We start from the raw sequence: 251,297 nt of genomic DNA, 5'->3' as shown, positions 1-251,297 counted from the left end.
ACTGCCATCAGACTTTAAAAAAATTAAAACTTTATAACAACGGACCTGCAGCAAATAGTTGATAGCTCTCTGCAGTCAGGCATTTTCCCAACATCTCTAAAAACAGCTGCCATTAAGCCCCTATTAAAAAAGAGAACACTGGATGCATCTATAATGAACAACTATAGACCTGTATCAAATCTCCCTTTTATAGCCAAGATCATTGAGAAATTTGTCTTAAATCAACTCAGCAGTTTTGTGACCTCAAGCGTCTCTTAGACAAATTTCAGTCAGGCTTCCGACCTCACCACAGTACTGAAACGGCCCTGATTAAACTTTTAAATTATATACGGCTGAATGCTCATTCAGATAAAATAACAGTTCGAATTCTATTAGATCTCAGTGCAGCATTTGACACTGTAGATCACAGAACACTTATAGATAGGCTGGAAAATTGGGTAGGACTCTCTGGGACAGTTCTTGATTGGTTCAGATCTTATCTAGATGGCCGGAGTTACTTTGTCACCATTGGTAATCATGAATCTGATAGGGTGGCTATGACATGTAGAGTTCCACAGGGATCAGTTCTCAGACCGCTTCTGTTTAATCTCTATATGCTACCTCTGGGCCAAATACAGAACAACAACATTAACTACCACAACTATGCTGATGATACTCAAATATATATGGCTCTCGAACCGTATGACAACAGCTCAATAGACTCTCTGTGTCACGGTATAGAGCACATGAATACCTGGATGAACAAAATTGTCTACAATAAAACCAAGTTAAAACTGAGATTGTTGTGTTTGGCAACAAAAATAAAAGCACAAGCATTAGTAAAGAGCTGGATTCTCGGGCCCTTAAAAACAGGGATCTAGTGCGTAAATTTTTGTTCTGATAGAATGTTAACCAGGACCAAGTTAACAGAGCACATCATTCCGGTTCTAAAATCTTTGCATTGGCTTCCAGTCATTAAAAAAAAAGATTTTAAAGTGGTCATTTTAGTTTATAAATCTCTGAATGGTTTAGGACCTGAATACATTTCTGATATGTTTGAAGAATATAAACTGAGCAGGGCCCTTAGATCCATGAACACAGGTCAACTATTAGAGCCAAGAGTCCAAACTAAACATGGAGAAGCCGCGTTTAGCACTTATGCTGTACACAACTGGAATAAACTACCAGAAGATCTTAGACGTGCACCAAATATATCCATTTTTAAATCCAGGTTAAAAAGACTTCTCTTTTCACATGCCTATGACTGAGCACTTAAACTCACTTAACTGCACTGTTTAGTCTTACAGCTTTTATAGCTTCCTGTGTTTTTATCACGTTTTATTTTCTTATTCTATGTTTTATTATTATGCTGTATTTTATATTTCTCTTCTTGATTTATTTTGTTATTAAATGTCTATTTTGCTATCTTTTACTAAACATAATGCAAGTTCTGGTGCTGTCAGAGGAATAACCTCTGTGTAAATGTATCAATCTGCGGATGACGGATAATGCAAGTTCTTGTGCTGCTGTTTAGACATCAATGTAAAGTATTATCTCACAAAAGGACTGACGAGTTTATCCAAGCGCTGGAGGGTGAGGATTGAGATACCGGGGTGGTTCAGTAAACAGTTATGGTAACTGTAACTCATTGAGGATGAATATAAAATGCATGAACAGACATGGCATAAATGTCCCCGTGGAGAGAGCCAAGTAAGACACTGATGCAATGATTATCTCACATAGAGATTGACGGGTTAATCCTAGCATTGGAATGCGAGGATTGAGATATCGGGGTGTTGAAGTTCATGCAGTCCTCCTGGAGACAGCTGAGCTAGAGAGATACCAGGTGTTGAAGTTCATGCAGTCCCTCTGGAGACAGCTGAGCTAAAGAATTGTCACAATCTGACTGTTTTATTTCCATTGCATTTTGTATTTTTATTTTCACTGTAAAGCACATTGAATTGCTTCAATGTATGAATTGTGCTATATGAATAAACTTGCTTGCTTGCATGGCTCCATAATAAAAGAGTCTGGGTGCTAAATTGGCCAGCCTGCAGTCCAGACCTGTCACCCATTGAACATTTTTGGCACATTCTGAAACAAAAAAATACAACAAAGGAGACACCAAACTGTTGAGCAGGTTAACTCCTATCTCAAGCAAGGAATACATTTCACTTTCAACACTACAGCAATTGGTCTCCTCAGTTCACAAATTGATGCAGAGTATTGTTAAAAGGAGAGGTGATGCAACACAATGGTAAACCTGCCCCTGTCCCAACTTTTTTTAAATGTGCTGCTGGCATCAAATTCAAAATGGGCATGTATTTTTCTAAAAACAATAACAATAGTACAAGTTGTCTTTCTACTATTTTCAAAATATAGGAATAAATGATTTGCACATCATTGCATTCTGTTTTTATGTTCCCAGTAATAGACCTAAAACATGTAATAGACCTAAAACAACCCAACCATGTAGAGTGGCCTTTTATTGTGACCAGTGTAAGGCACACCTGTGTAATAATCATGCTGTCTAATCAGAATCTTGATATGCCACACCTGTGAGGTGGATGTATTATCTCGGCAAAGGAGAAGTGCTCACTGACACAGATTTAGACAGATTTGTGAACAATATTTGAGAGAAATAGACCTTTTGTGTACATATAAAAAGTCTTAGATCTTTGAGTTCAGCTCATGATAAATGGGGGCAAAAACGAAAGTGTTGCGTTTATAATTTTGTTCAGTGTATATGTGTCACATTCTCGTTCCGGGCCTCTCCTCCGCATCGACCACACCCCCCTTCCCCGGAGTATTGATGCACACCTGTGTTAAGTTTGGAGTGATTGGGGCTGGTATATAATGCCTGGGGTGTGGCTTTGGGGTTGTGAAGTATTGTTTGCATTTTTAACTTACCAAGCGTTTATTCCAATTACCCCTTTCGCGTAGTTATTCCTTGACCCAGTTTTGTAACAACGATTACTCTCTCGCCTTACGATTTTGTAATGTAGCCCCGGTTTTTGGACCTCCCATGTTTTTGACTTCTCAACCTGCCCTGTGACTCTGTTTTTTTTATTATGTTTTTGTGCTTCATCAACTCTGCGCTTGACTCCAGCATCTGTGTTTCCGGAGAATCGTGAAAATATGTTTATGTACAGTGGGCATAGAAAGTCATCACCCCTTTCAAAATGTTCACCTTTTGTTGCCTTGCAACCTAAAATGAACACACAAAATCAGACTTTTCTGCCTTTATTTGCACTAAGTATCCAGGAGAAAAAAATCCTAAATCCAAAAAACAGTATAATACCCTATGCTACCATCTACACTCACCTATAGGATTATTAGGAACACCTGTTCAATTTCTCATTAATGCAATTATCTAATCAACCAATCACATGGCAGTTGCTTTGATGCATTTAGGGGTTTGGTCCTGGTCAAGACGATCTCCTGAACTCCAAACTGAATGTCAGAATGATCTGCTCAGTTACTGGGATTTTCACGCACAACCATTTCTAGGGTTTACAAAGAATGGTGTGAAAAGGGTAAAAACATCCAGTATGCGGCAGTCCTGTGGGCAAAAATGCCTTGTTGATGCTAGAGGTCAGAGGAGAATGGGCCGACTGATTCAAGCTGATAGAAGAGCAACTTTGACTGAAATAACCACTCGTTACAACCGAGGTATGCAGCAAAGCATTTGTGAAGCCACAACACGCACAACCTTAAGGCGGATGGGCTACAACAGCAGAAGACCCCACCGGGTACCACTCATCTCCACTACAAATAGGAAAAAGAGGCTACAATTTGCACGAGTTCACCAAAATTGGACAGTGGAAGACTGGAAGAATGTTGCCTGGTCTGATGAGTCTCGATTTCTGTTGAGACATTCAGATGGTAGAGTCAGAATTTGGCGTTAACAGAATGAGAATATGGATCCATCATGCCTTGTTACCACTGTGCAGGCTGGTGGTGGTGGTGTAATGGCATGGGGGATGTTTTCTTGGCACACTTTTAGGCCCCTTAGTGCCAATTGGGCATCGTTTAAATGCCATGGCCTACCTGAGCATTGTTTCTGACCATGTCCATCCCTTTATGACCACCATGTACCCATCCTCTGATGGCTACTTCCAGCAGGATAAAGCACCATGTAACAAAGCTCGAATCATTTCAAATTGATTTCTTGAACATGACAATGAGTTCACTGTACTGAAATGGCCCCCACAGTCACCAGATCTCAACCCAATAGAGCATCTTTGGGATGTGGTGGAACGGGAGCATCGTGCCCTGGATGTGCATCCCACAAATCTCCATCAACTGCAAGATGCTATCCTATCAATATGGGCCAACATTTCTAAAGAACGCTTTCAGCACCTTGTTGAATCAATGCCACGTAGAATGAAGGCAGTTCTGAAGGCGAAAAGGGGTCAAACACAGTATTAGTATGGTGTTCCTAATAATCCTTTAGGTGAGTGTATTTGCCTATCAGAACCAACACAACTTACAATCTCTGCATTCTGTAGGGACCCCTTGAAGCTCCAGGCCTTCTAGAAAGTGCCAAGATCTTTGAGGTCATCACCAGGCAGGCCAAGATCTTGGATTCCAGTATGCCCCCTAGCAAGAGGACTAAATAGATGCCTGCTAACAGAAGCTCCACGATGACCTTCCTCTCTGAAGTATATAGGGCTTTATCTTTCCATGAGAAAGGCAGTGCCACCAGTGTTCAGTGTTGGGTCAAAATACATACTGGATGGGAATGATCAGAACGGACTTGTGACCTGACTATATCATTGTAAGTCACAGAGATAACATGCATACATTCAATACGTTAACATTATGAGCTGCCTTCTGGTGAGGTTTTAAGGCTAATTTGTCTGAGTATTCAAACAAGCATTGAACTTGATCCAAAGGGTCACAATGTGAATGAGCTGTAGAGGAGAAATTACAGAAGAAAATTGACAGGAGAGTTGAGAGACAGGACATGATTTAACATCCATAAGACAATGATGACATCCATGTAAATACATACGTAGATTTTCCACTTGGTTGCTTTTACCACTGTGTGATGTAGGGATTTCAATAAACAAAGCTTGGTTACATCCAAGCTGTTAAATATCCCATAATTTTTGGTTGTTTTCTATGCACTGTCCATGTGAAATAATTTTAGCAAAATGTACAATATTTAAAACATCTTCCAAGGCTTGATGCTATAATTGAGACTGTGTTATGCCCATTACCTGTCTTATCATTACACCTATTGCATGGAAGTAGTGATCATTTTTATTTACAAAACGCATCCTAGTAGCTTTCAGACAAGCATGTATGAAAGGCAAGGAAAAAATACACCTTAAGCTTAAGAAGATCTCTTCAATCAAAAGTAATCAAATGTATTTATAAAGCCCTTTTTACATCAGCAGTTGTCACCAAGTGCTTTTACAAAACATCTGGCCTTAAACCCCAAGGACCAAACAACAGTTGTGTTGAATTTCAGTGGCTTGGAAAAACTCCCTAAGAATGCAAAAATGTAGGAAGAAACCTAGAGAGGACCCAGTCTCAGAGGGGTGACCAGTCCTCTTCTGGCTGTGCCGGGTGAACATATTAAGAGTACAATTGTAATAATTAATAATTGCATGTGGGCTGAGTCTATTTAAAGGAGACTGGGATAATTCCGAAAATGCATTAAGGATGAAATGACAGCAAGGGTGGACAGTATCAAGCCTTTCTGGTCACCTTCACGCCCCTGGGCCACACTACACCTATTCATAGACCGTGCTGTAGCGATGGGTCTTTAGTAGAAACTTTAAATTTGCACTGAGTTTGCATTTATAATTGACAAATCATTCCACAGTAGTTGAGCACTATGAGAAAAGGCCCGGCCTCCGGCTGTTTGTTTAGAAATTCAAGGTACAATTAAAAGGCCTGCATTTTGCAATCTAAGGTTACGTGTCGGTATGTATGGCTGGATCATTTCAACGAGGTAAGTGGGAGCAAGTCCATGTATTGATTTATAGGTGAACAATAAAACCCTAACAGGCAGCCAGTGTAAAGAGGCTAGTACAGGAGTAATGTGTTCAAATGTTTTTGTTCTAGTTAAGATTCTAGCAGCCGTGTGCACCACTAATTGAAGTTTATTTATTGATTTGTCAGGGTAACTGGAAAGTAAAGCATTGCAGTAATCTAGTCTAGAAGTAACAAAAGCATGGATTTGTTTTTCTGCATCAGTTTTTGATAGAAAGTTTCAAATTTTTTGCAATGTTTTGAAGATGAAAATAAGAAACTCTTGAGACATATTTTATATGTTCATCAAAGGAGAGGTCAGGGTCAAAGGTAACGCAGAGGTTTCTTACAGTTTTTTGGGTTATAACCATGCAGCCGTCGAGGTTCCCAGTGAGATCTGCTAACAAAGCTCTTTGTTTCTTGGGTCTTAAAACAAGCATTTCTGTTTTTCTTGAGTTTAAAAGCAAGAAGTTCTCTGTCATCCACTTCCTAATATCTGAAACGCCATTTGGCCTTGGCAGTAGCCTCAAAAAGAAGAAAATCTCGACACCTCAGTTATGCAGCTGATGACTGATTTCTCAGCTCAGTAACCTTATAATGACAGTAGGTGGCAGACACAGGATACGTAGTACAAAATAATTCCATGATAAAGGCAGATTCAGTCAAATCCCCAATTGTAGAGATTCAAATAATACATAACTAACATGCTGACTACATGATTACTTGCACAGTTTGCCTACCTCTGATTGTCTCTGCTCAGAAAATGTGAGGGATTTATTCTTGGTGATGTCAGCAACATTTAGCTCTGCTTTAGTAAGCAATGCAAAGTCTCTGGAGTCCTGGTGACATGTTGCCTGGAACACAAAAGTGGAATAGGATCGAGGTCATGTGATTAATAATTTTAGGTGTCATACTCTAAATTAAGAATTTTAGTGGCTAGTTGTGATTTTATGTTTGTCTTTCTTGCAGTAGTGGGAGCATTATTTTAGGAGTCAGAAAGGTATGTGAAAAATATTCACTTTCACATGAATATAACAAAAGCTACCAACATATAGCACACCTAGACGCACATAAAATTAACACTAGATAAGATACAATACACACTCAATGTCAGATTTCGGTTGTAGTTGTTCCAGTTACACCTGGATCCACACAATAAGTAGTGATACAGAATGGAGAATAAAGACAAAGAGAATGTTAGTTAAGAGCATATATATATAATATAGAGGTCAACCAGCAACAAATCAGTGATCAACAGTCTGACACCACACATTCCTCACATACATCTACCATCAGTGATATCCTTGTAATGTTTGCCTACATCTGACAAAAAAGCAGCACCATCCTGCACATCACAGTGATATTGCTTTGATCAGTGACTGCATCAACATTATCAATTAATTCTGCCCCATCAGGATACTCATCCTCACCACAGTAGGATGAGTATCCTACTGTACCTCTGTAATTACCTTACTTTGCATTTGAAGATGAGTGGGAATGGTAGAACTTTTGGTCACAGCATTTTTTGTAAGTCTGAGTCTTGCTTTATTATTACAGCAAAAACAATAAACTTACAGTTTAGTACTTGTAGGTGGTCAAAATGAGCTACCAAAATGACTATGAAGTGTGCCTGATATGGTCATCGATAGCTGCCTTGATGTACACTTTTAAAGTGTTTTGCTACGAAGATCAGTGAAATATGTAGGCTAAACTGTCCTCTTAACAAGGAAACAGCAATGAGAATCGCAGCAATGAGAATCGTGTGAGTGCACGTTCACGCGAAGGGGCGAGATTTTCGTCAGGGGGATGATTTCCGCACAACATCCGGGCCCAAGTGTACCGCACGTTAATGCTCGCGCACATGTATGCGCTTATGCACGCACCACAAGCGATTTCATCAGGATGTGGTACAATTATTTCAGCGCTTAGCAAACCTAGTCGCAGTTGTTTGTTTAGCTCCATATCGTATGTGGAAACGAGTTGGAGCTTTTATTGTGATGAAAACCGGGACAATTTGGTGTTTTGCAGATATATGTCGGGACCCGGGACACCCGGCTTGAAACCGGGACAATCCCGGGCATACTGGGATTGTCCTACCATACACAAAATCATAATACAAACCCATAAAACCAATTATTCGAACTGTTGAATTATTGGCTGCTGCTAGTGCAAACGATTGGAGCAGTTGACATAAATACAGGCAGGCATCATTAGCTTTCCATACATATTCTGGCTTTGTCTTATGCTATAACACCTTTGGCAATCTACTGTCACGAGCTTACAATCTACACTAGAGTGTGAGTGATTTTTGCCCGAACGCGTAAGCGGAGCCGGCTAAGAAGAGCGAATGTCTGTGAGTGAGTGAGTGAGTGACTGACTACCCCTTGTTAAGAAGGCGTAGTGGTTAGAGACGCGGGCTCCAGAACAACAAACACTTCGCTGGCTTCATGAGTCTCTCTTCTTTTCATTTGAGAAAAAATAAGTTATGGTTAGTGATAGCCATTCGAGGCTTACCGTTCTTCTAGCAGCAGGATATTATGCTAGCAGTGCTAACTCAGATTTTATTTTTCAAAATAAAAGCCTTCATTGAACTATATAAGTATATATAGTTAATCTTGTCTGTACATTTTATGTTTAATGTCCGTTCCAATGTTATTCTTGTCTGTTCTTTTTCACAGACAAGATTGTTAACTATATTGCCTTATACATTTCAATGATGGCATTTATTGTGATAACGAAAATCTGAGTGCTGCCAGCATAATATCCTGCTGCTAAAATAACCTAATGAAGCCTTGAATGGCCATCACTAGTTATCGTCACCTATATTGATATATTCTGTATCTATTTCATTCACGAATGGCTAATTAGCTGTTAACAGCCATGGCAAAAGAGGATTTGTTCAGGATAAACAAAACCTGGCTACAACGTAATGGGAAGCCTAAAATGAAACTGTTTACTATATTGTGACAATTTCTGGTGGATTTTCGAATTATGTCTAAGGATTTGTTCAGGATAGACAAACACTTTGCTGGCTACACAATTCTCTCATCATTTCACTTGACGAAAAGGTCTGTTATCGTCACATACACTCACATAAAGGATTATTAAGAACACCATACTAATACTGTGTTTGACCCCCTTTCGCCTTCAGAACTGCTTTAATTCTACGTGGCATTGATTCAACAAGGTGCTGAAAGCATTCTTTAGAAATTTTGGCCCATATTAATAGGATAGCATCTTGCAGTTGATGGAGATTTATGGGATGCACATCCAGGGCACGAAGCTCCCGTTCCACCACATCCCAAAGATTCTCTATTGGGTTGAGATCTGGTGACTGTGGGGGCCATTTCAGTACAGTGAACTCATTGTCATGTTCAAGAGCTTTGTGACATGGTGCATTATCCTGCTGGAAGTAGCGATCAGAGGATGGGTACATGGTGGTCATAAAGGGATGCACATGGTCAGAAACAATGCTCAGGTAGGCTGTGGCATTTAACCGATGCCCAATTGGCACTAAGGGGCCTAAAGTGTGCCAAGAAAACATCCCCCACACCATTACACCACCACCACCAGCCTGCACAGTGGTAACAAGGCATGATGGATCCATGTTCTCATTCTGTTAACGCCAAATTCTGACTCTACCATCTGAATGTCTCAACAGAAATCGAGACTCATCAGACCAGGCAACATTCTTCCAGTCTTCCACTGTCCAATTTTGGTGAGCTCGTGCAAATTGTAGCCTCTTTTTCCTATTTGTAGTGGAGATGAGTGGTACCCGGTGGGGTCTTCTGCTGTTGTAGCCCATCCGCCTCAAGGTTGTGCGTGTTGTGGCTTCACAAATGCTTTGCTGCATACCTCGGTTGTAACGAGTGGTTATTTCAGTCAAAGTTGCTCTTCTATCAGCTTGAATCAGTCGGCCCATTCTCCTCTGACCTCTAGCATCAACAAGGCATTTTCGCCCACAGGACTGCCGCATACTGGATGCTTTTCCCTTTTCACACCATTCTTTGTAAACCCTAGAAATGGTTGTGCGTGAAAATCCCAGTAACTGAGCAGATTGTGAAATACTCAGACCGGCCCATCTGGCACCAACAACCATGCCATGCTCTAAATTGCTTAAATCACCTTTCTTTCCCATTCTGACATTCAGTTTGGAGTTCAGGAGATTTTCTTGACCAGGAACACACCCCCAAATGCATTCAAGCAACTGCCATGTGATTGGTTGATTAGATAATTGCATTCATGAGAAATTGAACAGGTGTTCCTAATAGTCCTTTAGGTGAGTGTATATTGATACAGAAGTTATTGTATCAATGTAATTCACAAATGGCTAATAAGCTGTTAAAACAGCCAGTGGCAAAAGCCATAAAGTTCATAGATGCTGTTTGTGGTGGAGGTAAATTTAATAAGAAATGTTACTCAGTTTAACACAATAAAATGGCGTCTAGTGACATATTACTTGCTAATAAGATTTTAAAACGGCCAGTGGCAAAAGTCATACAGTACATAGATACTATTTGTGGTGGAGGTAAACTTAATAAGAAACTACTCAGTTTAACGCTAGTTAATGGTGTCTAACAAAATATTCAATCTTGGCGTGAGTTAAATTAATATAATGTGGAGAGGCTATACTAATGCCCGGCGTGTGTAGTCCGGTGGCGTAGTGGTTAGCGACAAAGCCTTTCATGTGGGCGACCTGGGTTGATTCTCGAGAGGGCAGCCACGATTAACACATTTTATTGCAGGCCGGGTGAACTAGGCTTGCCTGGTTTCTTGTTACATTTCCTTCTGTGTGCATTTGATTCAATTGTGTCCATGTTACAGAATAAACTCAAACCGTTAATAAAAATATTGTTCAAAGGAGAATTAATGGAAACATTCATGGGATATTATTTCACAAAATAAATTACAAAACGTGTGTCTTTGGGAATTTTGAAAGTTGGAATTGTCTTTTTGGGCTCGGACAGCTTTTAGGTTGCACTCCCACTAGTCGCCACTAAGCCCGTGGTTTGCCGTGCTTCCCCACCGTAACAAACGGTAAGTCTGGCCTATTGGTTTTAATCTTTCAGTTGATGACACTTTTGATGACGTGGCACGCAAACATTGGTTAATGCCTGCGACGACTGAACCAGGGAACGCGACCAATGTTTGCTACCGTTAACTCAAGTGTCAGTACGCGCGGAGTAGATTGTGGCCTCTGTGTATTACCAGCTAGAAAGTTGGTTCTTCATACCGACAAAAACGGCGACCAAACGTTACACCGTTTTAGCTCCAGAAAATGGCTTCAAGAGGAAGCTTTCAAGGTATTCCGAGTCCGATGAACCCCAGTGTTAATCCAATGAACGCTGGCCATGCAGGCGGTGGAATGAGGATACCAGGAATCCAACCGAGTTTGGGTTTTCGAGCCATGAACGCTGCTCCCCAGTACCACCAGGTAATGCGACAAAATATTTCCCTACTCTAACTTGATGTTAATTATATGCAATTATCTCTTATAACTTAAAATTAGTACTTTATTTGCTTTATTGACAAAATATGTAAAGCAGTGCTATAGTAGGTAGCGTGTTCCTGACAGAAGCTAACGTTAAGGAGTTTCACAACATGTCAATGTTACTTAAATTGGGGATAACGTTATCTACACAGCCTTAAAAAACCTATATACGTATTCGATTTGACAAGTAATTAGCATCGCGTATTCATTATATGGTAACGTTGTTGACTTTTCATTTTCATCTGCCAACTTCCGCATTTCAAGAAAGTGAAAAATGGACCACGGCATGAGTTGTTCATTACGAATCACATGGTCCTGGCTACTTTCTTTTTTTGAAACTTTCGAACAGTCACTGAATATTATTATTCTTTACTCGTTATAGTAAGTAGTCGTTTATGCTGCATACTCCAGGGGTGTGTTGATAGAAGTGGGGGGTTATTGTATTTAGATATATTTTGTGTGTTTATACTGGTCCAAGCTATTTATATACAATATATTATTATAAAATGATTAATATTTGAGAGCGAAAACATGTTAAAATTAGTTTCTCTCCATATTATTGCATTGGATTTACTGCTTGCGTGTGACCGTGTGCGTGTGAGTGACTGTGTGTGTGTGTGCGCGTGTGAGTGACTGTGTGTGTGTGTGCGCGTGTGAGTGACTGTGTGTGTGTGTGCGCCTGTGAGTGACTGTGTGTGTGTGTGTGCGCGTGTGAGTGACTGTGTGTGTGTGTGTGTGTGTGCGCGTGTGAGTGACTGTGTGTGTGTGTGTGTGCGCGTGTGAGTGACTGTGTGTGTGTGTGTGTGTGTGTGTGCGCGTGTGAGTGACTGTGTGTGTGTGTGTGTGTGTGCGCGTGTGAGTGACTGTGTGTGTGTGTGTGTGCGCGTGTGAGTGACTGTGTGTGTGTGTGTGTGCGTGTGAGTGACTGTGTGTGTGCGCGTGTGAGTGACTGTGTGTGTGCGCGCGTGTGAGTGACTGTGTGTGTGCGTGCGTGTGAGTGACTGTGTGCGTGCGTGTGAGTGACTGTGTGCGTGCGTGTGAGTGACTGTGTGTGTGCGTGTGAGTGACTGTGTGTGTGCGTGCGTGTGAGTGACTGTGTGTGTGTGTGTGTGAGTGACTGTGTGTGTGAGTGACTGTGTGTGTGCGTGAGTGTGCGTGTGTGTGCGTGTGCGTGTGTGTGCGTGTGTGTGTGTGTGCGTGTGAGTGACTGTGTGTGTGCGTGTGTGTGTGTGCGTGCGTGTGAGTGACTGTGTGTGTGTGCGTGTGTGTGTGTGTGTGTGTGTGTGCGTGTGAGTGACTGTGTGTGTGTGTGTGTGTGTGCGTGTGAGTGACTGTGCGTGCGTGTGTGTGTGTGCGTGCGTGTGAGTGACTGTGTGTGTGTGTGTGTGTGTGTGTGTGTGTGCGTTTGAGTGACTGTGTGTGTTTGCGCGTGCGTGTGAGTGACTGTGTGTGTGTGTGTGTGTGTGCGTGTGAGTGACTGTGTGTGTGTGTGCGTTTGAGTGACTGTGTGTGTGTGCGCGTGCGTGTGAGTGACTGTGTGTGCGTGTGAGTGACTGTGTGTGTGAGTGACTGTGTGTGTGTGTGTGTGTGTGTGACTGTGTGTGTGTGCGTGTGAGTGACTGTGTGTGTGTGCGTGTGAGTGACTGTGTGCGTGCGTGTGTGTGTGTGCGTGCGTGTGAGTGACTGTGTGTGTGTGTGTGTGTGCGTGTGAGTGACTGTGTGTGTGCGTGTGAGTGACTGTGTGTGTGTGTGCGTGCGTGTGAGTGACTGTGTGTGTGTGTGCGTGTGAGTGACTGTGTGTGTGCGTGCGTGTGAGTGACTGTGTGTGTGTGTGAGTGACTGTGTGTGTGTGTGCGTGTGTGTGTGTGTGTGTGTGTGTGTGTGCGTGTGAGTGACTGTGTGTGTGTGTGTGTGTGTGCGTGTGAGTGACTGTGCGTGCGTGTGTGTGTGTGCGTGCGTGTGAGTGACTGTGTGTGTGTGTGTGTGTGTGTGTGTGTGCGTTTGAGTGACTGTGTGTGTTTGCGCGTGCGTGTGAGTGACTGTGTGTGTGTGTGTGTGCGTGTGAGTGACTGTGTGTGTGTGTGCGTTTGAGTGACTGTGTGTGTGTGCGCGTGCGTGTGAGTGACTGTGTGTGCGTGTGAGTGACTGTGTGTGTGAGTGACTGTGTGTGTGTGTGTGTGTGTGTGTGTGTGACTGTGTGTGTGTGCGTGTGAGTGACTGTGTGTGTGTGTGTGCGTGTGAGTGACTGTGTGTGTGTGTGTGCGTGTGACTGTGTGTGCGTGTGAGTGACTGTGTGTGCGTGTGAGTGACTGTGTGTGAGTGACTGTGTGTGAGTGACGGGGCGTGTGTGTGTGTGTGTGTGAGTGACGGGGCGTGTGTGTGTGTGAGTGTGAGTGACGGGGCGTGTGTGTGTGTGAGTGTGAGTGACGGGGCGTGTGTGTGAGTGTGTGTGACGGGACGTGTGTGTGTGTGTGAGTGACGGGGCGTGTGTGTGTGTGGGTGTGAGTGACGGGGCGTGTGTGTGTGTGGGTGTGTGTGACGGGGCGTGTGTGAGTGACGGGGCGTGTGTGTGTGTGGGTGTGTGTGACGGGGCGTGTGCGTGTGAGTGACTGTGTGTGTGTGTGAGTGAGTGACTGTGTGTGTGAGTGAGTGACTGTGTGTGTGTGTGAGTGACTGTGTGTGCGTGTGAGTGACTGTGTGTGCGTGTGAGTGACTGTGTGTGTGTGTGCGTGTGAGTGACTGTGTGTGAGTGACTGTGTGTGAGTGACGGGGCGTGTGTGTGTGTGTGTGTGTGTGAGTGACGGGGCGTGTGTGTGAGTGACGGGGCGGGGCGTGTGTGTGTGTGAGTGACGGGGCGTGTGTGTGTGTGTGAGTGACGGGGCGTGTGTGTGTGTGAGTGTGTGTGACGGGACGTGTGTGTGTGTGTGTGTGTGTGACGGGACGTGTGTGTGTGTGTGGGTGTGAGTGACGGGACGTGTGTGTGTGTGTGTGGGTGTGTGTGTGTGACGGGGCGTGTGTGAGTGATGGGGCGTGTGTGTGACGGGGCGTGTGTGTGTGTGTGTGAGTGTGTGTGACGGGGCGTGTGTGAGTGATGGGGCGTGTGTGTGACGGGGCGTGTGTGTGTGTGTGTGAGTGTGTGTGACGGGGCGTGTGTGTGTGTGTGTGTGGGTGTGTGTGACGGGGCGTGTGTGAGTGATGGGGCGTGTGTGTGACGGGGCGTGTGTGTGTGTGTGTGAGTGTGTGTGACGGGGCGTGTGTGTGTGTGTGTGTGGGTGTGTGTGACGGGGCGTGTGTGTGTGTGAGTGTGTGTGACGGGGCGTCTGTGTGTGTGAGTGTGTGTGACGGGGCGTCTGTGTGGGTGTGTGTGGGTGTGTGTGACGGGGCGTGTGTGTGTGTGAGTGTGTGTGACGGGGCGTCTGTGTGGGTGTGTGTGACAGCGAAAGTTTTTTTGACATGCATTTTTTTGTTATTCTGTCTCTCACTGTTCAATTAAACCTACCATTAAAATTATAGACTGATAATTTCTTTGTCAGTGGAAATCTTTATTGATCAACCTGACCTTGGCTTGGTATTAAGAGATCCCTGAATTTCCACTCCTTAATAAGTGATTAAACGGTACTGACTGGCATTTGCCAGGCAACAGCATCCCCCAGCTCAACAACACATCTTTGGAACTGAAATGAAAGATCACAACAATCACATAGAAGTAGAGGTGTACAAAGTAAGGGTACTTAACTGTGTTCGGCTGTGTTCACCACTTTAGGGGAAGTATCTAATTAAGATCTAAGTAACCAGGTAAAGCAAGCAAATGTATTTATATAGCACAATTCATACATTGAAGCAATTCAATGTGCTTTACAAAGAGAAAAAAAAAAGTATGTATATACAATAATATAAAACAAATACTCAAATGGAAACATCAAAACAAATGAAAACATCATAATAAAAATTTGAATATGAAAATATAAAAATAATAAAATCGGGATAAAAACATAGGAAGCTATAAGGCTAAACAGTGTGGTTAAGTTTAGGAGCTCAGTCATAGGCACGTGAAAAGAGAAGTGATTTTAACCTGGATTTACAAATTGATAGGTTTGGTGCACCTCACTGATCTTCTGGTAGTTTATTCCAGTTTTGTACAGCATAAGTGCTAAACGCAGCTTCTCCATGTTTAGTTTGGATTCTGGGCTCTACTAGCTGACCTGTTCATGGATCTAAGAGCCCTGCTCAGTTTATATTCCTCAAACATATCAGAAATGTATTCAGGTCCTAAACCATTCAGAGATTTATAAACTAAAAGCACAGCTTTGAAATCTATTCTGTAACTGACTGGAAGCCAATGCAAAGATTTAAGAACCGGAGGGATGTGCTCTGTTCTCTTGGTCCTGGTTAACATTCTAGCAGCAGAATTTTGAATGAGCTGCAGCTGTTTTACAGCCTTTTTGGGGAGTCGAGTTAAGCGGCCATTACAGTAGTCAACCCTACTAGATATAAAAGCTTAGATGATAGAATGTTATTTTTTAGATGATAGAATGCTGTTTTGGTGACCGTTTTGATATGACTGTTAAATGTGAGGTCTGAGTCTATCAGAACACCAAGATTATGCACTTGATCCCTGGTTTTAAGGGCCTGGGAATCCAGCTGTTTACTAATACTTATTTTATTTTTGTTAAAAGGAAGAGTGTAAATAATCAATTAAGGTCACTGGTTAGTTATGAACTCTGTTTAGGTAATTTAGCTCATCCTTAGCAACTTCACAAAACTGGTGGACACAGCCAAATAATATTTTTTACACCATTGCATAGACGATGGCCATGACAAGTTATTTTGTTTACATATCTAAATAATGACAACATAGTGTATATTAAGCTACAAAATAAATGGATCTTGCCTGCTTGCATAGAGTGACAGGTGCATCATACATCTTTAGCTAGTTATAACGTACCCTAATTGACTAGACATGGCTCGTGTGGTGCGAGACAAGGCAACGGTGTTTGACATCCACCTGTCAAACCCCGGGCCGTGTACATTTTGCACCACCCTCTGCTGGAGCCTGATGCACTGTAAATACGTCTCTACCAGGATTCGATTGAAGCAGAGTTGCAAATGCACTGCAAGCTGGAACGCTTCGGTTTTAGGTAATAATCGCAATCCATGTGCCACATTATGGCAGAAATAGTAAGTAGACTACTTCGTCGCATAGCTAGCTTTCTTTAAACGTAGCTATAAGTGTTGTCTGTCTCTGGAACGCTATTCGAATCTCAGATTCAAAGAATTCAGTAGATAAGCGATCTTAGTGAACACGTTAACTATCCCTAAATATATAGCAAGCGGTTGTCAATTGGAAAATCTTCGTCGTTGACCCTGTAATACTTCCTTCATAAAAGCATGCACTTAATCGAAAACACCACACCAATGGAAACCTTCAATGGGCCTAACTTAAGGAACCCCCATATTAAGTTATGCCCCCGACTTGCGGTCCTCATTTTCACCTGTGTCTCACCTTGTGTGTCTGTAGCAAGGCCAAACATTCAAGGGTATGTAAACTTTTGATCAGGGTCAATCTTGTAGCACTATATTCTGATTCCAAAATCATGTTTCCAATTTAAATAAGATATTTTTAAACCAGTGTTGGAAACATCTCAACAAATAGGCTACTGAATTACATCTGTTTCCATCAGTTAGCATGTCTAGTCGAGGGGCTCAGAAAAGCATTTGTCAACTGTGCAGAAAGTTCTGGGCGCAGATCATTTGCTTTCCTTATTTCAGTATGTTTTAATCTAGAATAATTTAATTTTGAATAATTTTGAAATGCAACATAATATAACTTCTAAACATTTATTATTATTATTATTATTATTATTCAATAGACACACGTTTTAGTCACCTTTTTGTGGCATCAATGCTGACCGGCAAAAGGAAAACAAATCACTCAAGTATAAACTGTTTTTACTAGTTTCAAGGTTTATTTGTAAATGCACCGAAAACAGCATCATCCTGCACCCGACAACCATGTAGTGAGAGTTATGAATAATATATAAGCAAAAATATAGCCTGACAAAAAAATAATAAAGCAACACTATATATGACACTGTAAACTAGCAGCAGTTTTAAAAAACCGTGCTGTAAACTAGCAGCAATTAGGGTAGTATTATGGAGCATTTGATATGGCTATTATGGCAGTAATATACGTAAATGTAAACTAGCAGCAATTGGTAGAATTATTGAATAGAATAGATGCATATGAGTGTAATAAGCTTATGAATGGGGGCATAGGACACTACAACTATGCAGTGAGAATTAAGAAAAATATATACACAACAGAAATATAGCTAGAAGATAAATTAATAATATACATAACACTGTACACTAGCAGCTGTTTAAATAGTGCTGTAAACTAGCAGCAGTATTGGTAGTGATACTGAAATTATAGATATGGCAATAATATACATACAATGTAGACTAGCATACATTTTTCAAAGAGTAAGATGGGGAGGATGAACAGTATGGTAGAAGTATTGAGTATTATTTATATATATATATATATATATATATATATATATATATATATTAGTGTAATATGCTTATGAATGGTACATGCAAAGGAATATTCTAATGCCCATTAAAAGTACCTGAAAGGACATCAGAGCATCTGAAATGTTCGTGTGTGATCGGCATTATCATGGATCAGTGTTCCTGATTGAGGAGCCTTATGGCCTTGTGTAAAAAAAAAAGTTTTAGTCTGGAAGTGCGTACCCTGATGCTCCGGTAGCGTCTACCAGACGGCAGCAGTGTGAACAGACCATAGCCTGGGTAGCTGCGATTTTTTTTTTTCTGTTCTGTGGCATTTTCTGTTCCTCAGGCATCATGTATAGTAGATTCCTTACACGGAGGGGAGATGGCAGCCGATGGCGCGCTCTACAGATTTCACCACCCTCTGGAGGGACATCTGTCTGCAGCAGAGCAGTTGCTGTACCAGGCTGTAATGCAGCCTGACAGGATGCTTTCAGTGGTGCACCTGTAGAAGTTGGTGAGAGTTTTTACAGACATGCCAAACTTCTTGAGTCTCCTCAGGAAGTATAGTCGTTTTTGGGACACTGCCGAGTTCATGTCTGGACCAAGTGAGGTCATCTGTGATGAACACACAGAGAAACTTGAATTCGGTGACTCTCCACTTCAGCTTCATCGATTTGTATGGGGGCATGACCCCCCCCCTCTGCCGCTTCCTGAAGTCCACAATCATCTCTTCAGTCTTGCAGACGTTGAGAGGTTTTTGTCCTGACACCATGTAGCCAGGTTCTTTACCTCCTCTCTGTAAGCGGTGTCATCGTTGTTGAAGATGAGGCCCGGGACGGTAGGGTCTTCCGCTATTTTAAGGATGGTTTTGGAGCTGTCTGTGGCCAGGGGAGTACAGGAGGGGACTGAGTACGCAGCCCTGGGGGGCTCCAGTGCTCAGAGTCAGTGCAGAGGAGGTGAAGTTGCCCATTCTCACCACCTGGGGTCTGCCCATCAGGAAGTCCATGATCCATTTGCAAAGGAAGGTGTTAATGCTGTGTTCGTCGTAACTCTGAACTGGACATGACGTCACACCTGATTTAAGGCGGAGACACGTGACTACATACGCAGTAGAATGTTTTTAAGGGGAAGGTATTAACAGGATGAAATAACCGACAGGGGAAAATGACGTCGGTTAGAGGATCTCATTAGACTTCCGTTCATCTTCTGCTTGTTCCACAGTTGTTTGATAAATTATTAAACACATTCAGAGAGGATTTGAAATGCTATTTTATTTTCAATTCTTACAATTTTGGTACTCACTAAAACCTCTTTAGGGGGGCTACAGAATTTCCTCTATGCATGAAAAAACCTGGCTTAGAAACATGCCTGGTGGGCACAATGGTGTTGAATGCAGAGCTGTAGTCCACGAACAGCACCCTCATGTATGTGTTGCCTTTTCCCAGGTGGGAGAGGGCGGTGTGTGTTGTCAGGTGCGATGGCATCATCCATAGATCTATTGGGGTGGTATGCAAAATGGAAAGGGGTCCAAGGTGTCAGGAAGGATGGAGCAGATGTGAGTTCTGACCAGCCACTCAAAGCACTTCATGATGGTTGAGATCAGTGCTACAGAGAGGTAGTCATTCAAGCAGGTGATGGAAGGTTTCTTCGGTACAGGGACGATGGTGGTCTGTTTGAAGCAGGAGGGGACTACAGACAGACAGTGTGAGGTTGAATATGGAGGTGAAAACTCCACTAGTTGGTCAGCGCACCCCCTGAGGACACAGCCTGGAATGCCATCTGGCCCTGGTGAATTCCGAAGGTTCACTTTTTAAAAAACTCACTTCATGTCAGCCATGGTTGGGGACGGAGTGTAGTCGTCCTGGTCCTCAGCAAGCATCACTGAAGGAATTGTGTTTGTCGCCTCAAACCCTGCATAGAAGGTGTTGAGCTGGTCAGGGAGCGAGGCAGTGGGACGAGCATCATTGCAATTTCTCCCTTTGTATTCTGTGATGTGTCGCGGTCCCCCCTACATGCGTCTGGGGTCAGAACTGTGGTAATTAGACTCCAAGTTAACCCTGTATTTTCTTTTCCCAACCCTGCTAGCCGTCCTTAGGTCTTATCTGGATCTCCTCAAAGCCTCCAGGTCCCTGGAGCTATAGGCGCAGGACCGTGCTCTGAGCTTAGCACGGACATTAGCATTAACCCAGGGCTTTAGGTTGGGGAAACTCCTGAGAGTGACCCTTAGGACGACATCTTCAATGCATTTGGAAATGCATGTGTATTGATCAATGTCACCACCATTGTTTCAAGCGGTTATGGATCCCTCATTCCAGCGTTGAACTGTCTGAGAAAACCACTTTTTTCTTTCTTTGTCTAGAGGATGGGGGGAGCAAAATGTATGTGTGATCCGCCTTACTGAATGCAGGGTGTGGGGGAGGTGTTTGTAACCATGTCATATTTGTGAATAACAGTGTTCAAGTATCTAATTGACCCGAGTAGGAAAGGTGGTATTTTGGTAGAACTTTCCTCATACAGTAGGGAGAACAAGTATTTGATACACTGCCGGTTTTCCCACTTATAAAGCTTGTAGAAGTTTGTATTTTTATCATAGGTACTCTTCAACTATGAGTGACGGAATCTAAAACAAAAATCCAGAAAATCACATTGTATGATTTTTAAGTAATTAATTGGCATTTTATTGTATGACATAAGTATTTGATACTTCAGAAAAGCAGAACTTAGTATTTGGTACAGAAACCTTGGTTTGCAATTACAGAGATCATACATTTCCTGTAGTTGTTGACCAGGTTTGCACACACTGCAGCAGGGATTTTGGGCCACTCCTCCATACAGACCTCCTCCAGATCCTTCAGGTTTCAGGGCTGTCACTGGGCAATACAGACTTTCAGCTCCCTCCAACGATTTTCTATTGGGTTCAGGTCTGGAGACTGGCTAGGCCACTACAGGACCTTGAGATGTTTCTTACGGAGCCACTCCTTAGTTGCCCTGGCTGTGTGTTTCGGGTCGTTGTCATGCTGGAAGACCCAGCCAAGATCCATCTTCAATGCTCTTACTGAGGGAAGGAGGTTGTTGGCCAAGATCTTGCGATACATGGCCCTATCCATCCTCCCCTCAATACAGTGGAGTCGTCCTGTCCCCTTTCCAGAAAAGCATCCCCAAAGAATGATGTTTCCATGCTTCACGGTTGGGATGGTGTTCTTGGGGTTGTACTCATCCTTCTTCCTCCAAACACGGCAAGTGGAGTTTAGACCAAAAAGCTCTATTTTTGTCTCATCAGACCACATGACCTTCTCCCATTCCTCCTCTGGATCATCCAGATGGTCATTGGCAAACTTCAGACGGGCCTGGACATGCGCTGGCTTGAGCAGAGGGACTTGCGTGCGCTGCAGGATTTTAATCCTTGACGGCATAGTGTGTTACTAATGGGTTTCTTTGAGACTGTGGTCCCAGCTGTCTTCAGGTCATTGACCAGGTCCTGCCTTGTAGTTCTGGGCTGATCCCTCACCTTCCTCATGATCATTGATGCCCCACGAGGTGAGATCTTGCATGGAGCCCCAGACAGAGGGAGATTGACCGTCATCTTGAACCTCTTCCATTGTTGCCTTCTCACCAAGCTGCTTGCCTATTGTCCTGTAGCCCATCCCAGCCTTATGCAGGTCAACAATTTTATCCCTTCTTACACAGCTCTCTGGTCTTGGCCATTGTGGAGAGGTTGGAGTTTGTTTGATTGAGTGTTGGACAGGTGTCTATTATACAGGTAACAAGTTCAAACAGGTGCAGTTAATACAGGTAATGAGTGGAGAACAGGAGGGCTTCTTAAAGAAAAACTAACAGGTCTGTGAGAGCCGGAATTCTTACTGGTTGGTAGGTGATCAAATACTTATGTCATGCAATAAAATGCAAATTAATTATTTAAAGATCATACAATGTGATTTTCTGGATTTTTCTTAGATTCTGTCTCTCACAGTTGAAGTGTACCTATGATTAAAAATTACAGACCTCTACATGCTTTGCCGATTTGGCAGGTTTTACTACTTACAGTGCATCAGATATTTGTTCTACCCACTGTATCTGCTCTATTAAAATCGCCAAGAACAATAGCCGCTGCGTCAGGTTGGGCATCCTCTAGTCCATTTATTACTCCATATAGATCTTCCATTGCACAAGTTTTATTCGTCTACAGGACTATATAGACTACTGTGATTATAGCGGAGCTGTATTCCTGTGGAAGTTAGAAGGGTTGTATCTTTACAGAGAGTAGCTCTGTGTGTAGATAGCACTGCACATCCGTTCCCCAACAAGAGTTAACCATAATGCAGACCCCTCTGCCCTTATGTTTACCTGACTTCGACAGTCTGTCCTGCCGGTAGATAGAAAAGCCAGCAGGGGTGACTCACAAGTCTGGCACCAAGGGATCCAGCTATGATTCCAGAATGTTAGCACACAGCAGTTTGCAATGTCCCACTGAAAGTTCACCCGTGCGTGTAGTTCTTCAATTTTGTTGTCCAGTGATTGAACATTTGGGAGTAAAATGCTCGGAAATGACGGATTGCAGTTTCTCGTCCGAGATCTACATAAGATACCTGCACGTTACTTGGCATATTAGTAAACAGATCGGCTGCAGAACAAAATAATTCCAGCAATCACTCCAGTGAGCCGTGTAAAGTCTGTGTTCAGTAATGAACAAATATTCAAGTGCTTGTCGATCATACTGTATGAGCGACAGTCTAGCATGAACAAAATGAAAAACAATTATAAGCAAGAAACTACATAGTGCATGCGAAGCCACTATGTAGAAGGTCAGTGCTACCTTTCTCTATGGCACACCAGAATATTGTAAATTGAATTATAAGTTGCATTTTTTCATTTTCATCCATATTTTCTTATTAGATAATGCTCAGTAAAATACATGGATCGAAATATCTGTTGCCCCATTGCATAGTCCTATTAACGTTTGAAAATAAAATGTATTGTCCTTTTTAACTGAATGAATCAGTTGAGCGTTAAAACATGTTTTGCTACATTAGGAAGGCTTGCATGAAGCTATTTCAAATAATCAGGCTGTAATATTTGCAGCAGAGTTAAAGGTGAAACATCACAAAGCACAGGAAAATTTAATTGTTGTTGCTTGTGAAGAGCAATTGTTAACATTGATGTTAACAACTTCTCAGCTCTGGGCGCATTTTGGTTTTTAGCCAACTCAAATCTTGGATCCAGCACGTGTATTTTTACTATATTATTAGGCTTACAGTATAAAAGTGGCATCAAATTAACAATATAGACAATTAAATCATTTATCGCAATTATTTGTGATTATAGTCAACTAAAATGTCAATCATGACTGCCCTAACTGTAGCTAGCCATTAAGGTAACCACCGTCTATTCTAATTTGCAGCGCCCCGGTATGCCACCCAACAGGGGGGTCCCGATGGGGGCCATGGGTTCATTGGGAAGCCCTGGGCCCTCATATGGGGGTGGAAACATGCCCTTACGCACAGGAATGGGGCCTTCTGCCATGGATGCCTCCCGAAAGCGGTTTCTTCTTCAACAGCAGCAGCAGGGCGGATTGGAAGGGCCAAGGCGTGGGTGAGTTATTGGGTGGACTGGGGCCCCAACTGTTTTAAAAAGACATGGGCTTGTGTTCGAGAGGGTTATGAGTTTATGGGGCACCATTGCAAAGCATCCAGATTTTTAACACTGCAAAGGATTGTGGCTATATGGGAATATACATGGACAGACATTATCAATATTATTATTTTCAAGTTATTTTTGGAAGAATATATACAGAGTTTGAATGATATATACTTTCTGTCATGACAACATGCAATCTGTCTCTACACTCTAAAAATGTATTATGTAAAGCCTAAATGTCTATTGCCAGGGTCTCTAACCTTTTCAGGTATGAGAGTTAAAAATGTAACATCATGAACGTCAAGGTTTTTTGTTGCTTTCTCTCCCAACATCTCTCACCAGGGACCTTTGTTCTCTGTCAAAATACCTGTTCGATAAGGGTTAATACAATTGGAAATTCGGTAGAAAACTTTACTGAATTTAGTTTTCTCTGTTGTGTTTTTCCTGGCTTTCCTGACTCTTTTAGGTATTTTTTTCATTATTCGTCTCTATGAATATTACGACTACTCATTGAGAGAAAAATAAAATTAACAATCAGTGCTATTAAACTTTTAATAGGAAAATCTAGCCATTTCATTGCTCATCTAGCCGAAGAGGGGTGTGCTGTCTTTGATAAATCTATATCCTGCTGCTGTTATTGTTATACAAATAACAAATGTATCTACATTTTGTTTTGTGTTTGTTAAATTGTTGCACTGTAGACTTCTGTACATGGGATTTAAACTAACTTTCAGTCTTCTTGCATTTCACTGGATTGAACAACAAAAATCTCTTTATTGTTCATCTTCTTGATCTTTCACTGAAAATCTTAACAAAAATCTATTGTTTGTAAGTCTTTCCTAATGTCATAGTGCATCTGACAGCCCAAACCACTTGAGCTACTTGTGACACCACCACAAAACAAGTGAAAGCCGTTTATATCGAAGTGGACCGCAGTACTGCAAGCATAGTGTGGTGACGGACCATTAATAATACATTAAGGGAGACATTCAGCCTCCAGCAACCTTCCCAGGCCTTTGATGGGATTCTTTTGTACCCCTGCGCTGTCCTCTTGGCAATAGTATACCTGTTGTACTCCATCTGCTGCAAAGAAGAAGGGTTAAGAACAAAGGGACCTTAACCAAAGATGTCCCATGACCATGCCACGTCTGCCAGAGAGAAGCACACAAACACTGGCAAATGTTTTACTGCTAAATCTAATGACGTCACCCAGTTGTTCTTGTTTTTAGAGAAAAGATGTGACCGTTATCCCTCTCTGTTCTGTCATTTCCATATACAACAGAGGTTTTGTGTTTTCAAGTCTAGCTTCCAAAAGATGATAGATATCAGAAGGCCCTGAATAATTCGATTTACTTGAAAGGAAGGGGAGCTATAAATTGATCAAAGAAAACTAAGCTTGATTTATTTGTGACCAAGTGAAAGCCTTTGGGCCCAAAGTGATAAGCCTACCCAGGCCCCCGGGTCACAGTTAGTATAACATAACAGAGAAAAAAGAGAGGTACCATCCGAACGTGTCCACTGAGAAACAAAAATAAATATATGGTTTGCACAAATAATGCAACCCAATCAGTGGTTCACTGATAAATTTAATACCAGTCATAATAAACGTGTGGGGGCGTGGCAGTTTTGAACAAGCAAACTTTGCAGTGTGCAATATAAAATACTAAAACACTTCTATTTTGATAATGTTTCCGTAGCAAAAGGCGGAAGATGGCCGACAAGGTGCTTCCACAGAGGGTGAGTCTGGCTCTGGATTTATCCTTTTATTAATGGGGAGTAAGTTTGCCCCACATATATTAAACTTCCTTGTCTTGGTTCCAGATCCGAGACCTGGTCCCAGAGTCTCAGGCATACATGGACCTGCTGGCCTTTGAAAGAAAGCTGGACCAGACCATTGCCCGCAAACGCATGGAGATCCAAGAAGCTATCAAAAAGCCCATCACGGTACAGCTTTTGCACATGTATTTGAATATTTTGAATATGTGTATTATATGCATTCTTCACTCTGAATTAACGTAAACATAAGTGGGATATTAGAAATTTTATTTGAATCCACGTTTGGTCGAAGTATGGGAATCGTTCTTTGTAATCGGTTGAGTGATGTATGCTCTTTTGTTCCTTCCTGTCTCTCAGCAAAAGCGTAAGTTGAGGATCTACATATCCAACACCTACACACCCGGCAAGCCAGAAGGTGAAGATGCAGAAAAAATGTCGTCCTGGGAACTAAGGGTTGAGGGGAAACTGCTTGAGGACGTAAGTGACCAACTGTGTCTGTTTGTGTTTCTGATAGAAGCAGTAGCCTCTAACTTGAGTTATGTCACCCACCTAATTTCCCTGTAAAACAATTGTTATATTTTTAGCCAATGCTTAGTTGTAAGTCAAAAGCAAGTAGGTATTGAACGTGATCCACCATTTAGAGAAAACTGTTTGAAGTCACATACCACATGGTATTTCTGCAATACACGCAGTCAAAAACATAATATATTGTGATACTGAAAAATATTAATAAGAATTTACAACAAGAGTTTTACAACAATTTGAATAGCGACGGGAAGCACTGCTCTTTTAGAAGGCTCGCATCAGTTGTCTCTCATTTTGTCTTCTAAACCAATGATTGGTTTGCAAGGTGGGTCTTTTCAGCTGCAAAGTGATTTCAGGTTGATGATCATGTGACCGGAGTAAACCTTTTTAATTCAGCTCTCTGCCTGTAACCTATTGTCATTTGCATAAAGGTTATAGGCCATATGCCAAACATGATCAAAATGTTCTGGACAGCCCTGGCTCTTGAATATCCACAACCACTCCCGTTCGCCTGTCTCACGAACATTTTGATCAAACAGATGTGCTTTCAAAACTCTCCAGTGTTCTCCAACTCTGCGTGTCCTTGGCTTACCCTACCCTGCCAGATGTGTTTTCTGTTTTGGCCTGGGGTTCCCCCTCTTCTCTGAAACAAGGAATTGAAATTGCGGCTCCTTCGTTTAAGTGCCGCAGTTCGATGTGCACACCTCGCACTTCTCCTTTTCCAAGCTGACAGTCATTGTGTTTGTCCCATGTGGCTGCCCTTACCCTACGTAGGGCCCAAGGTTTAACCACAGTCCTTTGACAGCCTTGCGCTAGAAAAGGAATCCAGTGCCAGTTGGAAGTTACCCAAGACTGACTTGCAGCCACACACAAAAAAATAGGGATTTTTTTTCTTCTTCTTGTGTTTCTTGTTGCCTCAATGGTTAGAGCTTGTGTAAGGAAGGGGTGAACGGGTGGAAGGTTGCGCAAATAGTAATTGAAAGGATTGGGGGGGGAACGCTAAGCCAACTTCATTAGAAAGTTGTGTTTTCCCTCATCTCCCTGGTGTGGTCGGTTTTAAACAACGCAGCTGTAGCACAGCACCTCACGTGACAGTAAATGTGCATCCCGACGGAGATTGCGTGACTGACACATTTCCGTTGATAACTGAGCGTCTACACCAGGTCAACAAGCGTCGTTTTGTGAATACCGTACCTCTGCGGCAAGACATTCACCTCGGTTTTGCGTTTGTCTCTCATGTTGCATAGAACTTCGCTACTGTGACAGATCCATGATTTTTAGGGGAGGGAGCAATACCATATTATGATTGATGGTTCTGATTACTTTTCTTTTCTCAAATTCTGTCCCTAGCCTGGCAAACAGAAGAAGAAGTTTTCATCTTTCTTCAAGAGTTTAGTCATCGAGCTTGATAAAGAGCTATATGGGCCTGATAACCACTTGGTGGAGGTATGTAGAAAATCAATACACAGTACTTTAAATAATTTTTTTCCCAGAATGGTCCCCGTTGAACAAAGATTTGAATTGCGACCACGGTTAAATGTCCACTGAACTTGTCATTGTGCTGTTTCTTCACCCAGGAAATGTTTTTAAGACAACAAAGGACGACTTTTTGCATCGGGAAAACATTTAGTGTTTCACATAAGTGCAGTTGGTCCCTCGGGGTTGCAGTCTGTTTTCAACCATTTGTTGCCTAATGAATAGGACCCTCTGTTGTGTATTCACTAGGCACCAGAAAACAGATGCAAACAGTGATCTGTTTCAGTGTTTTCATTTTCTGTTGCAAAACATTTGCACCAGTGTACTGAATATTGAATGCAGTTTTGAACTCTCTTTCAGTGGCACAGGATGCCCACCACTCAGGAGACAGACGGCTTCCAGGTGAAGAGGCCAGGGGACGTGAATGTAAAATGCACCCTTCTCCTAATGCTGGACCACCAGGTACTCTCTCATCTCTCTATTTTGGCCTTTCTCTTATTTTTCTCTTATTCTATCTCTTGTCTTTGCCTTCCATCCCCATTTTGTTCTCTCAAACAATTTCTCTATGTTGAGCGACACATCAGACTATGATGCTCTATAGATGTCAACCTAAATACATGTTCTTATCAACCCCGCCCATCCTCTTCACACAGCCCCCTCAGTATAAGCTGGACCCCAGGCTGGCGCGGCTGCTAGGCGTGCACACCCAGACAAGGGCCAGCATCATGCAGGCCCTGTGGCTCTACATAAAGAACAACAAGCTTCAGGATAGCCACGAGAAGGAGTACATCAACTGCAACCGCTACTTCAGACAGGTGCGAGCACGAACAAGCTCATGCCGCCTAAGGCAATTACTTATTTTCTGACGGTGATTTCTTTTTTTAATAGTGCCACAGACTCTCAGTAGCATTGCTTTCAGGACTTTGACCGAAAGCCTTTTAGATTTTTGTTAATGCTTTATAGCACAGAAAGAACTCCAGCCTTCTTTCCCAGATGCAGTGGGCTGGGTTCGTACTCGTGCTGCAGTGCATGCACACCGGAGGCAGCTGCTGAGACTGCTGGAATCTGGATGTGATTATGTGGCCATGATAGTATGAGGGCCAGATTGGACATTCTTCTCAGGACACCGCAGTTAACACCCATACTCTTACGATAAATGCCACAAGGTCTTTAGTGACCACAGAGAGTTTTAATGTCTTTTCTGAAACCCAGCACCCTACTGAGGACGATGTCCCCAGTTACTGCCTTGGCAAGTTTGGATCTCCTTAGACCAGAGTAAAGAATGCCTCCTACTGGCCCTATTCAAAATGTCTCCATAGAGCCCTTCCCAATGTTTTTAGTCCGTGCCCTGCTCCTGCTGCAACATAATGTCATAGTCTGCCCAATATTCTAAATTGGCATGCAACCACATTCAGAATGTCTGTTCAAATAGCTGCTGGTTCTTTTTTTGTTGCTTTTTTGTAATTTCTTTTTTATTTTTTTACTGTAACTAGACTAGCAAGAAAATGTGAAGGGAGGGGGGTGGTTTAGCAGCAGAAACTTGTAAGTATCGATTGGAAGAGATCGGAGGTAGGAAGATTAGGAGATTAGGAAATATATTTTTTTACCTATTTATTTTCTAATTGTTTGCCCCACATGAATATAGGACGAGTCAATAACACTATTTAGAAATTAGTTAAAGAATATTACATTTAAAAAGAGTGGTTTATCCAACTCCAGGGGCATAATTGATTTCCCACTATTTTCTGTCAAATAAGCATTACAAATGGCCAAAAATATATTCAAAAATGATTTTTCGATCCCTTCAACATGTCTGATCTCCTGTAGATTTTTGGCTGCACACGTATGAGGTTCCCAGAGATTCCAATGAAGCTGGCTGCCCTGCTGCAACACCCAGACCCTATCATCATCAATCACATGATCAGGTAACTAAGTCTCTGTGTTGGGGTGAAATGGTGTATGAGCTACTATTGCAAATCACCACTTGCCCTGTAAGTTGTTGTATAAATCTGAGAGGAATGGATGGGAACCTGGGAAACCAGTGCTTATAACAATTCCTCCAACAAGCTGCTTTCTTGTTTTGGACGGTTTAAAATGAAGGTCAAAACCAGAAGGCAATAATAAGCATGTTGTCTCATACATGATGCCCCTCCCCTTGGGCCAGTTTAGATAATGCATGTGATATTAATTTCTCTTGGTTGCCATAGAACCAAATGTTGGTTTCCTGTGGCAAGACGCATCATTCACACACATTTCCTGAAATTCTAATTCAGGGTCCAACGCTAACTTTTTTCTCACTGGGGCCAGTTGGTCTGAAATCTACTGGCCAGGAAAAAAAATTACTGGCATGAACTGAATACAATATTTTTTTTGTAGTTTACAGATATATAGTATGTAAATATCATATCGTCTGAATATTGATTAATACCATAGATTTGCATGTGATATGAGACATGAGAGTTGATACAAGCAATTGCTGTTTACATAAATATGATGCAACACACATCATTGCTTTTTATAAATGGTTATCAACATAATAGCTAGTATAAATATCATTATCATCTTTTCATGAAGAAGCTTTTTTATTTGATGTGACTTAAAAACATGGACATAAAATAAAATAGTTAATATATTTCTGGTCACATAAATATGGAGCAGTACAGTACTTGCACTAGTTGGTTGACTGGGATCTTGTGTCACTGCTAGCCAGCGCGTAGGCAGGCCTAGTTAACATGACACTAACTGTCCACAAGCAAGTCTGTATGGCTTCTCTATCCCTATTCACAGACAATGTCATGAACATAGACATAGTCCGTGAATGGTTTCTCCCTTTTCACAACATGATATAGGCAGTCATAACAAGTTTTTCAAATTGACTACACGCCACCATTAGGCCACAATTCACGCGACTTGCTGCAGAGACTTATTGTAAGAGCAGGTTTTCGGTAGTTGTTCTTTCTGAAAGCACAACATGAACGGCAGTATATGTAGCCCTTGCCATTTTTGTTTTCGACCCATGGAACCTGTTCTTTCCACAAAAACAAAAATGATCACATTTGCTTTGCCTCATACAATACAATATTTGGGTCATGCTCTAGGATGTACTATGTATTTAAGACAAATCTGTGGCCAGGTTGCACCAATGAAATATTGTGTAGGCCGTATTTTTGCCTCCAGAACTTCCAGGATTCTTTGGCATGGTTTCAACAAGATGCTGGAAACATTCATTATGGATTTTAGTCCTTGCCAACTCAATAGCATAAACACATTCATGCTGCAAACCCCCAGTTCCTTTATCCCAAAGGGGCTCTATGGGATTGAGATTTGGGGACTGCAGGCCATTGAAGTAAACTGTCATGTTGGTAAAATCCGCTTGAGATGATGCATGCTTTGTGACATGCCGAATTGTCCTGCTGGAAGCATCCATTTGTTTACAGGTTGACTGGCCGTGAAGAGATTCACGTGGACATCAACAATACTTAGCTACACGGATCCATGTACTCCTACGGCTTATGCCAAATTCTGATTAATATCATCTGCAAGCCCAGCAGAAATTGAGATTTGTCAGGCTAGGCAAACATATTTTTTTATATTCAGTCTTTAATTATCTGTTGTTGGTTATCAAGTGCCCACTGTAGCATTATCTTCCTGTTCTTAGCTGACCAGAGTGTTAAGGTATGGTATGCCATGTTAAGGTATGGTATGCCGTGTTAAGGTATGGTATGCCGTGTTAAGGTATGGTATGCCGTGTTAAGGTATGGTATGCCGTGCATTTCATCAAATTCTTGCCGTCAAACAACCAATCATTCTGCATGGTTCTGCTTCTATTACAGTGACTGGTCCAGAATGCTTTCTAACCTGCTGCAAAGCTCAACGTGCCGTAAATGGAATCAGACAGAGACCACCTTTTTTTAGTGCACTCCAGAGTATGAATAGAGTGAATAGATCTGTTTGTATTCCTCAACTCTGGTTCATAGTTTTACATAGCTTAGCCGTTCCATGAGACGGTCAAAATAAAGGATGTGTCTTACATGTTACATATCAACTTGTCCATTCTATTCCCTCCATTCTGTAGCGTGGACCCTAATGACCAGAAGAAGACTGCATGCTATGACATTGACGTGGAGGTGGATGACCCACTGAAAGGCCAGATGAATAGTTTCCTGTCCTCAACAACCAATCAGCAGGAGATTGCCGCCCTGGAGATGAAGGTAGGTATTAATCCACAGAGGTCTGACAAACCCACATCAATGTGATCGTTTTTTCCCGTTCCCCTTTAAGAGCCACATTAAGTCTGGCCCAGATGTTTCCGACCCTTGCTTTAAATCAGTGGAATATTTTAGAGATGCATTACTCTTGAGGGGATAAGGCCTGATGGTTGGAGTGATAAATCAACAGTAAAAATCATGCATGACTGAACTAGTAAGTAGAGACCATTGTACATTTGGAAGGATTCTGCCAGATCACAAGAAAATAGATGAAATCATTGAGTCAACATTGCTTGTACTTTGTCTGGTCCCAGATATGAATTATGTCCAAGAAAGCACTAACAGACTTGAGTCCAGACTTGTTTGTTCAACTGTCAAAACAGACTGGATATGATTACAAAGAGCTGTGTATCAGGCATGTCCTCACTCGACTCTTCACAGATCCACGAGACCATCGAGTCCATCAACCAGCTGAAGACTCAAAGAGACTTCATGTTGAGCTTCAGCAACAACCCTCAGGACTTCATCAAAGACTGGCTGAAGTCCCAAAGTCGAGACCTCAAGGTACTGACTTGCTGTAAATAACTTGGCGTTCTGGGCTGCATTCCATATCAAAATGTGTCTTTTTACCCTCCCGCCTATTGGTTCTTTCTGGACACTTCCTTTTTCGTAGTCAGACATCTATACAATGCAAATAGAACTGCTGTATTATAATGTCTATACGTAAGGATCATTAGACTTCTGGACAGAGTGTTATGTAGACCACATTGAGACAATTATAAGTTATTGAAGGACACCGGACATGCCAGTAAATTACTAATGTGTTTCTTAGTTAATGACTGATGTGGCCGGAAACCCGGAAGAGGAGAGACGGACTGAGTTCTACCAGGCCCCATGGGTGCCAGAAGCTGTGGGTCGATACGTCTACTCTAAGGTAGGCATCAAGGTTAGCAAACATTTGACCCGCTATTATTATTCCCTTTAGATTGTTTAGGACTGGTTGACGTTTATAAAGAAATGAACGCCACACTGTTTGACTGGTAAACATATAAATGCATTCATGTGTCTTAGGTGCAGCAGCGGAGACAGGAGTTGGAGCAGGTGCTGGGAATACGACTCACCTGAGGGTCAATCGAACATAGCAACTCAATATATTAACTGCCGCGAGGTGCGCTTAAAATGATCTTAAAACTCCAGTTTTACACTTACTCTTATCCAAAACACAACTACAGAACTGGAATCCGCTTGCACCAATCCGCTCTGCCTTTTTTTACCACTTTGTAACAGTTCATGATACAGTATATTGTTTCATAAATGTTGCAGCCAATGTGGTCTTTGTATAATTGGTGCTGTTTTGGTAATAAGGTTTAAGAGTACTTTGCTAGCATCTGGTAATAGCATTTTTGTAGTAATGCACCATTTTTACACATTCTCTTGAAGAGCAAAGGAAATGCAATACTGACACAAACCATAATTAAATTTAGCAAAAATGCATCTACAGTGTAAATGTGTTATATGAAAAGGTAATTGTTAAGCACAGTCATTGTACAAAGCATGTTTAGTTTTTCACTTTTCAATCCTTGTTTTTTGGAGATTTTCTAATGAGATTTTCTATCTCTGCCTCTCTTAAAAACAAGATGGCAGAAGCATCCTTCAGACTTACATTTGTTTATGTATTGAGCATAGGTACTGGCAGGTTATTTGACTCAAGTTGTGTGCCACTTTGAAAAGGTATCTACATTACTTTTTATAAGCCATAAAGTTGATTGTTATGGATGAGTAGCTGAACTATAGTTACATTTGCCTATAATGTCTTAAGCATTGATACTGTCAAGTTGTTTTGACAAGTTGTTTGCCACCTTGAAAAGGTTTCTACCTTATTTCTTAAAAGCCATATAGATTATTGTTATGGGGAGTAGCTAAACTATAGTTACCTTTTTTTGGGAAGCTTGTTAACATTTCTAACTCAGAAATTCTGAATTATATTCAAGAACTCACATTTGGCCAGGACACTCAGGAAATTCTAGTGCTGGTAATTTGTTAGTGGCTGCATTTGCAAGGAAAGGAGCCCAATTTGTTCATCTGTTGTATTTCAGTTTATTTCAATTTGTTTTTTTCTTTAAATGTTTACATGCTGTTTTTATGGCTTGCTAGGGAGGAACGTTTGGCAGTTTGAGTGTGTGCAAGTGGTTCTCCCTAAAAGGAATTTCATTTAGTATATCTGAAACTTGGAATTAATAGGAATCCAAACCTATAGTATTTTTTTTACAATGCAAATCAATGTTGTTCCACATTGTGTATATATTTTTTTTTCTTCATGTAAACTTCAATCTAGCTTGGATTTTGTTATATGCAGGTTTTTACTTAAAACGTCTTAATTCCTATGAACATTCCAAAAATCTGATTATCAGTCCAAAAAAGTTTTTGTGGAAAGGGGCACTTAAGGACTCTTGTTACCGTGCCAGTAATGCTTAATGTTTTGTTCTGACACATTATTTGCCAGGAATTTGCATGTCTTGTATACTAAATCAAAAGCTTTTATACATTTATACTCTGGAGTATCTTTGCCATTTTGTCAAATAAATGGAATTGGAAAAAGTTGTATTTAACATTCACTTTTTACATTAGGGTTAAGACTTACTGATTTGTAGGTCAACAGTAATTCTATTAAATGAACAACTAATAGAATTGGAAATAATCTTGATAAGAAATTGAATCCAGATAGCCTGGTACAAGATCTGTTTTTCTTTACTCCTTTTTATTGTCAAACGTTGGCTTAACAGTTACATCAAACAGATCGGCTATATAATTTACTAATGTGTTTTTTTCTTCATTGAAAGCATTTGCATTGGCAACCATGCAAGAGCTTTTACTGTTTTCAGTTACAGGAGGCTTAACCACTGGCCTGATATGCATGCTGTGTGTTTGTGTTCAGGCTGGGTAAAAGCCTGTGGCTGTTTACACAATAGGACTTGCTTAAACAGGTATTGCTGGTTATACCTGTCTCAGTCCTTTGTTTATAACTCTTCTCAAATAACAGCCAAACTAAGCCTACATTTATGTTCTGTGCTGCTTAGACTTTGCCTCCACAAACTCATTTTCCTCAGCCTGCAGCATGTTAGGATCCAGCAGACAAGTTAATGTAGCTCAAATTGCTGAAAAAGTGAATGCTGGTACTGGTAGGTGTCAGAATGCATCGTGTATCGTAGTTTGTTGCGTATGGGGCTGCTTAGCCGCATACCAGTCAGTGTCCATGGTGACCCGTGTCACTGCCGAAAGCGCCTACAATGGGCACGTGAACATCAGAACTGGACCACGAAGCAATGGAAGAAGGTGGCCTGGTCTGATTAATCACGTTTTCTTTTACATCACGAGGATGGCTGGGTGCGTGTGCGTCGCTTACCTGCAGAACACATGGCACCAGGATGCACGATGGGAAAGAGGCAAGCCGGCGGAGGCAGTGTGATGCTTTGGTCAATGTTCTGCTGGGAAACCTTGGGTCCTGCCATTCATGTGGATGTTACTTTGACACGTACCACCTACCTAAGCAAATATGGTTCAGGAATGGTTTGAGGAAAACAGCAGTGAGTTCTAAGTATTGATATGGCCTCCAAATTCCCCAGATCTAAATCCAATCGAGCATCTGTGGGCTGTGCTGGACCAACATGTCTGTTCCATGGAGGCCACACCTTGCAACTTACAGGACTTAAAGGATCTGCTGCTAACGTCTTAGTGCCAGATACCACAGAACACCTTCAGAGGTCTAGTGGAGTCCATGCCTCGATGGGTCAGGTCTGTTTTGGTGGCAAAATGGGGACCTACACAATATTAGGCAGGTGGTCATAATGTTATCGGTGTATGTTTGACCCCATAAATACTTTTAACAACAAGGACATTCTATGCCAGAATAAGTAATTATTTATCCAAATATGGGTTGACAGTAAAATGTTATTACTAAGTCAGCTCATGATTGAGAATAGGTTATTTTTGTAGTCTTAATTCCTTAATTACCTTCAAAGAATGTACAATTCTTTAGAAAGAAGTGTTATTGAAAATAAACAGAAATCTGTATTCTGACCAATTATTCAGTACTTTGCAGCAGTGCCTTTGGCAGCTATCACACCTTTAAGTCTTCTGAAGTTTGCCTATACCAGCTTTGCACATCTAAAGCTTGGAGATTGGATGGTTTGCATCGGTGAACTGCGATTGTCAGGTCTCCCCACAGATGGTGTTTATTCCAGGCTTGGACTGGGCCATTCAATGGCATTCACTGACCTGTTCATGAAGCCATTCCAACATCGTCTTTACTTTGTGCTTCAGGTTGCTGTCATTCGGAAAGTTGAGTCTGCCAAGGTCCTGTTTGCGCTCGGTCAGGTTTTCTTCAAGGACCTCTGTATTTCGCTCTGTTCTTCTTTTGCTCCTTCCTGACCAGTCACTCAGTCCCTGCCGCTGAGTGCTATCCACATAGCATGATGCTATACCACCATGACCTCGTTCGACATAGATTGATGCTGAGGTATTATAAAAATAATCCTTATTAGTCTCCAAAATGGGAGATGCTGAGGTATGGCCGTGTAAATGAAAACTATACCAATGGCTTAATCTCTGTACAGATAGTGAGGCCAGCTCACTCTTGTTTAAAGGGTACAGTGATGGAGGTACGTTTTAATTTGTTACAAGCCTCAGCCCCATGGTTCAGTGTCCCGTATACATAATAAGGCCATAATGGCATGTATGTTCATAGTATTCAACATGATCAATTTCTGACAGAAATTTAGGTAAAACACAATGTTGCTTTAAAAGAATAATGCTTATTTAAAACATAATCAAATTCTGAGTCAGAGCTTTTTCACAAGACCCACTAAGTGATGTTTAAAAACCCATAGACATAAGTGGTTACCCTCTCTATTTTTTTTTAATAGCATAGTGACTACACCTGGCAGGTTTAGTGGATCTGTTTTATACTTGGTAAAAACCATTAACTTTGTCCTGCTGTCTGTATAAAAATGAAAACTAGCGTTGGGCAAGTTGACCAAGATTGCTGATATTCTGTAGTGAACAAGATGTCCAAAAATGTAACCCTGTAGCACCTCCTTCTGGGCAGTTAACAGTAATGTTGCGATCAAACTGGACACATTGTGTTCTGTCAGGTAACTATGAGACTGCCTGTTCTGATAAAACAGTTTGTGAGTCTCTGCAACATAGTCATCTGGTCAATATGTTTAAAATAATATATATTGCATGCCATGTTTCACTGTAGGGATGGTATAATAGTTTGATTTTGGTCTCATCAGATCATAGAACCTTTTTCATCAAGCTTTCAGAATACTTCAGATGGCAAGAGCAGCTTCTTGTCCTTCAACTAACAGAAAGGTCTGGTTGATGGAGTGCTGTAGAGATGCTTGTCCTTCAACTAACAGAAAGGTCTGGTTGATGGAATGCTTATAGAGATGCTTGTCCTTCTGGCAGATCCTCCCATTTCTACAGAGAAACCCAGAGAATCTATCAGTGGCCATTGGGTTCTTGGTCAGTTCCCTGTTTATTACCCACCTTGCTCAGTTACTTTGTTAAGCCCAGGCAATCATTTCTAGGAAAAGTATTGCTGGTTTTAACTTCTTCCTTTTCACAATGTTGGAGATCACTGGGCTCCTGAAAATATTAAACTTTGAAGTCTATGGAGAGGGAAAGTGTGTGACCTTGTATAGACAGGTGTTTGTCTTTCTAAATCTCTTCTAAAATGTCCATAGTTGTATGTAGGGTAACATGGGGCAAACGCACCCTCGGGTAAGACCCCATGGTGGGACATCTAAACCCAGTAGCTCCTTTCTTAAAAATACATTTTATTAAATACAAATTCTTCTGTCAACTGTAGCCATTTGTTTTACTTTATAATCCATTATCCTAAGCATAGCCATCTTCAACATACAAAAAAAAGAATAATACAGCAAATACACATTGATCTTAGGAGGGGCATATACTCATTGCATAGGGTTATACAGTGGATATACAAAGTCTACACACCCCTGTGAAAATGCCAGGTTTTTGTGATGTCAAACAATGAGACAAAGATAAATCATGTCAGAACTTTTTCCGCTTTTAATGTGACTTATAATGTGAACAATTCAATTGAAAAAACAAACTGAAATCTTTGAGGGGGAAAAATGAAAAATAAAATCCTTACACTAACCTTATTGCATAAGTGTGCACACCCTCTTATAACTGGGGATGTGGCTGTGTTCAGAATTAACCAATCACATTCAAACTCATGTTAAATAGACCTCATTACATAATTGTCATCATTTAAAGTGACTCTGATTAATCACAAATAAAGTTCAGCTGTTTTAGTAGGATTTTCCTGACATTTTCTTAGTTGCATCTCAGAGCAAAAGCCTTGGTCCGAAGAGAGCTTCCAAAGCATCAGAGGGGTCTCTTTGTTGAAAGATATCAGTCAGGAGAAGGGTACAAAATAATTTCCAAAGCATTAGATATACCATGGAACAAAGTGAAGACAGTCATCATCAAGTGGAGAAAATATGGCACAACAGAGACATGACCAAGAACTGGACGTCCCTACAAAATTGATGAAAAGACTAGGAGAAAACTGGTCAGGGAGGCCTACAGCAACATTAAAGGAGCTGGAGGAATTTCTGGCAAGTACTGGCTGTGTGCTACATGTGACAACAATCCCCCGTATTCTTCATATGAATGGGCTTAAGGAGTAGGGTGGCAAGACGGAAGCCTTTTCTTACAAAGAAAAACATCCAAGCCTGGCTGAACTTTGTAAAAACAAACATCAAGTCTCCCAAAAGCATGTCGGAAAATGTGTTATGGTCTGATGAAACCAAGGTTGAACATTTTGGCCATAATTCCAAAAGGTATGTTTGGCACAAAAACAACACTGCACATAACCCGAAGAACACCATACCCACAGTGAAGCATGGTGGTGGCAGCATCATGCTTTGAGGCTGTTTTTCTTCAGCTGGAACCGTGGCCTTAATCAGGGTGGAGGGAATTATGAACAGTTCCAAATACCAGGCAATTTTTGCACAAAACCTTCAGACCCAAACCTTCAGACCAAACCCATTAGAAAGCTGAAGATGAAGAGGAAGTTCACCTTTCAGCATGACAATGACCCAAAGCACACATCTAAATCCACAAAAGCTTGGCTTCACCAGAAGAAGATTAATGTTTTGGAATGGTCAGAGGCCAGAGCCCAGACCTGAATCCAATTGAACATCTGTGGGGTGATCTGAAGAGGGCTGTGCACAGGAGATGTCCTTGCAAATCTGAGATTTGGAGCGCTTTTGCAAAGAAGAGTGGGCAAATATTGCCACGTCAAGATGTGCCATACTAATAGACTCCTACCCAAAAAGACTAAGTGCTGTAATAAAATCAAAAGGTGCTTCAACAAAGTATTAGTTTAAGGGTGTCCACACTTATGCAACCAGGTTATTGTGAGTTTTTTTATTTTTTGTTTTTCCCCCTCAAAGACTTCAGTTTGATTTTCAATTGAATTGTTCACGTTATAGGTCACATTAAAGTTGGAAAAAGTTCTGACATTATTTATCTTTGTCTCATTCTTTTACATCACAAAAACCTGCCATTTTAACAGGGGTGTGTAGACTTTTTATATCCATTGTATATAATGCATTTTCATTGCACTGTTGGTAAATCATGCTCACAAAAAAGATTAACCCAATTAACTTTACACTCTTAAATATATTTTTTAATGCACAGCTTTTCCTAGCTGATGTGACTTTAAAATGGAATCTGTATTATCTTTAGAATTCTGAAAAGTACGAATTCACCACTAAATGACAAACATAAAAATGTAAATTTAGTGAACTGAATTTCTGTTTATCGTTTTGCTGTACGAGTACATACAGCACTACAGGCGGCGGTAGCACTTGTATTTTACTTCGGAGTTACACTAAAGAAGAAATTGTATGCTTGATCAAAAAAGGAAGCTTGACATTTCAAGATGGCGCTAGACGGAATGGACCATCATGTAAGCGATTTTTTCATTTCTTATTAAAAAAATAAAATCCTCCTTTGGGTTATATTGTATATGTAGCATTAATTAGAAACATAAACTAATGTTTTCTGTGGAGTTAAAATTTGGCGGAAGGAGATGTATTTATTTTGAACAAACTTAAACTTAGACAACCATACAGAATCGGTTCGGTTTGCTGTCTCATTGTAGCTAAGCTATGTAGCTAGCATGTTAGCTGCAATCAAATACATTGATTATGGGTTGTTTCAGCAGCATTTCGCACTGTAAATATTTGGCTGTACATAACCCAAATATAATTATTAATACTATGGCTTACTTGCTCTGGTAATGTTAACGGTAGGGTACAGTATTTTTCCGGAAAGAAGCTAAGTTAACTAAGTTAGCTAGCTACCGATAGCTGCTAATGATGTGACATATTTTAGGCAATGTAGCTACTGTATAGCTCATTATATTTCAAAGCCCAGTATTAGTGGTTATGGTTGCGTTGACTAAATGGTAGACCTAACTACGTTGCAGAAGCTACTGCACTAGCTTCAATGTTTCCCAGTGATGTTCATTTACTTAACCAGCAGGCTACCTTAATAATAAATTTGGTTTAGCTGCTTCACTTGACATCTTCGTTTAGGACAAACATCTCACGGTTTGAACGTCTGTGTATTCAGATGGAGCTGGACGATAGTAAAGGTGGCTCTGGTCTCAGGCAATACTACCTGTCCAAAATAGAAGAGTTACAGGTAAGTTAAACCAGGTTCAAGTGACCTTACGTTGCCTGTTAATTGCACCCTACTGACATAGCAAAATAATGTTGATGTCTTCTCTATTCCGGCAGTTGACAGTGAATGACAAGAGTCAAAATCTCAGACGTCTACAGGCTCAAAGGAATGAACTTAATGCAAAAGGTAGGATGGTTATATATGTTGCCTGTTTTCTTAAAAAAGCTTTTTTTCTAACCACTAGTTAAAAAACAAATTACCACTCAGAAACATGCTCATCATGTGTTAAAATCAGCTTGTTGTCCCCAGTGCGGCTCCTTCGAGAGGAACTGCAGCTGTTACAGGAGCAGGGCTCCTATGTTGGGGAAGTAGTGAGGGCCATGGACAAAAAGAAAGTGCTTGTCAAGGTGTGTGTATCGTAACATCTTTGTGTTGTTGCAGAAACATACTTTTTTTTCTTACACTGCATTTGAACCCTGAAGATACTGACCTTCTACTGTAACTCCTTAACTGTCCGTAACCAGGTCCATCCAGAGGGAAAATTTGTGGTGGATGTGGATAAGAACATTGACATAAATGATGTAAGTATTGGTTGCATTGTTGATTGTTGATGAGAAGTAGTAGTATTTTAAGTTGGCTATAGGCCAAGAGTGTTGGGCCAGTGAACAAAAAGTTCCTGATTCTAATCCCCAAGCTGACAAGGTACAAAAACTCACTTTTTACCTGAGCAAGACCATTGTCCCTAATTGATAAGAATATGTATTTACCTGGTAAAGTGATGGTTGATTGGGTTTTGGAATATTTCTTTCTTTTGGACTGAATATTTCTTTCTTTTGGACTGAATATTTCTAAACCTTTGAGAATTAATGAGAACGACAATTTTGTTTGGAAACGCTTCCATTTTCCCCTAAATATGCCAGCTCTCTAGTGATTTGACTTCCAACCATTTTTGACAGTTAGCTAGATTGCCGCATAGAGAAAACAATGATGTAATAAATGCAGTTGCACAAATGAGATGTGTGTAATTTTCAGGCACCCATTTTGTCTCTCGCATGCTACTTTCGGATATACTGTCTAAAATTATGCAACCTTTATGTAAAGTCTCTAACACTGGCTTGCCAAAAAGAAAAAAAAAACTGAAATTAAGAATGAACTGTAACAAACTTCATAATTATTCTTGGACTTACATGCCTAGGTAATGTCTTTGCCACATCCCGCCAGGTGACCCCAAATTGTCGCGTGGCGCTGCGCAACGACAGCTACACCCTGCACAAGATCCTGCCAAACAAGGTGGACCCGCTGGTCTCCCTTATGATGGTGGAGAAAGTGCCTGACTCCACCTATGAGATGATTGGCGGCCTGGACAAGCAGATCAAGGAGATCAAGGAAGTGATTGAGCTGCCAGTCAAACACCCCGAACTCTTCGAGGCTCTCGGGATTGCACAGCCCAAGGTGAGGGGCCCAGAAGGGATTATTGGATTCTTGCTTGATGCACATGTTGGATCAGCCCGTTACGCTACCCTCTCTGAGCTTATAAAGTAGGCTCAATGCCCTTTACATTTGAGTTTACCGTATAAGGTCACTGAGTGGGCAGCGTAATGTGATTTTATTCTTCAATATTCGTTGTTAAAAAGTGCCGTGGTTTGGATCCCAAAGGAACATAACATCTAGGCTAGGGATGTCAATAATGAATCCAACGTTGATAAATAATCAATAAGAATTTGATCGATGGCCATTTATTTGATCGACATAGTCAGTTTCAGTTTAGTATTACTTGAGAAGGCTATATGTAACTAGTCCTGGGGGAACCCCCTGAATAATCTGTATAGTCCAGTGAAATATTAATCAAGCAAAAATAAGTCTGGCTTGTGTTCATTTTGATTTAAACAAATTATCAGGTTCACTGCAAATACTGTGGGTTAAAATGACACAAAGACTACGTTAATGATGTATTACTTGACAAACAAACATCCTATCACCTTGGCTAAGGGTTCGTCCTCCTCTCAAACTACCATTACATTGATGTTCGCTAGAAATAACTGTGATCAACAACGGGCAGGGGATAATACCTGAGATTGGCCAGGTAATGGAGAAAGATTGCCTGTAAATATTATTGACGGTGAAGGTGTTTTGAACGGTTAATGAACTAGGTGGAACCGAGATATAACATTCCATTGCGAGGCACGGTTACCGGGAGCATAGAAAGGCCCTGCTGTGATAAAGTAACTTTCTGCGGGATATTCTACCACCACTGGATGCTAATCCAACAGACTGGACAAACCGTACCCCCATGCACTTGCAACTTGACCCTGAGCATTTTTGAAAAATGTCAATAGGTTTGTGTGGAAATCAGATCAGCTTTTCATAGTTCAGTAATCTGAGTTCAAAGACGCTTCATTTTAAACTGTTGTGTTTTAATAATGGAAAGTTGCTTGTTTTTTTGTTTGTTTATATTTGATATGGTTGTATAAAGTATTTATGGTATATCCGTAGAGCGTGTTGTCGGCCTAATTTAAATATAGTTTGCTTAGTCATCCAAAAATGGTGAGTCCAATGGATTATTATTTTAAATACAGGCCTAGGTTTAACATTTTATTGATCTTTTAAAATATACTTTTTACATTTTTAATCCAAACAAATTGATTGCATTTCCATATGTTTAAATTTTTAATCCAGCAAGGAGGTATGAGTGTTGTTCTCGTTTTTTGATTGTTTGGTATGTTGTGTCAAATATGTCCACATCTTGTGAAAATTAAGATTTTATTTAGGGAGAAAATGACACATTGGAGATTTTTCAGCATAGATGTTTTTTTTGTTTTTTTTAATGAATCGATTAATTGATCTTTTATGGTGTCGACCATCTTTTTAAGGAAATGGCTTAAAATGTGCAACCCTGATCTAGGCACTAGCTAATTCTAGCACAGTTAAAACATTGTGTCTGTCTCCCTCCCTCTCCACCAGGGAGTGCTGCTGTACGGACCGCCGGGCACAGGAAAGACCCTTCTGGCCAGAGCTGTGGCCCACCACACCGACTGCACCTTCATCAGGGTGTCTGGATCAGAGTTGGTGCAGAAATTCATTGGAGAGGGTGAGTGAGCAACGGTTACTTTGATTGGCCAAATCAATTACCATTACGAATTTCCATGCATTGACTTATTCTATAATGTCTTGAAAGTATATAGAATTCTAGAATCGGGGTAGGTATGTTTCTGTGGTTCCTGTTTTAAAGTGACTGAAGAACGCTCCAACCTGTTCCAACTCTTATTTTTCAAAGTGCAAAGAGTTGTGAGCAATATTTCTGTGACTATGGGAGTGGTAAAACAGAAGCTGTCTTTAGGACTTCAGTCACGTCTCAACGCTGGCTGCCACCTTGCTCCTTTTCCCTCACCTCAGGTGCCCGCATGGTGCGGGAGCTGTTTGTCATGGCCCGCGAGCACGCGCCCTCCATCATCTTTATGGATGAGATTGATTCTATTGGCTCATCGCGTCTGGAGGGGGGCAGCGGGGGCGACAGTGAGGTGCAGAGGACCATGCTGGAGCTGCTGAACCAGCTGGATGGCTTCGAGGCCACCAAGAACATCAAGGTGTGTCTTACAAATACACTGTTGTCTTGGTAAAGATTTCTCATTGTATGTGACAGTAACACTCAGGCTTTGTGACACCAAACACAGTGTCTACAGCCTCACTACATTTCTATGTTGTAGCACCCTTGAGTCCACTTCTCCACTGATTACAGCTTGTCAGTCTCTTGATGAGACTGAGTGACAACACTACGGCTTGGCATCAATCACACTCTGTCTACTTCTTGGTCCTCTCTCCATAGTCCCCTAACCTAGTGGTTCTCAAACCTTTCCTGCGGGCCCCCAGGCGTCTCACTGTTTTGGTGTAGCCCCAAACTAGTTCACCTGAATCAAATAGTCAAGGGCTTGTATAAAGGTGTGCAGTCTTTGGAATACATCTAACACAATGGCTGCCCAGGAGAGATTTAACAACCTCTGTTCTGACCCTCTTAATCTATATTTGAATGTTCTCTGCCATAGTACAGAGTAAAGAACAAGTAAGCATTTGTACATGTTTTTTTTATTGTAATTTGAAATTAAATCTAAATGTTATAAGAACCAGTTGCAAAAAGTAGTATGGTTTCTAAATATTTATTTAGAAAATAGACGAAGTTTAAAAAGTGGGTTTTAGTGTTTTTAAAGACCAATAGTAGCTAGGTCCATGTCCAACAGTTCAGTGCTTGGCCCTCTTACTTGGAGGCTGACACTTTGATCTCCTGCCTCTTCCTCTCCTGATGCTATAGAACAGGAGGGGTAAAAAATACAAACAGATATTGTAGGTCAAGACCACAGTAAGACTATAGTTAGACCCATCATTTAGTCAAATACAGAGGGGTTCTGCTCCACCTGGTCATCTCTGCAGCCAGGAGCAGGGATACACAGCCTGGTAACCAGGGGCCAGCTGGAGATGTGGCTGTTCTGTTCTCCACCCCAGGCCTCTTGGTTGTAGCGGTGGGGACGAGCCTGTTTTAGCTGCCGGCGCCCTTTCTCCTTGCAGACTAGTGGCTCAACAGGAGAGGGGACTTTACCGTTACCACCTTGCTGGTGGAGGCTTGAGGACCCAGGGCTGCTGGAGTCACAAGGAGCTTGTGATGCGGGCAGAGATACACTCTCCTAGGTGGACTGAGAGGAAGAGATGCTACCTTCTGCTATCTCATACTTCGTTGCCTGCTCAGCCGAGTGTTGTTTCCCAAGAATGAGTCTTGCATTTTCCATAAAGTAGTCATCCCAACACTTAGGGGGAGCTACACTTGCCCTACAGCTGTACTTGTTCATTATAATTTATGAAGAATTGAAAAGTCTTAGGTTAGAGGTTAAATATGTGATGGTTTCTCTGTTAATTCATGTAGTAGACTGTCTTGATCAGGCATGGTTTTCAACACCAAAGTTCTTTAGAATCTTGAGTTGTTGTACAATCTGTGCAATAATGTGAGTTTAGAATTAATGATGTCATAAGCAGCATCAAGTAGCCAATCGGTTTTGCATTGTTGACCTGTAGTTAGTTGGTTAATCCAGTCCACAGACAGAATATTCCCCTGCCCCCACCTTTTGACCTAACCCTAACCTCAGAGACACCTGTGCCTAAACCTAATTTCAGTGGCACCCATGCCTTAACCTAACCTCAATTGTGCCAACATTAATTATGTCATAACACCAACATGGCGATATCAGATCAGTCATCAATATTTGTTCCATTTCTCACTCACCTCCATGTCACCTGCTCTCCCTGACCCCTTCGCATCTCTCTCTACTCTGAACAAACCAGAGTTAACACAAAATGAATATGTTCAGGTAACAAGTGGTGTTTCTTTCCATGATGTTCAGGAATGGATTACTAACCATTTCTGATCTGTAAGGAAATTATTATTTTATCAAGAAACATTGCATAGCCTACTTCTATCATCAGACTGGTACGCTCTCTCATTGTGCTCAACTCTTCTTATTTTATGAGGCTGCCCAAAAAACAGATGAATGTCACTGCCATCATTCCTCTTGTTCATGATGACGCACAGAATGAAAGCTGACTGTAATTAAACTGCTCACAGTTTAATCAAACACTAATAATGCTTTTTATCACAAGCAAGTACAGCTATATAGTATACTATACAAATATGCAATAAATGAAAGCTAATACTGTCTACATAAATTACACATGCAGGGCAACATAAATTGATTCTTTACTCAGACTTCAAGTGGGCTTTCTGACATGTGGCTAGTTTACTTTCCAGTTGACTTAGCTATGATGGCTAATGTTCATGATGGTTGACCTTTGTTTCCATGTATAATTACTCACACGTTTTAGCAAAATATGAATTCCAGAATTAGAGTTCCAGCGCAAAACGTATTGATGTTGTCGTTAAAACGAGGGGAGGTCCCCCCCCGAATATACAGGTCCAGAAAAAATTAAGTCTCTTAATTTTAACCCTTCTGTTCCTCATTCAAAACCTTCCTTTTCAAATTTTTTGGGGAGGAAAGAAAAAGGTGCACTGGTTTCTTAATTTTTTCCGGAGCTGTATAATTACGCCCTTGGTTTGATTATATTTTATGAAATTACTGATTACAGTAGGCAGTTTGAACATTTGGGCATGGATTTTTAAAAAAACAAAAAAAATATCTTTGTTTCAACAATTGATATGTATCTTTGTACTATTTTCTATTAAATATAGGGATAAATTATTTGCATTTTTTACACAGCGTCCTGACTTACGGAAACTGGTTGTATTTATAGTTAGCCATCTTTGCCAAATTTGTTCTGTTGCCTCTCTTCATTTGACAAACTTTAAAACATATTTTGCACATGGGTGAAATTTGACTTTGGGTTCCCTCTCTATACTATTTGAAGACCCTTTTTTGCCTACAACAGTAAAGCATCTGGCGAATTTTTGACTCTCCTATTATTGTATCACTTTCAATTGTAGTATCACCACTTTGGGTGTATGGTTGATTATGTACTTTTTATAAAGGATATTGGGGAAGTAGTAATGTGTTAGAATACACAAGCAAAAAACGTCAAATAATCACAAATATTTTGAGTTGTTTCTTTTTTCCCCTCTCACTGAGCTTGAATGTTACACAGTATGAGGGTCTCGTTGCTAGTGTTGGCTTTTTTTCAGCTAAATAGACAAAGGTAGCTGGCTAAAAGACAGATGTATGTAGAAAGGGCCAAACCCCTTAAGAAGGTGAATAAAAAGCTAAATAATGATGTTTTAAATGCGTTTCCTTCAGGTCATCATGGCCACCAACCGCATTGACATCCTGGACTCTGCACTGCTCCGGCCCGGCCGCATTGACAGGAAGATCGAGTTCCCCCCTCCCAATGAAGAGGTTAGTGCCCACCCAGCACATTTTCATTACCTGCTGAAATATTTTGAGAAACATTTGTTTTTTTAATTACTCTAGTCATAATTTAGTTCTTCAGTTTATCAAGTGTTGTATCTTGTAGTTATATTAGTAATAAAAACCTTATCTGGAATATTTTTGCATTGACCCTCTCATCTTCAAGCAAGCTGCATGCTAGGATATTTTCTTGATTCTGTCCCCATCAATTTTTTTCTGCTCCTCAGGCCCGTTTGGACATCCTGAAGATCCATTCAAGGAAAATGAATCTGACACGCGGCATCAACCTGAGGAAGATTGCGGAGTTGATGCCCGGGGCTTCCGGGGCCGAGGTTAAGGTGAGGGATGGGGATAGTTTAGAACGGGTTGTCCAACATGAGGTTGATCAGGTTGAAGTTGCCCCCCTGTGTTCATACTTTACTTTGGGAACCAACTCTGGTCTTGAAGCACAAAAGGCTGACTGTAGCCGAATTCTGGTCCCTTTCCTCTAACAGGGCTTTTGACCAATCACTTCCAATGTTTTTCAGAGCTGATATAATCAATAAGAGGAACAATAATTAGACAAAGAAAATAATTGGGATGCCTGTATGAATCAAACCAAACAAATGTGCTTTTTTCCACTGTGTAAAACATGGTTCTCCTGGTTCTCAGGGCGTGTGCACTGAGTCTGGGATGTATGCCCTCCGGGAGAGGAGAGTACACGTCAACCAGGAGGACTTTGAAATGGCTGTTGCTAAGGTTAGTCCTCCATCTTATTTTTTACCAACACCTGATTGTATCTGTTTAAAAAACAATTGGCTCTGTATCCTTTCTAATTATCCTCTCTAGCCTGTTTTTGCAAGAGCAGCCATAAGTCATTTGGGGGTCAACAAACCTGGCTTCTTTATAAGGGTATTTTATTACTTGTTAATAACACTGTCCCGTATTTCTTACCAGGTTATGCAGAAGGACAGTGAGAAGAACATGTCTATCAAGAAACTCTGGAAGTAGACCTTTGGGAATTTTTTTGGACCTCAATGCAGAAAATTACCCACAAATTCACACATGTATATTTTTCCTCTTTTGTTTAGGGTTGGTTTATAATTGTTACCTACAATTCATTCTAAAATAAATGGTGTCTCCCCACTGAGAAACCAGTCTCCCCCCCCCCCTTTTTTCCCCCTTTGCTGTCACCTAGTTCCAGATCAGTTTGTGCATTATAATTTGACCACTGGGATCGGTTATACAAAGAACTAATCAGGTACCAGGCTACTTTTCATGAGTTTTGATTATAGTTAAACATTTTGTCAAGACAAATCCCCCTTTGTACCTGATGCTCACATGGCCCCTTCAACATGATTGATCTAGTTCAAGTTCTGGTTGATACGTTTTTAGACAGAGGGTAATGATTTCAAGGGCAAATTGATTATGAATCAAATACATTTATTTCAAAAAAGCTTTTTACATTAGCAGTTGTCAAAAAGTACCTTTACTGATAGCCAGAAACAAAAGTTAATGCAGAGTGGCTTGGAAACTTCCTAGTTGGGTCCAAAATCCTTTTCTGGCTGTGCCAGATGAAGATTGTAAGTGTACATTTACCTTTTTTGGGGCAATGTCAATGTTTTTGCATGTTCAGAAGACAAGCAGGTCAGTAAATGCAAGTGGGCTGTGACTCAGAGACCTGCATGTTGTGATCCTAATGTGTGTATTGGTATGTATGGCTGGACCAATTCCGAGAAGTAAGCAGGAGCTACTCCATGTAACGCTTCGTAGGTAAACCTGAAAAATCTGCCGTAGACGTACCAGACAGCCAGTGTCAAGAAGCTGATGCTGTGATCAAATGTTTTTTTTCTAGTTAAAATACTAGCAGCTAACGAATGTACACTGCTCAAAAAAATTAAGGGTACTCTTAAATCACTCATCAGGTCACGATGAACGAAATATATTAAAGCTGAAAATCTTTGCTGTACATGGTGTAATTTGTTGAGGACAAAATGTAACAACGGCCAATGGAAACAAAACTGCTTGAGGGCTGGATTTGAACTCTTATGTAGACAATTGAAGTCAAAGGCTGTTCCAACTTGTGTGAATTTCATCACGGCAACTCATAATGCTACTCAGTAGTGTGTATGGCCCCCATGTGCCTCTATGCACTCATAACAATGCCTGGGCATTCTCCTGATGAGACGGCAAATTGTGTCCTGGGTGAACTGTTGGGCCCTGTCCGGGGCCTCCCCCGGAATAGGGCCACAGTGTCACTGGACCCCCCTGTCTCAGCCCCAAGGTCTTACACTGCCATATTATTATGCTGGGGGAGTAGGGTCAGTTCTCCTTCTCCACTATAAATCCCTGTAGATCCAAGGAATGCATTTTCAAAATGTTCCCTGTCTCCTGCCGTTTTAAACTTAGGAGGATATGAGGTCTTGGCCCACACCTGAGGAGTACCTGGCTTGAAAGACCCGTTGCTGTCCCTGTCCGAAGTCCTCCTGGTTGTGTTGCAGATCAAGACGATATCCCTGACGATTTCAGCTGCCACCTCCCCCCTCCCCTGTGTTGTCCCTGTCCTTCTGACCTGGACTAAGTTTAAATAGACTGGAATTTGTACTCTTTAATATGTTCACCTGGCACTGTCAGAAGAGGACTGGTCACCCCTCTGAGGCTGGGTCCTCTCTAGGTTTCTTCTTAAATTTCAGCCTTCTTAAGGAGTTTTTCCTAGCCACTGAAATTCAACACACTGTTGTTTGCTTCTTGGGTTTTAAGGCAGGGTGTTTTGTAAAGGCACTTTGTGACAACTGCTGATGTAAAAAGGGCTTTACAAATACATTTGGGGCATCAGTGAGCTCCTGGACAGTCTGTGGCGCTACTTGGTCGGGTCGGATGCACCGATAGACAACGTCCCAAAAGTTCTCAATTGGATTCAGGTCTGGGGAACTGATGAGGGCCAGTCAATGGCATCAATGCCTTTGTCATCCAGGAACTGCCTACACACTCCAAGTAAATGAATCCATATATGTTATACTTACACCACATACAGCGCTTTTAGTGTAGAATTTTGGAGACTTGTGATTTTAAAGGTAAAGGGCTTCACTGAAGAGACATTGGAAGGAGACCTTCCTTAACAGAAATCAAGTGAGTAGTGTCACTTATGTCACTGGTGATTTATGACCCTGGTGGATGGGGCTTCCGGTATGAACTGACAGGTGGGCGGATGTATGGACTTCCTTATGACGTGTTAGGTCGGGACTTGGTCGGGACTGGAATGACATGCATGTCTGGTTACTTGCATATATCATGTTTTACAATGATTGATAACCCCCCCAGACAAGTTTTATAACAGTAGTGAGATCTTTGATGTTTAACAAAAGGGTCTTAGGGTTCCAGCTTGTTAAATTCCCAGGTAATTGATAAGTGTTAAATCAGCGGCACGATGTTTGTTGTTTAACAAAAGGGTGCCAAGATTCAGTAATGCTAAATTCCCCCGGCAACAGATACAGTGAGGAGAACAAGTATTTGATACACTGCCGATTTTGCAGGTTTTCCCACTTACAAAACATGTAGAAGTCTGTCATTTTTATCATAGGTACTCTTTAACTGTGTGTGACGGAATCTAAAACAAAAATCCAGAAAATCGCATTGTATGATTTTTAAGTAATTAATTTGATTGCATGATTTCTGTTTTAGATTCCGTCTCTCACAGTTGAAGTGTACCCATGATAAAAATACAACAGATGTCTTATAACCAGTGGATGTTAACCTTTCATGTTTTATGAGGCAATAGGCTCTGTGCACAAGTGTATGGACGAACTTCCGCTTTAGCCAGATGTCGGCATATCATTTTCCGGTTTACTTAAGGCGATCACCCGCGTCGCCCCAAAATTTCAGTTTTTAGTAGATGTCTCCAAGACCTGCTTAAAATAAGCATTAGTGATGTCGAATTGATCGAATTGTTGATGCCTGGTCTCCTGCTCCAACAAGCAAGCGGAACAAGGGATTCAAACTCTACGTATCGAGTTATCTGCACAACTACGAGGGTAAGTAGCTTACTGTGGTGTGCCGGCCAGCTATCGGCTAAGCTATTTAGCGACGTGTTGCTTTTTAGTGTAGTATTAGGCAGGACAATATAACGCATAAAAATTCACCCTAGCCTCCAAAACAGCAAAAGAACACTGGCTGAGCTGGAACACTGGCTGAGCTGGAACGCTTGCGCGTCCCCATAGCAAGTGAATTGAAACGAACCTTCGTTCAGCCTCTTCTAACCTGAATGAAGCTTGAAATTCCATAGCCTCAAAACAGGTCTCTTTTATTTTACTACTGTAACCTCATTTCACAACGAAACTGAAAACTAACAACTGGCATAGGAAATAAACATCTGGTCCTATATGGTATTAATTGCGCTTAAACCTGCATTATGTGGAAGTATATAAAAAATAAATAGCCTTTTCTGACTATTTCTAGTCTAGCATTTGAAGTCATTGAATGGTACAAGCCATAATTTATTAAAAAGAGGACATTCTCCTGATTAAAATGATGCCCCACTTATACCTTAAACTTAAATGAGTCACGTACATTATATATATATTTTTTTTCCGTCATTCATCACTCATCTTGTTGTGAGTTTAGGTGTTTACTAATGCGGATGAGTATTAGTAAGTAAACCGGAAACTGCAATACCGACTTCTAGACAAAAGCGGAAGTTCGTCACTACGCTGGTGCACAGAGTCTATAGGTGATTGGTGTGGTCTGTGTATTTAAACCACGCAGACCCTGGTGTTGGTCATTGTCTTGCCTGTATAAACTTACATACACATTACAAAAAATGGCGGATTGTGCAGCAATCAACATTTTGGGTGAAACACTGTTGAAAATTACCAGCTTAACTGCTGCTCAGCCAGTCGGCAAGAGATTACAAATGGACGGTGAAAACTCCATCAATATGCCAGCCCCAAAGAAACCGATGTGGAGTTTCCCCCGAATTCAACAACTACATCAGGATATTTTAGCACAGGAGTGGAAGTTGGAATACGGGCGGATTGCTGGATACATTTTCAACCCTGAGATAAGAGGTTGCATTTTATGAATTGCCGTAAGGCCAAGTGTTTAAGGCAGGTGTGACTGATCAAATGGTCTTTAATGCCGGTTTATGGACCACCTTTCGAAAAGTGTTTTGTTTGGGGCCAAAACAGGGAACACTTTACGGTAGATGTACTGCTTAAAGTAACTGACGGAATGAAATGTGTGATTGGAACTATTTCCTGACAATGTCGGTGTGTTAGAGTGTGACTGTGCACTGTTCGACAGAAGTACAACTCTGAAGCCCTGCCTTAAGCTAACAGTCCTCAAAACAGCCTGTAAACAGACAGTCCGCCTGTGACTGACAAGCAGCCGGCAGACCAGACCCGTTGCCTTGAGGGGACAAGAGTTGGCTTAGCCCCCTTAGTTGTATTTTCTGCCCCCCCCCGTTTTAAACCCAATTGAAAAATTGTCAAAAAACTGATTAGCCCCCTCCTCATTTTAAACAGCCCCCTCAGTTACTTCGTCTTTGAGCCGGGCCTGCAAATGACTATGAAATATGTCTCAAGAATACAACCAACCAGAGTTTGAAGAACCCAAGGCTAAGGACCTTGGATGGCAACGCTGAATCCGGCTATGCAGCCCCGGACCCTGAACCCTCGATTCAACTGTCTTACCCACAAAGAAACTGTCAATGGCTTGACCGGCTTGGCGCTCAGCTAGGACCTCTTAGTCTATCATACCTATCAAAAGCTGTCAAACGCTAAAAGTTATCACAGTTATCACTTGTCTCGACACGGCTGATTTTCTTTTGGAGACCCGTTATGATGACATAGTGGAGACCGTTTTAACGCCGCGACGGAAACGTGCTGGTCAAGGCTTTGAAAGCATCTGGTTTTCATGCACTGCTGACCGAAGTTCACTTGGCAGCTAAGAACCTTCTTCAAACTCAAGTCGGAGCCGACCATCACACAGAGACTGAGTGAGAATATGGATGAATACATGTATACATTTAATGCGGAAGCTGAATGCAACGTAGTAGAATCTTGGTGTGACAAAAACAAAGAAACTGGTGTCTAAGGATGGGTAACTTTAGTTCTGTTTACATGTATCTAAACAAATTCTTTGTGGCTTTAATGATTAAACAATTGATGCACAAAGCTATCAAGAGTGGATTTGATGGTTGTATACTTTTTTATAACCAAGACCTTGTCAGTATAAAGCGTTTTAATAATCTGAACATATGGAAACGGTCAGGAACACATCTGATGATTGGCCGCAATTGTTGTCAAACGGTGTTGAAACAAATGCTCTAAACAACTTCATGTATAAACTTCTATCATTTTTAAATGCTGACTACAAAGACTTTAAAATTGGCCACGTGTTATGTATGTTTACGTATGTAACAGATGTTTGTGTGATAAAACTACTGAGTAATGAAGCTGTGGATGTAGATTGTATTTCTAAAATGTTTACAGATTTTCTAATCAGCAGAAATCTGAATGTGTAACTTTTCTTAAATTCTTGGATGACGTGTAATTCCAAAGACTCAAATGTTAAACATGTATTACTTTTCATTATTGACACAATGCTCTATGATGTCTGAACAGGTTATGAAAAGTATTTACTACGACCAGTCAAACCAGTCAAATACGCATGAATTAGTGCGCTGAGAAATAAAAGCGATATTGAGGTAAAGCGAGCATTTCAAAACATTAAAAGAAGGAAGAACAGGAATTACTGAAAATAATCATGGCTAAGGCTCCTCCAAGAACTGCCACCTTAACGTGGTGGAGGGGTTTGAGTACCCGAGTGACCCTAGGAGCTATGTTGTCTGGGGCTATATGCCCCTGGTAGGGTCTCCCAAGGCAAACAGGTCTTAGGCGACGGGTCAGACTAAGAGCGGTTCAAAACCCCCTTAATGAAGAAAAACATTTTGAGTACCGTGACGTCGCCCGGTATGGCGCAGCCGGGGCCCCACCCTGGAGCCAGGCCCGGGGTTGGGGCTCGTATGCGAGCGCCTGGTGGCCGGGCCTTCCCCCATGGGGCCCGGCCGGGCTCAGCCCGAACGGGCGACGTGGGGCCGCCCTCCCGTGGGCTCACCACCCACAGGAGGGACCATAAGGGGCCGGTGCGAAGAGGATCGGGCGGCAGTCGAAGGCAGGGGCCTAGACAACCCGATCTCTGGACACGGAAACTGGCTCTAGGGACGTGGAATGTCACCTCGCTGGCGGGGAAGGAGCCTGAGTTGGTGCGTGAGGTTGAGAGGTTCCGATTAGAGGTAATCGGGATCACCTCTACACACGGCTTGGGCTCTGGAACCACACTCCTTGAGAGAGGATGGACTCTTCACCACTCTGGAGTTGCCCATGGTGAGAGGCGGCGGGCTGGTGTGGGTTTGCTCATAGCTCCCCAGCTCTGCCGCCATGTGTTGGAGTTTACCCCGGTGAACGAGAGGGTCGTTTCCCTGCGCCTACGGGTCGGGGATAGGTCTCTCACTGTTGTTTGTGCCTACGGGCCGAACGGCAGTGCAGAGTACCCGACCTTCTTGGAGTCTCTGGGAGGGGTGCTGGAAAGTGCTCCGACTGGGGACTCTATTGTTCTACTGGGGGACTTCAACGCCCACGTGGGCAACGACAGTGACACCTGGAGGGGCGTGATTGGGAGGAACGGCCCCCCGGATCTGAACCCGAGTGGTGTTCAATTATTGGACTTCTGTGCTAGTCACAGTTTGTCCATAACGAACACCATGTTCAAGCATAAGGGTGTCCATCAGTGCACGTGGCACCAGGACACCCTAGGCCGCAGGTCGATGATCGACTTTGTTGTCGTCTCATCTGACCTGCGGCCGTATGTCTTGGACACTCGGGTGAAGAGAGGGGCGGAGCTGTCAACTGATCACCACCTGGTGGTGAGTTGGATCCGATGGCGGGGGAGGAAGCTGGACAGACTCGGCAGGCCCAAGCGTACTGTAAGGGTCTGCTGGGAACGTATGGCCGAGCCTCCTGTCAGAGAGATCTTTAACTCCCACCTCCGGCAGAGTTTCGACTGGATCCCGAGGGAGGTTGGAGATATTGAGTCCGAGTGGACCATGTTCTCCACCGCCATTGTCGAAGCGGCCGCTCGGAGCTGTGGCCGTAAGGTCTCCGGTGCCTGTCGAGGCGGCAATCCCCGAACCCGGTGGTGGACACCGGAAGTAAGGGATGCCGTCAAGCTGAAGAAGGAGTCCTATCAGGCCTGGTTGGCTTGTGGGACTCCTGAGGCAGCTGACGGGTACCGACAGGCCAAGCGGGCTGCAGCCCGGGTGGTTGTGGAGGCAAAAACTCGGGCCTGGGAGGAGTTCGGTGAGGCCATGGAGAAGGACTATCGGCTGGCCTCGAAGAGATTCTGGCAAACCATCCGGCGCCTCAGGAGAGGGAAACAGTGCCCTACCAACGCTGTTTACAGTAGAGGTGGGCAGCTGTTGACCTCAACTGAGGATGTCGTCGGGCGGTGGAAGGAGTACTTCGAGGATCTCCTCAATCCCGCTGACACGTCTTCCATTGAGGAAGCAGAGGATGAGGGCTCAGAGGTGGACTCGTCCATCACCCGGGCTGAAGTCACTGAGGTGGTCAAGAAACTCCTCGGTGGCAAGGCACCGGGGGTGGATGAGATCCGCCCTGAGTACCTCAAGTCTCTGGATGTTGTGGGGCTGTCTTGGTTGACACGCCTGTGCAACATCGCGTGGCGGTCGGGGACAGTGCCTCTGGGATGGCAGACCGGGGTGGTGGTCCCTCTTTTTAAGAAGGGGGACCGGAGGGTGTGTTCCAACTATAGGGGGATCACACTTCTCAGCCTCCCCGGGAAAGTCTATGCCAGGGTTCTGGAGAGGAGAATACGGCCGATAGTAGAACCTCGGATTCAGGAGGAACAGTGTGGTTTTCGTCCGGGCCGTGGAACACTGGACCAGCTCTATACCCTCTACGGGGTGTTGGAGGGTTCATGGGAGTTTGCCCAACCAATCCACATGTGTTTTGTGGATTTGGAGAAAGCATTCGACTGTGTCCCTCGGGGCATCTTGTGGAGGGTGCTTGGGGAATATGGGGTCCTGGGTCCTTTGCTAAGGGCTGTCAGGTCCCTGTACAACCGAAGCAGGAGCTTGGTCCGCATTGCCGGCAGTAAGTCAGACTTGTTCCCAGTGCATGTTGGACTCCGGCAGGGCTGCCCTTTGTCACCGGTTCTGTTCGTAATTTTTATGGACAGAATTTCTAGGCGCAGCCAGGGGCCGGAGGGTGTCAGGTTTGGGGACCACACAATTTCGTCTCTGCTCTTTGCAGATGATGTTGTCGTGTTGGCCCCTTCTAACCAGGACCTTCAGCATGCACTGGGACGGTTTGCAGCCGAGTGTGAAGCGGTGGGGATGAAAATCAGTACCTCCAAATCTGAGGCCATGGTCCTCAGTCGGAAAAGGGTGGCTTGCCCACTTCAGGTTGGTGGAGAGTGCCTGCCTCAAGTGGAGGAGTTTAAGTATCTAGGGGTCTTGTTCACGAGTGAGGGAAGGATGGAACGGGAGATTGACAGACGGATCGGTGCAGCTTCTGCAGTAATGCAGTCGATGTATCGGTCTGTCGTGGTGAAGAAAGAGCTGAGCCGCAAGGCGAAGCTCTCGATTTACCAGTCAATCTACGTTCCTACTCTCACCTATGGTCATGAGCTTTGGGTCATGACCGAAAGGACAAGATCCCGGATACAGGCGGCCGAAATGAGCTTTCTCCGCAGGGTGGCCGGGCGATCCCTTAGAGATAGGGTGAGAAGCTCGGTCACCCGGGAGGAGCTCAGAGTAGAGCCGCTGCTCCTCCACATCGAGAGGGGTCAGCTGAGGTGGCTTGGGCATCTTTTTCGGATGCCTCCGGAACGCCTTCCTGGGAAGGTGTTCCGGTCCCGTCCCACCGGGAAGAGACCCCGGGGAAGACCTAGGACACGCTGGAGGGACTATGTCTCCCGGCTGGCCTGGGAACGCCTCGGTGTCCCCCCGGAAGAGCTAGAGGAAGTGTCTGGGGAGAGGGAAGTCTGGGCATCCCTGCTTAGACTGCTGCCCCCGCGACCCGGCCCCGGATAAAGCGGGAGAAGATGGATGGATGGAATCATGGCTAAGGATAAAACTTTTAACGTGGAAGCAGTTCTGGATGAGAAAGTACAGAAAGGTTGGCCTGAGAAATTCAACAGTTGGATAGCATCAGAACAAGTGGTTGACCTAGAAACTGGATAAAACTCCTGGATATGCAGGATCGCGTCATTTACATTGACTGTGATCAGCATGGGTGACGGTGGTTTCTACATAACGCTGCCCAGTAACTCATCGAGACATGTCTATCCAAGCAATAAGAGTTTGAGCTATACCACAAAAGTTGCCAAAGGTATAGATTTGAAAGGTGATTGTGAATAGAATTGTCTTTAAAAGAATTCCAATACCCGCATATGTGGAAGACTTTTACATTTGAACAACATGACTCGAAACATGACTAAACTTGGAAATATGAACTCAACACCGGTTATTACAACGGCATAGTAAAACTAGTGGCAGAAATCAACATTTATATCAAACCACATGGTGTATGGGCGGGGTATGATGAATTTAAAAATAGAATGTTTCTAAAAGGCAAGGCACATTTTAATTAAATATTTGGTGCAAAGTTGGAACAAATATTAGGCTTAAAACCAGGTTAATGGTGGTACACCTAATTCCCCATAGATATTCTGGCAGGGTTTAACACCTTATACATCTACACAGATATAATTGATTATCAAAGAGTTGGGACAGCCATGTCCCACTGCTGAGAACTGTACATATTGCAGGTAAAAAGAACTAAGTTGTCACAGTGAAGTACGACAAGACACACCATGTACCTTTTAGAGTCAGTTTGATGAGATCTGTACTGAAGTAAAACCTGATCAGAATCAGTTGGTTTCATTCGTAGTGGGAAAGGTGATTGCAAAATTACACTTCAGATCCGTCAAAGGTGATTGCAAAATTACACTTCAGATCCGTCAAACAATCTTTTAGACTATAAGATGCAACCACAGAAACTCTACAATGATCTTCAAAGGCCTGTTGAATACTACACAACACAGGCTGGTAACGGTTTACTGGGGTATACCTTTGTTGAAGCGTGGTTTCTCAATTGCAAAACTACATTTGAAAAATGCATCGAGGAATATAGTTGGCGAGGTTGTCAGCAATGTTATGGCACACCAAACAAAACAACAGGATGGATCAGCTGGTTTGTTTTTCAAGGTTGCCACAGGTCACATGGATGTTATGGACCCTGCAGCAGAGAATGATGGACTTACAAAAAGGGCTGCCTATTCAGTGGATAGCACAACATTTGAAATGATCTTCTCTGTTCATAGTGATAACCTTCTTTCAAGAGAAACTCCTGTTAAACGGCATGGCCATAAAGGTTAGGATGGTACACTGTAAAGACAAGTTCTGCCTTATGGGGGCAAGGGATGTGCGTTATTGTCTGCATATATTATCTGTGTCACTCTTTGTCAAGAAACTTGGACACGCTCAAGCACTACTCTCAACCACTGCCAAGTACCCAATTGAAAGAGTGTGCATGAAGATATTTAATTTACTGGCGGGGGGGCGCGTTTGCAACCAGGAAAGCCTATTTTTAGGACCCCTGACAAAATGTATTGTTGTTGGCTTGGTGGACAATGACAGTTTTACAGGAAGTTACACAAAAGATCCATTCAATTTCAAACATTATAATTTGGAGTTCATGACTATGTATGTAGACGGTCAGCAATTTCCTAGCAAACCATTCCAACCAAATTAAACAACGGGGTCAGCAGTGCGTGGATTTTACCAAATGGCCTTAGCTTTAGGAAAACACCTAAAGGACCAAGCCTTGGCTATTGACAGGTCTGACTTCTTACATGGCTATGCCCTTCATGCATTCAGCTGTGCACCAAATGAGGAATGTGGTCAGCAATGTCTGGGAATGTAAGACTTTAGATAAGGTTCAGACAACCATTGCCCCACACAATTAATTTGGTTGTTTATTCAATTACATTTTTGACTCCATTATCGACGTGTCAAACCGGCGACAAGTCATGGTTGACTACTAATAGGAAACAATAACCAAACAGTGTGGAAATGATTACTGCAGAGATGAGGTGTGGTGAAGCAATTTTCATCTAGGACTAATTTCTATGGTGTGCTGGCATGGGACCAACTACCTAGTGGGCCAGTCCGAGATGTTGCATCAATGATGATTGTTAATACACATCTGAGCAATCAACCTGGGGAGCACTGGCTGGCTATTTACATCACAGACGATGGCGTTGGAAGATTTTATGACAGATTTGGAATATTTTCCCAAGTCAATCAGTGCATTTCTGCAAACCTGTAAGATTGTGGAATACAGTTCAAAACAAATCCAGGACATGATTTCAACCACTTGTCAACAACATTGTGTGTTCTTTTTCTATTTAATGACAAGAGGTCTGAGTTATAATGATGCTGTCTTTTTATATTGATGATTTACGAAATAATTGTGTGCTAGTCTCAAAGTTTGTATCTAAGATGTACCAGAGTAAGCATACATACACATACATACATCTTCTTCCGCTTCATCCGGGGCCGGGTCGCGGGGGCAGCAGTCTAAGCAGAGATGCCCAGACTTCCCTCTCCCCAGACACTTCCTCCAGCTCTTCCGGGGGGACACCGAGGCGTTCCCAGGCCAGCCAGGAGACATAGTCCCTCCAGCGTGTCCTAGGTCTTCCCCGGGGTCTCCTCCCGGTGGGACGGGACCGGAACACCTTCCCAGGAAGGCGTTCCGGAGGCATCCGAAACAGATGCCCAAGCCACCTCAGCTGACCCCTCTCGATGTGGAGGAGCAGCGGCTCTACTCTGAGCTCCTCCCGGGTGACCGAGCTTCTCACCCTATCTCTAAGGGAACGCCCAGCCACCCTGCGGAGAAAGCTCATTTCGGCCGCCTGTATCCGGGATCTTGTCCTTTCGGTCATGACCCAAAGCTCATGACCATAGGTGAGAGTAGGAACGTAGATTGACCGGTAAATCGAGAGCATCGCCTTGCGGCTCAGCTCTTTCTTCACCACGACAGACCGATACATCGACTGCATTACTGCAGAAGCTGCACCGATCCGTCTGTCAATCTCCCGTTCCATCCTTCCCTCACTCGTGAACAAGACCCCCTAGATACTTAAACTCCTCCACTTGAGGCAGGCACTCTCCACCAACCTGAAGTGAGCAAGCCACCCTTTTCCGACTTAGGACCATGGCCTCGGATTTGGAGGTACTGATTCTCATCCCCACCGCTTCACACTCGGCTGCAAACCGTCCCAGCGCATGCTGAAGGTCCTGGTTTGAAGAGGCCAACACGACAACATCATCCGCAAAGAGCAGAGACGAAATCGTGTGGTCCCCAAATCTGACACCCTCCAGCCCCTGGCTGCGCCTAGAAATTCTGTCCATAAAAATTATGAACAGAACCGGTGACAAAGGGCAGCCCTGCCGGAGTCCAACATGCACTGGGAACAAGTCTGACTTACTGCCGGCAATGCGGACCAAGCTCCTGCTTCGGTCGTACAGGGACCTGACAGCCCTTAGCAAAGGACCCAGGACCCCATATTCCCGAAGCACTCTCCACAGGATGCCGCGAGGGACACAGTCGAATGCCTTCTCCAAATCCACAAAACACATGTGGATTGGTTGGGCAAACTCCCATGAACCCTCCAACACCCCGTAGAGGGTATAGAGCTGGTCCAGTGTTCCACGGCCCGGACGAAAACCAGACTGTTCCTCCTGAATCCGAGGTTCTACTATCGGCCGTATTCTCCTCTCCAGAACCCTGGCATAGACTTTCCCGGGGAGGCTGAGAAGTGTGATCCCCCTGTAGTTGGAACACACCCTCCGGTCCCCCTTCTTAAAAAGAGGGACCACCACCCCGGTCTGCCATCCCAAAGGCACTGTCCCCGACCGCCACGCGATGTTGCACAGGCGTGTCAACCAAGACAGCCCCACAACATCCAGAGACTTGAGGTACTCAGGGCGGATCTCATCCACCCCCGGTGCCTTGCCACCGAGGAGTTTCTTGACCACCTCAGTGACTTCAGCCCGGGTGATGGACGAGTCCACCTCTGAGCCCTCATCCTCTGCTTCCTCAATGGAAGATGTGACGGCGGGATTGAGGAGATCCTCGAAGTACTCCTTCCACCGCTCGACGACATCCCCAGTTGAGGTCAACAGCTGCCCACCTCTACTGTAAACAGCGTTAGTAGGGCACTGTTTCCCTCTCCTGAGGCGCCGGACGGTTTGCCAGAATCTCTTCGAGGCCAGCCGATAGTCCTTCTCCATGGCCTCACCGAACTCCTCCCAGGCCCGAGTTTTTGCCTCCACAACCACCCGGGCTGCAGTCCGCTTGGCCTGTCGGTACCCGTCAGCTGCCTCAGGAGTCCCACAAGCCAACCATGCCTGATAGGACTCCTTCTTCAGCTTGACGGCATCCCTTACTTCCGGTGTCCACCACCGGGTTCGGGGATTGCCGCCTCGACAGGCACCGGAGACCTTACATCCACTGCTCCGAACGGCCGCTTCGACAATGGCGGTGGAGAACATGGTCCACTCGGACTCAATATCTCCAGCCTCCCTCGGGATCCAGTCGAAGCTCTGTCGGAGGTGGGAGTTAAAGATCTCTCTGACAGGAGACTCGGCCAGACGTTCCCAGCATACCCTTACCGTACGCTTGGGCCTGCCGAGTCTGTCCAGCTTCCTCCCCCGCCATCGGATCCAACTCACCACCAGGTGGTGATCAGTTGACAGCTCCGCCCCTCTCTTCACCCGAGTGTCCAAGACATACGGCCGCAGGTCAGATGAAACGACAACAAAGTCGATCATCGACCTGCGGCCTAGGGTGTCCTGGTGCCATGTGCACTGATGGACACCCTTATGCTTGAACATGGTGTTCATTATGGACAAACTGTGACTAGCACAGAAGTCCAATAACTGAACACCACTCGGGTTCAGATCAGGGGGGCCGTTCCTCCCAATCACACCCCTCCAGGTGTCACTGTCGTTGCCCACGTGGGCGTTGAAGTCCCCCAGTAGAACGATAGAGTCCCCAGTTGGAGCACTTTCCAGCACCCCTCCCAGAGACTCCAAGAAGGTCGGGTACTCTGCACTGCCGTTCGGCCCATAGGCACAAACAACAGTGAGAGACCTATCCCCGACCCGTAGGCGCAGGGAAACGACCCTCTCGTTCACCGGGGTAAACTCCAACACATGGCGGCAGAGCTGGGGAGCTATAAGCAAACCCACACCAGCCCGCCGCCTCTCACCATGGGCAACTCCAGAGTGGTGAAGAGTCCATCCTCTCTCAAGGAGTGTGGTTCCAGAGCCCAAGCCGTGCGTAGAGGTGATCCGGACTACCTCCAGTCGGAACCTCTCAACCTCACGCACTATTTCAGGCTCCTTCCCCGCCAGCGAGGTGACGTTCCACGTCCCTAGAGCTAGTTTCCGTGTCCAGGGATCGGGTTGCCTAGGCCCCTGCCTTCGACTGCCGCCCGATCCTCTACGCCCCGACCCCTTATGGTCCCTCCTGTGGGTGGTGAGCCCACGGGAAGGCGGCCCCACGTCGCTCCTTCGGGCTATGCCCGGCCGGGCCCCATGGGGAAAGGCCCGGCCACCAGGCGCTCGCGTGCGAGCCCCAACCCCGGGCCTGGCTCCAGGGTGGGGCCCCGGCTGCGCCATACCGGGCGACGTCACGGAACTCAAATAATTTTTCATCATTAAGGGGTGTTTTGAACCGCTCTTAGTCTGACCCGTCGCCTAGGACCTGTTTGCCTTGGGAGACCCTACCAGGGGCATATAGCCCCAGACACCATAGCTCCTAGGGTCACTCGGGTACTCAAACCCCTCCACCACGTTAAGGTGGCAGTTCATGGAGGAGCAGAGTAAGCATGATAAACAAATGTTTAATTGCATACAACATGCACAATCTTGTGAATCGTTGAATTTGTTTCATGGTTGTTGAAGAAATATAAAGTAAATCATGTGTATGTCTGCTTTATTATACAAAAATAAAACCAATAATAAAACCACATTAATGTTTACATAATATTTTTCAACAATTATTCAAGGTTAAACATACACATTGGCAAGGAATCACAAATGATCAAAAACATAATTAAAAACAAACAAAATAAAAACATCACACATCAAAATGTAAGCCATTGTGTGGGGTCTATGGTAGGGGATACAGACAAAACTTTGGTTGTTTGATAATGAATCGCAGAAGCCGTATCACTATGCAAACCTGGGGCAGGTGTCCAGGGTATGGCTAAATGATCCAGTGTGTTTGTTTATACAAATAGATTTTACGCTATACAAGCTCATTTGGAATAGTTGTAAAAGGCACTTTTAACCAGATCCAACAGGTGCAAACCCTTGATTATCTCTCCTTTGAAAATGAATTCACCATTTGAAGTCCATGAAGTCAAATCTTTAGACCTGAGCATTCTGTTGAGAATATATTCAACATTCTTATTACTCCTCACAGGCACATTGTCCAAAATTGTCCAAAAACAAGGTTCACATTTCGGTCAGCAGTTTGATTAGTCTCAGTCATGTTTACTACATCAGCCCCAGTCTCAGACCCGGGTAGACTTAAAGTCAGTGTATTTGTGTCAAGCTCCCCCTCTTGTAACAGCCAATAATCTTTGTAAAATGGCACAGTATCTTTTAGCTTTTTCATGTAAATCCATATCAGTCTTCAACAATATATTGCGAATTGATGAGTCCAAGTCATTTTCAACAGATTGTCTTACATTGGTGCTAGTTGTTTTGGATTCTCACAGTTTTTCTAACTGATGTTGTGGCACCAGAAACATTTTCTGAGCGTGATCCATGTGGTTTAACCGTGCCTTGATGCAATTAGACTGGTTAGGAAAGGAACTGCTATGCTTAGTAACGATAGTAGAAAACCTCCAGATTGGTTGATGGTTTTTCTTTTCTTGGCGACTGAAGTGTTCTTTCTAGACATGTATATAATTTTGGATTTTTGTCTCTTTACTTTTCGTGGGCTGAGATTCTGTTAAAGGTATATTTCCGTTCCTTAGATGAAAAGCTATTTCACAGTGACAGAATGAGGTCGGTGGAAGCTGATTCTAAAATAACTTTTCGTTGACTCGCCGGTGCCTTAAATAGCATCTTCAAAATTGGTACATTTTCATGAATGCGTTTAGACATGATCAAACCTTCAAAGAAACATACACGACAGGCCAGTCCCCGGAAAACAACCCTGTTCTCAGACGGTAGTCTTCTGGTGTTGTAGCTTTAATGTCAATAAGTAAATAACCAAAGGGTTGATGTGTAGCTTCTTTAAAACTCTTCATGAAGAACCGGGAAAGACCGGAGTATATCTGTCTGCCTAAAATACTAATCTGCTGATTGTCAGTGTTTTTTAAATAAGATAATTTTTGTTAGTTAAGTTATTATTTCTACTAGATTTGGCTTTAAAAAACATGTTTTGGACAAGGTAAATAGCACTCAGGTTACGGCGGTGTGAATATTGTGTGAAAACACGTTTTACCCGAGTTACTGGGACTGCTAATGACACATCTGAATGGGTGTTGCATTCGTGGGTCAAAACCACTATCCATCCTATAATGTATTTTAATACCCATAAGGCCTTGTGCTCTAATCAGGGAGCAGTACACACTTGTTGTACACAACTCTTAGACACTGCTCACTTTTTCAATGTGAATGTTTTTTTATCTTTCGCAATTGTGTCTGCGTTAGCAAGGACGTGATCATCATCACCACCTTCGTCTTGTACAAAGTTATCAACCAGTCATGTTAGCGTCTTCAAATTAACAATGGCTGTGTAGCTGTTGAGATTAATGCCTTTTGCTTTGAGGCATGTCAATCCTTTAACAGTTTTGAAAACCGCACGTCTTTCGCCCACCACTGACAAATTGTGCTGTGCTGTAACCATCTGCAAATGAATCTGTCAAGTCACCCAAGAATGACCCCAGAGGGGAGTTTGTGTTTGAGATTTGTGTTGTGAGCTCTAGGGCTGAGAAAACAACTCATTTTGGTGAGGCTGGACCTTCATTTTGGGTCCGGCAGGGAGTACATCCCGGTTCGCTCGCTCCGCCGTAACCACCTAGGAGCTAAGCCCTCTAGGGGGTGGAGATCCATGACATATGTTAGTTCCAGGGAATGTAACTCCAGTTATGAGTGGAGCCCCCTACACATAGTGCCCTGCAGTGCGGCTGTGTTCACTTTAGGGACGTATCTAATTACGATCTACGTAACCAGATAAAGGGAGTTCAAAACTAACCAGTGATCAATTAAATAAAAAGGAAGAGTGTAGACGTCTACTCTACTGTCACTGGTTAGTTATGAACTCTGTTTCTCTGGCCATTTAGTCTCAAACCATCAATATGTATCCTGTTACTAAGTTGGCTACCAGCCACCTAGGTGCCCTTAACCTTCTTCTTATACTGGAGCACAATCTTTCTCAGCACATAAAGGGCAATCCCCCCTTTGACACAATGCACAATCATATGGTTCTGGGTTATGATGTCTATCCGCTAATACTTGTATGTTGACCTTCTTGTAATACCCCTTGCTGCAATATCGACACCAGGGTTTCTTTATAGAGCCAAGGGTAGTGTTCCAGGCGTAGTCAATCCTGAAGCTTCACTTCCTCATAGCCCTGGTTGATCACACTACTATCCATCAATGGGTCATAGTCCAGTCATTTTATGCATAAAGGTAGGAAAAACTGCAACAGAAGCAAACTCAACTGATTTTGTATCCTCAATATGTCCTGAGTAAGGAAAAAAACTACAAATAATCCCATTAGGGGAAGGTTTCGAAAAATACCCAAATATAGCCTATTCATACACCTATTCATTCTTTTTCTCACGTGAATAGGGTAAACATTTTAACCTTTAGATACCACCATGAAAATTAGTGATTACTCAAATCAAGATACAAAAATTTATTACAAGTTTTTTTTTATGTATCGTTATCATGGGCAAACTGTATGTATGTGCTAATTTGCATAGATACCACAACAGATCTAAACATTGGGTATAGCCAGGTGAAAATGTCGTGTTGAATCTTCTTGACATATAACAGTAAAAAACTTAATGTTAAGGTCTGAATGGAACCATTTAGGCTACCTATGAGCACTAATACATAGAGGCAGGAAGAAGTACTTTAAACCAGCCTTTATTAATTATTATTGCAGAAATGGGGTTTGGGGCTGGATCCGTGGGGCTGTTTCTGGGGGATGAGTCTGAGGGAAGAACAGGAGACAAGGGTAAGGAGAATGCAGAAGACAAAAGGTAAAATAAAAACTGTCTGGATCAAACAATCAAATTACGTACACAATGCACCACTAGAGAATCTCATCTTCATTCTCGTCACTGACCATCTGCAGTGAGTTTATGCAGCTCCCTCCCCTGTAGTGTCCACAGGCCGGGGTGCATTCTATATATTTTATTTTACAACTATATCTCAGGGTGCTGCACCTTATGACCTTCATGAGCTTCTCAGGAGCAAGAGGTTGGGTTGTCTTAATTGGCACATATCCCTCGCCACACTTGTGCGATCCCCACTCCATAGTCCATCTGTAAGATTAAATACACTTTATTAACCCCCATGCTGGAGATATTGTCACAGCAGCAATGAAGTACACAAGATACAAAATGATACAAAAAACATAGAACTATGGCAGAAATCTGAGTTTCAGTAAAATTGAAATGTACCACCCTCAGTCGGAAAAGGGTGGCTTGCCCACTTCAGGTTGGTGGAGAGTGCCTGCCTCAAGTGGAGGAGTTTAAGTATCTAGGGGTCTTGTTCACGAGTGAGGGAAGGATGGAACGGGAGATTGACAGACGGATCGGTGCAGCTTCTGCAGTAATGCAGTCGATGTATCGGTCTGTCGTGGTGAAGAAAGAGCTGAGCCGCAAGGCGAAGCTCTCGATTTACCAGTCAATCTACGTTCCTACTATCACCTATGGTCATGAGCTTTGGGTCATGACCGAAAGGACAAGATCCCGGATACAGGCGGCCGAAATGAGCTTTCTCCGCCGGGTGGCCGGGCGATCCCTTAGAGATAGGGTGAGAAGCTCGGTCACCCAGGAGGAGCTCAGAGTAGAGCCGCTGCTCCTCCACATCGAGAGGGGTCAGCTGAGGTGGCTTGGGCATCTTTTTCGGATGCCTCCGGAACGCCTTCCTGGGAAGGTGTTCCGGTCCCGTCCCACCGGGAGGAGACCCCTGGGAAGACCTAGGACACGCTGGAGGGACTATGTCTCCCGGCTGGCCTGGGAACGCCTCGGTGTCTCCCCGGAAGAGCTGGAGGAAGTGTCTGGGGAGAGGGAAGTCTGGGCATCTCTGCTTAGACTGCTGCCCCCGCGACCCGGCCCCGGATAAGCGGAAGAAGATGGTATGGTATGGTATGAAATGTACCAGATGTTGATCCCTTCCACTCTTTTACTTGTAAGTACACTCGCAGGCTGTGTTACTTTGCTGCTCCTGATGTTGGTGGTAAGACCTGTGGCTTAATGGAAGTAGAACTGGGTGCCACCTTCTCACAGAAACCGATGATATCGGAGGGGAGAATCACCATAGCTTTCTCTCCTACTTGTAATACATTTTTTGTTTGTCTTAATGTAAGTAATCAACTCAGTAATTTTCATGGTGATATCTAAAGGTTAGAAATTGTAGCCTATTCACATGAGAAAAAGACTGAATAGGCCTATGAATAGGTTATTTAGGTCTTTTTCTAAACATTCCCCTAAAGGGATTCTTTTCCCCTTTTTTTTCTTACTCAGGACATATTGAGGATACAAAATCAGTTGAGTTTGCTTCTGTTGCAATTTGTCATAGGGTGACGCCCATTTTGACTGGACTATCATTATACATTTCACCGTCAATGACTGGGGCTACCACAGCAACGTTGTTTGCTGAAAAGGAATTGTGATGGTAATATTCCCGACACGCCCACCCAGCTCCTGATTTAAGTTGCCATTCACACTCTGGATTTCCATACGGGCAATTCAAAGGCCCTCCTTTCACATTGCAAGGGTGTCCATGCTTATCCATGTACTGTCCTGGATCACCCTGTAACATCAGGGTCATTAGCATTAGTCTAAATCTACCAAGATCCCTACTGTACTTAGAATTGCTTGCCATTTTCCTAGTCAGAGGCCTCGCTAGGATCACAATACATTCAGGGCTTAGCCCACCACCCTCCTGCCCCGCTGGGACAGAAAGTACAGGGTTTTGAATACATGCGGAAAATATCGATGTACACGCTAGCGGCCTACAGGTCTACATTGTCATAATGCACGATCGAAATTTTTGATGAATGGAGGATATTTTTATATTGTTCTTTTTTTTGGTCAATTTGAGATCCGGAGCTATTCATAAAAGAACTGAGGCTATAGCCCCGGACTCCCAGGCCTAACGACGCCTGAGTTTGTTCATAGCTTGAGTAAATGAACCATCCGGGGCAGTGTTGTTTGGAATGAAAGTACAACACTGTTCACCAAACATTACACAAACTCTGCCTTTTTCTGCTAAAATCCAGTCTAGCGCCTGCCTATTTTGCCATGTCATTTTGCTTGTGGCCTGCAGGTGCCCTCCTAGGGCTGTTTAAGCTGCATCTGTGTAATTGATGAAATGTTGCTGATTGTAGTATATGTAATTGATCCACTCCGTATTCTTGGCTGGGGCTATCCATGGAATTATGGACTCGAAGCCTGCACTAATCTCACTCCTGTGACAACTGCGCCCTCTGCTGCCTCTCCTCCCCCCTGTAGCAGACGGGCTCCAGCGTTTGACGTCACCGGCCTTCTGACACCACCGTCCATCTCATTATGCATTTCACCTGTGTCTTGTTTAGCGCACCTGGTTCTCATCCTCATCATTCCCCCCAGTATATATGTTCCCTCTGCTTCCCCTGTCTTTGTGTGTTATTGTCTCTCTTTGTTAATAAGTGCACTGTTAAGCTTCGCCGCTGTCTACTATATTAAACACAGCAAACACGCATCGCCTTGATCTCCTGCTTCTCCTTCCTCAAAGCCATTACAACTCCTTGCTTTCAACTCATTGGGGATCCCTCTTGGCTGGCCTATAGCATTGATGATAACCTGTGGATCTGGTATTTTTACCCATGGTTCCTGGTTCCTCCTCAAGTGGCTGTATATTGTTTGTTTGTACTCTGATATGTGGTATTACTGTCACATCCTGGGCCACCCTGACTCTCGCATATGTCCCTGACCAATCCCTTGGTAACACTGTGCGCAGTTGCCTTCCTCCACACATCCAAAAGATATCTGCAATAGCCTGGTCTTGTTCTAGATAGATGCTCTGTGTTCTTTCCCTCTGGAATAGGGTGAAGCCATTGCCAGCTTGTACCATGATATCTTGCCTCTGTCCAAAATAATTTTATACTTCGGAAAGCGTCCAAAATCAAGTTCCTCTTGCCTGAAAACACTAATGTCTACCCAATATCCTCCAACCTGGCGCTGGAAGGGTAACTTCTGCCTTTTCTAAACTAATCCTTACCCCCAACACCTCACACTCAGATGTTACCGAGAAGTTATACTTCTTCATTTCCGTTTGGACCTGTGTACTTCCCAGCCACACCATGGAACCCATCATCAACTACTCCTACATGCCAGCCTAAACCTTTCATCTAGACATTCTTCCCAACCTTTCTCAGTAGGCACCACTACCATGCCTCCATGCCCTGGTCTTGAGCACACTAAACAATTATCTATGTGGTGTTGGTTAGCCTTATACTGAGCCCATCTATACCAGTCATATTTTTCAGCTACCTCTATATGGTCTCTTTCTGTTTCTTCCGCTGGCTGTACTGTCCTGACCGGATATGGTTCTGTCTCCTCCATGGCCGCAGGGATCAATACTTGTACAGACGCTGGAGCCTCATCCTGTTCCATAGGCACTAATACCTGTGGCTGTACCATGGTACACATTGGAGTCAGTGTCTGCTCTATTTTAGGCACAACAGCTGGTGCCCCCCTTGTTGTTTATCTGGGGGTCAAGGTTTGCCATGACTGACACTTCTACACTTCCTGAGCCCACATCATCATGCCACCACTCTATCCACTGTTTCCTACACCCACTCAAAAAGTTGGTAATGACCAGTTCAAGAAATAACCCTTTCGGACCCCTGTCATGTTCAACCAATATCCTCCACCTTTCCCTTAATTCCATAACTCTGATTAGGCAGGTGCTCCCAGACCAAAATGCATGACCATACTGGGCATCATCAGTCCAGCTACACAGGTTGTTCTCACTCTGAGTTCTTGCCCTAATTGACCTTTTTACCTCACTTAGTTTTTTTCTGGGATCAGCAGCTCCCTAGCCTCGAGTATTTCCCTTGTGTTCACTGCTCTTCTTTTACGCCTTTGGCTCCAACCGTCAGTCCCTTTCCCTTGCTTCCACGGTATGAAAGTATCCAATTCCTCAAAATGTATCACTCTATCCCATAATTGTCTCCATGTTTCTACTTTAATTTCCACTGTTCCTTTTCTCTCACAGTGGCACTCACACACCTGATTCAAATTAAAGACCTGATGATAGGTTGATTACATCACTCAAGTGTGTAAGTGGTTGGGCAACATGTAAAACAGGTTTGTGAGTACTAGGGCAAAAACTAAAACATGCACCCCTTTGGGTCCCGAGGACCAGGATTGGGAAACACTGCTCTACAGTGATCAAACGATAAGGCATGATTCCTGCTAATAGTGCTGCTGTGCATACCTTGTTCCTTCTGACCAGGTCAACATCTGAGTCATTTTCATCAGAAAGGAGTTCGGTCACATTACTCCCAGTCCAGGTCTACAAGGTTGTTCAGTGAAAGGGGTGTCTGGTTCCCCCTGGACGCTTTCTGCAGGGGCCTCCCCTGGGCTCCGTAGGTCGACGGGTTCAGCGGTGTGGAGAATCTCCCCATCGCCCCTTGCCCAATGGTCACAACCATGCACGTTCGTGATCAAAATCCTTAGCAGAGCAGCAGGTGCCACTAAGTGTGCGGTAGGAGACCTCCAAAGGCCTGTACCATCCCTAACGGCACCTTGTTTAAGCCACATGCTGTGCTCATAAACACTAGCGCTCTCCTGCATCCTGATGACATCATTTATTTCAGGGGCTGCTTCAACTAATATGACTGGTGCCATTATGGCCCTGTGGCACTTTGATGCTAGTTTTGCCGCTTCATCTGCTGCATTGTTCCCCTGAATAATTTAGTCGTTCCCTTTCTTTTGTGGCTGACACTTAACGATGGCCACTTTTAAAGGAAACGAGAGAGATATCATCAAATCCTGAATATGATCATGGGACAAGATGGGCGTTTTCCTAAAACCTTTTGTTTCCACAGAGCTCCTAATAACTGACAGACACCATGTGCATAAGCTGAATCAGTGTAGAGGTTTAGTACCTTATCTCGCCCTTCCTTACAAGCAGCTGCCAAAGCTTTCAATTCTGCTAATTGAGTGAAGCACGGCTGTAAACATGCCTGGCTAACTATGGTTTGAAATGGGCCCTTACTGTCTCTTCTGACCACAGCGAATCCTGCATGATTTCCCTCATAATCCTTATAACAAGATCCATCTACAAATAACTCTTCTTCAGCCCCCAAAATTGGGGTTGATAGAATGTCAGGCCTCAGTCTAGTAAACGTCAAGGAATCAGCCACACAATCATGAGGCTCTCCCTCATAGTCTAGGGGAATTCGTTCTGCTGGGTTGACTGTTGTACATCGTTTGATAAATACATAGGGGTGTGTCAACAAAGGCAAATAGTTTAACAACCATGAGTTTGTCAAAACAAACTTCCCTTGCTCAATCACCTCTGCCCCCTTGTGATTGATGTGGATGATCACTTGGTACCCCATGGTGATAGTAGAGGCTTTGTCATATGCATACTCCCTAGCAGCAGGGTGGGTAACCTGGTGCCACTGAATCAAATTTTAGGCTATAATATGCAATGGGTTTTCTCCTGCCACGACAGGTGTCCTGCATCAAAAAACTGCTGTAGCATATCCCTTGTCTCTGTTGGCAACATACAATAGGAATGGCTTTGTATAATCTGGTGTTCCCAAAGCAGATGAAGACTGCATGTCCTGTTTTATTGTCTCAAAAGCTGCCAAAGTATCGCTGTTCCAATTCAACTTGATGCTTAACTGCTGCTGTCCAGCGTTTTTCATTAGTTATTGTAAAGGCGCCACATTAACTGCATAGTCCTCTATCCAGTTTGAGCTGAATCCTGTCTTCCCCAGAAAGGTTATTATTTGCAACATGGCCTTGCTCACCCCATCTAATTGGGCCAGGGCTATGGCTTTTAACTGATGGGCCACTGTCATACCCAGATATTCAACCTGTTTGGCAATACTGCAGCATTTTCTTGGACACCTTGTGTCCTCCAACACTTTTATGGAATCTGCGTGGCACGGCTCCAACGTCGGAGCACATGTCAACAAGTCATCAATATACTGGATTCATGTTCTTTCTTAGACAAACTCTACCTTCAACATTTGATTGAAAATGTGTGGGGAGTGTTTGAGTTCCTAGGGTAAGCGCGTATATCTGGGTGTGGATTCGGAACCTCTGCCTGACAATCCTGTAAATTCTCATTTATTGGCCATACATCGTGAACCAATCTCTACTGTTTCTTATCTGCTTTCAGGACTTGGAACAGTGGGGTATTACAGTTATTGACTGTTTCCTCTAACACATCGGCTTCTGCCAAGCCTTCGATCGTTGGTTTAATGCCTGTCTCCGCTTCTGGCTTCATATAATACTGTTTATTCCACACAGGCTTAGTTCCTGGCTTCACCTGGATATACACTGGATTTGCTGATTTCACCAATCCAATATCTTTGTCATGTTGTGACCATACCTGCTCCGAAACCACCTGTTCCATCTCTTTCCTCACCATTTCTTGTTTATCAATAGTTTCCCCTATTTGTGCTTGCTGGCCTGTAGTGACTTCCACTTCCTGTGGCTCTCCAATAATTTCTGCATACAGGGAACCTTGATTCAATCTATTTCGGGAGAACAAAGGATGAGAGGGTTGTTTTGTCTTTCTCATCATTGGACCCAAATCTTTAGATTTTTGTGTGGGTCTGACTCAGGCACATCGAAACACTTAGCTTTCAGCTTTGATCCTTATGCATCACTTTCTTCCATAGCTGCCCCTTGCTTACCTATCACAAAATACTGTGATGTGATGGTAGCTGGATCCCATTTACAGTGGGGAGAACAAGTATTTAATACACTGCCAGTTTTGCAGGTTTTCCTACTCACAAAGCATGTAGAGGTCTGTCATTTTTTATCATAGGTACACTTCAACTGTGAGTGACGGAATCTAAAACAAAAATCCAGAAAATCACATTGTATGATTTTTAAATAATTAATTTGCTTTGTATTGCATGACATAATTATTTGATCACCTACCGACCAGTAGGAATTCCAGCTCTCACAGACCTGTTAGTTTTTCTTTAAGAAGCCCTCCTGTTCTCCACTCATTACCTGTATTAACTGCAACTGTTTGAACTTGTTACCTGTATAAAAGACACCTGTCCAACACTCAATCAAACAGACTCCAACCTCTCCACAATGGCCAAGGCCAGAGAGCTGTGTAAGGACATCAGGGATAAAATTGTAGACCTGCACAAGGCTGGGATGGGCTACAGGACATAGGCAAGCAGCTTGGTGAGAAGGCAACAACTGTTGGTGCAATTATTAGAAAATGGAAGAAGTTCAAGATGACGGCTTCAAGATGACGACTCCCTCAGTCTGGGGCTCCATGCAAGATCTCACCTCGTGGGGCATCAATCATCATGAGGAAGGTGAGGGATCAGCCCAGAACTATAAGTCAGGACCTGGTCAAAGAAAACCATTAGTAACACATTCATGGATTAAAATCCTGCAGTGCATGCAAGGTCCCCCCTGCTCAAGCCAGCGCATGTCCAGGCCCGTCTGAAGTTTGCCAATGACCATCTGGAAGATTCAGAGGAGGAATGGTAGAAGGTCATTTGGTCTGATTAGAACAATATAGAGGTTTTTGGTCTAAACTCCACTCTCCATGTTTGGAGGAAGACAAAGGATGAGTACAACCCCAAGAACACCATCCCAACCGTGAAGCATGGAGGTGGAAACATCATTCTTTGGGGATGCTTTTCTGCAAAGGGGACATGACGACTGCACCGTATTGAGGGGAGGATGGATAGGGCCATGTATCGCGAGATCTCGGCCAACAACCTCCTTCCCTCAGTAAGAGCATTGAAGATAGGTCGTGGCTGGGTCTTCCAGCAGGACAATGACCCGAAACACACAGCCAGGGCAACTAAGGAGTAGGTCCGTAAGAAGCATCTCAAGGTCCTGGAGTGGCCTAGCCAGTCTCCAGACCTGAACCCAATAAAAAATCTTTGAAGGTAGGTGAAAGTCTGAATTGCCCAGTGACAGCCCTGAAACCTGAAGGATCTGGAAAAGGTCTGTATGGAGGTGTGGGCCAAAATCCCTGCTGCAGTGTGTGCAAACCTGGTCAAGAACTACAGGAAATGTATGATCTCTGTAATTGCAAACCAAGGTTTCTGTACCAAATATTAAGTTCTGCTTTTCTGATGTATCAAATACTTATGTCATGCAATAAAATGCAAATTAATTACTTAATCCTACAATGTGATTTTCTGGATTTTTGTTTTAGATTATGTCACTCACAGTTGAAGAGTACCTATGATAAAAATTACAGACTTCTACATGCTTTGTAAGTGGGAAAACCGGCAGTGTATCAAATACTTGTTCTCCCCACTGTATATATTAACAAATTGGATCAAATGTAATTCCATAAGTATAGGCAAAGAAACATTTGTTCAGGATACAAAAATGCTGGGGGATGGGATGGTAATTCCATTGATCCACACTCTTAAAGGAGTAAGAAACAGAGAAAATTCTTTGGCACAATTAACAGTTTGGGCAAACTCCCATGAACCCTCCACCACCCTGTAGAGGGTATAGAGCTGGTCGAGTGTTCCACACCCCGGACGAAAACCACACTGTTCCTCCTGAATCCGAGGTTCTACTATCGGCCATATTCTCCTCTCAAGTACCCTGGCATAGACTTTCCCGGGGAGGCTGAGAAGTGTGATTCCCCCTATAGTTGGAACACACCCTCGGGTCCCCCTTCTTAAAAAGAGGGACCACCACCCCGGTCTGCCATCCCAGAGGCACTGTCCCCGACCGCCCCGCGATGCTGCAGAGGCGTGTCAACCAAGACCGCCCCACAACATCCAGAGACTTGAGGTACTCAGGGCAGATCTCATCCACCCCCGGTACCTTGCCACCGAGGAGTTTCTTGACTACCTCAGTGACTTCAGCCCGGATGACGGACGAGTCCACCTCTGAGCCCTCAGCCTCTGCTTCCTCAATGGAAGACGTGACGGCAGGATTGAGGAGATCCTTGAAGTAGTCCTTCCACCGCCCGAAGACATCCCCAGCCGCCCACCTCCACTGTAAACAACGTTGGTAGGGCACTGTTTCCCTCTCCTGAGGCGCCGGACGGTTTGCCAGAATCTCTTCGAGGCCAGCCGATAGTCCTTCTCCATGGCCTCACCGAACTCCTCCCAGGCCCGTGTTTTTGCCTCCACAACCACCCGTGCTGCAGTCCGCTTGGCCTGCCGGTACCCGTCAGCTGCCTCAGGAGTCCCACAAGCCAACCATGCCTGATAGGACTCTTTCTTCAGCTTGACGGCATCCCTTACTTCCGGTGTCCACCACCGGGTTCGGGGATTGCTGCCTCGACAGGCACCGGAGACCTTACGGCCACAGCTCTGAGCAACTGCTTCGACAATGGAGGTGGAGAACATGGTCCACTCGGACTCAATATCTCCAGCCTCCCTCGGGATCCAGTCGAAGCTCTGCCGGAGGTGGGAGTTAAAGATCTCTCTGACAGGAGACTCGGCCAGACGTTCCCAGCAGACCCTTACAGTACGCTTGGGTCTGCCGAGTCTGTCCAGCTTCCTCCCCCGCCACCGGATCCAACTCACCACCAGGTGGTGATCAGTTGACAGCTCTGACATTTCAGGATTTGTTGTGCGACAGGCTCTGAAGAAGCTGTCGTGTGATGTCTGCTGTGCCTGCCTGGTGACAGATGCTGCATCTGCCATCAAGGACCAGAGCTACCACCTGCTGACTTTAAAAAACAATGGAGGTCTGGTGATTCCATCAAAGGGAACTGTGAGGGTCGTCAGGGCAGCAGAGTGGGTCATTCAGCAGGCAGTACCAGACGATCGCAACCCATCAAACTGCTTGAGGTTGTTTACATTGACCAAAAAAGGATCGGTTCAGAGGATGTTTGTGTTAGGGGAGCACATCGGCGAGACGCAGTATGGGATAGACAGCCACCACGATATGCTGTTAAAAATAATTGTGTCCCTGTTTTTTAAGTTAAGGTTGCACCACATCGCCAGAATTACAAACCTCAGCTTACAGAGCAACAACATGCGACAGAAACTTAATAAAACTGTCCTTTTCAAAGGGCATTAGCCCAAGGTATGTGTTTTCAAGGTACTGTCCTCTGTTACTTCAACACTAGTATAGTTCTCTCTACAGCATTTCTTTTTTGGATATTTGTAAAGGGGAATCATGTACCTATTTTTTTTTGTGCAAATAAATGTCACTTTTATAATAGTTTAAAAATAGAGGCTTTTGTGTAATTATGACTTTTGTGTCATTCTATATCAGAACCCCTGACATACAATCCAAATAGTCTACAAGTAACATCAGTGTTACCTTTCATATGATTTGATTTCATTATGCTTCTACACGAAGAGGTTGCCACACAGTAAGCATTTTATTGTCAGCATTTTGTCTAACCAAAAGTCCTATGGGGAGTTTCCACAGGGCATTTTACAATACGCATGACCATACCTTGGCAAATAATGGTCTACTCTAAAGTACTCAATTTCATTCTATATTGATCTGCTTTTGCACACAGCTTCACAAGGGCCCAGTTGTGTTTCTAAAGTCATATCAAGTGACCTAGAGGGCTGAAATGTGGTCAGTTCAGAGATGCTTGTTATCCGGCAGAAAGAAAAAAACATGTAATAATTAAAATTATTTCATTATAATAGTATTTTATAATAGTAAAAAAGTGTATATGTCATAATAGTAAAAAAGTGTATATGGCTATTTATTGATTTAACATAAATACCTTGTGTTTGTATATTCATTACACCTATCTGGTTCTGTTGAAGGATATTTTCATATGGAAGTCCATGGTTTTAATGGTTCATATCAAGCGTGCCGCACAAGCCCTGAAAAGTGAAGCCAAAACGTCTTGATCGCCCCCTGGTGAGTGGTCCTAGTATAGGTCATAAACCCCGCCCTCCCCATGTTATTCAATGGGACGCGAGACCAACTAAACAATTAAATTACCCTTCAAATATATTTTTTCCGAAGCTGGTTTCTGTCATTTACTGTAGTTTGTATCACGCTAATGTAAATTCAAGAGTTTGTTTTTAAAATAAGTTTGTTTTTAGTTAGTTATTTAATGCTCTAAAAACGGTGGTGTGACGTCATGATTCACAGCTGTGATTGACAGCTATCTGAGCCGAGGAGCCACTGAATCTTCGGAGGACTGAGGAGATTGGAACTTTACATTTAATCTCTAAATTTCTATAATTTATATAATTTCACACGGACATAATGGGTTGTTCTGCAGTACATTGTGCTAACCGATCTGGCATTTCCAATCGATCTTTGAATTTTTTTCGGTAAGTTAAATTTATAAGCTATTTAATTAGTAAATAAATGTAATGGGCTAGCTAACGTTAGCTAAAAGACAACAAGCCTCGTTAATAGCTAGCAGGTGATCGTTAGCTAGAAGTTACCAATTATTTTTGTATTAGGCCTATTCTAAATTAAGGTTAAACATGATGTAAGTTAGGCTATAACATATCGTCTAGGTTTAACAAGCAAAGGTTGTACTGTACTTGGACTTTTGATTACGGACGATTGATTACGGTATGCGCATTCTGCGAGGGAGAGTGAGGGCGGGGCACAGGGGTGGGGCCGTTGATTTCGCGGCTTTACGGCTTTACTTCCTTCTCGCTACTGCGCATAACTACTGCGCAGAACTGGTCCCAAGATCGCTATCTGCGCAGACGCAAGTCCAAGATGTCAGCGCCGTATCAGGACACTGGTGGCTTCATTTTTCACCAATGGAAAAGAGCGAAAGGGCGTCGTCCATTATTTATACAGTCTATGGTTCATATGTATGCAGTGTCATAACTTCATCTCTGATGTTTATAACAAACCAAACAGTTTGAAAATCGGTAGAAAATGTAGCAAGTTATGGTTATTGAAAAAGTACATGCACCATAAAACACAATGTTATGAGTGAGCGAGCGGCCTGTGGCAAGATGGCCGCCATGTGCGGACGTCGACCTCCATTGGCCAACAGCGCGGACAAGGTATCTAGCCTGTCAGTAAATGCGGAATGGGTGGGGTGTTGGGAGCATGGCAGCATTCAGTCCTCAATGTTATCTTTTTGTTTATATTGGACTATTATTTTGAAGGAACTCTTATTTTAAGAAGAGCAAATGTTAATTGTTTGTAAATCTCCTTGAACAGTAAGTTGGTCTTGGCAGTTGAAATTGCTGCTGCCATAAGCTAGATTCCAGTGCAAACCACCTTCAGGTTTAGGCTATGGATGATACATGTCTGTGTAAATTCTAACCCTATTCAAATTATTATTCAAAATAAGTCAATTTTATCATTTTATTTTCCCCTTGTAAAGAAGACCTTTATCAATTTTTTTGTAAGAAATAAACACTAATATTTGAGGGTATTCCGGGTAATATGTTTAACTAAAGCATTTTTATCTGTATAAATAGTTTAGAGTATGTGTCCAGTGAGGTTAGTTTCTTGTTAAATGTTACACATCATATATTATTGTACACATACACTCACCTAAAGGATTATTAGGAACACCTGTTCAATTTCTCATTAATGCAATTATCTAATCAACCAATCACATGGCAGTTGCTTCAATGCATTTAGGGGTGTGGTCCTGGTCAAGACAATCTCCTGAACTCCAAACTGAATGTCAGAATGGGAAAGAAAGGTGATTTAAGCAATTTTGAGCGTGGCATGATTGTTGGTGCCATGCGGGCCGGTCTGAGTATTTCACAATCTGCTCAGTTACTGGGATTTTCATGCACAACCATTTCTAGGGTTTACAAAGAATGGTGGGAAAAGGGAAAAACATCCAGTATGCGGCAGTCCTGTGGGCGAAAATGCCTTGTTGATGCTAGAGGTCAGAGGAGAATGGGCCGACTGATTCAAGCTGATAGAAAAGCAACTTTGACTGAAATAACCACTCGTTACAACCGAGGTATGCAGCAAAGCATTTGTGAAGCCACAACACGCACAACCTTGAGGCGGATGGGCTACAACAGCAGAAGACCCCACCGGGTACCACTCATCTCCACTACAAATAGGAAAAAGAGACTACAATTTGCACGAGCTCACCAAAATTGGACAGTTGAAGACTGGAAGAATGTTGCCTGGTCTGATGAGTCTCAATTTCTGTTGAGACATTCAGATGGTAGAGTCAGAATTTGGCGTAAACAGAATGAGAACATGGATCCATCATGCCTTGTTACCACTGGGCAGGCTGGTGGTGGTGGTGGTGTAATGGTGTGGGGGATGTTTTCTTGGCACACTTTAGGCCCCTTAGTGCCTATTGGGCATCATTTAAATGCCACAGCCTACCTGAGCATTGTTTCTGACCATGTCCATCCCTTTATGACCACCATGTTCCCATCCTCTGATGGCTACTTCCAGCAGGATAATGCACCATGTCACAAAGCTCGAATCATTTCAAATTGGTTTCTTGAACATGACAATGAGTTCACTGTACTGAAATTGCCCCCACAGTCACCAGATCTCAACCCAATAGAGCATCTTTGGGATGTGGTGGAATGGGAGCTTCGTGCCCTGGATGTGCATCCCACAAATCTCCATCAACTGAAGATGCTATCCTATCAATATGGCCCAACATTTCTAAAGAATGCTTTCAGCACCTTGTTGAATCAATGCCACGTAGAATTAAGGCAGTTCTGAAGGCGAAAGGGGGTCAAACACAGTATTAGTATGGTGTTCCTAATAATAGTTATTTAGCAGATATTTTTTCTAATTTCCCCTGGTAAGACTTTACTTTTGCAGCCGGTCAGGTTTTTTATCATGTGACTTTCTGTCAATTAATAATCAATGACCTTGTCACGTCCAATCCCATGGATAGCTTAAATTGTTCGTTAGGTCACACCTGCTCCCTTTTACAAGGTGGTAGTATTTCGGAAGCTTATGAGCTTTCCAAGAGTACACAACACTGTGTATTCAAATCGTAAGTAGGCCTGTTGGATTTGTGGGTACGTTTAAAATAAAGCTGGGCATTGTAATGGGGATATTAGCCTATTTGGTAAATTGTTGTTTTATATTTTGGAAACGTTTATAGATATAATAGGTTTACTTGTTGCAATATTTCCTGTTAAGTGATCTAATGTATCCTGTACACTGGAAATGGAAACTGTTAAACAAGCCATTGGAAAGCCACATTTTCAAAAATGGTATCTTACGAAGGCGGACATTTCACTAAGGACTTGTCCCCTCCACATTTCGAAATTGCATTATTGTCCGCATCTTCCCAATTAGGACGGCATGGTTACGCAACTGGTAGTAATTGCAGAGTGGCAGGCAGGCCAAGGCAACAAAAAAATGTCGCCTCTTTGTTTCATAATCGTTTCTGGTACTGGTATGTGCAGCTAGACTTCTGTTTGCCTTACGCGAAGCATTATATCGCATAGTAAGGTGAGTTTGATTGAGCTATAGTTAGCAACCTAATTTCTCACAATGTTGTGGCCAAGCAGGTAAAGCATTGTCCGCTCTTTCCTGTTTGAGCCCGTTCCTGTTTCAAACAAGTTTGATGGCAGATAACGACCAAATATCTTACAACTATTTTGTATGCGTTATTGTAGCTAGCTAATTTACTAATTGAGCTACATGAAATTCTCAAGCTAGTTGATTAGTGCTGTGCTGGAGATCTACGCAATAGACCGCTAACAAAGCTGTTTTAAGACCGGCTAGATCACTCATCTAGCATCAGTGAAGATGAAATAATCTAGGAGATTGACGACCGATATTAGGACGTTTAAGGAGAGTTATCAGAGGGTCTGTCCGTTATCTACCAAATTATTTAATATTCAAACATTGTCACGCTGTAATGACGTTTTACATTTTTCACTGTCATGGTAATTCAGCCTACATGACATGGTGCACCATGTCTCAGCAAAAACAAAAGTTCCAATCCTCACAAAAAAGTTCCAATCCGGTATTTTACTAAATTAAATGTCTAAGTGGCTTGGCTAGTTTTAAAATTAGTAACATTATCTTTGCAATAGTGTTTTCCTTTTTCAAAATGCTTGTTTGGTATTAGATTTATTTTTTGCATTATATTAAACCCGGCTGAAAACTATTTGGTTTATTTAAATTAAACTTAACGTGTTATTGAGTTCCCCTCCAAGAACTGCCACCTTAACGTGGTGGAGGGGTTTGAGTACCCGAGTGACCCTAGGAGCTATGTTGTCTGGAGCTATATGCCCCTGGTAGGGTCTCCCAAGGCAAACAGGTCTTAGGCGACGGGTCAGACTAAGAGCGGTTCAAAACCCCCTTAATGAAGAAAACCATTTTGAGTACCGTGACGTCGCCCGGTATGGCGCAGCCGGGGCCCCACCCTGGAGCCAGGCCCGGGGTTGGGGCTCGTATGCGAGACTCTTCACCACTCTGGAGTTGCTCATGGTGAGAGGCGGCGGGCTGGTGTGGGTTTGCTTATAGCTCCCCAGCTCTGCCGCCATGTGTTGGAGTTTACCCCGGTGAACGAGAGGGTCGTTTCCCTGCGCCTACGGGTCGGGGATAGGTCTCTCACTGTTGTTTGTGCCTACGGGCCGAACAGCAGTGCAGAGTACCCGACCTTCTTGGAGTCTCTGGGAGGGGTGCTGGAAAGTGCTCCGACTGGGGACTCTATTGTTCTACTGGGGGACTTCAACGCCCACGTGGGCAACGACAGTGACACCTGGAGGGGCGTGATTGGGAGGAACGGCCCCCCGGATCTGAACCCGAGTGGTGTTCAATTATTGGACTTCTGTGCTAGTCACAGTTTGTCCATAACGAACACCATGTTCAAGCATAAGGGTGTCCATCAGTGCACGTGGCACCAGGACACCCTAGGCCGCAGGTCGATGATCGACTTTGTTGTCGTCTCATCTGACCTGTGGCCGTATGTCTTGGACACTCGGGTGAAGAGAGGGGCGGAGCTGTCAACTGATCACCACCTGGTGGTGAGTTGGATCCGATGGCGGGGGAGGAAGCTGGACAGACTCGGCAGGCCCAAGCATACTGTAAGGGTCTGCTGGGAACGTCTGGCCGAGTCTCCTGTCAGAGAGATCTTTAACTCCCACCTCCGGCAGAGTTTCGACTGGATCCCGAGGGAGGTTGGAGATATTGAGTCCGAGTGGACCATGTTCTCCACCGCCATTGTCGAAGCGGCCGCTCGGAGCTGTGGCCGTAAGGTCTCCGGTGCCTGTCGAGGCGGCAATCCCCGAACCCGGTGGTGGACACCGGAAGTAAGGGATGTCGTCAAGCTGAAGAAGGAGTCCTATCCGTCCTGGTTGGCTTGTGGGACTCCTGAGGCAGCTGACGGGTACCGACAGGCCAAGCGGGCTGCAGCCCGGGTGGTTGTGGAGGCAAAAACTCGGGCCTGGGAGGAGTTCGGTGAGGCCATGGAGAAGGACTATCGGCTGGCCTCGAAGAGATTCTGGCAAACCATCCGGCGCCTCAGGAGAGGGAAACAGTGCCCTACCAACGCTGTTTACAGTAGAGGTGGGCAGCTGTTAACCTCAACTGAGGATGTTGTCGGGCGGTGGAAGGAGTACTTCGAGGATCTCCTCAATCCCGCTGACACATCTTCCATTGAGGAAGCAGAGGATGAGGGCTCAGAGGTGGACTCGTCCATCACCCGGGCTGAAGTCACAGAGGTGGTCAAGAAACTCCTCGGTGGCAAGGCACCGGGGGTGGATGAGATCCGCCCTGAGTACCTCAAGTCTCTGGATGTTGTGGGGCTGTCTTGGTTGACACGCCTGTGCAACATCGCGTGGCGGTCGGGGACAGTGCCTCTGGGATGGCAGACCGGGGTGGTGGTCCCTCTTTTTAAGAAGGGGGACCGGAGGGTGTGTTCCAACTATAGGGGGATCACACTTCTCAGCCTCCCCGGGAAAGTCTATGCCAGGGTTCTGGAGAGGAGAATACGGCCGATAGTAGAACCTCTGATTCAGGAGGAACAGTGTGGTTTTCGTCCGGGCCGTGTAACACTGGACCAGCTCTATACCCTCTACGGGGTGTTGGAGGGTTCATGGGAGTTTGCCCAACCAATCCACATGTGTTTTGTGGATTTGGAGAAAGCATTCGACTGTGTCCCTCGCGGCATCTTGTGGAGGGTGCTTGGGGAATATGGGGTCCTGGGTCCTTTGCTAAGGGCTGTCAGGTCCCTGTACAACCGAAGCAGGAGCTTGGTCCGCATTGCCGGCAGTAAGTCAGACTTGTTCCCAGTGCATGTTGGACTCCGGCAGGGCTGCCCTTTGTCACCGGTTCTGTTCATAATTTTTATGGACAGAATTTCTAGGCGCAGCCAGGGGCCGGAGGGTGTCAGGTTTGGGGACCACACAATTTCATCTCTGCTCTTTGCAGATGATGTTGTTGTGTTGGCCCCTTCTAACCAGGACCTTCAGCATGCACTGGGACGGTTTGCAGCCGAGTGTGAAGCGGTGGGGATGAAAATCAGTACCTCCAAATCCGAGGCCATGGTCCTCAGTCGGAAAAGGGTGGCTTGCCCACTTCAGGTTGGTGGAGAGTGCCTGCCTCAAGTGGAGGAGTTTAAGTATCTAGGGGTCTTGTTCACGAGTGAGGGAAGGATGGAACGGGAGATTGACAGACGGATCGGTGCAGCTTCTGCAGTAATGCAGTCGATGTATCGGTCTGTCGTGGTGAAGAAAGAGCTGAGCCGCAAGGCGAAGCTCTCGATTTACCAGTCAATCTACGTTCCTACTCTCACCTATGGTCATGAGCTTTTGGTCATGACCGAAAGGTCAAGATCCCGGATACAGGCGGCCGAAATGAGCTTTCTCCGCAGGGTGGCCGGGCGATCCCTTAGGGTGAGAAGCTCGGTCACCCGGGAGGAGCTCAGAGTAGAGCCGCTGCTCCTCCACATCGAGAGGGGTCAGCTGAGGTGGCTTGGGCATCTGTTTCGGATGCCTCCGGAACGCCTTCCTGGGAAGGTGTTCCGGTCCCGTCCCACCGGGAGGAGACCCCGGGGAAGACCTAGGACACGCTGGAGGGACTATGTCTCCCGGCTGGCCTGGGAACGCCTCGGTGTCCCCCCGGAAGAGCTAGAGGAAGTGTCTGGGGAGAGGGAAGTCTGGGCATCCCTGCTTAGACTGCTGCCCCCGCGACCAGGCCCCGGATAAGCGGAAGAAGATGGATGGATGGTGTTATTGAGTTGTCACAGTATGTTATGCACTGGCATGTATTAAGGTAGGTATTAGGTTACAAATGGCAGAAAGGAAATAAATGAAGCTAAAGACGTGAGGCGTCTATTTCTGAAATTAGACATTCTGATGTACTTATTATTTTGTTTAGTTGTACATTTGCTCCTTCCACATCTTTCATTCCTCAAAACATTGATTGATTGACTGGCTGGTTTCTACAGTGAGCTGTTTCTTTTTTGCTCTTTTTGACCTAATATTGACCTCAACACATACCAGTCTACTCCAGACTGTGGCAACACACAAACTCTAAGACGATATACAGCTTAATTCATCACAGATGAATATAATTAAGTGATGTTCTAATACCACATTAGCAATTTGCCATGATCACTCAAGGATAAGGTGTTGGAGTAATGTTTGTTGGAAATGAGGCCTGTGTATATTTAATCAAAGACTTAAATAGTAATGTTTTTTACATCATTAATGTACTGTTTGTTCCAGTTCACTATTATTCTTCTGGCCAAAAAAAAGTCATTTTTGCAAATTCTTGAGTTAAAATGGTGTAAAGGTACCCAAATTAAACAACTTCTGGTGCAGTGGACATGCCAATCAGCCTCATGGTGGCACAAGCCTGTGAAGTTGGACTTTTTGAAAGTTCACCACACCCATCCCTTGTGACCTGGTCTTGGAAATCAGTCCATAGGTGTATCTCCATAGACATCTTATTTAAAGGCTAGACGTCTCAAGGCGCACTCACTTCCGGCATCACCGGTGGCCATCTTATCACAGGCAGGCTTCCTGTCGGGCTCTGTGGTACCTAATATAAGGTGAGTGATCAGCACTTACAAAAATACTCTTATCTTGCTGAAACCTTGACAGATTTACAAACAGTTTGGTTTCTTACAAACGTTATTAACGTGGCTATAATTCTGGATGCTTGAAAATGTTGAAATTGCAGCTTTTCTATTCTAAAAATCGTGCAGCATAGTTGTATCAAGGCAACTTGCGCAAGTTATCAAGGCAGTTATCACAAACGAGCTGTTCGATTATAGAGGTTTTACTGACACCAATAACGATTTTATGACAACTAATCTTTTGTCTAAATTACAATATTTGTGGATGTGGTTGTAGTTATTTGCTGGCTAATAACAATAGGCTTTGAGTGAGACCTATGGCAACTAACGTTACAGTTTAGCTGCTAACCAGCAAAGTTGCACATGCTTGTCAATCCGGTTGGTTCCTTTGTTGCTTGAAGGACAGCAATATGTCCTGACCTACAGGTTCAGCCAGGACCACTTGGAGCTTCTCTTCAACTCCATCAGAGTATCTGGTAGGGTTCATAATTTATATTTACCAGCCGCAACACTAAGTGACTTGTATTGTTTTCAGTTTGTCGGTCCATATGTTTTTTTACTTTTTCTGCAGACATACACCCTAACCCTAAGACATACACAATACCTGGAAGTGTCGCAAACCATTTTGAGTATTTAGAAAAATGCCTGTGTTTGTCTATTTGTTTGCAGAACTTATCATCACTGATACAGTCTGAATTGTATGATAATGTCATTCAACCTATTTTATGTGGAAAGATCATTCAGGGGTGGCTAGTTCTAATTAGTCTTTTTTTTGTAAAAACATTTTAAAGCATGTATTGAATATCTGTGTACAATTCTTTTATATCTTTTTTTTTTTCCTTAAACGAATAACAACCCTAATGCCAGCCAGTTCAAGTACATCTTTAGGATGTAAAGCTGATGGCCCAGTGTGGGGTTGTTAAATCATGCAGAGGCAATGTGACGGCACAGGATGACACAGAGTCCCTACCAGCTGTCATCGACACCTCTACAAGCCTGTCAGCTGTAGATGTGTCCTCTGCAGCAGGAGGAGAAGATCTTCCATCCCCGTTTGCTGACATTCCTGCCCTAGTACATGATCACAGCTACCTTCCCGTCCACTTCGATGGTCTTGTGGACAACGCTCTCATGTACATTTCAGGTGAAGGCTAACTGAAAGTCGATTTTCCCTATAACCAAAAGTGCCAATAGTCACAATCTGGGGAAAAACAATCTCATGATTGTCCAAAAAGGGAAGTGTTCCCTTAATTTCCCCATGCTTATTAATGATTATTGTTATTAGTTATGATATTACTAACTAAAATTTCAGGATTTGTTGTGCAACAGGCTCTGAAGAAGCTGTCGTGTGATGTCTGCCGTGCCAGCCTGGTGACATGCTGCATCTGCCATCAAGGACCAGAGCTACCACCTGCTGAATTTAAAAAACAATGGAGGTCTGGTGATTCCATCAGAGGGAACCGTGAGGGTCGTCAGGGCAGCAGAGTGGGTCATTCGGCAGTCATCAGGCAGTACCAGACGATCACAGCCCATCAAACTGCTTGAGGTTGTTTACATTGTCTGAAAAAGGATCGGTTCAGAGGATGTTTGTGTTGGGATAGACATCCACCACCATAGGCTGTTAAAAATAATTCTGTCCCTGTTTTTTAAGTTAAGGCTGCACCACATCGCCAGAATTACAATCCTCAGCTTACAGAGCAACAACATGTGACAGAAACTTAATAAAACTGTCCTTTTCAAAGGGCATTAGCTCAAGGTATGTGTTTTCAAGGTACTGTCCTCTTTTACTTCAACAGTGGTGTAGTGCTCTCTACAGCCTTTATTTATTTGTGTGTGTATATATAAATGATTTATTTATATTTGTAAAGGGGAATCATGTACCTATTTTTTGTGTGCAAATAAATGTCACTCTTATAATAGTTTAAAAATAGAGACTTGTGTAATTAGTCCATATTTTTTGTAGTCATTCTATATCAGTACCCCTGACATAAAATCCAAATAGTCTACAAGTAACATCAGTGTTACCTTTCATTTGATTTGATTTCATTATGCTTCTACACGAAGAGGTTGCCCCACAGTAAGCATTTTATTGTCAGCATTTTGTCTGACAAAGTCCTATGGGGAGTTTCCATAGGGCATTTTACAATACGCATGACCATACCTTGGCAAATAATGGTCTAAAGTACTCAATTTCATTCTATATTGATCTGCTTTTGCACACAGCTTCACAAGACCTGGTGCTAGGGCTCAGTTGTTTCTAAAGTCATATCAAGTGACCTAGAGGGCTGAAATGTGGTCAGTTCAGAGATGCTTGTTATCCGGCATAAAGAACAAAACATGTAGTAATTAAAATTATTTTATAATAGTAATTTTATTATAATAGTACAAAAGTGTATGTTTTGTTGCCATTCTGTAGCCTATTTATTGATTTAACATACATACCTTGTTTGTATATTCATTACACCTATCTGGTTCTGTTATTTATATTTTCATATGGAAGTCCATGGTTTTAATGGTTCATATGTATGCAGTGTCATAACTTTATCTCTGTTTATAACAAACCAAACCGTTTGAAAATCGGTAGAAAAATTTGCAAGTTATGGTTATTTAAAAGTACATGCACCATAAAACACAATGTTACAAGTGAGCGAGCGGCCTGTGGCAAGATGGCCGCCATGTGCGGACGTCGACCTCCATTAGCCTTTAGCGCGGACAAGGTATCTAGCCTTTATATATGATGTCTATGTGTATCTCCTCACTATGAAATTTCTGCCACTGACACCCAAAAAAAATCACCATCATGGATTTTCAGCCATCTTAGTTATTTTGAAAAACACTACTCATATGGCAGCAAATGACCAATCTTGATGTAGTTTGACATTTGGTATCTTCAAGGGTTGTATAAACCAGACCAGTATGTAAAAAACTACATGGGGTCTCAATTGGTCAGGAAAAAACATCCGAGATTGGCTTAATGCTTATACATGTGTGCAGTTTTTTCCCTACATACCATATTGCATAATTTTCATGCTAACTAAATGCTGAAACCCACTAAATGCTGCTTGCAGCTTTAATTGAAGTTGCAAATGTAAAGACAATTGCTTAGTTAGAGTAACATATACATTCCAAGGGTCTTCAAAGTTAACTGTTGTCATTACTTGGTCCCCTTAATCGCTGCTTGCAGCTATACTTATAACTGTTCTTACATCTCTGGTTTCTCTTAATTTATGCACTGCCACCACTAGTAGGCGTTGTTTGATTGTGGTTCAAGATGGTTTTGTGTCCTCTAACTCTCTGCCTATTTACTCTGTGCACCTTTATCTTTCCTTTCCAAAAAAGTCAAAAAGGAAGGTTTTAAGTGAGGAACAGAAGGGTTAAAATTAAGAGACCACTGTAAATTGAACACCTCTGTTCAAAGTTTTTGGAAAGGAAAGGCAAAGGTTCAGTGGTCTCTTAATTATTTCCAGAGCTGTATATCTGTATAATTCTTCTTACTATCCCCTCTTAATGTTATGGACTGGGAGACGGCAGGAGTAACAGTGGCTTGACCGCAGCTCCTGTTTGCTCTGCCGGTCTGGTGGACTAGGCTGGTGAATCGGGGAAGAAGGACAAGTAACAGTGGCTTGTCGGTGGCTTGTCCCGATCCCACGGTTCTCAGACCATGCCGGAGAAAACAGAAGGACTGAAGAGAAGGGAAGGGTAACAGTGGCTTGATCGCGGCCCGACGTGACTCTTCAGTCCATGGACCACCCTGGAACCAATCCTTTTCCTCACAGGCCCCAATGTTCCAGATCAGACCCGTGCTTTAAAGAGAAATGGATGGTGTGCAGACCTAGCCTTTTAAAATATCACCTAACGCCCCCCCAGCGTGAGTTCCAGAATGTGATTATGACATCACAATACATTTCATCCACAGCTTCCCAAAAACACCACGCTGCTTACTAGTTATGCATCAAATTTTTTATTTCAATTATATTAGCAAACTAGTACCGGTAGTAATACTGTTAAATATATTGAACAATTATTGACCCACTGTAAAAATAAATTTAAAAAATAACATGAAATGCAATTTAGATCACACACACAAGGTTAACTGTAAATTTTTTGACCTTTTCATCTCCATGGTGTATAACAGCTATGGCCCTCTATACTGCTACTCATGTCTCTTTCTTTCCTGTCAGTTAAAGACTCATTAACCATAATATGAATATGTAGAACACACATCCTCACTGTTTAGGTTTTAAGTTAAAGTTTTTCAATGTATCCTAATTCACTGGCTTTTTTATAAACTTTAAAACTGGTTCTGGTCAGTCCATTCTCTCACTGGGCCATAATGTTCAACATGGTAAACAACTTTCATAGGTACAAGGCATTTACCAAGTACCTTAGGTCAATCCAGCCATGATAAATACGTTGTTTACCACCACCTCTCATGAATAATAGCTTTTCTACGAGTTACCAACAAACGTGTCCAACTATCACTCATTATATCCCAGACAGAACCATGTCAAATCTCCAGGCATCGTTGGGGTGCTACCACCAGGGTTCTCTTTCTTTCCTGTCAGTAAAAGAGTCAATAATAATATCGATTTGCAGAAAGCACACATTCACATTTTCTTTGGAATAAAAATGCATCCACTTTATTCCATTTTATAAATGCTAGATGTTGAACTGAGGCCAAAGGGAAATTGTGTGTTATCATTTTTCCACTGCTACAAGCCAGATTCGAGTTTGCTGAACTTGGTTTTGAATTACACAAAGAATAAATGAAAAACAAATGACTTGAATTTGTTCTTTTTCTTGGGAAGCAGTGCCTTAACCCTCTCCGCTTCCTCTTTATCTGCCCGTCTCTTCTTCTGCTCCTCAGTCATTCGCTCTTCCTTCCATTCCCTCTCCTTTCTCTCCCACTCCTCCCACTTCTTCTGTTCACTCTCCCTCTTCCTCTGCCACATCTCCTGCCTCTTCTGTAACTCCTCCCACTTCCTCTGCTCATTCTCCCTCTTCGTCTGCCTTCTCTCATTCATCGTCTCATCTATTTTCTTTAGGAAGTCTGCTTTCTTTTTCACCATTTGCTCTGTGAAGGACTGCTCTCTTGGCTTTTCCTCTCTCTCACTCTGCGCAGCCTCTGGCACTTCATGTGCTCTCTGGTAAAGAGGGGTAGAGAAACAGAGAGGAAACAATGTAACTAATGTTTGTTTATTGACACTTGAGATTCTCCTTAGTCCAGACTAGCCTGAAAAAGTCTTACATTACTTTGTGCTCTACAACACAAATAAATAAACAAATAAACATTCAAATAGAATGGTCCTGTCAAAATGTATCCTTACCACAAGAGGATCCTCTCTGGCTCTGGTCTGCTTGACACTTTTCATTGCATCCTGATTTTTGGTGCTCTGTTGAGTTGTCAAGTTCTTTGTCCTGGTCTGGAAATCTTGCGTCCGAGATTCCTGTTTTTTTGGACTTCCCTGAAACTCTCGCACTCTCAGGATTTTTACATTTGCTCCCTGTTTCTTTGCCGGGCTCTGAAACAGACAAAGAAATTGGACAATTTGATTTTATTAACAAACTGTACAATCGACAATCAATGCAAATGCCAACCCATTTTATTTGGTAACACTTCACTGGAAGAGTCCCAAACATCTATCTGTAGATCAGTGAAATGAAAACTATGTACACCCCCTCACCCCCCTCCACCACACTCACCCTCACCCCCCTCCACCACACTCACCCTCACCCCCTCCACCACACTCACACTCACCCCCTCCACCACACTCAACCTCACCCCTCTCCACCACACTCAACCCTCACCCCCTCCACCACACTCAACCTCACCCCCCTCCACCACACTCAACCTCACCCCCCTCCACCACACTCACCCTCACCCCCCTCCACCACACTCACCCTCACCCCCCTCCACCACACTCACACTCACCCCCTCCACCACACTCACCCTCACCCCCCTCCACCACACTCACCCCCTCCACCACACTCAACCCTCACCCCCTCCACCACACTCACCCCCTCCACCACACTCACCCCCTCCACCACACTCAACCCTCACCCCCTCCACCACACTCAACCTCACCCCCCTCCACCACACTCAACCTCACCCCCCTCCACCACACTCACCCTCACCCCCCTCCACCACACTCACCCCCCTCCATCACACTCACCCCCTCCACCACACTCATCCTCCCCCCCTCCACCACACTCATCCTCACCCCCCTCCACCACACTCACCCTCACCCCCTCCACCACACTCACCCTCACCCCCCTCCACCACCCTCATCCTCACCCCCCTCCACCACACTCACCCTCACCCCCCTCCACCACCCTCACCCACCTCCACCATACTCACCCTCCCAGATGGGGAGAAGGTGAAAATCAACCCGGATGTTCAAGAAAACTCTATTACTGTTTAGAAAAGGTACATTAATGACAGTACCAATGATCAGTTTATGGAGGCCATATCTATCTCACCAACAATTAGTGCAGAGTCAGTTAATGTACTCCTGGATAATTTTAATATTATATTGAATATCATGGATCGTGTTGCACCGGTAAAGGTAAAGAAAACCAAAAGCACAGTGGACAAACAACATGAAGGTATACGCCCTGAAAAGAGAATGTAGGAAAGCGGAACATAAGTGGAGAAAAAATAAACTTCAAATCCACTGTGACATCTTTAAACAAAGCTTTTGTAGCTTCAACTATGAGTTACGCAGGGCCAGATAGCAACATTTATCGGGAATGATCAACAAGAGTTTCTTTAGTGGAAAATCTAAAATATTAGACTGACCATCAGAAATACAGTCAAGCAATGACATGGTGCTGTCACTACAATAACAAAGTCATAACTTGGTTAAGTTGCAATTTAATACATTTGATCATAAATCCCTAGAAGAACAGTTAGACAACTAAAAGCTTCCACATGATCTCGACACACTGCCATCTGACTCTTTAAAAACTATTTTTAACTCCATAACAATGGATCTGCAGCAAATAGTTAATGTGTCTGAAGATTATAAACCGAGCAGGGCTCTTAGATCCATGAACTCAAGTCAGCTAGTAGAGCCCAGAGTCCAAAATAAAACATGGCGAAGCTGCATTTAGCACAGTTATGCTTCATACAAATACAATAAACTACTAGAAGATCTTAGACGTGCCCCAAACGTATCACATTTCAAATCCAGTTTAAAACAACTTCTCTTCACATGCCAATGACTGAGAGCTTAAACTTAATCACATTGTTAGCCCTACAGCTTTTATAGATTCCTAATGGAATCTACTACAGAACCTTATTTTCATCATCATTTTCTTCCGCTTATCCGGGGCCGGGTCGCGGGGGCAGCAGTCTAAGCAGGGATGCCCAGACTTCCCTCTCCCCAGACACTTCCTCCAGCTCTTCCGGGGGGACACCGAGGCGTTCCCAGGCCAGCCGGGAGACATAGTCCCTCCAGCGTGTCCTAGGTCTTCCCCGGGGTCTCCTCCCGGTGGGACGGGACCGGAACACCTTCCCAGGAAGGCGTTCCGGAGGCATCCGAAACAGATGCCACCAAGCCACCTCAGCTGACCCCTCTCGATGTGGAGGAGCAGTGGCTCTACTCTGAGCTCCTCCCGGGTGACCGAGCTTCTCACCCTATCTCTAAGGGATCGCCCAGCCACCCTGTGGAGAAAGCTCATTTCGGCCGCCTGTATCCGGGATCTTGTCCTTTCGGTCATGACCCAAAGCTCATGACCATAGGTGAGAGTAGGAACGTAGATTGACCGGTAAATCGAGAGCTTCGCCTTGCAAACCTTATTCTGTGTTTTATTATTATGTTGCCCCCTTGTTATATTATTAAGGTGGTTAGAGTCTACCTTGGGCGGTTAGAGTCTCTCTTGTTTTATTGTTTTTATTCTATTGTATTTTTTTCTTTTTTTTTCTTTGTAAAGCACATTGGATTGCTTCTATGTATGATTTATGCTATATGAATAAACGTGCTTGCTACTAACCTTAAGTCTTACCCTAAACCTAATTCTAAACCTAACACTCACCCTATCCTTACAGGGTTCCTGTTTCCTCAAAGTGTGCATTTTCACACCCTGGTTCTGTGGACTGCTCAGGAGTTCTTCACCTGGTCCCAGGTGTTCATGCCTGCCCTGGACTCTCAACAGGGTTTTTTGCTCCTTTTTGATGTTCTCAGCCATAGACCTTAGAGCAATCACCTTTCTGTTCACAGAGATGACTTTGTAATTGACTTCATTTGTCTTGGTCAGGATGTCCCTCTCCATTTGCTGCACCTTTCTCTCCCTTCTGTCCACATCTGTTTTCTGTTGCTCCAGCTCTGCCTTCAAGCTCATCATTTTCTCATTCTCATTTTTCTTCTCCTCCCTCAGCTTGTTTACCAGGCAGGCATCTCTCAGGGACTTCCATCTCTCCTCTCTGTCCTCCGCTCTATCCAGCCGACTGTTGAGGAGGTCCATCTCTCTGAGGCGGTCAATGGCTCTCTTCCTCTGAGGAAGGTCCATAAGCAGCAGCTTGTAGACCTTCGTAAAAAAACAATACTCATTTATTAGAAAGCATTACAGAAATACATGTAACTTCATAAATACATCTAAGGCTCCATTGTGGCACCTTGATAAGAAGACACTGCCATTTCTGGAAGAGTGGAAATAACATGACAATGAAAAAGATGAATGACCTGGTCTCTGTGAGTCCTCTCCCTCAGCCTCCACTCCTGCTGCATCTCAATGATCCAGCTTTCCACCTCGGTCTTCAGGCTACTGAACATCTTCTCCATCCATATCCTCTCCTCACTAATCTTCTCCTGAAGACTGGAGTCAACAAAGTCCTGCCACGACTTCTTCTTTTCAGTAACGGACATTATTTCTTATTCTTGTGGAGAGAACCAGACAGTAGAGAATGGAATTACAACAATGTATATGTATATGTGTATATATATATATATATATATATATATATGTGTGTATGTGTGTATATATATATATTTATTTATATATATATATGTATATGTATGTGTGTGTGTGTGTGTATGTGTGTATATATATATATATATATATATATATATATATATGTATATGTATATGTATATGTGTGTGTGTGTGTGTATGTGTATGTGTGTGTGTATATATATATATATGTGTATATGTGTGTATACACAGCTCCGGAAAAAATTAAGAGACCACTTCACCTTTTTCTTTCCTTTCCAAAAAGTTCTCCATTTGCAGTGGTCTCTTAATTTGAACCCTTCTGTACTGAAAAAGGTACAGTGTTTATATATATATATATACATACAGTGAGGGAAAAAAATATTTGATCCCCTGCTGATTTTGTACATTTGCCCACTGACTAATAAACCTACCATTACAATTATAGACTGATCAATTCTTTGTTAGTGGGCAAACATACAAAATCAGCAGGGGATATTTTTTTCCCCAATATTTATATTTTTTCAATATTTTAGAGTTAGAATTTTTTGAATTCAGTTGAAACACTGCAATTCCAGACAATTATATCACACATTACTGGAGGCTTCGTACACAATGTACGCCAGAGATGGGGACAAGTCACACATGGTCAAGTCCAAGCAAGTCTCAAGTCTTAACCATCAAGTCTAAGTCACAGTTCAGATAAATCAAGCAAGTCAAGTCAAGGGTTCACCCTAAGCAAGTCAAGTCGAGTCACAGTACTAAAGAGATGAACAAACACACACACACTGTCCTCTGTTTTTGACGTGCGCACGGTGCGAAGCTTGATTTCAAAATCAAATATTTTTCTCCTCCGCGGTACAATTTTTTTGGGGGACGAAGCGGAGGGATCTTGAATCAGCCTGAAGGGGTTGTATTCGCTATAACAACCGCCTCGCTATACCTTATCCCGCTTATTACATACCTACCAAATAAATCAATAATTTGACACAAAATATTGATTTCAAAAGGAATGTATTGATTTAAAAACGATTGTATTGCTTCCTCTAAAGAAAATAGTCCGTTCCGTCTTTGGTTAGAATCCTGCTGCGTCCATAGCAACGCGCTTTTTTTCATGGCAACGGTCTGAAGAAATAACACGCATTCTGCACTGGAATTCAGCTAATCCATGTAATAAGGGCTAATAATAACAACCTTATAAACTAATTATTATGACTGAAAAACAGCCTAATATGTAATTACGCTGTAATTATTCTTGTCTGTATGAGTAAAAAAATAAAACTCTTCGAAATGTTTAGGTGCTAGTAATCACATCGGCGCCTCCATGTTAGCCTTTCATGCAGTAAAGTTAACTGTTATGGTGTAAGCACAATGCTTTTAAGTTTCCACACGCAGTCCACAAACACTTGAAAATGCGCACATTTAATACAGACATTATAGCCTAAGTGTAATAATATACATGCCCGCTCATTTTAAGATGCCCATCAACATTAAAATTCAGGCTATGCAACTGTTATAGTCAAATTCCCTTACATCTATTTACCAGACGTATTCAGTAATGATAATGGTCACATTTCTAACAAGAAAAAAAACAAAACATAATATGCAACCAAGGCCAAATTATGACAAACAAAAGATTAATTCATTACATTAGTAACTTAATCGTTATAGATCTTAGTGAAACTGAATATAAAGAGATTACTTTCTTACCTTTCCTTGTGGTTCTTAAAATGACGAATGAAATTTGACGTTGTTGCATATTTTGCATCTGGCAAATCTTTTTTTATTCACACGGTCCAGTTCAAGTCCTTGTATCCAAACGATACTATTTGTGGAGCTCGACTAACGTTACTGTCTGCCATGTTTGGCGCGGTTTGAATTGTGCAGCGTTAAAGGCATATATACGCTGATTAGTGGTGCTGATGTCACAACATATAAAATTATTTTATTGCTGTTTGTTCAATATAAGTTCAAGTCATTGTCGAGTCTTCCACTTCAATTCAAGTCAAGTCTCAAGCAACTTGTTCTCAAGTCAAAGTCAAGTCAAGTCATTTTCATACTTTAATCAAGCAAGTCACAAGTCCTGAAAATTGTCAAGTCATGTGACTCGAGTACCCCACCTCTGATGTACGCATGTGACACCTGCTTGCAAGGTTGCCAGATTTCAATGAAAGTATACCCCTGAATCACAGTTAAAATCTAGCAGACTTCTCAAACCCCCTCCCATGCTCTTTTTTGCCTGCGCACTGTTATTAAAAATCTCAACATGGCAACACACGAGTAAAATAATTTAGAGCATACAAATCAATACAGATCACGTGCCACCTACCGCAGCGCAGAAATAACGGTAATATGTACTAGCCACCACTGTGATAGGAGCAAATTGTACTACCACTGACTGCTGTCGGCAAAAGGGATTATTGTGGTCAATCTATAATATACTCATAACATATGGTTATAATTTTCATAAGACTGTATTTGTTCATTTAATTATTTTCTACGGGCTATAGCCCGGCATCTTTTATGAATAGCCCCGGATCTCAAATTGACAAAACAGAAAATAGCCCCTAATCTATTCATATGCAAATCTGATCGCGCATTATGACAATGTAGACTTGTAGGCTGTTCGCATGTACATCGTAATTTACCTCATATATATTCATAACCCTGTACTTTCTGTCCCGAGGGGCGTGGGGGGGCTAAGCCCCAAATGTATTGTGATCCAAGCAATGCTACTGCTACCGGCTACTCAAAATAGGATAGATATAGCCTTTATAATGTATAATAATATTATTATTCAACAACTGATTTATATTTGAGTGACTATGTTGGCTAAAAATTCTGGAAAACAGGAAGAATAAAAAACCTCCTCCGAAAAACTCAAAACTTCAACTATCATTATACAGGAAAAAAAACCAAACTTGGCACTCTCCTTGCAACAAACTGACAGGAAAGTTAACTTCTAAATAGGGGTTTAATTTGTTCCTCGCTATCAACGATTAAAATGAATGACTGTTTTGTTAAGGGCGCTACCCAGATTTTAACAACTTTGTAGATGGCGAGTGCAACTATTTCGCTCCGACTGTCCCACGATGGGCTCGAACCAGCTTTTGTCGGCACATAAACGGTCACCCAAGAAGCGTCACTAACATTGCCCCACAAAAGCCATCACCAAAGGAAACACCTTTGTACGACAATATTTTGTCAGACACCATTAACCACTGTGTTGAACGAAGTAATGTTTCTTAAGTTTTCCTCCACCACAAAGAGCATTTATGAACTTTGTGGCTTTTTCTACTGGCTGTTTTAGCCATTTGTGACTGACATTGATAAAATAACTACAGTGGGGAGAACAAGTATTTGATACACTGCTGATTTTGCAGGTTTTCCCAATTACAAAGCATGTAGAAGTCTGTTATTTTTATCATAGGTACCCTTCAACTGTGAGTGATGGAATCTAAAACAAAAATCCAGAAAATCACATTGTATGATTTTTAAGTAATTAATTAGCATTTTATTGCATGGCATAAGTATTTGATAGGTCACTCCTCCCCACAGTTGAAGTGTACCTATGATAAAAATTACAGACCTCTACATGCTTTGTAAGTAGGAAAACCTACAAAATCGGCAGTGTATCAAATACTTGTTCTCCCCACTGTACGTACTGTATCAATATGGGTGACGATAACAGACCTTTTTGTCAAGTGAAAAGACGAGAGATTCGTGCAGTCAAAATATTTGTCTATCCTAAACAAATCATAAGACATCATTTGAAAATCCACCAGAAATAGTCGCAATATAACACTAAACAGTTTCATTTTAGGCTTCTATATAACGTAGCTATTGAAGGTTGAAGCCAGCAAGGTTTGTCTATGCTGAACAAATCTTATTTTGCCACTGGCTGTTTTAACAGCTAATTAGACATTTGTGAATGCCATTGATACAGTATCTATCAATATTGGTGACGATAGTGATGGCCATTCGTGGCTTCATTACCGTTCTTCTAGCAGCACGACATTATGCTAGCAGCGCTAACTCAGATTATCTTTATCAAAATAAAAGCCATCATTGAAATATACAAGGTAATATAGTTAACAATCTAGTCTGTACATTTTATGTTTAATGACCGTTCCAATTTTATTCTTGTCTGTTTTTTTTTTTCAAAGACTAGATTAACTATATTGCCTTATCAATTACCATGATGGCTTTAATTGTGATATAGAAAATGTGAGCACAGAACAGAGGCATAAACATGTTTATCAGTGATGGCGAAGTGACCTGCTCTTTCGCGTCTCTAACCATTGCGCTTTTTAACAAGGCATACTGAGTGAGTCAGTCAGCCTGTCAGTAAGAGACATTGCTAGGCCGACTCCGCTTACGCAGTCCGGCAAAACATAAAAACAGCAGATACACCTACACCCTCGGCCACCTTTACGCTTTTTTATGTTTGTACATTATAGCATCGCTATAATAACCAGAAAAGGAACCAGGCAAGCCTAGTTCAGGCGGCTAGCAATTGAAAGTGACGTTAGATCATTTTGTCACGCATTAACATCAAGCAAAGTCAGAATACTTCGCTAGACACCATTAAGCATTGTATTAAACTGACTAACGTTTCTTATTAGTCTTACCTCTACTAGAAATAGCATCAATATGAACTGTATGGCTTTTGCCACTGGCCGTTTTAACAGCTTATTGGCCGTTCGTGAATGACATTGATACAATAACTATCAATATAGTCAATAAAAATAAAATAAATAAATAAGGAAAATATATATTCTTACCCGTGAAGAAAGTATTCAAGCGGCAGATAATTCTGAATACTGGAATAATTGTTTAACACTATTTTGATATATAGCAAAGGAAATTTAACTGCTACGTCACTCACTTGCTAACTAGACTGGCGAATTCTTGTCCAAGATTCAGACTATATTCTACACGCCATTGTGACGACACGACCTGTGACCCTAGTTACCATGGCAACGATGTCCAGGAAAAGCAATACTTCATTTATTGGATTAAAGAAGTGTTCTTACAAAGTTTTCAAACTTGTATTAATATGGACTATTTGTTAGAAAATCAATATACAAACCCACCTTAATTTTAGAGTTTTCAGAGTTAAAAACTAAACTTTTTGTTGTATTATATTTTCTGACAGAAAGCATGAAAAAACAGGAATCTATCCGCACTGACTGGTAACTCCTAAAATAATAAAGTAGCTGTATCAATGAAAGCCACTGGTCTTGTCTACATAAATTACACATGAAGCTTTTTACTCGGACTTCACGTGGGCTTTCTGACAAATCCAACAAAATAAAGACATTTACGTTAGTTGAATACGCCCGTGAGCACAATTTGGCTCACGGGCGTAGGGCTAATTAACTTTCCAGGTGACTTAGCTATGATAGATAACGTTAGTGATGGTTGATTGATTAGCATTTGCAAACTGGCCCGTTTTCACAAAAAAACGTTGTTTCCACTCTAGGCAACTTTTTTGAAAAATTATATTTATTTCCACTATTACAGTTCCAGCGCAAAATGACGTTTTGACATTAAAACTACCGCAATCGACAGTGATTTAGCCTACGCGACACGCATACTACATTCTAGTTTTCCACTTTCTAAAACATTTGAATATAATGAAATAGAGAGACAATACAGTGTTTGACATTGATTGTACCTAGCCACAGCAGTCGACCAATGGGTTCTGGGCACGGCAACAAAACCTGAAAAAAACACACGCAGAACTGCAGTAAACTGTAATACTAGAACCGGTAGTTATGATCATGTCAATTTGTTAAGTTTAGTTATGATCATGATTACATTTGCTAATTATTATTTCGGACGGCGGAGCGTGGTTTCCTGTCAAAGCACAGCACATTTTTATGTAACTTATGCATCAACGTTTCATAATTGTGAGGAGAGACTTGATGGCAACATGGATGTTGGCCAAATTACAGAGCTTCCACTGCATGAGTCCGATAGGGATGAGTTAGCTGATGTTTTTACACTAAGTAATAGTGAATGATAAGTGCTGGATAATTATTATTTTTTATAGTACCATATTTGCAGTGGTTAAATTCCAAAATTTGGATGACCGTTCAGCTGTCGTCTCAAAGACATGGTGCACAAATGATAGATGTTTCCATATAAAACCCAGGAGAGATTGCGGAAGGCAGTGATCTCACATGATGTTCCAGGCATTGAGAGGTGAGGTGTACTCTAGGGGGATTTTGAATACCAAGGGTGCATCCATTTACTGAATATTTGAACATTTCAGTTAGTTTTCTAATGTGTTTACAAACTGTTATGACTAGCGCTGAACACTGCTTAACACAAAAAGGGTTGATTCTGAAAAACCCAAGAAAGGTGTGTTTAAGATGTTTTTTCTAGGCCCTGATTTGTTCATGCAAAAATGATTAATGTAACAGAAATTAATGTTATTCTCATTCCTGAGTATGTGTCACTGTGAAGAGCACAGTTGTTATAGTGTACAATATAGGGCATCCCAGTTGTATGATATACATTTGTTTGGATGATTTCTCTGTTTACAACAGTTTCTGGAAAGCTATCATTGGCCAACCTGCCTGCATTCCAAAGTAAGTGGGGTCAGAAATACAGAATTTTACATTGTGTACATTACATTTGTAATTCTGTATTTTATTTGCACAAATTGCCATAGAATCATCAGGACCCTGTTTCCGGACCTCTTGGACACCCTGTGCTGATGGTAGGTGGTACCCTCTACTGAGTAACTCCATGTATTTTTGATGTATTGAATGTATACTGAAGAATATCACATTAATTATTTGTAGAATTATAACGAGGTTCTGTATTCTTCTTTTGCCAACAGGTTCTTTTCTGTGATCATCATTACTGGGTTTATCTGCTCACCAGTCTGAAGGTAACTGCATCTCTACATGACAAAACTCTTTGATGCATTTTTTTTAACACACAAGTCTCTTCACAAGTCTCTCCTTTCTCCATTGTTGGTCATATGCCTGATTAGCTTAAATCAGCCTTGAGATGCTAAACCCTAGCAGCTAGATTTGTTGCAATCTGTTCTGATAATGTTTCTGTTTACAACATTGTCTGGAGACAGACCAGTGGCTAACATGCCTGCATTTCAAAGAAGGGTTGTACATAGAATATATGTACATTGTAGTAACGTACATATTCTTATCATTGTGTATTTTTTGTGCACAACCAACTATATTCAGTATTCCATTTGATAAATGGTGTCTCCTTCTTCTGCCACTCCTCCCTCATCCTCTGCCACTCCTCATCATGATTCATTTTGAGCCTGTAAACTAACCCACAAACACTGATGCTGATGATGCTGAACTTGTCTCAAGAAGGCCAATTTGCTTATTGAATTAACACAAATGTTTTCAGCTGTGCTAACAACCACAAAATGGTTTTCTAATGATCAGTTAGTCTTTTAAAATGGTAAACCTGGATTATGAGACACAATGTGCCATTGGGACACAAATTTGATGGTTGCTAATAATGGGCCTCTCTACACCTACGTAGATATTCCACTGAGAATCAGCTGTTTCCAGCTAAAACAAACATGTCTACACTGTATTTCTGATCATTTTGATGTTATTATAATGGACAAAAGTGACCCCAAACTTTTGAACTGTTGTGTATATCTCTATATATTTTTGTATTATTCAACATATCCATTTTTGAAAAGGTTTGTGTGAAGAGAAGGATAAAATCAATGAATTCCATAAACATTTTAATAAAATGTTTACAAGATTTGCAAATAAGTGTAAGTGACATTATAACACAGGTGAACATTGTGACAAATCATAAGTGAAGTTGATTTAGATAAACATAGTCACAGACCTGGCATCGAAAAAGCATCAGAGTAGAATCACAGTGCAGTAGCAGTATTACAATTATAATAAAACATGGCAAAACTAACTTTGCATTGTTCTGGTATGTATACACAATAATGACTCTAGTATTTGTGTAAAAAAACAAACATTTATTGCAGCATTTGATAGTCTGTCATGATGTTACAGACTTGATGTTACAAACTCGTTCTGCCAACTCAATCTGAAAGAATCTTGCGGTCGTCCTCTACTTTATAGACATCGCAGGACATAATACACAACACAGTACTGTAAGCCCATTGGCTAATTACTGTCGCGCTTTGACTGAATGTGACTTCCTGTGTAAGGATAAACATATGTTCTGTTGTAAACTAAACATAACAAGCATACATTCATACACAAAACAACAAAAAGGAGTATCTGACCAATGAGGTTGTGTTGTTCATCAAATGAAAATGAATGTAAGCAAGACAATTGACACACCCCACTCTGACACAAGAGTTTCCAATCAAGTGTCGTGTTGTTCTTGTCTTCTGTCTTCTCTGTCTTGTATCAGTGATGTAATGTTCCAATATCAGTTATTGCAGTCAGTGTGATGTGGAACCAGCAAATTGCCAGGTTGTCCTAACAAGTCAGTGTAGGTGTGTAGTGGAGTAGTGAGTTTCCAACAGTTCACTAATCCAAATGAACACTAATCCATTGTGTTGGGACCATGTGACCTGTCCAGTCAACTGGCCTGTGGTACTCTGACCTGTAGTATGTGGAGTCCTTCAGGACTCAGGTGGATTCTCCTCTCATCTCACTGTCGATGATTTATCTAGAAATGGAGTGTGAAGCCAAGTCTTCTGACCCAAGCATCGTTCTGCCATGTGAGTGGTCAGAAAGATTTGAACCACTGTGGTTGTAGTAAACCAGTGTGGTTGTAGTAATCCTTCTTGAACATGTTGCTGGTACTCACACTCAGTTGTCTGTATCCAGTCGGTAACGTGATATGTCATCTGAAAAGGGGTTGTGATGTCCTGATCTGTTGAACGTATAACTGATAACTTATTGACAAATTTGTCTTACATAGCCAAACGCCTCTCAAATTTGAACATTCATGCATTAATAAAACGCCTGTAGTTTCTTGGCTAAATTGTTTTGCCCCCTAGGGGATAAACTGCTGAAGTAATTTTTAGGAGAAAATTCTCCATCCCATGTTCCAGTGGTTCACCTTGTGCAACCACCAGGGTGATTGTATTAGCATATTTACAGCACCCAAATGTAGAATTTTCACAGGTCAACACAAACATTGTCTTGATTAACCTCCTACATTTTAGGGAAATTATCCAAGTTTGATTACTTTTCATTCAAAATAGTGGCGGTGAGCCAAAGCGTAAATTACAGCTTTTATGCATATTTTGACCACGTCTGTGGTTTTATTGACATTAAGATCGTTCCATCATCAACAATGGGGCATGACTTTAGGTCCCTATCCTCACTTCAGTCGGTTTCAAAACCAAACATTTCAATGTTAAAGCTATTGTGAGAAATATCTATTTAGCTTTCACTTAATGTTTGATTATCCCAAAAATGAATACGCTCATTTTGAGGAAATTCTGACCACTCAAATATTTTTTATTTTATTTATCCTTTATTTTACCAGGGGATGTCCCATTGAGATAATCAAATCTCTTTTACAAGGGAGCCCTGGGGCAACAGTTACACAAATTACACAGAATCACAGAAACAGTCACAACAACAAAATGTATTTACAAAACATATGAAATTATTAAAAATAACATAAAGGGGTTATTTAAAACATGCGCATTGTTCAGATTTGGATTGGCTAAGTAATTGTTTAAAATGTTCAAGTGGGATAAAAACAGAAAGCTTCAAAACTTTTTGGAGCAAATTCCAACACCAAGGAGCAACATAACTATAAGCAGTCTTACCAAATTCAGTTGTTACACGTGGGATATTCAGAGTCAGAATGTTATTGGAGCGGAGATTGTAAATGGAATGTTTCCTGGTTAACAAGCTAATAAGATAGCTGGGTAAAATACCATTGATAGCTTTATAAATAAAAATGTTCAGGGGGTCTCCCCCCTTCCTGGAGCCCATGGCCTTACCCAGTTATGCTGAGCCATTATAAAGGCCAAATGCATTGTTTAATGTATATGAAATTAGTGTCCACACATTAAAATTGTCCTCAGATATTCTGTAGAAAGATATGTTATTCTTTCAACTTAGCCGATATCCTTCGTTAACTGAAGATTCAGAATTTTTGTCCCACCCATCTAATATTGTTCTGGTTCATAAAAATGCCCTTTTCTTATCTACACAGCAACTCAACATTTGGGTGGAAATTAAGAAATCTCATATGAATGGTGATGTTGACAGAAAACAGACGTATAACATCACTAAACTCAAGGTACAATAATGAGTAATTCAGTTTATACCTTAAGTACTTACATCATTCATTCATTCATCTTCTTCCGCTTCATCCGGGGCCGGGTCGCGGGGGCAGCAGTCTAAGCAGAGATGCCCAGACTTCCCTCTCCCTAGACACTTCCTCCAGTACTTACATCAATCCACTTAATTTGTTCATTCATCAATTTAACATTTTAGAATATAAAATCCATTGATGAGTATCAGGTGTTGGTTTTAAAATACATGTATTAACTCAGTTATCATTGGTAAACACAAATAAAGAGAAACTATATTATTTAACCAAACTCAGTTCAGCATTTAAAATAGGACATCTAATTTATTGTGTGGAGTAAACTTGCTTTGGCTGTTACCCTCTTTTGTAGGTAATGACTATACTGGATTTAAATTCAGTCCTCATGAGACATAGCTTACCATGTGGATTTTTCATTCTACCACTTATTCTTTTGTAAGAAAATGAGAGAGAAAGCACGATTTTAACCTTTTGTACGAAAATCCATGAGATAATATTTTACCAGATTATTTCATTTTCATAAATGTATCGCTTGTTTTAGATTTCCCTACGTGTACTAGCTAACACGTAGGGAATTCCTCACGGAATAAAACATTATCAGCGCAGTAAATGTGTTTAACTCTAAATTACATAGTGAACCTGAAAAATCACAACAGAACTGGCTATTTCTTGAATGCCAAATATATAATTTATTATCAAAGTGCTTTGCAAACTAACATTCAATCAGATAAGCCTGGCAAGTAGAGGAAAGTAATCAGGTTTCCTTAATAAGTTCCAGGTTCTCTGAATGTTTAGGTATGATCCATTTTTGGAAATGGACATGATTTCGATGATTTTGAAAGCTCACAATTCCTGGGTCCCATGACAGAAACTCCATCTTGTGACTGCAGTCTTAACGGTTCGTTATATGGTGTAGTTTTACGACTCACTGTTCAGTCAGCCATTCATATAGTGGTTTAATAATGATCGCGTACCCGGTCATCAAGGGAGAGAGTAATTAAATTATTAATTTCAGACTGTGCATAAATAAACAGGAATGCTTGTTGCTTGTTATGTAAACTAAACATAAGCATACATTCATACACTTTCACAGCAGCCAACCTTGTGTCTAGTCTTGGTGTATGAATTAGAGAGCAACACTTGCATCAATTTGGTCTGTATTAGACTAGATGAGATTCCTCTCAAATCTTATCATCACAGAGCTCTGCCATGTCTTGGAGTTGCCACCACTGATGATCTCAGCCTGGTAAAGGCAGACCAGCGGAATCTGTGGGCAATTCCATGTCCTATATTAACACAATCATTCAGTGCAGGTGTGTTTTTTCTTGTTGAAGAAAAGTGTAAAATGCAACAGTTTTAAAGATTTTACTGGATACAGTTCATGTAAGGAAATAGTTTGATTGAAATTGATTCATGTATTTCAAATTACTGGGATACGGACATGTCCTTAATTAAAGATTTCTGGAATCTTACTTTTGCTCATGAAACATGGGACCAACATTTGACATTGTTATGTTCATATTTTTCTTGTCTAGTTTTATGTAAAATAAAAAAAATAAAAACACTTGTGTAAAATGCATGTCAGATTTGAATAGTTACATGTGTGACGTTCTGTTCTGGTTTGGCTTTGGTTTCGAATGTAGACCTGTCATGTTTGTTTTTTTGTTTGTGTCCTTTACCCACAACCTGTGCCTGTCATTGTTGTTAGCACCTGTGTCTTGTTGGTCCTCGTTAGCTGGCTATTTAATTAGCCCTCTTCTGTAAGCCCTTTGTCAGTCATTGTGTTTTATGCTTGGTTTAAGTCCGTCCCTGCCATCAGTCCATGTTTTTGCCTGTCTGTTTTTCTACCGTTTTCTTGTTTTGATTTTCCTGCCTCTGTTCCACCATTAAATCCTTTATTTGTCCTTCAAGTCTGCGCTTGGGGTCCTGCTTTAACAAAATCGTGATTGATTTCCAAAATATTTTGCTGGAAGAGTTCTCAAACTAGCATAACATTTTTCTCAATCAATCTCCTAGGACTGAGTGAAAGCAGACCTGATAGCCAATGGTAGCGGAACTAGACCTAGAAGATTCATGCTGTGGTCAGCTGTCCAACAATCTAGTGGAAAAAAACCCAAGCTCATTCTGTGATGAAATTGGGGGGTGTTTTGGGAAGGTAATTTGACTGTCTTGTTTTACAAATGTAGAACTGAGTTGAAAACTGCAGTCATCTTGACAAAACAAGCCCAACTACGAAGAAGATACAGTGGCAACCAGCACCCCCACCTGATGCTGCAGAGCAGGAAGAGACGAAAAATCACAAACTGCACATCAATAATGACAGCAGAGCTGCCTAGATTGCCGGCTGCTGCTCCAGGAACCTTTAGCACACTATTTAATCGGGTCACCAATAGTGTTGCACGGTAAACTGGTACAGGTACTGTACTGAGGTATGGATTTTTTTGTAGTGGTAGTATACTGGCATTTAGAAAAAAAGAATAAATGATCAGCCAAAACAGGCGGGCCTGTGTGTGAAATCACGCACGGGCTCTGCTACATGCTGCCGGTGTGTTTCAGACAGTTTCAGCCAAGAGGCAAAAGCAGGTGAGGGGCATTGATTAGCGATGGCCACAGTAGGAGAACTCCGCTGCAAGTCAACTGAAACTTGTTGACTAAGAAGCTGCCCGGAGTGAAATATGGCAGTACTTTGCTTACCAAGCCAATGAAAAAGCTAACCCTGAAAACATGACAGCACCAATATGCAAGCGGTGCTACCAAGCATGTTTAATAAAAGGAGAAACATAAGCACCCTCTGTAAACATTTAACTGGCCATCACCCAAACCTTTAAAGAGTATAAAGAGTGACAGGTGTGTGTTTTGTAATACAAATCCCATTGCAAATAGTAATACATTTATCCAGGAATTAAATGATTAATTAGAATCAAATTTTTTTTTTGCAAATGCCATTATAATCATTTCTTTTTTGCAGTCTGTTGCTTCAAGTACACTAAGTGTGGCCTTTTGCTACTCTGAAGCAGATGGTTAATGAATAAATAATCAGTATAATTTTACTTTCAAGGACCGTTATTCTTTACTTGGTCTAAGTATTGAAGTCCAAATTTTGGTGTTGCGACAACACTAGTCACCATGCCAGTCAGCAGTTTGTGTAAAGACAGATCCATTTACATCTGCTTCTCTTTGAGCACATGGCTGTGCCGTAGTGCTATGGTGAAAAAAAGATTGCAACACACCCCGACCAAGCAAGCAAGAATGCAATTGCTGGAAGTTTGAGAGCAGCCTGCGTGGCTAAGTTGAGTGTGTGTGCAAAAAAGTTAACCTGAAGCAGCTCTATTAATGCCATATATCATATTAGCTGTATTGTGCTTCAAGATGGCTGGTTCATTCCATAACCTCCAAAAATTTGACATTTTACACCTCCAAACAGAAAATGTATTTACCCAGCCCTAGTTGGGAAATTGTGTTATTATCAGCTTAGCACTGCTATATGCTAGATCCCAGTTTGCTGTGGAAATTCATGTAAATTGCTTTTCTTGGGAAGTAATAGTGCCTTAACCCTCTCCTCTTCCTCTCTGCCTGTCTCTTCTCGTGCTCCCACATCTTCTGTCTCCCTCCCTCCTGCTCATCTTCCCTCTTCCTCTACTCCACCCCCTCTTTTCCATTTAGAGCCAGTGACATCCTTCAAACTTACGAGTATCTCTGACATTTTTGATGTGGCTTCTAGGTTGTCATCTTAGCTTGATTTTTTGGAACACCTTGAAATCCCCTCGCGGCAGTGCACTGTTTTCTCCAGTTCCCCTCCTCCGCATTCCTCAGTCAGTCATTGAAGAAATGATCCCACTGTTGCTGTTCATCATGCTTTCTTGCAGCCTCTCCTTTCCTCCTGTCCTCTTCAGATGTAGTGGCACTCTGAGAATTCCCCAGGGCTCTCAGGTCTGCCTAAATAATTCAAATATTCCCTAAATGCATGCCTAAATAGATTTCTGATTATTGGGCAGGTGTTATTAACACATTAAAGATACATTTTAAATACTACATAAACTAGTGAAAGACTAACATGAACTTAAGTTGATTATTTTTCATGTCTATTTGTAATATTTAGACATTGATAACAGCAGCCTGGTTCAAACAGCATTTGATAATTGACATAAAAACTTACCGGAAGTTGTTTCTGCCCCTCCTCGTTCATCTTCTCCATTTTCTTTAGGAGTTCTGCTTTCTCTTTCACTCTTTTTCTAGAGTGAATGAGATAGGGAAAACAATGTAACTAATCAGACATCAAACCAAATATTTAATTAGTGTTTTTATACACTTAAGATTCTCCTTAGTCCAGACTATCCTTACCACAAAGGGATCTTCTCTGCCTTCATCTGTGGTCTGCTTGACACTTTTCATTGCATCCTGATTTTTGGTGCTCTGTTGAGTTGTCAAGTTCTGGATATCTTGCATCTGCATTTCTTGGTTTTCTGGCCTTCTCTGAACCTCATTCGGCAATACCTGGTTGTCTGGCCAGGTCTTTCATAAGTGTTCTGTTTCTTAGCCGGGCTCTGAAACAGACAAGGAGAGACGGGACAAATTGATGTTATCAACAAACTATACAATGAACAATACATGCAAATTCCACACCATTTTATTTGGTAACATTTAGGAAAGCCCTAGTCTCATGAGGCCACACCTCCAATTTTGTCTGGCCTACTTGGAGGTCTGGAAACTTTCCTATTAAAAAAACTAACATTCATCTGAATGTTAGTTTTTAAATAAACCTCCACTCACAAGCTGGTTGAAGGCAGGCTTTGTGTGGTTTCACAATTTCCTTAAACTGGATAGAATACATTTCCTGAAAGCTTTTGGTTCCTACCTTGGTTGCAACATACACTCACCTAAAAGATTATTAGGAACACCTGTTCAATTTCTCATTAATGCAATTATCTAATCAACCAATCACATGGCAGTTGCTTCAATGCATTTAGGGGTGTGGTCCTGGTTAAGACAATCTGCTGAACTCCAAACTGAATTTCAGAATGGAAAAGAAAGGTGATTCAAGCAATTCTGAGCATGGCATGGTTGTTGTTGCCAGATGGGCCTGTCTGAGTATGTCACAATCTGCTCAGTTACTGGGATTTTCACACACAACCATTTCTAGGGTTTACAAAGAATTCACATTCACATTGATAAGTCCATCATGACCCTTTTTTATCATGCCTTCATCGAGTCAATTTTATCTTTTGCGCTAGCAGCCTGGTTTGGGAATCTCACCTTGAATAATAAAAATTCGCTCAATAAATTAGTAAAGAGGTCCAGCCGGCTGATAGGTGATCCCCAGCTTAATGTGGAGACCTTGTACATAAAACAGCTACACCGAATAACTAGCTCGATTTTAAATGATAATTCTCATCCATTGCACACAGAGTTCCAGCTTCTACCCTCTGGGCGTAGGTTCATAGTCCCCAGGTGTAGAACAAAAAGACACAAAAACAGTTCCGTCCCTGCAGCCATTAGTTTTAGAAATAAACTCTAGTTTCATTGTGGTCTTAGTTTTTATGCATTTTACTTCATACTTGAGTATGTGGACTCTACTGTCACTAACTTTATTCTATGTAGCCTATGTATTTATTTTATTATGGACCAGTAAGAACTTTTTCTCTTTTCTCTTTTTCTTTTTACTTTTTTGTATTCTTGTTGATGATTTATATGATGTGTGATATGTGTGAGGACTCTACTGCAAACAAAATCTACCTTCGGGTATAAATAAAGTAACTTGAACTTGAATGATGTGAAAAGGGAAAAACATCCAGTATGCGGCAGTCCTGTGGGCGAAAATGCTCATGGTGCTACAAGCCTGTGAAGTTGGACTTTTTGAAAGTTCACCACACCCATCCCTTGTGACCTGGTCTTGGAAATCAGTCCATAGGTGTATCTCCTCACTATGACATTTTTGCCACTGACACCCAAAAAATAACCATCATGGATTTTCAGCCATCTTAGTTATTTTGAAAAACACTTAAAACACTACTCATATGGCAGCAAATGACCAATCTTGATGTAGTTTGACATTTGGTATCTTCAAGGGTTGTATAAACCAGACCAGTATGTAAAAAAAACTACATGGGGTCACAATTGGTCAGGAAAAAACATCCAAAATTGGCTTAATGTTTGTAAATGTGTGCAGTTTTTTCCCTACATACCATATTGCATAAATTTCATGCTAACTAAATGCTGAAACCCTCTAAATGCTGCTTGCAGCTTTAATTGAAGTTGCAAATGTAAAGACAATTGCTTAGTTAGAGTAACATATACATTCCAAGGGTCTTCAACGTTTCCTGATGTCATTACTTGGTCCCCTTAATCGCTGCTTGCAGCTATATTTGTTTTAGATTCCGTCCCTCACAGTTGAAGAGTATCTATGATAAAAATGACAGATTTCTACAAGCTTTCTAAGTGGGAAAACCTGCAAAATCGGCAGTGCATCAAATACTTGTTCTCCTCACTGTAAATACATAAATATAAGAATATGGAAATAAAAATATACATAAATATATACAGAACTAAGTTTATGGAAAAGAAAAGAAAAATAAATTAATTACAGAAATTAATGATCACGGAATTAAATAAATAGGGAAATAATATTGATTAATACATTTATTATTTTATTTTTGTGTATAGCTATATTTATTCATACATTTATTTATGTATTCATTTATTTCACATTTTGGCAGGTTTGGTCCTCCATACTTGTCAACCTTTCCTCATACATCCAGTCAGAGATTATTAATCTGATAATTATATCTACTGCAGAATACTCAATGCACTTCTGGCTCTTACAGGTTCTTTGAAAAGGGTTCCCAGGGTGCTGTAAGTTAAAAATAATTGGCAATATTGGATATTTTTTTAATCAAGAGTAACCCTTTATGTGTTTGTATTTCTCTTTATTACCCGCCAACTGTAGCTTGTGTCAAGCTAGAAATTCTACCAGGCTTTCCTCAATGTCCCTCACACCACACCTCAAGCAAATAACTCTTCAGTTCCTTTGTGGGATTTTTAGAATGACATTCCATCCATCCATCCATCCATCCATCTTCTTCCGCTTATCCGGGGCCTGGTCGCGGGGGCAGCAGTCTAAGCAGGGATGCCCAGACTTCCCTCTCCCCAGACACTTCCTCTAGCTCTTCCGGGGGGACACCGAGGCGTTCCCAGGCCAGCCGGGAGACATAGTCCCTCCAGCGTGTCCTAGGTCTTCCCCGGGGTCTCCTCCCGGTGGGACGGGACCGGAACACCTTCCCAGGAAGGCGTTCCGGAGGCATCCGAAACAGATGCCCAAGCCACCTCAGCTGACCCCTCTCGATGTGGAGGAGCAGCGGCTCTACTCCGAGCTACTCCCGGGTGACCGAGCTTCTCACCCTATCTCTAAGGGATCGCCCAGCCACCCTGCGGAGAAAGCTCATTTCGGTCGCCTGTATCCGGGATCTTGTCCTTTCGGTCATGACCCAAAGCTCATGACCATAGGTGAGAGTAGGAACGTAGATTGACTGGTAAATCGAGAGCTTCGCCTTGTGGCTCAGCTCTTTCTTCACCACGACAGACCGATACATCGACTGCATTACTGCAGAAGCTGCACCGATCCGTCTATCAATCTCCCGTTCCATCCTTCCCTCACTTGTGAACAAGACCCCTAGATACATAAACTCCTCCACTTGAGGCAGGCACTCTCCACCAACCTGAAGTGGGCAAGCCACCCTTTTCCGACTGAGGACCATGGCCTCGGATTTGGAGGTGCTGATTCTCATCCCCACCGCTTCACACTCGGCTGCAAACCGTCCCAGTGCATGCTGAAGGTCCTGGTTAGAAGGGGCCAACACGACAACATCATCTGCAAAGAGCAGAGATGAAATTGTGTGGTCCCCAAACCTGACACCCTCCGGCCCCTGGCTGCGCCTAGAAATTCTGTCCATAAAAATTATGAACAGAACCGGCGACAAAGGGCAGCCCTGCCGGAGTCCAACATGCACTGGGAACAAGTCTGACTTACTGCCGGCAATGCGGACCAAGCTCCTGCTTCGGTTGTACAGGGACCTGACAGCCCTTAGCAAAGGACCCAGGACCCCATATTCCCGAAGCCCCCTCCACAAGATGCCATGAGGGACACAGTCAAATGCCTTCTCCAAATCCACAAAACACATGTGGATTGGTTGGGCAAACTCCCATGAACCCTCCAGCACCCCGTAGAGGGTATAGAGCTGGTCCAGTGTTCCACGGCCCGGACGAAAACCACACTGTTCCTCCTGAATCCGAGGTTCTACTATCGGCCGTATTCTCCTCTCCAGAACCCTGGCATAGACTTTCCCGGCGAGACTGAGAAGTGTGATCCCCCTATAGTTGGAACACACCCTCCGGTCCCCATTCTTAAAAAGAGGGACCACCACCCCGGTCTGCCATCCCAGAGGCACTGTCCCCGACCGCCACGCGATGTTGCACAGGCGTGTCAACCAAGACAGCCCCACAACATCCAGAGACTTGAGGTACTCAGGGCGGATCTCATCCACCCCCGGTGCCTTGCCACCGAGGAGTTTCTTGACTACCTCTGTGACTTCAGCCCGGGTGATGGACGAGTCCACCTCTGAGCCCTCATCCTCTGCTTCCTCAATGGAAGACGTGACAGCGGGATTGAGGAGATCCTCGAAGTACTCCTTCCACCGCCCAACGACATCCTCAGTTGAGGTCAACAGCTGACATTCCCTAATATTCAAATTGTAATGTACTGAACTACACTGTAGTGCTCTCTGACTTCTACACTACCTCAATCTCTGTGTAGTTACCACTGATTAGATACTGTTACTTTAATAATTGGACATAAAAGATCCATCAATCTTGATGTATTGCATTCAATGGTTTATCTTTTACTATTTTCTACATTGTACAATAATAGGGAAGACTATAAAATAACACATAAGGAGTTATATAGTAACCCGAAAAGTGATAAACAAATCAAATACACAGTTGTGCTCAAGTTTGCATACCCTGGAAGAAATTGTGAAATTTTTGCATTGATTTTGTAAATATGACCTATCATTAAAAAAAAACATTATTTTATTTACGGATAGTGATCATATGAAGCCATTCATTTTCACGTAGTTGTTTGGCTCCGTTTTAAATCATAATGATAACAGGATCAACCTGGCCTTGTGCTTAGGGTCATTGTGCTGGAAAGTCCAAAACCGTCCCATGCGCAGCCTTTGTGCAGAAGAACGCAAATTGTCTGTCGGTATTTTCTGATAACATTGCCATCAGTTTTCACGAGATTCCCTGTGCATTTAGAGCTCAAACACCCCCAAAACATCAGTGAGCCACCACCATGCATCACAGTGGGATGGTATTCTGTTCACTAAAGGCCTTGTTGACCCCTCTCCAGATATAGCACTTATAGCTGTGACCATAAAACTGTATTTTGGTCTTGTCACTCCAAACTTCACTGTGCCAGAAGCAGTGAGGCATGTCAAGGTGTTGTCGGGCATATTGTAACCAGGTTTTTGTGTGGCATTGGCGCAGTAAAGGCTTATTTTTGGCAACTCGAGAATGCACCTCATTTTTGTTCAAGTATCGTCGTATTGTGCTCCTTGAAACGACCACACTGTCTTTTTCCAGAGCAGACAGTATTTCTCCTGAGGTTACCTGTGGGTTTTTCTTTGTATCCGGAACAATTCTTCTGGCAGTTTTGGCTGAAATCTTTCTCGGTCTACCTGACCTTGGCTTGGTATCCACTTCTTAATAAGTGATTGAACAGTACTGACTGGCATTTGCAAGGCTTTGGATATATTTTTATATCCTTTTCCAGGTTTACACAGTTCCATTACCTTGTTACGCAGGTCTTTTAACGGTTCTTTTCTGCTCCCCATGGCACAGTATCTTGCCTGCTCAGTGCATCCACGTGAGAGCTAACAAACTCATTGACAATTTATACACAGACACTAAAAGCCACAGGTGTGGCAAATTCACCTTTAATTGCCATTTTCACCTGTGTGTGTCACCTTGTGTATCTGTAACAAGGCCAAGCTTTCTTGGGTATGTAAACTTTTGATCAGGGCCATTTGAGTTATTTCTGTTATCATTATGATTTAATTTCACAATTTCAAAATATTTGCCAGGGTATGCAAACTCATGAGCACAAATGTATACATTTAGCACAATTGCGAAAATAGATTGTGAACTAATTTGAATTGCATAACTGCATAAATGGCTCATAGTCATAACAAAAGAAACAGTTTTATTCAATATATCACACGCAATTGTTTACATTTACAATAGGAAGAAAGAATGCAGCTAGGGGCCTACTGGGGCTGAGTTCCTTTGGTGTCAAAGGTACATTTTTAAAGGTTATTAAATGGTATTGGACATTTTATGAGAGGTGTCGATTAATAATGAAATCATCAGCTACTGTGGGAATTTTGTTGCGGGAGGAAGGGGGTCTAAGGACAGCGCATAGGATTCTGGAGAGGGACATCCAGTTGGTGGGAAGTCAATCAAAAACCTAGGCTATACTGTCAGTGGGTAGATCTCTCATTTGAAGGATTACAGCCCTTTGAACCTGACATTGTTATCACTGTATATGTCTACAGATTTCAATATTGATGTCCATCTCCCATTATATGAGTAGCTTTTTCTTTTATAGGCCCCAATCTGGCCACTTATTCAGACCCTTCAGTTTGACCTCAAGGACGCATAGGCAAAACAACATATTGGAGAGATCATGCAGTTAGAATAACTCCTGCAAAAGTCGGATCAAAGATTTCAGATTCCAGACAGCTCCAAAATAATCTGCACTCTGCATCTGCATCATCCACAATAGAATTCAATGCATTAATTGGATTGGGCCAACATTTCCTAAATAAAATCTCACAAGAGCTACTTGCTCAGTATAGCCATTTTATTTTGGTACTCTATAATCCACTTTCTATATTTTCTATGTTGTGATGGCAGACTGTATTTGCTGCCTGTATAGACATTGTGTGTTATGACTTCTCGCCAGTTCCTATACCCATCCCTTAAAAGTCTTGGCCAACATATGCGAAATGCTTGGAACACACATAGAAAAAAGCAGCATCTAAACCTACAGAACATTCCAGAGCCTTTTTTCTAAATATTTTCAAGGCCACATGCATTTCATAGAATGCCACGTAGGCCTATGTATTGAGAATCAGAGTATTAGTCATAATTCCCATAAGACCTTTCAACAAATCATGTGATATTGATTCTTTGCATTATTCTACCATGAATATCTCACTTAAGAGATTTTTAAAGTCGCTGAAAAATAAGGAATGTGTTTCGGGCTTTCACCAACTTTTTTGATAACTGTCAATATATACTGCTTAAAAAAATTAAGGGAACATGTAATCATCACAGTATAACAGCAAGTCAATTCAACTTCAGGGATATCAATCTTTTCAGTCTTTTCAGGAGGAATAAGGGATTGTGAATCATTGTCACCTGTTTTGGTACAAATGAAAGTGACAACAGGTGCGCTGGAGAGGCAACAGCAAGACAACCCCCAAAAAGGGAATGGTTTTGCAGGGTGTGACCATTGACAGTTGCTCTGTCCTTATCCTTTTAGACTGATTATTCTCTAGTTTTGCATTTTGCTAGTGTTCTTGTCACTACTTGTAGCATGAGTTGATACCTGCAGCCCATTCAGGTTGCACAGGTAGTCCAGCTCCTCCAGGATGGCACATCCATACATTCCGTCGCAAGGTTTGCTGAGTCTCCCAGTACAGTCTCAAGAGCATTGAGGAGATACCAGGAGATGGGCCATTACACAAGGAGAACTGGACTGGGCCGTAGAAATGCATCAATCCAGCAGCAGGATGCCCCATTCCCTTCACTGATGAGAGCAGGTTCACACTGAGCACATGTGACAGACGTGAAAGAGTCTGGAGACCCCGTGGTGAACGTTATGCTGCCTGTAACATTCAGCATGGCGGTGGGTCAGTGATGGTCTGGGGAGGCATATCCTTGGAGGGTCACACAGACCTCCACGTGCTAGTCAATGGTACCCTGACTGCTCTTAGGTACTGGGTTTAAATCCTCAGACCCATCACCAGATCTTATGCTGGTGCAGTGGGCCCTGGGTTCCTCCTGGCGCGGGACAATGCCCGGCCTCATGTGGCCAGAGTGTGTAGGCAGTTCCAGGATGACAAAGGCACTGATGTCATTGACTGGCCCTCATGTTCTCCAGACCTGAATCCAATTGAGAACCTCTGGGATGTTATGTATCGGTGCATCCGATGCTGCCAAATAGCACTACAGACTTTCCAGGAGCTCACTGATGCCCTGATCCAGGTCTGGGAGGAGATCCCCCAGGAGATTGCCAAGGACAGACGTTGTCAGGGGTGCATACAGGCACATGGGGGCCATACACACTACTAAGTCATAATGAAATTCACACAACTTGGAACAGCCAAGTTGTTTACTTTGTTGTTTATTTTCAATTGTTTACTTTGATTTTCAATGTCAGTTTCAAAACATCCCCCAATCTGTTGGTGATTTTGTTTTACATTGACCGTTGTGATGTCATTTTGTTCTCAATAAATTATACAATGTACAGTAAAGATTTTGAACTTTAATATATTTTGTTCATCGAGACCCAATATGTGATTTAAGTGATTTTTTTTTAGCAGTGTATAGTATCTCACAAAAGTGAGTAACCCCCTCACATTTTTGCAAATATTTGATTATTTCTTTTCATGTGACAACACTGAAGAAATGACACCTTGCCACAATGTAAAGTAGTGAGTGTACAGCTTGTATAACAGTGTACATTTGCTGTCCCCTCAAAATAACACAACACACAGCCATTAATGTCTAAACCGCTGGCAACAAAAGTGAGTACACCCCTAAGTGAAAATGTCCAAATTGGGCTCAATTAGCCATTTTCCCTCCCCGGTGTCATGTGACTCGTTAGTGTTACAAGGTCTCAGGTGTGAATGGGGAGCAGGTGTGTTAAATTTGGTGTTATCGCTCTCACACCCTCATACTGGTCACTGGAAGTTCAACATGGCACATCATGGTAAAGAACTCTCTGAGGAGCTGAAAAAAAGAATTGTTGCAAGCTGTACATTCACTACTTGGCATTGTAGCAAAGTGTCGTTTCTTCAGTGTTGTCACATGAAACGATGTAATCAAATATTAGCAAAAATGTGAGGGGTGTACTCAGTTTTCTGAGATACTGTATATAGGACAAGGTAATTTTATCAATATTGGTTAAATATGATCGAACACTTTTTTGTAGATAGAATTTATGAGAGTATGTTTACAAAAGTCACTTTGCTCTGAATAAATTTACATTAGTATCAAAATGTTGAGGTGGTGTAAGTCCCCCTGAAACACAAGCCTTAGTTGAAGAAGCCAAAGAAATTCCTTATAGGCCAGTTTTGCAGACACAGAATAAGCCTAGCCTAGGACTAAAAGAACAAGCTCAAGGGAGTTTTCTACTGAACTTGATTTTTTAGTCCAAGTCTAAGGTTAGGGTTAATGCCGTGTCTGCGAAACCAGCCCTATGGGAGAAATTACTGTAACAGTAACACATAATATGGGAATTAAGATGCATGGACTATTTCTCTCTAGTGTCATTAGTGAAATTTTCTCACTGCAAGGGAATAGACAACAGACTTCCAGAAATAAGTTAATGTGTAAAAATGCATTATAAAGTAAAAATAATTAAAATGTTTAGGATTATTCTCATAATGTTAAAGAATGTGTCCAGGGTATTTTTTTATTGCTGATTGTAAAGATCTCCTATTTGTTGCACTTGGAACATTCAATATTCTCCTTTGTTATGCAACTGGGACATTCAGGGTGGTGAGGGATTAGCATTGGGTGTGTTAATAATGATTTACATGTAATGGGGAAACATTAAAATTATAATATTCTGACTGGTTTTAGTTATGTCAGGTGTTGTGACATGTTATGTCCAGGTAATGACTGCTATCACGTTATGATGCTACACTATATGTGTGAACCAAAACCATAATTCAGAAGCGCAGCACACGTTTTAAATCAGTTAACCAGTTATCCATTAAGTTTAAAAAACTTATCACTATGAAATATTAAACTACAGTAATCAGTCTCAGTTCCCAAACGCTTACAGAGTGTTGTTAAAATAACTTTTTTGTGGGCTTGTATTTTTCCAAAAACAGTAACATTTCTGTTTCAACATCTGATATGTTGCCTTTGTACTACTTCCAATTGAATATAGGGTTACAATTATTTGCACATCTTTGCATTCTGTTTTCCAAAAGCCAGACTGGATGATGAATTTCGCAATTGCTTACTGGCTTGTCTCTGCACTGTTCTAAAGCACAGAGTTTAGCTTCTCTTATAAAATAGTTCTGTTGTTAAAAAATGTGGGGGGCAAAATTACATTTTCTAAAATTTAGGGAGACATATCCCAGTCATGCATAATGAAACCTACGCCACTGGCACCGACACTGTGTTACTGTGTTTAGTTTTGGCCAAGATATCCATTGTGATGTGGACAAGATATCATGGCCAAATGCTGAAGACAGAATTTACGCACATTAATGTAGTGTGATGAACATTTACATTTATGTAATTTCTTTGTGATAGTATTTGTTACAATAGGTTAGACAACAAACCCACATTGCTGTAAAAGTTACTTTTTTGCATCAATGATTGTGGAAGATCTCTATTGATCACACTTGATAATGGGATGGAAATGATTGAAATTATTGTCAGTCTATTCTGATGGGTAGTGTACATCAAGAACAATGTAATAATATATTACCTTTAGCACTTTAAAGAGTCATTTTGAAACACTTTTTTGTCTTGGTCTAACTTATTGTTACAATGACTAAACTGAGAGAATTGTGGTTGAATCAATGATCTTGTGGTATAAGATGTTTAAAAACCAAATGAAAGCAAAAAAATCAGCTGTTTGGAATGCACAGTTTAATGGTTTACAAGTATGATCAGTTTGGAGTCTTGTACTAAGAATTTTGAAACACTGCACCATACTATTGATAGTAGTACTAAAACAGCCACAAAAAAATATGTAATTTATCTGTTACTACTATGGTTTATGACTGCAGCCTTATCCAAAAAAGCTTGTCTTCATCCCAAATTATTTTCCGTTAAGTCCCAGAATGTGAAACTGATAATAGCTACATGGCAGAAGGTGCATGTCTCATCTTTTAAATTCAGTTTGAAATGGTGTATAGCCGACAAAGCATCATGTGATTGATTCCTGTCCTTAGTTTAAAAAAAAATGGTTTATTTTGGATTAAATGAAAACATCCCCCTCCCCTAACAACTTGTTGCATAACTAAACCTCAGTTTGATTGGGATTGGAAGTGATGTCTATGAAAGGGGGAGGTTTTAGAGAACTTTAGATCACTTTTAATTGAGTGATTTTAGATGAGCTTGGCATTTGACTGTTGTATACCTTTAATACCCTTCAATCGAAATCCTGGTGAGTCATTCTTGAATCCCGCCCTTCCAACTTGCCCAAGTGATCTCCATGGTCATTTGTATCTGATGAAACTTGAGGGTGACTTCCAAAGTGAAGAAGGAATCAATAAACCGATAAATTACCCATTTTAAGACAGAGGATTCTTGTTTGAATCAAGTAGGGTGTAACCAGGGCTATAAGATCAATGATAAAGCCAAATTATCAAGGTTACCTTGTATCTTTATGGAAGAGATTTTCTTAAATTACAGTTGAGATTTCTCACAAAGAAGCACACAGTTCAGTTTGAGTGAATAATCAGTAATCATAATCTATCAGTTCTTTTTCTTTTAAACAAAATCTGCATTCTAGATTATTGTTGAAGGCATGGCTTTGATAGATTTTAAAAACCATTAGTCCCACATGAGTTAGGTATATCTTTTTTTTATATTGTATGTGACCATTTACCAACTGGGATTATAACACACTACATTGATTATTAGGTTTTAGTGATTCTGTCAGTCATGTGCCAGCTGACACCTGCATAGCAACTGTTTTGGAGGTTTCAAGGTGGAACCGCAGTAGCTGTCAAATTCCTTTTCATTATGTTACATTAGGTGCTTCTCAATCCTCTCCTGGTGGCACAGATTTGAACTTGTAACTGTTGAAGACGAAGACCCTTGTCCACACTGTACTCTGGATACAATCTAAATGCGGTATGTTATTTTTTAAAAGCAATTTACAAATGAGACCGCATTCACAGTTTTGCAATGAAAACAGTAACTATGCTATAGGACTTCCTGTAAGATTTTTTAATTACTGTAATTTGTATTTAGCCAAAGCTTTCTCAGTTGAGCGGGACTGGTGAGACTCTGTGCCTATGCATTTACACTTCAGAAGCTTTGCAGAAAACAATGATCTGCTATACAGGTGTCGGTTAGTGCGGCATAACAACTGGTCTAACTGTACCTAGGCCTCAGTATATCCACAACACTAGATTGCACATGCATTTTAATAAATAAAAAAGGATACAAGGATGAATTCAGAATGATAATACATAAACAGTCCACAATTCAACAAGAAAAAAGATAACTGATCTTATGTTCACTAAATCCAGTATTTTAGATCCAATTTTCAAATCTCACAAACCACTCAAGAGCCAGGCAAACCCAAGCTATTCGGCTATAACAGTTGCAACAGAGGTTTATTCCAACTTTCTCTCTTCGTTCGCCATTATTCACAAAAACGCACGCATGTTTTGAGTCCAGTTTCTGAGATTACATTGGCATTGAAACACTGAAAAGTCAGTTCCCATGCATAGTGATCAGTTCCCATGATCACTATGCAACCCACTGTAAAGAGGCTGTGCCAGCTTGTATTTTACTATTCGGTGTGGACGACAGTATATGCTAGGTGGTCCTGATCCAGGAGACGGGCACCCAGTGGACCTCCGTCTCCACCCTCTCCAAGATGTCCTGGAGTTCTACACAGGCGCTGGCCAAGTCTTCCTTCACTAGTACCCGGTCGACCAGATGGCCATAGCGCTCGTCCATCAGCTCGGCCGACTGCCTCATCTCCTGAAGGTCCTCCTCCTAGCCATGGGTGTGAGAAAGAAATAGAGATTCTGGACAACGCCTCCATGATCTGTGACCTTGAGCCAAGCACTAAATCCTAATTGCACCTGTATGTTGCTCTGGGGTCAGCTAAGTAATTAAAATGTAAAATGACTTACTCAATTTACAGTTCTACTCAATTATTCCTCAATCCAAATTTTACTTCTGCAAATGAAAACTAACTGCTCTTTTTTCCTTTTTCATAGCCAACCAGATGTTATCTATATGAAATTGGTGCATTGACAGGGCAAATATGCTGTGTTTGTCTTGAATGGTTATAAATTTAGGGCAGATAGGATTTGGAATAATCTTGTGTGTGTGGATCACTCACCGTGATGCCAACACTGAGTGATGAGGAGGAGCCGTGGCGTTTGCAGTGGCTTTCATGGATACGAGGCTTCACAAATATGACGTAGGGCTTAAACTCAGCAGTGCGTAGGGTCTTCAGAGCCTGACAGAGGACAGAACACATGATCATCATACTTGATCTGCATGGCCAAATACAAGTTATTCTGTTGTAATGCATAACAAATTGCCTAATGACTCCAAATTAATTATTTCACTGCTATATCGTTTGTTAGGTAAGTAATCTGTGGTAATGTCAAAATCTGTGAAGTAGTGGTGTAAGCTACTGGTCCGCAATATAGCTGCGTCATTGTGGCCCAGTGTTCAAAACCTGGTCATGTCATACAGGGGTCCAGCAGAGTGTGTCATAATCTGACTAAGCATTTCCCAGTGGGGATGTCAGACAGAGCTGCAAAGTGAACATTTCAAGGGAAAACCATTGAGGCATGTACAAACAAAAGTGATCAGTGATTGGATCACCTCTAACAAATCAACTTCAACACCAAAGATTACTTTTCTGAAGGCAGACTAACCCACATTTTCTGACACAGGCCAAACCCCTCAGATTCTCAGAAAAATCAGATCAGCGTTTTTTCAAAAATATTTTTATTAAGATCCATTATTGAGAGGAAATTAATAACTGTGGGTGTGGCGTAGCCAAATTGAGGAGTTTGGGTAATCAGTCAGTATCAAAAATGGTTCACACAGAACAAGTATTAAACACACAAAAAATACAATATTGGTTACATTAATTATAACTCTGCAAGTAATACAGTATATAGTCAATTGTACACTGTATTCACAAATCTTTATTAAATCTACTGGCTCCATTCATACATACATGTACACGCACACACGCACACACGCACCCACACACACATAAATACACACATATACACGCACCTCTGGCTGTACATCCACCAGGCACATCTTACTCCGATCGAGCACACTGCGGATGGCCTCCAGACTGGTGCCATAGAAGTTTTCCTTGTATTCCCCGTATTCTATAAAACTAAACAAGCACAACATAAGTTGTTACTCAATTATTATTCAAGGCAAATATATTCACAATTAATTGGTGATATCCTCTAATGTTGTTTCCTAGTACCTGTAAGGAATGTGTTAGCTATATAATGTAAAAAGTATGAACTAACATGTTGTTCTGAATGCCAGCCTCGAAGGCCTGTTTAGTGACAAAGTGGTACTCCACTCCTTCTCTCTCGTGACTCTTCTTGGCTCTAGTGGTGTCTAGGACAAAAAGGGAGTTACTATATTTAATACCAAGAATAACATGAACACACAATATTTCTTACTCTTCTGCTTATGGGACTTACGAGGTACAGCCACTCCAAATTGACGGGGGTTCTCAGCGATCACCTTCTGTTTGAGCTCATTAATCCTGGCCCCCAGGGAACCTTTGACGTATGGGGATAGAACATCATGTTGTCAACTGTCTGAACATCTGTCATCAACTCTACATTTCACAGGCATTCATGTTTATAGTGCAGGTCTCTGGTGACTGGTTAATGTTAGAAAAAGAAGAAATGATACACTCATAAAAATGACTACCTGTCTAATTGTGTCCACAAGAGTGTTATTTGACTTTTTTCAGTTGTCTAGAGTAGATATTAATAGATATCCTGATGGTCAAAAGCGTTGCAAGACTAAATAAAAGAATGCTGGTTTTTAATCCCTGAGCCGACAAGGTTAAACAAAAGTAATTGTGTCCTTAGGCAAAGCACTTAAAAATGAATTTCTCTGGATTAGTGTGTCTGCCAAATGAATAAAACAGAAAGGATACAGCATCATTATACAGTTCCTTGAGAGCATTCATACCCCTTTAGTGTTAGAGATTTTAGAATTGATTACATTTAAAATATAGCAAACTTTTGAAGCTCTGTTAGGACAGCCATTTGGTTATTGGTCACCTCCCTGACTGCCAGCTCTAGGAATAGTTTTGGTTGTTCCAGAAATCTTCCATTTCACAATGATCCAGGCCACTGTGCTCCAGGAAACTTTCAAAGCTATAGAATATAGTTCCTAAATCTTAAAAAAATGTTGGTGGGACGGTTCCCTGAATGCTGATCAGACAGTATACCACAGGTATGAAGAAAATGTTTGGTGCTTTTATAAAACAGTTTACATTAGCAACAAAGCACATCAGAGGTTTGTGGTATATGGCCGATATTATATTTTCTTTTGCAAGGTGCCTGTAGAAAGCCATTAGCTGTGGTATACTGGCATAAATCTGGAAATGGCATATTGCTTAAATATAAATAAGGCTGCTAGAAAGTATGTGGACCCTACAGGTACCCTACATGGTCATTACATTTGTATAGGATATTAAAATAAACAAATGCCAAATCATCTTGATTGGATTAAGGTCAGGACTTTGCAAGACACCTTTTTTGTATATATTTAGATATTTGTAAATTATTTGATTGAAAGATCAAGAGTTGCTAAAAATATTGTTAATTCAATCTTACCAGTAGCACCAATAGATAACTATCTTGAGATCATAGTCAGATTGGGAGAAACCACCCACAGAGCCCATACCTATCAGGACCACTAGACGAGGCCTCTCGCCAGCATGGGGCTGGTAACGTGTCACTTCCTCATAGATCAGGAAATCCAGTGGGGCCAAGTCTGGTGTGCGAGACTCTCCTAGAGATTGCTGTCTGTCCTTTCTACTCAGGCGAAAACTTCTGCGCAGACCAGCTGAGGTCATATGATAGTCACACAGAAAAGACAGAAAAATGTAAGGGGAAAACAGACAGAAAAAAATTAATGTTTTCATTCATGATACATCGTTTGCAAAGACAAACTAGCACAGTAACTATCATTTTAAGAAGTGCAGATAAAAAAAACTAAAAAAAATCACAAAGCATTGCTTGCCTGGCCTATCGGCTCCATAATCGATTTCATCCCACAAAAAAACAATTACAAAAAATAAATAATCTAATGTACAAAGGTACTGGAAAAGCCACATAATACACACACACTAAGATGTTGATAAAAGTCAATAATGGTACCTGAGTAAAAATCCAAGGAAAAAGAATGGCCACAGGAAGCAGGGGCCGCTTTACTCTTATTGGGAGAAACTACATCTAGCGTTAGACCACTACTCAAACACCCCAGAGTCGTACATGGTGCAGACAAAAGAACAGACAAGCTTGGTCGGGTAACCCATGCGTCAATGCCAGGCCACTTTACCAAGCATCAGCAGACATTGGTGGGAAATAAATGTACTACTTTAGCGCATAAAGCAAGCTTTCTCTATAAACAACACAATGAGGCCAACACACAAAGTGCCACAAGCATACAGCAATGGCATTAGACAAAGCAGCACATATTTCTAACAGTGTTAACTTATTTTAATTGGATGGGCTTAGCGCTAGCACAATGACTGAAGTTCTATAGCAACAGCTAGGATTCCCATATACTTCAATTAATTGCGCTAACGGTAGCTAGCAATGCCTTGCAAGAGTGCCTTTATTCAAGCCAGACATAACATTTTATTTAAAAGTTAATCTGACTCTGGGGAAGTATTACCATTTAATCCAATGTAAGACACTTCAAACTGAATGAAAAGCGGAGACTAATAATGGCAATTAGAAAAGCAGTATAAATACTAGCTAGAAAGGTGGAGGTGGGTTTCAGCACAAGGGTGCATCTTTAGCGGGTAAACATATTTTTTAATAAAAAAACATAGGTATCTTTTTATTATTGGACAGACAAAACATACAAAGAGTAGTTGGCTGGATTCAAACCCGTGCTACAGCGGTACATGTGAACAGGAGACTGCTAGATCAAATGGCAAAAACAGAAGGAAAGCCTGGAAACATAGATTCTCAATTGTCTCCAAAGCCAACTCAGGCATTTCTCACACGTCTGCTATGTTAGGTTAGCAATATAACATTACAGCAAAGATGATATTGAAATTGAAAGTGGCAGGACAGCAATGGATATAACATAGTATTCAAACAAGTGTTCCTGTGTGCAGTGCTAATGCTTTGTATGGTCTTAGACACAGTCAAACCAGTTTCACAAAGGGAAAAAAAACCAGGATAGACAGGAGTGTCAATTTGACACCTGTGGTACAGAATCTAGGACGTGGCCATAGAATGGAAAAGTAGAGTTTATCAGGAGAAGTGTCACTAAAAATTACAAACAGGAACACTATATAATACCTACAACAATAAATAAATGTCATAATCCATTCATTAAAAATGTTTTAATCTTTTTTGTTTTCCCCTTTTTCTCCCCCAATTTATGTAATATCCAATTGGAAATTAAGGTCCTGCTTCAACAGAGCAACTCCCTGCTGAATCAAGACAGTCGATGTCTCGTCCGAATCACAATGCTTTTCTGGTTATCACGCCACCAGTCCACAACAGTTGCGGGAGAGTTGAAGATTGAAATGTGTCCTCTGATGAATATCTTGCCAAGCTATTCTGCTTTTTATCACAATGCTTGCACGAGCAAGATATTAATGACTGTGCAGAGGTAATGAAGGTGAACACATCTACAGCCAACAACCACAATTGAGCATGCAGTCTCAACCAACCAAAAGGAGTTACTAGAATTGCATTACAGAGACAGTTGCATTGTGTTCTGAATGGAGCTTGCGCTGGGTTTATCCAAGGTATACATTCAATTGAATTGCAGTGGAGGGCTTGATGGAAATGATGGCAAAAGTAAACGCTGAACTTTTTTTGCACACATTCCTACAGGATTACTTTTTGTTCTATCCCGCTGTAGTTGTAGTAATGAATTAGTTTAAACATACATTTGTTTCAACAACCCACATCAACCCTTCACTGAATGGATTAGCTTAGCCATGCCACTTGGTGAAATTTTGTGATAAGACTAACGTGAATCGTGTTGGCTAGTGGATGCTCTCACCTATGTCCTGTCCACTCCGATTGCCCACACTGTCACAGTCTTCTGTAGGGAAGCAAGCAGGGAGAGAAGAGGTGAGAGGGGAGTTGAGAAGGGGTGCGTGGACTGTAGATGTGTTTGTTCCGGGGATGAGGAGAGGGAAAGAGGAGTTTGGATGGTAGGGCAAGCAGGTGTGGTTCAAGTGAAGGGCTATAGGACACTCTTGGCTAACCCAAAACCCACTATTTTTAACAAATTCCTTAATGGTTTACAGGTCAGAAGTGTTTCTCTAGTCTTTTCACTTATGACTGGGTCAAGCAAGCTAGGTAACATATGCAAAACCAACAGCCTACCATACAACATGTTTCTGAATGTGTTCACCTACCTCTTTCAGCCCGATCATCTGAAGTTTGCAGGGAGGGGAGAAAACGAAACTCAAGCAATGCTCACAATATATGTTTTAGTCTGAGGTCCTGGATTTTTACCAGTATGTCTGTCATTTATAACACTACAAAGATGCACAGCAAAAAATATGTCACATCACATTAGGATGAGAAGGCACAAGGGCGTGGCATATGACCAATATACCATGACTAAGCGCTGTTCTTAGTCACGACACATCGCAGAGTGCCTGTATTCAGCACTTAACCATTGTATGCTGGCAGTACATTATACCACTACGCCGGAGGTTCCTTAATGCTAATATAAACCAGCACAAACCCATGGTTTATTTGCATACACCATGGCTTTCAGCCAATCGCTATTAAGGATCAAGCTATCTGGTTAATAATATATGGTGTGTCCTTTTAGTCAAGACTCAGACAGACTAAGATGATACTTTTGTTTACCCACTGTTCAAACGTGTTGCCAACATCTGCTATTGAATTATGAAATTACCCTATAAGCAATGGATTTACCTTTGGAAGATCACTGTACATTTCTCTGTTTTCATGTCCTCTATGTTTCTTTCTGACTACTTCTACATGAATTATACAAACTTTCATAACGGGAATAAAACAATGTGACTCCAAATGCTAAGCAATAATGACAATCTGCGTAAATTAACTTACATGTTGGAGTTTTTGGGGACACAGGTGCCTGGTAAGTACCCATCTTTATCCGGTATTTAAGACGCCTGAAATAGGTGAAGATGGCATATTTCTTTTAAACCCTTATATAACTGGTAGATTGCGAAATTAGGTTTCCTACCTAATGGCTCTTTTGAACATTTAGAACACTCATAAATCTATGGCTCAAATGAAAGGAAGCTCAGCAATTTCACATTGTGAAACAGCAGGGTCCCGGAGTAGTTTTTCCTTGTGGCATGGCCGGTGCCAGTGGCTGGATTAAAGTGGCCTGGCCCAACTGGCCATTTTGAGAGCTCAAAATGGGGTTTAAAAATTGTGACTTTGACCTACCTCTCCTGGAACTGCGTGGAGGGGATTAGGGCGGCCCTCAAGTTGCAGTCACCCACTCTCTTGGCCTGCCACCAGGTAGCGTCATCCTGGCTCACCACCTGTAGGATGTCCCCCCGCTTGAAAGGAAGTCCCGCCTCCTGGCACGGAGTGGCCTTGTCCTCAAAGGGGGTGTAGTCAAACAAGGCCCTCAGGTAGACCTGGTAGAGAGCATGATGTTCTTAAGAGAAAAGTAAATGCAACTCTTACTAAAATTTTTATGATATTTCATCTTATAAAAATTAAAGCGAGAATCAGCAGTTAAAACAATAACAAAGCATCTTCCCAGCCCCAGTGCCTAGAAAAAAAGAAGAATCTGTGTAGATGTAGGGTATTTTATCCTATATTTGATAGAGAATGTTTTGGGGTAAGATACAAATGTGAGTCTGAAAGAGCAGAAGGTCTGATGTTTGTGCAGTATTAACCACTCAATGAATGCACCACTCTCCTCACCTTGCTCTCCTTGAGCCTATCCTCCTCTGTACTTGCAGGGATGATCTTCAGAGTGATCGAGCCTTGTGACTGGGACTGGTTCAACAAAAAAAACAAAAAATGACCTTCAATTGAATAATCTTGATTTCAGCTGTTTGTCTTCAGTGAAAATAAAAACTGCCTGTTTCTGGGCCTATTCAGACTACAGCTGTTGTTTAAATTACATCTCTAACAATTTCTGAGTTGCAATTATAAGGTATCACACCCACAAACAAAATCCAGGGCACGCAGCGCCTTGCCCCTTCACTGTTGCTTTAGGTTAAATTGGCTAGATAACTGGCTAGCTTGCTTGTTTAGTTTATTATACATTTAGCTTGTAATCATTTTAGTTATTTTCAAGAACTGTTTAAATAAATCTTATGAATATCAAAAAAGACTTGTAGTAAAATATTTTTTAGAGTGAAGCAAAAGTTAATGCAAGCTATCCCAACAATAACATCAGACAACATTCAACATTTGATTTTTGTTTTCACACGTCATGTAGTATTTTAGTACATAAACCCCAAACGAAACGACATGCCTTTCCCTACAGTGTTTTGTGGATTAACAGGCTGAATTTGAGAACACCCGAGGTGTGAGTGTCCTCCCAGGAACCCAAAGAGGAACACCAGCAGGTGGCGGCAAAAAGCGTATTCATTATTGATGACGCAGGTGTAAAGAACAAACTGCGTCATAATCAATAGTGCACAAAGTGACATTCAGACAAGCTGAAGAAAAAGGGAGGGTGAGTGGAGGGTACGCTCAGCACTTATGGGGGCCACTACATGGTGAGGGCCAACCAGTAGGAGCTAAACCCTCTAGGGGGCAGCGTGTCGGCCACTACACAGTGAGGGTCAACCACTAGGAGCTAAAGCCTCTAGGGGGCAGCGTGTCGGCCACAACACGGTGAGGGTCAACCACTAGGAGCTAAACCCTCTAGGGGGCAGCGTGTCGGCCACTACACAGTGAGGGTCAACCACTAGGAGCTAAACCCTCTAGGGGGCAGCGTGTCGGCCACTACACAGTGAGGGTCAACCACTAGGAGCTAAACCCTCTAGGGGGCAGCGTGTCGGCCACTACACAGTGAGGGTCAACCACTAGGAGCTAAACCCTCTAGGGGGCAGCGTGTCGGCCACAACACGGTGAGGGTCAACCACTAGGAGCTAAACCCTCTAGGGGGCAGCGTGTCGGCCACTACACGGTGAGGGTCAACCACTAGGAGCTAAACCCTCTAGGGGGCAGCGTGTCGGCCACTACACGGTGAGGGTCAACCACTAGGAGCTAAACCCTCTAGGGGGCAGCGTGTCGGCCACTACACAGTGAGGGTCAACCACTAGGAGCTAAACCCTCTAGGGGGCAGCGTGTCGGCCACTACACGGTGAGGGTCAACCACTAGGAGCTAAACCCTCTAGGGGGCAGCGTGTCGGCCACTACACGCAGAGGGTCAACCACTAGGAGCTAAACCCTCTAGGGGGCAGCGTGTCGGCCACTACACAGTGAGGGTCAACCACTAGGAGCTAAACCCTCTAGGGGGCAGCGTGTCGGCCACAACACGGTGAGGGTCAACCACTAGGAGCTAAACCCTCTAGGGGGCAGCGTGTCGGCCACAACACGGTGAGGGTCAACCACTAGGAGCTAAACCCTCTAGGGGGCAGCGTGTCGGCCACTACACGGTGAGGGTCAACCACTAGGAGCTAAACCCTCTAGGGGGCAGCGTGTCGGCCACAACACGGTGAGGGTCAACCACTAGGAGCTAAACCCTCTAGGGGGCAGCGTGTCGGCCACAACACGGTGAGGGTCAACCACTAGGAGCTAAACCCTCTAGGGGGCAGCGTGTCGGCCACAACACGGTGAGGGTCAATCACTAGGAGCTAAACCCTCTAGGGGGCAGCGTGTCGTCCACAACACAGTGAGGGTCAACCACTAGGAGCTAAACCCTCTAGGGGGCAGCGTGTCGGCCACAACACGGTGAGGGTCAACCACTAGGAGCTAAACCCTCTAGGGGGCAGCGTGTCGGCCACAACACGGTGAGGGTCAACCACTAGGAGCTAAACGCTCTAGGGGGCAGCGTGTCGGCCACTACACGGTGTGGGTCAACCACTAGGAGCTAAACCCTCTAGGGGGCAGCGTGTCGGCCACTACACGGTGTGGGTCAACCACTAGGAGCTAAACCCTCTAGGGGGCAGCGTGTCGGCCACTACACAGTGAGGGTCAACCACTAGGAGCTAAACCCTCTAGGGGGCAGCGTGTCGGGAACAGCTGTGATCAGAGGGTTCATTGAAGACGGCGTTGAGTTAATCGGGCTGTTATGCAACTCGCCGGCGTGTCACTCCAAGTGTTGAGCCCCGGAGCGAGAGAGGGCGCCTTCCAGGGGCGGGATGCCCCACTTCTCCAACCTCTCCTCCACCGTAGTGAAGGCGAGGTGAGACTTGATCATCGCTCGCGTCATGAATGGAGCTCCCCACGCCTCCTCCAAATATTTCTGGAGGGAGGAGACCTCCAGTGCCACGGATGGCACCGGGCAGCATATACGCATCCAGAATGTGACCTCAAAGATGTCTCCCTCCTCCTCTGCCGTGGGAGCCGGCATGGGTATGCACAGGCACCTAGCATCAGCGGAGATGGCAGCGAAGAGCTCCTCCTTGACTGCCAGAGGGTCAGAGCATCTCTCCTCCTTGGGGTGCACCTCCTCCCCAACCCCCAAGGATGAGGAGTTGGGACAACTCTGCGTCTGCTCAGTCGACCAGGGGAAAACAGTCCGGGAGGCGATAGGAGCCATGCTCTGCTGGGTCACCACCTCCCCTGATTCTGACTCCTCTGTAAAGGAGTCCTCCTCGGAGAAGAGAGGACATCAATGGGAGGGACTGCCCCAACAAAAACAAGCCAGCCGTGTCATCTGCTCTTGTAGAGGGAGGACAGCGCAACACAGGCTCTTCCACAGCGCCGTCCCGAGCGTGCCGTGGTCCCAGACATGCACAGCCGAGCGTGTGCACGTCGACCGCAGAATCCAACTAGGGACACCTGCACACCAACTGGAGGGCAGTTGGCAGACAGGACGCCAGGTTAGAAGAAACCACTTCAGCGGTTGGAATTGGTGAATTGGCTTGTCTAAAATCACAGCAGAAATTTGCATATTTAAATGTTCAGTGCCTGCCGATTGGCAGAGGGGTAAACCAATAGGAGCAAAGCCTCTATGGTCAAAGCTTCACGAAATTAAGCTGCACAGTAAACAGCTGGTTTTGTTGCGAAAACATTGACAGACTGATGTTCAATTATTTTTTTAACTTTTTTTTTTTTGTGTCACGGAGAGTTTGCTTTATTACAGTATATTAGGAAAGTATGACTGATTGACTGACTGAATGACTGACTGACCCTTGTTAAATAGCATAATGTTTAGAGGTGTGAACCTGCAACCAATAGGTCCTGTGTTCGAATCTCGTCAAAGCAAATTAGGCATTAGGCTTTGTTCTGGATAGATAAAATCTTTGCTAGCTACAACCTTCAGTAGCTGCATAATAGTAAGCCTAAAATTAAACTGTTAATGGTTATGTTGCGATTATTTCTGGTGGATTTTCGAAGTACGCGTCTGTACATGCTTTTTGGGTCAGGACAGACAAAAACTTTGCTGGCTACAGCCTTCAGTTGCTTAATAAAACTGTTCATATTGCAACTAATTCTGAAGGACTTTCGAAGTACGCATCCGTGCATAATTTTTGGGGTAATATAGGCTAGATAAAAACCCCTTGGGCAGTAAAAGAGTAGGGGTTTCCACGATTCTCTCGTCTTTTCACTTGACGAAAAAGTCAGTTATCGTCACCTATATTGATAGTTATTGTTTCAATGTCATTCACGAATGAAAGAAAAACTAACATTGTTGCGCCATGAAATAGCTGTGGCTGTGTTAGATACTAGTAAGCCTATTACTAGCTAATAAGCTATTAACAGCCTGGTGCAAACATTTCTTAGATAAAATTTATGGAGGAGGTAAAGTTAATAAGAAACGTTAGTCAGTTTAACACAATGCTTAATGGTGTCTAGTCAAATATTCAAACTTGGTGTGATGATAATGCTTGACAATTGTAATTGTGGGCTGGCTGAACTAGGCTTGCCTGGTTCCTTTTCAGGTTAATCCAGCAAGGAGGTATAAAGCCGGATTTACACTGGGTGCCTCTGTGTAGTGTTCCAGCTCGGGTGAGGTTTTGTTCTGTTTAGACATTCATGTTTAGACTTTCTGTTGAAAGGGATCCCCTGCTGTCTTGGAAGGTGATTGCCAAAAATGTAGATTAGATATTAAACAATAAATGCAGGTACTGTACATCCGACTGAAATCTTGCTACAAGTTTCGTTTATCTAGACAAAACTATTTTAGTGTAAAAAACGCTCAGTCAGGGAGCACTACAGAGGGAATCATGACACCTACCAGAATCTGACTTATCTCATCTGGTCTTTTGTGGACGATCAGGTTCCCATTAACCTCCCGAAGTTCATCTCCCACGTGCACCAGACCTGGAGACAGACAGAGGGACAGACAGACAGACAGACAGACAATCAAACAGACAGACAGACAGCTGGTCAAACATCAACATCTAAAATAGATTGGCCAAACAGAACTCAAACACGGTCGATCATATCTCCATGGCAACGGCAGTTAACAAGTCTGACTGCAAGCCCTCTCTGTATTAATAATCTGCAAGACGCAATCTCACAGCTCACGACTAATCGCAAGGATTTGAAGCAGGGACTAGTTTTATTCCTGTGAGCTCATGAAATACAGTATAATCCCTTCTCCGATCAGTCTTTTAATACTGAAGACATTTCAAATCTGGGTATGAATGGAAGTCCTTCAACTCTCTATTTCAAACCTTTGAGATTGAGAGAAAGGATTTGCTTGAGTCATCTGGTTGACTTAAAACAATATGTTTGACTTTTAGGTTGCGGACAGCGGTACACAACAAGTATGTGTTCAGTGTGTGACTTTTATTGGACATCATTCATTAGGTTTATGTTGAAGACCTGAATTGGCACACTCCTTTTTAAGGGCTTGATAATTAGTTGGCTGGTTGAATCGGGTGTGCTAGCTATTTCACAGAACAGCTTGGGGTCCCAGAGGAGGGCTTCAAGAACCACATCTGTAAATCATGAAGGTGAGCATGAATATGGATGAATGATTTTGAGGATCTAGGTAGGGGATTTTAGTGGTGTCTGTACGTGGAAGTTGTGTGATCTAAGATAAGGCAGGAAAATCTATGAAATCTACGGCCTTGTTGAGGTGGTGAGGGATTGTACTGTGTGTGTTGGTTCGCTCACCACTGCGGTCCGCAGCACCTCCCCTCATGATCCTGGCCACGATCACAGCCCCCGTCCCCTCGTCTCTGCGGATTGTCGCCCCCTGGAAGATTTCACCAGGTAATCCACTTAACTAGGTCACAGACACCTAACTAGGTCATAGAAGCCACATTTGCCTAATTTTGTAGGATAAGGTAAACTGCACAGTATATTGCATTGAAACTCACCAGGGGCTCCTTGTTCTTCACCAACCGGACAATCTTCACAGATTCCTCCTCTAGTTCATCATCCACATCTTCTGGTAGCGGGGGAAGTACGGGGTCAAAGTTCTTCTGCGCCACTGTGTCGTGGGCTTCTAGGATAGCCTGTATCAGATGTCAGAAAGAGAGTGGTCAGGGTGAGATGGAAGACATCCTAAATTATGGTGTTGATGATGATACATCTTTGGTTTCCAAACTAAAAGACAGACACGCACCAGACAGATTATCAGCTGAATGGGCAATGAACTTGTAAAGACAAGACAAAACCCCCCGCCCCAAACCAGCAGCTATAATGAATGAGCTATAATGAATGTAAAATGTGCTAATGTCATGAGCTGGGATTTCAAACAACTTACTTACAGTGACGGAAGGGGAATGCCTGTGTTGTGTCCCAAATTGCCCCCTTAAATGACACTGTATCCTCTACATAGTGCCCCTATGGGTCCTTGTCAAATCTAGTCCACTATGTAGGGAACAGAGTGCCATTTTAGATTCCGTAGGTGTTTGGGCTGTAGAAAGGCTTAGAGCTTGCTAAGTACTTGAGAATTATGTAATACTTTATCATTTTGGATGAGAAGTGTGTGGCTTAAAAGGTCTTTAGATGAACTGGTGATGTTCAAGAGATCAAAAACAAGAGGGAGGGAGGGAAGGAAGAAGGGGAAGAAGAGAGACAGACAGAGATACAGAGAGACTCAATTATGTGTAACACATGAATACCCGGAGATGAGGAGCACTCAGAAGCAGAAGCAGTTCCCTCTCGTCACCTTCCATCGGTCCATTCTGAATCTCCTCAGCCAGCTGAAAACCATAGTTTAAGCATCTCATCTTAAGTAAACTATTGTTGGTGACTCAATACAACCAAATAAATCTTTCTCCATCTTTAGGGAAAGTTCCAGGAGACCTCTGCCATATTTTCATCTTTCAACTCAGTGAGCTGTGAGTGTACTTACATCCTCTGCCAGACAGGAGGCGCTGTGAAGGACTGGAGTGGGGCTCTGCCGTTCATACTGTCGAAGTTTCTCATGTATCTGTGGCACAACACATATGATTAATGTGTAAGCCCACCTTTGTAACTGAAGATTGTGAACAAACTTTACTAGAGTTTTTGTAATTCAGGAAATGAAAAAGGAACCTATGGGCAACCTTTAACATTTGTAATTAAAATATGAATATAAAATACAATCAATAAATATATAAAATTAATCTTATAATGTTTTCATTTGCAAGTAGAATGACCATGGTTCAAGAGATAATAATAGCCTAAATATTGATAGGTTCTTTAATTATATACTGTAGGCTATTATAACCTCTTATGTGATTATTTTCAACATTTTTATTTTGGAAAAATCACAGGTGTCTTATTTTATACCAGAGATTAGACAACTGTGATTTACAGGCTTGTTGTTGTTCACAGTTGTTGTGCAAATACAATCCTACAGCATCTAGTTGCCATTCAATTGTATGTTGAATCAACCTCCATTCGATTTTGTTGAGCAAACTCACAATCATCTCACAGCTGATTGCAATACAGTTGTTCTTTTAACATGAGGGATGGCTTGCAAAATGATGTGTCATTCTTAATGGAATCCAAGAGTGAGATTATTCAACGACTGGACATTTTAATCAAGCGCAGTTCAGGTAGAAAATACAATGAGTTTAGAACAAGGCACAGCAATACATATACATATTATTTGGCTCCTCTGGGGTAACTCACTGCCATCACATGATTGTGTATATGATACTACTAATAACAACATCAACACTGTAATATTATTCAAAGCAATCGCCATAGAAAATGAGCAAGGTCTGCAGTACCGATCTCAAAAGAAAACATGTGGAGGCAGGAGTGGTGGGTGGTCAGAACTGAGTGATTAACCTGTTGATAAAACATGAAATCCAATATTATTTCCACAAATTACAATGTAGGGTGGGTATACAGAAGACCATCATGATGTCTGTACTGTAGTATTCCATACTATGCAGAGGAAGAGTTCATTAGAATTACCAGCCTTATTAATCAGCAATTAACTGCACCTCAGATTGCAGTCCAAATAAATGCAATTTTCAATGAACAGAAATCTCTCTAAAATAACTGTTCTGTGGATTATGCATGAATCAGGCCTTGATGGTCCAATTACTGTCTTTTTAAGATTTAGAGTGGGTGAACGAATGATCTCTGCATGGATGGATCCCACCGTGAAGCACGGAAGAGTAGGCATAATGGTGTGGGGGTGCTTTGCAAGTGACACTGTGATTTACTTAGAATATTCAAGGCACACTCAACCAGCATAGCAACCACAGAATTTTGCCATGATACGCCATCCTATCTGGTTTCCGCTTAATGGGACAATCATTTGTTTTTCGAAAGGATAATCACCCAAAACACACCTCCAGGCTACGTAAGGGCTATTTGACTGAGAAAGAGTAACAGTGCTGCATCCATTGTCCTGGCCTCAACAATCATCCAACCTCAAACCAACTGAGATGGTTTGGGATGACTTGGACCAAGCATTGAAGGAAAATCAGCCAACAAGTGCCAAGCATATTTGGGAACTCCTTCAAGAATGTTGAAAAAGCATTCCAGGTGACTATTCCAATAAAAAATAAAAATCTATTTGGATTAACACTTTTTTTGTTGCTACAACTTATTTCACAACTTTGATGTCTTCACCATTATTCTACAATGAGGAAAATACCCAAAATTTTTCACTGGTACTGTAAGTCAACAAACTTTTTTACAGAGATGCCCAGTGGTGTCCAGTGGGTCAGAATTCAATAGGGTTATACCTTCATCAAATAGCCCAGGCTCTTCTCACTAAACACGTCTTTCAGGAACACCAGGTCTTCTTTATGGTTGGCATCAGGATGGAGCTGTGAGGTGAGCAGGGCCAAAGTCTCGTGCAACCCTACAATGAAAGTAGCATGACATCATTACATGGCAAGCGTACTACCTCATGTGACAATGAGTTTCAGAATGAAGCCGATGAAATCTATTCATGACTGAGATACAACAAAGACAACGGTGTGATAGCAGCTGGTTCGGGTCTGCTATGTTCTTTCCCTTATAAAAAAAAATGGGAGAGTAGGATGTCTTGCTCCCTACACTGCCTCACATTCAAAACTCTTGGCAGAGGCTTTACTACTTCTACTTCCTTTTAATTAATAATGCATGCCATTTTCCTATGGCTACCCACAATGAATATATAAATTAGGAAACAACATAACTCTTATTAGCTAACACTGAAGAGTTGGTTCTAAATGCACTCCTACACAAGTGGTTATTAGAGGGTATTTACATACATAAATTGTGGAAACTGTTATACATGGTCCCTCCCCATTTAGGGGACCAAAAGTAATTAGACATAATCATTAATTAAGTCATATTTATTACTAGTTTGCAATTGCTTTTCATTCCATGACTGCCTGAATTCGGCGACACTTACAGTAGATACAGTGGGGAGAACAAGTATTTGATACACTGCCGATTTTGCAGATTTTCCCACTTATCATAGGTACTCTTCAACTGAAATCCAGAAGATCACATTGTATGACTTTTAAGTAATTAATTTGCATTGACATAAGTATTTGATACATCAGGAAAGCAGAACTTAATATTTGGTACAGAAAGCTTTGGTTGCAATTACAGAGATCATACGTTTCCTGTAGTTCTTGACCAGGTTTGCACACACTGCAGCAGGGATTTTGGCCCACTCCTCTATACAGACCTTCTCCAGATCCATCAGGTTTCTGGGCTGTCGCTGGGCAATACGGACTTTCAGCTCCCTCCAAAAATGTTCTATTGGGTTCAAGTCTGGAGACTGGCTAGGCCACTCTAGGACCTTGAGATGCTTTTTACGGAGCCACTCCTTAGTTGCCCTGGCTGTGTGTTTTGGGTCATTGTCATGCTGGAAGACCCAGCCAAGACCCATCTTCAATGCTCCTACTGTTGGCCAAGATCTCGCGATACATGGCCCCATCCATCCTCCCCTCAATACGGTGCAGTCGTCCTCTCCCCTTTGCAGAAAAGCATCCCCAAAGAATGATGTTTCCACCTCCATGCTTCACAGTTGGGATGATGTTCTTGGGGTTGTACTCATCCTTATTCTTCCTCCAAACACGGCAAGTGGAGTTTAGGCCAAAAAGCTCTATTTTTGTCTCATCAGACCACATGACCCTCTCCCATTCCTCCTCCGGATCATCCAGATGGTCATTGGCAATCTTCAGACGGGCCTGGACATACGCTGGCTTGAGCAGGGGGACCTTGCGTGCGCTACAGGATTTTAATCCATGATGGCGTAGTGTGTTACTAATGGTTTCCTTTGAGACTGTGGTCCCAGCTGTCTTCAGGTCATTGACCAAGTCCTGCCGTGTAGTTCTGGGCTGATCCCTCACCTTCCTCATGATCATTGATACCCCATGAGGTGAGATCTTGCATGGAGCCCCAGACCGAGGGAGATTGACCATCATCTTGAACTTGTTCCATTTTCTAATAATTGCGCCAACAGTTGTTGCCTTCTCACCAAGCTGCTTGCCTATTGTCCTGTAGCCCTTTCCAGCCTTGTGCAGGTCTACAATTTTATCCCTGATGTCCTTACACAGCTCTCTGGTCTTGGCCATTGTGGAGAGGTTGGAGTCTGTTTGATTGAGTGTTGGACAGGTGTCTTTTATACAGTTAACGAGTTCAAACAGGTGCAGTTAATACAGGTAATGAGTGGAACAGGAGGGCTTCTTAACGAAAAACTAACAGGTCTGTGAGAGATCGAATACGTATGTCATGCAAATTAATTATTTAAAAATCATACAATGTGATTTTCTGGATTTTTTTAGATTCCGTCTCTCACAATTGAAGTGTACCTATGATAAAAATGACAGACCTGTACATGCTTTGTAAGTAGGAAAACCTAAAAAATCGGCAGTGTATCAAATACTTGTTCTCCCCACTGTATTACCAAAAGATGCTCATATTTCCTGGTCTGTACTGAAATCATCTTCAGTTCCTGTTTGTTTTGTGGGATTGCAAGTGAAATGCATGCTCAATTGGATTAATGTCATGTGATTATACCACTTTTAGGCCCTTAAAAACATTTGGTTGCTTGGTATGTTTTGGGTCATTGTCCTGCTGCATTGTGTGCCATCCAATTAGATGTGGCATTTCATTGTAACTGGGCAGACATTGTTTCTGTACACTTCAAAATGTATGTAAAAAAAACTTAAAACAGACAGCCTGTACTTCAACATGTATTCAATTGTATTGAATCATTTCAAATCCAAAGTGCTGGAGTACAGAGCCAAAACTACCAAACATTTGTCACTGTTCAAATTGCGCAGGGCAACTGTGTCTTTGGAGAAGGGTTTCGACTTAGATTTCAACTCAGAATATTACATACTTTAGAAACAAAAGATCTCATATTTAGTATCGGCATAACCATGAACCAACAGTACATGTAGATCATTGTAGAAACACATGCTGAACATAATGCCTATATTTGTCATACATTTTTGTGTTTGCTATGCTTCTGTCTTTACCTGTGCTTGCAGAGAAGTGGGGCATGGCTTCAATCATTTAGAGGCAGAGAAGACTAGCTACTTTAAAAAAGAATGAAAACAAAGTTGCTTTTCTGGAGCTTCTTTTTCTTCCTCTTTCTGATTTTTCTTTCAGATTCATACCTGGGCAGTCAATCCAAAAAAAAAAAATAGTGTTAGGTTTTGAAACTTTTCATTAGCATAGATAACTAGAAGTAACAGAATTACAGAATTTTTTTTTATTTTGAAGGCAGCCCTAGTGGGAGGGCTACCAAAAACCTTATAAAGAATAATACACAAAGCCCAAAGGCTTATTTCCACTATGACCTTTTAAATACCAGATTGCTCTGTTTGCTATATGTGTCATCCATCCTCTGAAGTCGTGCGTAATCCTGCAGCTGGTGTTGAAAAATTAAATCTGTACAAAATGACAGCATGGCTTCTTTCTCCCACCGTGCAAAATGACGCATAGGTAACAGAAGGACAGTGTGTGTGGACAGTTGGAGAGAGTGTGTGTGTGGACAGTTGGAAAGAGTGTGTGTGTGTGTGGACAGTTGGAGAGAGAGTGCGTGTGTGTGGACAGTTGGAGAGAGTGTGCGTGGACAGTTGGAGAGAGTGTGCGTGGACAGTTGGAGAGTGTGTGCGTGGACAGTTGGAGAGTGTGTGCGTGGACAGTTGGAGAGTGTGTGCGTGGACAGTTGGAGAGAGTGTTTGTGTGTGTTATATCATATTATTGTTCTGTACAGTAAATCAGGCACCAATCGCTGCTCAATATCTTGTACTCAGATTCTACTGAAATTATGTCCATTCAAAATGTTTACCGACATTAGTCAATGCTTTTCAATAAGAAACAAGGCAACAGTGAACATGTGTCTCAAAATAATGCAAGCGGTGTCTGTCAGCACCACTGTGGGGTCAGTGGGAATGATACTTGGTCAATAGTGGCCATTTTGTTTCTGGTACTAATATGACAAATATTGCATTGAGCAACCTACGTCCATTGATGCAAAACCTGCACATCAGTATTTCAGTGCCAGAGTAGATGAAGCAAATCCATTCATGGGGTTGTATGGCACATTTGTTTTCTGAGAGAAGGACCTATGCACCTAAATTTAAACAAGATGAGTGGTGTGTCCACGCAAAATTTACATTTTCAATGGCTTGTTATACTGCCACCACCTGGATCAGTCAGATCAGTCTGAGGCAGTGTGTAAGGTACAGTACATACAGAGACAGATCTACTGTCCCTTTCCCGGTTTTATTGTGGGGGGACAAGCTTTTTCTTTTTTTGCAAATACCGATTGGAAATGGTGAAGGCCATGCCGATTTGAAGGACTAACAGAAAGCGAATGGCAGAACAGTGAACTTGTCTGGGGCATATAGCCTAAATTCCAGGGGCACCAGCACTAACACTAGACCAGCCCCCAGCACAAACTTGAATTTAACTCCTCAATTCAACTAAAATGGCTCTGACCCAAACACTAGTACTATCTACTTAATATTCAGAGATTACAAATCACTCTGCCGGTTCCCCCTCTTCCTCTGATTAGAAGTGGTGGATAAGAGCTCCAGAATGACACTTGTCTTTTTGCCACAGAATCATTTTGTTTTCCAACCAGCCATATGGTCAGGGTTGAGAGGAATGCCACTGGTAGGTCTTTTACAGTGGTCTATCTATAGAACACTTGAGGCACTACAAAGTGTTTGCACCAGCTTTGTTGTGATAGTCTCTGTAAAGAAAAGCATTTTAGCTGACAGGCATATACACAGTGACATATTAGTGAGCCTTTTCAGACTTTTGTACAGGTCATCTGTGGGACCACAAATCTGGCATTGCAAATCACCTTCAACTTACCAAGTGAGCTACACAGAACACCAAATCAAATGTTGCATCCAACTTGACATTACAGCATTCCATCATCGCAGCAACTCCTAAACAGAGTCAGAATAGTCAAAGGCAAATGCCCGTTTAGCCAAGCCATTCTGGTTTCTATTACACTGCTCACTCAGCCAGACAGTAGCCATTGTCATTGGAAGAGAACATTTCCCAGCCAACAACACCGCTGACCTTTCAGACAACAGACCCACCACATGGGTTGCCAGAGCATGTTTGAGAAAATGCAGCCCAGCATGGATATCCAGGCCACCATACCCAGATGTTGCTGAGACAATTTGGAACACGTTCTGTTGAGCCCCTATTAAAAAACACTTTTGGTAAAGGCTAGACTGTACAAGAACATTTTAGGGAAACTGAAATTTTGAAACGGATTTCCTTCACGTTTTTTGGTATCCATTATAGCCGGTTATAGCTCACTAATGTTTTCTCATGGTTGCCGCCTCACGTCTCAAGACCAAGTTCTCCAACAGAGACAAAGCATTTACCCATTAGGTCTGGAAACAAGTCTTCTTGGGAAAGCCTTCTAAAGTTATCTACTCTTATCAACCTGGATCAGATAGGATGTAATGATTACAAATATAATTCCATTAAGTTCTGGTTTAGTCATTTACATTTCTTGTTGTACCACATTTTATTGTGCTACAACAAAAAATCTATACTTGCTACTGACCACCACAAATAAATCAGTGTTCATGTCAAAGTGAGAAATAACAATGTTTATAAAATTTATAAAAAATTACAAAACGGAAAAGTATTAACTGCATAAGTATTGACACCCTTTAGTCAATATTTTGGAGAGGCACATATGGCAGCAACTACAGACAATTGTATTTGGATAAAGTCTCTACCAGCTTTGCACATGTAGACAGCAATTTCTGCCCATTTGTCTCTGGAACCTTTTCAGCAATTTAAAAATCTTTCCACATATTCTCAGGTGGATTGAGGTCTGAGGTTTGAATGGACCAATCCAGGACAGTGCATGTTTTGTTTTAAAGCCAGCCCAGTGTGGCTTTGGCTGTATGTTTGGTTCCATCAGTGTTCAGATGGAAGATGAATCTTTTCCCAAGTCCCAGGTCTCTTACAGAAAACAGGTTTTCTTCTAGGATTTCGCTAGAATCCATTTTGCCCTATATTCTGGGCGCCAGCACTAACACAGCTTTACAGGGTTTCCAGGCTCTGATGCAGAAAAGCATCCCCATAGCATGCTGCTGCTATCTTCATTCTTCACGGCGGGCATGATGTTCTCAGGATGATGTGTGGTGTTAAGCTCGCACATGGAGCCCATAAAGCTCTATTTTGGACATTGAATATTCTACCACTTGGTCTCAGTTTCCAACATGCCTTCTGGCAAATTCTAGCAGAATTTCTTTTTTGCCACTCACCCATAAAGGCCACTTTTGTGAAGCACCCGGTCTATTGTTGCAGCATGAAGCTGTGAAAGACTAACTTCTTTACGTTTGCCATAGGCCTCTTGGTGGCATCCCTTCTCACCTGGATACTCAGATGGAGTATGACATATTCTCTCCATTTCTTAATAATGGACTTTACTGTACTACAGTACTACTAAAAGTTACTTTATGGTACTGACCCCAGTGTCTCTCCTAGTGCCTATCTCTATGACAGATACTGAACTGTCTAAGCTGTGCTAGAGGTCACAGTAAGATAAGACTATCTTGACCCACTGTTGACCCCTCTCCCCCCCTCCATATTTCTCACTCTTACTCCCTGTATTTCTTCCTCTCTTCTCTGCCACCCTACCCAATTTTACAATTTCTCTCTGGCAAAAATGCACAAGCATACACTCATACAGGCAAACAAACACTCACACAGACAAGCATACACACTCCTTTAAATACACACTCCACCACCTGTTTCCCAGCATGCAGGGTCAGATGGAAGGGCATGACTCATCTGCTGTCATGGGTGATGCCAGAGAGGTGAAAGAGGTCACTCATAACACAGAGCTGGCACCATCTGCCCCTTTTCCCAATGTGGCAAGTATGTTGGTGTGTGACATCATCCTTGGCATCTGTTGTCGTGGGTGACGCCACCATTGGCATCACCTCATATGCTTCAGTAATAGCAGACTGGCCACTCCCCAAATAAAGCTACTGTAGCCCTCTCTCTGAAGGTGTCAAAAAAATCTAGTTGGTGTTTGAAACACGCATTTAGTCTGCGTAGGCATTTCATTAGCCATTTAGTAGTCTCATGGTTTGGGGGTAAAATCTGTTCGGTGGTCAAATCCCAGAACTGACAAGGTTTCATTGTACCCTTAAACAAAGTGCTTCCTGGTTCACTGGCATTAAGGCCCGACTGGACGTCATGTCCCGACCTTCAACGTTCCTCTTCCCATTGGCAAGTTGCTGCATTAAGACAGATTTACGTGGAATGGAGAGTGAAAAAGTTAACAAACATCTAATTAAATAAATAAATGCATTGAGTAAATGTATGGACATTCAATGTCTGGTTCCATGCTTTCAATTCAATAACAAATAACAAAACCAACAAAAAGCATCCAAAGCAAATTACAATGTGTGTTGCCATATGCCATCTATAAATCCAATACACTTGGTTTAGGAAAATCCAGGATTTGTATGCCTCAGCTGTCATTGGAACATCCCAGCAGGTTTCCCAACACACACGCATACGCACACTTGCTTTGCTAGTGAGAACCTTTTTGGGTTTACAATTAATTTCTAGGAAACATTCTTTCCTTTCTAACCCCTAACTGTAACCTTACCCTAACCTTAACCATAACCTTCATCATTTAAAACCACATGACCCTAGTCTTAACCCCAAGTCTAAAAAATAAATGTATATACACACTCAGATAAATAAGTACCGGTGTGTACAAATGCTTGTTACTGGGGGGGGGGGGGCTGTGTACACTTTAGTGCCAGTCCATTTTTTTACCTTATCAAATTGTACCAGCGAATGACCTACACACATTTGCAATGCTGCAGTGTCCAATGCAGCCCTTCCCCTCCGGGGTTAAATGGTACACATGTGTTCTTTATTTTGTTTTAATTCACTCTGTACCATTTCTTTTAGTCAAAAGGTGCTCTTCTGTCCCCATAAAGACCAAAATTGTACCTTGGAGGAAACATTCTTCAAAAGTGTACCTATAAGTACAGAACTGTTCTTGTTCCGTACCTCATTTTTTGAGTGTGTAAAAGAGGGTTAGTAAAATGTCCTCACTAGTCATTATTTAGTTTAATTTACAAGTATGGTACACACACAGTTCTGTATTACCTGGGGACCTAACCTTTCATGTTCCTTAAACCTAACCCCCCCCCCCCACACACACACACACACACACACACACGCGCGCGCGCGCGCGCGCGCTTGTTTTACTATACTGGTGAGAACCTTTCTCGTGATTTCCATTAAAATTATATCAGTTCTAACCCGTAACCAACCCTATCCCCAAGCCTAAAACAGCAATTTATATAAGTGGTGATCTCTAAAATGTCCTCACTAGTCATGATCCGCCATGCGTTGCAATACTAGCCTCACAAGGACAGTAGTAGCTACAGTATACGCGCCCGCACACACACAAACGGTGTACTTTCCGACCCTTTACATTCCGGAATACTTAGCGCCAGCAGACACCAGGTCTACCAGAAAGCACGAAACCTGTTCCCCTGAATCTCTTGAATTGCTGAATCCTACATAAGAGGATTTGTCAGGGAAAATATCATACATCATAATAACATCCTTACCGACATCATTTATGCTCTCCGCTATTTGTAGGCAAAAGTGTAATCTCTCCCGTAACTCATTTGAGTCCCTATAGAGCTTGGTGCATTAATTCCTTTGTAAAACTGCGGTTAGCTTCCCTTTCTCGCCTCGTTCTCCTCCGTCAACTCGTTTGCCATTTACTCTTTAACACAGACACGCTTGCAGCATTGCACATCACTGGTCCGCCCTTTATCCAATATATCTCTAACTCAATCTCTCGGTCCATCACCCAATCGCTAACTCTGTTCTTTCATCTCTGTCTTTCTTTCGTGGAAGCGGTATCTTTGGTCCGCCCCTTTCCTTATCCGTTGCAGTTTCTAACCTCTCTCCGCCTCCCTTGTTTCCTCTCCGTCTTTGCGACACCGGGGCTGCTGATTGTGTGACATGCTTTGCTTGAGTTGATAAGCACAATTGACTGAGGATTAAAACATACGCTCCGATGTATCGTTATTACCCCCACCTCATTTATCAAGACATCATCACTCCTCTTAGCACTTACCCAACCACCCTGTTCTCCATCCATCCACTCCCTCCCTGTCCTGTCTCTCGTCTCTCTCTTTCTCTTTCCGTGTCCTAGTTTTTAACCGCTCACTCAAAACGGGAAGCCTTCATGTGATGAGACATTTTGTGATACCCTGATTCGAGGAAATAGAAGAAAAAGCGGGAGTTGCAAACCACAAGCCAGTCGTTCCTTTTGTTCCCCGATCAGTGATCAAGAAGGCGTGGCTTGCTGTGGGCTATTATGACTGAGACCGGAGCAAAGCCGGCACGTTCAGTCGTTCTCAGACAGAAAAAAGCCTCTTATGGTTGTGAGGTGTGGCGTCCACTTAGTAACGGAAAATTGGCACTACCTGCAGACTTTTGTATTCTAAAATATAAGTCAGAACCCCAAATAATGCATGCAGCGGTGACTTGGTTTTTCACCCACATCATCAAAATCCAGAAAAAAAGTTAAATGAGCACCCAGTTAAAATAAAGAGATCCTCAAACCTTCCATGACAAAGCCCTCATCTACAAAGATTTACATAGAGAAGACCCTCTTAACCGATACTGAAACTCCCATCACAAACCTACTCAGATACCCAGGAAAGCAACACAGTTGGTACCAATAAAATATAGAGAAAACAAAGAGACATATTTCACACACTGGCAGGAATTAACCAGAAAACAAATTGAAAGGGAATGCTACCTTGTCCTAGAGAGTGCACACTGGCAGAATAGGCTACCGGACCACTGAGGCACAAAAACGTTGAGAAATCATCAGACTGAGTGAGCATCTCCCTGCAAAAGAGAGATGACACCCTAGGCAGACCTGGCTTTTGAAAGAAAAAAATTGTCTGTGTTACACCACCCACAGAAACAAGGTAGAAACAGAGCTGCATTTTCTAACCTCCTGCCAAATGTATGACCCCATTAGAGCCACCTACAGGGAGGAGAACAAGTATTTGATACACTGCCGATTTTGCAGGTTTTCCCACTTACAAAGCATGTAGAAGTCTATTTTGATCATAGGTACTTTTCAACAGTGAGTGACGGAATCTAAAACAAAGATACATCAGAAAAGCAGAACTTAGAAACCTATGTTTGCAATTACAAACAAAGGTCCTGGCTAGGCCACTCTAGGACCTTGAGATGCTTCTTACGGAGCCACTCCTTAGTTGCCCTGGCTGTGTGTTTCGGGTCGTTGTCATGCTGGAAGACCCAGCCACGACCCATCTTCAATACTCTTACTGAGGGAAGGAGGTTGTTGGCCAAGATCTCGCAATACATGGCCCCATCCATCCTCCCCTCAATACAGTGCAGTCGTCCTGTCCCCTTTGCAGAAAAGCATCCCCAAATGTTTCCACCTCCATGCTTCACGGTTGGAATGGTGTTCTTGGGGTTGTACTCATCCTTCTTCTTCCTCCAAACATGCTGAGTGGAGTCTATTTTTGTCTCATCAGACCACAAGACCTTCTCCCATTCCTCCTCTGGATCATCCATATGGTCATTGGCAAACTTCAGACGGGCCTGGACATGCGCTGGCTTGAGCAGGGGGACCTTGCGTGTGCTGCATGATTTTAATCCATGACGGCGTAGTGTGTTACTAATGGTTTTCTTTGAGACTGTGGTCCCAGCTGTCTTCAGGTCATTGACCAGGTCCTGCTGTGTAGTTCTGGGCTGATCCCTCACCTTCCTCATGATCATTGATGCCCCACAAGGTGAGATCTTGCATGGAGCCCCAGACCGAGGGAGATTGACCATCATCTTGAACTTCTTCCATATTCTAATAATTGTGCCAACAGTTGTTGCCTTCTCACCAAGCTGCTTGCCTACTGTCCTGTAACCCATCCCAGCCTTGTGCAGGTCTACAATTTTATCCCTAATTTCCTTACACAGCTCTCTGGTCTTGGCCATTGTGGAGAGGTTGGGGTCTGTTTGATTGAGTGTGTGGACAGGTGTCTATTATACAGGTAACGAGTTCAAACAGGTGCAGTTAATACAGGTAATGAGTGGAGGACAGGAGGGCTTCTTAAAGAAAAACGAACAGGTCTGTGAGAGCCGGAATTCTTACTGGTTGGTAGGTGATCAAATACTTATGTCATGCAATAAAATGCTAATTAATTATAAAAAAATCATACAATGTGATTTTCTGTATTTTTGTTATAGACTCCGTCTCTCACAGTTGAAGTGTACCTATGATAAAAATTACAGACCTCTACATGCTTTGTAAGTAGGAAAACCTGCAAAATCGGCAGTGTATTAAATAGTTGTTCTTCCCACTGTATTTCCCTCAGCTCAAATAAAACATAAGCTCCGATATCTGTAAGGTGACATTTCACCAGGATTTATGACCCTTTGCAATGAAGAAAAGGCAACCAGTGGAGCACAAACATTATGAACCTAACCCATGTCTATTTACCACACTGTACAGGTGCTGGTCATAAAATTTGAATATCATCAAAAAGTATATTTGTTTCAGTAATTCCATTCAAAAAGGGAAACTTGTATATTGTATACATTCATTCCACACAGACTGATATATTTCAAGTGTTTATTTCTTTTAATTTTCATGATTATAACTGACAACTAATGAAAACCCCAAATTCAGTATCTCAGAAAATTTGAATATTGTGAAAAGGTTCAATATTGAAGACACCTGGTGCCACACTCTAATCAGCTAATTAACCCAAAACACCTGCAAAGGCCTTTAAATGGTCTCTCAGTCTAGTTCTGTAGGCAACACAATCATGGGGAAGACTGCTGACTTGACCGCTGTCCAAAAGACGACCATTGACACCTTGCACAAGGAGGGCAAGACACAAAAGGTCACAGCTAAAGAGGCTGGCTGTTCACAGAGCTCTGTGTCCAAGCACATTAACAGAGAGGTGAAGGGAAGGAAAAGATGTGGTAGAAAAAAGTGTACAAGCAATAGGGAAAACCGCACTCTGGAGAGGATTGTGAAACAAAACCCTTTCAAAAATGTGGGGGAGATTCACAAAGAGTGGACTGCAGCTGGAGTCAGTGCTTCAAGAACTACCACGCACAGACTTATGCAAGACATGGGTTTCAGCTGTCACATTCCTTGTGTCAAGCCACTCTTGAACAAGACACAGCGTCAGAAGCGTCTCGCCTGGGCTAAAGACAAAAAGGACTGGACTGCTGCGGAGTTATGTTCTCTGATGAAAGTACATTTTGCATTTCCTTTGGAAATCAAGGTCCCAGAGTCTGGAGGAAGAGAGGAGAGGCACAGAATCCACGTTGCTTGAAGTTCAGTGTAAAGTTTCCAGTCAGTGATGGTTTGGGGTGCCATGTCATCTGCTGGTGTTGGTCCACAATGTTTTCTGAGGTCCAAGGTCAACGCAGCCATCTACCAGGAAGTTTTAGAGCACTTCATGCTTCCTGCTGCTGACCAACTTTATGGAGAAGCAGATTTCATTTTCCAACAGGACTTGGCACCTGCACACAGTGCCAAAGCTACCACTACCTGGTTTAAGGACCATGGTATCCCTGTTCTTAATTGGCCAGCAAACTGGCCTGACCTTAACCCTATAGAAAATCTATGGATATTGTGAAGAAGAAAATGCGATATGCCAGACCCAACAATGCAGAAGAGCTGAAGGCCACTCTCAGAGCAACCTCGGCTCTCATAAAACCTGAGCAGTGCCACAGACTGATCGACTCCATGCCACGCCGCATTGCTGCAGTAATTCAGGCAAAAGGATCCCCAAATAAGTATTGAGTGCTGTACATGCTCATACTTTTCATGTTCATACTTTTCAGTTGGCCAACATTTCAAAAAACATTTTTTTGTATTGGTCTAAAGTCATATTCAAATTTTCTAAGATACTGAATTTGGGATTTTCATTAGTTGTCAGTTATAATCATCACAATTAAAAGAAATAAACATTTGAAATAAATCAGTCTGTGTGTAATGAATGAATATAATATACAAGTTTCACTTTTTGAATGGAATTACTGAAATAAATCAACTTTTTGATGATATTCTAATTTTATGACCAGCACCTGTACATAGCCTAAACCATAACATTCATCATCATCATCATTATCTTCCGCTTATCCGGGGCCGGGTCGCGGGGGCAGCAGTCTAAGCAGGGATGCCCAGACTTCCCTCTCCCTAGACACTTCCTCCAGCTCTTCCAGGGGGACACCGAGGCGTTCCCAGGCCAGCCGGGAGACATAGTCCCTCCAGCGTGTCCTAGGTCTTCCCCGGGGTCTCCTCCCGGTGGGACGGGACCGGAACACCTTCCCAGGAACCATAACATTCAGAATATCTATATCCATTTTTAAACTTGAGTGTAACTTTTACTTCAAATTTTGGATTTGCTTATGTTGTTTTTGTTTTAATTGCTGTTTCTTTTTGCCGGACCACATAAGCGGAGCCGTTCAGGAAGAGTGAATGTCACTGACTGACTGACTGACTGGCATGCCTGGTTGCTTCTCTGGTTTCACTTGCTTTGAGAATGTAAACATATGTTCACATTTGAAACAAGTCTCTGAAAGAGGGATAAGGTAGAAAGAACATCTGTATTATGGTTTTAGTCAACAGCCCAGTTTACACCTGTAGTTAGAAAGTGTCCTTAGGTCCTGATCTTGGTCCAAAACTGACCTGATCTTACCTATTTAGACTTATAAGATACGATAACAAACAGATAACATCTGTGAATGTAGTCACAAACAGAATGTGGACAAATTCAGGACAAACAGAAATGAGAAAATATGGTCTAAACAGACCTATAATTACAATGAATTTGTTCAATATTATCCTTCATCCTAACAAATAATTTCACGGACAGATAATTAAACTTTTACAGATCAATACACAGGATGAAGAAATCAAAGGCCTTGCTGAAAAGATCCTCTGGGAACACTTGAATCATTCAATAGCTGAACAGACATTTTCTCAAATAATTAACAGTTTTTTATTCACTATATGATGACAGTTAAACAAATATAGTTAATCACAGATTGTAATTTAACATTTGACAGTATTTTCTTATGTAAAACAATATATTTCTTATAGAAATCCTGATATAATTGTGTCCCTCAAATATTTGGTACAATTGTTTGCTGAATGTTCTGATATGGAAACTGGCTATTTTTAAGGTAATTTCTACATGTACCTTTCACACATGATTGCATCACTTCCTGGAATGTCTCTGAATTCTTCTTCTATTGCTGGTGTTTTGAAATTCAGGTTTTTATGATGTCAACAAAAGTAAAATTGTTTACAAATGTTTGTTGTATCAGATAACATAAAAGTTAAGGTAGACTATGTTTAGTCCAGTGTTAGTCCTACTGGTTTTCTGTTAAGTCCAGTGTTCAGGCCAGTTGTCCCTCCACTGATTTGCGTGGTGTGGATATCAGACGAAGGAGTCTGTTGGTGTGGATGGTAGAGTGAGATCCTGTCAAAAGAAGGTTAGAATGAATCCAGCACATTGACCTAACACTATATAATGGATTAGTTTACGATTTAGGAACATTTCACTGGTTCCAGTGGACTATCAAAAACGTTATAGACAGGATATTCAAATGTTATTTGAGAAGGTGGCAACGGTCTAAGTAAATGTGATTATTTATAATAAAAATAACAACCCCGCATTTCACAACCTCCGCAATCCCAAACAGCTTAATAGTCATCTTCTGCTTGGTGAATAATGTAGCTGTTTTTCTTAGGAGTGTAAACATTTTGCCATATACTATGTTCACATGATAAAAGGGGTCAAATTCCAACAAATGTCCTCTCAACATTTATTCTGTCTATATACTTGTCGGGACCTGTAATCCATTTGTCCCTGTTCTTGGTCTGGATGCTGTCTGTGCTCTGCTGGTTTAGTATTTTGTAGAAACTAAAGTATAAGATTGTGTAATGTTGACTAATTCACACATTTTTCAAAACAAGCTTATTCCTTAAATACTCACAGAGAACAGTGGATTTATAAAACTGTTGTCGACGCTGTCAGGGATCAGTTTAAACTGAAGAGAATGATGAAAAAGTAGTCATTAGCAGTAATATAATTGTTGACATTTATGTGACTTAATTATCATAATCTCAACATAATCTCAATCTCAACATAAATAATATTTCAAACATAAACATAGCCATGACGATCATATTCATGTATTCACCATAAAGGCATTTCTCCCTGAGGGATCCTTAAGTATATATCATTTTTGAAAGATTAGTAGGCAAGTGAGATTTGTTCTGAACATTACTATCCAGAAGGAGCTCAGGAATTTGCTTTGAGTGCTAAACAAGACACTAGTAACATCAGAACAGCTACAGAAGGGCAAGTGAGTTCTGTTTTGCTTCATTTCGCAAAGATTCCATGGTTCAATTGTTAAAATTGCAAGTTTACTAGAACATTGGAGAACACAGTATTTGCGTGGCAGGTAGCTGTCTGCCTGTATAATGTATATTCTACATGATCAGAAGTGTTCTTTTATCGGTCTTATAACAGCTTAAACTTAAATTAAGTTACTGACCTGTTGTTCTGAAAAAACCTACTTGTAATTAGTACAGCCAGGTACAGAAGACCTTATTATGTGCATTACCAAAGTTGGTTTATCAAAACAAGTGTCGTTTTATAAAGTTTATTTTTCTGTCATGCCCAATCACCTTTCACCTGTCCGTTCTTGTTGCCTCACTCCAATGTGTTCCCGGTTCTCTTGATTACCATTTGTGCATTTAACCTGTGCCTTCTGTTTGTCTTGTGTTTTCGTGGCACGTCTTCCCACGTCTCCATGCCTTTCTATCATTCTAGTATGCTCTGTTTGCCCTCCTGTGTACCGATCTCCTGCTGGCCCCCGACTACGACTCTGGCAACCATTTGATGGCCTGGTACGCCCTACAGCCTTAACCCCAACCAAGATCATCTGTCTGTGCCTTACTACTCCCCATCCGTGTACCGAACCTTTGCCTGGCCCTGACCCGCTCCTGTTTTCTTCTTAACGGAAACACTGTTGCATCAGATCTTCCTGAGTCTATGTCTCCATCTCTGGTGAAATTAGGATTCTTTGGTTTTATATGGATTTTTTGGAAGCCTAAGGATGACCTGTTTCATTTGCATTCAGAGCTCCTTTGACCGCATGTTGTGGGTTCACAGCAACAGCTTCCAAATGTGAATGCCACACCTGGAATCAACTTCAGGCCTTTACCTGCTTAATTGATGAGGTAATAATGAAGGAATAGCCCACACCTGTCCATGAAACTGCTTTTGTCCAATTACTTTTGGTCCATTAAAAAAGAGGGGGCTACATATTAAAGAGTTGTAATTCCTAAACCCTTGCTCCAATTTGGATGTGAATACCCTCAAACTGCACTTTTAGCCCATATTCATTATTTAACTGAAACTAGAATTTATTTTTGTAAACAGCTGAAATAACAGAACTTGTGTCAGTGTCCAATTATTTCCAGACCTAACTGTATCATGGCTAAAATTAGTAATTAGTACATAAAGAAGGTGAGCTATGGTGAAATTCCCCTTTAACACCTATGGTAATTTAAAAGTATGGTATACACACGTAGATTTGTACAAAACTACAATTACAGTACATGATGGCAGATAATTTTCCCAATGAACACTGTCTAATTTACATGTATTTTCTCCATGGATACCTTAAGTGATGTGTCTGCAACCGGTTCTTTGGGAGTCACCACCTCACCAGAGTCAGAAGAACATTCTGCATTGCCAAAGGTCCCCTAAAATGGCAGGTGGTTAGAATAGCCTGTATATCTTAGTAGCCTGTATATCTTCAGTTGAGTTTGCATGTCAAATGTTGTCAGTTACATTTAAAAGGTCAGTTAACCTTAGGTCAAAGGTAAGCTGTATTTAAAAATAACTATTTCAATATTTACCTCCTTGACTGAGACCATGTAAGCAGGAGTGGCACCAGCTTTGGGCTCGGGGCCAGCTACCACATGGACCACATCAGGTTCAGCATACAAAGGGTTCTCAAGGTTTTCCTATAAAACCAAGGAAAAAAATATTTAGGACAACCATAAAGACACAGTCAACAGCGTGATCCTGTGGTAAAACTACCAACTCCATGCATAGGGTTCAGAGACCAGGGTTCAATATCCATCTCTACTCTTCACCAACATGGCTCCTGCTTATCTTAAACTCTTCGATTCCTATGGTCTATAACAGCATTAAAAAATATGTTAGGAGAGGGAGTGGTAACAGCGAGTGTCCAAAGAAAATGTTTTTTAGATTGATTATGAAGTTAATTGGCCATCTTTCCTGATCAAAAGAAGGCACAATAAAGGTTTGGCTTGTCATTTGTGTTCGTCTTATTTATTTACAAAGCTGCATCACATGTGCTAGGCTACTTCAGTTACTAAGTAACAGCCCGAAAATCCTTCTCCCGGGGGAAACTCAGAGTTTAGAATTTTTGTTCTGCAAACAAAAAAGTAATCTGCATCGTTGAAACTGCACCATATTCATTCAGCTCACAAAGCGCACCAAGACAAATTTTTTGTACTGAACGGTACAGATAAGTGTAGCGCTTATTATGTCGCAATTTTATACAATTGATCAAAAACCCTGGAAGAAACAGTTCGACATCTTAAAGCAACCACATGTTGTCTCAGCACACTTTTTAAAAACTATTTTTAATTCTAGAACAATAGATCTGCAGCAAATAATTAATGTCTCTCTTCAATTAGGCATTTTCATAGTCTCTGCCATTAAGCCTCTCCTAAACCATAAAAGGAAACAGGCAAGCCTAGTTCAGCCGGCCCGTGATTAGAAGTAATGAATGTTGTTGTACCTGGCTGGTTTGGACCCGCGGTTTTCCATGTGGCAGACTGTGTCTTTAACCATTCCACTATTTAAACAGTGGGAATGCAACTTGTACCTCTGCAATTAAATGTTTGCTGAAATAATGTGGATAACAGGACATTTATTAACGCAACATTTATTTGCGCAACTAAAATGTACTCTTGAACAAAGATTGAACTATAAGTACTTACTTTGCAGGTAATGGTGAAGTACGTACTCTTTTGTATATAGTAAGCCAGTATTGGGACCGATTGGGACATACTACCTCGTTATAAAATTAGATCATTCTATCAAGAATAAACAACATACAAAGTTTGAATATTTCGCTAGACACCGTTAAGCATTGTGTTAAGCTAACTAACGTTCCTTATTAAGTATACTTCCACCACAAATTGCATCTATGAACTGTATGGCTTATGCCACTGGCCGTTTTAACAGCTTATTAGCCAGTAATAGGCTTACAAGTATCAACTTAATAATTGGAATAGTCATAAGAATTGAGCAATTGCTAGTGAGACAGAATATGAACTTCACGCTGCCAAAGCTATTTCCTTTCAGGGCACAACAACGTAAATTTTTCTTTCATTCCTGAATTACATCAATATAGGTGATGATAACTGACTTTTTCGTCAAGCGAAAAGACGAATCATGGAAACACCTCCTCTTTTACTGTGCAAGGGGTTGCGGTCTACAGCACCCTAAAAAGCATGCACGGATGCGTACTTCAAAAATCCAACAGAAATAGTCACAATATAACTGTAACATTTTTATTTCAGGCTTACTATAATGTAGCTAATGAAGCTTGTAGCCAGTGAAGTTTTTGTCTTATCTGAACAAATCCTAATGGATACTTTTTTCTGTCAGTGGCGAGGATTGAAAACCGGTCGCCCACATGGCAATCTGTGTCTCTAACCACTACGCTATTTAACAAGGGATAGCCAGTCAGTCAGTCACTCACCCACCCACTCACTAACTCGCTTAGTAAGAGACATTCGCTCTTGTCTGGCACCACTTACGTGAAAAGAGAACACTGGATGCATTTATATTGAACAACTATACAGTAGACCTTTATCAAATCTCCCTTTTATAGCCAAGATCATTGAGAAGGTTGTCTTCAATCAACAATTTTGTGAAGTCAAGTGGTCTCTTAGACAAATTTCAGTCAGGCTCCCGACCTCACCACAGCACTGAAATGGCTATGATATATGGCTGAATACTGATTTGGATAAAATAACAGTTCTGGTTCTAATAGATCTCAGTGCTGCATTTGACACTTTAGATCACTGAACATTTTTAAACAGGCTGGAAAATTGCGTAGGACTCTCTGAGGTAATTCAGTTTGAATTCCATCACTAAGATTACTCAGCTTATAATTCTTTTACATATTTCATCAAATCACCCTCAATCTATATCCATGTTTTTACAGTAAAAAAGGAAGACATGATGAGATTTTCACTATTTAATACGCAATAAAATCGTTAGATAAGGACATTGTTTTTTATCTTCTTCAAGGAAATAAACAAGTTGGTGTATAACGAGAAAGAAACCAGCAGCCGCAGCTTTGAGGAACTAATTGGAAGGTGTTCTATTTGAGCGGAGTTTGTGTGGGTGGATCTTCCCTGGGCGGACTGCAGACAGACCCTTCTCGTTTGATTGCCTGATCACGTCCATTAGTGTATTCGTCAATGGCAATGATGATAAGCAATTTAAGCCTTGTTCATTCTCAATAGTTTCAGGGTGGGTGTCTAGCCTTCAACTGAAGAACATGTTTCAGCCTGTTTGGCAGACTACCAGTCAATCTACAAAGAAAGGTGTTTGTTACATCCTGAATCTTCCTTCAAAGAAAGCATGCCAGAGGAGTGGGATGCATTTAGGAATAGTGTGGAACAGTTTTTGGTGTTCTATAATATAATGCTAATCTTGCTAGCTATGGCAGTGTTATTGTTAGCTTGATATTCAACAAAGTTTTGGTCTTTCTTGCCTCTCGACCGGAGATCCATGGCTTAATGGATTATCCGCCAATGTTAAAATAATGTTTCAACTTTGTTGTTCAGATAATAATAAGATCATTTTGGGCCCCACTGCTGGTTTATGTCTGCTTAGATTTGAAACATCACATGCTGCTGCAAACACGTAAATGTTTGAATTCAATTGAATCTACAAGCATTTCTTAATGTACAACATTTTATACTATTGTAAATCAGCTTCCTCAGCCCTTGAAATGTAAAAATTGTATTGACTATTAAAATTATGTTTCATTGGACATACCACTTTGAGGCTTAAATCCAGTTCACTCCCCTCCTCCTTTGATGGCCCAGAACTTTGAGACGGGAAACCTCTGAAAACGTCAAACAGAGTTCACAGTATTATTAAAAGGATTGGAAAACATATATTACCTATGGAGGACAAAACCTGCCAAAATCCTCTCGGTTTGGACATACGCACTGGCATTGAAATCATCTTGTTATCCCCATCAGAACCCTTGTGAAAGACCCTCAAAGATGCACCGTTTTTTTTAGCCTATTCAGAATTTCCTCTCAGTTTTTCTATAGGCTAACTGGCAGTACTTTGACCAGTGCTCATTCTTGGATTTTTGTAATTTAATAATTTAATTCTAGATACAAAATAACATCTGCATCAGTGTAGTGTAAGACGCAATCTGCATTTATCTTGAGAATAACATTTCATTCAGTTATGTTTCTAATCATAAATGTGACCGTGTCAGCTTATAGAGGAACATCATCTTTTTCTATACATGATAACCCATCCAGTTATAAATCTCAGTGCAACGTGTGGGTGATAACTTTTAAACTTGATTGCCCTTGCAAACATTATACCTTTTCATTAGGCATAGCTTGTCTTAGGCTGAGATGACATTGCCATCTACAATGTTGGAAGCCAGAGATTTTCACTAATCATGCTATTTACTTACGAAATAATTTGTGATAGCTATTATTTAACTATCACTTTAAACGTCAAGCTAAATGTAATCTAACATAACTAAGCCGTAGAATTGTAGACTACTTAAAAAGCGCTGTCAAAAGTCAGTCAAGCCCAATGCGGTTATATTATTATCAGTGGATCCCAAGAATTAAAGTGTATAGAAAAATGTATTGAATGAACAACATTCATTTTCAATTTTCAATTGACAAGCTTTGAACGTAAAGTGGCAAATCCAAAGTAAACTAAATCTGGATGAACATGGTTATAAACCCTTTTTGAAAAAGTATAAGAATAGCATTATCGCCCTGCAGTATAATAAAATATGGCATAATTGTGCAATGTTCTGTTAGATTTAAGTGTATACACCACAGGTGTCGAACCGGTTCCACAAAGGGCCGAGTATCTGCAGGTTTTTGGTTTTTCCTATAAATTGGTTCCTAGTTCATACCTACACAACCAGGTGAGGGCAGAAACTAACCAATCAGTGACCTAATTAACCAATCAAGTACAAGGAGAGAGCAAAAACCTGCAGACACTCGGCCCTCCGTGGAACCGGTTTGACACCTGTGGTATACACTTAACAACTCAACACCAACACATTTAAAACAGCCTACATATCCCCTCCATTCCGATTAAAAGGTATAAATAATTGCATTATTAACTGCTGGCTATAATACCATGCGGGCTGATTTAAGGGTACAGATGTCGCTCATCTAATTCCAGCAAGAAGGTAGTCTGCGACAAGGCATGCCTCATTATACTGCGGTATACCGCGGCACGTTACAGTGCCATGCTGCTCAGACAAAAACATCAAATCTGTGAGAATGTCGATCTTCCCCTGAAATTCCTGTTATTGAAACGTGGTGTTTCCTGTTTTTACATGGCCAGAATAAAACATTCAAATTGGCGGAATATTGTCTACTATAATCCTATTCATGGATTGCTATGTTGTTGAAAAACTACCAACTGTTAGGCAACCTCTAACATTATTGAATCATAATTTAGATGTCGGATATTTTTGTAAGAACAATGTTTTTATTTCACTTCACCATGTTTTAATAAAGGTTTTAATAATTGTTTTACTTTGAAGAAATGAACTGTTATTTCCTACTCGTTAATCACAATTATTTAAACTGAAATAGGACCTGGAATTATTTGACTGGAATTATAGCTGTTGATTAAGACGATTAAGTTAATATTTATGTAGGCTAATTGCAGACATTTACCAAGCAAATATTACTTGTTGCTTCACTGATGCTACTTTTCTGCACAAATATTTCCTGAAGACTGCATCTGTTTCTTTCAATAAAAACTTTAAAGTAATAAGGAATTATTTTTCCCACCACATTTCTTTGATAAAGAACAATATGTCAGAGTAGACCAAAATAAAAATATAATATAAAGTATTTAACAGCGCATTTACATGAAATAAGTTTTGGTTGTTAAACGGGCAGCAGGCTACACGTTCAACCCATCATTGTATCATGAATATTTTCATAAATATAAATAATGTTCAAAAAAAAGAATTCTAATAAAATGGCATTTGAACTTAACGTGTTCATTTATTTAAAATGGACTAGAGTCAACTAATTACTGTGAATCACTCTACAATAACCCAAGGACAGAGAAGGGTGAGGCAACGCGCTTGTTACAGGACTGTCACATACCTAATCTGTTATTAACACTAGAACAGGTCTTTTAGATTAATTATATGAAGAAAAATGTCACTGTTTTTATTGAAGGTCTTATAAGAATAATAAGAATAAGAAAAAAAATGACACATGTTCAAAGAACACGTGCTATAGTATTTTCGTTTGTTTAATAAGGCTCTAAACATCTATAAAATGAAAATCCACCACATGTAAATTCTTGATAAATCCATTAGAATTTTTTATTACTAAGCCCAATACAGGTAAACTGATTTGCATAAAGGTAACCTAATATCAAAGACTTTGATGATTTACATAGGAAGCTTGATCATTTTCATGGATCTACAAAATAATCAGCAAAATTTAATATATTCAGACAGATTTTATGTTTCATATTTTGTTTCTTTCCTAATTAAAAAAGGAATTTCATGAATAAGATTGCAATACTAAGTTTAGAATGGAAAATGATTTTTTCCTGCTGCATGTGATCAACTATGTAATCAATAATATACATCTTCACTCTCATTGTTCGCATTCAACTACAAGGAGCATGATCTTTTATCTTTAATCTACCTGATTTCACCACACAAAAAAAACGCTGTATTTAGATGAGCGACATTTGTACAGAAGGCAGTATTTACCAGTATTAGGGACGAAGCACATGTGAACAGTAACATTTCTCTTACATTGCAGACCGCAAAAATGGTTAGAAAGGTTGGTACTGTAGGCTGCTGCGGTGTGACTTGACATTAAAAATAACATGTTTTTGATCTTGGTGCTGAGCTAATGTCTAACAACTTAATTTATGTAGTTGTTTTATGAAACCACGTAGAAGGCATGACTAAAGTTCAAAACAATGAAGAGACCTCAGCCAAACTGAAGAAAAACTAAATGTTAAATCACTGAGTAGTGAGACAAGCATGAAGGTAGGGCAAAACCTGAATATAAAGATCTATATTTGTTGGAACATCCAAATCACACCACTGAAATCATGGAACACTCTTTGCGGTCTCCCCTTTAGAATAAGACCATCCCCAAGGTTGTATTATGATGTAAGCCAGTTAGCCTACAGAAAAGAGGAGTTTTTGGAAAAAGAAGAGGTCCTTTTCTCCAGTTGAATAAGCTACAAAAATGGTGCATTTTTTCAGGCCTTTCATGGGGGTTCTGATGGGGATAATGAGTTGATTTCAACGCCAGTGCATAGGTCCAGACCTAGGGGAGTTTAGCTTAAGGACAAGGAAATACAGAAATAAATAAATACAGAAATAAAAGAAAATGGAAATGTATAAATACAGAAATAAAAGAATACAGAAATTAATAAATACAGAAATATATGGAATTATGGAAATGAATATAAAAATAAATACAGAAATGAATGATCAAGGAATTAAATAAAATAGGGAAATAATTTTGATTTACACAATTATATTTTTATGTGTGAATATATTTATTGATACATCTATTTATTTCTAATTTTGGCAGGTTTGGTCCTCCAAAATGACCCCCGTATTATGAGCGAACTTCACTTAAGCATTAGATTCCCCTTATGTCATGGGTAGTTGGGATAGTTTAAGTATCCCTTTAAAATCGAACGGGTTGTTGGTCTGAATATAGCATCTCATGATGTGTTGTTGGGCTAACATCAGCATTCCCTTAGAAAGGTAGTGGACATGATATTCTGCAGCAGCTACCTTTGGCAGTATGGCTCACCTGAAGCTTGGCATGCTGGGCATACTAGGCATGATATGTCTCATAGTCTCCATGATACTGGACTTCCTCTGGGCAGTGTAGACGAGACCACCCAGGAGAATTACTATCGCTACAGTCACCCCGATGGCAATACCCACTGAGATGGAGAAAGACAGAAAGAGAATGGAATGACTCATCTTGTGGTATGAAGGAAATACTTTAGATCAAGGATATACTGTAGCACGTACCTGAAGATGCCACCACCCCAAATGCGTTAATCTCGCAAAATTCGCCTTCAAATTCTGGTGGACATCTATGGATAAAATCAAAACAAATATATAGTCAAAGGGAGGAGGGTTTGTACACATATTGGGCTGCAGGTTGCCTAGTGGTTGGAGCATTTTACCAATAACCAAAATGTTGCTAAATTTAAACTGGCAAAGTGAAAAGTCTGTCATAATGTCTTCAAGCAAGGCAGTTACCATAATGTCTTGTTTATAAACCACGGCTTATACATGGATTTTGAAAACATTTTCAACCACAGCTGTTAATACATGGGTGTGGCAAATACACAAATTAACATTTTTAAAACCGCTTCCACCAGCAAACTTTTTCACAGATGATTGCTTGACGACATAGAGGTCTCAGAAACTCATGTACAAAGTTTTCCAAACATATTTCATTCTTCAACAAATTAATTTTGGTAGCACCCTATGACAGATGTTTCATATTAATGTACAATATATGCAAGGGTCATAATTGATCTTTCGCAAATGACCCGCCAATCTTAGTTACTCTTGCTACGCCCGTCAAGCTGCGCTTCTTTGTAAGCAGCAACTTCTGTACAGCCAAGCACAAAGGAGAAAAGTAGCATATTACCGGTCAGTGCAAGTGATTCTTTTCAGAGTAATACCTCTTCATATCCTCCAGATCGAGGGATTGCAATATGCAGAAGGATATGTTCACAATATTCAGATAAACAAGGAAGAAGAACAATCATACAGATCTCAGTGAAAGAATAAGAAACCCCATGAACTCAAATGCGACCAGCACAGCCTTGTGGACGAGTCATGCTCTTGCACTGCCAGGTAAGTTCTATTTATATAGCTATTTTTCTTTCATCAGTCAACATCATCCCATCAACTTCAGGAGAAAGTCAACTGTTAAACTAAGCCTACAAGTGCCCCAACGTAACAAAATAATATCTGAGGTATCTGGCTATCTAGCTAACGTAATGGTAAATAACTATAACATCAGCTGTAGATAACATTGTTGTCTAATAAATAAGTATGTATAAATGTTGACTAAAGCATTTCACAACTCACTGTAAACGACTCCCCCCTGTAAACCTTTCGTAAACCTTTTGAGTACCTGCTGTCGGAAAAGGCACACCATTTCACCATTTTGAGCCTTCATATCAAAAGTTTGATGGACCCTCTTCAAGTAGTGACCGGTTGTTATGGTAGGATTGGACAAGGAGCATTTGAGGGAGGGGTTTTGCGAAAGGTCAATTCTTCGAGCATATATTGGTGTGGTTAATGCTTGGGATTTGTATACACACAAAGCTATAAAATTAATGGTGCGGTTTATAAACAGTGCGGATTATAAATGGGGAATTAGAGTAACCCTAATTACTTCCAGGTCTTTGCTGTAATTGAGAATGTCTTCTAAGTCAACTAACATGGTAAAATAAAGGAACATTCTTTTTTTAAATAATGGTAGTCTGTTGCCACGCCTCATTTTAGTCCATTTGAGTTAGGAATTACTTCCATGTAGGTGTGACTGTCCTAATATGGACACCATGGCAAAATGTAATCAGTGTGCAGCAATTATAATAGCACTAATAGAAGTTAATGTGAAAGTCAACCTACATGCACAGAGCCTTGCTGTCGTCAAAGTAGCATGTTCCACCATTTGTACACTGGCATAGAGGGGGCATGGTGGGTGGGGGTTCAAAACCTGTCAGGGTTCAGAGGTTAATACCTGACATGTACAAGGTCAAACCAAGCAATGCACAATGCGATATAAGGAGCACAATTTATTAAAGCAATTCAAACTGCACCTTTTATTTAATTTGAAAACCAACTGATGGTGAACCTTTGATGGTTCATTTATACGATTGATAAATTACTCCCAATCGCAATATACTCTATGGTATCCAGAGAAGAGTAATGCTGCCAATTCAATCATGCAGATTTTGTAGATGGAATTTTTATATCATTATTTTTGGATGGAAGATGTAGAGCTCGGTAAGAAACAAAACATCTGTAGCCAAATATCAAAAATAAATAAAAATGAAGCATTAAATCAGCCTTATTTTTGCCAAAAGTTCACATTTGACATTTATTACAGTCATCAGGCCACGACCATTTTACCTGCATCACATTCAGTTTGACTGCCAGAGACAAAGTTTGTTCCCTCAGGGCAGGCGCAGGTGTAACCTCCAGGTCTGAGCAGGCACAGGTGACTGCAGATGCCTTTACATGGACTTTTCACTTACACACAGACACATACACTTGTAAACAACACGTGTGACTGAAACTGAGATTGCGTTTTCGTTTATGTCAAACAGGAAACACAGTGTTACTTACTGCGTATGGAGTTGTATCTCTGCTGCTGGTACACACTGATCTGGGTAAGCCAGGGTCCAGCTGTGAGCAGCTTGATTTTAGTGCCACGGCCAAACTTGTCCTGACGGAACACTTCCCCTTTCTCCTGGGTGCTCCAGTAAATGTGATTCTCAAAGACGTTGATGCTGAAAGGTTTCCTCACGTCTAGGCCCACAGATACAAACCAGAGGGTTAGGAACGACAGGAAGAAAAACGGTTTAGCAAATCTCTTAAAGATTCTGCCTCAGAGACCAGCCCCAGGGAGCAGAGGGCTGTGCAACGGGCCAGTACTGTGTTTGTGGGGTCAGTATTCAAATATGGTTGCAATTCCTCATCGCACTTTGGCAACTTCTTATGCGCGGTCTTGGGAGTCTGTGAGCTCAATCTAGTTAGATTTGCATCACATAATGCGTTCCCTACAGAGTGTAAGAACATGGTCTGTACTTCCTGTTTGAGTGAGCACATTTCTCACCATCAACTGTCCCAAGTCTGCTAGGAGTTGCTGTGATTGAAAAAAATTATTTGGGGCAAGATAGAGGATAGAGTTTTGCTCAAAGAGCAGTGGGTTTGTTTAAAAACCATGCTGAAGCAATACATAAGCACTGAAGACAGCTGCCTAGTCCGCTCAACCACATTCGGGAACCAGTTTATTATTGATGGTTATAATTCAGGGCATTCAAAAAGTATTCAGAGCGGTTCCCTTTTCCCCATTTTGTTACATTACAGACTTTGAGACAGTTTTGGCCCCATTTGTATCCTTCAATCCTATGAAGTAGGCGCCCAAGCTTCACCAATGTAAAGTGCTGTCCGACGATCTTCTCCAGAAGGTAACACTGACTCAATACGACTCTCCTTGGCATCAGACCAGTACACCCGGTCACCGTTGGCGTAGTCGATTGACAGGCCAGTGGGCCAACCCAGGCCATCTGGAACCAGGACATTCCGATGCTGCCCATCCAACCATGAGTACTCAATCTTGGCTGCAGTTCCACGGTCAGCCCAGTACAGCATCCTGGTTGAGGAAAGTAAAGTAGATAAGGACAAGAGAGATGTTTGTCATTCTTATAAATTATACAGATGCCGTATTTTAATTGGATCAATAAGTTGTTGCTGAGAATGTTCCTGGACAGCAGGACATTAACCTGTTTCCTACATTTACTCCAATGACATGAACATTTGTAGTTCTAACATTTTCTTTTTCCATGCAGTTTTCCAGGAACGCGCAGAAGAGTGAGTGAGTGAGTGAGTACCCGACTGACTGACTACCCATTGTTAAAAAGCATTGTGTAGTTCACATAGCGTAGTGGTTAGATATTCAACTGTTATTGTATGGATGATCATCTACAGTAATCTTTGTACAAGAGTACAATTTATTTCTGTTAATAAACATTCTGTTGCCCATGTTATTTCAGCAAGCATGTAATTGCTCGGGAAAATGTTACATTTAGAAACAACACAGAGCTGAATTGAGTACCAACAGGCCCTGTGGTTTTGCGGGAAAATCCCCAACCTTGATGCACATTATTAACATTTTGACCCTGGTTCAATTCCCCTGTCAGACATTCCAATTTTTGTATCTCAGAAATATTTATCCACTCTGTCCTTTTCAGCAGTCGCAACAACAATATATATGCACTCTGTAATACCTTGAATCTCGTATTCTTTAAATAATAATTGTATTTTGTGACCCTTTTATACTGTTACTCTTTTCTAAAGAAACAAATCAGCCATGGAGCAATTGGAGTTATTATTTTCATTAAAGAAACAAATCAGCCATGGAGTAATTTGAGTTATTATTTTCATTATAGGAACTGTATAGCTATAAGTTAACAATCTAAAGCAATCTTTGTAGAAGAGTACACTTTAATTAATGTTCTGTTGTCTACATTATTTCAGCAAAAATGTAATGGCTGAGGTAAAAGTTGCATTTGGAGACCACACAGAGTTGATCTGAGTACCAGTTGTTTGTTTGTTTGAAGCACAAATGAATGAGCCTATTTTGACTCAATTTTGGAGCATGTTGGGGGACGTCATCGCCAATAATGAAATTTCTAATATTAAAAACACAGATGAAGCACAAACAAATAAAATTACGGCACAAACCGGCACAAAAAAACAATATTATGTTTGTTGATTTCAGAGGATGTTGGAGACTGAGTGACCTCAGAATGACCAATAAAGTATTCTTTAATATCTATAAAATGATAGCAGCACAAACGAAAATGTTAACCGCACAAACGAAGCACAAACAATTGAGCCTATTTTGCCGAAGTTTTGCGTTGGGTGGGGTGCCAACTTCTCACAGCTTGGTTCAATGCCCATCTCAGACTTTCACATTTTTCACATCAATTTGAGCATTCCGGAGGACAGCGAGAACAAAACCAAAGAAATGTAACTGACGTTAAGGGGTTCTGCCTTGGCCTCTCTAGGGCTTTTGGATGATGAGGCAAAGACGACACACTATTTTATCAGAAAACAACAAAATGTACTCAAGCTATTTGTCCATTCGATAACGCAGATCTTCATGTTAAAAAAATGACAATATCTCATTTTCGAAAACAAAATGTATGGACTTATCACACCCAACACTACCCACTGTTTAAATAGCGTAATGGTTAAAGACACATTCTGCCACATAGAAAACCGTGGATTGAAACCAGCCAGGTACAACAACATTCATCCCTTCTAATCGCAGGCCAGCTGAACTAGGCTTGCCTGGTACCTTTTCTGGCTTTTCAACACAAGTGAAATCATTCAACAATCCACCTTCCTAGCCATTCAACTTTAAACTCTCACCCCAATCGTGGGTTGACAGCCAAAGCTGAGGGGTGGCCGATGTCTGTCTTGACCAGATGCTTTCTGTAGCGCCCGTCCAGCATGGCAACCTCTATCCTCTTGATAGTTGAATCGGCCCAATACAGGTTCCTATACACATGGACAAACACAACCGGTTATGTTGATGCTTTAATATTGGAAGATCTGATTTTTACAAATTGATCATTACAGCTGTTTTCTACTAGTAAGAATGCAATATTCTCTACTAGTCAACAATTCTACAAGCCTCTCAATCACATCTCATCCAGCATAGAGGGTATGATGCTGTCATTTCTGAATGTGAATTCAAGCAACTAATCTACTTTTCTCAGTAAAGGTGCAACAAAAAGTTCTAGGTAGGGGCAATGAGCTGCCAGGCTCACAAACTGCACATTACTACAATGTGGAAGGGTCTCACAAGTTAAATGTACATGAACATTATTGTAGTTACTATATTGGGACTATAGATACCACCTCCATGACAATATCATTGATCATTATTTCAGCAAATAGATTGTATGGCACGTTTATAAATGTAATAATAATTCAAACGTAGTTTAAAGGAAAACAAAAAATAACAGGATGAAAGTGTGCATAGTCCTTTATTACAAGTAGAGCCAAACAACAAAATAATTCAGAAATGCAACCACGCCATCCTACCTGCCAACCCAGTCAACAGCAATCCCGTCTGGTGAGGTCACGTATTTGATGCCTAGGTCCACGGCGGTGGCTATGTTGTTGCTGTTATCATCCACTGTCGGTATATATGCCCTCTTGATACCGGCGGCAGCGTCGTCCTTCGCGGCCACCGTGAAATACACCATACCTGAGAAGGACAGGACAATTTAGTCAGCTTTCTTTGAGCAGAGCACACTGACCAAAGAGAGAGTTTGGTCTGACAATGGCCAAATGTGTTTATTTCTGTCTGTGTCACAGGAAGCAGCTAAATTGTCTGTATGGCGTACTGAGTCCGGTGTTGTTATGGTCCCAGTCATAGTCCAAAGCAATGATGTGCTCCTGTTCCACCAGGAAGTCATGAAAGGTCTCCGTCTGCAAGTTGAACTTCTGGATACGGATATTCTCTGGGAGCAAAAGGAGAGGCCCGGCACCTGGAATAATCAGCTTCAGGTAAGTTTGAGCGGTAAAGTAGGAAAAGGTTTACAGAAAAACATCAGTAAAAGGGTCTCCAGAAACTTGAACAAATTAATAGCTATTGTAAACAAAGCTTTATTCAACAATGAACTGTGTGGCTTATGAGTAAGCTGAAAGACTCAGTTTAATGGAATCATTATACAAAGTCAACAAAGTTTTACATTATCAAAAATCTTATCAAATATCCAAGATGGTGGAGAATCCAAGATGGCTGGACTTAATGTGTCAGAGAGAATGAAAATGAGACATTCCATTGTTTGTCTAATAGTACAAAAATAATAGTACAATAATATTACAGAGATTATATCAACAGCTGAATTCAAAGACTTACAGCATACTAACATAAGATGAAACCAACAAACTGTTCATTCCACAAACAGTTTATTAGTGAAATGGTCTTCAGTTACATAGCATTAGCATAACTATGGTAGAGGTATGTACTTACCCTCCGCTTCACATTCGTTGCCATTACCCACTTTTCGGTACCCTGGGGCACACACACACTCGTATCCTCCCTTAGTGTTCTTGCAGATCTGTGGGCAAGTCCCGTGTCCCTCACACTCATTGATGTCTAGGAAAAGATAATGCCCATGGAAACGATATATGCTTGTTAATGATATTACTGTCGCAAGGTCACGGTTGGGTGGGTGGATGTTAGCAAATTAGTTGGCCAATCCATATTTAATCCACAAATGTATTAACTGACAGATCCACTTCCACTTATTTTCTAAGGAAAACTTTATACAAAAAATGTAAAATGAATAACCTCAGAGAGGAGTACACTAAAGCTGTTTTTTTTTTACAACAAACAAGATTTGACTGTATTTCCTTTCAGAACTGGATCAGGCTTGTAAATTGCATTGTTAACTGTGATGCTTTGTACCTATGCACTTAAAGGTGCTGTCCGGGTCAACTTTGTATCCAGGTCTACAGGAGCAGATGAAGCCGGTCCCATTCAGGTTAGTACACACGTGCTGACAAAGTTTCTCCTCACAGTTGCGGTTATGACCAACATCTGGACAAGGGCACAATTCTTCACTTACTTCATCTGTCTAAATAATATTTTTATAATTATACCATAATACTTAATAGACAGTAATATAACAATACAGTAATTTGACATGGACATTTGTTACTGTGTATGAAAGCAGAAATAATGTTCTTAATCCTTTAGGCCCATCAATCATTCCATGCACATATTATTTTTCTTATTACTGAATTCAAAAGGGTACATTTTGTTGTAAAGAACTTTGATAACCACATCAATGGCTCTACAAAACACTGGCCTGTATGGTAGGGTGGTGAGAAAGATGTTATTCAAAAAATACCATTTGAATTATGTCTGGTTTGCCAAAAAACATTAGCGATTTGGGAAAAATTGTCATAAAAGACCAAAATGTAACATTTTGGCCAATCTCAAAAGCATTATGCTTGCTTTAAGACATCATCCCCACAGTTAAGAATGGTGGAGACAGCATCATGGTGTGGGGATGCTTCTCATCAGCAGGAACTTAGTATCTTAAAATTAAAGGAACAATAGATGGAGCAAACCACAGGGAAATACTGTAAGCGAACCTGCTTCAGTCCTCTAAAACACTTGTGTTTTGAAGGAAATTCAGCACGACAATGATTTGAAGTATAAGACCAAAGGAGCATTGGAGTGGCTCAAGAACAAAAAGACAAATATCCTACAGTGGCCCAGTCAAGTCCAGATCTCAATCCCATTGGGAATCTACTGCAATATTGTGGTGCGGGTTGCAACACATTCCTTTATTTATTTTTTTACACAAATATTTACCAATATAAAATCACTTAAAAATAATATATTTTCAGTTTCAGGGTGTTTGAAAAAGACACTACCATTTAAAATTCAGTAATATAAGAAAATTGGTCAGGGGCCTCAATACTTTTGCAAGGCACTGTATAATACATTGGGAATAGGGGGGTTGTTAGACTCACTACAGCCAATCTCGTCAGTGAGGTCTCCACAGTTGTCAATGTGGTCGCAGACATCAGGCTGAGCCACACACTGTCCGTTGACACATTTGAACTCTTGGGGTGTGCAAGGAGCCAGGGTGGGGTCTCGGCCTGCAAGAAAACGCATACACAAAAAGCATTCATGAAAAACCTACCAGCAACCATACACACAGTCTTGCACGCATGCACAAACACAGTATATTCAGTATACTTTTTCTATCCGGTTTTACTCATTCCCACTTAACAACTAAAAAGCAGTAATTTCTGTAATCTCCTCCAAAGAGGTATTGGCCAGAATAGTTTTTAAGCTTGTTTGTACAACTGCCAAAAAAGTATTGCCTTTAATGTCGTATATGTAATAATAATGTACATTTATAACAAGAAACCAGGCAAGCCAACTCAGCCGGCCCGCAATAAAAAAATTTGCCATCTTGAGATTTGAACCCAGGTTGCCCGCATGAAAGGCTTTGTCATTAAGCACCACACCACGGAGCTGTACAGTTGAACCAAGACAACCCCCACAATGTTGCATTAGGGTTGCATTAACTAAGTGTACACCTCACTAAAGGTTGCTGATTGTATTCACCAAACCTACCATCCACAACATATTGATTTGGGTCAACATAATTGAAACCTAAACCCTACTAAATTTATGCTGCTTACAGACATCCGGCATTTCGTCACTTCCATCTCCACAGTCGTCCTTCTGGTTACACAGGTTTCCGGAGTAGATGCAGTAGCCGTTAGCACAGCGGAACCTTGATGGCATCTCGCACGAGATGTTGACTGGCAAACAACAACAAGAGGTAATTGGAATCAAGTAATTTGACAGACACTTAAGATGATGTTGGCTATTTTGATGACCCTGAGCGATATACTTTGATGCCTACTAGATCTATCCATGATATCAAGCAATATTAATATTTCATAATAACAATGAACAAATACAATATTCAATAAGTCTCAATCAATAAATGCCTAGACAATTAATGGAATGTTTGCTCTTTGAGTGAGTAGAACTGATTTGATTGGTCCCAACTCACGGCTCAGACACATGCAGTATAAAGTGTTCCTAGCCTGAATAAAGAGTTAGCCTACTTTATCCAGACAAGGTTAGAGCTGAAGCATTCATTTTGTGTGTGTGTGTGTGTGTGTTTGTGACCACTTGTGTGTACACTCCTTGAGTCTTACAACATAAGCGGAGCTCCTCATCGGAACGGTCCCCACAGTCGTTTTCGCCATCACACACATAGTTCTGCTGCACACACAGCTTGTTTGCACACTGAAACTGATTGTTTGGGCACCAGCGGCCCCCTGGGTAACGAGTTGCTATGGTGTGGCAAAAAGTAGGAAATTAGTCATGTACAGAATGTGCATACACAAGAACTGGTGTTGCATAATGGCTAGCATTTGTGTTGAGAATTGACTAGCATTTGTGTAGTAAAATGGCTGAGATTGGTGATTTACAGTATATTTGTTTAGCGAAATGGCAACCACTGATGTGGTTAAAATGTTAGCATTGGTGTAGCATGACTCATTTTAATAGCAGTTCTGAAATACTAAAATTACTAGCATTTAGGTAGTGAAATGGCTAGCATTTGTTGTAGTAGCAAAATGGCTAGCATTGGAGCTGTACAATGGTTAGTACTGGTGTTGCAAGATAAATACAGTAGCATGACTCCAGCAAAATGTCTAGAAATGGTTCAGTTAAATGGCTAGCATTTGTGAAGTGTAATGGGAAAAAGGCTAGCATTGCAGCACCAAAAAGACAAGAATTGTTTAAGCCAAATGGCTAACTAACTGCTACAGTTTCTCTAGCAGAGACTTACGACAGGAGCTCTCGTCAGAGATGTCCAGGCAGTCTGGTCGTCCATCACATTTCAGAGCAGCGGGAATGCAGTGCCCTGACAAGCACTGGAAATACCCAGGAAGACACGTCTGCAACTCTATGAATAAGAGGAAGGGTGTTGACTAGGTGAAAGAGTGTGGGTTCAAGTACCTTTCAGAACCACTATTCACAGAAAACATTCTGATGTTACAGTACATAACAAAATTAACAGCGAAAAGTCCTGACTTTTCAAAATGCTCTTGTAGGCTTTTAAAAATAGAAAGGTAAGGTTTATGGTTAGGGTTGCAGTTATGTGGTAAGGTTAAGGTTAGGTGTAGAAAAAAAGGATTGGTTATTAGAGGTTTAGAAATTGAGGAAAATATGTGTCCTGAAAACAATTACAAACTTGAGTGTTCAGAAAGATACAGTATATATAGTCAAATAACACAGGGGGGAGAAGGGTAATAATTAGATGAGGAAGAGATATAGGTTCATCTTACCACAGTCGCGCTCGTCCGAGTTGTCTCCACAATTGTTGTCATGGTCACACACCCATTTTCCTGGTATGCACTGCTGGTTGTCACATCGATACTCACTCTCCGAACACGGCCTGGGCACTGTGACCAGACACACAAAACATAGACAAACGCACCGACACACAACACACAGACAGACATACAAACTCTTTAAACCAGAAAAGGAACCAGACAAGCCTAGTTCAGCTGGCCTGCAATTAAAAGTGTTACATTTGCGATAGATTTTTCAGCTCACGTGTCATTGCTGCTATTCCTGTATTTCATTTGCACTGGCCGACGTGCACCTTAACCCTGCCCTCGCAGGGTTACACACACGTCTACCTTGGGAACCTCATTGCTGCTATCCCTGCATTTCAGTTGCACATGCTACCCTACTCCTTCAATTTGCCTCCATTGCAAATTAATTTGTGAATTTTCCACTGCACATTTATGATTGCCATGTGTAATGCTTTGCATTAATGGCACACTTATTCATTCCACTTGTATATACAAACCCGATTCCAAAAAGTTGGGACACTGTACAATTGTGAATAAAAACAGAATGCAATGATGTGGAAGTTTCAAATTTCTATATTTTATTCAGAATACAACATAGATGATATATCAAATGTTTAAACTGAGAAAATGTATCACTTTAAGGGACAAATAATTTGATTTTAAATTTCATGGCATCAACACATCTCAAAAAAGTTGGGACAAGGCCATGTTTACCACTGTGTGGCATCCCCTCTTCTTTTTATAACAGACTGCAAACGTCTGGGGACTGAGGAGACAAGTTGCTCAAGTTTATGAATAGGAATGTTGTCCCATTCTTGTCTAATACAGGCTTCTAGTTGCTCAACTGTCTTAGGTCTTCTTTGTCGCACCTTCCTCTTTATGATGCGCCAAATGTTTTCTATGGGTGAAAGATCTGGACTGCAGGCTGGCCATTTCAGTCCTAGGATCCTTCTTCTATGCAGCCATGACATTGTAATTGATGCAGTATGTGGTCTGGCATTGTCATGTTGGAAAATGCAAGGTCTTCCCTGAAAGAGACGACGTCTGGATGGGAGCATATGTTGTTTCTAGAACTTGGATATAACTGTCAGCATGGTGCCTTTCCAGATGTGTAGGCTGCCCATGCCACATGCACTCATGCAACCCCATACCATCAGAGATGCAGGCTTCTGAACTGAGCGCTGATAACAACTTTAGTCCAGATGACATGGCGTCCCAGTTTTCCAAAATAAACTTCAAATTTTGATTTGTCTGACCACAGAACACTTTTCCACTTTGCCACAGTCCATTTTAAATGATCCTTGGCCCAGAGAAAGCTTCTTTTTTGACCTATAGAGTTTTAGCTGGCAACGGCGAATAGCACGGTGGATTGTGTTCACCGACAGTGTTTTCTGGAAGTATTCCTGAGCCCATGTTGTGATTTCCATTCCAGTATCATTCCTGTATGTGATGCAGTGCCGTCTGAGGGCCCGAAGATCACGGGCATCCATTATGGTTTTCCGGCCATGACCCTTACGCACAGAAATTGTTCCAGATTCTCTGAATCTTTGGATGATATTATGCACTGTAGATGATGATAACTTCAAACTCTTTGCAATTTTTCTTGGAGAAACTCCTTTCTGATATTGCTCCACTATTCTTTGCGAGACACTGCCACTCTGAGAGGCTCTTTTTATACCCAATCATGTTGCCAATTGACATAATAAGTTGCAAATTGGTCCTCCAGCTGTTCCTTATCTGTACATTTAACTTTTCCGGCCTCTTATTGCTACCTGTCCCAACGTTTTTGGAATGTGTAGCTCTCATGAAATCCAAAATGAGCCAATATTTGGCATGACATTACAAAATGTCTCACTTTCAACATTCGATATGTTATCTATATTCCATTGTGAATTAAATATAAGTTTATGAGATTTGTAAATTATTCCATTCCTTTTTTACTCACAATTTGTACAGTGTCCCAACTTTTTTGGAATCGGGTTTGTACATATTCTTCAAATGTTTCTGCACTCTATTTGTTTTCTAAACTAACTACATGTCATTGTACTGTACTTGTACTGTTCAATGACAGTAAAGTTGAATCTAGTCTAATCTAAATGCACTGTGTCTTTAACCACTACACAATGGCGCTATACACTTGCCCAGTGTCTGTACAGTATCTCAACATTAAAACATTATGTCACGCATTAACATCACGCCAGGTTTAAATATTTTGCTAGACACCATCAAGCATTGTGCTGAACTGACTAACAGTTCTTATTATGTTTATTTCCACCACAAATAGCATCTATGAAATGTACGGCTATAGCCACTGGCCATTTTAACAGCTTATTAACCAGTAATAGGCCTACTAGTATCTACTAATTTACTACTTGGAATAGTCATAATATTTGAGCAATTGCTAGCAAGACTGAATATGAACTAAATACAGCCAAAGCTATTTCATTTCATGGCACAACATTTTTTCTTTTTCTTTCATTCGTGAATGACATTGATACAATATACACTCACATAAAGGATTATTAGGAACACCATACTAATACTGTGATGACCCCCTTTCGCCTTCAGAACTGCCTTAATTCTACGTGGCATTGATTCAACAAGGTGCTGAAAGCATTCTTTAGAAATGTTGGCCCATATTGATAGGATAGCATCTTGCAGTTGATGGAGATTTGTGGGATGCACATCCAGGGCACGAAGCTCCCATTCCACCACATCCCAAAGATGCTCTATTGGGTTGAGATCTGGTGACTGTGGGGGGATGGACATGGTCAGAAACAATGCTCAGGTAGGCTGTGGCATTTAAACGATGCCCAATTGGCACTAAGGGGCCTAAAGTGTGCCAAGAAAACATCCCCCACACCATTACACCACCACCACCAGCCTGCACAGTGGTAACAAGGCATGATGGATCCATGTTCTCATTCTGTTTACGCCAAATTCTGACTCTACCATCTGAATGTCTCAACAGAAATCGAGACTCATCAGACCAGGCAACATTCTTCCAGTCTTCAACTGTCCAATTTTGGTGAGCTCATGCAAATTGTAGCCTCTTTTTCCTATTTGTAGTGGAGATGAGTGGTACCCGGTGGGGTCTTCTGCTGTTGTAGCCCATCCGCCTCAAGGTTGTGCGTGTTGTGGCTTCACAAATGCTTTGCTGCATACCTCGGTTGTAACGAGTGGTTATTTCAGTCAAAGTTGCTCTTCTATCAGCTTGAATCAGTCGGCCCATTCTCCTCTGACCTCTAGCATCAACAAGGCATTTTCGCCCACAGGACTGCTGCATACTGGATGTTTTTCCCTTTTTACACCATTCTTTGTAAACCCTAGAAATGGTTGTGTGTGAAAATCCCAGTAACTGAGCAGATTGTGAAATACTCAGACCGGCCCGTCTGGCACTAACAACCATGCCACGCTCAAAATTGCTTAAATCACCTTTCCCATTCTGACATTCAGTTTGGAGTTCAGGAGATTGTCTTAACCAGGACCACATCCCTAAATGCATTGAAGCAACTGCCATGTGATTGGTTAATTAGATAATTGCATTAATGAGAAATTGAACAGGTGTTCCTAATAATCCTTTAGGTGAGTGTAGGTGACGATAACAGACTTTCTCGTCAAGTGAAAAGACGAGCAAATCATGGAAACTCCTACTCTTTTACTGCCCAAGTGATTTTATCTAGCGTAACCCAAAAAATCATGCACTTTGATGCGCACTTTGAAAATCCACCAGAAATAGTCACAATACAAACAGTTTTATTTTAGGCTTACTATAACGTAACTACTGAAGGTTGTAGCCAACAAAGTAGTTGCAACATAACCGTGAAGAGCCAGCAAAGTTTTTGTCTATCCGGAACGAATCCTAATGCAAAATTTGCTAGGACTGTGACGAGATTCAAAAGCGGGACCTATTTACTACAGGTCCGCATCTCTAACCACCACGCTATTTAACAAGGGCCGGTCGGTGGCTCGGTGGCACGCTCGCTCAGTCGCTCACTCACTCACTCAAAGACATTCGCTGTTCTTGGCCGGCGCCAATTACACGGTCCAGCAAAAATGTGTGGAAGAGTTATAGTAGACTGTTGTGGAGAACCTAATTTGGGGGTTACAAAGTCATGGTTTAACAAGACTATTGTTGATGACCCACTTACCGCAGTTCCTCTCATCAGAGCCATCTCCACAGTCATTGCTGCCGTCACACTTCCAGCGGATGGGCACACAGAGGTGGTTGTCACAGCGGAAGTCTCCCAGTGGGTCACAGGTCAACGCCTCTGTTAAATGGGTCAGGAAGGGATTAGTAAGGGGTAAAAAAAGATTAAACTTGTCTAGTTTTTATTTTAAGTTATTTTATTATCAGTAGTTTATGAGGATTCAGACTACTTAGGTCAACCAAAGCTGAGCTGCTCAAGCTCTTTACTGTTTGTCCGAACCTGGAGTTTATGGAAATATTATCGTCAGCCTACTATACAAACGTGGTCTACAGTCATGTTCGGACAATGTAAACCTTATCAGAACGTACCACAATTCCGCTCGTCGCTGCTGTCAATGCAGTCATTGGTGCCGTCACAAACAGCCCAGGCTGGGATACAGCGGTAGTCAGAAATACAGGAGAACTCTGTAAGCTCATCGCACTTATGTTCTGGCCCAACTGTAGAAAGGAAGAGACAGAGGAAGTAGTTAGAAATAAAGTGAGTACATTTTCAATCACATTTTTTTTTATTTCTGCCCATAAAAACGTGCTCTTGGGCAATCCCTTCAAAAGTACAATTACTTTTAATAATTTCCAAAAACAAAAATCTTAGTACATAATTTAAAGCCCCAAATGAACTGAATTTGATATAAATTGCATTGACTCTTAAAAGAAAAGCACAGACTCCAAATTTGCATCAACAATGGACAAATACTGGACAAATATAGCAAACTCACCACAGATCCAATGCGGCTCATCTGACCAGTCTCCACAGTCATTGTCAACATCACACACGTATTGGGGCTGGATACAGTGTCCGTTGGCACAAGTGAACTGTCCTGGTCGGCACGTCTTCTGGGCACAGGCCTCCATGTCTTCATCAGTCCCATCAGTGCAGTCGCTGAAGCCGTCACAGTGCCAGGACACAGGAATGCATTGTTTGTTTTTACACTGGAACTCATTCTCAGCACACCTGTGGTCACCTAGTAGATGGGAGGTAGATGGTGTTTGGGTTATTCTGTTTGATTCGAAAAGTTTTATGCTAGAAATTAGAAAGGGCCTTTTTTGATTAGATGTTTGTTTGTGATCACATTTCAAGAAAGTTAGATACAGAAACATATTTTAATGCCTTCTTACTACTTTTGCACAGGGGTTGTAAATAGGTGTCCTGTGATCTGAATATTTTTCTAGCCTGAAAAATATTCACTTGTACTGTCTAGAAATTATAAATAAAATAACATTACGTTTTTCTATTTTCTGGAAACATATTCATTATTTTAATTATAGTGCTGCATATATTAGCAACGCTATATATAATATTGTGTGGTCTCAATGGAGATTGTCAAAACTGTAAATCAAGAATATAAGCCATATAGAATTTTGAATTATGAAAAGGTGTTTTTGTACCCTGAAAGTAACTTTGAACATTAAAAGTAAATTTTAAGGGGAACTGTAGAATCCTGCCTCTAATTATCTCCTCTTCGTCTTCCCTTTCTGAACAAGACCGGAATAGTATTAGCTAGTCCAAGTAGGTTTAGGGTGGGAAGGATAGTATTGTGTGTCTAAAGTGAGTACAAGGAGAATAACTGTTGATGCTAATTGATACACGGACCATTGAGAACTTGAAATGGGAATATCTCTGGCACTCTGGCAAATATTTGAAACATTAACCTGAAACCATGAACTGCAGATGTATACTAGGAGGAAAAACTCATTGATACTCACTTCAGAGTTTACTAACTAACAACGCACCTCATGAGGAGTCTGACCAATGAGTCTTTAGGTGGATACATAATATACAGCTACAGAAAAAATGTATACCTTTCCAAAAAAAGTCAAAAAGGGAGGTTTTGAGTGAGGAACAGAAGGGTTAAAATTAAGAGACCACAGCAAATTGAATGCTTCTGTTTCTCACTCAAAACTTTCCTTTTCAACTTTTTTGGAAAGGAAAGAAAAAGTTGCGGTGGTCTCTTAATTTTTTCCGGAGCTATTTATTCATGTTGATTAAATTCGACACTGGTGTTAAACAAGAGACTATGGTTTGCATGAAATGTAGGGCGATATCAACCCTGCAAGTGAGCAAAATTGCAAAGACGTTCAGTCATCCCCTGAAGCTAAATCAAGAGCCAAAAGGGCAGTTTTTGTAAACTGGTCCAGCATTTAAATCGGCATTCAAAAGTGCATCTGGTCTGGATAAGGATTCCTGAGGGAACGTGGCTAGGGTGAGTGCTTAGGGCTTGTCCACTATGCAAACGGAGTTCAGCCCTTGTCTGCTGATCTACAAAAAAGTAGTATGATAACGGAGGATTTTCCTACTGCAGAGGGCGGCGTCCTCATCAGAACCGTCGGGGCAGTCTGAGTGTTTGTCACACAGGTAGGCAGGATGTGTACAGTTCCCGTCCTGGCACTGGAACTGGCCAATGGAACAGTAGCGAGGCGGGCATGTGAGCGGCTCGTCCGATCCGTCACCACAGTCGGACTGGCCATCGCACTTCCACCAGATGGATATACACCTGTCAGGTTAGGAGACAGTGAGGTAGGGGAAAAGAAAAGGATGGAGTGAGCGAAATAGGGACAAAGAGAGGGGGCATGGCTCCAAATTTTCATTAACACTGTCTTCACATTGTTCCTTTCAGGCAAGTTCAGTACAGCTTGTCTCTACTGCAAGGTTGTATTGGTAACTGTTCCAAACATCCTTAATTGACTAATTACAAATATTTATTGTAATTAACACGAGCAAGAGAATGGCAGACTGACTTCTCATTGTCTCCACAGCGGAACTGGGTGCTGGAGCAGTCGGCCACGCACTGGAACTGGAAGCCCACAGACAGGCCAATGAAGTGGTCCGGACACTCACATGAAGCGCTGGTCCCACCGGGGCCAATAAGACATAGGTGGCTGCAGGTCGTGTGGTGTGTGGTGCAAGGGTTGTTGCCTAAGAAACACCAGTTAGAAGTCATTTAAAATAGGCACGTCTTCAATGGCAATAAAAACGATATCATCTTTGCTTACATCTTAGCCTTTTATCTAGGAAGTGTCTGAACTAAGGCAGGTGAAATCTAACAAATTTCCAAGTCAAAAATATTGAACTCTACAAAAAAAAAAAGCTGGCATCTCAAAAACCAACCCCAGTAAGAAAAATACAAATGAGAAAAAATAAAGTACAGGGCTGAGCAAAAACAGGCAACAAAAAAATCCCCCTCATTGACAAACACCACGTCACGCTACCAGAAAGGTCAAAGTGCATGACACTATACATACTGGAGGGCTGCCTGTAGGGATGGTACACATGGATGTCGGTCGGCCGGTGGGTGTTGTTGCCCATGACGACGCGGCTGGCACCTGTGTACTTGTGGGCCTTCTCAACTGTGTGAGTGTTCCGGTCGGTCCAGTAGACCCAATCTTCAAACAGGGTGACTGCGTAAGGGTGTGGCAGGGAGCCCGCTATGGCCCGGTGGCGGTTACTCCCATCCATATCAGCAAAACTTTAGGGAGAGGGCATGTGGATATACATTTAAGCAGATACAGTTTTACAAGTATACATACATTTGCATACCCTGGCAGAAATTGTGACATTTTAGCATTGATTTTGAAATAATTATTGATCATGCAAAATAATGTCTTTTAGGAAGCCATTTATTATCACATAGTTATTTGGCTCCTTTTTAAATCATAATGATGACAGAAATCAAAGGCCCTGATCAAAAGTTTACATACCCTTGTATGTTTGGCCATGTTACAGACACACAAGGTGACACACACAGATTGCAATTAAAGGTGAATTTCCCACACCTGTGGCTTTTTAAATTGCAATTAGTGTCTGTGAATAAATAGTCAATGAGTTTATTAGTTCTCACGTGAATGCACTGAGCAGGCTAGATACTGAGCCATGGGGAGCAGAAAAAAATTATCAAAAGACCTGCATAACAAGGTAATTGAACTTTATAAAAATGGAAAAGGTTATAGAAAGATATCCAAAGCATTGCAAATGCCAGTCAGTACTGTTCAATCACTTGTTAAGTGGAAAATTTGGGGATCTTTTGATACCAAGCCAAGGTCAGGTAGACCAAGAAAGATTTCAGCCAAAACTGACAGAAGAATTGTTCGGGATACAAAGAAAAACCCACAGGCAACCTCAGGAGAAATACTGTCTGCTCTGGAAAAAGACGGTGTGGTTGTTTCAAGGGGCACAATATGACGATACTTGAACAAAAATGAGCTGCATGGTCGAGTTGCCAGAAAGAAGCCTTTACTGCGCCAACGCCACAAAAAAGCCCGGTTACAACATGCCCGACAACATGCCCGACAACATGCCCGACAACACGCCCGACAACACGCCTGACAACACGCCTGACAACACGCCTGACAACACGCCTTATAGCTTCTGGCACACTAATTTGAAGAAACGAGACCAAAATAGAGCTTTATGGTCAGAACCATAAATGTTTGGAGAGGGGTCAACAAGGCCTGTAGTGAAAAGAATACCATCCCACTGTGATGCATGGTGGTGGCTCACTGATGTTTTTGGGGTGTGTGAGCTCTAAAGGCACAGGGAATCCTGTGAAAATTAATGGCAAGATGAATGCAGCATGTTATCAGAAAATACTGGCAGACAATTTGCATTCTTGTGCACAAAAGCTGCGCATGGGACGCTCTTGGGCTTTACAGCACGACAATGACCTTAAGCACAAGGCCAAGTTGACCCTCGAGTTGTTACAGCAGAAAAAGGTGAATGTTCTGGAGTGACCATCACAGTTTCCTGACCTTAATAATATCTATTTTAAATTGTGGTTCATGCAAGATGACCAAAGACTTTGCATGACCTTGAGGCATTTTGCCAAGGCGAATGGGCAACTATACCACCTGCAGGGGCCTCATAGACAACTATTAGAAAAGACTGCACGCTGTCATTGATGCTAAAGGGGGCAATAGGCTCTGTGCACAAGCGTATGGACGAACTTCCGCTTTAGCCAGATGTCGGCATATCATTTTCCGGTTTACTTAAGGCGATCACCCGCGTCGCCCAAAATTTCTGTTTTTAGTAGATGTCTCCAAGACCTGCCTAAAATAAGCATTAGTGATGTCGAATTGATCGAATTGTTGATGCCTGGTCCCCTGCTCCAACAAGCAAGCGGAACAAGGGATTCAAACTCTACGTATCGAGTTATCTGCACAACTACGAGGGTAAGTAGTTTACTGTGGTATGCCGGCCAGCTATCGACTAAGCTAGTTAGAGTTAGTGTTCCTTTTTAGTGTAGTATTAGGCAGGACAATAGAACGCATACAAATTCACCCTAGCCTCAAAAACGGCAAAAGAACGCTGGCTGAGCTGGAACGCTGGCTGAGCTGGAACGCTAGCGCGTCATAGCAAGTGAATTGAAACGAACCTTCGTTCAGCCTCTTCTAACCTGAATGAAGCTTAAAATTCCATAACCTCAAAAATGCACCAAAACAGGTCTCCTCTTTTACTCACTCATGTTTTCTTCACAAATGGTACATATATCACCAATTCTCCAAACTTTTGAGCACAACTGTAAAGTGAAACATTTCAAGCTTTTTTTGTTTCAATCTTGATGATTATGGTTTACAGCTCATGGAGTATCTCAAAATATTCGAATAAAAAATGTATAATACAGAAATGTCGACCTGAGAAGAGCTCTAATCAGATAATTAATTTAAAACACCAGCAATGGTTTCCTAAGTATGTTAATTGATGCACTCAATACCTTTTGCATGAATTATTGCATCAATGTGGTGTGGCATGGAGGCAATCCGCCTGTGGCACTGCTGAAGTGTTATGGAAGCCCAGGTTGCATTGATAGCGGCCTTGAGCTTGTCTATGTTGTTGGGTCTGGTGTATCTCATTTTCCTCTTGACAGGTCAAGGCAAGTTGACTAGCCAATCTGGCACAGTAATACCATGGGCAGCAAACCAGTTACCGGTTGTTTTGGGACTATGGGCATGTGCTAGTCCTCCTGGAAAAGGAAATCAGCATCTCCATAAAGCTTGTCAGCAGATAGAAGCATTAAGTGTTCTAAAATCTTCTGGTAGATGGCTGCATTGACTCTGGACTTGATAAAACACAGTGGACCAACACCAGCAGATGGCATGACACCCCAAACCATCACTGACTGTGGAAACATCATACGGGACTTAAAACAACTTGGATTATGTGCTTCTCCATTCTTCCTCCAGACTCTGGGACCTTGATTTCCAAATTAAATGCAAAATGTACTTTCATCTGAAGAGAGGACTTTGGACCACTGGGCAATGGTCCAGTTATTTTTCTCCTTCGCCCAGGTAAGACACTTCTGACGTTGGCTCTGGTTCAGGAGTGGCTTGACAATAAGAATGCAACATTTTTAACCCATTTCCTGGACACGTCTGTACATAGTGGCTCTTGATGCACTGACTCCAGCCTCTGTCCACTCCTTGTGAAGCTTCCCCAAGTTCTTGAATCGGCTTTGCTTGACAATCTTCTCAAGGCTGCGGTCATCCCTGTTGTTTGTACACCTTTTCCTACCTCACTTTTCCCTTCCAGTCAACTTTTCATGAATATGCTATGATACAGCACTCTGGAAACAGCCAGCCCTTTCAGCAATGACCTTCTGTGGCTTGCCCTCCTCGTGGAGGGTGTCAATGAGTGTCTTCTGGACAACTGTCAAGTCAGCAGTCTTCCCCATGATTGTGGTTGTGTGTATTGAAGGCTCAGGGAGATAATTAACTGATTAAAGCTCTTCTCTGGTTGATATTTGTGTATTGTAAATGTTTTATTCTATTATTTTGAGATACAGGATTTTAGATTTCCACAAGCTGTAAGCCGTAATCAAGACTGAAACAAAAAAGGCTTGAAATGTTTCACTTTATGTGTAATGAATCTAGAATATATGAAGGTGTCACTTTTTGATTTGAATTACGGAAAAAACGAACCTTTCCATGATATTCCAATTTTTTGAGATGCATCTGCATACAGATGTGAGGCAAATTAAAGGAAAAAGCAATTGTATCATGCAGTACACCTGTATGGAAGCATCTGCATTCATTATGTCCCTCCACTCATTCAGGTTTTTCCTTCAATTTGTCACCCATCTGTATTTGAGCTTCACTGACTTTCTAAAGAGCATTTTATCAATGCTGACTTCTAGGGGTTTTATATTCATTGTATTTATTTGTATGTAGAAAAATACACACAATGGCCCTCATTTATCATTCTTGCGTAGAAACGAGTGTATATGTTGGCGTAAGATTTTGCTTACACTCCTCTCACCGCCTGATTTATGAAGCTGTGCGTACCTTTAAAATCCAGGTGTACGCAATACCTGCCCTTGATAAATGCCGCGGCTGAAAACAACCGTCATTAGAATAACACACCCCTATATATTCAAGTCTCCACTTCCCCCACGCCCTCATTTTACACCATGGACACACGGAAGACGGCAAAAAAGAGAAACTTCTCTGACGTGGAGATTGAGACGATCACCAGGGAGGTAGAAAGAAATTTAATTGTTTCATTTGGCAGTTAAAAAAGCGGAATAAAAGATGATGATGTGATGTGGAGTACCATTCATTCACATTAATAATTGCATGACAATTTGTAATATTCGTCTTATTATTTTATGATATTTATTATTAATGACGTTTATTGTTATTTAGAAGAAGAATGTCGTTATTATTATTATTTCTATTATTATTATTATTATTTAAAAGAAGAAGAATGTCATTTTTATTATTTTGTCAGTCTGAATTATATTTTGGTCATTAAAAGCCTTTTATTACTGAACCCAGTCCGTGCGCAACTGCCGGGCCTAACCCTGAAAGGTCATGTAAAGCGCACAGGCTCGCATCTGAAGGAATACATATAAATCAAATGCTTTGGTAAAGTCACACAAATTAAACATTGAAGTCCATGTTGCAAAAAACTAAACACTGAAGTTTTTTTTTTTTTTTACAGTGGGTCATAATATATCATATATTTTAGTTTGTCAGTGCGTTAGGATTTTTTTTTCTGCTCATTTCCGCACTAACTCAAAACATGCATACACCACCTCCTGAGCTGGCGTAGGATTTGAGAGTGCCGTACGCCAACGTCCATATTGATAAATCTCAAAGTCACCGTGGTTTTGGCTGTATGCCAGGTGTACGCTGGAAATTTGGTGTACACCATTTTGATAAATGAGGGCCAATGTCACTATATAAAAAGCGTTGGAGACAGTGATTGAGTTTTCTCTGAAGACAGTGTACTGGTGTTATTGCCTCACTCTAGAAAGTTGAGGTGGGAGTCTGCGAAGAAGATCTTGTTGGTGGTGTAGTCAATAGTCAGGGCACTGGGCCATTCCAGTTTGGTGGTGATGAGGGCAGTGGCGTTGGTGCCATCCATGCCAACCCTGCCGATGTAGGCTGTGGAGCCCCAATCTGTCCAGTACAGCCAGCTGCAGGCCGAGGGGGAAATAACTGAATGTTAAGTCAACCGAGAAATAAATGTCACTGGTTCATTGGTATTACTCAATGATAAATACAAACTGTCCACAAACTGTCACTGTCTTCATTACGCAAGTGAGGATGTGGGTGTGCATGTATGATGTACCCGTATTTGGGGTTAAGGGCCACAGCACGGGGCTGGACAAAACAGTAGGTGGAATTAGGCCCCATGCAACCACTCAGCAGTTTCTTCTGGAAACGTCCATCCAGCTCAGACACGTGGAGAGCGCCGTAATAACTCTCCACCCAGTACAGTTTCCTTTGGGATGCACAAACATACGAGAGTGACAAGGGAACTAGGTACATTTATGCTATGGACAGACTTACATATGTTTATTAGGAGACACAAATATGTTTCATTATCTGGCAACTGAAGGCAGGAACTGAAATGTAAATTCTGGTGAAGATTAATTAGGATTTGGACCAGGACATTCTACAGGGGACAGGGAAGTTATTCCCACTATCACAATTTGTCCCATTTGTCATTCCTAACTGAGCTGCTGGAGATGAAGGAAACGACATAGCTACAGAGCAAATGACCAAAAAACGACAAGCAATCCCTGATGCCCCTCCACCTTTACTCACCTGCCAACCCAATCCAAGGCCAGCCCCTCAGCCCCTACCAGGTTGTCATTCACAATCGTCTCCCTCTCACTGCCATCGAATCGCATCCTCTCGATCTGACCGAGTCCCGCATCCAGCCAGTAAAGCCTCTTTTCGTAATGATCGAAATCCAGCGCCACCGCGTCCGTCAGCCCCTGCAGAACCACGCTCAGCTGCGTCCCGTCCGTGGTCAGATTACGGATGTAATAACGATTGCTGTACAGCAGGTAAGGGACGATGCCGCTGTTCTGGCGGCACCCGCGCTGGTCTGGCTCGCGCAGGTACCCCGGGGCGCATTTGCAGTGGAAGGAACCCGCCGAGTTGTCGCAGATTTGACTGCAGACAGCGGGCGTGTCGCTACACTCGTCAATGTCGGCGCACGCCTTGCCGTCGGGCATGAGGCTGTATCCGGCGAGGCACGAGCAGTAGTAACCCGTCTGCGTGTCGGTGCATAACTGGGCACATTTGTGGACAGACGGGTCGCTGCATTCGTTAATTCCTACAAACAGGACATGGAAGGCGATCAGAGTGGGGTAGGATCAGCGCTCTTATATTAAAATGTGTTGCTGTAACATTAGTCTTGGAATCCAATTCACGGTTGTTTTTTCTACTGTAAAATCTAAAGCTGCAAATACATATTATCAGTTCCCCAAACAGATGTCCGAATCCGAAAATGTTTACTCTCAACACTATTTCACATACATAACGCCTAGTCTATATTCTAAAACTCCTTTAAATTTAAATGTCCTATAATATTTCTATCCTATTCCAGGTCCTAATTTCGTACATCATGCACTTCCTTCCTACTCCAAAGCACTCTGTCCTCACATTGCCCATTATGTCGCATTGTGTTCTGTCTTACCGCATCCCTTCTCGTCGCTGCTGTCCGTGCAATCGTTCTGTGAATTGCAGACCTTGTGGTTGTCGATACACTCTCCTGATTTGCACAGGTACTCCGTCGGCGCACAGGTGGCCTGGGGAGTGCTGCACACGCTCTCCGCCTCGTCGGAACCATCCAAGCAGTCGGCGGCCCCGTCGCACGCAAAGGAGGCTGGGATGCAGGCGCCGTTTTGGCAGGTGAACTGGTGGCTGTCGCAGGGGTCATAGGAACAGCCCAGCTCGTCACTGCCATCTCCACAGTCGTTGACCCTGTCACAGCTGAAGTCGGAGACGGACAAGAGGTTATGTGGGGGTTGCAGATGCGTTAGGATCTCTTCATATAAGCAGGCTGCACATTAAAAAAGCTGCCAATGTATTGTATATGAAAACAGTCTTAGTGAGAAAAACAGAAAGAGAAATAAAATATAGAAAGAAAATACAGAAAGTTAAAAGAATAAATATAACTAGTAAAGATAAAAACGAGAGAAGAAAAAGGTAAGAGAGGAGTTTATGAAGAGAAGAGCTGCAAATGCATGTGAAACAACTGAGGTGACAGGCCCACACTCACTGGAAGGGGACGTGGATACACAGGCCGTTGGCGCAGGTGAACTCGTTCATGTGGCAGGTGCGGTTGGGGCAGTTCTGCAGCTCGTCGGCTGCGTCGGCACAGTCCTTATCCCCGTCGCACACGAAGCTCAGGGGGATGCATCGAGGGTGGCCTGGGCGCCATGGAGGAGGGCAGGTGAACTGATGGGAAGCACATGTCCGCTCTCCTGCACAGGGGAGAGTATAATGAGAATGCACACATACACCTTTCCCTAGCACCAGTCAGTAACATGTGAACTAAAACGCCAGCGCTGTGGGTTCGATTTCCAATAAAGAGGGAAAGTACTTCCGTCTATCTGGATAAAAGGGCCGACTAAACGTCTTTTCTCTTCAAAAAAACATATTTTTACGTTTTAACCATATTGTAACGGTGGAGCCTCGAAAACTGCCCCATTTTATTTGCTTTGTGCCACTCACATGCTTGGGTTTATGCGACAAGCCTGTAGTGTCTCGGTTATTTGACTAAAGTGCAGTGATGTTTTAATGAATGCTGATCTAGCGCTCACCGCATTGAAGCTCTGGTTTCTCGTCGCTGTTGTCCCAACAGTCGTTGTTGCCGTCACAGGTCAGTGACGAGGGGATACAGTTGCCGTTTGTACAGGTGAACTGGTCAGGGTGACAGGTGTTTATCTGCTCCTCTGGAGGGGAGTGACCATGGAAAATACGCTAATAAACGTTAAATGTTACTTGACACTAAATGATACTTTATGTTAATGATACTTCACGTTATTTTCACTGACCAAGCCGCTAAACCAGTGAGACTCCCTCTTGCGGAGAAAGGAACCAATACTGTTCTACCTGTTCTCATTTCTGTATACTCAACATTGTTAGCCTTATGAATGTGGCCTAGGGTCCTAAATATTCTAAAACAAAAATGCTATTGGAAGTGTCCAGGTTCTGGCTCAGTTTCAGTCCATTTTCTTTCCTTTAGTTCCTGCTGAACGTGGCCCAGGTTTGACAATACTCACGGCAGGAGGGGGGCTCGTCAGTACCATCGGCGCAGTCTTTGATCCAGTCACACACCCAGTGGCTGGGTATACACTTCCCCTGGTCACACTGGAACTGGTCCGGGGAGCACGTCCGTCCCTCTGTAACACGTGTGTATGTACGTCAACGAGGCTTATAAACGCAGGTTATCATTTCATTCCAATCTTTTGCTTTGAGCACCTTGAAATGCATTTTTCTTTTAAAAGCAGCCTTGTGTATGAATGAAGCTTGGGTGTCTGGCCCTCAGCCACACCTGTGGACAGTGGTGAACAGGTCACAGGGGGCGCCAACGTGAGATGCAACCGAACAGACAGCGTAGCTGGACTTACCGCAGAACAGAGCGTTCTCGTCACTGTTGTCTCCACAGTTGTTGAAGCCGTCGCACAGTTGGTCAGGGTAGATGCAGATGTTGGTGCTGTCACACTTGGTCTGTCCCGATGGACATGTCCTTGGCGCTGTGGAGAGGGAGAGCGTGAGTGATTGAGAGAGTGCGAGGGCGAAAGAGGGGGGTCAGTAACACTGTTACTAAAGAGTTGCACGGTAAGCAGATTTGTTTTATTTAATGGGCCTGGATGACCTGCTGTGCTGAATTTTAGTCGATCACTGTACCAACCGACTGAGACGAATCGCTAAGTTGAGTGATTTAACTGAATTGAAACAACTTGTGTCCCAGGTAGGTTACTCAAGGCAAAGTCCTGCAGACTCTGGCAGGTGTTTCCAGAACAAGGTTGTCAGAACCATGCTGGGAGGTTGAAGGACAAGGTAAAACCTGACAGAGTGAACCCCTATAAACGTGTGCTGAAGCTTAACAGTGTCTGTCAACAAGCACAGTCTCTTGTCTGGAAATCCCATTAACGGCCCATTTTCCACCCTGTGTCAATCAACAGGGTCCGCGGGCAGGCCATCACTCACGGCAGTTGATCTCGTCCGAGGTGCCGTTGTCGCGGCAGTCGTTGAAGCCGTTGCAGACGAAGGCGGCCGAGATGCAGCGCCCGTTGGTGCAGGTGAACTCGGTGTCGGGGGCGCAGGTGGGGAACGGGCAGCCCAGCTCGTCACTGTTGTCGCCACAGTCGTCGGTGTAGTCGCACGCGTAGGACACGGGCACACAGCGGCCGTTGTCACAGGTGAAGTCCTGGGCCGAGCACACATGGAAGGCTGGGTGGGGAAGGAGGAGAAGGTGTGATGGGTTGGAGCACACATGGAAGGCTGGGTGGGGAAGTAGGAGGAGGTGTGATGGGTTGGAGCACACGTGGAAGGCTGGGTGGGGAAGTAGGAGGAGGTGTGATGGGTTGGGGCACATGTGGAAGGCTGGGTGGGGAAGTAGGAGGAGGTGTGATGGGTTGGGGCACATGTGGAAGGCTGGGTGGGGAAGGAGGAGGAGGTGTGATGGGTTGGGGCACATGTGGAAGGCTGGGTGGGGAAGGAGGAGAAGGTGTGATGGGTTGGGGCACATGTGGAAGGCTGGGTGGTGAAGGAGGAGAAGGTGTGATGGGTTGGGGCACATGTGGAAGGCTGGGTGGGGAAGGAGGAGAAGGTGTGATGGGTTGGGGCACATGTGGAAGGCTGGGTGGGGAAGGAGGAGAAGGTGTGATGGGTTGGGGCACATGTGGAAGGCTGGGTGGTGAAGGAGGAGAAGGTGTGATGGGTTGGGGCACATGTGGAAGGCTGGGTGGGGAAGGAGGAGAAGGTGTGATGGGTTGGGGCACATGTGGAAGGCTGGGTGGTGAAGGAGGAGAAGGTGTGATGGGTTGGGGCACATGTGGAAGGCTGGGTGGTGAAGGAGGAGAAGGTGTGATGGGTTGGGGCACATGTGGAAGGCTGGGTGGTGAAGGAGGAGAAGGTGTGATGGGTTGGGGCACATGTGGAAGGCTGGGTGGGGAAGGAGGAGAAGGTGTGATGGGTTGGGGCACATGTGGAAGGCTGGGTGGTGAAGGAGGAGAAGGTGTGATGGGTTGGGGCACATGTGGAAGGCTGGGTGGTGAAGGAGGAGAAGGTGTGATGGGTTGGGGCACATGTGGAAGGCTGGGTGGGGAAGGAGGAGAAGGTGTGATGGGTTGGGGCACATGTGGAAGGCTGGGTGGTGAAGGAGGAGAAGGTGTGATGGGTTGGGGCACATGTGGAAGGCTGGGTGGGGAAGGAGGAGGAGGTGTGATGGGTTCTCAGTGGCTTTTGCCTGGTCTTGCCTGGTCCAAGTGAACTTTCATCCAAACAGGGCTTTAGAAATGCATTTGAATGTTCAGTTGATTAGTGAAGTGTGATTTACGGCCACTGCATCGACAATGACGGAGACAAGTGTGGAAAGATCACATTTGCTAGACAGCATCTCAAATTTGACGCAATTGCTGAGTTAGAAAAACCTGAGACTGAAAAAGGCTTTGCTGTCTGATGGGTTTTGACTAAAACAGTGGCCTTTTGGCGAAAACCCCTAAAAACGACCACAAACACGATCGAGGGAAAATACACTCACCACAGACTCTCTCCAGCTCGTCTGAGCCGTCCTGGCAGTCGCTGTAGCCGTCGCACTTCCAACGCGCCGAGATGCAGCCACCGTTCAGGCAGGTGAACTGGTCCGGCTTGCAACGGTCACCGCTGTCATGAATACAGTCCTTGCCGTTATTGGCCAGGTACCAGCTACCTGTTGAGGGACACTGACACTCCGGACCAGACGGGCCTACATGGAGGGATACAACCTCACAGTTAGGGGTGATGGACTTACACAAACGGATACATTTCTATGCTTAGAAGCTGGGGTAAAAAGAAGCAGGTACAGTGTTGGTGTGGCGCACCGGCAAAATAATTAGTGGGGCAACAGTGTACTGATAACATGTCAGCCTATCAATCATTAATACAAGACAGAGACAAGCACATTGGAACAGGTGTGAGAGCTCCAAGATGTTAAAATCAAAGATTTGGTTATTCAAACTCCTGACCTGGCACGCAGACATGACTACAGCCGCCGTTGTACTGCTGACACGGGCTTGAGCAAGCCTCCTGTTTGGAACTGGCGTACACGTGGACGTCATTGGGCTTGTACTGCAGTTCCTGGGCCAGGACAGTGAAGCCTGACCCGTCATCCTTCCCGGCACGGTAGACCGAGCGAGCTGTCCAGTCAGTCCAGTATATGTCCTGCTGGAAGACGGTCATGGAGTATGGGTACTGGAGCCCGGACAAGATCACCTGGCGGTTCTCCCCGGTCAGGCTGGAGCGCTCAATCTTATCTCTGGTGAAGAGGGGAGTGGGTGGAGTGAAGATGGAGAGAAATGTATGACTGGTTGGCTGGTTTTAAAAGTGGTTGTATGGATGAGTGGTTATGCAGTTAGGTGGGTGGATATAGAGTACCAGTCAAAAGTTTGGTCAGACCCACTCAAGGGTATTTCATTTGTTGTAGTTTTCCCCTCATTGTAAAATAATAGTGACTACACAACTGCACCCGCCCTTGTAGCGCTGACATGTGCTTGAGCAAGCCTTTTTGACTGGTATCTGAATTAGTAGGTGTGTCCAAATGGTTGGTACAGTACATGTACTGATGGAATTAAGAAAGGTTTAGGTGTGTGAGAGGTCGGATGCATGGATGAGGGTTCAGGTGGTTGGGGGGATAGATGTATGAATGAAAGAGTGTTTAGGTGTGTGGCTTGGCGGGTGGATAGATGTACAGTGGATATAAAAAGTCTACATACCACTGTGAAAATGCCAGGTTTTTGTGATGTAAAAGAATGAGACAAAGATAAATCATGTCAGAACTTTTTTCTCTTTTAATGTGACCTATAATGTGAACAATTGAAAAAAAAACTGAAACTGGTGCATAAGTGTGCACACTCTCTTTATAACTGGGGATGTGGCTGTGTTCAGAATTAACCAATCACATTCAAACTCATGTTAAATAGAAGTCATTACACACCTACCATCATTTAAAGTGACTCTGATTTATCACAAATAAAGTTAAGTCGTTCTTCATGGGAATTTTCCTGACATTTCAGAGCAAAAGCCATGGTCCGCAGAGAGCTTCCAAAGCATCAAAGGGATCTCGTTGTTATAAGACATCAGTCAGGAAAAGGGTATAAAGGAATTTCCAAAACATTAGATATTGTTATGGAACTTTTTAACTAAGGTGCATTTGAGAAGTGTCTGTCTTTCCATTGGCTGGTATGTAAATCTTTACTTTGATTGTGACACACATGTCTGTATAATATCAGAGGATTAACAGGTATTTGGGCCATGTTCTCCTTCCTAGACCAAGAAGGGATAAGGAATGTTCCTTAGGAATGTGGTCCTTGGGAGGAAGTAAGGTCAGTTGGCCCCTTTAGGTAAACACAACAGTAAACATTATGGCAGGAAGGAAAAGGTGGGGGGGGTAGCATTTAACTTGTGAGATAGGACAAAGGAAATGTGTTTTATTGACATGAGACAGATGGGCAGCATCTTACCACACCCCTTTTTGTATGTGATATATACTGTTAAATGAGCTATATCAAGTCAGAGACTCCTCGGATGATTATGTTTGTAAGCGTTTGACGCGTCTCTCATATTTGCAAATATTAATAAAACTGTTAGAATGTGCCAAGAGAACTTTGTCTCTGTTTCTTACTCCTTTAAGAGTGTTGATACATGGAATTACCATCACAATATACCATGGAACACAGTGAAGACAGTCATCATCAAGTAGAGAAAATATGGCACAACAGAGACATTACCAAGAACTGGACGTCCCTCCAAAGTTTATGAAAATACAAGAAGAAAACTAATCAGGGAGGCTTCCAAGAGGCCTACGGCAACATTAAAGGAACAGCTGGAATTTCTGGCAAGTACTGGCTGTGTGCTACATGTGACAACAATCTCCCATATGCTTCATGGGGTTCGGTGGCAAGACACAAGCCTTTGCTTACAAAGAAAAACATCCAAGCCCGGCTGACGTTTGCAAAAACAAACATCAAGTCTCCCAAAAGCACATGGGAAAATGTGTTATGGTCTGATGAAACTAAGGTTGAACTTTTTGCCCATTATTCCAAAAGGTATGTTTGGCGCAAAAACAACACTGCACATCACCCAAAGAACACCATACCCACAGTGAAGCATGGTGGTGGCAGCATCATGCTTTAGGGCTGTTTTTCTTCGACTTGAACCGCAGCCTTAATCAGGGTGGAGGGAGTAATGAACAGTTCCAAATACCAGGCAATTTTGGCACAAAACCTTCAGGCGTCCGTTAGAAAGCTGAAGATGAAGAGGAAGTTCACCTTTCAGCATGACAACGACCCAAAGCACACATCTAAATCCACAAAAGCTTGGCTTCACCAGAAGAGCCCAGACCTGAATCCAAATGAACATCTGTGGGGTGATCTGAAGAGGGCTGTGCACAGGAAATGTCCTCGCAATCTTACAGATTTGGGAGTGCTTTTGCAAAGAAGAGTGGGCAAATATTGTCACGTCAAGATGTGCACTACTAAAAGACTCCTGCCAAAAAGACTGAGTGCTGTAATAAAATCAAAAGGTGCTTCAACAAAATATTAGTTTAAGGGTGTCCACACTTATGCAACCAGGTTATTTTTTATTTATCCCTCTCAAAGATTTAAGTTTGGTTTTCAATTGAATTGTTCATGTTATAGGTCACATTAAAGGTGTAAAAAGTTCTGACATTATTTATCTTTGTCTCATTCTTTTACATCACAAGAACCTGGCATTTTAAGAGGGGTCTGTAGACCTTTTATTTACAATGTACGTACGGATGGATGGGTGATGGGTGGATGTATGGGTGTTTGGAATGGATGGTGAATGTTTTGGTAGATGGATGAATAAGGGTTCAGGTGAGTGGGTGGTGGCTAAATGAGTTTAGGAGGGTTTAGGAGGGTGGAGGGGGATGGATGGGTGTTTAGGAGGGTGGAGGGGGATGGATGTGTGTTGTGGAGGGGGGATGGATGTGTGTTTAGGAGGGTGGAGGGGGATGGATGGGTGTTTAGGAGGGTGGAGGGGGATGGATGGGTGTTTAGGAGGGTGGAGGGGGATGGATGGGTGTTTAGGAGGGTGGAGGGGGATGGATGGGTGTTTAGGAGGGTGGAGGGGGATGGATGTGTGTTGTGGAGGGTGGAGGGGGATGGATGGGTGTTTAGGAGGGTGGAGGGGGATGGATGGGTGTTTAGGAGGGTGGAGGGGATGATAAATTGGTGCGTAGCATACTATAGTGCTTGGAGAAATTTAAGGAAGAGGACAAACTGGTAAGAACATTATGTTGAATCACAGGCTATGTTGAAGTACTGTAAGGTACATTTAAAAATCAGGTACATACAAAGATGTTGTGAAATGGTACTTAACTATGAGTTACCTTTTTCACATTCAAACTAGTACTACAAATCTCTTGGTACTGTGCATTCAAACACAAGACAGGTAACAGCTGAATAATTAGAGAAAGTTGCAAAGAATCCTGATCTTACAGGGACGAGTCGGTCCAGTAGAGCATTCTCTCCTGGTAGTCGATAGAGAGGCCATTGGGCTGGGACAGACCCGTGTTGATGACTGGCACCCGGAAGTTCCCACCCAGTGTAGACCTCTCTATCTTAGCAGGGCTGCCCCAGTCTGTCCAGTAAAGGTAGCTGGAGAGAAAGAAATAGCGAAGTTTACATCTTGATATACACAGCATATAGCATGAAATATGGGATCCCTATTGACCAATCAAGAAGTCTTAACAAAGATCAGAACATACAAAGGAAAATAGCAAAATGGCCCCACAAAAAAATTGATAACATCCATATTAAAAATATTTGTAGCATTCTTGAACAGATGTTACTATCAGCGCTTGACATTCACTTTTTTGCTCACTAGGCACTCAACGTTTTCACTAGCCACCATTTTGTTGTTGGGGAATTATGTTTTATTTGATAAAATTTGACTATGATGTGCTACATCTTAGCCTGTCTTGTTCACTGGTTCAGTCACAATTAGGCAAATGTGGTACCTCACTCTACCGGACACCCCTCTGTGAAATACTTTATATAATTTGGCTACACACAAAAAAAACTTTTATAGTGTTAAATCTGCCCTGTTGTCCATTTCTGCAGCTAATGCACACTACATTGTCCTCCCTAATATCAACCTAAATATGCAAGCAATATATATATTCTAAATATAACCTATAACTGTTTACATATAATTTAAAAATAAATATGAAATCACCCATCAGCTTTCTAATAAATCGCAGTCAATATTATTGTTGTCTATTTTTGTTATGCTATGTTCTTGTTAATATAGACTTGGATATAAAACAAAACAGCTTTGTCAAGTTATTTTCCCCCCATCTTTGCCTTGACGCCACATCATTAATCTCCCTCGACTTCCTTCAGCTTTACTAGGCTCTGCTGCTGTCGCTGATCCAGCGTCTTTTTACGCTCATCATATATTTATATTGTTAGTAACATAATTAAGTTCTGTAGGAAAAACACTCCACCTGGCAACAGTCAAAATGGAAAAAGTTTTAGCTGCAGTGTTTCGAAGGTATTTTATATATGAGCGCAAAATCATGTTTTACCATGCCAACAAACAGAGGCGGTGCGAGATTTTGGGAAGGCTGTTGCCTATGAGCTTTGAATGCAGGAAAGACCACCTCTTGAAATGTCTGGTGGGCATTTTGTGAAATTAGCGATGAATTAAAAATCACAATGGAGTTTACCCGTAGCAGGGGTCCACAATGATGCCACGAGGGCGGTTGGCATGGGCTATGAGAGAGCGGTTCTGCCCATCTACTCCAATGGCCTGGACACTCTTATCGTAGTAATCTGTGAAGTAGAGGCGCTTGTGGATCCAGTCATAGGCCAGCCCCTCTGGATCATTTAAATCTAAGAGAGAGGCAGAGAGGGGGGGGGGGGGGTTCGTAAGAGAAGTGCGGGGAGAGACAGGGAGGATTGGTGTGGGGGGAGAAGTGAGAGAACGAGGGAAAAGAGCGCAAGACAAAAGGAATAACACAAGGTTGAAAGGAAAAAAGAGAGAGAGGGGCGAGAGAAAAAAGGAAGCCCAGAGATCACTACATACTGCAAAGATAACAGCTCCGACATACAGCCTCACGCAATACTTGGATTCACAAGACTTACTGTTGGCGAGGATGACAGGAGCGGCGGACACCGTGGTGATCACATAGCCTATCCTGCTTCGACCTGTCCCCATATACTGAGTGAAAAAGATCCTCTTGTCTGCAAAGTCGAAATCCAGCGCCACCACACTGAAGTCCAGGCTGACAGTTGGGTAGGGGACAGAGTGATCTGCAGGGTCTAAACGTAAACTGTCCAGAGAGTTGTCGGTGGTGAACACTAGGAATTCATCCAGACCATAGCCGCACGTGACGCCATTGCTGAGGAGCGAGCCGTGGGCGCAGGCGCACGTGGGTTTCTCCTGCTCGGGCAAGGCAAAGCAGAGCTGCTGGCAGCGCCCGTTGTCCTCTTGGCAAGGGTTGAAGCCCACCAGGTTGGCAGCCGTGGGCTGCACATGGGAGTCGAAGACCACCACGTCCGTGAGCCCGTCGACACCGTTGCGGATGACCTGGTGATGACAGTGGTGTTGTTATTTCAGTTTATTTATAATAGCTTACAAGCCATGAAGGAATCCGAGTTTAATTGATATCTCTGAGTTGTGCATTCTGAGTCTGCCTGTTGCAGGCATATTAACAGTTTCAATACGTCAAACACTAGCCAAACAATAACAGTTACCTCTGGCTGAGTGGTATTCGCAGGATCCTTGCTGGCCTGGAAAAGCTTTCCGAGCTTCCTATCCACCCACAACATAGAATTCCCAAATATTGACAATCCGTACGGTGCCGGGTATCGACTCCCGTACCGGACAATCTGCCTTTGCGTTCCATCGGGCGCCATGCGCGATATCATATCCAGCCCTTCATCGGCCCAGTACAGGACATCGTTGGTGTAGTCCACGGTGAGGCCACGTGGAGATGCCAGGCTCTCGGAGGCTAACACAGTACGGTTGCTACCATCTAGCTGTGCACGTTCTAGAAAAAGAACATATACATTGAAAGACACAGGACGCATGCCTCCTGGATGAAGCAATTTCTGGAGGTAAGCCTTGCACCAGGACGCAATGTGTCCCATTTTAACATATCAGCAGAGCTCCAGATTTGAACCTGTGACCCCTGTTACCTACCGATTTTGGGATTCTGGCCTCCATCGGCCCAGAATAGGAAGCGCAGTTTGGGGCTGACGGCTAGGTCACTGGGCCGATCCTCTGTACACTTGAGGAGGATGGTGCGGTAGGGAGTTTCGAGGCGGGTCACCTCCAAGTAGGTCTGGGAACCGAAGGCGTTGGTGAAGTAAAGGTTTCCTGAGTTTGACACGGAAAATGGAACTGGTCAGTTTCTTGTTTTAACTCCATAATTTCAGAAGAAAGAGGATCTCCACACACACAGAAAGAATGCATCTTTTTTATTTTTATTTATTTGAGCATTCGGTCAAACGATCTTCATCACAAAATGCTCATTGTGCTGTGATGAAGTTCGGTTGCCCGAGAGCTCTGAGGGAGAGATCATCCACTATCTGCTGTTAGTACGTTGATTCTTGGTTTTGTCCTGCACCTCAGCAACTGCGACAGCTCATGCGACTAGCCCAATTCCATCATTTCAACCAGTTTCTGATTGCTGGGTGTGGTTTCATGGATAAGTATTTCTATCGACTTTAGATACCAACCTGCAATCCAGTCTACGGCTATGCCATGTACACCCCCTAGGCCGATGCCCTGGTTGATGACGTGGCTGAAGCCTCCTCCGTTGGTCTGGGCCCTGAAGATCCCCCGGTAGGCACTCCAGGTGCTGTTGTCCATCCAGTAGATATACCCAGAGGCGATGTGAAGATCCAAGTTGCCTATCTCAGAGTAGGAGTCTGCAATGGGAAGAGATGAAACCAGAAGTGAAAGCAGATTACAGGTCTTACATTTCTTGTTAAGTTTCGGTGTGGTTTTAGAACTAGCACACAGGCGATAGACAACACACTTTGTTGTAGGATACGTCCAGCCATGTAATGTTACTGTCTGATTACAGTTAGAATTGGGGCAGGCCAATGTTACGCTCAGTATTATTTAACGTAGCCACATGCAGTGTTACATACTTCCGGCAACAGGCACCATTGCCTCTGAGTGGTCGGAGCTGTTGATATGGAAGCCTCGGATGAGTTTAGGGGTGGAGACCACGGCGTAGGAGTCGTACTGCATACAGGTGGTGCCATCCTGGGAAAGCACGAAGCCTGTGGTGCAGGCACATGTCTTCTGTCCCCCAGGCTTGGGCAGACACAGGTGGGGACAGCCGCCGTTGCTGGTGCTGCAGCCGTTGGTAGTGCCAGCCGAGTCTGGGGAAGAAGAGGAAGGAGGACCGAGACGGCTCAGCGGAACAACCACAAGCATACTGAAGTACACAAGCAGGCTGATTCTGTATGTATTGGGAGTTTGCTTTTTCAAGGACATTGGACGCACAATCTTCATCCTTATTTTGATATTTTTTTAACATAAGAATCAGAGGGAAACAGATTAACATGAAGAGGAGACTGATGATGGTGAGTGTAATTGAGGTTGAACCCATTGAAAACCCTTTTTCTTTAACACAAGAAGCACCAAATGCCTACGCCAATTGGAATTTGAGTTTGTAAATAAAATAAAACTGCCCTTTAGAAAGCTACACCCTCCTCCTTCCATGACTTTTCCTAAATAGGCGTTTATTACATTGTTCCATTGTCAGAATTCTAAACTGACGAACAGAATATTTTTTGAGACAATTTACCTGTTTATTTTAACCTATTTTCCGACTTAATCCGCAATCAGCCCACGCCATTCAGCGTTGGCACCCAAATGGTACCCAGGCGCTAATCACCCCTCACTGAATGCATGAGGTCAATGGATAAATGCGATATACTCCCAGATCCTTAATTAGTCTATTATTGAAACATATATACAAATGATATAGGCTACTTATTACATGGGTTACCATTTTTCAATAGGAGATTCAGCTTACTGTGTAGGCTAATTCATCAAATATAAATTGAAAATGTAAATCTACATTATTTTATGAGGGAAAGAGTAACTAAATCCCACACACATCCTATCATCTCTCTTTGTATTTTGTCTGCTTATTTTACTGAAGCCAAATGTATTAGGCTAAATAATTATTCACACAATGAAATTCTCAGCTTTTTCTACTCACTTTTCTCGTTATTTATAGAACCAACATTGGATGGCCGTGATCTTTGGGCCATATGGTACTACATTAAAAACAGACATGATTCTGCAGTGGACAACACTACAACAAATCCTATATCAAGCAAAAATAGGAATACATTTAACTTTCAAACCTTCAACAATTGGTCTCCACAGTTCCCAAATGCTTGCAGAGCATTGTTAAAAGAAGAGGTGATGCAACCCAGTGTCCCACATGTCCCATTTCTAACTTTTTTTGAAACATGTTGCTGCCATCAAATTTAAATTGGGCATGTATTTTACAGGGGGTAAAAAAGGCCTGGCGGTTTTAGTGGTAACAGATGATTTTGCATGTCTATTATTCAGAGTATTCAACATGTTGACTGATCCTTGTTTGCCTTTTCTGTTATTTCATGTGTAATTTTAAGGCTTTTTTCTGCTTTATTTGACAGTAAAGGGGTGAAAAATAAAGGAGAGTATTTGTTAGAGGAGCAGTGGGTTAAATTCAAACCCATGCTGCAGTAGTAAGCTGTACACAAAAGGCAACAGTGCAGACCACTGGACCACTCTAGGCCTCATTTCTATACTAACATATTCTAACATATTATCAAACACAGCATTATAAAAAGGGAAAACAGTATTTATAGGCCGCAGTGTAGAAAGGTGAAGGCCAGCATTAGCTGCACTTACCGTCTCGGGCGTGAACTTTGACGGCACGGACCCCGGTTATGCCACTCCTCAGCAGCACCATGTTGCCGCCAGTGTCCTTGTCCACCCTCTCGATGACCTCGTAGTCCAGGTCGCTGTAGTAGAGATAGTTCTGGTGCACTGTGAGGCCCCAAGGCTGGGACAGCTGGCTCACTATGGTCGTTCTGCTGACCCCGTCCACCGTGCCGCACTCAATCTGGTCTCCGTATGGAAAACAACACAGACACCCAAGAGTCAGGGACCATCCGTCTACTTTTCTAAATAAACCGTTACGGTCATTTTAGTATAAGACAGGGCTATCCAACCCTGTTCCTGGAGAGCTACCCACCTGAACATGTGGAATAATTAAAATTCTATGAATTTGCTGTTGATTGACCTGAATCAGGCTAGTTAAAACTTGGAGTCAATACTTCCTGGATGGTAGCTCTCCAGGATCAACAGATTTTGTAATGAAGGAAAATTCCCCAATATAAGGTGCGTTTGTGTATTTATCTGTGCCTGTACCCACCACTCCTGTGCTAACCACGCCCCAGTACAACTTTCTCGTGGTGATGTCGATGGTGATGAAGCCGATGTTTTCTAGGTTGGTGGTGTACAGGTTCCTCAGGTTGCCTCCATCCATGTCAGCACTGGCAACTTTCGGAGGAACGCCCCCGTTGGTCCCCCGGTCTGTCCAGAACAACTTACTGTCAAGCAGGACGTCAAAGCGGAGAATAACTGTGTGAACTCAGTGTTCAATGCACTTAATGACAATTCAATAAGTGTGCCACTAAATTGCTTGTAATGTTAGGTTTCTTTGTTTTTATTGAGGTAATGCATGTACAACTCTTGATACTAGGTTAGAGGACGGTTCTATACCCATTAGCTGGGTCCAGGGCTAATCCTATAGGCTCTCCGGCTCCCTCAGGCTTCCCTGTGTCAGTGATCAGAGTCTTTCTGTAGTGCTGGTCTCCATCCACACGAATGACCTACAGTGGAAGAGAAGGAATCTAAATGTGCTAATGACTAATTATTACCATTCGCCATCTTGAAAGACAGTTCCTACCAGATAAATAGAATTAGAAGGAGGCATAGTTTTATTTCACACATGGACTTCATCATTTATCTCCATTAGTAAAGATGTTAAACTCTAGCAATGTACTGACTTGGAGCCAGTCAAAAGGCAGTCCTATACATGACTTAATGCAATAGGACGCTTTACCTCTATAGCTTTGTTGGTTGGATTAGTGTAGTACATCATGCGTGTTATCCAATCAAAAGCCAAACCGGAGGGCGAGCCAAGGATTGAAGATGGAGCAAACTGAGTCCTATTGGTTCCATCTGTTTTCACCCTGTATATGGAGTTCTGAGAAGACAGTGAGCAAACACGTCAATTAGGAGCGATTCCTAATTTGATTTAGTCCAGCAGTGTCAACAGGAGATTATTGTTGGAAAATTAATCCAAATTAATTGTAGACAATTTACAGTTAAAGGCAATGATCCCTTGTGAAAACTACATTCACAGTAAATTAATCAGAGATGGCCTTTCAAATCTGCATTGCCTTTATCCTACTGTTGAATCCCAGCCAATATGACTGGAATCAGCATTGTTAAAACTTTAAGTTCCATTTGCGATATTATAATATCAAAGCTGTTCTTCAAACAACCAATCCATTTCTTTCATCATTATCATCATTGCACATCATTACACAAACAATAAAAAAGAAAAGTATGTATTGCCAATGTTTTTTTTACAACAACACTGGATGATTCTCTAGTGTTTAATCTGATAAAAAATCTATATCATCTCCTACTGAAAATAACGCATGAGTTGTGCAATACCATAATGAGTTGTGCAATACCATAATGAGTTGTGCAATACCATAATGAGTTGTTTAATACCATAATGAGTTGTTTAATACTATAATGAGTTGTGCAATACCATAATGAGTTGTGTAATACCATAATGAGTTGTTTAATACCATAATGAGTTGTGCAATACCATTATGAGTTGTGCAATACCATAATGAGTTGTGCAATACCATAATGAGTTGTGCAATACCATAATGAGTTGTGCAATACCATAATGAGTTATGCAATACCAAAATGAGTTATGCAATACCATAATGAGTTGTGTAATACCATAATGAGTTGTGCAATACCATAATGAGTTGTGTAATACCATAATGAGTTGTGCAATACCATAATGAGTTGTGTAATACCATAATGAGTTGTGCATCAAGTTAAGATTCTCCCCTTTTAGCGGTGAAACATTCTGATAGGCCGATGTTGAATATGAACTTGTTACTCACCGATCCCTGTACCCAATAGACAAACTGCTCTTGGTCGTCAAAGTCGATGTCCTTTCCCTGTGTAATGCCGGACACAGGCAGCATGGCATTGTTGGAGGGGTTGGCCGGATCCAGAGGGATGCCCAAAATCACTGTCTCTTTCACCACCATCAGGAATGGAGAGTCATCTGACAGAAGAGAAAAATAGTAGAAATGCATTTTTCTTTTTTTCCACCACTTTTGTATTCATCTCAATTGTTTATTAGCATGTTAGCTACTCTCCTACCTACAATTTATATTGTATGTTTTTTTTTACCATTTTTATGCACAACCCCATTTCCAAAAAGTTGGGACGATGCATAAAATGTAAATATAAACAGAATGCAATGATCTGCAAATCATTTAACCTATATTCAGTAGAACATGGTACAAAGACAACATATCAAATGTGGAAACTGAGACATTTGATTTATTCTTGAAAAAAGTTGGGACAGAGGCAACAAAATACTGGAAAAGGTGTGTAATGCTAAAAAACTAAACCTGGTTGAATATCACACAACTAATGAGGTCAATTGGCAACAGGTCAGTAACATGATTGGGTTTAAAAGGTCATTCCAGAGAAGATGGGTCTGTCAGAAGTGAGGATTGGGAAGGGTTCACCACTGTAAAAGACTAGTGCAACAATTTAAGAATAATGTTTCTCAAAATAAAATTGCAGGGTTTGGGAATCTCATCATCTATGGTATATAATACCATTAAAAGATTCAAAGAATCTGGAGAAATCTCTGTATGCAAAGGCCGAACATCTCTGTATGCAAAGGCCAATATTGTGATCTTTGGGCCATATGGCACTACATTAAAAACAGACACGATTCTGCAGTGGACATCACCACAGAAATCCTATATCAAGCAAAAATAGGAATACATTTAACTTTCAAACCTTCAACAATTGGTATCCACAGTTCCCAAATTCTTGCAGAGCATTGTTAAAATAAGAGGTGATGCAACACAATGGTTAACATGTCCCAGTCCCAACTTTTTTTGAAACATGTTGCTGCCATCAAATTCTAAATGGGCATGTATTTTTCCAAAAAGAAATTAAATGTCTGTTTTAACATTTAATAGTTAGGTCTGGAAATAACTGGTTACTGACATAAGTTTTGTTATTTTGCCTGTTTACCAAAATATGGTTACAGTAAAATAATGAATATGGGCTTTCAGCTTTAACTTTAAGGTATTCACATTCAAATTGGAGGAAGGGTTTAGGAATTAAAGCTCTTTAATATTCATCCCCCGCTTTTTCAAAAGCTGCTTCATGGACAGATGTGGGTATTTTTTGGTTATTTATTCATCAATTAAGCAGATAAAAGGTTGATTCCAGGTGTGGAATTCACATTTGGAAGCTGATGCTTTGAAGTTTAAACAGGTTGCCAAAATATAAAATCCATCAGAGAGATAGCAGGAACATTAGGAGTGGCCAAATCAACAGTTTGGTACATTCTGAGAAAAAACTGAACGCATTGGTGAACTCTGCAACACAAAAAGGCCTGGACGTCCACAGAAGACAACAGTGGTGGATGATTGTAGGATCATTTCCATGGTAAAGAAAAACTGCTTCACAACATCTACCCAAGTGAAGAAGACTCACCAGGAGGTAGGCATATCATTATCCAAGCCTAGACTTCACAAGAGCCAATACAGAGGGTTCACCATAAGGTTCAAACCTTTCATAAGCTTCAAGAATAGAAAGGCCAGATTACACTTTGCCAAAAAACAACTAAAAAGCCAGCCCAGTTCTGGAACAGCATTCTTTAGACAGATGAAACTACAATCAACCTGCACCAGAATGATAAAAAATGAAAAAAGTATGTAGAAGGCTTGCAATGGCTCATGATCTGAAGCATACGACATAATCTATAGGCAGTGTGATGGCACGGGCATGCATGGTTTCTAATGGCACTGGGTCCCTAGCGTTTATTGATGATGTGAAAGAATATAAAAGCAGCCGGATAAATTCTGAAGTGTATAGAGATATATTGTCTATTCAGATTCAGTCAAAATCAGCTAAGTTGATTGGACGGCGCTTCACTTTACAGATGGACAATGAACCAAAACATACTGTGAAAGCAACCCAGGAGTTTATTGAGGCAAAGAAATTGAATATTTTGCAAAGGCCAATTCAATCACCTGATCTCAACACCATTGAGCATGTATTTCACTTACTGAAGACAAAATTCAAGGCAGAAAACCCACAAACAAACAACAACTGAAGACAGCTGCAGTAAATGCCTGGCAAAACATCACAAAGGAGGAAACCCAGGGTTTGGTGATGTCCATGAGTTCCAGACTTTAAGAAATCATTGCCTTCAAAAGATTATCGACAAAGAATTCAAAATGAACATTTTATTCATGATATAATTATAATTTATACAATTACATTTGAGCCCCTGAAATAAGGGGACGGTTGCAACTCCTAAACATTTCGTACAATATTGTTGTTCAACCATTTGAATTAAAGCATCTTGGTTGTTTCAATTCAAATCCACTGTGGTGGCTTACAGAGCCAAATGTACGGTAATTGTGTCAGTGTCCAAATATTTCTGGACATAACTGTATGTTGTCTTTGTACTATTTTAAAATAAATATAGGGATAAATGATTCGCACATCATTGCATTCTGTTTTTATTTGCATTTTATGCTGCGTCCCAACTGTTTCGGAAATGGGGTTGTATTCCAATAAAAAGCCTAAAATGTATCCTATAGAACTGCTATGAATAAAAAACACAAGCGGTAAAACTAAGAATCCTACAGGATGGTTCCAAATCATGACAGGAATTCCTAAAGGATTTCTGGCTAGGGTCATGTATTAGCCTTCATACAGAATAAAACTGATCAGAGCGGTATATAATCAAATAGTAAAACATCCCTTGACACTGGCCTAATGTGTTGCTTGCCTCTGCTGCGTCAGTATCACTACTAGTACCTTTTGTGCAGGTGTGTCCATCAGTGCTGAGCTTCCACCCAGCCTGACAGTGGCAGTTGTAGAACCGGGGCCTCAGGCCCGACAGGAGGCACAGCTGACCACACAGGTGCTCTGCACAAGGGTTGACCACTGCATAGTGGAAAACAATGAAACTACCATGTGAAGATAATGTCAAATGATCCAATGAATCAACGTTTCACAAACCTCACGTTGCATTCCTGCAGTGGCTTTCATCCATTCAGTATGTTCCAGTACAAGCACACTGTTCAACTAATAGAGGGCTTGGTTGTTAATTGAACAGTTGCACTAGCAGGAAGTGCTCCAGGAGAGGAATGGAAGCCAATGCCCTTGATTAGTTAAACAAAAGGTTAAATGTCTAAATGAGTGGCCATTCAGACTATTGTGGGCTGATTAAAGAGACTACAGTGAAGCTACCAGCAGGTTGTTTGATGGGGTGGTCCATGACAATGCCCATGGGCTGGTTGACACTGGTCATAACGGTGGTTGTGTTGCCCCCGTGGAACTTGTTGGTCCTTAGGATCTGGGAGGTGTAGCGCTCCGACCAGTAGATCTGATCCTCGAAGATAGTCATGCTGTGGGGGTGCTGGAGAACCTATGGGGAGGGAAGGGGTGGGGAGGGACAGAGGTTTATACAGGAGAGTTCTAACATGAAGAAATAAGAAAAAGATATGATGTGGCTGAATTAATTTACATATGAATGAATTTATTAATAAAAAAATAAGGATGTTCCAAAATAGTACATATCCATTAAAAGTACACATTAAAGCCAGAAGCCTTGTTTTTTCTCACAATGAAATTGGGAAGGGGTTTATGTATTGGTCTTTGTCTATTCACCACACACACACACAATCTGAGACCCAATTTTTACCCAAATACTTTTGAATGTTGTTTCTTGCCATAAAAAGGTCAGATGGTGGTGCTATAAGAAAAGACTAAAAATGCAAAGCCATTTGACCTATAGACATGAACAGGTACATTGGTTCTTCATAATAGATGAGTAAAAACCCCTAAGGAATGTTAAATGACGAACGACCAATCTACACAAAACCTGAAATACCAACCCTCAAAGCACTTCTTTAGATTAATACCTAAATGTAAATGGCTGCTATTTACCACACAAAAGCATAAAATCTATCATCCACCTCCTCTAAACCATCCCATTGTCAGTTTAACCATCCTAACTCTCTGCTACATCAGTACTAAGGGCCATTATAAAATGTTGTGCTCACCGCATCACTGGCCATGACCTGGAAGCGGTTGTTGCCGTTGTAGTCGCAGTAGTCAATGTACTTCAGGTAGGCGTCCGCAAAGTAGACACGTCGTGTGCTGTAGTCTAGGGCCAGACCATTGGGCCAGTAGAGTTTGGTGGTTACGATGGCCTGCCTCCCGCTGCCATCCATGAAGGCCCTCTCTATCCTCGGGTTCTGACCCCAGTCCGACCAAAACATTAGGTTGGTCCTGGGAAAGATACAGATATGTAAATGTATGCATAATAATGATGCCAAAAATAGCTAGCTAGATCATTTTGGATTATTTGAAGGTAGGTAGAGCATTACATTTATAAGCATCACTTTATGATATGCTGATTGAAGCGGTTGTTTATATAAAACATTGTGGAGTGCTCATAAATATGTTATATATGGTTTATTCATGACATCCTTGTGTAGGCACTGTCTTAATGTTTTACTGAAGTATTGCTGTGATCTTAGCAGTGAGAACACTTACTGGGTCCGGGGGTCCAGAGCCAGTCCACGGGGTCTGGTGACATTCTTGGTGAGAAGAACCTTCCTAAAGTGACCATCTAGGGTGGACACCTCGATGTTCTCCATCACTGAGTCAGTCCAGTAAAGGTTTCTCCCCACCCAGTCCACAGCTATGCTCTCTGGTACCACTAGACCAGTGGAGAACACCTAGAACCATAGAGGAACAAAGACAGAATATTAGAACCCAATGGAATGTATTCAAATGTATTTAGGATATTTGTTTTCTTTCATAGGTTAACGTCCTAACAGCATTTTTATTATATATTAATTGTTACAAAAAACAGACTTAAGCATAATTTTCTTTTTATCTGTAATGTTCTCAGACCTCTCGTATGTCTGTGCCATTCAGAAAGGAGGTATAGATCTTCTTTAAAGAGGTGTCGGCCCAGTAGATCCTGTCTGTCAAGTGGTCAAAGTCCACGGTCACTATATCTGAACCGCTAACCACAGGGTGGATGAGGGGTGGCCGGAGGTTGACTTTGCTGGAGATGATCTGACTGCGCTTGGTAACTAGGAGCGTGGCCGCTGCGGAATCTGGGGATAAACAGACAGCAAGGGATGACGTCACATCCACAGTGAAGTGTGCTCAAATGTACTTGTAAAATGTAAAAACCAGCACATGTGGAGTTCAGCTGTCTAGGCTGCTGCCTGATGTGTGTAACGTCCCGGGAGTGTTGTCGTGTTGCATTCCATAGCTTTTGAATTTTCAATTCTAGTATGTTGTATTTCTATGCTTGGTTGTATTTCTATGCTTGGTCTGGCTCCCGTTACTCTTGACGATTCCCACCTGTCGGCCCTTTAGCAATCCCTTCAGTCTGTCTTTTACTTTGTGAGGTATTGCTTGTTCGCACTCATTACTGAGCTGGTGTCTGTCCTAGATATATATACAGCTCCGGAAAAAAATAAGAGACCATTGCACCTTTTTCATTCCTTTCCAAAAAAGTCGAGAAGGAAGGTTGTGAGTGATGAACAGAAGGTTTAAAATTAAGAGACCACTGCAAACTGAACGCTTCAAATTGTTGGAAAGGAAAGAAAAAGGTGCAGTGGTCTCTTAATTTTTTCAGGTGCTGTATGTACATATATACTGATCATGGTTTTTTGATTTTGATTGCTTGTCGACTTTGATTCTCGCCTGATCCCTTTGTACTTTTGCAGTTCTATCTAGGTTTTTGTAGTTAGTGACCTATTGCTTGCCTTTTGGACCTTTGATTCAGCCTGACCCCTTTTTGTAACTCAGCCCTCCAATGAACCTACTGCGCTCAGCGCTTGAACCATTTCCCTCGCCTTGGGTGCATTCGTTACACAGTGCAATTGTACTGCTGCAGCATGTATTCAAACCAACATCTTTTTCTGTATGTATATACACTCACCTAAAGGATTATTAGGAACACCATACTAATACTGTGTTTGACCCCCTTTCGCCTTCAGAACTGCCTTAATTCTACATGGTATTGATTCAACAAGGTGCTGAAAGCATTCTTTAGAAATGTTGGCCCATATTGATAGGATAGCATCTTGCAGTTGATGGAGATTTGTGGGATGCACATCCAGGGCACAAAGCTCCCGTTCCACCACATCCCAAAGATGCTCTATTGGGTTGAGATCTGGTGACTGTGGGGGCCCACTGTACATGACAGTACAGTGAACTCATTGTCATGTTCAAGAAACCAATTTGAAATGATTCGAGCTTTGTGACATGGTGCATTATCCTGCTGGAAGTAGCCATCAGAGGATGGGTACATGGTGGTCATAAAGGGATGGACATGGTCAGAAACAATGCTCAGGTAGGCCGTGGCATTTAAACGATGCCCAATTGGCACTAAGGGGCCTAAAGTGTGCCAAGAAAACATCCCCCACACCATTACACCACCACCACCAGCCTGCACAGTGGTAACAAGGCATGATGGATCCATGTTCTCATTCTGTTTACGCCAAATTCTGACTCTACCATCTGAATGTCTCAACAGAAATCGAGACTCATCAGACCAGGCAACATTCTTCCAGTCTTCAATTGTCCAATTTTGGTGAGCTTGTGCAAATTGTAGCCTCTTTTTCCTATTTGTAGTGGAGATGAGTGGTACCCAGTGGGGTCTTCTGCTGTTGTAGCCCATCCGCCTCAAGGTTGTGCGTGTTGTGGCTTAAAAAATGCTTTGCTGCATACCTCGGTTGGAACAAGTGGTTATTTCAGTCAAAGTTGCTCTTCTATCAGCTTGAATCAGTTGGCCCATTCTCCTCTGACCTCTAGCATCAACAAGGCATTTTCGCCCACAGGACTGCCACATACTGGATGTTTTTCCCTTTTCACACCATTCTTTGTAAACCCTAGGAATGGTTGTGCGTGAAAACCTCAGTAACTGAGCAGATTGTGAAATACTCAGACCGGCCCGTCTGGCACCAACAATCATGCCACGCACAAAATTGCTTAAATCACCTTTCTTTCCCATTCTGACATTCAGTTTGGAGTTCAGGAGATTGTCTTGACCAGGACCACACCCCTACATGCATTGAAGCAACTGCCATGTGATTGGTTGATTAGATAATTGCATTAATGAGAAATTGAACAGGTGTTCCTAATAATCCTTCAGGTGAGTGTATATAATTCACCACTTCTCTGGCCAATTAAGCATGAAATGTCTGAAAAAATAAGGATTTCATAATGTCTCTTAACTACGCTTAACGTTTTCAGAGGTACTGGAAATGTAATTCGCCAGTTCACCTGCGGCTTTGCAGGTACGACCATCGGGCTCCAGTAGGTAGCCATCTGAGCAGGAGCATCGGAAGGAGCCTCTCTCGTTGTAGCACTGCTGACTACACCAACCCGGGATGGAACACTCGTCGATGTCATCACAGGTCTTGGAGTCGTTTAGGAGCTGGTAGCCTGGCGGACAAGTACACTCGGACCCGAAAGGACCTTGGATACAGCCGTCGCTACAGCCCCCGTTGTTCAGCGAACAGTCCTCCTCATCTATGCAAGAATAAACAGAGTTCATCTGCTCAGATTGTGTACATTTAAGATAAGTCTTCCCATTTACTGTGAATTATGATATTGTTATAGTACATGTCTGTTTAATAAATGTAATATTTAAATATAATACCTATGACCACTCAAACATTAAACAGTGTTGCTTAGTCATGTCACATAAACCTTAACATCTGCACTGAAGGTCCAATATCAATCTCTGATAAAGTCAATATACCCTACACAACAAAAGTGTCCAGATTAGTTTTTCTGTAAATTGAAATGTATATTGAAGTGTTAAATACCAGGAAAAGTGAAAATTAACCCTGTGTTGTTAATGAGATCTCATCCCACTGAGTGAGGTTAGGTGCATAAGCTAACACTCCTGGAGTCTACTAACCTGAGCCTCTTCATGGCGGAATTATCTAAAATACTTAAATCATCTAAAACCACATTTTCAGTGCAGAGGTGTCTTTCAATATTATTTATCAAACTTTGCAAAGTGTTCTGCCGATAGGGAGGACCTGGTTCGCAACTCATGTTGCTTTTCGCTTGACTGGCTGTAAAGGATGTTCAATTTGTCAATATTTTGAAATGGTTTCCAGATCAATAGAATCTGAAACAGCTAACTCAAGTATCTAATTCATACAATTCTATGTTAGAAAGTTAGGAAACATTTCTTTAAGTCTTATAGACACGCATGATGTTGTCCCAAATAGTAAACTTGCCCCATCACTAACAATGAATAACCAGTGGGCTTTTTACCATTCTTCTGTGAATCATGCATTACTTTAGGCAGGTTAGTAGGGCTGACTATTTCATCCGCCTTCTGCTTGTCCAGTTCGACAACTTACAGAAAGATAACGGTTGGTGATTCTCTATCAACAGAACCTTTAGGAGTCACATTCGTTGCTTTTTATCAACGTAGTTTACTCATTGATAGAGACCGATCATTTGGTTTATGATGACATTATCCTGTTCACTATAGTCTTTTTCATTTCACTTGCAATATGCTCCACTATTTTAGTGGGGCTGTATCTTCAGGGTTAAATCTATTCTATTCTGCCTCTGCAGCTCAATGAGGCTCTCACAGTCATGACAGATGTTTCTGGCCAAATAATAAGCAGTTCCAAAGGGCAACAGTTTCATTTAATATTGTCTCTGAAATTATCTGTATCAACTGGCTAAATGCTGCCATTTGGCTTTTGCTCAAATATTATTTTGCCATTTCATGGGCTTTGGAATGAGGATGCCTTCTAATTATATTTTGCTGTCAGAAGACATTCTTTATTCCCTCCTATCACGCTCCACCATTACAAATTCTGCTTGGGCACGGCCATTGTTGATAGCGCTCATACTTCCCTGCTCTGTCCAGTGGCACTGGTCCTGACTACTATTTGCTTTACTATTGTTGTTAGATGCTTCTTTGGGCTTTTTCAAATAATGACAGATAATGTGCTTTGATGTTTTTGCCAAAAAAAAGCAATTTACATTTTCTGGATAGCTATATAGTGTATTCCATGGCAGATTGCAAAAACTTTCTTCCAGTTTTCGCACCTGTTACATAGACCGACCTAGACACACCATTGCATAAAGAAGTTTCTGGCATGTGTGTTTGTGTGTTGATACGAGGTCTCTCCTCAGGACCGGTCTCACTCCACCGTCAGTTCACTGGAATCATGCAGCAGGCGGGGGATTCCTCTTCCCTCCGCTGGCCGTACCTGGGGGAGGGCAATTTTTACACCCAACCTGAGGTGGTGAAGGAACCGCCCGCCCCTGCCAAGCCTACGTGGGGGGTTCTGGGGACGCCCCCCTTCAATTACAGGCCCCAGGGACGGGATTTCATTACTTCACCAGAGTGGACGGCAAGGAGAAGGCTGTCTCCGAGGGTATCCCTCGATTGGAGGCTGCCCTGGCCGCGTGCCTGGAACCAAGAAGCTGGTCCTTCCTTCGCAGAGGGATAGAGTAATCTCACAGTTCGCTGAGAAGGCTTATTCTTTGGGCGCCCAGGCCATGGTTGCAGCTAACAACATCACTTTGCTGGTTGTGTTGCTCTCTAGGCTGTCTGCTGGCTAGAGCAATCATCCAAAACATCACTAGACGACATCTTAGCCCTCTTAGCACCGAAACCCCAGTGGCTCCCCGGCCCAAAATGTTCCCCTCCATAGCCCAGGGCACTGTGTCCTTAAGGCCAAGAGCTCCAAAAAGATGCACAAGAAAGGTCAGTACTCCTACTGGAGAAATGTCATGCTTTTTGTATTATGCGTTGTCAACGCTCTATACATCTAGGCTGTGCCCAGGAATAGAATTATTATTAAGAAATGCACAATTCATATATTATCTTCCTCCTATTGTCGTCTAAAGGAGCCAGTTGGGATGCAGAGATCTGCAGAGTGTTTCTGTCGACCTGGAAACGGCCATGATGAGGCACCGCTGGGTCAAGACAGCCTTTCCAGCCCTGGGATGAAGATGATGTGCTGGACATTGACACCCTTGGTCCACTTGGTCCATGTGTCCCACGTGCGAGCAGGAGGAGGGCCTCGGCACGGGCAGCACTGAGGGCCCAATACAACATCCCATTCTGGACCAGGATGGCCTTGTGTTATTTCCTGGGCAGGAGCCGGATCATGCTGCCTAAAAACTATTAACCCAACCAAAATGTATGACTTTGGCCACTGGCTGTTTTAAAAGCTTACTAGCCAGTAATATGTCGCTAGATGCAAATTAAGCATTGTGTTAAACTGAGTAACGTTTCTTATTAAGTTTCCCTCCACCACAAATAGCATCTATGAACTGTATGGCTTTTGCCACTGGCCATTTTAACAGCTTATTAGGCATTTGTGAATGACATTGATACAAAAACTACTGTATCAATATAGGTGACGATAACTGATTTTTTTTTTTTGAAAAGGCAAAAGAATCGTGCAGCCAGCGAAATGTATGTCTATCCTGAAGAAATCCTGAGACATAATTTGAAAATCCACCAGAAATAGTCGCAATATAAAAGTAAACAGTTTCATTTTAGGCTTCCCATAATGTAGCTACTGAAGGTTGTAGCCAGCAAAGTTTTGTCTATCCTTAACATGCAGTGGGGAGAACAAATATTTGATACACTGCCGATTTTGCAGGTTTTCCCACATACAAAGCATGTAAATGTCTATAATGTTTATCATAGGTACTCTTCAACTGTAAATGACAGAATCTAAAACAAAAATCCAGAAAATCACATTGTATGATTTTTAAGTAATTAATTTGTATTTGATACATCAGAAAAGCTAACTTAATATTTGGTACAGAAACGTTTGTTTGCAATTACAGAGATCATACGTTTCCTGTAGTTCTTCATCAGGTTTGCACACACTGCAGCAGGGATTTTGGCCCACTCCAGATCCTTCAGGTTTTGGGGCTGTCGCTGGGCAATACAGACATTCAGCTCCCTCCAACGATTTTCTATTGGGTTCAGGTCTGGAGACTGGCTAGGCCACTCCAGGACCTTGAGATGCTTCTTACGGAGCAACTACTTAGTTGACCTGGCTGTGTGTTTTGGGTCGTTGTCATGCTGGAAGACCCAGCCACAACCCATCTTCAATGCTCTTACTGAGGGAAGGAGGTTGTTGGCCAAGATCTCGCGATACATGGCCCCATCCATCCTCCCCTCAATGCTGTCGTCCTGTCCCCTTTGCAGAAAAGCATCCCCAAAGAAGGATGTTTCCACCTCCATGCTTGGGATGGTGTTCTTGGGGTTATACTCATCCTTCTTCTTCCTTTAAACACAGCGAGTGGAGTTTAGACAAAAAGCTCTATTTTTGTCTCATCAGACCACATGACCTTCACCCATTCCTCCTCTGGATCATCCAGATGGTCATTGGCAAACTTCAGATGGGCCTGCACATGCGCTGCCTTGAGCAGGGGGACCTTGCGTGCGCTGCAGGATTTTAATCCATGACGGCGTAGTGTGTTACTAATGGTTTTCTTTGAGACTGTGGTCCCAGCTCTCTTCAGGTCATTGACCAGGTCCTGCCGTGTAGTTCTGGGCTGATCCCTCACCTTCCTCATGATCATTGATGCCCCACGAGGTGAGATCTTGCATGGAGCCCCAGACCGAGGGAGATTGACCATCATCTTGAACTTCTTCCATTTTCTTATAATTGCGCCACAACAGTTCTTACCTTCTCACCCAGCTGCTTGCCTATTGTCCTGTAGCCCATCCCAGCCTTGTACAGGTCTACAATTTTATCCCTGATGTCCTTACACAGCTCTCTGGTCTTGGTCATTGTGTCAAGGTTGGAGTCTGAGTGTGTGGACAGGTGTCTTTTATACATGTAACAAGTTCAAACAGGTGCAGTTAATACAGGTAATGAGTGGAGAACAGGAGGGCTTCTTAAAGAAAAACTAACAGGTCTGTGAGAGCCGGAATTCTTGCTGGTTGGTAGGTGATCAAATACTTATGACATGCAATAAAATGCAAATTAATTACTTAAAAATCATACAATGTGATTTTCTGGATTTTTGTTTTAGATTCCGTCTCTCACAATTGAAGTGTACCTATGATAAAAATTACAGACCTCTACATGCTTTGTAAGTAGGAAAACCTGCAAAATCAGCAGTGTATCAAATACTTGTTCACCCCACTATATCTTCTTTTGCCACTGGCCGTTTTAAGTGCCAATTATTCAGTCGTGAATGACATCTATCTATCAATATAGGTGACAATAGCTTACTTTTTCGTTAAGTGAAAAGACGAGAGAATCGTGTAGCAAGTTTTTGTCTATCCTGAACAAATCCATTATCCTGAACAAATAACCACCAGAACTGTTTTATTTTAGGCTTCCTATTATGTAGCTACAAAAGGTTAATCCCTGTCCTCAGAGGTGGGTATATGGTTAATCCCTGTCCTCAGAGGTGGGTATATGGTTAATCCCTCTCCTCAGAGGTGGGTATATGGTTAATCCCTGTCCTCAGAGGTGGGTATATGGTTAATCCCTGTCCTCAGAGGTGGGTATATGGTTAATCCCTCTCCTCAGAGGTGGGTATATGGTTAATCCCTGTCCTCAGAGGTGGGTATATGGTTAATCCCTGTCCTCAGAGGTGGGTATATGGTTAATCCCTCTCCTCAGAGGTGGGTATATGGTTAATCCCTCTCCTCAGAGGTGGGAATATGGTTAATCCCTCTCCTCAGAGGTGGGTATATGGTTAATCCCTCTCCTCAGAGGTGGGTATATGGTTAATCCCTCTCCTCAGAGGTTGGTAGATGCTGTAGACTGTAAATCTGTATAAGCACCACTACACCACTGACTTCTGTCCGAAAAACATAATTGTCCCTTACTGCAGAGGGGTGACTCGTCAGCTCCGTTGGGGCAGTCCCTCTGTCCATCGCACACCTTCCCCAGGGCAATGCACACCTGGTCAGTGGGACACAGCCACTGGCCTGAGGCGCAAGTGAATGGAGGGGTGGGGCAGTTCTGCTCGTCGCTCATGTCCCTGCAGTCGTTGTCACCATCGCACACCTGATAATGACAATGACCACAATGCAAATATGTTGATACATTTTATTGTGTCATCCATGTATTGTTGAAGTCCTGTGTTAAGAAAAACCTTTTTTAGTATGTTGATAAAATGAATTATTTCACCCCCTTCACTCCATCTGCCCCCTCACACACCCAAGCCTGTACTCCCTCAACCTCCCACCCCCTCACCCACCCACCCAACCCTGTACTCCCTTAACCTCCCACCCCCTCACCCACCCACTCACCCACCAAACCCTGTACTCCCTCAACCGCCCACCCCCTCATCCGCCGCACTCACCCACCAAACCCTGTACTCTCTCAACCTCCCACCGCCTCATCCACCCACCCACTCACCCACCCAACCCTGTAGTCCCTCAACCTCCCACCCCATCATCCACCCACCCACTCATCCACCCAACCCTGTAGTCCCTCAACCTCCCACCCCATCATACACCCACCCACCCACCCAACCCTGTAGTCCCTCAACCTCCCACCCCATCATACACCCACCCACCCACCCAACCCTGTAGTCCCTCAACCTCCCACCCCATCATACACCCACCCACCCACCCAACCCTGTAGTCCCTCAACCTCCCACCCCATCATACACCCACCCACCCACCCAACCCTGTAGTCCCTCAACCTCCCACCCCAGCATCCACCCACCCAACCCTGTAGTCCCTCAACCTCCCACCCCCTCATCCGCCCGCTCACTCACCCAGCTCGGGGAGATACAGTTGCCGTTGGCGCACTGGAAGTAGTTAGTTTGGCAGGTGATAGTGGGGCACGAGTTGTGTTCATCTGAGCCGTCCTCGCAGTCTCTGTGCCCATCGCACTCCCACTCGCCGGGCAGGCACAGGCCGTCCATCTGGCACTGGAACTCATTGTCGTGGCAGAGGCCAGGTCCTCGCGTGGCTGTAAGAGATGACAATAACAAATGATTGAGAAGACGTCACCAGGCACATCGGAAGGAAGAGTATGAGAGATTCGTATGACTTGACCTCAGATAATATAAAAAGTGAATCAAATCAATCCAATGTGTTTTATAAAGGGGTAGTCACAACATGATTATTCAGAAAACCATGTGGCATATTCAAAGTTAGGACATAGAGTTATTCTTGTCGCCATGGGAGGTTTCAACTTACGACAGCCGTTCTCATCGGAGTGGTCCCTGCAGTCGTAGACTCCGTCACAACGGTAGGCGCTTTGAACACACTGGTCACCCGCGACACAGGCAAACTCACTGGAGGAACAGGAGAACTCTGACAGGAAAGGAAGAGGAGGTGGTAAGGGAGTGGAAAAGGAGGTTCATATTCAGGGGGGATGGAAGAGTACAACAATGTCATTAGGCAGTAGTAGGATGAGCCAGAACAGATAGAAAATGAGAGGGCGGGCAAAAACATTGTACAATATTCAACACAAATATAACCAGGATATTTTTTTACATTTTATATTCCACAAAATGTCCTTATTATATCTGCAGTGGTAGGCAATGAGCAGACAAAAGACACCCTGCTTGTTGAATAGAAATGTAAGCTATTTTGAATAAAAAATAGTAGCCTTCTTGAATTGAGAAACAAGCTTGTTCAATAGAAAGCATGTTGGATGGACAATTTTATTTAATAAAAAATACAAGGTTGCTGAGGATAAACAGGAGCGTGTTGGATAGAAACAGACGCTTTCTGAATAAAAACAGACGCTTGTTTAATATAATAGATGCTTGTTAAATAAAAGATGTAATGTGATGACCCATCTTACCGCAATCCTTCTCATCAGAGCCGTCCATACAGTCCTGGTCTCCATCACACACATAGGAGCTATAGATGCAGCGGTGGTCAGGACAGAAGAAGTACCCAGGCTGACACGTGCTAATGGTCCCATCTGACAGAACAACAGACTTACAATTTACCAAGCAGATATAAAACATTGTTTCTACTATAAGTGGAACATAATATTTGCTTGGCAAGTATATTAAATAGGAAAGATTTGCAAATGTTTAACTAAATGTATCATGTGCTTAGAAAGACAGCTCTTGAAACGAAACACCATATAAATCAACAACAAAATAGTTCACAAAGTTCACAAAGCAATCCTATTACAGTATGCTTTGTCTTGGTCCTTCCGACTTCTACTCACTGCAGTCCCTTTCGTCTGAGCCATCGCTACAGTCCTTGTCGGCGTCACACGTCCAGGCTTTTGGGATGCATCTGCTGCCGTCGGTGCAGGGGAACTGCTCCGGACTGCAGGTGAACGGCAGACGCGTTGGGCAGTTGACTTCGTCTGAGTAGTCACCACAGTCGTCATGGCCGTCGCAACGCCAGCCAGGCATGATGCAGTGTTTGTTGTCGCAGGTGAAGGCATGTGGGGAGCATGTCATGCCTGGGATAGAGGTGAAAGAGGAGGAAGAGAACGCTGAAATCTGTGGGCAGGGCGTAGTACAGTGGGGTTAAACAACCGCACTTTCCGTCTTCACTCCTAGGACAGTGTTGGGCCAGAACAAGAAGTTTGGGTAGATAGATTATAAAGCCAATGTTTTAGTGGGAAATATCCACTATTTGTTAACGGGGACATACAGTAGATTAACTACTGTTTTGTCTGTGTTTGTTTGCTTTGTTACCACAATATGACACAAAGGTTCCTCTTAGAACAAAAAATGGGGAACTGTGTCCAGTCTTGTCCCCCCACCTATATCGGTGCAGTTGGCCTCATCCGTCTGATCCAGGCAGTCTTTGATGCCGTCGCACCAGAAGGAGTTTGGATGACAGCGGTCCACGTCACAGAGGAAAGAGTATTCCCCGCAATTGGTGTCTACGGGGGGGACCGAGTCGTCCTTCACACAATCCCTCTGGTTGGGCTGGAGCTTCATGCCGTACGGGCAACCACACACGCGGCTGGACGAGGGTGCGGGGAAGCAGAAGTGGCTGCAGTGGCCGTTGGGGACCATGTTGCACTGGCTGTTGTACACTAAGACAGAAGGAGCGAGAGAAATGGTGTCTGGATGACTAATACACAATGACACCTTGTTGAAACGTTGTAAAGTTTATCTTGCATTCATTTGTTTGCGACTTGAGACTCGGTTGAGTTCACAACAGTAAAAGTCACGTCACGGCTTTAGCAGTCCCTTAAGACAGTAGTAAGAAAGTAGTAAAAAACATTGCTTAAATGAATAGCAGAAGAAAGTAGGTTTAGAAAGTAATCTAAATGCTAATTAGGCTAATTTAGAATAATAGGTGTGCCTGAATAATAAAATGTGCATGAACAATGCTTTTTCACTCACTGCCATGAAGGTCAGCTGTGTAAGCCTTGACATTTAGGATTCCAGAGATTCCCTTTCGGATTGGGATAATTTCCCCTCCATCCCTCTTCTGCATCCGGAACACTGACCTGGTCCTTGTGTCTGACACAAACAGGTACTCTAAAAATAAGACAGAGAGAAAAGGAAGGATAGTGAGAAGGAGAGAAAAGGAAGGGAAGTGAGACAGAGAGAAAAGGAAGGGAAGTGAACCAGAGAGAAAAGGAAGGATAGTGAGACAGAGAGAAAAGGAAGGATAGTGAGACATAGAGAAAAGGAAGGATAGTGAGACAGAGAGAAAAGGAAGGGAAGTGAGACAGAGAGAAAAGGAAGGGAAGTGAGACAGAGAGAAAAGGAAGGATAGTGAGACAGAGAGAAAAGGAAGGATAGTGAGACAGAGAGAAAAGGAAGGATAGTGAGACAGAGAGAAAGGGAAGGATAGTGAGACAGAGAAAAAAGGAAGGATAGTGAGACAGAGAGAAAAGGAAGGATAGTGAGACAGAGAGAAAAGGAAGGATAGTGAGACAGAGAGAAAAGGAAGGATAGTGAGACAGAGAGAAAAGGAAGGATAGTGAGACAGAGAGAAAAGGAAGGGAAGTGAGACAGAGAGAAAAGGAAGGATAGTGAGACAGAGAGAAAAGGAAGGGAAGTGAGACAGAGAGAAAAGGAAGGGAAGTGAGACAGAGAGAAAAGGAAGGATAGTGAGACAGAGAGAAAAGGAAGGGAAGTGAGACAGAGAGAAAAGGAAGGGAAGTGAGACAGAGAGAAAAGGAAGGATAGTGAGACAGAGAGAAAAGGAAGGATAGTGAGACAGAGAGAAAAGGAAGGATAGTGAGACAGAGAGAAAAGGAAGGATAGTGAGACAGAGAGAAAAGGAAGGGAAGTGAGACAGAGAGAAAAGGAAGGGAAGTGAGACAGAGAGAAAAGGAAGGATAGTGAGACAGAGAGAAAAGGAAGGATAGTGAGACAGAGAGAAAAGGAAGGGAAGTGAGACAGAGAGAAAAGGAAGGGAAGTGAGACAGAGAGAAAAGGAAGGGAAGTGAGACAGAGAGAAAAGGAAGGATAGTGAGACAGAGAGAAAAGGAAGGGAAGTGAGACGGAGAGAAAAGGAAGGGAAGTGAGACATAGAGAAAAGGAAGGATAGTGAGACAGAGAGAAAAGGAAGGATAGTGAGACAGAGAGAAAAGGAAGGGAAGTGAGACAGAGAGAAAAGGAAGGGAAGTGAGACAGAGAGAAAGGGAAGGATAGTGAGACAGAGAGAAAAGGAAGGATAGTGAGACATAGAGAAAATGAAGGATAGTGAGACAGAGAGAAAAGGAAGGATAGTGAGACAGAGAGAAAAGGAAGGGAAGTGAGACAGAGAGAAAAGGAAGGGAAGTGAGACAGAGAGAAAAGGAAGGGAAGTGAGACAGAGAGAAAAGGAAGGATAGTGAGACAGAGAGAAAAGGAAGGATAGTGAGACAGAGAGAAAGGGAAGGATAGTCAGACAGAGAAAAAAGGAAGGATAGTGAGACAGAGAAAAAAGGAAAGATAGTGAGACAGAGAGAAAAGGAAGGATAGTGAGACAGAGAGAAAAAAGGAAGGATAGTGAGACAGAGAGAAAAGGAAGGATAGTGAGAAAGAACGTGAGATAAAAAATATATATTATTATTAACTTAAATGCAAACAATTAATACTAAAAATAGTTAACAGTTAATACTAAAATATGAAACATGCAAGAATTTCAACAAATTTGAGTTAAAGTTCAATAATCATGCCCTTATCTATGGATTTCAAATTAGATATGTAGGCTTCTGTTTCAGCTAACAAAGCATGGAACCTACACTTTTTACGTTACGTTCATACTTTCATTTCATACATTAGCTCAATTCACAGTGAGGCGAATTACTGGTCTGATATGCCAACCTGCTTGGATGGTGAGGGAGAAGGGCTGTGTGATCTGTCCGATGTAGGAGAACATCTGTCTGTCATAACCGTTGATGTCTACGTGGCCTATCTGGTCTAGAAGGGCGTCCACCCAATACAGCCTGTTGTTCCTGTCAATCAGCACCGCAACGGGAGAGTTACGCTTCTTATTTAGGCATGGTTAAAGGAATGAGGTAATCATCTGTAATCATCTGAGACACATATTCCTGGCCAGGTGTTTCACCTATCAAACATCATTAAATGCATAGAAATATAACTAAAAGAATGTGAAAGTCAGTGACTTGAAGTATTTTTTGTCATATGTGCCAAAATCCGGAAACTTTACACAAACTGACCCCAAAATCATATATTTAATATGATTTAGCAAAAGGGTAGAAAGTTGGTATGCATAGAACCACCTTAACAGATTTAGATTGTATTCCTCCGTGCATGTAGTCAATAGAAACACCTCAAGTGACAGGATGGTATCCCTTCTTACATGTAGTCAATAGAAACACCTCAAGTTACAGGATGGTATCCCTTCTTACATGTAGTCAATAGAAACACCTCAAGTTACAGGATGGTATCCCTTCTTACATGTAGTCAGTAGAAACACCTCAAGTTACAGGATGGTATCCCTTCTTAAATACAATCAATAGAAACACCTCAAGTGACAGGATGGTATCCCTTCTTACTTGTAGTCAATTGCAAGTCCATTAGGCCAGCCCAGAGTGGTGTTAATGAGGGGAACAGCGTTGCTGCCATCAGTCCAGGACCGCATAATCACTGCAGGCCGGTACCAGTCAGACCAGAACAGGTATCTAGGGGACAACACTGTATCGTTACATGGACTTTCTTATCGTGATATATGTAACAAGAGAAGATATTTTGATGTATATTTGCCATTATTAAAAATATGGGTTTTATATAGCCAAAAGGATGTCAGTACTGGTTAATAATACGTAAAGGACAATGTATTGAAATGGTCCAATATTTATTCCTGATGAATGGTTTAATTTGTTTCTGAATTCAGTCAAAATTGTAATAAATGTTAAAATTGTACTTCTGGAGATCCTAATAAAATACATGCAAAAAATCCTAATAAAATACATGCATTTGTTAACTGAACTGAACCTCCCGACCCGGATTGATTGGTTCTGTTCACAGTGCATAGTATACCTTATTTTAGCGCATATTGTGCGCACCCGTGTAAAACGCACACCCTTGCATAGCACACGCTGTTTTGTGTAAAAAAAAAACATCCGTATTATGCGCACTTTTACATAACGCGCACGTGACGCCAAGCGATCAAAATAATATTTGTTTTCAACATGCCTAAACATAAGTCGTACACTGCTGGTTTTAAGTTGCAAGTAAAAAAATGCGACGGAGAAGAGTCACAGGGCTGCTGGTCGAGAGTTCAGTGTTGGTGAAACATCAGTTCGAGAGTGGAGAAAAAAAGTTACGTGTTAAATCAACAAGAAGACTGCACATTGTTTAAGTGTAAAAAATATCATGTATAGCGCGCACCAGCAGATAACTCGCAGTATGGGTGCGCGGTTTGTAAAAATGCGTATAACATGCGCGCTATATGAGCTAAAATACGGTAATTGGTTTGATTCTATTCTAAGGTCCTCTAATACTTTAACTTCTGTTCTCTGTTTTAGCCAGGGCTCTTACCCTTCACTGGGGTGTATAGCAAGACCTCTTGGGTTCTTCAGATCTGTCACAATGTCACGTCTTGACTTGTCGTTCACACCAAAGGCCACCACCACCCGATAGTTGCTGGAAGTCCAGAAGAGGACCTTGGACGTCCAGTCGTACGCCATGGCCTCCGCATGACCTACCCTGTAGCCGGTCAGTATTTGTGTGTCTAGAAAATAAAATATGAATTGACATAATGACTATGCTATGCTATTTTTCTCCTGCCCTGTCCTACACTTCAATACATGTAACGTAAAAGTAACCACAAAATATAGCCGTTTATTGCAGAAAAATTATGAATACTGTTTTTTATTGAAAATGCTACAAGGTGGCATTCACATAGATTTGGTGCCACCACTGGTTTTTAGTTAATATTTGAGGAAATGTCATACTAAAACATAAAGATCAATGAATTGTGTACAAGTGTTAAACAATATGTCAGATCATCTTGGCTGACACCTTGTGGTAAAGACACACTATGTGACCAAAGGTGTGTGGACACCGATTCCAAAACCATGGGCATTAATATAGAGTTAGCTCCCCCCGATCTTCCAATATAAATTTTCATTATGTGACAAACTATAAAACACAGAATTCAAGATCCCATTATTCCTAAGTGATCTTCCCATATACATTTCATTATGTGACAAACTCTAAAACACAGATGTCAAACTGGCTTCACGGAAACTAAGCAGCTTTAGACAAGTCTAATTTAAAAAGAATTGCTCTCGTGCCTGAAATAGTAGAAGGCCCCTGCACTAGGCTACGCACGGAGTGATTTAAAAAACCCTGCTCTAAACTGAACATCTACTGGTCTGGAATCTTTAAAATTCTCTCAAAATTTCTTGAGACTCCACTTGACCCAAATCCGATATTAATTATCTCAGTCTGGTTCATCTGGTTCATCCTTTAGCATGTAGTTTAGCCCAGGCAGTAGTGGGGGAAGAAGGAGGAAGGTTGGGGATAAAGGTGGTGAGGAAGGTTGGGGATAAAGGTGGTGAGGAAGGAGGAAGGTTGGGGATAAAGGTGGTGAGGAAGGAGGAAGGTTGGGGATAAAGGTGGTGAGGAAGGAGGAAGGTTGGGGATAAAGGTGGTGAGGAAGGAGGAAGGTTGGGGATAAAGGTGGTGAGGAAGGAGGAAGGTTGGGGATAAAGGTGGTGAGGAAGGTTGGGGATAAAGGTGGTGAGGAAGGAGGAAGGTTGGGGATAAAGGTGGTGAGGAAGGTTGAGGATAAAGGTGGTGAGGAAGGAGGAAGGTTGGGGATAAAGGTGGTGAGGAAGGAGGAAGGTTGGGGATAAAGGTGGTGAGGAAGGTTGGGGATAAAGGTGGTGAGGAAGGAGGAAGGTTGGGGATAAAGGTGGTGAGGAAGGAGGTAGGTTGGGGATAAAGGAGGAAGGATTTGGGAAGGTGAGGAAAAAAGGAGATTAGCCTTATCTAACCTCCTTCTTGGGGACAATGTGGTCTTGTTAAAGGTTCTGTTGAAAGTAAAATAAAGAACCTGAAAGGAAATGTGTGCCCAGAATAAACTCACTGGAGCCGTTGATGTTGGACTTGTATACGATCTGCCTGCTCCGGTCGTTGTAGAACACCACCTCTTCGTTGCCGTCAAACTCCACAGCCGAGCAGGAGAAGGTGGGAGCCAGACCGGTCAGTGGCAGGGTTACATCCTCCTGGAGGGACACATTCAGGGGGATCCCTCGCACCGCGTATTCAGTGGCGAGCAAGAGGTAGTTTCTCACCTCTGGACAGAACAATCAGAATCTCTCAGTTCTGTGATAACTACGGTCTGTTTTTCTTCAAGGAGAGGGGCAGTAGTTAAGTTGTTTTACTAGTTTTGGATTGGGGCTTAAATGCAACAATTTCAAAATGTACTTTGAATGGTGAGCTAAGAGTCTTCAACGGGAATGGGCAACTTTGACGATTGTGTGGATCCCAACCAAAACTATCCAAATTTATCAAGTGGCTTGCGATTCTGCCTACCCATATCCAGTAAAAAAAACCTGAAAGTATTATTCTTACTCTCAACATTAAATTGAGAACTGACTGAGCACTTATATGTACAGGTGCTGGTCATAAAATTAGAATATCATCAAAAAGTTGATTTATTTCAGTAATTCCATTAAAAAAGTGAAACTTGTATATTATATTCATTCATTACACACAGACTGATATATTTCAAATGTTTATTTCTTTTAATTGTGATGATTTTAACTGACAACTAATGAAAATCCAAAATTCAGTATCTCTGAAAATTTGAATATTACTTAAGACCAATACAAAAAAATGATTTTTAGAAATGTTGGCCAACTGAAAAGTATGAACATGATAAGTATGAGCATGTACAGCCCTCAAAACTTAGTTGGGGCTCCTTTTGCCTGAATTACTGCAGCAATTTGGCGTGGCATGGAGTCGTTCAGTCTGTGCCACTGCTCAGGTGTTATGAGAGCCCAGGTTGCTCTGATAGTGGCCTTCAGCTCTTCTGCATTGGTGGGTCTGGCACATCTTCCTCTTCACAATACCGCATAGATTTTCTATAGGGTTAAGGTCAGGCACGTTGGCTGGCCAATTAAGAACAGGGATACCATGGTCCTTAAACCAGGTACTGGTAGCTTTGGCACTGTGTGCAGGTGCCAAGTCCTGTTGGAAAATGAAATCTGCTTCTCCATAAAGTTGGTCAGCAGCAGGAAGCATGAAGTGCTCTAAAACTTCCTGGTAGACGGCTGCGTTGACCTTGGACCTCAGAAAACACAGTGGGCTAACACCAGCAGATGACATGGCATCCCAAACCATCACTGACTGTGGAAACTTTATACTGGACTTCAAGCAACGTGGATTATGTGCCTCTCCTCTCTTCCTCCAGACTCTGGGACCTTGATTTCCAAAGGAAATGCTAAATTTACTTTAATCAGAGAACATAACTCAGCAGCAGTCCAGTCCTTTTTGTCTTTAGCCCAGGCGAGACGCTTCTGACGCTGTGTCTTGTTCAAGAGTGGCTTGACACAAGGAATGCGACAGCTGAAACCCATGTCTTGCATACGTCTGTGCGTGGTGGTTCTTGAAGCACTGACTCCAGCTGCAATCAAACTTTGTGAATCTCCCCCACATTTTTGGATGGGTTTTGTTTCACAATCCTCTCCAGAGTGCGGTTATCCCTATTGCTTGTACACTTTTTTCTACCACATCTTTTCCTTCCCTTCGCCTCTCTATTAATGTGCTTGGACACAGAGCTCTGTGAACAGCCAGCCTCTTTAGCTATGACCTTTTGTGTCTTGCCCTCCTTGTGCAAGGTGTCAATGGTCGTCTTTTGGACAGCTGTCAAGTCAGCAGTCTTCCCCATGATTGTGTAGCCTACAGAACTAGACTGAGAGACCATTTAAAGGCCTTTGCAGGTATTTTGGGTTAATTAGCTGATTAGAGTGTGGCACCAGGTGTCTTCAATATTGAACCTTTTCACAATATTCACATTTTCTGAGATACTGGGGTTTTCATTAGTTTTCAGTTATAATCGTCACAATTAAAAGAAATAAACACTTGAAATATATCAGTCTGTGTGGAATGAATGTATACATTATACAAGTTTCACTTTTTGAATGGAATTACTGAAATAAATCAACTTTTTGATGATATTCAAATTTTATGACCAGCACCTGTATATCTGTAATGTTCTTTCTTTGTGGGAAACTGGGCTGCCAGGTGCCCATCTCTGGTCTGTTATCAATGCTCTTTTAAGCCTTTGATAAGTTGTCTCAATTTTGTAGTGAAAATAATAACAAACGTATGATTTCATTAGATGATTATTCAGGAGTCTGATCACTAACATAATTCAAATAACTCTACAACTCCGGTATGTGCATTTAGCCTATATAGGAGTAAAACCCACAAACTGTTCAAAGCAAGTGCCATTTTCCAACCCACTGTGACATTTTAACAACTTCTCTCATTCACTCACTGAAGCAGCTGCGGCCGTCTTCGTGAAGGTCGTAACCCAGGCGACACTTGCAGCGGAAGCCCAGGCCGTCATTGTCAGTGCGGTGGCTCAAGACGCAGATGTGTTGACATCCCCCATTGTGCCGACCACACGGACTCATCACTGGGGAAGAGTGAGACCAGAACGGGAATACACAGTAAATCACATCAAAAGTTTACACGGCCACAAAAAAGTGTTCAAAGTTAGATTAGATTCAAGTTTATTGTCATTGAACAGTAGGAGTACAGTACCATGAAATGCAGTTAGCATCTAACCAGTGTTGGGGGTAACGCGTAATAAGTAAATTTAAAGGTAACGAGTAACGTAACGCATTAGTTATTAATTTAAGTAATCCCTTACTAGTTATATTTTTAAATACTTAACGTGTTACTTCATTTCCATCAGAGCAACCTACCTAGCTTTACGTAGCATTCCTTTTCACTAGCCACTCGCCCAGCTCCCATTCATTTCAAAACGATACGTAGCGTCGACTAGCTATTTGTGCAGCTGAATGCTGAGCTCGCTTAAGCTTAGCGACTGTTGGCTCGGGGAGCAGTTCACAATTTTGACTACATCGTTATTACCCTCGCATATAACCAATCACCGCGGTTGCTGTTTTGTTTTGCTGGCATAAGTTCAATCAGAAATCATCCTCTGTGGGACAACCAAATTTTATCCCAAATCATCCTCCATTATGTACAGGCAAATTATTGTTTAATCCGAATGAAAACATAGCTGCCACAGAGCTATATTAACAACAAATGATTAAGGAGGGCAATTAAATAAAGTTAATAGGGCAGTAGGGCTTGTTTAGGATTCACAAGAGTACACTTTCATTTCGTTAATAAACGTTATGTAGCCCACATTGTATTTGTAGGTGGGAGGTGTTAATAGTGGTCATTAATATAAACCGAGATAAGAATTTTTTGTCAATTATAGTTTATAGTAAATTAACATCTAAATATATGTTCTGTTTCTAAATGCGATTTTTCTGAATCATTTCAAAAACAGATTTAGTAAGTATTCACCTCTGAATAAAGTCATGAAACATAAATGGATTATTGTTTTCTTTTTGTGAAGGTATGTTTTTCAGTGTGCAATGCTACAGCTGTTATTTCTGTTCCTCATTGTTTCTCCACAATGGATCTATCTAGTATTAAGTCTGCACATATAGGCTGTATAATAAGCCTGGCCTTAAAATTTGGAGGCACTTGTAATACAACATACAGTAATTTATTGATTTAAGAGATTCTTGATTAAAGAACTAAATGCAAATTTGGCATTATAGTATATATGATTACTTGAGATAATAGAATTGGTCACTCTTGCTGTATAATGATTGATAGGCTAATGTTATATACTGTTGAGGTACACAGACTATACAATACCTGACTACGTATTTATACAAAATCCCATTAAATCTGTGCTTTTTGGACATAAGTGACCAACACATTAATATAGAATCAAATATAGACTTATCTTAAAGTAATGCCTTACTTTCTACTGCAAGTAACTTAAGTAATTAACATAACTAGTTACTTTATGGGAACTGTAACTAGTAACTGAAATTAGTTACTTTGAAAAGCATTCCCCAACACTACTAACCAGAAGTGCAAAGGAGTGTAGGAAAAGTATTTAGTATAACGTATGTTACAAGTGGAATATATAGGATGTGGAATGAGGGCAAATACAGTGCAAATGGCAATACTAAATGTGCAATGAAGGCAAATAGGGGAGGGCAGAAAATTGACAAATATTAAGTATATGTATGTACAAGTGGGAAATGAATAGTGTGCAAATACAAGTACAATGGCAATTCTAAATGTGCAGTGCAGGCAAACTGAAGGTGCAATGTGGCATGTGCAACTGAAATACAGGTATAGCAGCAATGAGGTCAACCCAAATTTCCCAAAAGGATTTGTATGAATATGATAAAATCCCACAACGCATTCGCACTGTAACCGTAGAAGAGATCCCAATTCTCAACCTACTGCAGAGTCACATGAAGGACTTTGTGACTGTTCTTCAAAATTTCAATCAAAATTTATTTATAAAGCGCTTTTTACAACAGCAGTTGTCACAAAGTGCTTTACAGAGACACCCGGCCTTCTTCTGCTCACCCATAGGCTGCAGGACTGGGTGTGCAACCACAATGTGACCGGGTGTATTTGCGGTGCGGTATATAAGGGTTGGGTCGCTTCCATTGAAGCGGTTGGTTCGTATAACTCCCATCTTATTCCAGTCGGTGAAGAAGACGTGGTTCTCAAAGACGGAAATGCCAAATGGGTACGGAACCTGGGTGCCGCCGTTAAGCACCGTTTTCCTGTGGAGATTAAGAACCGCCAAAATGAGAGGCACCGCTGAGGAACATGGAATACACAAACAACTTCGACATGTTCTCTCAAGACTCCTAATGCACTGCACCTGACCAACTGAGCTAAAGGATTTCACAACACATGAAATTCACAACACCTTGTGTTCATTGTCAATGGACATCCAGGGCTTTTGCTGTATCTGAGCATCTTTTTGTAAGAGAACGAAGTTGATGAATCACACACATAACCTTAATAAATAAGTTATGTTTTCCAAGGACTAGGAAGACATACATTAGCTCCCCATGTTAATGCCTGTGTTTTAGCTATATGGCCTAAAAGACCCGTGCTAGCTAGTTTAAGCCAATTGCTCATAAATCTGATTGTGTTTATAGGTGAAATGCTAATGTTAGCAATTGGTGGTAGTGACTTACTAAACAAACCAAGGGATTGCAATCACAGTGGTAATAACACTATATACATACAAAGGTACATACAAAATAATATTTTTCTTTATCAAAAATCACATTATTATTTAATGCAATTCAATTTTGGATATGTTGTGCAGAGCATTACGGGTGCTGTAATACATGATGATTCCAGTACACACACCTCTCTAGACCATTGTAGGTGACTGTCTCCACCATGTCGAAGTGGCTGTCTGACCAGTAGACCCTCTGCGTGACGATATCCAAGGTGATGCCAGTCGGCATCCCCAGCCGGGTCTTCACAAGCTCCACGCGGTTACTCCCGTCCATATAGGCCCTCTCCAGTTTCATGTCCTCACGGACGTAGCCCAGGTCAGTGAAGAACATATACCTTCATAAAGCAAGAGCCCTATTAGAAAGTCCTATGCAGCGCAGTTGGTAGTTATTAATTAGGGTTGTGGGTTTTCAGGATAATCGTCAGCTAAATCATTTCAATGCAAGGACTGGTGTTGGCATTGCACTGTAGTTATGGATCAATCAGCAAATTTTCATTATATGAAGCAATTACTATTTATAATACAAGATATTGTATAGTGTTAAAGTGCAACACATTGGGATGTTCTAGCTGAGTCAGGGCCAAGATAAAATGTACATTCAATTAATAATATTAATAAAATACATTAATATAGGCAGGTGATAAATTACAAATAATATATTATTGATAACAAAAAACTTGTTCTTTGGAATTGAAAAGCGTCCAGGTTTTTAGTGGCAGGTTTTTCTGAAATGTACTCTTTCCTAATTCTCACCCAACAGTGGGGTCCAGAGCCAGTCCATGGGGAGTCAACAGGTTCTCGGCCACAAGAGTGACCCGGTTATCTCCATCAAAGTCACACATGTCTATGCGCTCCACCGTGGTCTCCAGCACGTAGAGCTTTAAGTTGATCCAGTCTACAGCGATGTTCTCGGCACTGCGGACGGCCTGAGTCAGCACATCCTTGATGTCGCCTCCGTCAAAGTTAGCAGAGTACACCTATTAAGAAGAAGAGCCGGAATTAAATGAATGCCAACTATGCCTTAGTGACAGTTGTGACCATGTTTTGAGGCAGTGCAGTATTTGCTTACAAGGACAGCAGTTGAATTGACACATGTAACATACAAATCTTATAAGCTCACTTTCAGAGTAACCAGTCAAGGAAAGATGGCAGCCTTTATATTAAATGTATCATAAAAAAAAGGACAGCAGCCTTAATAGATAGTGACTAGCCCGTCGTTTGAACAGTTTTGCTGTTATTAATATGGGCAACAATGCAAGCCACATTTAAGGGAATGTATTAATGACAAGTGTTCCTAAGGACATATAGGATCAGGACTCAAATGACTGCGAGTGACAGTGATGAGCCAGTATATTATGTAAAATAATACAAGATTATTATACAGTATCATCATGTGTTCTAGTAGTTATTATTTCACACAAAAATACCAGCAGTAGCCTTTTTAGCAATTATAAAAAAATTTGAAATAGAAAATCAAGTGTGTTTCAAAGATCTTTGGCAGGCCTCTCAATACAATCAGAATTAATCAAATGGAATCTTTGAATTTAGTTTTCACTCATTACTTTTTATCCGGTCAGTTTTAAAATCATGTAACCTGGGTTCTGATAAAGATCTCAGTGATTCAACTTATGGCAGTCAAAGTTAACGTGTTAACATGTGCGGTTATGAAGTGGAATTAACAAACAACATCTATGCTCTGCATAAATGACAGATGTCCCCTGATTAGCCATCATGACTCCCTCATGTCATTACTATTCAAGTAGCCTACCTTATGCATTTGGTTGAATTTGGGAATCATTTAACAGAACCACAAGTATTTGGTTGTGGCTAACCATCGTTCAGGAAATCTCATGTTTACAGGCACCCACCTGAACCCCATTCTAACCATATTTCAGCCTAAACATCAATGGTCAATATGTTGACAATCTTTGGTGTGAATCAGTGGGGTAAATGCTTGCACATCCTGCAGCTCTCCAGATTTGAGGGGCTGATATGTGTTTTCTACAGTAGCTTAACATAGCAGTTATTGTCCTTGGGGCATTAATCAAGAGAACAATATGAGATGGCAGATGTTTGGGATCATAGACCAGCAACCTTCTATTTAGATTTACATGAGCTACATTTAGATGCTGCAAGTTACTGTGGTAAGTTATAGACTGACATTGTGCAAATGATGAACACAGTATGTTTCTAACAAAATGCACAGGTTTTTATACAGAAAAGTGTGTATTAAGTGCAAAATTTTAACATATTGTATAATTACGATTAATCATACTAAACTACAGATGATTATGTGATTAATCGCAATTCTATTTTTTAATCATTTGACAGCACTAGTTCAAATATATAAAATGGGGAGAACAAGTATTTAATACACTGCCGATTTTGCAGGTTTTCCCACTTACAAAGCATGTAGAAGTCTGTAATTTTTATCATAGGTACACTTCAACTGTGAGTGATGGAATCTAAAACAAAAATCCAGAAAATCACATTATATGATTTTTATACAGAGATCATACGTTTCCTTGACCAGGTTTGCACACACTGCAGCAGGGATTTTGGCCCACTCCTCCACACAGACCTTCTCCAGATCCTTCAGGTTTCGGGGCTGTCGCTGGGCAATACGGACTTTCAGCTCCCTCCAAAGATTTTCTATTGTGTTCAGATCTGGAGACTGGCTAGGCCACTCCAGGAACTTGAGATGCTTGAGCCACTCCTTAGTTGCCCTGGCTGTGTGTTTCGGGTCATTGTCATGCTGGAAGACCCAGCCACGACCCATCTTCAATGCTCTTACTGAGGGAAGGAGGTTGTTGGCCAAGATCTTGCGATACATGGCCCCATCCATCCTCCCCTCAATGCTGTCGTCCTGTCCCCTTTGCAGAAAAGCATCCCCAAAGAAGGATGTTTCCACCTCCATGCTTGGGATGGTGTTCTTGGGGTTATACTCATCCTTCTTCTTCCTTCAAACACAGCGAGTGGAGTTTAGACCAAAAAGCTCTATTTTTGTCTCATCAGACCACATGACCTTCTCCCATTCCTCCTCTGGATCATCCAGATGGTCATTGGCAAACTTCAGACAGGCCTGGACATGCGCTGGTTTGAGCAGGGGGACCTTGCGTGCGCTTCAGGATTTTAATCAATGACGGCATAGTGTGTTACTAATGGTTTTCTTTGAGACTGTGGTCCCAGCTCTCTAAAGGTCATTGACCAGGTCCTGCCATGTAGTTCTGGGTTGATCCCCCACCTTCCTCATGATCATTGATGCCCCTAGAGGTGAGATCTGGCATGGAGACCCAGACCGAGGGAGACTGACCGTCATCTTGAACTTCTTCCATTTTCTAATAATTGCGCCAACAGTTGTTGCCTTCTCACCAAGCTGCTTGCCTATTGTCCTGTAGCCCATCCCAGCCTTGTGCAGGTCAACAATTTTATCCCTGATGTCCTTACACAGCTTTCTGGCCTTGGCCACTGTGGAGAGGTTGTCTTTTATAGGTGTCTTTTATACAGGTAACAAGTTCAAACAGGTGCAGTTAATACAGGTAATGAGTGGAGAAAAGGAGGGCTTCTTAAAGAAAAACTAACAGGTCTGTGAAAGCCGGAATTCTTACTGGTTGGTAGGTGATCAAATACTTATGTCATGCAATAAAATGCAAATTAATTACTTAAAAATCTTACAATGTGATTTTCTGGATTTTTGTTTTAGATTCCGTATCTCACAGTTGAAGTGTACCTATGATAAAAATGACAGACCTTTACATGCTTTGTAAGTAGCAAAACCTGCAAAATCGGCAGTGTATCAAATACTTGTTCTCCCCACTGTATATACATATATATGTCAAAAATGTTATACATTTATTTGCATTTTAATGAGTGAAATAAGTATTTGATCCCCTCTTAATCAGAAAGATTTCTTGCTCCCAGGTGTCTTTTATACAGGTAACGAGCTGAGATTAGGAGCACACTCTTAAAGGGAGTGCTCCTAATCTCAGCTTGTTACCTGTATAAAAGACACCTGTCAACAGAAGCAATCAATCAGATTTCAAACTCTCCACCAAAGAGCTGTCTACGGATGTCAGGGAAAACATTGAAGACCTATACAATGATGGAATGGGCTGCAAGACCATCGCCAAGCAGCTTGGTGAGAAGGTGACAACAGTTGGTGTGATTATTCGCGAATGGATGAAACACAAAAGAACTGTCAATCTCCCTCGGTCTGGGTCTCCATGCAAGATCTCACCTCGTGGAGTTGCAATGATCATGAGAACGGTGGAATCAGCCCAGAACTACACAGGAGGATCTTGTCAATGATGTCAAAGCAGCTGGGAACATAGTCACCAAGAAAACAATTTGCAACACACTACGCCGTGAAGGACTAAAATCCCGCAGAGCCCGCAAGGTCCCCCTGCTCAAGAAAGCACATGTACAGTCCCGTCTAAAGTTTGCCATTGAACATCTGAATGATTCAGAGGGGAACTGGTTGAGTGTTGTAGTCAGATGAGACCAAAATGGAGCTCTTTGGCATCAACTCAACTCACCGTGTTTGGAGGAGGAGGAATGCTGCCTGTGACCCCAAGAACATCATCCCCACCGTCAAACATGGAGGTGGAAACATTATGCTTTGGGGATGTTTTTCTGCTAAGGGGACAGGCCAACTTCACAGCATCAAAGGAACGATGGACAGGGCCATGTACCGTCAAATCTTGGGTGAGAACTGCCTTCCCTCAGTCAGGGCATTGAAAATGGGTCGTGGATGGGTATTCCAGCATGACAATGACCCAAAACACACAGGCCAAGACAACAAAGGAGTGGCTCAAGAAGAAGCACATTAAGGTCCTGGAGTGGCCTAGCCAGTCTCCAGACCTTAATCCCATAGAAAATCTGTGGAGGGAGATGAAGGTTTGAGTTGACAAACGTCAGCCTCAAAACTTTAATGACTTGAAGAAGATCTGCAAAGAGGAGTGGGACAAAATCCCTCCTGAGATGTGTGCAAACCTGGTGGCCAACTACAAGAAGCGTCTGACCTCTGTGATTGCCAACAAGGGTTTTGCCACCAAGTGTTTTGCAGAGGGGTCGAATACTTATTTCACTCATTAAAATGCAAATCAATTTATAAAATTTTAGACATGCGTTTTTCTGGATTTTCAAATAAACTTTTAAAACCATTAAAATGATTAGACTATTTATTTGTCAGTGGACAAACGTACAAAATAAGCTGGGGATCAATAAGTTTTCCCCTCACTGTATATATATTGTGGCGGAAAATTCTGTAACCAATGTATTCTCACTGATTATAGGACTGAGACCCCATTATTCAAATTAGAAAAGGAATGTGGGGGATCTGGTATTTTCCTAGGGGGCATCTATTGTCTGTCCAGATGTTACCTATGGGGGGAAGGAAAGCTTGCCCCTTGTGTAAAGACTAGGTAGTAACATAACAAAGGGAATGTGTTTTATTGACATAGGACAGCTGGGCAGCATCTTACCACACCCCTTTGAACTGTAATAAATGGTACTGTTCATGTATTGAGTTACGAGACTCCTCGGACGATTATGTTTCTAAGCGTTTGACGCGACTCTTATTTGCAAATAATTAATAAACTGTTAAATTGTGCCAAGAGAATTTTGTCTCTGTTCTTCCTTATTAAAGAGTTCTGACCGATGGAATTGCCATCACATATTCAGAAGAGTGTTTTATTTGATTGCATTTGTGTAGATATACATTTCACCCTTTTGGACATTTTGGATATTCCAACACAAAACAGTTAGTCATTTTGGTTTACAACGCCTTTCAAAAAAATAATGACAAGTGAGCAATTCTTGTACAATAGCTTCACCCCCCCTAAAAAAATCTTGGAACTTCTACATAGAAGCAAATCATTACTGTAAGATCATGTGAAGTGCAAAACATAATACTGATAACAAACTTGCAGTGTGCTGTTGCTGAAAACCAATTATTTTACACAATAAATTGTTATTCTGTAGCAGAAAATGTAACCCACCTTCTGGGAGTTAGTGTCTGTCCAGAAGACCGTCTGACTGTTCCAATGGTACCCCACTCCCACAGAGCGACCTCTGCCCTGAGAAGGGACCAAAGTTCTGACGAAGCGCCCGTGAATGTCCGCCATCATCACATCGCCACCGTTGGTAAAAATGAGCTGAGGCAGCCCAGCTACAGGGGATGAGAAATTGTCTGCAATTGGACTTTTTTTGGATGTTCATATTTTGCAATGCAGTGTGAAACAATATATCTTAACCTAACTGATACCTTTACCTTTGTAGTATAAGTTCAATCAAGAAAGTATTTTATTTTGTTTGGATACCCAAATACATATTATCACTACAATGTGTAACACTTTGAATCAGTCACACATCAGTTTTAACTCGATGCTCACTAATTTAATTTGCTACACTAATAGTACAAATATTTGCTGGCCACTAATTGCAATACTACTTCCTGTACCTGAGATGTTGGCCCTGCAGTGGTTGCCCTGTTCCAGGAAGTATCCATCTGCACAGCTGCAGTGATGGGTCCCTGGGCGGTCCTCGCACAGCTGGTCACAGATCCCCCATATGTCACAGTCATCATAATCTGGTGGAACACAGCCAATAATATCATGTAGCCTTTACCTCAGGTTAACTACACCAATCCAATACAGCTGAGGCATCAAGGTGACCTGATGGTTAAAGCATCTGACTAGTAACCCAAAATTGGCTAGTTAGAATCTCAGAGCTGGCATGGCGAAACAAAACTAACTTTTTGTCCCTAAACAAGGTTGTATAACCTAATTACTCCCAGATCCGTGCTCAGCCTTAGAATTTGTTCTTGTATATTCAACGAAATATGTACTTGTTCTTCCTTCAGAAATAGTAATTTTGTTTAGTTTCCCTGGTCTACAACATAAGCCATGTCAAAGGCACGTTCTGTTTCTATATAGTAATCGGTGTGTAGATTTGGTCGTTGTGTTGCTTACATCCTTCCTCACCTGCAGTCATGGCTATCATTACAACTTCATTACAACTTACAACCAACAATCAACCTACTCACCCACGCAGGAGCGGCTGTCATTGGCCACGATGAAGCCATCTGGGCAGAAGCAGGCCCCGCCCTGTGGGGTCAGGTGACACATGTACACACAGCTCAGTGCTGAACACCTGTCCAGGCCTGGGAGAGGGGACAGAGACGGCTGATGTTGAAACAGACCGTAATGCCATTTAATAGAAACATTTTTACAGGTGCAAAAGGACAGCTATATAATTCACTACAACTGAAGAGCAAATAGGGAATAGGGTGACATTGGGGTCACAGTCTTTCAAGGGCAGTTGTTTGGACTAAGAAACATGTTTAGTAGAGATTACAAAATAGCTTTTTATTTAGGCTTAATGGTTGCTAGACAGCAGTTAGAGCACCTGACCAGAAACCAAAGGGCTGCCAGATGGAATACTCCAAGTACAACGCAATCCCACTTTTATTGCTAGTCAGAGATAGCAGTGCATCAGAAACAGCAGTACGTCAGTAAGGATAATGTAATACGAAAAATGCAAAGGTTAGTCTTTAACCTGCTGATGCAGTGATAAGAGAACTAAAGCAATACATGTAATGAGGGCATTTGGAAAAGCATTAAAACATTAAACAGTACAATCACGTTAAACCTTGGCTTTTGTGCCCAGTGAAACCTCTTACGGTAAGTTGTCTACGAGCCCCCCTTCAAGAACTATGACCTCATAAAACCCAGTACACACGTGCGCCTGAGAGTATAATGTGTCAGACAGAAGAAGGGACCCACTGCAGGTTTGCTTTGTGGCAGCGTCGGTCTCATCGGTTCCGCCGGGGCAGTCAGGTTTGCCGTCGCACACCTTGTCAACCGGCACACACATGGGGGAGTCTGGACATGCCCACTCACCAGGGTAACAGTCTCGGGAGTTACTATCTGAAAAAACACAGAGAACTAATTTCACCTAATAAATGTACTGACAAAAGGTCAGTTTTGAAATGTAAATGCTTTGACTATAATGTCAAGTGTCAGCTAATTTATAACGCTTTTTTTACCATGACATTTATTTAATAAAACTATATTTTACATGCATTACATGTACTGTCCTGCATCCACAGTAACCTTTAGTTTGCTACTCTTTCATGTTCCTATCACACGCTAGATTCCTCCAAAACAAATCAACAGTGTCTCAATCATCATAGTCTCGGACTTCCAACAGTCCAACATTTCCGATGAGATTCTCACCGCATCCTTTCTCATCGCTATAGTCCCCGCAATCGTTGAACTTATCACAGACCCAGTCCTGAGGGATGCAGAGGCCACTGGGACAGGTGAACTGGGTTCCACTGCAGCTGGGATACACTGAGGGGAAGAACATGATGCAATACAAGTACAATACACAGCAATATGTCTGTCTTGTCTGTCCTGTCTGTCCTATCTGTCCTGTCTGTCCTGTCTGTCCTATTTTCTCTATATGTCCTATTTTGTCTGGCCTGACAATTCTGTTTTCCGTCTGTCCTGTCTGTCTTCCAATTTTCAAAGAAATTATTAATCATCAAATCCGAATGTCCGCTTGTACTACGAAGAGCAACTACACCTCAATTTTGATACGTTTAGTTGTTTTCACTGCGTTGATAGGGCAAGAGGTCCAGACATTTACTCTTCTGGATGAATAGCAATATCAGATGAAACACACACAGTGGGGAGAACAAGTATTTGATACACTGCCGATTTTGCAGGTTTTCCTGCTTACAAAGCATGTAGAGGTCTGTAATTTTGATCATAGGTACACTTCAACTGTGAGAGACGGAATCTAAAACAAAAATCCAGAAAATCACATTGGATGATTTCTAAATAATTAATTTGCATTTTATTGCATGACATAAGTATTTGATCACCTACAAACCAGTTAGAATTCCGGGCACTCCCAGACCTGTAGTTTTTCTTTAAGAAGCCCTCCTGTTCTCCACTCATTACCGGTATTAACTGCACCTGTTTGAACTCGTTACCTGTATAAAAGACACCTGTCCACACACTCAATCAAACAGACCCCAACCTCTCCAAAATGGCCAAGACCAGAGAGCTGTGTAAGGACATCAGGAATAAAATTGTAGACCTGCACAAGGCTGGAATGGGCTACAGGACAATAGGCAAGTAGCTTGGTGAGAAGGCAACAACTGTTGGTGCAATTATTAGAAAATAGAAGAAGTTCAAGATGAGGGTCAATCTCCCTCGGTCTGGGGCTCCATGCAAGATCTCACCTCGTGGGGCATCAATGATCATGAGGAAGGTGAGGGATCAGCCCAGAACTACATGGCAGGACCTGGTCAATGACCTGAAGAGAGCTGGGACCCCAGTCTCAAAGAAAACCATTAGTAACACACTACGCCATCATGGATTATCCAGAGGAGGAATGGGAGAAGGTCATGTGGTCTTTTTTTTGGGTCTATACTCCACTCGCCGTGTTTGGAGGAAGAAGAAGTATGAGTACAACCCCAGGAACACCATCCCAACCGTGAAGCATGGAGGTGGAAACATCATTCTTTAGGGATTACAGACTTCTACATGCTTTGTAAGTGGGAAAACCTGCCAGTGTATCAAATACTTGTTCTCCCCACTGTACATATATGCACTTTTGGTTTAGGACTTGATCATGCTTTGGTTGTGAGATGACAGCATGCTGAGCAGGAATGGGCATCTTACCACAGCTGTGCTCATCACTGTTGTCCCCACAGTCATTCCAGTGGTCACAGACAAAGGACGTTGGGATACAGTAGCCATTAGTGCACTGGAATTGGTGCAGGGAACAGTGCTGTGTTGCTAAAAACGACAGTGTTGGTAAAATTAGAAAATGCTATGTGAAATCCTATGCTAATTCAGCACAGATTATGTGTCCTCTGTTATCATTATAAACAACAACAAAAACATAAGCATTACTTGTGATTAATGTCAACAGTTTTTATTAACTGAATACACAAAATGGTGGGACTGTGTAAAAAACATGTTGTCAATGGTAACTTGTTAATATGTTATAGATCACAATGCCCTCAGAAGCTGACAGTCTGCACTTTATCCCATAGTCAGTGTACAATTTTAAAGTGCTGGAATACAGAGCAACAAAAATGTTCACCATCCAAATACTTTTAGAGTTACCAGTATTTCATCAACTTTGGTGTCATACTGCCAGTTGTCTTTGGGGCTCTGGGGTCAAAACTACTCCCTCAAACACAGTATGTTAATATTATTGAACTTCAGTTGACTTTGACTCACTTGACCAATGAACTTCAATAATACAAACTCCATTCACAATTTGCTTGATGCAACAGAACTTACTGCAGTTGGATTCATCTGAGCCGTCCCGACAGTCCGGCAGCCCATTGCAGTGTTGTGAGTTGTTGTAACAAGCCCCATTAGCACATGTTTTCTCATTGCAGGTAGGGTAGTCTAGAGAATAACACACACACACAGGGTTTTGGGTGAATCTGAAATATACATTAAGTCAATTTGCAGGGGAGCAAGTAGATCAGTCAATTAATATAAAATAATTGACATTTTAAATTGTTCTTATGTGTTATAAACTGGACTTTAAACAATTCTGGGGGTCAGGAGCCGGGGGGTGGCTGGTGGGGTTTCATATCATAGGTGTTCTGGCTTCACCACTTTGAAAACTACTGGCTAAAATTATATAAAAACTTCGTATTGCCTCTTTCGTTCTCAATTGAAGGGGGAAGCAATGTTTAATTGAAAATCATGACTAGAATGTGCTGATATAAATTCTAGATCACCCAAACTTGGCAACAACTTGACAACGAGTAGGGTATTGATTTAAATGGTAGTGAGTAGGGTATTGAGTTAAATGGTAGTGAGTAGGGTATTGAGTTAAATGGTAGTGAGTAGGGTATTGAGTTAAATGGTAGTGAGTAGGGTATTGAGTTAAATGGTAGTGAGTAGGGTATTGAGTTAAATGGTAGTGAGTAGGGTATTGAGTTAAATGGTAGTGAGTAAAGTATTGATTTAAATGGTAGTGAGTGGGGTATTGTGTTAATTGGTAGTGAGTAGGGTATTTGATTTAAATGGTAGTGAGTAGGGTATTTGATTTAAATGGTAGTGAGTAGGCTATTGATTTAAATGGTAGTGAGTAGGGTATTGATTTAAATGTGTAAATTCAACTGTGGTATCTCCCAATATACTTTGTTCAAGAAATAATTATCTAAACCATAACGTGGTTGAGGATTTATTATATTGGATAGTTATTCTAAACATAAACGACATTCTTGTGATAAAAGTAATAAAGAAAAAAGTCATACTTACAATGACAAGTGATCAGTTTTAATAGATGCTATCTGAGTTTACAATTTAATAACCCCTAATTTAAATCTAATTCTTCAGAGAATATTTAAGCATTATATCTGGGAAAAAACTTAAGGGTAATAAAACTATCCAATATTCAATAAAACTATCTGACTAAGCACATTTGTTGAAATGAAGAAAAATGCAGAATCACTCCTGTTAACTTACTTCCAATATCTATCATACTGTAGTCAAAATAATTTGATTAACTGGGAGCAATAGATATTTGATCTTGTCTGGGATTCACCAAATTACTTTGTTTACATTTAAAATGCAAGAACATTATTCCAGAATAGTACTCGAAACACCAATGTCAAACATGATGTTGCTAACAAAAATGTTTCCTCTGCTAACAGGTCACCCAGCCTCACACTCTGGGTGTAGTCTCGTGACCATTTGCTTCACAACACATCTGGCCACCGTCCCTGACAACCTTCCCACCATTTGAGCTATGCAAAAGCTATCCATTGTGTGGCCCCATCGGTAAAATTTAAAGTAAGTAGTGGAGAGAGCTTATGGTATGCCCTTAACACAATTACGTATGCACATTTTAATGTCTGATACTTTTTTCCTGTAGATGAGTGTAATTACAGAGGAAATATATATCATTCAAAAACTCTCATAGAGATTTTACAACTTCAGCTCCAAAAGTGTAATTGGTAAGAGAGGAAAAATATGTATGAATAATATAGAAGGTTCTGCTTGTCTTTCAGCAAGCACACCTGAGGAAATTCAAGCATAACAAAACTAACATTGTGACAGTGTCCACAACCTCTGCTATGATCAACAACACAAAATCTTTGAAATCTGTAAATCATTGACACAACCCATTACTGGAGGTGGATACAAAAATCTTACTGCAGTTTTTCTCGTCTGAGTTGTCCAAGCAATCCATCAAATGGTCACACTGGTAAGCTTTGGGTATACACTGGCCCTCATGGCACGTGAACTGGTGTGGTCCACAAGTCTGTGTTCCTGAAAATGTATTAGAACCCAAACACAGAAACCTATTAGGTAATTATAAAATGGATAAGGAGGGTATTCTCGTTCCAGACATATATAACAATGGAGGGGTTTGGATACTAGAACAGCATAAACTATGAAGGTGATTTGACACATTTGAGAATACTCTAACAGCTGCTGAGTTCCTCCTGTCGGGATCTTTGTGAAGAAAGTAACACTTAAAAAAAAGATTAAACTCCACACACAATATAAAAACACCACATAGTTGTCTTAAAGACATACTGTAATTCTTTTTGTATCTGAATGAGAGCAGATTAGCGATATAGGCCCAACATATTAACTACTTGGTCTTCCCTGTTTACTCACTGAAGGAGAGTGAGACGTGGAAATTGTGTTCAAGGATCTGGTTGTGTGAATTAAGGTTTAGCATAAAATGTTAATGGTAAGAGCATTATATCCAAATGGAACAGAAAGCCTATCAAACCCAAAGTGAAAAGTATACGTACCACAGGCTCTCTGTTCATCAGAGCCGTCATTGCAATCCTCCTCCCCATCACAGACAAACTGGAGGGGGATACACTCACTCCCTGTCAGACACTTAAACTGCTGGGAGTTACAAGATGGAGGCGCTGCCACCGAGAAATACACAAGGGAACCGATATTGGCAAAGTTTCTCAGAATAAAAGAATGTAATTGTAATACAAAAGTATATATATATATATAACTCTCATTCAGCACTCTAACACAGACACATTTTACTATTACAGTCCCAATATCAGTTATATATACTGACCAGAGCAGTTATGCATTCATTGAAAACATGTGCCCAGGTGCCTGGGGTTTCCAAATATGTTGTAAACTATTTTGATTGGATGGTCTTTATTCTGAATTCATTTCAGCATTTCCAGGAATATCTACTGTCACCACATGGCATTAAGAGTGTTAATGGTTATCTACTGTCACCACACGGCATTAAGGGTGTTCATGGTTATCTACTGTCACCACACGGCATTAAGAGTGTTCATGGTTATCTACTGTCACCACATGGCATTAAGAGTGTTAATGGTTATCTACTGTAATCACACGGCATTAAGAGTGTTCATGGTTATCTACTGTCACCACACGGCATTAAGAGTGTTCATGGTTATCTACTGTCACCACACGGCATTAAGAGTGTTCATGGTTATCTACTGTCACCACACGGCATTAAGAGTGTTCATGGTTATCTACTGTCACCACATAGCATTAAGGGTGTTCATGGTTATCTACTTTAATCACACGGCATTAAGAGTGTTCATGGTTATCTACTGTCACCACACGGCATTAAGAGTGTTCATGGTTATCTACTGTCACCACATAGCATTAAGAGTGTTCATGGTTATCTACTGTCACCACACGGCATTAAGAGTGTTCATGGTTATCTACTGTCACCACACGGCATTAAGAGTGTTCATGGTTATCTACTGTCACCACACAGCATTAAGAGTGTTCATGGTTATCTACTGTCACCACACGGCATTAAGAGTGTTCATGGTTATCTACTGTCACCACACGGCATTAAGAGTGTTCATGGTTATCTACTGTCACCACACGGCATTAAGAGTGTTCATGGTTATCTACTGTCACCACAAGGCATTAAGAGTGTTCATGGTTATCTACTGCCACCACATAGCATTAAGGGTGTTCATGGTTATCTACTGTCACCACACGGCATTAAGAGTGTTCATGGTTATCTACTGTCACCACATAGCATTAAGAGTGTTCATGGTTATCTACTGTCACCACACGGCATTAAGAGTGTTCATGGTTATCTACTGTCACCACACGGCATTAAGAGTGTTCATGGTTATCTACTGTCACCACATGGCATTAAGAGTGTTCATGGTTATCTACTGTCACCACACAGCATTAAGAGTGTTCATGGTTATCTACTGTCACCACACAGCATTAAGAGTGTTCATGGTTATCTACTGTCACCACATAGCATTAAGAGTGTTCATGGTTATCTACTGTCACCACATAGCATTAAGAGTGTTCATGGTTATCTACTGTCACCACACGGCATTAAGAGTGTTCATGGTTATCTACTTTAATCACATGGCATTAAGAGTGTTCATGGTTATGCTGCTGGGGATACTCACAACAGTTAAGCTCATCAGTGTCATCTGTGCAGTCCTGGATTCCATCACACCTCCAGTCGGAGTCAATGCACTGGCCATTGGCACACTGAAATTGGCCACTGATACATTGGCCTTCACAAAGAGAGTGAGCAACAACCAGTGTGGTAACTACTGTATATGGACGATTTGATAAAGACCCACACAATATTATTACATATATTTTCTTTATTAAATATTTAATATATTCAAATCCAGGGGGCTGGATTGGAATTCCTGCTGTAGCAATATATGGCCATGAGGCAAAGGCCCAGATTGTTGGCCCACTGCACAAGCATTTCTAAGTAATCAACAGGTTGTCTTTTATGCTTCTTTAGGCATGTCTACAGGACTAGAACACCTTTATAATGAAAATTCCTGAAAAAATATTGGTTGTACTTTTTGAAAACCAAATTACATCATGAGATATCTGCTGTTCTCAAATAAACTGCACAATCTGAATTTAAAAGAAATATTTCTTTTAGCAGTTCTTTTTTTTTTACTGTTTTTACTGTCCCCAAACAATAATTAACAGTGTTTATGACAACTATAGCTACTGTTTTGTCAAGTGGAGAATATTTGAACCTTACCACAAATTATAGATCTTTTGAACTTAAATTCATTCTTGACTGCAAATGCATTTAGGAAACAACCAACAACATTGAAATAATACACTTCTAATGAGTTCAAAAGCACTCAAACAAATTTGATTCCTAAATTATGTAGATTTTCTAAATTCATAAATATGTACTTAGATTAATATTTGATCAGCTACAAGATTGACTTAAATTACATTGTATGAACATCAATCAAAATATGTGCAGTTTAAAATTGGATCCCCACTCTTCAAGTATAAAAACAAAACAAGGAAATGCTACAAGACATATTTGAATCTCAAAACATTTTACAATTACAACTGCACATGATATTTCATTAGTAACTTTGTGAGGAAAAAATTGTTAAACAGAATTAAAAAAAAACAAATAGATATAGATTGACAATATTTTGATCTAATAGTAGATATTTGTTAGTCATGTGACTTGCATTCAGGCTACTCCTACGTGTTGAAGCTATTGACAGTGCGTTCCATTTTGGAAAACATATTGAACATCTAACTGCCAAATCAAGAGGCCACTGTTTAGTGGTCAATTAATCTTCCACAATGCAATATAACATGTAACATGTAATACATATACAGTTATATATGCATATAATACCATACAATATCTGAAATTATACACACCTTGAACAAGTTGAATCCTTTGAGAAAGCAACAAAAGGGACAGGGGATATAGACCTAATAGGCTCATCTTCAAGGATCCTCTACACTTTAGCAATACTTTTTTTGGTTTGGAGATTAATTAGCATAAAGAACTAAATCACTTCATATTAAATCCAAACCATTCCCTCTGCACTGATGTAAACCAGAGTGTCTTTACAAGAGAGATTTCAATCCCCAAATGACTTGGGGTCCAATTTGAAACTCATCAAGTACCATATACAGCTTTTTATGACTTTCTTTTTAACATTAACTTCTTCAAAGCTGTCCACATCAGCAGAAAAGCAACCCAAGTCATTTTTGTGTAACAGGAGAACAAAAATCTTATGTTCATCCTGGTTGTAAAAGATCTGATCACATCAATCAAAACCCCTTTAAAAAGTGTGTACCATTAAAGACTCACACATTCAAATATTTGCTCAAGAAACATCTAAGCACAATTCAAAAACATATTGAAATCTGATGAAGTAAGACATATCCATACCAACAAAAACTGGAAAAATATTTTTATTATTGCCAGATTGCGGAAGCAAAGCTGACCAACAAGAGCAAATGTATATGACTGAGTGACTGACTGACTGACTAACCCTTGTTAAAAAGTGTAGTGGTTAGAGACGCTGACTGTCATACAGTAGAACGAGTATTGAAACTGGCCAAGGACAATAAAGAATAGATGAGGATAAGACGGCTACAAGAATCAGTAGCTACATACAGTAAACCAAACAAACAAGCCAAAAGGAAAATACAGCCGTGTCAGCTGAATTGTCTGTTGAGACAAGAAATTCACCACAAATGCGGTCCTGTTCAAAGGCTTTTCAATGTTTATTTGTCAAATGCACCGAACAACACAGCGTAATCCAGCACAATGAAGTTCTTGCGACATGGCACCCAACAACTACGCAGTGAGAATAAAAAAGAAGAATATATCAGCAAAAACATAGCCAGACAGAAAATAATAATAAAATAAAGCAACAAGATACATAACACTGTACACTAGCAGCAATATAGGAAGTATTACTGAACATTTAGATATAGCAAGTATGGAAGTAATATACATAGCAGTGTAAATTAGCAGCAATTGGTAGAATTATTGAGTAGTATAGATACATATGAGTGTAATAACCTTATGAATGGTGGCATAGCACACTACAACTACGTAGTGAGAATTTAAGAAGAAACATTTATACGCAGCTAAAATATTGCAAGAAGATAAAGCAATAACATACATAACACTGTACATAAAGCAGTTTTAGAGTACTGTAAACTACCAGCAATATAGGTAGTAGTATTGAATATTATAGATATGGCAAGTACGGCAGTAATACAGCTCCGGGAAAAATGAAAAGACCACTGCACCTTTTTCTTTCCTTTCCAAAAAAGTCCCAAAGGAAGGTTTTGAGTGAGGAAATATATATTTTATATATATATATATTATATGTAATACATAAATATATTTTCATAGCAACAAATTGAGATTTTTTATGGTAAGATGAAGCAACAAATTACTAAATGTATTCTTATATTTATACCTACAACCTGTCTGGAACATTAGCTAATTACTCATGCTTATAGCTAAAATGTCTGCAGCTAGCTAACATTAAATTACCTAATGTTAGCAGAATAAGTTAGCCTAAACATAGTGCAAGTTGCTAGCAAACTTAAATAGGTTGCTAGCTAACATTAACATAAAGTGTTAGCTAGCTTGGTTTATTGTTATCGGTAACACTTTATTATAGGGTGCCCTTTGTAAAGGGTTTATAAAGGCCTTATAATGATGCTATTCATGGTTATTTAAGCATTTAATAATGTATTATACACCATTTATAAAACATTATAACACATTGCTCAAAATAGTGCAATAGCAGGTCATTTCTTGCCAAACAGTGAGCCAATATTTTCATTCAGTTATTAAGCATTTATAAAGCAATTACTGCTGCTACGATGAACCTTTATGTACCTGGTTATGAATATAGGTCCCTCGATTCCATCTCCCGGTTTGATGCCTACCCTATGCCGAGGGTCGACAAGCTCATCGAGAGACCGGGTAAGGCATGTTACATCTCGACACTGGACCTGACCAAAGGGTATTGGCAGGTGCCGCTAAACCCCGGAATGGCCTGTACCAGCATGTCCATCTCCCCTTCAGACTGCACGGCACGGCAGCCACCTTCCAGCGGCTGATGGACACCCTATTGCATCCCCACCAGGCATATGAAGCGTTATACATCGATGACATGGTTATCCACAGTGAGGAATGGGAGGAGCACCTCAGTCAGCTGTGGGCTGTACTGGCCAGCCTGGAGGCAGCAGGGTTAAAGTGCCACCTGGGGATGAATGAAGCAGAATACCTAGGATACATTGTGGGGAGCGACTTGAAAAGACCCCAGGCGGAGAAGATCTGAGCTGTTCGGGAGTGACCACAGCCGAGGGAAAAGAAGGAAGTAGGCCTGACAGCGTATTACAGGAGATTCATTTCGGGCTATGCAACCCTTGCGACTCCTCTGACTGACCGCACCAAGAAAAATGAACCCAACAAGGTAGTGTGGGATCTCGAAGCGGAAGAGGCATTCGGGTGCCTCAAGGCCATACTATGCTCTGAGCCCGTCCTGCAAGCTCCCAATTTCTCTAAACCCTTCACAGTACAAACAGATACCTCTGACACAGGTTTGGGAGTGGAATTGTCCCAAGAGGCAAGGGGGGAAGAACACCCAGTGCTATACATCACCTGAAAGCTCTCGGAGTGGCAACGGAGGTACGCCATGTTGGAGAGAGAGGCCTTGGCCATCAAATGGGCGCTGGGGTATCTGAGACAGTTCAAACTGGTCACTGATCACGCTCCCCTCCAGTGGATGGCAGGGAAGAAGGATGCTAACAGCAAAATTACCAGGTGGTTATTGTCGCTGCAACTATTTAATTTCTCTGTTATCCACAGGTCTGGTACAGATCATGGGAACACGTATGTGCTTTCCCGTTGAGACTGGGGCAGCTTGATTGCCGCACACCCTGGTGGGTCGTTCATGGGGGGGGCATGTGACAGTTCGGTGACCAATGCAGGGGAACATTCCGCTCTTGAACCCCCCCCAGAAGTCAGGTACTTGCAGCACCGCCCACCCATTCACAGCTGTACCCACTAATCACCTTGTGCCCTCTATTTAGGTGTAGCTGTTGGCAATTGTGGGGGGGTTTCATTTTGGGTGACATGCTGATAAAGCCCCTCCATGAACTGCCACCTTAACGTGGTGGAGGGGTTTGAGTACCCGAGTGACCCTAGGAGCTATGTTGTCTGGGGCTATATGCCCCTGGTTGGGTCTCCCAAGGCAAACAGGTCCTAGGCGGCGGGTCAGACTAAGAGCGGTTCAAAACCCTTTAATGATGAAAAACATTTTGAGGACCGTGACGTTGCCCAGTGTGGCGCAGCCAGGGCCCCACCCTGGAGCCAGGCCCAGGGTTGGGGCTCGTATGCGAGCGCCTGGTGGCCGGGCCTTTCCCCACGGGGTCCGGCCGGGCTCAGCCCGAAGGAGCGACGTGGGGCCGCCTTCCCGTGGGCTCACCACCTGCAGGAGGGACCATAAGGGGTTGGTGCGTAGAGGATGGACACGGAAACTAGCTCTAGGGACGTGGAACGTCACCTCGCTGGCAGGGGAAGAAGCCCGTGCGTGAGGTTGAGAGGTTCCGACTAGAGATAGTCGGGATCACCTCTACGCACGGCTTGGGCTCTGGAACCACCCCTCTGGAGTTGCCCATGGTGAGAGGCGGCGGGCTGGTGTGCATTTGCTCATAGCTCCCCAGCTCTGCCGCCATGTGTTGGAGTTTACCCCGGTGAACGAGAGGGTCATTTCCCTGCGCCTACGGGTCAGGGTAAGGTCTCTCCCTTTTGTTTGTGCCTATGGGCCGAACGGCAGTGCAGAGTACCTGACCTTCTTGGAGTCTCTGGGAGGGGTGCTGGAAAGTGCTCCGAATGGGGACTCCATCGTTCTACTGGGGGACTTCAACGCCCACGTGGGCAACGACAGTGACACCTGGAGGGGCGTGATTGGGAGAAACGGCCCCCCTGATCTGAACCCGTGCGGTCAAAAGTGCGTACACCAAATTTCAAGCGTACACGTGGCGTACACCCAAAACCACAGTGACTTTGAGATTTATCAATATGGACGTTGGCGTACGGCACTCTCAAATCCTACGCCAGCTCAGGAGGCGGTGTACGCACGTTTTGAGTTAGTGCAGAAATGCGCAGAAAAAATAATCCTAACGCACTGACAAACTAAAAGATATCATATATTATGACCCACTGTAAAAAAAAACAACAACATAATTACAAACTTCAGTGTTTATTTTTGTGCAACATGGACTTCAATGTTTAATTTGTGTGACTTTACCAAAGCATTTGATTTACATGTATTCCTTCAGATGCGAGCCTGTGCGCTTTACATGACGTTTCAGGGTTAGGCCCGGCAGTTGCGCACGGACTGGGTTCAGTAATAAAAGGCTTTTAATGAACAAAATATAATTCAGACTGACAAAATAATAAAAATGACATTCTTCTTCTTTTAAATAATAATAATAATAATAGAAATAATAATAATAACGACATTCTTCTTCTAAATAACAATAAACGTCATTAATAATAAATATCACAAAATAATAAGACGAATATTACAAATTGTCATGCAATTATTAATGTGAATGAATGGTACTCCACATCACATCATCATCTTTTATTCCGCTTTTTAAACCGCCAAATAAAACTATTTTATTTCTTTCTACCTCCCTGGTGATCGTCTCAATCTCCACGTCAGAGAAGTTTCTCTTTTTTGCCGTCTTCCGTGTGTCCATGGCGTAAAATGAAGGCGTGGGGGAAGCGGAGACTTGAATATATAGGGGCGTGTTAATCTAATGACGATCGTTTTCAACTGCAGCATTTATCAAGGGCAGGTATTGCGTACACCTGTATTTTAAAGGTACGCACAGCTTCATAAATCAGGCGGTGAGAGGAGTGTAAGCTAAATCTTACGCCAACATATACGCCCGTATCTACGCAAGAATGATAAATGAGGGCCAGTTTGTCCATAACAAACATCATGTTCAAGCATAAGGGTGTCCATCAGTGCACGTGGCACCAGGACACCCTAGGCCGTAGGTCGATGATCGACTTTGTTGTCGTTTTATCTGACCTGCGGCCGTATGTCTTGGACACTCGGGTGAAGAGAGGGGCAGAGCTGTCAACTGATCACCACCTGGTGGTGAGTTGGATCCGATGGCAGGGGAGGAAGCTGGACAGACTCGGCAGGCCCAAGCTTACTCTAAGGGTCTGCTGGGAACGTCTGGCCGAGTCTCCTGTCAGAGAGATCTTTAAATCCCACCTCCGGCAGAGCTTCGACTGGATCCCGAGGGAGGCTGGAGATATTGAGTCCGAGTGGAACATGTTCTCCACCGCCATTGTCGAAGCGGCCGCTCGGAGCTGTGGCCGTAAGGTCTCCGGTGCCTGTCGAGGCGGCAATCCCCGAACCCGGTGGTGGACACCGGAAGTAAGGGATGGCAGACCGGGGTGGTGGTCCCTCTTTTTAAGAAGGGGGACCGGAGGGTGTGTTCCAACTACAGGGGGATCACACTTCTCAGCCTCCCCGGGAAAGTCTATGCCAGGGTACTGGAGAGGAGAATACGGCCGATAGTAGAACCTCGGATTCAGGAGGAACAGTGTGGTTTTCATCCAGGCCGTGGTGATTCCTGCAGGATCGTGCAATTCCTGTTAGACAGTAACTTACACTATTTTAATATACCAGCTGGATATGGTGATTCCTGCAGGACTGAAACTGTCAGTATTTTGATATTCCTGCAGGATATGTGAATATGCAAATTGCTGTAATCTGCTCATGCTATGTCATATTAAGCAGGTGGACTTCAATGACTCGAATGCACTCAAAGCGAGGGAGATGGTTCAACCGCAGAGCACAGTAGGTTCATTGGAGGGCTGAGGTACAAAAAGGGGTCAGGCTGAATCTGAGGTCACAAACTCCAAAAACCCAGATAGAAAGCAAAAGTACAAAGGGATCAATGTCGACAGGTGGAATAAAAAAAAAACACAATCAGTATATCGATATCAAGGACAGAAAACCAGCTCAGTAATGCGTGTGAACAAACAATACCTCACAAAGTAAAAGACAGACTGAGCAGAATTAAATAGGGAGTGCTAGAGGGCCGACAGGTGAAAATAATCAAGAGTAACGAGAGGCAAACCAAGCATAGAAATACAACCAAGCATACAACTACAACCAAGCATAGAAATACAGAATACTAGAATGAAAAAAACTAAAGACAGAATGACACCCCTGAGATGTTACAGACACTAAGTAGGAATAATACTTTCTGGGCAAGTATTTGACTCAAAATTAAATTTAGAAAAGGCTTTAAAAAAAGCAGATATTACAGAACTGAATTCATTAATACAATGTGTCATCCAT

At 42.1% G+C, this 251,297-nt stretch overlaps 6 protein-coding genes and 1 long non-coding RNA gene across 12 annotated transcripts; 2 read left to right on the top strand and 5 right to left on the bottom strand.

The window, feature by feature from the left end:
• The first annotated feature begins 11,098 nt into the window (after positions 1-11,098).
• On the top strand, positions 11,099-33,946 carry smarcd2 (SWI/SNF related, matrix associated, actin dependent regulator of chromatin, subfamily d, member 2). Of its 2 annotated transcripts, none has more exons than XM_010864580.5 (13): positions 11,099-11,398; positions 23,370-23,560; positions 25,303-25,342; positions 25,427-25,549; positions 25,739-25,858; positions 27,257-27,352; positions 27,743-27,844; positions 28,036-28,197; positions 29,210-29,307; positions 31,458-31,593; positions 32,032-32,154; positions 32,423-32,524; positions 32,662-33,946. In XM_010864580.5, the coding sequence occupies exons 1-13, from the start codon at positions 11,243-11,245 to the stop codon at positions 32,713-32,715; spliced, it is 1,503 nt and encodes a 500-aa protein (XP_010862882.3). In that variant the 5' UTR covers positions 11,099-11,242; the 3' UTR covers positions 32,716-33,946. The 2 variants fall into 2 exon arrangements, with proteins under 2 accessions (XP_010862882.3, XP_010862881.3); XM_010864579.5 differs by having other exon boundaries at positions 32,423-32,536.
• A 5,551-nt stretch (positions 33,947-39,497) lies between these two features.
• On the top strand, positions 39,498-48,350 carry psmc5 (proteasome 26S subunit, ATPase 5). The gene is made up of 12 exons (XM_010864581.4): positions 39,498-39,598; positions 40,267-40,338; positions 40,434-40,503; positions 40,627-40,724; positions 40,842-40,898; positions 41,539-41,769; positions 43,279-43,405; positions 43,711-43,901; positions 47,103-47,201; positions 47,441-47,551; positions 47,865-47,951; positions 48,150-48,350. The coding sequence occupies exons 1-12, from the start codon at positions 39,572-39,574 to the stop codon at positions 48,201-48,203; spliced, it is 1,224 nt and encodes a 407-aa protein (XP_010862883.1). The 5' UTR covers positions 39,498-39,571; the 3' UTR covers positions 48,204-48,350.
• A 42,015-nt stretch (positions 48,351-90,365) lies between these two features.
• LOC114839389 (vicilin-like seed storage protein At2g18540) lies at positions 90,366-91,096 on the bottom strand. The gene is made up of 2 exons (XM_029120124.2): positions 91,029-91,096; positions 90,366-90,845 (listed from the first exon to the last, which is right to left on the bottom strand). Exons 1-2 carry the CDS (start codon positions 91,071-91,073, stop codon positions 90,453-90,455), a joined length of 438 nt encoding a protein of 145 aa, XP_028975957.2. The 5' UTR covers positions 91,074-91,096; the 3' UTR covers positions 90,366-90,452.
• Positions 91,097-92,036: 940 nt separating this feature from the next.
• LOC114839381 lies at positions 92,037-94,568 on the bottom strand. The gene is made up of 3 exons (XM_029120087.2): positions 94,386-94,568; positions 93,739-94,230; positions 92,037-92,060 (listed from the first exon to the last, which is right to left on the bottom strand). The coding sequence occupies exons 1-3, from the start codon at positions 94,566-94,568 to the stop codon at positions 92,037-92,039; spliced, it is 699 nt and encodes a 232-aa protein (XP_028975920.2).
• Positions 94,569-108,548: 13,980 nt separating this feature from the next.
• LOC109615799 lies at positions 108,549-109,384 on the bottom strand. The gene is made up of 3 exons (XR_002196795.2): positions 109,261-109,384; positions 109,076-109,151; positions 108,549-108,855 (listed from the first exon to the last, which is right to left on the bottom strand). It is a non-coding gene; the product is annotated as an uncharacterized LOC109615799 (long non-coding RNA).
• An 11,977-nt stretch (positions 109,385-121,361) lies between these two features.
• Positions 121,362-146,560, bottom strand: mpp3b (membrane protein, palmitoylated 3b (MAGUK p55 subfamily member 3)). 5 transcript variants are annotated; one of them, XM_010865602.4, is made up of 20 exons: positions 145,820-146,560; positions 140,204-140,344; positions 137,465-137,583; positions 135,628-135,705; positions 135,395-135,475; positions 134,645-134,782; positions 134,439-134,520; positions 133,552-133,637; positions 129,114-129,188; positions 128,625-128,821; positions 128,277-128,341; positions 127,592-127,609; positions 127,231-127,272; positions 125,358-125,432; positions 124,882-125,043; positions 123,660-123,740; positions 123,480-123,573; positions 123,229-123,337; positions 122,312-122,431; positions 121,362-121,959 (listed from the first exon to the last, which is right to left on the bottom strand). In XM_010865602.4, exons 2-20 carry the CDS (start codon positions 140,238-140,240, stop codon positions 121,777-121,779), a joined length of 1,842 nt encoding a protein of 613 aa, XP_010863904.2. In that variant the 5' UTR covers positions 140,241-140,344; positions 145,820-146,560; the 3' UTR covers positions 121,362-121,776. The 5 variants fall into 5 exon arrangements, with proteins under 5 accessions (XP_010863904.2, XP_010863905.2, XP_019902473.2 ...); XM_010865603.4 differs by having other exon boundaries at positions 125,358-125,426; XM_020046914.2 differs by lacking the exon at positions 145,820-146,560 and adding an exon at positions 142,056-144,460.
• A 4,489-nt stretch (positions 146,561-151,049) lies between these two features.
• Positions 151,050-245,072, bottom strand: lrp2b (low density lipoprotein receptor-related protein 2b). Its single transcript, XM_029120088.2, has 82 exons — positions 244,804-245,072; positions 243,546-243,656; positions 241,911-242,033; positions 241,300-241,416; positions 239,425-239,535; positions 238,795-238,911; positions 237,337-237,453; positions 236,884-237,027; positions 236,145-236,261; positions 235,560-235,688; positions 235,099-235,268; positions 229,853-230,076; positions 229,228-229,434; positions 228,424-228,626; positions 226,286-226,426; positions 223,868-224,077; positions 222,313-222,505; positions 221,328-221,453; positions 220,633-220,763; positions 218,713-218,850; positions 218,121-218,399; positions 217,572-217,814; positions 217,194-217,316; positions 216,581-216,697; positions 216,154-216,350; positions 215,255-215,435; positions 209,686-209,934; positions 207,295-207,503; positions 206,932-207,116; positions 206,436-206,664; positions 205,621-205,798; positions 205,186-205,314; positions 202,224-202,390; positions 201,134-201,277; positions 200,791-200,900; positions 200,441-200,618; positions 199,915-200,128; positions 198,147-198,383; positions 197,730-197,921; positions 197,191-197,367; positions 196,743-197,038; positions 196,131-196,575; positions 195,713-195,878; positions 194,481-194,639; positions 190,989-191,278; positions 190,526-190,729; positions 188,971-189,213; positions 188,388-188,513; positions 188,040-188,159; positions 187,578-187,709; positions 187,034-187,238; positions 186,449-186,744; positions 185,569-186,085; positions 185,090-185,242; positions 184,764-184,934; positions 179,767-179,990; positions 179,263-179,440; positions 178,822-179,018; positions 177,243-177,488; positions 176,836-176,964; positions 176,468-176,587; positions 172,284-172,400; positions 171,785-171,901; positions 171,147-171,284; positions 170,619-170,741; positions 169,938-170,066; positions 168,862-168,993; positions 168,424-168,549; positions 167,792-167,935; positions 167,487-167,652; positions 166,809-166,937; positions 164,804-165,024; positions 163,995-164,177; positions 163,779-163,898; positions 163,275-163,362; positions 161,652-161,716; positions 161,425-161,560; positions 157,391-157,460; positions 154,198-154,305; positions 153,958-154,041; positions 152,262-152,315; positions 151,050-151,744 (listed from the first exon to the last, which is right to left on the bottom strand). The coding sequence occupies exons 1-82, from the start codon at positions 244,868-244,870 to the stop codon at positions 151,703-151,705; spliced, it is 13,743 nt and encodes a 4,580-aa protein (XP_028975921.2). The 5' UTR covers positions 244,871-245,072; the 3' UTR covers positions 151,050-151,702.
• Positions 245,073-251,297: the final 6,225 nt, after the last annotated feature.

The sequence above is a fragment of the Esox lucius genome, chromosome 5, assembly GCF_011004845.1.
Source record: "Esox lucius isolate fEsoLuc1 chromosome 5, fEsoLuc1.pri, whole genome shotgun sequence".
NCBI lineage: Eukaryota > Metazoa > Chordata > Actinopteri > Esociformes > Esocidae > Esox > Esox lucius.
The sequence above is the reverse complement of the archived record's forward strand: the minus strand, read 5'-3'. Positions and strand labels throughout refer to the sequence as shown.

Bases quoted from the DNA above. Each gene is read 5' to 3' on its own strand.
- smarcd2 (XM_010864579.5), top strand. From the start codon at position 11,243: ATGGCTTCAAGAGGAAGCTTTCAAGGTATTCCGAGTCCGATGAACCCC. The intron at 11,399-23,369 runs GTAATGCGACAA...TCTAATTTGCAG, and splicing joins CTGCTCCCCAGTACCACCAG to CGCCCCGGTATGCCACCCAA. The intron at 25,859-27,256 runs GTAAGTGACCAA...TTCTGTCCCTAG, and splicing joins AGGGGAAACTGCTTGAGGAC to CCTGGCAAACAGAAGAAGAA.
- psmc5 (XM_010864581.4), top strand. From the start codon at position 39,572: ATGGCGCTAGACGGAATGGACCATCAT. The intron at 40,504-40,626 runs GTAGGATGGTTA...TGTTGTCCCCAG, and splicing joins GAATGAACTTAATGCAAAAG to TGCGGCTCCTTCGAGAGGAA. The intron at 40,899-41,538 runs GTAAGTATTGGT...ACATCCCGCCAG, and splicing joins AGAACATTGACATAAATGAT to GTGACCCCAAATTGTCGCGT.
- LOC114839389 (XM_029120124.2), bottom strand. From the start codon at position 91,073: ATGAAAAGTGTCAAGCAGACCAGAGCCAGAGAGGATCCTCTTGTG. The intron at 90,846-91,028 runs GTAAGGATACAT...CCTCTTTACCAG, and splicing joins CCAGAGAGGATCCTCTTGTG to AGAGCACATGAAGTGCCAGA.
- lrp2b (XM_029120088.2), bottom strand. From the start codon at position 244,870: ATGAGCCTATTAGGTCTATATCCCCTGTCCCTTTTGTTGCTTTCTCAA. The intron at 197,368-197,729 runs GTTGGTATCTAA...TGTCAAACTCAG, and splicing joins AGCCGTAGACTGGATTGCAG to GAAACCTTTACTTCACCAAC. The intron at 170,742-171,146 runs GTAAGACTCAAG...GTTGTTTGCCAG, and splicing joins TGAGGAGCTCCGCTTATGTT to TCAACATCTCGTGCGAGATG.
- mpp3b (XM_010865602.4), bottom strand. From the start codon at position 140,240: ATGATTGAAGCCATGCCCCACTTCTCTGCAAGCACAG. The intron at 128,342-128,624 runs GTAGGTCAAAGT...CACCTATTTCAG, and splicing joins TCCACGCAGTTCCAGGAGAG to GCGTCTTAAATACCGGATAA. The intron at 123,574-123,659 runs GTAAGTCCCATA...TTTTTGTCCTAG, and splicing joins ATTTGGAGTGGCTGTACCTC to ACACCACTAGAGCCAAGAAG.
- LOC114839381 (XM_029120087.2), bottom strand. From the start codon at position 94,568: ATGTCCGTTACTGAAAAGAAGAAGTCGTGGCAGGACTTTGTTGACTCC. The intron at 94,231-94,385 runs GTCATTCATCTT...TTTTTTACGAAG, and splicing joins AGAGGACTCACAGAGACCAG to GTCTACAAGCTGCTGCTTAT. The intron at 92,061-93,738 runs GTGAGTGTTAGG...CCCATCTGGGAG, and splicing joins AGGAACCCTGTAAGGATAGG to GGTGAGTATGGTGGAGGTGG.